General features: G+C 39.8%; 2 protein-coding genes across 20 annotated transcripts in view; one reads left to right on the top strand and one right to left on the bottom strand.

Annotated features, from left to right (window-relative positions):
- Positions 1-77,111: 77,111 nt before the first annotated feature.
- Positions 77,112-235,108, top strand: DCLK2 (doublecortin like kinase 2). Of its 10 annotated transcripts, none has more exons than XR_002221232.2 (17): positions 77,112-78,161; positions 102,918-103,252; positions 174,428-174,530; positions 179,984-180,085; positions 181,318-181,368; positions 186,623-186,717; positions 201,127-201,202; positions 202,183-202,288; positions 204,326-204,383; positions 213,347-213,466; positions 213,696-213,842; positions 219,330-219,463; positions 219,885-219,962; positions 226,751-226,847; positions 227,432-227,512; positions 228,608-231,549; positions 233,705-233,841. XR_002221232.2 is itself a non-coding variant. In XM_012783730.3 (17 exons), the coding sequence occupies exons 1-17, from the start codon at positions 77,741-77,743 to the stop codon at positions 233,930-233,932; spliced, it is 2,349 nt and encodes a 782-aa protein (XP_012639184.2). In that variant the 5' UTR covers positions 77,112-77,740; the 3' UTR covers positions 233,933-235,108. The 10 variants fall into 10 exon arrangements, 9 of the variants coding, with proteins under 9 accessions (XP_012639184.2, XP_012639187.2, XP_012639186.2 ...); XM_012783730.3 differs by having other exon boundaries at positions 228,608-228,724; positions 233,705-235,108; XM_012783731.3 differs by having other exon boundaries at positions 77,294-78,161; positions 201,130-201,202; positions 228,608-228,724; positions 233,705-235,108.
- Positions 235,109-241,816: 6,708 nt separating this feature from the next.
- LRBA (LPS responsive beige-like anchor protein) overlaps positions 241,817-288,358 on the bottom strand; it is a 635,991-nt gene continuing 589,449 nt past the window's right edge. For all 10 annotated transcript variants that reach the window (XM_076010592.1, XM_076010588.1, XM_076010587.1 and 7 more), the window contains 7 exons: positions 284,588-284,650; positions 279,105-279,260; positions 270,199-270,366; positions 255,773-255,874; positions 252,308-252,504; positions 247,497-247,648; positions 241,817-242,951 (listed from right to left, as the gene is read on the bottom strand). In XM_076010592.1, coding sequence (XP_075866707.1) covers positions 242,861-242,951; positions 247,497-247,648; positions 252,308-252,504; positions 255,773-255,874; positions 270,199-270,366; positions 279,105-279,260; positions 284,588-284,650 — 929 coding nt within the window. In that variant the 3' untranslated portion in view covers positions 241,817-242,860. The remainder of the gene's footprint in view (positions 242,952-247,496; positions 247,649-252,307; positions 252,505-255,772; positions 255,875-270,198; positions 270,367-279,104; positions 279,261-284,587; positions 284,651-288,358) is intronic.

Raw genomic sequence — 288,358 nt, 5'->3', positions numbered from 1 at the left:
GTTAGAATGGGAATCATGATATACACAGTCTGTAGACTCTGAATCAAGCCTATAGCAATCAAACTTCTCAGAATCCTCCTCCAAAACCTTTAAACAAGTATCACAAAATATTCATTCTACAACTATTTACAGAGTCCCTGCTATGCATAAAGTACCGTCTATATATATTAATGATACTCAGTAAATAATAAGATATTGGCCGGGCGTGGTGGCTCACGCCTGTAATCCTAGCACTCTGGGAGGCCGAGGCGGGCGGATTGCTCGAGGTCAGGAGTTCGAAACCAGCCTGAGCAAGAGCAAGACCCCGTCTCTACTATAAATAGAAAGAAATTAATTGGCCAACTAATATATATATATATAAAAATTAGCCGGGCATGGTGGCGCATGCCTGTAGTCCCAGCTACTCGGGAGGCTGAGGCAGGAGGATCACTTGAGCCCAGGAGATTGAGGTTGCTGTGAGCTAGGCTGACGCCACGGCACTCACTATAGCCTGGGCAACAAGCGAGACTCTGTCTCAAAAAAAAAAAAAAAAAAAAAAAAATAAGATATTAAAACGTATCTCCTACTAGGAGAGACCAATGTTAAACAAGCCATAGGCAATTATCTATTTATTGATTTATTTTTTTAACAAAACACCAGCCACAGGAGAAATCAATTACCTATTTATTTATTGACCATTGTCCTGATAATTAAAGCAGAGGCACAGGTGCTATTATGGGGTATTAAAAGAGAACCCGACACAGTTTTGGTGGCAAAGTAAGAGGTCTCTTTGAGTCTTTTCTTCCTGAAAATGCTTATTTTTCATTACTAATGTCATCCTTTCTAGACCCTATTTCTATTTCTACTCTTAAATACCACTCAATAACTAATTACACTATTAAAATTCTGTCCCATATTCCATTAGCTCATCTAACACTATGTAATTTCCCTTGGTTTTGCAATGCTAAGTTCTTGTGAGTATTCAATAGTAGTTCTCACCTGCAGCAGGACCACCCTAGTGGGCAATTTGGAAATGTGTAGAGGTGTTTTTGTGGATTTCACAATGATTTGGAGGGTGTTCCTAGCATTAATAGGTGAGGGCCAGGAATCCTAGGCATACTGCCAGGTGTGGGGCACCATCCTGCACTGGGAAAATTGACACTCTCACCCTCACACCTTTCCAAGGTCTCCCTGGTCGTTCACCTAGCAAACAGCCTGCTTATAATTATCTCGTGTTTTACATGTAAACACAAAGTCTTTTGCATGTTTTTTAGGTAAACTGAATTTTACAGAAATTCAACAATAGCGTAAACATAAGGATGAACTATACTTAATCGTATTTGAAATTTTACCGAAAATTAACCACTTTAAAAACATTCTTTCACCTGGTATTTGAGTCACTGCTATGACACACTGGTACCATTCTGCTTTTCCAGCAGACACATTTATAAAGATTCTACAGATGGGCATAAGCATCAGACCACTTCATGATGTCTTCTAGTGTAATCAAGTCAAAGCATTTACATATTGAAATATTATACATTATTACCTTATAAAAAATTTCCTTGAATTTCAGCCCTTATGTTAAAGTCAGGGAATTTTATTTTTTGAAGTTATGTGTGTGGGGAGGTTATATTATCTGTGAATTTCATTTCAGAATAGTATAGAAGAGAATACATGATTCCTATTTTTTAAAAGGGGCATTGAGGGGAATCACCGCAGCAGCACCTAATAGTTAGGATAAATATATTACCTGCATCTAGTGTTACCATAAATATAATACCTGCTCCCACCTATTATCTGTGTGACCTTGGGCATGTTCTTAAACTCTTATCGTTTTAGTGTCTTCATCTATATAATGGGATACCAATAGGACCAATCTCATGAAAATGTTAGGTAGACAGCAAGGGATTCCGGGGCTCCTAGGGACTAAAGTTGGTGCCACTGCCATTCACCCCCACAATGGGCATTCAGAGAGGCTTGTGGGATATCTGCATGAGCAGTAAGACTCAGGTCGTGCAGCTCCCAACAGTCTAATCAAAGTGGTTCCATGGTGACCTCTGAACCACAACAGAGGCCCTGATCCAGGCACTATAAAACAAGACGCAGACCATAACCAGCCCCTCTTTGCCCTTCCTTTGGCTTTCCCTTTGCTGCGACAGTGGGTCCAGTCTTCATCCATGGCTATGTATCATGCTTTGTAAACCTATGTCTTACTCTTGCTCTATAATCCTATCTTGCTCCCCCTCAATAAACTTCACTCCATACTTACCTTACTTAGATGCATCTGGTAATTCTTTGGCCATGAGCACACTAAGAGCCAACATTCCAGACTAAAACCTGACAAAAGTATTGTTGTTTCTGTGAGGATTAACTGAGATAATGCTCAAAAAATGTGCAGCACAATACCAATTTGTTAAATGTTATTTTATTATTTTTCCAGTTAAAGTGGCAATTGCTAATGGTTTAGAGATTATTTTCCTAGTTAGCTAAAGCATACTTATAGCGTCTATCTTTTCAATGTTCAATTCTCATATTATGATTGACAGTATGCATGGTATGTGTACTTTAAAAGTTTTTAATTGTTATTGTTTTAGTGTTTTATCCTTCAGGATTAAAGCCATCTGGCTTACATGCTCTGAATCCACCTATCCCCTGCTCCATCATCTTAACTTACATTTTGCTGCATCACCGTTTAATCGGGAAGAATAAGAAAATACATTCAGGGACCTAAACTGATGAATAGGAGTCGAGACCTTATATTGGATGCAGAAATATTACTGGCCCCACTTCCTATATAACCCCCAGATGACATTTATCAGAACCGGGTAGGTTATTATCCTAATAAAAATCATCTCCTAAATTAGGGTGAGAAAAAGATTAATATCCCTGAATAAAGTATCAAGCTTTTTAATGATTCTCAATAATTCATCTGTTCAACAAATATTTCATTTGGCTCTTCATTTGAACAAAGAGATGTGCTGGGAACTGGAGTGAATAATGAACTATAGAATTATAAGTGAGAATTCACTGATTCATTCTTTCAACAAATATGCATTGTCATGATGGGCTTTGGGCCAGGTGGTAGGGATACAAAGATGAGTAAGATATGATCAGTGCCTCAACAATCTAAATCCATATGCAATAAATCAGCAGAATGTGAAATGTAAACACTCTTATTTTATCTCAGGAAAAGTTAGCAAGATGGGATATAAACTAATTATTGAGTACCCACCATGACCAACAGAGTATACTATAGTATACTATGTTGTCACATATACTAACATTTATTTTCATTTAATCCTTATACTCACCCTACAAGGTATTATATTCAATTTTTTGTTGATGAGAAAATTGACTTAGAATATCTAATTTTTCCAGACTAGTAATAACAACAGCTAGCTTTTATTGACACAAGTACTATGCATTAAATTTCATGTGATTTTTATAAAAATCCTAGATCATAGGTACTGTTATTGTTCATATTCTATAATGTGGAGACAGAGGCTGAGGGCGGTTAAGTAAATGTTTTAATTTCACACAACTAGCCAACCAGTGCAGAGCCCGGCCATCTGCTCCTGGAGTTGAGACTGCCAACCACTGCATGACAGTTCTCTCTGGCCCTTGCAGATTGAGTTGAGCCAGTACGAGAACTCCAGCCTGACTTCAGACTTCGTGCCCTTCCTTCTAGACTCTGCTTCCTCTAGCTCTGGTTCATGTCTAGAGACCATGGATGAGCTGTAGATTTTTTGAACCTTTAATGAAATAAAATTGAAAAAGAATGGCATGGATAGAACAGCCTGAGGCAGACCAATACTCCTATACCCAGAAAAGTAGATAAAATACAAAACTCACATTTCTAAAAGCATTTAAGAGTTGCAGAAGTAAAGGGAATTCAAGGACTAAAATTCCAGGGAGGGGAGAGCCTCTCAGAGGTGAGCTGAGGGTCTGAGTCTCTTTTTCCAGGCTTTTACCAACTATGGATGGAACTGAAGACTGAGATGTGGGGTTTGGCTATCCTGTGGGACAGAGAAAATGGCAAGCTGTTGGAGGTTTCTCCAGGGTTGCAATGACAAAACTGGAAACTTTGAGAACCACAAAAACATAGCCAGTTTGCCATCCAAGACTTCACTAATTCTGAAGTTGCATGAGGCAAGAACTTAAAAATCTAAGTCTAAAGTCTCTGATAAGCAGAGCTGACTTTCCCAAACTTGCCAAGCTCTCAATTAAAGCCCAGAGGGCCAAGCCTTAGGAAAATGGACAGAGATAGACTGAATCTTACCAAAATGTAACCTAGCCACAACATACCTAAATGTGGAGAAGTAAAATAAATAGGATTGCCTAACAATTTTAAGCTAAGAGTTGGAGCCTATATTTGTATAAACTTAGACAGTATGAATTATCTACAAAAAATAGTATTTTTTCTCTTTGTTGAAACTAATACCTCAAGCTATAGCCTGAAAATAAAACATAAGCAATCAGAGTAAGCAAGAAACTTTCATAACAGCTGATCATATTTTATAGTATTCTTTTAAATGCCAACACTTAATACATGACAGTGCTTTCTACAGAACTAGGTATTTGCTCATTTTGAGACTCCTGGAAGTGTCATTTGTGACATCATTTAATGATTTACTGAAAATATTTATTCAGAGCATGAGTTTCTTTCATCAGTCAACACATTGGGGTCTTACTCCTTCATTTGTTCTTAGAAAATGTGTCAGTGCCTTAACAATATAATTTAAGTGAAAATTTAAATGTTGTAGCTAACAGGGACTCTTCACTGATTCTAAAGTTGTGTTGAAGTCAGGGGTGTTTCTTCCTAATTTGGAGTCAGCTGAGTTCAGACTCCAGACGCAGGGAAAATGCAGAACAGAACTATCAGTCTTCTTTGTTCAAAACAGATGACTCTGTAAGTATTTGCCTAGTTAAAAATAACAGCATTCCTTCCCCCAAGTCATCAGCTGGACAGTCTAGCCTGCTCATATTTTTTTAACCCAGTCAGGGGAAAAAGGGTCAAAAGGCTATGTACTCTGAATTAAATTTTTTTCACAATAGGTTACAATGAAAAATTTGTCGACCTTTGATATTTTTCTTTAATGATTTTCCTTACTTCTCCTTGTGGAAAATGTAACAAATTTACATTTAATTGCTACTGAACTGCATCTGTTTCACCAAATTTTTCATGTTGTTAACAGAAAAGCTAATTAGTTTCCACTAATTTGTTATTCAATTTTCTTATGAAAGTTTCTACAGATTTTGATAACAACAATCTTTCTTGAATAATTTCACCTCTTGATGGCTATCTATAATACTGTTTATCGAGTAAACAGCTGGTACTCTGTGTTGCTTCATTTACATAATTCCCATCCTAAAATGGACATATCCTTTTATTAATATTTGATTCAGATAGAAACACATTCTCTCTCACTTTTTGTTTTTACTTTCTCATGTCTACTCTTTATTCCATCTCAAGGATTTCATTTAAGAGTAAATAAATATATTTAGCATTTTAGGATAATATATGAGGGGAATATCTTAAACTCTCTACCTCCTTCCCATTAATCTGTGCTCCCCCCAACCAGCACCAAGAAAAGGGAGAAACCAAAAAAGTTATGTGAAGTTGTAAAATAAATGTCAAAGCTCTTTCTTTTAAAATTTAGGTACAATTTATTGCTATTATAAAAAAGTTACAGTGAAAAGTAGTTGATAGCATGATTTTGGCTATTAAAACATTCTAAGTATGGAGGAGATATTTATATTCTAGCTGAGAAGTTTTCAGAGACATCAAAAAGCCTGCATGTGGTGTTTTTTTAAAAAATAATTCATTAGATATTCTGATTTAATCAAATGTTAAGCTTACCCAACAGTACTTTTCAGATCTTTCTAGAAAAAAAATATATCGCATTATAATCCATAGCCTTATGGAGTTCCTATTACTTCCCATGTTAGTGGCCAGAAGCTGTGACACAAAAAGCAGCAGTGGATGATATATGACAATGTGGTTTCTGATCCCACAGATAAAGATCATATGATTGGTACTGCATGTAAATAATCGGCACTGTTGATTGTGATCTTGACAATTTTGCACAGCTTGGCTCCTGGCTACCTGAGATCATCTTTCTCCCCCGGGTGCTTCACAATAGCCACAAAGGGCAATGGAAGGCTATAAACTTGGTCAAAGACATATGGAGCCACAGGGTGCTTTGAGGGTCAGTGAAGGGCAAGTATGCTTTGTGCACCATTTGTACCCCCTCCTCTGTGATCACTGGTGGTGAACTGGGGCACACTTCCTCTAATGATTCCCCAAAGGAGGGTTTTTTCCATCAAGTTCATGCCCTTGACCTTCAGATCAGGCAATGAAATTAGAATGTTCAATAGCAACAAGGCTAGGAACATTTCTGCTGTTCTAAACTGTCATAACATAGCGTCCATTGTATGATTTCTGAGCTAATATTGCTAATATGGAATTGTTAAATTAACTTATTCACTCAATAAATTTTTAATTAGGACAGAGGTGAAATGACCCTCCAACCAAGCAAGAACAAAAGTCAGGCTTTTCAACTTTCAATAGAATATTAAGCTTGCCTGGTGCATTCTGATATCCAAACCATGTGAGTCTTCTTTCAAACAATAATGCCAGTTATTTGCACGCTAGGATTTTTGCCAGAATTTAATTTGAACAGACTGCTCCACAGATTCTGTCAAAAGACAGCAGTGAGAAGCGATATTTGAGCAAGATAGCTTATTATTCATCTCTTTAAGTATTCCGAACTGTCTTCTTTATCAAAATAGATCTCCAAAAAGCTATTTACTTGGACTTGGTAGACTTAGACCACTGAAGAACTATCTTTACTGAATTTATATTTTATTGTTATGTACTTGGCAATTATTAAAGGCCAGTTTAAGAAACACTTACCTGATAAACATTCCTGCAACATTATATCATGGAAAAAGGACTTGAAGGTATTAGATGTTAAAAGGAGTTTAGAGACCTTGATTTCAGGTTCAGTGATACCCTCATGCTAGCTGGGTGATATCTCTAAAATTCAGTGCTCTCATATAAATAAGGGAACAAAACACCTATATTTAGTACTAAGTACAGTAAATGAGACAACATTAAATGACACAAAATAGATGCTTAAGTAAGTACAGTAAATGAGACAACACTAAATGACACAAAATAGATGCTTAAGTGAGTTATATCTATTATTACATTTTGTATGAAATCTGCTGCTATTATGTTATTCACAGTCCTTCAAATAAGAAACCAACACCAAGAAAATATTTGTTCTCTTTAAAAATCATTATACTTCTTTTTAAAAGATAAAGTATCCAACTTGTGTCTTTTTAGACTTGGCTGACAGAAAGTGCATACGTAAATTTAATGCTTTAAAAATATTTATCAAGGTGTTTTCTATTGTTCCACGTGGTCTTTTTAATTTTTATTTCTTATTTAATCACCCTAACATGGCTTTGAAGGTTCAGGGGATATTCACCTAGCTTTTTGCTAGACTTTAATCAGCTCCCTTTGTCTTTCCCACAATGACTCTTCCATACCTTCATCACTGTCCCCAAGCCAACACTATGTCCCATAGCACTCTCAAAAAAAAATGATCATAAATCTGCATTAGATTCTTAGGGCTACTATAACAAGGCAGCATGAACTGGGTGACTTAAGCAACAGAAATTTATTCTTTCACAGTTCTGGGGATTAGAAGTCTGAGATCAAAGTGCCAGCAGAGCCATGCCTGGAAACTCTAGCTAGAATCCTTTCTTACCTCTTCCAAACTTCTGGTAGTGGCTGTCAATCCTTGGCATTCCCTGGCTTGCAGCTGCATCACTCCAGTCTCTGCCTATGTCATCACCTGGTATTTTCCTCTTTTTGTAAGGAGGAAATCCAATACTAGTTGTATTGGACTAGGCCCCACCTTAGCGACCTTATATCTTAACTTGGTTACATCTACAAAGACCCTATTTCCAAAAAGGTCACACTCATAGTTACTGCAGGTTTGGACTTTAACGAATCTTTTGGGGGAATACAATTCAACCCATAACAGCTTTCTACTTCTAAGAGAAAACTGATCCTAAGCATTAATTGATTCCAAATGTCTTCATAATATAGCCACAATTATCCTTTGTGACCCTAATTCTTAGGTACTTTCCTTCTAAGTCAGTTCTCTCCTCCTTTCTATGGCTGGACCTTCCACCTGACTTCTGGATTCCCCCCCCCCTCCCCCATCCCTGCTTCTCCAATTATGTCCTCTATCTCTATCTTGGAATCACACTTCTCTTCCTTTTGAATTCCTTTACCTTTCAAATATATTCGAGACTTTCCCATCTACTAAATCCTTTATTTTGAATCTATTTGCTATTTTGAATCTACATTTGCTATTACTAAGTTGTCCTCCTTCCCTTTGGGACTCAAATTTATGAAAAACTTATGGAACCAAAACTTATGGAGCTCACCATCTCTGCATTCCTTCGACGTGCTCATTCCACAAGGAATCATTGAGTAAAAAGGCACTGCCTGACCTTAGCGCTGGGGCCACAGAGGTGAGTCAGACAGACATAGCTCCTGATTTCAAGAAGAGGAAACAGATGCTAAACAATACTGTAGACCTTCACTTCTCTGCAGAGGAGCAGCTCCAGGGCTATGAGAGTGCCTGATAAGGAGACTAGACTAACTGAGAAATTGGAGATTTCCTGAAGAAGTAGCATAAACATAATATGGAAAGAATTCAGAGGAATTAACTACATGAAGAGGGAGGAGGAAAGAGATTCCAGGCTAAGGGATTCATGGGTGGGAAGACGCTGACATAGAAAGAAATGTGTTTTCAAGAAAGTGGAAGAGGGCCTTGGAAGAGGGACCGGCGTAGTGGCTCACTCCTGTAATCCCAGCACTCTGGGAGGCTGAGGCAGGCGGATCACTCAAGGTCAGGAGTTCGAGACCAGCCTGAGCAAGAGTGAGATGACCCCCCCACCCCGTCTCTACTAAAAATAGAAAGAAATTAATTGACCAACTAAAAATATATAGAAAAAATTAGCCAGGCATGGTGGCGCATGCCTGTAGTCCCAGCTACTTGGGAGGCTGAGGCAGGAGGATCACTTGAGCCCAGTTTTAGGCTGCTGTGAGCTAGGCTGATGCCACAGCACTCTAGCCCAGGCAACAGAGTGAGACTCTGTCTCAAAAAAAATAAAAAATAGGCCGGGCGTGGTGGCTCACGCCTGTAATCCTAGCACTTTGGGAGGCCGAGGCGGGCGGATTGCTCAAGGTCAGGAGTTCGAAACCAGCCTGAGTGAGACCCCGTCTCTACCAAAAATAGAAATAAATTAATTGACCAACTAAAAATATATATACAAAAAATTAGCCAGGCATGGTGGCGCATGCCTATAGTCCCAGCTACTCGGGAGGCTGAGGCAGTAGGATCGCTGAGCCCCGGAGATTGAGGTTGCTGTGAGCCAGGCTAATGCCCCGGCACTCACTCTAGCCTGGGCAACAAAGTGAGACTCTGTCTCAAAAAAAAAAAAAAAAAATTAAAAAAAATAAATAAATAAAAAATAAAAACAAAAAGAAAGTGGAAGAGGGCAGCTGTGACTTCACTGTAGAGACCCAGGGGGAAATGGTACAAAATGGCATTGGTGAGACACATATGAGGGTTTTATGGGCCATGTTGAGGATTTGTACTTTCAGGGCAATAGGAAAAGGGCTTTAAACAGGGATGTGACCTGCACATACTCCTTTTAAAAGGATTGCTCTAGCTATGGGTACAGAATAAATTGGGAGAGAACTGTTATAGGTGTCCAGCAGAGAGACTCCACAACTATATCATAGTGATGACAGTGCAAATAGAGTCCTGGGCATGTTGAACAAATACAAAGGAGATAGAATCAGTGTGACTTTGTGGTTGATTGGCTACCTGGGGTGAGGGATAAGGACATGTCCAGCCTGACCCCCAGGTTTCTGGCTTGATAAATGACAGTGTCATCCCTGAGAGAGGAAACACTGACTTGGTAGGGTGCCAGAATCAGGAAGATGATGAGTTCAAATTAGAATATGTTGACTTAGGTACTCAGGAGATCAATTGGAAATGCTAAGTAGGCAATCCTCAACGTTAGTAAAACTCCTTAATACTGCCAATGACCAGCCAATTGCTGAATGTCATAAATCCATTTCAGTATTCCACTCATTTGATCTCTGAGCTTTGACAATTTAGTCATTCCTTCCTTGAAGCAAGAGCTTTTCTTTTTCATCTTTGACTTGACCTTAAATCACTGTCCTCCTCTGGCCCTCTTGCTTCTCTGGCTTGTCTTCCTCTGCCTAACCTTAAAAGATGTGAGTTTCAAATAGTACCTTAAATAAATAAATCTCAAATCTCCAGCCCCAACAACCCTCAAGACATACAGATGAGATCCCTCTACCTAAATTTATTCCACTGTTGCTCAGATTCAATAAGCCACACCCAAATAAATGTCTACCTCACCCTCCTATCCCATCAAATCATTTCTTCTCCCAAATACCCTTCCTCATTTTATGGCATCGCAAGATGGAGGAAGAGGATGAGGAGTCATCAGGCTCTCCCTCATCACCCCAATTCAATCCATTTCTAAGTCCTTATAATTCCACCCAGGAAGCCCCTTCTCCTACCTCTCTCCACCAGATCTAGTATCTCTCACATGGACTATGGCAATCCTTGTCTAACGTAAGGGCTGGCAAACTTTGTCTGTAAAGGGCCAGATAGCGAACATTTGAGGCTTTGAGAGCTATACCCTTTCTGTGACAACTATTCGGCTCCACCTTTGTGGTCCAAAAGCAGCAATAGACAATGAGTGGGCAAGGGGTGAGGCAGTAAGGCAAGATGTGCACATTGGAGTTTGAATTCATATAATTTTTACGTCATGAAATATTTTTCTTCTTTTTTACCCCCTACTTAAAAATGTAAAAGCCAACCAAAACAGGCAGTAGGCAAGGTTTGGCCCAGAGGTTTCATGTAGCTTACTAACCCCTGGTCTAACTGCTCTCTCTCCCTCCATGTGGCAGCCAGACAGCAAATCTGAAAGTTTGTAATTCCCTTTCCTAAAAGCCTCTCACGACTCCTTTGCAAACGTACTTATTAGACTGAAGCACAAGTCTCTTCCACCAGGTGGCCCCAAACTTATTTTCTAAACTCATTTCTTATTATTCTCCCTGTACACAATGTTCCCATGCACCAGCCATGCTAAACCTCTGGCTGTTCCCTGAGCCTCTGGAGCTCTCATGCTCTATGTCTTTAGTCAGCTCCAAGCGAGTTTACATTATACTCAAGCTAATTCAGTAATTTGATCAGACTCAATTCAGGTGCTTTTTTTCTTTTCTCTTCTTTCTTTCTCCTTTTTCTTTCTTTCTTTCCATTTTTGTTTTATTGTTTGTTTACTTTATAACCTACTGCAGCCTTGAACTCTTGGGCTCAAGCAATCCTTCTGCCTCAGCCTCCCAAGTAGCTGGGGCTACAGGTGCACACCATCACACTCAACTCATTTTTTTTCATTTTTTTAGAGATGGGGGTCTCACTGTATTGCCTAGGCTGGTCTCGAATACCTGGCCTCAAGCGATCTTCCCATGTCACTGGGATTATAGGCATGAGCCAGTGTTACCAGCTCTCAGGTGTTTTTTGGTAGCTAATGATAGCCCTAGAAAACATTTAAAGCAAGTGAGAGTTATCCACTCCCCTACAATGCGACATAGCTACTTGATTATAATTTAAATCTCATACCAAATTCTTCCACTACAGACATTAATTAGCAAGCAGACATAAAACAGTGAAACAACATATCTAACCTGAGCTTAAATGAAGTTTGAGCTTTTTGTCCACAATACCTTACCAGAGGCAAATGAGAGATTTTGGTAGCAAGATTTAGCTAACCTTATACTCAGATTCTGGCAACCAAGAATCAGAGAATAAGCTGTTAGACCCAGAACTGATTGGGGATCCTATCTGGAGTTCTCTTTTTAAAAGATAGAGACCTTGCTAAATTTCTATGCCCATTCATGCAAGATAGGAGTGTCTCCAAAATATATTTGCCAATCTACATATCTTGAGCACCACTAATGTGAACAGAGAAAGCCCATTTCTAATATGCTTTATGCTAATTAATTAGCCACTAATTTCATCAATGAAAGTCCATATTACTAGAATTTATTATATATATATATAAGGATTGTAATGGTAACCAGGGATAAAAATAACTAAAGCTCTTGCTCTATACCTATAAGATATAGCCTTGTGACTAAATGGCAGCATACATGCCCCTTAGGTGTGCATAACCCAAATTAGGTCAACTGATGACCCCTAGTTTTAGCTAAGAAACATTATATTCTCTATACTCATGTGACATTTCCTCAACCTGAGATGTTCTTTTCTTTCTTCTTTGTCTAGAGAAAGCCTATTCATCTTTTAAGACACAGTTAAAAAGTTGCCTATTATTTTAAGGAATTCCCACTAACTTATAGGCATTACTTGTGATGGTATTAGTGATGATATTAGTTTCACAGATAAGGAAAATAAGGCTCAGAAAGTTTAAGTGGTTAGCCTGGCTTTGGTGACAAAGCCAGAATTCAAACCCAGGGCAGTCATATGTATCCTAGAGTAAACTTGTGGGGACATGCTGAACAAAATAAAAAGACCTGATCAGTTCAATTTAAGACCTACCTTAAGAATCTGTGCTGTCCTTTGTATGACTATTTTCTTAAGGATGATTGAACTGGGATAAAATATAATGAATTACCATCAACAAAAGTGTTAGACATACCTGGCTCAAAGCTATATAATTTTATTACATAAGTTTGAGATGATGCTAGCAGTATTTTATGTCTTTTTAATTAGGTATATACCAAAAACCCAATAAAGTCCTTCCCCTACAATAATCAAGATGCTTTGGTCTCTTACTACCTAAAATAAATGCATTGATGACTTATGTCAAGTATACTGATATATAATGGGTGCTTAATAAATACTTATTGAATAAATAAGCTACATTGGCTTACCATTCATTTCAAAATCTGACTTGATTCCAAGCTACCAGATGTAGGTTCTAGCCAATGCTCTCATGGAAACAGTTTCTTCACATATATCTTATATTGCTAAGGTAATGTGAAGATCCCCTTTTAGAATTCACTTAGTCAACAGTTATTGAACTCTCATAGACACTGAGGAACAATGTAGTTTCCCAACACAGGGCACTTTTTAGGAGCAGATAATTCATATATATGGTTGTTTAGATTCCTTAGGCTCTTCAGATACCACATCCACACCCAGTGTAAGACAAAGATGGTCTGAAAAACTAACAATCATCTATTTAGTCATCTGGACAAAGTGAGTAAGGGCAGTTGTAAAATGTCAGAATTCCCAGCCAGTCTAGCAAAGCACAATCCCCTATGGCAAAAGGGTCAGGGCATCAGCATTTAAAGTAAATCTCCCAGCTCACAAACAATCCCAAGGACATCTGGAGTCAACAAAAGACTCCAGAGCTCTTTACACAGTGGTCTAATTTAGGATGTGGGATTATCCTTATAAAAGGATCACCCTTTGGCACGTGACCAATACAAAATAAAAAGCATGAATATGGAAGTGATTGTAGAATTCTTGACCCTGCTGATAACAGCAAGGATTTCTTTGTTGACCTTATTATATGCTATGGATGACTCTGGTTTTGATTAGGAAGCAATTGAGAACTCAATGTCTCTTATATTTTGACTTAGCACTGCTCTATCTGTCGGGTGAGCAGCAGTAATAAGAAACAGGTTCAGGTTCATGCTCATCATAATGTACTAACACTGACTCAGAAACCAATAATAACTTAAGATTTTGGACAAAGCCCTTCTACTGGAAGCCCAACACCACAGTGGATCTTTGTAGAGTATATAACAAAATAACATTTTTTGAAAGGAAAGAAAAAATGTTAGAAACCAAATAATCCCCCAAACTTAGAAGTTTTTCTCTTTTTTTTTGTGAAAAGACATCATGGGTTTTACATGTTTTATCTTGAGTAGGGTGATGACCAGCATCATTTTTACAATTATCTAAAAGGCACATTTTCTTTCATCATTTTATTGAAATGAAAACTTTCTATGAGTTCACCTCCTGCTGATACTCATGTTCATATTACAAATAATATTAGATAATTATTGGAATTCTAGAAACTACAATCTGTTTTTTTAAACAAACAGAATATTCCAGATACTATGGAAATTTCTGGAATTTGACTCAAAAAGATTCTTGATGAGCAATGTGTTAGCTTCAGTTACAAAGTTGAAGGGCAACTGTTAATAAGCTATAAATGTTAAGTTTTGTAAAGGCTACCACCTCAGGGGAAAAAAAGACAGAATTTCATTGAGAGTAGCCTCTAAGTAGGAGTACTACTTAAGTGCCTTATTCAATTATAGTCTCAGCTTATATGACTTTGGTACTAACATGGTTGATACAGTACCCCCTCTGTGACTGGATCATGAAACTGGATTGAAAACATATGCCCAGGCCGGGCGCTGTGGCTCATGCCTGTAATCCTAGCTCTTGGGAGGCCGAGGCGGGCGGATTGCTCAAGGTCAGGAGTTCAAAACCAGCCTGAGCAAGAGCGAGACCCCATCTCTACTATAAATAGAAAGAAATTAATTGGCCAACTGATATATATATAAAAAAAAAATTAGCCGGGCATAGTGGCGCATGCCTGTAGTCCCAGCTACTCGGGAGGCTGAGGCAGAAGGATCACTCGAGCCCAGGAGTTTGAGGTTGCTGTGAGCTAGGCTGACGCCACGGCACTCACTCTAGCCTGGACAACAAAGTGAGACTCTGTCTCAAAAAAAAAAAAAAAAAAAAAAGAAAAAGAAAACATATGCCCATATGTTAAGGATCTTATCTGATACATGGGTACTTAACTTTTCTTTCTTTGTTTTTTTTTTTTTTTCCTTTTTGGAGACAGAGTCTCACTCTCTTGCCTAGGCTAGAGTGCCATGGCATCAGCTAGCTCACAGCAACCTCAAACTCCTGGGCTCAAGCAATCCTCCTGCCTCAGCCTCCAGAGTAGCTGGGACTACAGGCATGCACCCCACAACCGGCTAATTTTTCTATATTTACTACAGATGGGGTCTCACTCTTGCTCAGGCTGGTCTCAAACTACTGAGCTCAACTTAACTTTTCTGTTCCTCAGTTTTCTTATCTATAAAAAGATAAGACAGTAATAGCACTACAACCTAGAGCTATTGTAAGAAGTAAATTAAGTGATCCCTACAAAATGCTTGGAAGAGTTCCTGGCACGCAGTAAATGTGCCCTTTTTTGTTGTTATTATTTTTTCTGACTTTCAAGTGAAGTCCTTCTAGTTCTTGCGAGAAATTGCTTTTAAGCTTCTCATTCTTGGGAAATCTGCTGACAATTTCATGTCCTTTAAGATATTCTCAAAACTGAAATGCACAAAAAGACAATGCAGTTTTACAAAATAAAAGTGATACCCTTACCACTTTGATGATTCCATTTGTGAAATTTAAATCTTTAAAGAATGCCTGATGGTGTTATAAGAGCTATGGCTTTAATTATCTCACAAGATGATTTCTATAGTTCATTCTACGTATTTTAAGTGAAGCAGGAGTAGTAATGGATCTCATTAGCCTTGAAATTTGCAGACACAGAGTGCTAATGGCACAGTATATTTCTGGGCTTGGTTCTGTATCTGGTTTATTTCAGGAGAAAAAAAATGCAAGTTTCTAGGTTGTCAACCAGAGAAGATAAGCTGATCAATATATTTTTCACATAATATATATGAATATATTTTTCACATAAGTAATGCATATTCAATATGAAAATTTTAAAAAATATATTTTCCACATCAAAAGGAAAATAAAATTGTCTTAATTCAATAACACAGAGATGTTCCCTGTTAATATTTTGGCATACTATTTGATAATATGCTATTTTCACTTAATATATCATGAATCTTTTCTCACACAAAGTAGATGTTATAGACAAATCTTCAGGGAAAGCAATAGATGGAGAACCTGGCAAACAAACCACAGGTTGGAGTGATCCTCTCAAAGGACTAGAAGAAATGGTCAGAGGAAGGCAGAACCTTGTGCAGAATGAGCAGTGATACAGGCCAGGATTGCAAGATAGCAAAAGAATCAGACATTGAGAAACAAGACAAGGACCCAACAACTGAAAATGGAATACAAAGTAGAGACTTGGCAAATCAGAACAAAGAACAAACTCACAAACAAAAAATAATATAGTTATTAATTAGATGTGGGACTAGTGACAATATTATCCTAACGTTTGGAATAGCAGGTGCTACTGTGATGGTGACCAAGCAAGGTCAGAGAGACACATATGAGGGTGTGGAGTCACATTCCACATTTCAGTGTTGGATCAGCTTTGTGGCAGAAGCAGTCATGACAACAGCAGCAGCATCTTTTTGACCTCTAGATTAAAGTTAAAGTGATGAGAACTTAAAACCAAAAGTTCAATGGACACTCCCAACTTCTATTCTTCCAGCCTTTCTGTAGCATATGTAAAGTTATTGACTTTCTTTCTGGGAGGCTTTTGGTTTCCATTCTGACATGTAAAGAGCTTTGAAGTTGTCACTCCTATCCTCACAAGAAATAGGCAGGACAAACTTAAAATCAACAACTTTTCTTAGATCTGTCAGAGAATTGAGGCCACAGGGCAAACTGCTTCCCCTAAAATTGGAGAGACAAACAGGTGGAATCAGAAAGTCACAGTTTACCAGGAGCAGAAGCCCACAGCTGAAGCTAATGTTGATAGGAAGAGTTAAAATTCCTGGAAGCTCAGTGTAGACTATCTTGAGAGTTAAAAACTTCAAGGGTGTGTAGTCTGAGAGGGGCTTCCACACTTTTATAAGTTTTATCTCTAGGAGCCCCACAAGAGTTTCACTATGAAAATCAGAGAATCAGCCCCTTGTGCATCCTGCAGGAGGAAGGAAAAAGTAACCATTTTCAAACATGCCTATTGACTTATGATTTTTTGACTTTATGATGGTGTGAAACTGTTGCAATTTCAACACAATGTACAGTATTCAATAAATTTCACAAACTATTCAATAATTCATTATTGTGTTAGATGTTTTTGCCCAAATGGAGGCTAATGTAAGTGTTCTGAGCACCTTTAAGATAAGCTAGGCTAAGCTATGCTGTTTAGTAAGTTAAGGTGTATTAATGCTTTAATGCATTTTCAACTTAACAATATTTTCAACTTACAGTGGATTTATTGGAATGTAACCTGATCAAAAGTCAAGGAGCATCTGTATTTTACACGAGCCCAATGGAGTTTTACCAAAGTTTAACTGACCTAGGGGAAGGGAAATATCCAGCTCCAAACTCCTATACCCTTCCTGTCTTATCTAAGGCAAGGGAGAAGAAACTGAGGAGCATATGAGATAGTCACAGCCCAGGGACATAGCTCACTAAAAAGCAGGCCTAATCATAGTACTATAGAATGTTTTCCCTCCCTCTACACCTCACCAATATCATAGGGCTCCTATATGAAAACAGAGGATTGTAGCTAAAAGAACTGCAAGCCTCAGATCCTATTTAAGGAGTCTCTAGGAAAATGTAAATATAACAAAGGAAACAAAAAACCAAGAACACTAAATGAAATATTAGTCTCTAACACCTATATCCACAGCAAACAGTAAACCCAGCCTAACTGCTACACAAATTAATATAAAACTTCATACTAAAAGCTCAGTTCCTTTTACCTTATATATCCCATTTAACTTTCAAAATAAAATTACAAGACATGCTAAAAGGCAAAAATACAGTCTACAGAGACAAAACAAACATGAGAGCCAGACTCAGATGTAGTAGAGATTTTGGAATTACCAGACCAGGAATTTAAAAGAACTATGGTTAATATGCATTTATGATTAATATGCATTAAAGGCATTTAATGGAAAAAGCAAACAACATGCAAGAACAGATGGTAGAGAGATGGAAACTCTGTGAAAGATCTTAAAGGAAACACTAGAAATCAAAAACACTGTAATAGAAATTAAGAATGCCTTTGGGAAAAAATTAAAAAAAAAAAAAAAAAAGGCCGGGCGCGGTGGCTCACGCCTGTAATCCTAGCTCTTGGGAGGCCGAGGCGGGCGGATTGCTCAAGGTCAGGAGTTCAAAACCAGCCTGAGCAAGAGCGAGACCCCGTCTCTACTATAAATAGAAAGAAATTAATTGGCCAACTGATATATATATAAAAATAATTAGCCGGGCATGGTGGCGCATGCCTGTAGTCCCAGCTACTCGGGAGGCTGAGGCAGAAGGATTGCTTGAGCCCAGGAGTTTGAGGTTGCTGTGAGCTAGGCTGACGCCACGGCACTCACTCTAGCCTGGACAACAAAGTGAGACTCTGTCTCAAAAAAAAAAAAAAAAAAAAAAAAAGAATGCCTTTGATGGGCTCATTAATAGACTGGACACAACTAAGATAAAAATCAGCAAGCTTGGAAAAATATCTACAGAAACTTCTAAAACTGAATCTGAGGGAAAAGAATGAAAAAGAAAAAAAAAGGAATATCCAAGGCCTGTGGCACAATTACAAAGGTTAATGTACACATAATGGGAATGCCCGAAGGAAAACAGAGAAAGGAACAAAAGAAATATTTGAAGCAATAATGGCTGAAAGTTTTCCAAAACTAATAGACACCAGACCACAGATTCAGGAACCTCAGAAAATGTCAAGCAGGAGAAATACCCAAAAATCTACACCTAGGTATCTCATATTCAAACTGCAGAATATCACGTGTCTTCCTGCTTGAAACAACCAAATTAGTTTCTGTTTCCTGTACTGAACACCAATGTGACATTACTACTTAACTTCCTAAGTCTCAGTCTCTTATATAAAACAAGGGTAGTAATATATGATTCAGACAGATGTGAAAATTAAATTATATGCTGCATGTAAAGTGTTTAGCACATTGCCATACACACATACACACACACTCTCTTTCTCAAGCATTGCTTAATAATGGGATGTGTTCTGAGAAATGTGTCATTCAGGGATTTCATCATTGTGCAAATATCCTAGGGTGCACTTACACGAACCTAGATAGCATAGCCTACTATACACCTAGGCTATGTGGTATAGCCTATTGCTCCTAGGCTAGAAACCTGTACAGCATGTGACTGTGCTGAGTACTGTCAGCACTTAGAACACAACAGTAAGAATTTGTATATCTAAACATTAATCTAAACATAGAAAATAGACAGTAAAAGTATAGCATAAAAGATAAAAAATGATATGTCTATACAGGGCACTTACCATGAATGGAGCTTACAGGAATGGAAGTTGCTCTGAGTGAGTCAGTGAGTGTTCAGTGAATGTGAAGGCCCAGAGATTACTGCACAGTACTGCAGACTTTATAAACACTGTAAACTTAGGCTACACTAAATTAATAAAGATATTTTTCTTTCTTTAATGATAAATTCACCTTAACTTGCTGTAAATTTTTTACTTTATAAACATTAATTTCTTTAACTTTTAGACTCTTTTAGTAACACTTAATTTAAAACACAAACACATTGACAACTGTACAAAAGTATTTTTCTTTACATCTTCATTTTATAATATTTTTATCTATTTTAAAAAATTTTTTGTTGTTTTTTCTTACCTTTTAAAATTTTGTTAAAAACTAAGACAAACGCACACATTAGCCAAGGCCTGCACGGGGTCAGGATTGTCAATGTCTCTGTCTTCTATCTCCACATCTTGTCCCACTGGAAGATCTTCAGGGGCAATAACATTCATAGAGCTGTCATCTCCTATGATAACAACGTCTTCTTCTAGAATACCTCCTGAAGGACCTTCCTGAGGCTGCTTTACAGTTAACTTTTTTTGTAAGTAGAAGAGGTATACTCTTTTTTGTAAGTAGAAGGGGTATACTCTTTTTATCTAATGATAAAAAGCAAAGGATAGTAAATACATAAACCAGTAACACAGTCATTTATTATCATTATCAAATATTGCACACTGTACATAATTTAATGTGCTACACTTTTATATGACTGGCAATGCAGCAGGTTTGTTCACAAGAGCATCACCACAAATGTGAGTAACGCATTGCACTATGTTAGGATGGCTATGATGTCACTAGGCAATAGGAATTTTCCAGCTCCATTCTAATCTTATGGGACCACCATTGTATGCACAATCCATCATAGACCCAAATGTCATTATGTAGCACGTGACTGTATACATCTTTGCTCAATATGTGTTAGGTACAATCATCATTATTACAGGTGATGAGGCACCAGTCCAGGAATTCTTTCATTTTTCTGGTGGCAAATTACTAGTCTTGGTGTGAGCCAAACCTCGTGAGGTGCTACATGGCCCCACGTGTGAGGGTGAACAGGTATCAGGGCAGAAAGCCAAACAGAGCATTCTATTAACCTCCTTGTTTCTCAGGGACATGCTTTTCCAATTAACTCTCCAGGGCACTTGTTACTTTTTTGCCAACTTCCTGTACCATATGGCCCAATCCTGTATCACATGGCTTCTGTTCTTCCTAACGTGTAATGTCAAAAATTCCTTTAATTCTATTCCTAGGGCCTTTCTGAAATGATCTTTATGGTCTTGGACTTTTTACTATCTTCTAATTACAGTTTTTCAATGTTTTTTGCTATTCTTATATTTTCAACTCATAGGAGCTATACAGTTATGGTTATAATATTTTCCCACATGTATAGTGTAGTATTTAAAACAGATAATTTTGTCAATCCAAAAGACATTCTCATGCCTGTAATTAGAATATTTAGGGCGGGTATTGTACACTATTAGTGCACAGCTATACCCTAAATAATTCTTGGAGCCCCACGCGGCTCCTTTCTTCTGGAAGGGGAAATTAAAAAGGATTCCATTCTCTATTTGTGCTCGTGGAGAGCATTTAGAGGGGTTGAGAGCAACATTTCCCACATCCTTTCTTCTCTTCTCTCCAATTTTCTCATGTGCTACAGCACTTTGTAAGCTGCTCATTCACCACACCCTCCACTGAATGTCTTCCAGGCTACCAAGTTTCAGTTCTCCCTCCTTCTTTCTTCTCTCTCCTATCATAAATTTAGTATGGTGGGTGAATTAACCTCACTGTCTAAGTCCTTTCCATTTTCCTTCAGCCTAGCTTGGCACGTTCTCCACCCTTGTTCCCCGCATCCCACCCTGATTCTACATTACAAAATAGCCCAGGACCCAGTTGGAAAACAACGGAATTGTTCTTGGAACTTAAAGAAAGAACTTAAACAGGTGGAGATAAAAGAACACTCGGATATAAATAAATCTTGATCCCCTCACAGACAAGTACAGGTGTTCCCCCTGCTACTGTGGGCTGAGGAGCCTGCCCTGTCGTCTCCCACCTTTGACACTGAGAGGCCTCTGCCCTGGGTCGCTGCCAGCTTTTAGGCAGGCAAGTAGGGCTCCACAGAGGAAAGTCACCCCCACCTCCTCCAGCCCTTAAAGCCCAGGGACCATCCAGCTCTTGTTCCTCTGGGCCCTGCCCTGACACTTTCTGGAGTTAGAAAAATAAAGACACCTTCCAAACAGAAAAAATGAAGAAGTTCCAAACAGTACCACTGCAGTGTCCCTAAAAATGGAGAAACTATTTATGACCCCTTTTTGGCCCCCTGGAAATGTTATGTAATTCCCCTGGGGAAAGAAGAGGAACAGGTGGGTGTTGATGTCATTCTTCCTCCAGCTTTTCTCTCTCTCCATCTAGGGTCTGTCTCTGATGAACCAGCCATGGCCCCACTTCCCTGCAGAGACTGGGTGTCCTTTGACCTCCCGGCCTCTTCTCTTGCCTAAGGGTGTGTGTGGGAGGAGAAGGGCCAGTCCTGGGTCCTCTAGGAAAGCTTATAGTGAGGAGACTGCTCCTAATTGTGTACGTAGAATATGGGATATTTGATACCTTTAGTCCTCAGTTCTTGATCTTAATAAGAATTTGGGGACAACAGGAAAATTATACTGGAGATCTTCACACACAACCAATTATTCAAATTGGAGAACAACTAATCCAAGTGTACAATAAAAAATAAGGGCAAAATTTTCAAATTCTACCTCCCTCTCATGTCAACATTCTTTAACCCAGTGTATAATTCTAATCCAGTGTTTTTGTAACTGGACCCCTTCAGATTTTAGTACCTGGTTATGTTTAATGACTACAGAAAATGGTTGTTTACACATGCTAACCACTTGCTTCCTGACCAATGCCTTTTATTCTTACAGAAGTCACTAACTACTGATGTACTTTTTTTTTTTTGATCAGGCAGTAGGAGACAACTCCAGGGTCGCAAGAAAATTTTATGAGTTTGTTTTGCAGAAGGAATGGATGCCCCTGAAAAAGCTGTGACTAGCTGCTGACGCCCAGAAGTCTGGTTACTCAAAGCATTATCTGAGACTAAAAACAACACAGACATCCCTCTACCTTATCCCAACCCCACATACAAGCTTGATGCCACATCTCTGTGAGAAGATCTGAGAGACTTTTTCTCTTGCTTTGGCTGAATAGAATCAACATTTCTCTAGCTCCAAGCACCGGCATCAAAACATTTATCTTTAGCTGCACACTGGGTACACGAGCCTGAATTTAGGGTTCTACAACATTTTCAAAACAGGCTTGAGACCCATGAGAAGGGCATCAAAAAAAAAAATAAATAAATAAATCAAGGCCGGGCGCTGTGGCTCACGCCTGTAATCCTAGCTCTTGGGAGGCCGAGGCGGGCGGATTGCTCAAGGTCAGGAGTTCAAAACCAGCCTGAGCAAGAGCGAGACCCCGTCTCTACTATAAATAGAAATAAATTAATTGGCCAACTGATATATATATAAAAAATTAGCCGGGCATGGTGGCGCATGCCTGTAGTCCCAGCTACTCGGGAGGCTGAGGCAGAAGGATCACTCGAGCCCAGGAGTTTGAGGTTGCTGTGAGCTAGGCTGACGCCACGGCACTCACTCTAGCCTGGACAACAAAGCGAGACTCTGTCTCAAAAAAAAAAAAAAAAAAAAAAAATCAATTTAATCAATCAATCTATCAGTGGGTCCTGGCCAGCATCATTTTAAACAAGTAGAATAGAATAAATCAGCATGTTTTGTGAAATTCTGTTTTGGAAAGCCTCTGCTCTAACTGGTAGGGCAAAGAAAGAAAGTGGTAAACTGTGGCTACCTGGCAGGAAATCTGTCATATTAAGAATTACAGAGGAATTCTAAGGGGAAACGTTATGTTCTTCCTCTCACCTAAGAGTATTGGCTCCAAAGAACCACATAGAACATATGAAATACAAAGAAAGTCATGTCTTGCATTTGAAATTTTCTTGAAGATGGGATATACTATTTCTTCAAATGAATTTATATGCCAGCCAAGTTTGTAAACTTCCTGGAATTTTTATTAGAAATTTCAGCTATAACAGTTCCAAATATCTCTACTTCTACTAATAAGTACTTGCAATTCCCAACTAATTCTGTGACCTAAACTGCTCGGCTAGAGTCTGAAACAGAAAGAGGCTTATCTTTTCAAGGTTAAAAACCGTAATTATGACAGGCCATTTTGGAAATTGTTTCCATGGTGTAGGATTGTGCCCAGTTTAGCAAATATTAACACATATTGAGAGCTGTTATAAAAAATAAATAAATATTTAGTCTTTGTCCCCAGTTCCTGACACATTAGCCCCTAAAACCTTTGGAAACTCCAGAGTGATAAGTGTCTTGTATATGCTAATGAGATGAATGGTGGCTTGGGGACCCTAGATGGCTTCAAGAAAGGGGCAGGTAGCCAGAAAGACCAATGCATGATTTGAGGGTTGGAACTCCCAGCCTCACTCCCTGACTTGAGGGAGTTGGGAGGGAAAGGGTGGCTGGAAATTGACACAATCACCAATAGTGAATGATGTAAACAATCATGCCTACATAATGAAATTTTCATAAAAACCCCTAAACAATGAGATTCAGAAAGCTTCCAAGTTAAGGAACACTCCCATGTGCTGGGAGGATGAGATACCCCAACTCCATGGGGACAGAAACTCTTGTGCCTGGAAGCCTTCCAGATGTTGTCTCATGTACCTCTTCATCTGGCTGTTTATTTGTATCCTTTATAATAAACTGGTAAGAATAAGCAAAGTGTTCCCGTGACTTTTATGAGCCATTCTAGTAAATTATTGGACCTGAAAGGGTAATTGCAAGGGAACCTCAGCTTTGTAGCCACATCAGACAGAAGTGTTGGTAACCTGGGGAGAGACATTGGGCTCAATTCCCAATACAGTATGGGCAAGTGGGAATTTATAGCCAAGGAGCAGGGAAGGGGTCAGTGAATGGAAATTACTAAGAGGAAACATCAGGGGTAAGGAGATTCTGACTAAGCCTATCAGGCAGAATTCTTGCTGAAGGCAGGCCAGCATGATCAGTCATCACCTGGGGAATAGTGGAGAATGAGGAATTTTATCAGATATCAATTTTATCAGATATCAGATAGTGAGGGTGGGGATTCTGGCTAAACTGACTTAGCAGGATCCCTGCTAACACTGGGCTCTTGAGGATATGCCAGAGGACAGAGCCTAGTTGAAAAAGAGCTCAGAGGAGCCTGACTAGGTTTGGTCAAGAGGAGAATCTGTTACTTACTCAGTGCTACATTTAGAATTCTATTTAACCAAAACATGCAGAGTTTTGTACCTGGTGATATACCTGGTAAATTCAATTTTCTCACTTCAAATAACCTAAAGATGGGATTTGAGTAGGAAAACACATACACATTGGGCTATATCTAGCACTGCTTTTTTTCATAAAGTTTGGCCATTCACAGGGGCCTAGTTAGGTTATACCTTCAGAGAATCAATATGAGAGACTTAAACTGCCACCTTTTGGCTTAATGAGAAAATTAGCCTCAATGACCAAAATAAAACAAGATAAAATTCTACCATTAAATACCCCTGAATAGAGACTAAACTAAAAATGAAAAAGAAGAAAAACTTACATCCCTGCTTTACAGACAATAGGCATCAATTAAATACTTGTGAATTATATGAATTTGATTATATTTCCACTTCAGGCTGTCTGAGTTTAGTTCCAGCCTCACTGGTTACTAGTTTTATTATTCTTGGGCACTACTTTCTTAACTTCTCTAGGTCATATTTCCACATTATAAGATCTTATTGTGAAGAATAACTGTGATAACCCACATAAAGTTCTTAGCACATGCTTAACACACTTCAAGTGCTTTATTAAAGTTTTCCTTTATTAAATAATAATTATTATTAGTCCAGTTCCTGTAAGTTCTGACTAGTTAGATACTATCCACTTTCTTAAAGCAATGCAGCACGTTTTTAAAGTATGTCTATAGAGGCAAAGAATAAGCTAATCAGCTTGATTTAATCATTCCACATTTTATAAATCTCAAAAAAATCTCATTACATCTTACTAATGTATACAATTATGATTTGTCAACTAAAAATAATATTAATTTAAAATATAAAAATAAAAACCACAGAACAATTTTTTTAATATGCATGGATAGGTGAAATGGGTCTTGAATTATCTTTTTTTGTAAATATTCTTACCTGGTTTTAAATCAAGATAGCATTAACCTGATGAAATAAGCTGGGCAGATTTCATATCTCTTTCTACTTTTTTGAAGACTATATATAAGGTGCTAATCAATTGTTCCTTAAAAGTTTAATACAACTCACTTGTAAATCCACTAGGGTGACGATTTTAGGGAAGAAAGGTCTTTGACTACCATCCTACCATTTGAGTTTCTTTAAAATTTACTTTTTCTTATACCAGTTTTGGGATTTTATATGTTTCTAAGAATTTATTCATTTAATCAATAATGTGTAATTCTCTAATTTTATTAATCTAAAAATATCCATTATCTATAATTATTTTTCATTTTTCATTTTGTGTTTTGTTATTGGCAACTTCTCCCTATTTCTCTCTACCCTATTAATCTTTTCCAATAAATGTGATTTTGGCTTACAAAAAAGTAAAGTATCTCTATGGCATAGGGGAGGAAGAAATGACCTATGTTTTAAAAGTAATTTTGAATGTTGGTTTTGTCATTTCTTTTGCTCATGCCCAGTGTTTAGAATGACCTAATTTTAGAAGAAATGAACTTAACATTTATTTTCTATATTTTCTCTTTTTTTCCATTATCCACAGCTTTATAACATTTATTTTCATTACAATTAGAATGATTTGTTCTGCTCTTTCTGTAGGCAGAAATTTAAATCCAAATCAGATTCTAAAGCAGAAAATAACATTCACAAGTAAGTACTGTCATGGCTCATGCCAGGTGTTACTCTGTTAGTTTTTCGTGCATTAATTTCAGCGTTGTTATATCCTAATATTGGCTGACACCACAAAGACTCAAGAATGTCAAGACTCTTGCTGTTCACTCCTGCTCTCTCTCTCTCTCTCTCTCTCTCTCTCTCTCTCTTTGGTTCCAGGACCCGCTGCCTATTATGTCTAGGTTTATCAATTTGTCTTTCTGCATTCAGAACTTACTCTGTCTGAGACAGAAAGTGATCAGGCTGTCATTTGTTCAGTATCAGACCTTAGTTTCCTTACCTGTAAAGTGGAGATTCTAATAGTCACTTCTTAGCCCAGAGCCTCGCACATAAGAGCTTAATCATTATTATCAGCTATCATGCCTTCTGTTGTCATTCTTTATAACAAGCTCCAGGCTTATCCCTGATGTTTATGCTTTTTATCAAGACCACAATTATACCCTGACTTCTTATTTTTCCTTGTAGATCTTCCAAAATCACCCAACTGAAACTGTGTCTAGGAGCCTGTGCATACAGATTGGTCCAAATTATTCCTTAAAGGGAACTGTGTCTTCTTTTCTTTTTTGTCCACTACAAAAACTAGCAAAAATATTAGCAAAGCCTTTAAAATAATTTCCTTTTATTTAAACTTCATTAAATTTTTCAGAAGTTGCTTTTTCCTTTTTTGTTTGAATTTTTAAAAATCATGATAGAATAATATGGTTTCTCTATTGGAAATAAAAAAAGAGAATATGAAAATCAGAGTTAGCTAAAGAAGAAATGTAAAACTGTTTGGCCCTAGCTTAAGGACATTTGTAAGAGGGAAAAAACCAAAACAGAAGGGTTTTTAAGATAATGATTTCTTTTGTGCACTATAATTGTCATTTGGAAGTGATTCAGAACTGTAAAATTTGTTCTGGGAGTGTATAGCAAACAGAAATCAACAATTGATGTTTCCAAGTTTGAATAAAATAAATTTGAATCCATAATAATATTTATCCAAAATCTGTGACGTTGAGAAAATATTTGCTTTAATAATACAGCTGTTCATTTATAGTGTGTGATGGGTGACAAAACATTTTTTAAAATTCTGTGTCCTGTCAACACCACTTAGAACCACAGATCTGAGCAATAAATTTTGAGGGGAGAGCCTACTATAAAATGATCACAAACATGTGAAACTCTTATCAGAGAGTTCAGTAGAAGTGTTCAGGAGAAGCAGGAGAAGTATCACAGGAAAGTTCAGCCTTTCACGCTTCACACCACAGCTTCCTACTGGCAGGTCCTAGGCAGCTCTGCTTCTGCAGGGAAGGCTGGCAGGTCTACAAAGTCAAACAAACCAATCATTTCCTTGCCAATAGTCACTGTGAAGACACAAGGCGTCAACTTGTACCCTGGCTCAGTTATCTAATAGAACTGTGACTTTAGGCAAGGACCTTTCACATCTTCATTAATTCATTCATTTAATAAATGTTTTTGAGCACCTACAATGTGCCAGGAACTGTGTTTTGCATTGAGGGTATAATCAATGGCATATAAAAACATATATGGTCTTTGAGGCGGACACTATAGGTTGGTGAACCAATGACCGTTGTCAACCCCTTTCACGCTACTATTCCACAGACTAACATGATTTAACTTCCCTGAGTCATTTTTTCTCATCTGTAGAATGGCTGTTTGGGCTGTATTTACACTATGATCTCATCCAGCTCTGTGATGACATCTGCCTGAATTCTGGGTGTTGTACCTTGGGCAAGAACTAAGTATAACTGAGCTAGAGAGACAATATAATACATTAAAAAATGCTAAGGCCTACCAAAACCATGAGAGGAATAAGCCATTGTCTACAAAGCATGTCAGTGGGAGAACCACAAGTTGTCTAAACCCCAAAGAACTCCCCTACAAAATCTTCTTTCAATGGAGGGAGCACAGAGCCTGCGAAATCACATCATGTTCTTCCCAAGCACCAACAATTTTATACCAGTAAACCTAGGTTAAAACAAACGTCAAGGGCAGAAAGAGCTCACAAATGAGTGAGGGTGTCATTTATCCTGAGAAAGGAGGAAGGGCAGGTTCATGTAATTCACCTTGGTAATGGATTGTGCATAATACTGACAGCATGTTTGTGGTAAAGAAAATTTGCTACTGAATGTGTAGATTTTGCTCTTTGACCGTGGTGGTTTAGCATTGCTTTGGTTATTCTGTCAAATTCTCTTAGTGCTAGTTCACATCCATTTCCCTCTGGAAGAGTACTAGAACTCCTGCTGTCATGCAGGAAAGAAGACAGACTGTGAAGAGGACTTAGGGACCATGGGAACAGGTCTTAAGCAGCCAGAAAGGAAGATTCAAGCCTTCTTCTCTTGTCTTCCTTTTCTTGGCCTACACTTTGATGAATCAAGGTAGCCAATAAATGTCCTCCCAGGTAGAAAGGAATAAAGTCTTTGAAATAGGATTTGGGGAAGGGGATAATGCAGGCAGAATTAGAGGTAGGAAAAAAATGATCCAAAAGTTGACCACATTATCTGGATTCATATTGCTCTAGTTTTAGATCCCTTTTATTATTCCCTGATATGGGGTAAAATTTTGCTCAATTGTTTACCCTTATCTCAGCTGGACTACAGGTTCAGCTGAGATAAGGGTGAGATGGGAAGGCTCATGTATCAGAGTTTTACCAGAAGAAAAAAATAACTAGCGCATATATAGATAGATGATAGATAGATAGAGAGATAGATCATAAGAGATTTATTATAGGGATTTGACCATAGGTGATTGTGGGATCTTGTTAAACCATCCACTTGGAGCTGTAGGGTTTGCATCTGGTGCTGAAGCTGAAGTAAGCAGAACAGGAAGTTGGGTAGGGAAGATGGATGTGAAGTGAGAAAGAAAAAAGACAAACTGGAACCCACAGAGACTGACCAGCCTGTGTTGGTTTCTCACTGTCCCTAAGCCCTCAATGTCGATGATGTGATGTCCTCAGGAGAAGCTGATGCCTGTCCTCACATGGTTAACTGTGCACGTGGTGCAGAGTCAGAGAAACTGAAGGAGGATTAAGCGGGAACTAAAGGAGCTGTAGACTTGGCTGTGTGCCCAGCCAACAAAATGAGCCAGAAGAAAAATGATAATGTGCACAAGCAGCAAAAACACCTGGTGCCTCTGGATTGACCTTCCAGACATAAAAAGAATATGACTACTTCTCCACCTTTCAAATCCCGTGCAAGTGGTCTTTTATGGCCCCCTAACTCACAAGTATGCAAGGAAGGGACTTCTGGGAAATGCAATTCCAGCTTACTTAGGCTCACACAATACAAATCCACCACAATTCATTTTTCCCTACTTGTACCAGGTCATTAAGTGAGGGAGCAGTGCTCTAAGACCATCATGGTGGCAGCAGTAATCATTAGGTGATTCCAAGAGGACAGTACAAGAACTGAGACAGTATGGTCTAGCTGTTCCTCCCCTCCAGGAAATTCCACTTAGCATGTAAATTCATTTACTTGTAACATGGAAGAAAGCATTTCCTTACATATATGCACAACCATGGGTATTCTTCAGTATGAACTGGCAGAACCATCTCCTTAACTTTTCTTCTCCATCCCCCACCTCCCTGCTTCATTACTCAGATGGCTGCCCAAGACCGTCTTCCCAATTCACTATACCTGAAGAGTAGCTCTGACTCCACCAATCTCACATTGTACAAATTTAACATTCCTACCAATGGAGTTAAGCCACTTGCAAAAAGATTTCCAGTGCTTAATAATAAAAGATATGTTTGTAATAATAAGAATGCTAAAATTAAAAATTAAATCACTTCTGTGTCTTGTTAGGGTATAAAAAGTCTCAAATACCCCAGGCAGGGCCTCAGACAATGCTTTGCACAGAGGAGCACCAAGTATTTGCTGAACAAATGCAAAAACCAAAAACATGCTGGCCTCCTCTTCTCCCCAACCATCACGCCCTAGAGGGGAGGAAAGCGACCCTTTATACACCTTGCAGTACCTAGCAGAGTGCTGAGCACACGCAACGTCCTCTAGGAATGCTTGCTGAGTAGAAGTGAAGTTTACCTGTCCTCAACTCTTGAGGAAGAGCTGGGTGGGTGGGAGACCAAGTACCAGGAACAGAAAGACTCAAAAGCAAGGATTGGCAAACTATGGCCCACTGGCCAAATCTGGCCTCCTGCCTATTTTTATAAATAAATTTTTATTGCAACACAGCCAAAAAAAAAAAAAAAGTCTCAAACAACTATTTCTTTCACACTAACAGCAAGAATAAGCTGGATAAGCTAAAAAACAAAAGTAAAGTATTGTTTTTAGAAACTATCAAAGAGCTGAGGAATGAACACAAATGAATTAAAGAAACTTAAATGAACTAAATTCCAAAAAGGAACAACTCGTTTAAGAGAAGGAAGACCCATGAGTGTTTTTATCACTGGTGAAACAACAACAGGAGAAGTCCCACAGAAGGAGTAAACCTACCACTAACAAGGATGTGGAAAAACTAACCTAACTTTTAACAAATTTTGGATGGTTATATGTGGGCTGACATTGCAGACAAGAAGTCTGAGAAACCCGAGTTATACAGTAACTTTAAACTCACTTGCCTTGGATACAACACAGATGGCTGAGGCAGAACAAGAGAGCTGACAGAGATACTTGGGAGGTATATTGAGTATTATACAACAGAAAGGGAATAACCAATGGACATGGAAGGCAAGGTCAGAAAGCTCAGAGTGACACTGAGAGCCTTCCTTGAGTACATGGCAGTGGCCCACGAACGACAAGCAGAAGAGCTGAGTAAAATCCCCCTGCAGTACATAAAATCCCCTTGTCTGAGCACAAGCAAGCAGGTCTGCCGAAGAATAAGGGCAGAAAACAAGGTAAAAAGAGATTTCTTGAGTCATAGAAAGTCAAGAACAGGGGTACAGGATTAAGAGAACTGCTCCAAAGACTGAAAAAGCTGGTGGCTGGGCTGTATAGCAGGGAAAGATCACTAGACTTCCACTGATTCTCGTATCTCAAGCCATACCAACAAGAAAATACTGATCTTTCCCTCAAAACATTTGAAGCCAGAAGTAAATTGAATCTAATGAAAGCTACTATAAGCCTAGAAATAAATCAGATACAGATTAAGTAGACTTTCTACTCTACCCACTCCCCAAACCTAGCAGCTCAACAGGGGAAAGCCAGAAGTAAGAGTCCTTTGGAGAAAAGGACATACCCTTTGCTAGAGATAAATATTATTTACTTCTACCTTTACTATTATTTTTATACATTATGTTGGTCATAGAGGAAAAAACATACAAGCTATGTGAAGAAGCAGGAAAATCTTAAATTCAAGATAAAAAAAACAACAATAGAAGCTGACCTAGAGACATGACTTTGGAATCAGCACAAAAGACTTTAAAGCAGAATATGTTAAGAATATGTGGAAAAAGTTAAAAATATGCATGAACACATAACATTTCAGCAAAGAAGTGAAAATTACAAAATACATAGAACAAAATGGAAAGTGTAAAACTGAAAATTACAATGTCAAAAATGAAGAATTTATTCCATAGAGTTAATAGCAGACTAGACAATGCATAAAAAAGAAATATTGAAGATGAGTCAATAAGAATCATTCAAACTGAAAAAGAGAGAGAAAAAAATAATAAGCAAAAATACAGAGGATCTAAAGCCTGTATGACAATATTAAATGGTCTAACATACATGAAATTAGAATTTCAGAAGAGAAGAGAGCAAATGGAGTAGAAAAAATACTCAAAGAGAAAATGTCTGATATGTTTCCAAAGTTAATGAGAGACAACAAACCACAGATCCAAGAAGCTCAGCAAATTCTAGGAAGAATGAATACAAAGCAAAATAAAATCTAGACTCATTATAGTCAAACTGCTGAACACTGAAGATGAAGGGGGAAAATTTCATATAAGCAACCAGAAAAAAGAGATATAACACATTCAGGGGAATAATATTAAGAATGAATCTGACATCTCATCAGAAACAGCAAAGGCTAGAAGATAATAGGATAACATTTTTCAACCTAGAATTCTATACTCAATAAAAGTATTTTCCATATTAAAGACAAAGCTATTTTTGGACAGACAAAAACTGAGATAATTCATCTCCCCAGACTTGTACTATAAGAAATGCTAAAAGAAGTTCTTCGGGCTAAAAGGAAATGATGCCAGGTGAAAGCCCAGAGCTGTGGGAAGGACTAAAGAGTACTAGAAAAGGGTAAATTTGTGAGAAAACATAAACTATCATTTTGAAAGATCTTTATATAAAATGTTAAATTTCTTAAAAAGATGATTAATTGTTTAAAGCAAAAATACTAGCAATGTGTTGTGGGGCTTATGAGGAAAAAATATGACAACAAAAGCATAAAGTCTAAGAAGAGGGCAAGTGGAATTGAACTGTTATAAATTTCCTAAATGTTTAATAAAATAATGTACTATTATTTGAATGGACAGTTTGATAAGATTAGAATGCCTATTTTAATCTCTGCAAAGACATGGTTATGAGAACAGTGTAGTATAGTCACAGTACAGACAAATAGCTTAATGGAATAGAATAGTAGAGAGTACAAAAATAGACCTATATATGTATACATTCAATTAATTTTTAACCAAGGTACCTTGGCAATTCAGTAGGAAGAGGAATATCTATCTTTACAACAAATTGGAATAATCAAATGTTCATGTAGAGAAACCTGAACCTAGCCCACATACTTCATTCCATCTGAAAAAATTACTCTAAAAAGATTATAGACCTACATATGAAAATTAGAACCATAACATTTCTAGAAAAAAATAGGAAAATAATTTCCGAACCAATGTCCCTTATAAACACAGATACAAAAATCCTCAAAAAAATACTAGCAAACTGAATTCAACAACACATCAAAAGGATAATTCACCATGATCAAGGGGATTTCATCCCAGGGATGCAAGGATGGTTCAACACAAACAAATCAATAAACTTGATTCAGCACATAAACAGAAGCAAAAACAAAGACCATATGATCATCTCAATAGAGACAGAAAAAGCATTTGATAAAATCCAGCACCATTTCATGATAAAAAAAAAAACAACCCTCAACAAACTAGGCATTAAAGGAAAATAACTGAAAATTATAAATGTCACATATGACAAACCCACAGCCAACATCATATTGAATGTAGAAAAGTTGAAAGAATTTTCCTTAAGAACTGGAACATGACAAGGTTTCCCACTGTGACCCACTTCTATTCAACAGAGTATTGGAAGTCCTAGCCAGAGTAATCAGGGAAGAGAAAGAAATAAAGGGAATCTAAATCAAGAAAGAGGAGGTCAAACTATCCCTGTTCACTGACAATATGATCTTGTATCTAGAAAACTCTAAGAACTCCACAAAAAGACTCCTAGAATCATTAAATAAATTCAGTAAAATCTCAGGTTACAAAATCAGTGTACACAGCTCAGTAGCATTTCTATATACTAATAGCTGTCAAGATGAGAGTCAAATCAAGGACTTAATACCATTTACAATAGCTACAAAGAAAATAAAATATCTGGGAATATACTTAACCAAGGAGGTGAACAATCTCTACAAGGAGAACTATAAAACAATGATGACAGAAATCGCAGATGACACAAATAAATGGAAAAACAATTCTTGCTCGTGGATGGGCAGAATCAACATCATTAAAATGTCCAGATTGCCCAAAGTTATTTATTCAACATAATTCCCAGCCGGGCATGGTGACTCATGCCTGCAATCCTAGCACTCTGGGAGGCTGAGGCGGGAGGATCGCTCAAGGTCAGGAGTTCAAGACCAGCCTGAGCAAGAGCGAGACCCCATCTCTACTATAATTAGAAAGAAATTAATTGGCCAACTAATATATATAGAAAAAATTAGTCGGGCATCGTGGCACATGCCTGTAGTCCCAGCTACTAGGGAGTCTGAAGCAGGAGGATTGCTTGAGCCCAGGAGTTTGAGGTTGCTGTGAGTGAAGCTGACGCCATGGCACTTACTCTAGCCTGGGCAACAGAGTGAGACTCTGTCTCAAAAAAAAAAAAAAACAAAACATAATTCCCATCAAAATACCAATGTCTTATTTCACAGACCTAGAAAAAAATAATCCTAAGATTCCTTTGGAACCAAAAAGACCCCAAACAGCCAAAGCAATCTTAAGCAAAAGGAAAAAATCTGGAGGCATCACATTACCTGAATTCAAATTACTACAAGGCTATAGTAACCAAAACAGTACAGTATTGGTATAAAAGTAGAGACATACGCCAATAGAACAGAATAGAGAACCCAGAAATAAAATCATCTACCTACAGCTAACTGATCTTTGACAAAGCTGGCAACATATACCAGGTAAAGAAATCCCTCTTCAATAAATGGTACTGAGAAAATTGGACAGCCACATGCAGAAGAATGAAATAGGACCCCTTTCTCTCACCATACACAAAAATTAATTCAAGATGGATACAAGACTTAAATGTAAGACATGAAACAATAAAAATTCTAGAAGCAAATGTAGGAAAAACTCTTCTAGATATCATCAACCTAGGCATAGATAGAACTTATGACTAAGACCCCTCCCCAAAAAAAGTGTGCCAGACGCACTTGCTGAGTCAGAGGGGTAAAGGGGTTGTTAAGGGGGTTCTGGGTGTATGATAGGTGAAAGGAGGGGGTCACAAGGGCTGTAGGAGAAGGAGAAATGAGAGGGGAGGAGGAATAAGAGAGGAAGAAGGAGGAGGGGAGGTGTGGGCAGAAGAAAGAAGAGTCAACTCTAATTTTTTCACACATGCCATTTTTCTTCAGATTTTTCTAGTTTATAGAATCTCTTCCTTTAATTTAAAATTATTCTATTTAAGGGATGCTATAAGAGACTCAACTGCTTTTAGAAGACTTGAAATAGTAATTATAGAATAGTCTTCATTGCTTTTGGGAAGTTCAATGACATCTTTTTTCTAACAGATAAACTAGTCTAAATAGATAAGACCCTCATTGTGGCTAGCAAAGCTTTGAATCCTCCCAGGTCAGCTTTATCTAGGATCTCAAATATTTACAAGAATTTTCCTATAGTTCTTAAACATGTAAGCTGTTGGAGCCCATAATGGCAGCTGATCAGAGACTATCCCTCTAGAACTAAGCTTCTCTATAACTGCACTCACCTTATGAAGGTGTCACATCAAGCGCCCTTAGCATGAGCATCCTCACAAAACTATGGACCAGCTGAGTCCACCTGGAAACTTATGGATCAGCTGAGACTGCCTGGACTGGGAAGGCCCCTCCTAAACCTGGGATCAACAGGGAAGGTCCCTTCTTTCATCTGGATGGAGGGAACTGGGAAGACTGGGAAGCCCCCACCCTAAGTCCAGGCTGACAAAGACATTCCCTCTGGGGTTTGGATGGAGGGAACTGGCAAAGGGACTGGGAAGAAACTGGGAAGAAATGAAGGGAACCGGGAAAGGAACTGGGAAGAAATGAAGGGAAGGGGTAGAGAGAAATAAAGTCTCTGAAATCTTCATCCTAAAAGTGGAAAATCTTTGTTCTGGGGGATCTTATCCGAATTCCTCCCAGCAAGTTCAGGCAGACAACTGAGTTGTCAGTGGGCTGGTGCAGACATCAGTTGCATTGACTTTGATCATGCTGGGAGAAACCAGGGGTCTCTGTGGATGCCATCCTCATCACCAATCATTCCAACTGAAGAATGACAAGGTTCATAAATTTGGAAAGTAAAGCTTTGTTTCTCATAGGGTTGCAGCTGCAGTGGCCATTCTGACAGACTGGGAAGCAATAGCCTCACACAGAAGCCGAAAGCATGTACTTCCTCAGCATTTGAAATGAACCAAATGATGGAACAGGACATATGATGGATACACATGATTAGTAGGAACTGAGATAAGAAAGATTTCCTTAATTCAGGACTGCCCGTGAACACAAGCCACAGAAGAAGACTCTCAGCTGTAGGAAACAGCAGAGCAGCTCTGGAAGCCATGGGGAGATGAAGTGCAGAAACCAGACTTCACTTGCTGCGCAATTTCGCCTAAAGCTGCCCTACATGAAGCAGCCAGAAATAATTTCAAGACCTCGTAAGTGCTGAGTTTTCAAGGGTGGCAGATCCCTGCTGACACCCCACCTGAGGAGGTTTGATTGCTCCCCTGCATTCCAGACCAGATGTCTTTGGATGGCAATCTACTTTCTCTCACCTTGGGGTGGCCAGAGGGGAAGTGGATTAGAGGTAGGTGGGCAATAAGGTGAGGGTTTTAAAAATTATATTCCATGACTGATTTGCCTGAGATTATGTATGAGGTGTGATTATAAAGTAATGAGAACCATTTTCATGTGTGACTTGTCTTATGTTTTAATCACACCTCATATATGGAATGTGTGTCATTTTATACAATGTTTAAAAATTACCACAAGCTAGGATATTTGGCAGGAAATGTTAAAATTGTTCTTGAGTGCTCTTTTTGCAGGGTAACTATACTCTGGTTTCTCTTCAGAGCATATATGTAATCATAAGACTATAAAGAGTCTTTTCTTACAAGAATATGTAATTCTAGGCCTGTTCACCTAATAAAGGAAGAGAGGAATATTTATAAAGCTGTGGTTATCTAAACACTCCACAGGCTTTTGGCAGTTCTTATAAACTACTTGGCAATAATGATGACTTAAACTTTTGATAAATATATAATGGATATACATTTGGAATTAAGGGGAAAATTTAATAGAAATTATGAAACTGAGAATAATGAAGGATTTCTATACTGAATAATCATAATTTTTGCAAGCATTTACCATTATTATCCAAAAATCATCTAAGTGAATCTAGAGTGGGGAGTGACAGACATTAAAACATTAAGCAAAGGCTCATATAGACTTTTTAAAAAACAGTTCTTATTTCTAAAAGGATCCTTATTGCAGAGTAAACAAGAGAATAACCACATTTTAAGAACCTAAGATCTGAAGCTAAAAAATGTAAAATGCAAAAGAAATAACAAAAACAAAAACAGTCAATTATGATGTTTACAATAATTGGATTCTGTCTATGAGCACAAGAAACTAAATTTCTTGACTATCAATATTAGACCCTGAGGAACAAATATGGCCAGTCCAGCATGAAAAGTATAAATGCCAACACAGCTAGAGTTATACCCAGCAAACTACAAAAAGAGGAATTCAGAGAGCCATTTTATCTGGAGTGTATAATTTTCACAGTGACATAAATTACTTGGGGTGCTTATTAGAGGTATAAATTTCTCATTAAAGGTGGAACAAGAGTATGCATTTGCTTCTAATGCGAGTGGCCTTCTAACCATGTTTTTAAAGTAGCACATAGAAAGGAGGAATTCTTACATAATTGTGATTTATCATTACCACTTTACTACTGAATCTAAGAATGATAAAACTGAGATAAAGAAATATTCAGCAAAATTTTTATTTAGGAAATAAATCCATTTTAAAATGTTTTCTTTAGAGTTTAATTATTTGAGGGGCTCTATATCCTGTAGGGTATATAAAAAAATGCAGTGAAAACTTAATTTTCTCTAGACTATGATTAATGACTTCAAAGTCATGAAGAAATAGGAGAAATAACATAGTATAAACTTTAAGGTTAAATTTTCAAAGCTAGAGGTTATAATAAATAATCAAGATGGATAGATCAGTGTTGCCAGAGGGTGATGATCTGACATGGAAACCAGGTCGGTGGCATTCATATTTGTACTGATCTAATTTGAGTATGCAAATATAGACTCCTTGCTGAGAAGCCATTTTGCAAATTTTGCCCAGAATTGCAAATGTGAGCTCAGAATGTACTACTACTCCCACAGCCTCCAAGGGGTCCGTGGCTGAGCCAGTCCCATCTGCCAGGGGATTTTACCACTTGTGTAAAAGTAGCAGCTGCCACTTCTCTGGTTTATGTTGGTGTGAAACTCCCAAGCAAAATAAAAGATTGGCATCTGGGCTTAATCCTACTTCAATAAAAACTTTCTCATGCTATGTTTGTAATGATTCCAAGGAGGATTTTTAAAATAATTAATGAGAAAATGCATTTCTCAAAATTCCCATTTGAGTTCTTGTACATGTTTTATTACAAATACATCTGTAACAGAAACAGGATCTTATTACTAATATAAAATGGGATTGATAAATAAGGTACCATATAAACAAATATAGAAAAAAAAACTAACTTTTACTCCAATTTAATTGTGACATTTCCACATAATAGTAGCTGTGCATGCAAGCAGTTAAGATCATTGAAAATATCTTTATGAAAATGACATGAGGAAAACCGGCTTCCTTTTCAATGCCATTACTGTGGCAAAGAGAGGACCACATGTAAAAAAAAGATGCACAATTGCTATGATATAAGAATATATGGATTGAAAAGGAAGAGTAGATAGTGTTACCTGGAGTTGAGTAAAAATTCTTCCTCGAAGAGATAGGCAGAGTCTTAAAAATATAGATAGACAAGGTGGAAATGGGCATTCAATGCAAAGGGGATATCATGGTTATTTGAGGAGCTAACAGTAAGTTTGAAAGGTAACAAGATCAACATGATAAATGTCAAAATTAGCAACATAGACGGGAATGAGGGGGTGTCAGTTCCGGAGCTGGGTCTGATTGGGAATTAAATGAGAATCACTGTGGGCAAGGCTTCTGAACCAAGACTTTCTAATAGCTCTGTAGGTGATGATTATGTGTTGCCACGATTGATAACTACTGCTCTAGCGCATCCTCCTCAATTTAATATGCATATTATATATGACTAGTCAACATTTTGATGTGGGGGCTTATGTATATAATACAATAACTCAAAACGGGTTTTTTTGTTTCTGTTTTTTGGCTTTTTACATTTTTTTATTTCAGCATATTATAGGGGTACAAATGTTTAGGTTACATATATTGTCTTTGCCCCCCCTGAGTCAGAGCTTCAAGCATGTCCATCCTCCAGATGGTGAGCACCACACACATTACATGTGTATATACCCATCCTCTCCTCCCTGCTCCCATCTGCCCAACACCCGATGAATGTTATTACTATATGTGCACTGAAGTGTTGATCAGTTAATACCAATTTGCTGGTGAGTACATGTGGTGCTTGCTTTTCCATCCTTGGGATACTTCACTTAGTAGAATGGGTGCCACCTCTATCCAGGATAATACAAGAGGTGCTATATCACCATTGTTTTTTGTGGCTGAGTAGAACTCCATGGTATACATATACCACATTTTATTAATCCACTCATGTACTAATGGCCACTTGGGTTGTTTCCATATATTTGCAATTGTGGATTGTGCTGCTATAAACATTCTAGTACAGGTGCTTTTTTTATAGAATGTCTTTTGTTCTTTTGGGTAGATGCCCAGTAATGGGATTGCTGGATCAAATGGTAGTTCCACTTGTAGTTCTTTGAGGTATCTCCATATTACTCTCCACAGAGGTTGTACTAGTTTGCAGTCCCACCAGCAATGTATGAATGTTCCTAGCTCTCTGCATCCACACCAACATTTATTGTTTTGGGACTTTTTGATAAAGGCCATTCTTACTAGAGATAAGTGATACCTCATTGTGGTTTTGATTTGCACTTCCCTGATGATTAAAATGTTCAGCATTTTTTCATATATTTGTTGGCCATTCATCTATCTTCTTTTTTTTTTTTTTGAGACAGAGTCTCACTCTGTTGCCTGGGCTAGAGTCCCGTGGCATCAGCCTAGCTCACAGCAACCTCAAACTCCTGGGCTCAAGTGATCCTCCTGCCTCAACTGCCTCCTGCCCACGTAGCTGGGACTACAGGCATGTACCACCATGCCCAACTAATTTTTTCTATATATTTTTAGTTGGCTAATTAATTTCTTTCTATGTTTAGTAGAGACAGGTCTCACTCTTGCTCAAGCTGGTTTCCAACTGCTGACCTTGAGCAATCTACCTGCCTTGGCCTCCCAGAGTGCTAGGATTACAGGTGTGAGCCACCACGCTCAGTCTGTCTATCTTCTTTTGAAAAGTTTCTGTTCATGTCCTTTGCCTACTTTTTAATAGGATTGTTTGATTTTTTTCTTGCTGATTTTCCTGAGTTCTATATAGATTCTAGTTATCAGTCCTTTATTGGATGTGTAACATGTGAATATTTTCTCCCATTGTGTAGGTTGTTTGTTTGCTCTCTTGATAGTTTCCTTGGCTGTGCAGAAACTTTTTAATTTGATCAGGTTCCATTTATTTATTTTTGTTGTTGCTGTGATTGCCCTTGGGGTCTTCTTCATAAATTCTTTGCCTAGGCCAATGTCTATAAGAGTTTTTCCAACATTTTCTTCTAGAATTCTTATAGTTTTATGCCTTAGGTTTAAGTTTGTTATCCACCATGAGTTGATTTTTGTGAGAGGTAAAAGTTGCAGATACTGTTTTAGTCTTCTAGATGTGTGGCTATCCAATTTTCCCAGCACCATTTATGGAATACAGATTCTTTTCCTCAAACAACATTTCTTATTATTGTTACTACACTCAAGCAAGCTATTATTGTCATTGTAATGAGGATAGCCTGTGTAGAAGAGACATGGATGTGAGAAAAAAGAGGAACATTCAGGTAGAGGGCTACCCCAGTAGTACTGATTATAAACCTGAAGTTAGGCAGTATCACAGGGGATGAATATGGGGGAATGGGTATAAGGTAATGGTAAGGAGGCATAAGTGACAAGACTTGATCACAGATGCAAGGAGAAGGAGAAAGAGAAATCAAAGATAGCTCAGAGGTGGTTTGAATGAATCTACGGATAAACTAAGCATAAATTTTCCCACCTAAAAATATTGAGATCTTATTTATTGTGATGGTGAATTTTATGTGTCAAATTAACTGGGGTCCCAGATTAAAAATTATTTCTGGGTATGTCTGTGAGGGTATGTATTAGTCCATGTGGGCTGCTATAACAAAAATGCCATGGATTAGGTAATGTATAAACCACAGAAATTTATCTTTCACAGTTCTGAAGGTCCACGTTCAAGGTGCCAGCAGATTAGGCACCTGGTAAATTTACACTTCCTTGTAGATGGTGCCTTCTTGCTGTGTCCTCACATGATAGGAGGGAATGAGCTCTCTAGGACCTCTTTTATTAGGGCATTAATCGTTTCATGAGGGCTCTGCTCTTATGGTCTAATTACCTCCCCAAAGGCCCCATCTCTTTTTTTTTTTTTTTTTTTTGAGACAGAGTCTCGCTTTGTTGCCCAAGCTAGAGTGAGTGCCATGGCGTCAGCCTAGCTCACAGCAACCTCAAACTCCTGGGCTCCAGCGATCCTTCTGCCTCAGCCTCCCGAGTAGCTGGGACTACAGGCATGCGCCACCATGCCCAGCTAATTTTTTACATATATATATCAGTTGGCCAATTAATTTCTTTCTATTTATAGTAGAGACGGGGTCTCGCTCTTGCTCAGGCTGGTTTTGAACTCCTGACCTTGAGCAATCCGCCCGCCTCGGCCTCCCAAGAGCTAGGATTACAGGCGTGAGCCACTGCGCCCGGCGGCCCCATCTCTTAATACCATCACCTTAAGAGTTAGATTTCAACATATGAATTGAGGGGAAGAGGCAGACACAAACAGGGGGGTTCCAGATTAGATTATAATTTGAATCCATATAGTCAGTAAAAATAGATTTGCTTCCCAATATGTGTTTGTGTGTGTGTGTGGGGGGTTATCCAATTCTTTGAGGTTCTTTTTTTTTTTTTTTTTTTTTTTTTTTGAGACAGAGTCTCGCTTTGTTGCCCAGGCTAGAGTGAGTGCCGTGGCGTCAGCCTAGCTCACAGCAACCTCAATCTCCTGGGCTCGAGTGATCCTTCTGCCTCAGCCTCCCGGGTAGCTGGGACTACAGGCATGCGCCACCATGCCCGGCTAATTTTTTATATATATATCAGTTGGCCAATTAATTTCTTTCTATTTATAGTAGAGACGGGGTCTCGCTCTTGCTCAGGCCGGTTTCGAACTCCTGACCTTGAGCAATCCGCCCGCCTCGGCCTCCCAAGAGCTAGGATTACAGGCGTGAGCCACAGCGCCCGGCCTCTTTGAGGTTCTTAATACAGAAAAAGTGGAGAAAGGAGGAATTTGCCCTTTTTGCTTCCTGCCATCTGCTTGAGCTAGGACATCAATCTTCTCCTTCCTTTGGACTGGAATTTACAACACCGGCTTTCCTGGGTTTCCAGCTTACAGAGGGTAGATCGTGGGATTTCTCAGCCTCCATAATCATGTGAGCCGATTCCTCATAATAAATCTCTTCATATATATATATATACACACACACACACACACACATATATATATATCTTATTGGTTCTGTTTCTCTGAAAAACATTGACGGATACCCCATCCTATCTAAACCAGCAGAAACACCCCTTCTTCCATGTATTTCTTGCTATTCTCAATAGATAGTGATCTCTCTTTCTTCTGACTATCCAGAGAACTTTACCTGTATTTCTCTGTAGTCCTTAACATTTCTAACCATTTACTGAAATAATGCATACATGAATCTGAACAATAGGTGTTCCATTAAAATATCTTTCACATTTAAGACCTTAAAATTCTGTTCAGTAAATAAATGAAAATTCATACCTATTATATGTCCTGGAAGTTTCTACTCTGAGATACATGTTTAAAGCCAGTGTTCTTAATCTTTTTTGAAGATCTTAATCTTAATCTTTTTTTTGTCATGAGCCCTGTGGGCAATATGGTAAAACTTAAAGATCCCTTTCAGAATAATGATTTTTTTTTTTTTTTTTTGAGACAGAATCTCACTCTTTTGCCCAGGCTAGAGTGCCGTGGCATCAGCCTACCTCAGAGCAACCTCAAACTCCTGGGCTCAAACGATCCTCCTGCCTTAGCCTCCCGAGTAGCTGGGACTACAGGTATGCGCCATCATGCCTGGTTAGTTTTTTCTATATATTTTTAGTTGGCCAATTAATTTCTTTCTATTTTCAGTAGAGATGGGTTCTCACTCTTGCTCAGGCTAGTTTCGAACTCCTGACCTTGAGCGATCCTCCCACGTCGACCTCCCAGACTGTTAGGATTACAGGCCTGAGCCACCGTACCCAGCCCAGAATAATGTTTTTAAATGCATAAAATAAAATATGTGGAATTACAAGATAAATCATTTATACTGAATATAGTTATCAAAATAGCTTTGAAAAACAAATGTGTAGGTGCAGCGCGCATTGTCTGGGGGATGTACACGCTTGAAGCTCTGACTCAGGTGGGGCAAGGGCAAATACATAACCTAAACATTTGTACCCCCATAATATGCTGAAATAAAAAAAATTTTTAAATGTGTAATATAATGCTCTGTGATTTTTTATTACTGTGTTAAATAATAATATACATTTAAAATATAGACAAATTTAAAATAAATTCATTTTTTTAAACATTTATCAGTGGGGAGGATGTTATTGCTTAAATTGAATAAAATATTAAGCTGTGGAAAGGTCTTTGAAAAAGCTATAGGCATGCTATGTTGGCTAAAAACTGATTTCGATTATTTTGTTATTATTTGTTGCAGGTGTTGAAAATCTTGACTTACAAAGACAAAATTTTGCAAATGGATTAAAGCTTTCATAACTACTTTAAAAGGCAGGGACAGTTTTTGTCAAGAAACATCTGAATTCTCCATGATTTATTTAATTAAATTCCAATTTTTTGTACAGTTTTTCTACCTAAGACTAATAGGTTCCTCTTTACGAAGATCACCATCTTACTATACTTTATATCAAAAAGAAAAAGAAATGATGGTTCACGGTACAACTTTGGTGCCATTGAGATAAAATAACTTGTAAAGCTTTTTGGAATGTTTCCAGATGTTTGCAAATTTCTCCTTTAAAGAAATTGACAGAGAATTTTGTATCTCATCTTCATGGAATAAAGTATTCTGCTCCAGTGTTGACAGTTAACAAGGAAGTTCCACATTAGCAGCTTAGGCAAGAAAGTTTGTACATTTCAAAGAGAATCCATTATGGTGACATTAAGACCCATGTACTGTGTTCAAAAGGCTCTCGTTGCCTCACAGATGGCAGTTAAGAATCTTATTTAAACTATCTCATTTTACAAAATTTTAAGAAACAATAAAAATGATTCATCTCTCCCTCATGTGGATCAGCAAATAATTGTAGATAAGAAATACTGTAACGCAGCATAAATGTCTAGGACACCACTGTAAGATTACAGCACTTCATGTTTGGTGAAAGTAGAGTTGGTTGATAGCTGGCCAGAAATATTCTACAATATCTATAGTCATAAAGATTATGATTTCAAGTGATCCTTCTTATTTAGACATAATAATGAGTATGAGTGATATTTTTGCAATATCTGCACCAGCTGTAATGAACTATGAAAATATCTGTGTCATTTCTGGTAACAAAGTCACAGGCATCCTAATATTGTTGTAGTTTGTTACCTACATTCATAATTGAAGGCACTCTCTGCTCCACACTGACACCTCACCCCATTTTGAGACATCAAGAAGGAAAGCATAGGCCGGGCGCGGTGGCTTATACCTGTAATCCTAGCACTCTGGGAGGCCGAGGCAGGTGGATCATTTGAGCTCAGGAGTTCGAGACTAGCCTGAGCAAGAGTGAGACCCTGTCTCTACTAAAAATAGAGAGAAATTATCTGGACATCTAAAAATATATAGAAAAAAAAAATTAGGCCAGGCGCGGTGGCTCACGCCTATAATCCTAGCACTCTGGGAGGCCGAGGCGGGCGGATTGCTTGAGGTCAGGAGTTCGAAACCAGCCTGAGCAAGAGTGAGACCCCGTCTCTACTATAAATAGGAAGAAATTAATTGGCCAACTAATATATAGAGAAAAAATTAGCCAGGCATGGTGGCGCATGCCTGTAGTCCCAGCTACTCGGGAGGCTGAGGCAGTAGGGATTGCTTGAGCCCAGGAGACTGAGGTTGCTGTGAGCGAGGCTGACACCACGGCACTCACTCTAGCCTGGGCAACAAAACAAGACTGTGTCTCAAAATAAATAAATAAATAAATGAAAATAAATAAATAAAAATAAACTATTAAAAAAAAATTAGCTGGGCATAGTGGCACATGTCTGTAGTCCCAGCTACTTAGGAGTCTGAGGCAGGTGAATCGCTTGAGCCCAGAAGTTTGAGGTTGTTGTGAGCTAGGCTGACGCCATGGCACTCTAGCCTGGGCAACAGAATGAGACTCTGTCTCAAAAAGAAAAAAAAAATAAAAGAAGAAGGAGGAAAGCATGCTAACCATGACCCCTCTTGCCCTGGCAATATTATATACACCTCCTTCTGAATCCAAGATCTAAAGATGGTAATGGAGAGAAGTAAGAAGGCTTGAGTCCCTGGGAGAAAATATTCAGGTCCTTTAGGAATATAAACCAGGGGTATTAAGGTTAAGTAGCCCCTGTTACAAATGTTATTGGGTTATAAGAGCAGAAAGTCAAGGTTTTTCCATAGCCTAATGCTATTCTCACTATGATACAGCACACTCATCGGGTTTTCAACCAAGTCAATTATGATTTGTATTCATCATACCACAAATATAGATTCATGGCAACATATGTAGAAAACATATGTTGAAATATTGTTTCATCAATTCTTTCCCATGACCATATTCCATCCCACATTTTTTAGGCCTGAGCTATGTAACCAGAGCTGTTTCTGATTAGCAAAATTAGCTCCCCTCCCTTTTGCATTAACGTGTAACACAAAAGCCTTAACTTGAAGATAAGACTGATTGCCCTTTTTGAGTAAAGAGCTTTCAACAGAAATCATAGTTAATTGGAAAAGTTTCCCTTGAGATATAAGCCAACCAAAGGGGAAAAAAAACAGGCACTATGATGAAAAATTATTAGAAATTTAATATTATATCCAAAAAGACACCATAAATTTAATAGCAATGGTAATTATACAGTTTATATTTATCTATTATATTTTTCTGTCAAGATACTCTATAAATGTAAATAAGATTACAATTTTTTTTAAATAACTGAAGATGGAGACTTCATTCTTTCCTTGATTAATCAATTTTTTTAGCATCAACAGTTTTCTACATATCAATAATGTGCTAGACACAAAGTGTGCTAGACGTGAACAAGACAGACACAATGCCCTCCCTCATGGAGCTCACAAACTAATAAGAAATACAAAAATGTTTTAAAAGTACCCAGACTTTAATCCTCAATTCTCTGTCAGTGGAAGTCTATATAGACATAGCCAGAGTGTATAAAAAACAAACAATAGATTTTAAATTAAAAGGCTAGAGTTCTCGCCTCAATTCTACCATTATCTCCATTAACATCACACTTAGAAATGATAGGAACCAACTCATACCAGTTTAGGCAAAAAAGGTAAATTCATTAACATATATGGTAGGTGTGATATTTCTTAAGATGTAAATGTTACCAGTTTCTCTTAAAACTTTTCCTATTCCCTCTACACTGCTTTCCCAAGTTTCCAGATTTTTGTGATGGACAATGAAGGTAATGACAAGAAGGAATAAAAAAAGTGAGAACAATGAGACATAAATCCATGCATGATAGAATGTAAGAGAGAATTTTTTAATTTGTCATATGAGTGATTCCAAATAGGAATGAGGAATTAAGAATCAGATGAAAGTGGATTTTTTAAAAAGGTTCCTATGAGTTGTGAACTGATACTTAAGAAACCCAGGATAAGATTTGAATTTCTTTTAAATTACCTTTTATATGCTCTTTATGTTTCTTGCAAACATTGGATCAAGTGGGAGCCCTGCTTCCATCAGCGTTATATTCAGTAAGTTCTTTATTTACTTTCAAGCACTACATAAATCTGAATTTATTCAATAAAAATCTGAAGCATTTTCTCTATTATATCCAACTTGTGCTCCAGGCACTATCACAGATGCAAGCCCATCTCAGGGACCCAAGAGCAGAAGTCCTGAACTCAGGACTCCACAAGAGCTCTCTTCCCTTTCTGGCTTCTTTCTCTGTCTCTGCCCTACCCCCATTCCATAGCCCCTTCTTTTTTGCCTCCTTCCTTCCTTCTCTTTTGCCTCCTTCTGCTACTTGCTAATTATAATAGGAAAAAGACAAACATCCCAGATCCCTCTGAGGCAGACAGTTGGGTTTTGGCCATATTTCCAAATTCTCATGCAAGGACCCCTGATTGACCCACTTTGAGTCAGATAGTCACTCTTACTCCAATCATATATGGGAAAGGAGCTCATCCCTTTGAATCTTTCAGTCATCTAGAGCAACTAGCTGCTTTTGTTCCCTCTGTGTTTTTATTTGCCTTGCTGTAAAATGAAGATAACATTAATTAACCAGCCTTTGCATAGGATTATTGTGATTTTTTAAATGAGTAAATATAGATAAAAGTGACTTGGAAACAGTAAAATTCTCTCTAAGTACATTATTTATATTACAATACTTGAAAGCAATGTATTTGTTATTTATAATAATAAGTAATATGATGTTGACACCAACGCTGTGCCTCCTTTTGAGCAACCCTTTTGAATTACTGCCAGCGTGAGTGCTCAGGCGTTCAGGTGACTGGATCAGGACTTACAGGGTTACATTTTCTTTCACAGAACAGTGCTTGTTACTTTTTTAGGAGCCACATCTTCCTCTGAATCAATGATGAAAACTAGGGAACCTCTTTCCACAAAAACACTCATGCATTCCCACACACAACATTTTGTGTGAGATTTCAGGGGCTCCATAGACCCTGTGATGCTCCCACAGGTGACAATTAAAGAATCTCTTCTTTAGCTCAAGACAGAGAGGACTCCAAGTCGCCCAGGAACCTCCAACTCTTCTCTCCATTAAGAGAAGAAAGGGAAAAGTCATGTCCAATAGAGTTCACTGTTGCAAATGAGTAAGAGCAGAAAATCAGAGGCATTCGTAAAGAACCAAAAAAAAAAAAAGGAAAAAGAAATACATCCTCTTAGAAGGCTACAAATTTCATTTTTATTTCTCCAAAGACCATTTCCTTTTCAATTTATGAAACAGCAAGCATTTTCCCTTGTGTCATTATAGAACAGGAATTAATGTACTTCTGTCTTGTTTATTTCCTTTAGGAAAATGGTTTTTTAAAAATTCATGATGATAACACTCTCCAATATGATGATTCACTCATTATCAGCTTCTACTATAAGACAACAAAAATCTGAACATAAAGGTTATATAATGTTTTTTTTAATTTATTTTTCTATATTTTAAAAAATTTTTTATTTCTCATTTTGCTCACAGGATGGGCAGATTCCTGAATCAAGGTTATATAATATTTATAATCAGAGATAGATATGCAAAATGAGATGTCAACATGTTCCTTCAATTTGCATTTAAATATGACTACTTTTTAGTCTTTTTAGATAGTATTCTAATTAAACTATAAATCTGATTATTTATTCTATTAAATGTTTGACCCATTAATCAAGTAAATGGATAAATTTGATTGGCATAAACATGTAATCTAGAAAATTTGGGCCAAATCCACTTTTTTTTATTTTTGAGACAGAATCTCGCTTTGTTGCCCAGGCTAGAGTGAGTGCCATGGCGTCAGCCTAGCTCACAGCAACCTCAAACTGCTGGGCTCAAGCAATCCTTCTGCCTCAGCCTCCCGAGTAGCTGGGACTACAGGCATGCGCCACCATGCCCGGCTAATTTTCTCTGTATATGTTAGTTGGCCAATTAATTTCTTTCTATTTATAGTAGAGATGGGGTCTCGCTCTTGCTCAGGGTGGTTTCGAACTCCTGACCTCGAGCAATCCGCCCACCTCGGCCTCCCAGAGTGCTAGGATTATAGGCGTGAGCCACTGCGCCCGGCCCAAATCCACTTTATATAAATAGATTTTCAGCTTGAATTATGTAGAAATTGTCCACGTAATTTGAAAATTTACCAACACGGAGCTGCAAATATTTCAATAGGTAAGAACAAACTGTCTAATCATATTTGTTGTTGATCATCATATTCTATCTAATATACTAAATCATGTGGACATTTACCTAAATCATGTCGGAAGTCTAGCTAGCATCTAGTCTCCCAATATAATGTATAAATTGGGATCATAAGTAAAGTGAATTAACTTGCATGAGGCTTTGGAGTTTCTTGAGTGCCCTATGGCAGTCATTTGCTAAATTATACCTGTTTGCCCTCATTAAAATCTTAGTTATGGCTTTTACTAGCTGCACGAACTTTAGCAAGTTACTTGGCTTCTCTGGGCCTCAATTTTCTCATCTGTAGAGTGGGGATGACTTTGATGGGTCATTGTGAAGACTAGATAAGAAACTGTGTGTACCTATACAATACCAAGCACATAGTAAGTACTCAATAAGTGGTAAATTGTTGATGCTAAAAGTTTACAAAGGATAATAGATGAATTTAACTATTGTTGTCCTGTGCTGTGGACATTACCCTGTACTCGAAAGACATATATGCAAGGATATTCCAGTTTTATAAAATTTAAAAATTAATATTAAAATTTAAAAATAGGTAAGTATGATGCTGAAAAAAAAGGCATTAGAAATTTACGCTTTCCTAGCTTATTTTAGCAATAGCTTTTATGACCCAGAATCTGGTTTTACGGCCCAAATATATCTTCCTCAATTTTTTCTATATATTTTAGCAATTTATTACAGTTTCAAATACTTATCTTTTTGTACATAAGCCAAATGTACTTAAAAATCCATACTGGAATTACCACAGTATGGGCTACTTATCTATTTTTTAAATGAACACTAAAAGTTATATTTGAGGAACTAACCATAATGGATCCTTGCTGGCATTTTAAATTATTGCCATTGTCCATTTGGCAGGTTAACCTGCAGAGAGGTCTGTGTGAGGGCACTTCTCACTCTAGAAGGCTAGGCCAGACTCCCTTGCAGCTAGGGGATGAGTACATGAAGAAGATTCTGTCAATTGGATACCCCACTGCAGATTTTGAATCAGGCATTTGTGACATAAAGGAGGAGGGTGGTGCAGAATGTATCTGTCAGCAGCATGCAGCCTCCAGGGCTGGCACAGGCAGAAGAGCCATCCAGAGTTCATCTGACAACAGTTGTGTCCCTGCCAGACTGATTCTGTGGCATAATTTTGTCTGTGGTCCTATGTGCTGCCTATTGTTCCAGCCTGACTTTCCAGCCATCACAAATCCATTAGGCACTAATTGCCTTTAATCCATTTCTTTTCTGCTGAAATCAGCCAGAGTCAGTTTCTATTTCTTGCACACAAGGACCCTGACAGTTATACTAAATTTAAATTTAGAAACAAAAACTTGAATGGCATATTATAGCAGGTATGTTGAAGACCTATGGAATTTTTTCCAAAGAAAAGATCACAGTATTGAATTCCTACTCAGTGACTCATTCAACTTAAAAATAGAGTAACATATTGACCCCACGCCTCTCTCTAACCCACTGCCTATTTTTCTGCTTTGATTCTGCATTAATTCGGAATAGACGTGGTTAACATAACCGAGGGTGGGGGGAATCATGATTTTTTTTTTTGAGACAGAGTTTCACTCTGTTGCTCCACCTAGAGTGCGGTGGCGTCAGCCTAGCTCACAGCACCCTCAAACTCTTGGGCTCAAGCAATCCTCCTGCCTCTGCCTCCCCTGTAGCTGGGACTACAGACATGTGCCACTATGCCCAGCTAATTTTTTCTATATATATTTTTAATTGTCCAGCTAATTTCTTTCTATTTTTAGTAGAGACGGGATCTCACTCTTGCTCATGCTGGTCTCAAACTCCTGAGCTCAAAAGATTCTCCCACTTTGGCCTCACAGAGTGCTCAGATTACAGGCATGAGCCACCATGCCTGGCCGGAAAAATCATGATTTAAACGTGCAGGCCAGGCGTGGTGGCTCACGCCTGTAATCCTAGCACTCTGGGAGGCCGAGGCGGGCAGATCACTCGAGGTTGGGAGTTCAAAACCAACCTGAGTGAGACCCCGTCTCTACCAAAAATAGAAAGAAATTAATCGACCAACTAAAAAATATATATATACAAAAAAAAATTAGCTGGGCATGGTGGCGCATGCCTGTAGTCCCAGCTACTCGGGAGGCTGAGGCAGGAGGATTGCTTGAGCCCAGGAGTTTGAGGTTGCTGTGAGCTAGGGTGATGCCACGGCACTCACTCTAGCCTGGGCAACAAAGTGAGACTCTGTCTCAAAAATAAATAAATAAATAAAAATAAACGTGCAAGTGTTTCTTCTCTCACATTAAAGAAGTCCAAAGGTAAGCAACCCATGGAGTCATCAGAGGCCAGGCTCCTTCTGTCATTTTTTCCACCGCATTGCATTTGGATGCTGTGCTCTAAAGTTACCTCATGGCCCAGGATGGCTGCTCTTGGGGTGCCAGTCATCACATTCAATATTCCAAGCAGCAGGAAAAAGAAAGGTGAAAAGGGCAAAAATAGTGCCTCTCCCAGCCAAATCGCTTGCTTTTAAGAAGCCCACCCTTAGAAATACTATGCCAACCACCTCAGCCTTATACAGCCACAAATGAAGCTGGAAAATGAGGTCTTTATTCCAGACAGCAAAGTCTAGGTAAAACGTGAGGCTCTGCTTCTGCAGTAAAAGGGAAGATGGATGTTAGGAAGGCAACTAGTGCCTCTGCCACACCTCCACACACAGCAAAACTTGCCAAAAAAGAGAGTAGTTTATATTCATGCTCCTCACACTTGCTTCACTCAGTATTCTACCACCTCCACTCCCCTGAAACTATTCTCGTCAAAGTCACTAACTTCCAAATTGCCACAGCTAATGAAATGTTTCCATCTTCATATTTCTTGACTTCTGAAGAGAGCACGTGGCACCTTTTACCAACCTTTCCTTCCAGAAACACGTTGTCCTTTCGGCCTCCACCACCCACATCCTCCTGGTTTCCCTGCAACCCCACTGGCGATTCCTTCTCAGTCTTCTTTGCTGCTTCCTTCTCATCTGCCCTCTCCTTTGACTAAACACTCCCTCCAAGTGAATATATACAAGCCCCAGCTTTAAATGTCACCTGTATTCTAATGACTCCTAAAATTCTGTCAGCATCCCTGACCCCTCCTATAACTTCTATAGCTACGTTTATGAAGGTCTACTCAACATCTCCACTTTGCATCTCAAATGCAAGGTGTCTAAAATGACACTTTTGATTTCTACATAAAATAATAGTAATAAATAACTGCTATTCAGATTTCCCTAACTCTGTAAATGATTAACTATCCACACAGGGTTGCTCAAGCCCATATACCAGCAGTCTTGGCTCTGGTTCTCCTTTCATCCCACTCACTTGATTCACAAGTAGAGTGCTGTTAGTTCCACATCTCAAACATGTTCCATATCTGCCTACTTTTCCCCACTTCTGCTGCTGTTGCTGCTACCAGAGCGCAAAGTTCCAAACCAACATCATTTCTCACCTGGACTGCGGAACGAACCACTTACAATGGATGGAATATTTATGTTCTCCCAAAATTCTTATGTTGAAATCCTACCCCCAAGGTGAGGGAAAAATACAAATTCCCCACACTGGCTTTTAATGTTTAACAGAACTCAAGCAGGTTTCTTTTGAATTTAGAGATATAGGTCAAAACAAAAAAGCTGAAAGAAACACAAAGCACAAAAGGTATTCGTAAGTAGCTCCTTTTGCATAGATGGTCGTATGTCTTAAGAAAACTTAGAACTGTTTTAAGCTGCCTTGGTTACCTTAGTACCCTTTAGTTAATTGTAATAGTAAAGTCTCCTCCTCATGGAAAGTACTGTGCATGCTTAACCTGTACTGTATGTAAATATACAGTGATGCAGAGAGCTAGCTCTGCATCACTTGCCAGAAAGAAATGTAAGGGTCCACAAACAGGCAGGCAGGCAAATCTTACTCTCTGAAGAACTCCTGCCACTGCCCAGCACTGAGTGCCCAGAGGATTCCTATCTTGACTGGGAATGAGATCTGGGTATAAGTAACCTCTAATAAATTCATCTAACTTGCTAAGCTGGGCTGGTCTGGGTCATTTCTTTGGTCTCTCAGCACCATCTCAGTTTGGCGGGTGGTTTTCCTATACTGTCCTAGGATTTTCCTGAAACATAAGGTGATGGTATTAGTGCATTTACCCCTTCTACCATGTGAGGGCACAACAAGAAGTTGACATCTATGAATCAGGAAAAAGGCCCTCACCAGACACTAAGCCTGCTGGCACCTTGATCTTGGACTTCTCAGCCTCCAGAACTGTGAGAAATGAGTTTCTGTTGTTTATAAGCCACTTTGTCTATGGTATTTTGTTATAGCAGCCCAAAGAAACCAAGATACCACCTAACTGATTTACCTGCTTCCACACTTCCCCACCCCCCTTGTTAAAACATGAACCAGCAGAAAACCCTTCAATGGCTTCCGATATTACTGAGAAATCAAATGGCCTGTACAGCCCTTTATAATGTGGACTCTGCCTACCTCCCTCTCTTCAACTCATTCCTTCAGCTCTGGCTACATTTTAGCTCCTCTGGGCTTCTTTCTCTTCCTCCAACATATCAGGTTTGTCTTTGCTTCAGCTCCCTTGCATCCGCTGTTCTATCTGTAGCACTGTTCCCTCCAGAGCAACACCTGGTTGGCCCATTTTTGCCATTTCTTTCTGTAAGATGTCACCGCCTCAGAGAGCCTTCCCTTACCACCGCCCCACCTCATCTGACATGGTGCTCTACTCACTCTCCTTGCCCTTTTACTCTACAGGCTGTCGTCGTTGTTAATAGCCCTTGCCCTACCTGAAAGTCTTAGGTGTTTGCACGTTTGCTTGTTTACTATTTTTCTACATCTTAGAATATAAGCTCCATTACAGCATAGAGTTTATCTGTCCTATTTTCACTATATCCCCAGCTGTTTCTGGGGCAATTTTTTTTTTTTTTTTTTTGAGACAGAGTCTCACTTTGTTGCCCATGCTAGAGTGAGTGCCGTGGCGTCAGCTTAGCTCACAGCAACTTCAAATTCATGAGCTCAAGCAATCCTCCTGCCTCAACCTCCCGAGTAGCTGGGACTACAGGCATGTGCCACTATGCCCGGCTAATTTTGTCTATATATTTTTAGTTGTCCTATTAATTTATTTGTATTTTTAGTAGAGATGGGGTTTCGCTCTTGCTCAGGCTGGTTTTGAACTCCTGACCTTGAGTGATCCTCTGGTCTCGGCCTCCCAGAGTGCTAGGAGTACAGCCGTGAGCCACCACGTCTGGCTTGGGGCAAATATTTGTTAGCTGAACTCATGCATATTTTCATGAAGAATGGGGCCAGAACACTGCATAAAAGAGCAGGAGGAGTAGAAGAGAGAAATTGAAATGCAGAGTCCTCACATCCAGTCATACCAAAGTGATTTTACCCAATCCTCTCCACAGGGGTATGAGTAAAGGGGAAACCGAACCATGTCCAGTGGGACCCATAAGATAGTTATAGGCATCAGGAAAGGCTGAAAATGTAAAAATGTGCAGGTAGGTCAGAAGCCAAGCAGGTATAGAACAGGATAATGTATTTTGAAGGAAGGATTGTGGCAGGTGGTTAAAAATCAAGCCATAGAGGAGAAAGAGGCAGCAAAAAAAAATCAAGCTACCATGTATAGCCCAAGTGTACAGAAGTCCCCCATTATGTGAATTCTGGGCTCTGGGGCAGGACTGAGGCTAACATCCAATAGAAATGAGGGAGGAGTTAGAACCCACGAAGAAACAATCCAGGGAAGAGAAAACATTTGTACGTTGGGCAGATGGGACCATTTCGCCAATATATTAATTGGTCATGTGACAATGGATGTAGTGAAACTGATGCGTGATCCCTGTTGCTGTCAGTGTGTGAGAGGCCTTCTATGCCAACCCTGGCATCAACCTTACCTAGCTTGCTTGCTTCCTTCCATTTTCTCTCCTTCCTCCTTCTTTCTCTCTCTCTCTCCCTTTCCCTCTTTCTCTTGTTCTCCTTCTCCTTCTCTCTCTCTCTCCTAAAATCCATGAGTTTATTCTGATATCTCCAACACCCAGTCCAACATTGCAGGGTTCATTCTTATTTTTCCCTTTGCGTATTTACAAATCCCTTTTCTTACAAAGAAAAACTTGGCTCCCATTACCCTCAATATATTTTACTATTTGCTCATGCCTATGGAAAATTATTTTAGAATTGCAAAGCCATACCACTGAGAAAACAATCATCTATATCTTTTTAAATGAAAAAACTACAGTTCAGAATGGCTTAAATTATTTGCTTTAGAGACTTATAAACGGCAGAGCCAAGATTCTACTTCTCTTCTGACTCCTCCTTCTGTATCCGTCTCACTATTTCTGTTTTTTCAAGGTATGAAACAAAATAATGACTGTAAATATTTTATTACTTCTTATAATTAATCAATACCACACTCTGGAACAATCTCATATTGTCAGAAACCTTAGGGAATGTAGCTGTTGCCAGTTTTGACTAGACTTTTTTTGGTAAATTCTATACTTTTCAGGAGATAAGCATTAAAATACAGAAGAGATTTTAAAAATATGACTTTTGCTGCAAAACCTTTGAAAAATTAGCCAAAGAGAGTAGTAAATTAGTTCTAATTAGATAGGTTCTGATTATTGTGGGCTTGTTGTGATGCCTGTGAGCCTTTTCTTCACTCTCCACCCACTCACACTCCAGAGAAGCCAGCTAGGCAGTGAGGGTAAAAATCATCATGCTTCCCTAGATGGGGAAGGTGTTGCTTTGCTAGAGAATCATAGGGTTTAAGATTCCAAGATTTGAAATTTTGCATGAAAAATTCTAAATAATTTGAGGTTGCAATTGCACTGTGTTGACAATTTGCATACCCTAGTCATCCCTTTGTGGCTGCTAGAAGTGATATACATGAGCCCAGGTATCACTAGGCAGGTTTAGGCCTAAGAGTATAAATAGGTGAAAAATATAAGCACAGTTGATTTCTGTTAGAGCAAGATTACCTAGGTATGAAGCATTGCAATTAGAGCAAGTACAGTAATTACAGATGTATTAATAGAACATGGGTATTATACTCCTCGAAATCTATTATTGCTTGGTCTTTGAAGCAACCATTATGACACCATGATGATGAAACTGTAATTAGAAGATATGTCGTACCAACACATTTTTGCAAAACAAAGAGAAAAATTTTATCCTTCTATCTAGAGAAAAAAGTGAGAGGATTTTACCTATAATTTTAAAAAATTAAGTGTTAGGAATAGGAAAAGCAACATGTCTCACTTCATGTGCTCCTGAAGTATGGTTCTGCTGACTGTCCCTTCCTGGGACTGTCTGACACCACCAGGAAAAAGATGCAACAGGTGTGAGATAAACAATAATGAGCTGCCACATATTATTACTTCTAAAGAAAGCCATTCTCCTTGAGGCCTTATTTTTTAAAAGAATTTTTAAGTGGACTTTCAGTGAATGAAGCTTTTGTGCAAGGAACCTATAGGAAAAGTGGAATCCTCTGGTCTGCTGTGGGTGGTGGGATGTGATACAGTTGATGGAATATCATATCCAAGTTCAGTCTGCCTCCCCACCCTATCTTCCAAGGACATCAGGAAGTGGCCTGGGGCCCAGAAGCTCAGGCCTTCACTGGCTCCATCCCAGCCAGGGAAAAAGCATACATGGTGAGCTCTATCCCAGTTTTCCAGGGCATCTAAAAGATGATGGGTACTTATATCTCATCCTCTTAGCCAGGCCTGGCAGGTGTCCAGCTCTCTGAAGCTAGCCTAGCTTTTGCTGTCCTAAATTGGTTTAAAAGTAGCTCCTGTCAAAGGGTGGAAATAACCCAAGTACCCATCAACAGATGAATGGATAAATAACATGTGGCAAATACATGTGATGGAATATTATTTAGCCTTAAGAAGAACTCCTGGCCTCAAGCAATCCTCCAGCCTCAGCTCCCCAAAGTGCTAGGATTATAGGCATGCACCACAGAGCACAGCCATTTTTCTTTTATTCTTTAAAAAAATTATTCTTAAATGATGCAGTGATGATTGGGTGATCACTCGTTTCAAATATAAACTATAATATTATTGACTTTCCTATATCCCTTTTTATTAATCTTAAGGAACTTTTAGAAAACTCAGTAAGTAAAATAAATTTTTAAAAAATAGAAGGGGAGTCCACTTGCCCAAGGCCTCTTGGCAGTGGCTCCGGGTCATGGTCCTCAAATTTGACTCAAAATAAATCTCTTTAAAATTAAAAAAAATAAAAAAATAAAAAATAGAAGGAAGCTAGATTTTTATCTTTTTGTTGAACAATGAATTTCCCTTTCGAACTCTTGTGGTTGCTGTTGCTAAATGTTTCCTCCAAGGAGAAGTCTTCCTATTTTGTTTATTTTTAGAAACTGAAGCCTGCATACAGAGAAAGCTCTTGAAAACTGGAATCTTAAAAAGGGAACTCTATGCAATGCCTCTTTTTTAAGCCCAGAATAGCAGCAACTTTGAGTAGGTTGTAAAAAAATATAGCTCTGTAATGGATCAACCTCTGATCCTCTTTGCTCAGACCAATCCATTAAACAGCATTTTTCACGACTACATTTAACTCTCTTTCTCTGCAGCAAACAGATAACCAGATTCATTTATCCTTAACCCAAAGTTATCCACATGTTTTTTTTACTTCAATTGGCATCAGGATCGGCATTAAGTTATATAAATCATTATCATAGAATATTATCATTTAATAAAACCAAAAGGAATTTTAAGAATCTTATCTTTGTACCCTCTTGTTTTTAGGTGAAGAAACTGGGATATAATGAGGTTGAGTATTATTTTGTATATTCAGACTCTACTCCTTACTTTGGTGACATTCTTGCATATGTATTTGTTCATCCAGTAAATATCTAGCATGTCCGGCACACAAGGCTCTGTGAGAGATCTTGTATATAAATGTGGGAGTGTTTCCAAGCCACACACCCAAGACAGTCTACAATAAGCCCACACACAAGTCCAGCCACACAGGACTATAATCCACTTCACAAAATGACATGCATTTTCATGATTGCTCATTCCTTATTTGGGATTTCTTCCACCAGACTCAACCTCTCTACCTCTTCATGTCAAAATCCCATCCATTCTTCAAAGTCCAGCTCAATTGTTAGTTACTCAGTCAAGATTTTCTCAAACTCTGCAATCACAATTAATTACTAACTTTTCTGAATTTCCATAGGATTTCTTTCAGTTCTCTATTATAGCATGGATCAAACTGTCTTCTGGGGGGATAGATAATATGTAATCGGATATATGGTCATTTTTTCTTCTGGTTTCAGCAACATGGTAGACGAAGCAAAACACGGAAACTATAAGCCCTTAGGAACACTGTATAAAACAATAACCAAAAATAAAGTTAATTTTTGCTGATCTTTCCAGAAAGAAAGGAAGTGCTCAAGTGCCAGAAACACAGAGATGATTAAAAACCAGACTGATAAATATGAGAATTGAGGCTGCAGCAACCTTGGAAGGTAGAATGAAGCAGTGGTGTTGGTTTGGTAACAACCAGGGTATTAATGTCCACCAGAAACAGAAGTTCTCTTATATTCACCTGAGGAGGAGAGCAGGAACTGAGATGCCTGCATAAATCCAGGCTCCTCAAAAGCTTTAATCCCAGCCAGAGTACAAAAAATCTCAGCTGACAAGATTAAGAAGATGGCAATTAGCCCTGTTTCAGGAAAAATAAGTATTCTGTAAGAAATAAAAATCCCAAGCCTGTTGCCTTCATTGAGGTATTGTCTGAATTAACTCTACCTGTTCCTACAGGACACCTGTAGGAACCAGAGGTGCCTCTGGGGCCCCTAGATGATGTTATACTAAACTTCACCACTCATGCAGTTTGGGATGACCAGACAAAAATAAGCCTCATTAAAGGGAGCTCATAATAAAAATTCGCAAACAATGCATAAGAAGGAATCAGGGATATAATAAACAGAAGGTCTTCCCATCTCAAAACTTGATATATAGAAAAAATCTAAAAGACCATAATCTATGAGTTTTCAATTTTAAAAATATAAAAGGAATTGAAAAAAAAAATAAATGAAAGCCCACTATGAAGAAAGACAAAAAAAAATTAAAAACTAATTAGAACTTCTAGAAATGAATAGTCATTTAAATTTACCTCTGGATAACTGCACTAAACAGCAAACCAGACTCTGCTGGAGAAGAAATTAGAAAACTTGAAGATAGATTTGAAAAAAATATTCCTGAATGTAGGACAGAGATAAATAAATAGAACATATGAAAAGGCATAGAGAATAGATTGAAAAGTCCAATTTATACCTAATAGGAATTTCAGAAGAAGACAATAGACATAATATGGGAAATAAAATATTTGGAGAGAATAGCTGATTGGTAAAATAAACTGATAAAAGATATATTTTCCTTTTTTAATAAATAATTGGCTGCTTTGGAGGCACAAACAAATTATTCCTATTTGTATTCTTGGAGCATTGTAAGAGTTCATTAAATATTGATTTAATTAGTATAATTCAAGTATACAAGTATCAATAAATGACAAATATTAATAATAAGCAAGATGTGACAAGTGTCATTAGAGAAAAAAGTGCTCACTACTCAAGAATTTATAGTGAGAGATACTTCTAGCTTGGATTATTAGAGAATAATTCACAGAAGAGATAATAATTAATAGTTCAATTTAACAAATAGAAGTTCTGGACATCCCAAATAAACAGGATAATCTAACAAAGGCACAGAGTAGGAAAATGCAGAAGACATTTGAGGAAAAGCAAGTAGTCCATTTTGATTTACATGTATACACAAGGATTAATTGTAGAACATTAAGAAAATTAGAACCAGATTATGTAGCCCTTGAATGTCAGACCAAATATTTTTTACTATTAGATAAAGAAAAACATCTCAAGCAACTCACTGGCAGAGGTTTTTTAACAAAGGGGTGACAAGATTAGAACTGTCATTTAGGAAGATTGAGCCAACCTACAATTACATACAAGATGAACTAGAGAGGAAAGACCTAGTAGTGAGGAAAATCAATTGATTTGTGCATCACAAAGAATTCCTGATGGTGACAGAAAATGCAACTCAACCTGGCTTGAGTAAATAAGAGTTTTATTAGATTGTAATCAAAGGGTCCAGGACAGATCTAGTCAGAAATGTCTTTATCCAGTGTTGTATAATAAATAATTTGGCTGGCCTTTATCCATGGCACTTGGGATGTAACTTCTAAATCCTTGGAATTTTCTGAGTAATAAGAGTGTTTTTGTTATTTATGGTGAGCCCTGATGGTTTAAGTGGTGACTCATGTTGGGCCCCTAGATAGTTCATGCTAAGGAGATAACTCATGATGGGGGTTGGCCATGCCAGAAAGACTGTCACGTGATTAGAAGGTTGGGAATTTGAGCCATTTGCTATCAGGCTGACATCTAGGGAAGGAGTTGGGGTGAAGGTTGAATTCAATCATATGGCTAGTGATTCAATCAATCATGCTTAGATAATGAACCCGATAAAAACTCGGGACAGGCCGGGCGCTGTGGCTCACGCCTGTAATCCTAGCTCTTGGGAGGCCGAGGCGGGCGGATTGCTCAAGGTCAGGAGTTCAAAACCAGCCTGAGCAAGAGCGAGACCCCGTCTCTACTATAAAAATAGAAAGAAATTAACTGGCCAACTGATATATATATATAAAATTAGCCGGGCATGGTGGCACATGCCTGTAGTCCCAGCTACTCGGGAGGCTGAGGCAGGAGGATCGCTTGAGCCCAGGAGTTTGAGGTTGCTGTGAGCTAGGCTGACGCCACGGCACTCACTCTAGCCTGGACAACAAAGCGAGACTCTGTCTCAAAAAAAAAAACTCGGGACAATGAAGCTCAAGTGTGTATCCCTGTTAACAATATTATGTGCATATGCTACGCATCAATGTGCTGGGAGGGAGATCTATCCTGATTCCGCAGGAAGATGACATAAAAGCCAGAGACCCTCCAGACCTCTCCTATGCATCTCTTCTTTAGGCTGGTCCTCATTTTTATCCTTTTTGCTATAATAAAACTATAATCATAGGTATGCTGCTTTCCTGAGTTCTGTGGGTTGTTCTAGTAAATGATCAAACCTGAGGAGTAGTGTGAACTCCCGAATTCGTATCCAGTTGGTCAGAAGTGTGGGTGGCCCGGGAACCCCTGTGCTTGCTGCTGTTGTCTGAAGCAAAGGCAGCCTGATGGAGGCTTGTGCCCTTAACCTACCTGTAAAGTCTGGCCTAACTCTGGGATGTGGGGCGCGGTGTCAACGCCATTACAAGATGGCGCCTGTTTCCGGCTTTGCCTAGAGCAGTAAACAAGTTCAGCACACGCGCAATTGTCGGTTACCCTGTGGCGCAAGCATGCAAATGAAGGATCCTACTATGGACCAATGCTTTGGCGGCTCGACAGCTGAGCGGCCTATCCCAGCTTAGGGGTTGTGCTTCTAGGGTATATAGCAGCCTGCGCGCTGCCGGGCTGGGTCTTCCACATCATGTAAGTCTAAAGGGAACCCCATTAAAGCACTGTCAGAAGAACTCCAGTTGCCGCGTCTTCCTTGCTGGCGAGGCGGGCGCGACACTGGGAAGTTAACGTCAGAAGTCACAGCATCCAGCAATGCAACCCAAAGATGTGACCTGGCTTTGCATGCTCAAGGAGCAGCCTGGAGGTCTGGCTGGCAGCAGTGAGTGGTGGTAAGAATGATAACATGTGAGGTCTGACAGGTCGCCAGGGCCAGATGGTGGAGACAATGGTTCTCAGCTCTGACTGCATTTTATAATGGAATCACTGGGGAGTTTCTAAAAGAACCCAAAATCCAGGCCACACCTCAGGTCAATAAAACCAGAATCTATTGGAGTGGGCACAGGCATCTGTCGTTTTACCAGTTCTTCAGGTGATATAGATCATGATATAGGCACCAGTTGGCCATAGTGTGACAATATTAGATTTTGTTCTGAGTGTAAGAAGCAGTTAATGAAACATGTTAAGCAGAGGAATGATATAATCTGTCTTAAAGTTTTAAAAGATCCACTTCAGCTGCTGTGTGAAGAATACCCTAGAGTGCAGCAGGACTAGAGGCAGGAGACAGGTGAGAGATGAAGGTGGCTCGGAATAGGGCACCTTTGTAAGTAGGTACACAGAGGTCCTACTTGAGCCCAGCCCTTTGAGATTTTAGTACCCCAGCATTTTTAACGACTGAAATAATGTAAGAGTGGTCTAGGCTCCTGGTTGTTTAAACATGTTAACCAATTTCTTCCTGCCCAATACCCTTTGTTCTAATAATAATCATTAACTGCTGATATACCAGTTTTTTGTCAAGCAGTAGGAGACAACTCCCAGGTCACAAGAAAATTGTATGAGTTTGTTTTGTTGAAGAAATAAATGCCTTTGAAGAAATTAGCTGCTGATGCTCAGAAGTCTATCAGAGAGCCTAAGATCCTATCTGAGATTGAAACAATACAGACTTCGCCCTCTATCCCCTGGTGAGACAGTAAAGGGAAAGGACTTGAGACTCACTTCTAACCAAGAGATGCAGCAAGGGGCAGCATGATCAGCCTAATTAACCGTAGAAAGAGAAAAAAACAAATGCTCTCTCAGCTGCTAGAATTCAGCCCATACCCATATGAGGAGAGGGCTGACTTGTCTGTCTCTTGAGTAAGGTCTTCCAGGGCCACTGAATCAAGATGCTGACACCAGCTTATAAGGAACCTGTCTGCAAAGAAATCAGACCGGGCTGGAAGTGATGACTCACTGCTGTAATCCTAGCACTCTGGGAGGCTGAGGTGGGAGGATGACTTGAGCTCAGGAGTGAGACCAGCCTGAGCAAGAGCGAGACCCCCCCACCCCCGTCTCTATGAAAACTAGAAAAAAATTAACCGGGCGTGGTGGTGTGCACCTGTAGTCCCAGCTACCAGCTACTCAGGAGGCTGAGGCAGGAGGATTGCTTGAGCCCAGGAGTTTGAGGTTGCTGTGAGCTAGACTGATGCCACGGCACTCTAGCCTGGGTAACAGATCAAGACTCCATCTCAAAAAAAAAAAAGAAATCAGGCATATCTGGATCTAACTACCTCAAGCCAGAAAAGACCCCTGTACTGACCTTACTCTGACTTTCCCCCCATTATAATCTCATTTTAATGCTAAAAATCATGCCCAGGGGTGGAGACTTAACACGCTAATGATATATTTGATGTATGAAGAAGCATGACCACCAAGCGCACAGCCTCCAACAGAAGCCTGCCTCTACACGTGATGATTCAAGATTGACATCTACCTCTCTTTACAATTCCATAAACCTTTCCCAGCCCTTTGTTCAGAGAGCCAGTCTGGTTGTCCCCTTAACCAACTTTTTGTTCGGGCAAGAAGTCCCAGTAAAAGCTTGGTCTGTATAAATCTTTCTGGTCTCGTGCCAATTTCTATTGACTCAGGGAACAAGAACCTGAAGTCCAGTATCACTAGGATCCCCTCCCTTACCTACCACATAAAACCTCCCTACTGCACGTCTGTGACAAAACAGATCTGAGAGGCTTGTTCTTCTGTCTTCTCACTTTGGCCAAATCGAATACACCTTTCTCTCTGTCCAAGCACCCATGCCACAGTGTTTGGCTTTATCCACACTTCAGGTAAACAAGCCTGAATTTGGAAAATGGTTCTACCTGGGGTATGTTTTGAAGGGAGACAATTTGCGTATGAATTGGACGTAGCACATGAGAGAAAGAAGTCATAAACGAATACATGATTTTTTTTTCATCTAAGCAACAAGGTTTAAAAAAATCACTTTTCCAGGAGAATGTGGTCAATGGGCCGGGACTGAGTCACATGACCACCTCCAGAGCAAAGGGTGAGGTCAATCTTGCCCAAAACACACGTAGTGAGAGTGGCAGAGGACATTTCAGCAGAGTGAAAATGAAGGCGTGCTGCCAGAGGCAGAGAGGGAAAGATGCAGAGTGATCAAGAACAATAGCTCATTGGAGGTATGTCAGTGATATTCTTGAGGACACACTGGGAGTAAAACAAACTTTAAGAACAAAATTTAGCTTTTCCTCTTCCTCTTTTCAAACAATTGAGTCCTAAAGCCATTAGGTGTGGCCAAGCAGGGTAGAGAAAATAAAAGAACTTTTATCTGAGGAATGCCTTTTAAGTTATCAGGCCCAGAGAGACATTAAAATGAGACAGCACTCACAACCTACTCCTCCCTTTGAGCTATGCTTTCAACTCTTAAAACAGCTGACTACTGGCCGGGCGTGGTGGCTCACGCCTGTAATCCTAGCACTTTGGGAGGCCGAGGCGGGCGGATTGCTCAAGGTCAGGAGTTCGAAACCAGCCTGAGTGAGACCCCGTCTCTACCAAAAATAGAAATAAATTAATTGACCAACTAAAAATATATATACAAAAAATTAGCCGGGCATGGTGGTGCATGCCTGTAGTCCCAGCTACTCGGGAGGCTGAGGCAGTAGGATTGCTGAGGCCCGGAGATTGAGGTTGCTGTGAGCCAGGCTGACGCCACGGCACTCACTCTAGCCTGGGCAACAAAGTGAGACTCTGTCTCAAAAAAAAAAAAAAAAAAAAACAGCTGACTACTGCCACAAGTAGCTATACATTAACCTAATAATGCCACAAGGACACCCTATAGCTTAACAATGTCTAGCCAGTCACAAGTCAATGTTATTTATGTAAACCAGTGAGAATTCCTGACAAACAACTTTGTATCAGCCTACCTTCCATCCCCCTCTTTTTTTTTTTTTTTGCCTTTAAAAATCTGCCTGTAACACAGGCCTAAGGGAGCTCATATCCAAGGTTACTTGGATCTGGACCTTTCTGGTAGCTGTCTTCACTTTGGCTCATGTAAACTCTTTAAATTATATTTTATGCCTCAGCCTCTTCCTTTCAGGTTAGCAGTAGGCATCTACTCCGGTGGGGGCAAGAGCTAGCCATGGTGGACTAGAGTAAGGTATCAGCCTCTGAACTGGACAAGGAAGGCATTCAGGTAGGCAGGAAGCAGCAGCAGCCTGGCTCGGTATGTTGGAGTTGCCTGGGCTGAGAAGGGCAACACATAGGAGGGCTTGCCAGGGTGGGGGTCTCATGCCCAAGCAGGGTGAGCAGCAATGCATAGGAGGGCTGCCTAGTGTTGGGTAGCCAAGTCCAAGGGAAATGAGAACATCCATGCCAGGAGGTGGCCCAATGCAGGGTGATGAGTTCTGAGTGGAGTGAGGAGGACATCTCTGTGAGGGAGGGGGCTGGGTATGAAATGATGGCTTTCAAGATTGTAAAATACAATAAAATTTTAAGGCTCACCCCCTACCGGCTGACTGAATGGACCCTTTTGTGGCCAAAGGAATATCCTAAAGTTAAACTGTCGGCCAGGAGGAGGGAGGTCAGACATGCCTTATGCTCCCCCCACTTCTTGGAAACGTCCTTTGTAACCCATTAACAGGCCTAAGGGTATGCAAGACAAACCTACAGGTCCTCAATTTACATAACAAATCTACCTCCGGTGGCTTGTCTCTAGTAAACAGCTCCTTATGTTAAAACATTCCAAGCCTTTAGACAGACAAAGCTTCATGTCTTTAACCAATTACAAGCCAAAGAATCTTTAAACCCACCTGTAACCTGTAAGCTCCCCCTTCCTTCAAGATGTCCCACCTTTTGGGGCCAAACCAACGTATACCTCCCACATATTGATTTATGACTTTACCTGTAACCCCTGTCTCCCTGAAATACATGAAACCAAACTGTAACCCAGCCACATGGAGTCCACTTGTGCAAGGCCTCTTGGGAGTGGCTCCAGGTCATGGTCCTCAAATTTGGCTCAGAATAAATCTCTTTAAAATTAATTTACAGAGTTTGGCTTTTTTCTGTTGACAAGATGTATGTGTGCGTGAATACACACACAGATATTCCCTCGCTCTGTCCGCTGGGAAGCCCAGGAGCAGCTATAACCCAATAGCAATGAGTATGCCTGTTACCCAAATCTTGGCTCCTATATATCATTCTCCACTAAAAGGAGGAGAAATAATAGATTTCAGGGCTAGGGCAGAAAAAAATACAACGTGAATCCAGAACATATAACCAAATATAAGGAAGTGCTAAAAAATGACAGGAACAACAAAAAAGCCTGTAGAAATCAGCTTGAATGCACTGGCCAAATTGGGGATAATTTGAGTATTAAAATAAATAATGATAGTAATTACATAAATAGGATACTGTGAGTCCAAACTGATAAAATAAATAAATAAATTGAAAGTTTGAAGAACAAGATATTTACATAAGTTTCAAAGTGCCGTCTTAAAAAATAGGTATTAATTACAAAGGGAAAAAATAACTTTACAGTGAAGCAGTGTGGTAGGTACCACTTAAATCAAGTCATCAAAGGGAACATCAGTGATGACACAAGTTGAAATGGAGCCCCACCTGACGCGATATGATAGAAAAGCAGAGCACAGCGTCACTTCTGCGACATTCCTGCTAAAGATGTATAACTTAAATCTAAATCTGAGGACGAATCAAACCCCCAAATCGAGGGATTCTGCAAAATAACTGGCCTGTAATCTTCAAAAGTGTCAAGGTCATGAAAGGTTGGCAAAGACTGAGGAAATGTTCTAGGCTAAAGAAGACTAAAGAGACATGACAACTAAGCACAAAGGGTGGTTCTGGCCTGGATTCTTCTGCTGTAAAGGACACTGTTGGGACATGAGGCAAAATTTGAATGGGTTCTGAAGCTGGTAGTAGTTTGTCAATATTCATTTCCTGACTTTGATAGTTGTAGCATGGTGCAAGAGAATGTACTTATTTGTAGAAAATATGCAATAAATTATTTAGGGATGATGAGACATCCTGTTGTTGGCAATTTATTCTCAAATGATTCAGCAAAAAATGTTTGCGCTGAACTTGCTTCTTTTCTTTCAGTGTGAGATTGTTAAAAATATATGTATCAGCAGCAACGTTAACGGTAATTCTTTAAGCCTTTCTTCAACTTTTTTTTTTTTTGAGACAGGGTCTTGCTTTATTGCCCAGGCTAGAGTGAGTGCCATGGCATCAGCGTAGCTCACAGCAACCTCCAACTCCTGGGCTCAAGCAATCCTTCTGCCTCAGCCTCCTGAGTATCTGGGACTACAGGCATGTGCCATCATGGCTGGCTAAGTTTTTCTATATATATTAGTTGGCCAATTAATTTCTTTCTATTTATAGTAGAGACGGGGTCTTGCTCTTGCTCAGGCTGGTTTTGAACTCCTGACCTTGAGTAATCCGCCTGCCTTGGCCTCCCAGAGTGCTAGGATTACAGGCCTGAGCCACGGCGCCTGGCCCTTTCTTCAACTATTATAATAGATTTATAATTTATAATAGATTTATCTGATATGGAATGTGGATAAATTTGTTTATATATCGTCTCTGAAATCTTGACATTGAGGTGCAGACTGAAAGATCACAGTTTTTTTTTTTTTTTTTTTTGAGACAGCGTCTCACTTTGTTGCCCAGGCTAGAGCAAGTGCCGTGGCATCAGCCTAGTTCACAGCAACCTCAAACTCCTGGGCCACCATGCCCGGCTCACTTTTTCTCTATATATTAGTTGGCCAATTAATTTCTTTCTATTTATAGTAGAGACGGGGTCTTGCTCTTGATCAGGCTGGTTTTGAACTCCTGACTTCTAGCAATCCGCCCACCCAGAGTGCTAGGATTACAGGCGTGAGCCACCATGCCTGGCCGATCACAGTTTCTTATTGAAGGACTTTCAACAACTTTATTTCACCCCTAACAAACCTACATTGGGGCCGGGCATGGTGGCTCACGCCTGTAATCCTAGCACTTTGGGAGGCCGAGGCGGGCGGATTGCTCAAGGTCAGGAGTTCGAAACCAGCCTGAGCGAGACCTGTCTCTACCAAAAATAGAAATAAATTAATTGACCAACTAAAAATATATATAAAAAAAAAATTAGCCGGGCATGGTGGCGCATGCCTGTAGTCCCAGCTACTCGGGAGGCTGAGGCAGTAGGATCGCTGAGCCCCGGAGATTGAGGTTGCTGTGAGCCAGGCTGACGCCACGGCACTCACTCTAGCCTGGGCAATAAAGTGAGACTCTGTCTCAAAAAAAAAAACAAAAAAAAAAAACCTACATTGGGGCCGGTGCGGTGGCTCACGCCAACTAATATACATAGAAAAAATTAGCCGGACATGGTGGCACATGCCTGTGGTCCCAGCTACTTGGGAGGCTGAGGCAGGAGGATTGCTTGAGCCCAGGAGTTGGAAGTTGCTGTGAGCTAGGCTGATGTCACAGCACTCACTCTAGCCTGGGCAACAAAGTGAGATTCTGTCAAAAAAAAAAAAAAAAAAACCTACATTGGGGTAAAACATTTGCATTAGGGAAAGTGTTTGACTGTACCAGTAATAAAGAAAAGGAGACTGAGCCAAACAATAGGCCCAACATCAAAAGCTTAGACACTGTTTGAATTAGGATTAATTAAAATATAAAGCAGTTGTGTGTAGAGACATACCATTGCCACCATATTGCATTTCTCTGCTGGCTTTCCCTTATCATCCTAAGTTACTTGGAGAATTTCCCACAGAATTATGTGACCAAGCTGGTAAATTACATGAAATGAGGCAGGTAATTTCAGAACCAGCCCAAGAAAAACAATGGGCCTATTAATAGTGGTTTGTGATATTTCTATGCTGCTACAAGACCTATCATTTACATATTCTGGCTGTGCCAGGGCTATTAAAGGAATCTGAGAAGGCTGAAGTGATTAAGATAGTCCTTTTTAACAAGGAAGAATTTAAAGGAGAATTTTCTGTAATTACTTCAACATACCCCCTTTGCTGCATATTTGTAATTATATAAGATGGTGATATAATAACCTAAATAAAGGCGAGAACTTTAATATTCTGTGTCTAAGTGGTAAAGAAAATAGGTCACCTTGGAACAGATGTATAGCAAGTTGGCACCATGACTTTATTTGTTTTGGCAGGGATCAGGGGAAACCCTTCCTTCTTCTCTATACCTTCTGAAACTATTGCTGAGCCTAGAGGTCCAGCCCTGTGTTGGTCATCAAAGGGTGTCAGACAGTGCTGGGCACTGACACGGCAGTGGCAGCTGAGACAGAGGCCCCTGGAGGGCTGATTTGTTTTACAGAATTCTCTTCATAAGGATACTGGACTAAGCTTTTGAACCAAGACCCCAGGAGTTCATGGCCTTATCACTAGAGGGAGAAATCCTAGGGAGAAAAATATAGTAACAATCATACATAATAATTAATTATAATTAATTTTAATACTGAAAAGAGATATAACTTTATCTTGTTACCAAACTATTAAAGATGAACATATCAGTTACATTAAAATGAATACAATCAGGTAATCACATGCATGTATCTCTTTATCTGAAATGTTTAATCTCAGGTATAGTATTTGTGTCAAATCTTACATGTGAACAGTAAACCATGATTGATATTAGTTATTTCAGATAGGATGACAGGACTCCGGGATGTTCCAGTGAAAAATGTTTTTTTCTTTTTTTAACCTAAATACATAGCCAAATGAGTACAGATTTTACTAAAGGGTACTCACCAAAGTCTGAATAGTATCATAAGCCCCATAAATAAAAAAATATATATTATTTTAACATTTGGATATTTCAAATGTATGGATGGGGTATAGAACATTTGTCCTAAAATAACTGGCTAACTTGCATTATAAATCGACTGCAAATATAAAAACCATTAATTTTAAACTATAAATTCCTGAAGAGACAGACCTCTTTGTGATTAATGACTTTTGAAAGCTTGAAATGAACATTTTCTAGAGTTAGCATACCCTGGAGGCAATTTCTATCTCTGCTGTTTAATCTTTCCTTCTTATTTCCTTGTCTATAATCTGTTTCTTTAACTAGGTCATAACTATTTATTAATCATTATAAAATATTTATTATCCTTTAAGTACTCCTAACAATCATTATTTTAGTCTAGCATGTAGAATGACATGAACATACTTTGTCACATTCAGTATTCATATGAACACTGAAAGTGTTATTGAGGAGGAAATCACTAAAACCATAATGAATTTTAAAATAAATAATTTCTTTGAATTTTAAATGAAGCAAAAAGTCTAGCTTTAAGAATAAATTTTTTATTGGGTTTGGGGAATTTGATTCTACAGAAAATAATGAGAGTACTATAGTACTTTTCCATTTTTCACTTTTGATATTATTAAAATAATTGTGGAAAGTCACTGGGCTCTGCCTGGATTCCCCTATCCAGAAAGTAGATTTACTACTAGCTGCCCAGATTTTCTTCTCAGGAAGATTTAAGAGGAAAAAATTCAAATTCCTAAGAAAAAAGTTGCTATATGATTTTTATATTTTTGTGATTTTCATTTTAACAGTTGTTGTGGCTGAACTAGCCAATGACAAAATAACAACATAATTCTGAATATATGGAATTTACATGACGTGTGGGAGTCTTTGTCCTAGACACTTTGTATAAGTTAAATGTACCATAGAAAGAATCACAATTTTCTCATGGGAAAAAAGTATTTGTGTGCCATATATATTTAAAACATACATATTTCAATTTTTCTTCAATTCTCCTGATATTTCCATTAAAAAATTAAACTTAGAATTTTTGAAAGAACTAAATTTTAATTTTCTGAACCTGAAAAAGCAGTTTTAATTCTTCTCTCATATATTTGTGAAGAAGCCATTTATATATATGTAAAATGCTATAAGAATCAGGGGTGAAAAAGACACCAAAGCTCTCAGGTGAAACAACTAATGAGAAAACAATTTGAGCCTTTTTTCCAGTCTGGGTACAGATAATGGGCTAGAGATGAAGAATCTCTTTCTGAACTACACTTACCCGTTAAAGATTAACAGAAAGCAGAGGTAGGTTTAAAACAAAATTTAAAAAAAAAGATTAACTGAAAGCACTAGAATTCAATAAGATCATTAAAGATTATGGAATAAAAATCATGCTTAGTTTCAAAAATTCAAGTCTTTAGTCACCAGGTGCTTTCAATGAAAATAGTTGTTTCATCATTTTTATATCTGGGAGAAATGCTTGGCACACAGTGAACGGGAGTGAAAACATGAGACAGCAGAAAGTCTCAGCATAGCGCAGGCTAAAAGGTTCGCAGGCGTCCTTTATATAATAAGTAATGGAGTAGCTGGAAAACTGCCTTTAAAAGCAGAAGTTTCTGGTCAAAAATGAAGAAGACTAGCCAAGGCATTTCAGAAATGAAGTAGCATGAGCAAAACCAGGGAATATTCTTATGTAAAGACCCTTACCAAAATATTTAATGAAGTCTCATTTAAACAAATTATGCTAAACAAAAATTTGCATTGTATTTGTTAGTCAAGGTGGAATCAGGGCAGCTGGGGAGGTGAACAGAGGAAGGAGTTACCACTTAGTTAAAGGCAGCTCTAACTTTGTATTGCTAACCTGTGCAATCCAAAGAGAAGTGTAGAGAGCAAAGAGAACACTTTTCCTTCCTGCCTGGTTGAGTTTTTCTGCCCCAAATGGTTTTTAGAAGATCCCTCCTCTTGCACATTGCCAACAAAAATTTCACATATAGTAAATATTCCATGATTTAAAATTATTGGCAGGGCACAGTGGCTCATGCCTGTAATCCTAGCACTGTGGGAGGCTGAGATGAGAGGATCGCTTGAGGTCAGGAGTTGGAAACCAGCGTGAGCAAGAGCGAGACCCCGATTAAAAATAGAAAAAAAATAGCGGGGTGTGATGGTGTGCACCTATAGTCCCAGCTACTCAGGAGACTGAGGCAGGAGGATCTCTTAAGCCCTGGAGTTTGGAGTTGCTGTGAGCTAGGCTGACCCCACAGCAGACAGAGCAAGACTGTCTAAATAAATAAATAAAAAGAATAAAATTATTATATATCAAGAACAGAAAGGGATCAGTTCTAATCACACAAAAAAGGGAGAAGAGGCCAGGCGCAGTGGCTCAGGCCTGTAATCCTAGCACTCTGGGAGGCCAAGGCGGGCGGATAGCTTGAGGTAAGGAGTTCGAAACCAGCCTGAGCAAGAGTGAGACCCCCGTCTCTACTATAAATACAAAGAAATTAATTGGCCAACTAATATATATAGAAAAAATGAGCCGGGCATGGTGGCGTATGCCTGTAGTCCCAGATACTCGGGAGGCTGAGGCAGGAGGATTGCTTGAGCCCAGGAGTTTGAGGTTGCTGTGAGCTAGGCTGATGCCACGGCACTCACTCTAGCCTGGGCAACAAAGTGAGACTCTATCTCAAAAAAAAAAAAAAAAAAAAAAGAAAAAAGGGAGAAGGGAGAAGAGTTTTTGTATTGAAATTCTTTTTTTTTTTTTTGAGACCGACAGTGTCCCTCTGTCTCCCCAGTTAGAGTGTAAAGTGCAGTGGCCATAGCTTCAGTGCAACCTCAAACTCCTGGGCTCAAGCAATTCTCCTGCCTCAGCCTCCTGAGTAACTGGGACTATAGGTGCAGGCCACTATGCCCAGCTAATTTTTCTATTTTTTGTAGAGATGGGGTCTCTCTTTTGCTAAGGCTGATCTCTAACTCCTGGTGGATTGAAATTCTTGAATTGTCTTTGGGGAAAAAAAAAAGCCATTTTTAAAGTACTCTTCACAAAATTTTTGTTCAAACAAGTGTTAATTTAAGGGAAGTTGGGAAAGGGTATAAAGAATTCACAACCAAGGGCCAGCTAAGGTCGAGGCAACCTTCCAGATAGTTAGGAGGCATCTGTGGCCAGCTCCTCCTAATGAAGTCCCTTAGGGACCTGGAAGACAGAGTTGGTAGACCTTGCAATTACTACCAAGAATTAGATCATCTCTGGGAGGATGAATGATCAGCAATCAGATGTGTTTCTTGGTTAGAAAAAGAAGGGCATCTCAACAAAGGAAATGCCAGTTAAAATATCTTACACTGAAAATTCTGCAATTGCATGAAAGGGGGGAATCTTTTTTGGTTCTATAAATTTTCTTTTCTTCCTTTTGTCTTTTCTTTTCTTTTGTCTTTTCTCTTTTCTTTTCTTTTCTTTTCTTTTCTTTTCTTTTCTTTTCTCTTCTCTTTTCTTTTCTTTCTTTTCTTTTCTTTTCTTTTTTCTTTTCTTTGGCAGAGTCTTGCTTTGTTGCCCAGGCTAGAGTGAGTGCCGTGGCATCAGCCCAGCTCACAGCAACTTCAAACTCCTGGGCTCAAGCAATCCTGCTGCCTCAGCCTTCTGAGTAGCTGGGACTACAGACATGCACCACCATGCCCGGCCAATTTTTTCTATGTATATATTAGTTTGCCAATTAATTTCTTTCTATTTATAGTAGAGACAGGGTCTCGCTCTTGCTCAGGCTGGTTTTCAACTCTTGACCTTGAGGAATTCGCCTGCCTCTGCGTCCCAGAGTGTTAAGATTACAGGCATGAGCCACCACGCCCAGCCTGGTTCTATAAATTTTCAATCAAGAAGTTACCCAAATTAATGAATAGTTGCCTAACTAGAGCCCTCAAATTTTGTTTGCATTAGAATTGGAATGCTGAAACTAGTTTTTTTCCACCTTAATAAATCTTCAAATTTTGACCAATTGGGTTTTGATATATTTCATATTTATCAATAAATATCTTATGAAAAGTGATTGCATCTTAATTCTTATATGAGGGTCACAAATAAGATTCTTCAAACAAATGCAAAGAATAGGATCAGAAATATTCCTTTTTTAAATTTGTTTTTGGAGACAAGTTCTCTCTGTTGTCCAGGTGGTGTGAAGTGGTATCATCATTGCTCACTGCAACCTCAAACTCCTGCACTCAAGCAATTCTTCTGCCTCAGCCTCCTGAGTACTACAGGACTACAGGCATGTACCACCACACCACGCTAATTTTTCCATTTTTCATAGAAACAGGGTCTCACTATGTTAGTCTTGGCCTCAAGTGATCCTCCCTCCTTATACCTCCCAAAGTGCTAGCAGGTGTGGCTTACAGGTGTGAGCCACCATACCTGGCCTCAAAAATATTCTTTTTAACTAAGTAACAACTTTAGAAATACATTCCCTTCTTCCTCAACCTTGTTGAAAGGCAGTAACCTTTGTTTAACTTAGGGATATAATGTTAGGGAATAATGTTAAAATATAATATTATATAATTATATCTACTTCTTAAGAAGGCTCAAATCTTTTACATAGGATCTTTTTTTTTTTGAGACATAGTCTCGCTTTGTTGCCCAGGCTAGAGTAAATGCCATGGCAGCAGCCTAGCTCACAGCAACCTCAAACTCCTGGGCTCAAGCAATCCTCCTGCCTCAGCCTCCGGAGCAGCTGGGACTACAGGCACGCGCCACCATGCCCGGCTAATATTTCCTATATATATTAGTTGGCCAATTAATTTCTTTGTATTTATAGTAGAGATGGGGTCTTGCTCTTGCTCAGGGTGGTTTCGAACTCCTGACCTCGAGCAATCTGCCCACCTTGGCCTCCCAGAGTGCTAGGATTACAGGCATGAGCCACTGCGCCCGGCCTACATAGGATCTTTGAGTGAGAAAATGTATATATGCCAGTTTCCTAAATATTGAAAGATTTGAAGCCCGTGGTACTAGCCTGTAAGATGATCCCAGTGATCTCTGCCTCCTGGTAGTCACACCCTTGTGTAGTGTTTTCCCACACTGAACAGGGCTGACTTGTGTAACCTACAGGATATTGTGGGAATGACAATAAATGATTTCCAAGGGTATATCATAAATGATATTGTGGCTTCCACCTTGTTCTCTCCTGGATGCTTGCTCTGGAGGAAGTCAGCTGATAGGTCATGATTACATTCAAGCAACCTTGTGGAAAGTTGCTCATGACAAGGAATCAAGGCCTTCAAGAATGTCTATGTGAGTGAGCCATCTTGGAAGTAACCAGCCCCAGTCAAGCCTTCAGATGAATGTAATACCAGTCAATGACTTGACTGCAGTCATGTGAGGCCTTGAGGAAACCTGTTCCTAAATTCCTAATCTGCAGTTTGGGATAATTTGTTACGATAGCAATATATGACAGAATCTCCCTGCACCCTTAAGAAATACTAATAGCAATTCAAATGAACACACACATTGTAAGAAACTTATAAAGTTGACAGGCACTGGAGTTACTACTACTTAGATGGAGCCTTATCTCAAGAAATTTGCCATTTAGTCACTTGTTTCTCAAAGAGTTGTACCAAGAGCAGCATTGGCATTATCTGGGTGCTTATTATTAATAGAAATGCAGAATCTCTTAGCTGGGTGTGGTGGCACGTATCTGTAGTCCCAGCTACTCGGGAGGCTGAGGCAAGAGGATTGCTTGAGCCTAGGAGTTTGAGGTTGCAGTGAGCTGTGATAACACCACGTATTCTAGCCTGGACAATAGAGTGAGACCCTGTCTAAAAAGAAAGAAGATGCAGAATCTCATTCTCCATCCCAGACCTTGTGAAATGGAATCTGCATTTTAACAATATTCCCCCATGACATGTAAGTTTATTAAAGTTTGAAAAGAAGTACTGATCTATTTGACTCTTAATGTTACAGCCTGTGGTTGGAAATCCTGGCTGTACATTAGGAGTAGTTTTTTAGAAACACTGTTGGAGAAGCCCATCTCTAGAAATTCTAATTTAATTCGTCTGGGTTGAGGCCTTTCATGGCAGTGGATGTAGTCATAGTGCATGATTTTCCTCTGGAAAAACTACATTGAAGCCTCAGAGCAGTTCTGACTTCCCAGCGTGCCCCAATACTGGGTCTAGAAGTCAGGTATGCCGAGGTGTGTTCCCAAAACTGCCCTGGGGAAACTACTGTGTAAGGAGCAGAAAACCTCTGAGGCATTGTGTCGGGGGAAGGGAGGGCTGGACCAACTTCACAGATGCTAAAGACGGCTGCATGTGTTTCCACTTTCTTTTATTCATGCACTACCAGGACTCAGTTCATTCCAAGAAAAGCAATTATGCCTTTCTACCTTAAAGGCCAGTTTGGAATTGCTGTCCAGGACCATTCGGAGAACCAGTTGCTGAATAGTCTTAACATTTCACTTGTTGGATTAGGCCCAAACATTTCTGAACTTCATCTTTCTTGGATGACAAAATGGAAATAACTAATATTTCTCACAAGCCTTTGTAAAACATGTTGTATTGCTGACCAGACACTGCTAAATTAAGGTTTCCAGTGTGATGAGTGCTTACAAATGATAGACCGCTCACGTAAGAAGCTCAGAGTGGCAACATTAAATATCTCTTGAATGTGAGCGCGTTGGGGAGAGAGCGCACATTCCCTTTCCTGAGCTAGGGCATCCCCCCGGATGAAACAATGCCCGGCACATAGCATGCTCTCAATAAATATTTGTTGATTAAATAAATCCCTCAAAAGCCAATGATCAGAAGATCATTCATTCTGTTGAAAGTTACTCAACGTACCATCTTAGCGAATCTGCAGTGGAAACCGTGGAAGCTGTTTTCTCAAAGGCTTTTTCAATAAAGCAACAAATGTGCTTTTCAAAGATAAATTGTGTCCCCAGCCCAATGCAGTGTTTGGGATTTCTGCGCTAGTGAGGCCTCGGATCCTCCCTGGGAAGGGCGGCTAAGGGATGTGCCGCCTGCCCTTGAGTCTCCTTCCTTTGTAGTTGTTCTGGCCTGCGCGCTGGCGCGTCCCAGGCGGAGGAGCGCGCTGCGGCTGCGCCCATTAGCGCGCGGCGCCGGGAGGCGCTGTCAGCGGAGGGGCTGCCTAGGACCCAGGAGGCGCCGCTCGGCTCGCGCCGCATCGCCCCCGCGCCCAGCGCGCCGGCCCCCTCCTCCCCAGGCCCCCGCCCCCTCTCCGCGGTTTTGGCATCCCTGGGTCCCGCAAGCCCCCTCCAGCCCTGACCCCCGGCCGGGCGGCGGGGTCGGGCCTGCGCGCGGATGCCCGCGGGTGGGCTGGGCCGGCCGGCTGCGGGGGAGGCGGGCCGCCTTATTTCCCGCTAGGGCCGGGCTCTGTGGGAGGAAGCGGCCCGGCACGGCCCTCTCCGCCCGAAACGGCGCGCGCTGCCCCGCGGGCAGGGCCTGGGCGCGAGCGAGGCTGCGGCGCTGCGGCGCGGGCCGCGGGCCGGGCGCGTGGGCGGGCCGGGGCGCGACGCCCCCACGGGCCGGGCGCCTCTCCCACGCTCCCGCCCCTCCCCCTCCTCTTCCTTCCTCCCTTCCCCTCGGCGCTCCCGGGAGCGCAGCGCGGACGCGAGCCGCGCCGGGCGGCTGAGCTTTGTGTGCGCCCGCGGGCCCGGCGCAAGCCTCGGGCGGCCCAACTTTGCCTCTCCGGCGAGCTCCCGAGCGGGAGTTGTGAGGCGTGGCCGGTGGAGGAGGCGCTTGGGGGGGCGTGGGGCTCCCCGGCAGGCGGGAGGCTCGCGGCGAGCCGCGCCGGACAATGCGCTGGGCAGCTCGCCGCTGCGGCCCCTTTTAGCTGCGGGCGCGGGCGGGCCGGCGCCTCCGCGGCTCATCGGCCCCACCTGCAAGGGGAGGGCGGGATGCCAGCGCCAGGTGTCCCGGCGCTTTAAGGGCCCTCACAGTCAGACCTCCCTGCACGGGTTCTGGCATTGGCACTAGTCTGCCTGGAACGCTTTTTTTGTGGGAAGCCCTTGGAGCAGCCGCGATGGCCAGCACCAGGAGCATTGAGCTGGAGCACTTTGAGGAACGGGACAAAAGGCCGCGGCCGGGGTCGCGGAGAGGGGCACCCAGCTCCTCTGGGGGCAGCAGCAGCTCCGGCCCTAAGGGGAACGGGCTCATCCCCAGCCCGGCGCACAGCGCCCACTGCAGCTTCTACCGCACGCGGACCCTGCAGGCTCTCAGCTCGGAGAAGAAGGCCAAGAAGGCGCGCTTCTACCGGAACGGGGACCGCTACTTCAAGGGCCTGGTGTTTGCCATCTCCAGCGACCGCTTCCGGTCCTTCGATGCGCTCCTCATAGAGCTTACCCGCTCCCTGTCGGACAATGTGAACCTGCCCCAGGGCGTCCGCACCATCTATACCATCGATGGCAGCCGGAAGGTCACCAGCCTGGACGAGCTGCTGGAAGGTAGGAGGCGAGGGCAGGGCACGGCGCGGCAGGTGCGGCCGAGCGCGCCAGCAGGTGCAGTGGCCACGGGCCCGCGCGGTGGGGAGCCTGCGGGCTGCTTTCCAGGCGGCCCGGGGAATTGCATGCTTCCTTCTCTGTAGGCTCTGTGTGTGGGGCGCACGCCCACCAGTATTCTGACTTTCCTCCCCAAGAGATTTGTCTGTTAAAGGAAAAAAAGAAATCCTAATGGTCAGAGGCAAATTTTGCTGTTGGTGGCACCTCTGAAGATTGTTGAACTTATTTTTGTTGAAGTGTGAACTGTTTGAGATAATGGCTCTCCTACGAAGAGCCCTAGTTTATAACCTCGGTTCAGCCCTCTGTGTGGACCCAGGTGTAGGCACCCGTGGTCTCCCAGCGTTCTGGATCCTATAGTACCTGCTCTCAGAAGCTGTGGTTGTGAAATGCTCTTGGTTGGCTTTGCTAGTTTGGCTTGCAGCAGAAGTTATGTGAGGTGAAGAGAGGTGATCCTCGTCTGCAAGTCTCAACCTTGGCTGCATCTCGGATCACACCGGCTTCTTTTAAAAATGAATGCCTGCCCCCCCCCCCACCTGTAGATATAGTATGATGAAATTGGTTTGGGGTGTGGCTTGTGGTCTTAAAAGCTCCCCAGGTGATTCTAATATGCTTGTGTGGTTGATAATCACTGTGCTGAAGGGTTTTCTATGTTGGAAATGAGGTGAATCAAGGTCAATCTCTCTTGCCTTCTCCCCTGATGAGAGTAGTTAGAATGATAAAGGCCATTGGAATTAGCAGTTGGGGCTTTTTATAAATTAGTAATCTTGGTGTGTCAACCCTACCTTAAAGAAACTGCTTGACTGGATGTTGGGTCATCCTTGAATTCCTGCAGTATTTTCTCTTCTTTACTTTCTGGTAGAAAAAGCATTACTAGTAGTTAAGAACCTGTTCCTTTTTCTAAACAGCACCCAGAAGGATCAGGCAGAACCCAAGTGTGTGCTGACTGCGTGTTTACGTACAGTCAGCCCTCTTGCATCCTTCTTAATACAAATGGCACATTCCACGTAGTCATAGCAATATTGGCTTGGCAGGGATTGGAAACTGAACATCAAGCCAATTTTTTTTTTTCCATTTCTTAACATGCTCTTATGTTCTGAAATCATTATCTCCATTTTTACAGATGAGGAAACTTAAGCAACGTGACTTGCTTACAGTGTCTGTAGCATGTGCTAGCCACACTGAGGAGTCCTGAAAGTGCTTGAGTTTCTCTATTTAGTCATTGCCATCTGAAGTTTTCACTGCTCCGGCAAGACGGTGACCCCGCCTAGGTTAAGTTGTTTCTACGGTTTGTGTCTGTGTGTCTATGTGACTTCACACATTTTCTTGGTCAGTTGTGTGTGTTTTGCTTTTAAAGGCTTCTCAAGGAGGTGAAGATACCTGGAGAATTATAAGTAAAAAAGAAGACATGGTGTTCAAAGGGCCTTATCGCTTTTCTTGATCATGTTAAATACTTAAAAGCCACGTTTACCTAGATGTTTTCAAAACAGAGCAGCCAAGTTTTTGACTGACCCAAGGTCAGATTAGCAGCCACTGTGGAAAGATCAAGGCTATATGCTTATTGCTTAAGCACTTGTTACTCACATGCGCTTGGGATGCTGCTTCCTGGTGTGGTCTCTGAAAGGTCAACAGTGTTAATATCCTTTCCTGAAGTAATTTTAACAATGTATTTGCTACATAAAATTAATGTACTTCAAAGGTGAATATCATCATAGGAAAGGCCATTAAGATGACCATTATGTGGCCGGGCGCTGTGGCTCACGCCTGTAATCCTAGCTCTTGGGAGGCCGAGGCGGGCGGATTGCTCAAGGTCAGGAGTTCAAAACCAGCCTGAGCAAGAGCGAGACCCCGTCTCTACTATAAACAGAAAGAAATTAATTGGCCAACTGATATAGATATAAAAAAAATTAGCCGGGCATAGTGGCGCATGCCTGTAGTCCCAGCTACTCGGAAGGCTGAGACAGCAGGATTGCTTGAGCCCAGGAGTTTGAGGTTGCTGTGAGCTAGGCTGACGCCATGGCACTCACTCTAGCCTGGACAACAAAGTGAGACTCTGTCTCAAAAAAAAAAAAAAAAAAAAAAAGATGACCATTATGCACATCCATTAATGAGAACACATTATACATCGAGTCTGTTCCTGCCCAGGGGATGTATGGTCCACTGAGTCTAATTTTCTTTTTCTTTCTTTCTTTTTTTTCTTTTTTAATTGTTTTGAGACAGCCTCGTTTTGTTGCCCAGGTTAGAGTGAGTGCCATGGCGGCAGCCTGGCTCACAGCAACCTCGAACTCCGGGGCTCAAGCAATCCTACTGCCTCAGCCTCCCGAGTAGCTGGGACTACAGGCATGTGCCACCATGCCTGGCTAATTTTTTCTATATATATTAGTTGGCCAATTAGTTTCTATTTATAGTAGAGATGGGGGGGTCCTCACTCTTGCTCAGGCTGGTTTCCAACTTCTGACCTTGAGCAATCCGCCTGCCTAGGCCTCCTAGAGTGCTAGTATTATATGCATGAGCCACCGCGCCCAGCCTTAATTTTCAAACTGTAGTTTCAACTACTAATGGAGGGTTGACATATTTCCCTCAAATCATTCATTCACTGATTTTGGGTGCTTGGGGATTGGGAAAAATACTATATATAGAGTCCAAATTATACCACAATATGGTAAATAATACAGCAAATATTTATACAGAGCAAATGTTTTTCTGGCCTTGATCACTTGTTTGAAGAAGTTTTTCATATAGTAAAATGACTTCAAAAGAAGAATTTGGGCTCTTTTGTCATATGGAATTCTTTCTGGGTCTTTGTCTAACTTTTGAATTTCCCACAAAATGAATGGAATACCCTATAATAGTACATTTTTAAGAAAAGAAATAATCACCAATGCTTACTATCAATCATTCCAGAATGTAAATAGTTCCAATTTTTAGTTAAAATTGTGCTCAAATGTTTAGATTTATCATGTTGAAGAACTAACCAGCCATTTGTGAAATTATTTGCTTCAGTTAAAACAGGTATATAGTATTTATTGCCCATGTTGTCACCCAAAGGACTGCGTGTCAGAATTGACTGCTTTATTTCATTTTAGTTGATTATTTTATTTTATTTTATTTTTTTTTTTGAGACAGAGTCTCGCTTTCTTGCCTAGGCTAGAGTGAGTGCCATGGCGTCAGCCTAGCTCACAGCAACCTCAAACTCCTGGGCTCAAGCGATCCTCCTGCCTCAGCCTCCCGAGTAGCTGGGACTACAGGCACAAGCCACCATGCCCGGCTGATTTTTATATATATATATATATATATGTTAGTTGGCCAATTAATTTCTTTCTATTTTTATGGTAGAGACGGGGTCTCGCTCAGGCTGGTTTTGAACTCCTGACCTTGAGCAATCCGCCTCGGCCTCCCAGAGTGCTAGGATTACAGGCGTGAGCCACCGCGCCCGGCCATAGTTGATTATTTTAAATAAAGATTCTCCTAGGCAGTATTTTACAACTTTATGTTCAATTCTCTTTTCTGCCTCTCCCATCCCTTGAAACTTGTAGTTTAGGAGATATTGAGTTTTTTTTCTAAAATGTCTTCAATGAAGAATAGGAAGTGATGACAGCAGGGCACAAACATTCATTCCCAGCCCCAATTGGATTGAACTGAAATGACAAAAGACATTTATTTGCATGGCTTAGATTTTTTCCTTCTACCCTTGACTTTCTCTCTATAGGCACCTTTAATTTATCGCTTTACTCACCTTTGTTGGGTTAAATTCACTGAGTTGATGTTGTGCGTTCAGTTTATTTTTTAAAATAAACTGGATTTAAAAAATCCAGTTGATTTTTTTTAAAACTGAATGGGGACCTCTTGCAGGAGGACTGTGACTCATAACAATCAATACTGGGAAAATCCGGTTGAGCTGTCTGAAGCCATGAGCCTGCTGTGCTCAGAGTGTCTCTCATGGCCAACTGAGGATGTCCAGATGACTGGTGCTTACGCTGTCTTATTCAGGTCTGAGTCAGACTTCCTTGTCTTAGCTCTGTTCCATGAGTCTTCTCTCCTTCCGAGCATTCTGGCTATATTTGTAAGACTTTGATGTCCTGAAGAAATATAAGCAAGGATAGTGGAAACAATGGCTGACCAAGTCAGGATTCCTGGGTTCTGCTGACTGTGGATTTGAGAAAAATTTCACCTCTGTTCTGTGGCCTCCACGTCCTTTTCTGTAGAATGAGAAGTTGGCAGATCACCTGAGTTAGGTTCCCTCTACTCTAAAAGTATGTGGCCTTTCCCCTACTTGAGTGGTTGTTTGTGGAGTGTATACGATGGCCTGGGTTGCCTTTCCCCAGCCAGATCCTTTCTCCAGAAAATGAAGGCGGCTGCAGATGTCTCACTACCAAGCAAGGAATGTATGGTGTGTATGGCTCTGAAGTGTCAAAGAAATTAACAGCTACCTGTCTCTGCCTCTCTTATTCCAAAATAAAATGGCATTTTATGTTAATTCTGTCTTTTGCCCCTTCGTAAACACTAAGCTGATTAAATTTTTGGCGTGTGAGGGAAGTTTGATTATTTTGATAAGTGACACTTTCCTTCCTTCGTTAAGTAAACTTGAACATTGAAGAAAAACAAGATTCTAAAGAAATCAAGCTCCTGGCCAGCGCAGTGGCTCATACCTGTAATCCTAGCACTCTGAGAGGCCGAGGACGGCAGATTGCTCAAGGTCAGGAGTTCAAAACCAGCCTGAGCAAGAGTGAGACCCTGTCTCTACTATGAATAGAAAGAAATTAATTGGCCAACTAACCATACACACACACACACACACACACACACACACACACACACACACAAATAAATAAATAAATAAATAAATAAATAAATAAATAAATAAATTAGCCGGGCATGGTGGTGCATGCCTGTAGTCCCAGCTACTCAGGAGGCTGAGGCAGAAGGATTGCTTGAGCCCAGGAATTTGAGGTTGCTGTGAGCTAGGCTGATGCCACAGCCCTCTAGCCCGGGCAACAAAAGTGAGACTCTGTCTCAAAAAAAAAAAAAAAAGAAATCAAGCTCCTAAAGTTTCTGAGGTTCCCATACCAAACCTAGTTTACTGTATTTGTTTGGTTAGGTCAGTCTCTTTGAAGGTCTCAAACCAATGTACAGATACTGAGAGATGTTTTGAAGTAAAAATGAATTTCCATAAGAACCTAGATTCTACTTTTTTTTTTCTCTCCTGAAAGATTTTTTTAATAGCAATAATAGAAACTAAGCTTTTGGAACTTGTTATAGTGAGGAAGAAAGAAATTTATACCCATGAATTATAAGATATTTGCACATAGAGGTCAAAAGAAGTATATAGTAAAGGCAGTGTGATGATTGGACATGACAGTTTAATGTTGAATCTTAAATCTGCAAAGCCTTCTTTATCTGCCAGACTCCTAGATTCTTTAAGGCCCCCTTCAAATATAGGCTTTCTGTGATGTCTGTTCCTAGATCTCGGGGCAGTTGGTCTCAAACAGTTAAGTGAGGGCATATTGTGTGCTAGGCATTGTGCCACATGCTGGGGTACAGTCTCTTCTCTCAAGGAGTGCACATTCTACTGGGAGAGATAGTGGGCATGCACACACACACACACATACAGGATGGTTTCAGCTAAAGTGCTGTAAATGAGACGGTAGTGAGATGGGGCAGTTTTCCTAACTGCTACCTTCTACCACCTATGAGGAAATGGAGTCCATTCTGTTAGTGGGGCTTTTGGGAGGTGTCTTAGTCCATTTTCTGTTGCTATAACAAGATACCACAAATTGGGTAATTTATAAAAGAAAAGAAATTTATTTCTTATAGTTTTGGAGGCTGGGAAGTCCAAAAGCATGGTGCCAGCATTTGATGAGTGTCATCCCTTGCTTTAGCCATTTCCTAAAGCAAGCTCATGAGACAGAGGAAATCTGGCCCACAAAATGGCCTTAATCCACTTATGAGGGTGGTGCCCTTTGTGATCTAATCACCTCTTAACAGCCCTACTTCCTAATACTATTACAATGGCAATTACATTTCCAACTCATGGACCGATGGAGACATATTCAAACCATAGCAGGAGGTGACAAGATATGAGAGCAGAGCATTCTTGGATGGGGATTAGCGCCCTTATAAAAGAGGCCCAAGAGAGCTTGTTTGTCCCTTCTACCATGTAAGGATGCAGTGAGAAATCTGTGAACCAGGAAGTGGGCCCTCACCGCACACCAAATCTGCCAGCACCTTGATCTTTAGCTTCCAGAACTGTGCCGGGCGTGGTGGCTCACGTCTGTAATCCTTGCACTCTGGGAGGCTGAGGTGGGCAGATTGCTCAAGGTCAGGAGTTCAAAACCAGCCCGAGCAAGAGCAAGACCCCGACTCTACTATAAAAATAGAAAGAAACTAATTGGCCAACTAATTATATATATATATATATATATATATATATATATATATATACACACATACATATATATATGTGTGTATATATATATACATGTGTGTGTGTATATATATATATATATATATATATATAATTAGCCGGGCATGGTGGCGCATGTCTGTAGTCCCAGCTACTCGGGAGGCTGAGGCAGCAGGATTGCTTGAGCCCAGGAGTCTGAGGTTGCTGTGAGCTAGGCTGACGCCACCGCACTCACTCTAGCCTGGGCAACAAAGTGAGACTCTGTCTCAAAAAAAAAAAAAAAAAGGAAAAGAACTGAGAAATGCATTTGTGTTGTTTATAAGCCTCTCTGTTTCTGGTATTTTTGTTACAGTAACTCAAGTGAACCAAGACAGGCCACTTTCACCTCTAAAGTTCAGTGAACTGCTTCTGGGTGTAGGAAAGAGAAATGATGTTGGCTCTGTCTGGCTTTATGTCCCTCTTTAAAAGTTGGCCAGATATTGTGATCAGATGTAGTAACCCAGATTTAGATGGAGTTCTTGCAACATCTCAATAACATACAAGAGGGTCTTCTCCGTAGACTGTGCCATGAAAGGGAAAATTACAAACCCAGTGGGGGCTGGGACCACAGTTATCTTGTTTATCCTTTTATCCCATATAACTGATACTTCTGGCATATGATGTTTGTTGAATTAATTTTTTTTGTGCCATATGTAAAGATATTTCAATGGGTGGGAATAGGTGCATGTAGGTGTTTTTAAAAATCTTTCTTTTTTTTTGAAATAGGATCCAGCTCTTTTGCCCAGGCTAGAGTGCAACGGCATGATCATAGCTCACTGCAGCCTCAAACTCTTGGGCTGAAATGATCCTCTTGTTTTAGTCTACTGAGTAGCTGGGATTATAGGCTTGTACCACCATGCCCAACTATTTTTTCTATATTTTTGTATTGATGGGATCTTCCTATGTTGTTCAGGCTGGTCTCAAACTGCTGGCCTCAAGTGATCCTCCTCCCTTGGCCTCCCAAAGTGCTAGGATTACAGGCATGAGCCACTGAGCCCAGCCCAAAATCTTTCTTAGTTAAGACAAGTAGCTGAACAGCTGGTCAGATTTGCAGAGGTAGAATAAATTCATGTGAAAGGCAAATGTTCCTTGCCCCTTCATATTTCAGTTTTTAAGTAAGTTTTTCTTCAAGAAAAATGATTCAGTGTGTTTGCGTGTTAACAATTTATCGATTTCACTAGTGTCTGAGAATTTTCTCCTTGGACAGCTATCATGGCCAAATTCTTGTACCTTTATTTTTGTGTGTGTGTGTTTAAATCATAAAATTATTCTAAGCCACCTAATATTTTCAATGTCTGCTTTGAGTTCTCTGCCTAAGGCTTAGTTTTGTTCATCTTCAGCATTCTTATTTTAAGCATTGTTTTTAGCAATTTTTTTCACATTTAGTTTTAACACAATCTGTTAACTTTTTAATTTTATGAGTCAGAAACATTTTAAGGCTATCATTTAGATGAATACTCTTTTATTCCTTAAAATATACTATGATTCTGTCCTAATCCATGATAGGATTTGGTAGGCCATGTAGCCTAAAGCAGAACATCCATTATGTTGTGATTTGTCAGAAGCCCCTTTTGCCTTATAGACTAAAGCAGTGGTCCCCAACCTTTTTGGCACAAGGTACTGGTTTCATGGAAGATAATTTTTCCATGGATTGGGGTTGAAGGGAGTGGGGGGGAATGGTTTCAGGATGATTCAAGTGCATTATGTTTATTGTGCAGTCAAACCTCTCTGCTAATGATAATCTGCATTTGTGGCCACTGGCCAGCACTAGTATCTTTGCCTTAGCTCCACTTCAAATCATCAGGCATTAGATTCTCATAAAGAGCGTTCAACCTAGATCTCTCACGTGGGCAATTTGCAGTAGGGTTCTTGCTTCTATGAGAATCTAATGCTGCTGCTGATCTGATGGGAGGCAGAGCTCAGGCAGTGATGTGAGTGATGGGGCGCAGCTGTAAATACAGAGAAGCTTCACTCACTCACTCTCCCAACTCCTGCTGTGCAGCCCAATTCCCAGTACTGGGCTGTGGCCCTGGGGTTAGGGACTGCAGGATTAAAGGAATGGGAAAATATTGGTTTGGGGAGAGAAACTTAAGTATTTGATACTTTTGATTACACTATAACATTGACTGACATCTGAAACATAGTGACCAAAATAAATTACAATTATGACCTACTATGTTACTTTGTTTATATGTTTGTTAAACTATAATCACTTTCAACCAAAATTTATCACAATAGATGTTTTAAAATTTTTTTTATCTCTTGCTTCACTGTATATATTTCACAAACTTCAGATTACTTTAACTTTTCTTTTTTGAGACAGAGTCTTGCTTTGTTGCACAGGCTAGAGTGAGTGCTGTGGTGTCAGCCTAGCTCACAGCAACCTCAAACTCCTGGGCTCAAGCAATCCTGCTGCCTCAGCCTCCCAAGTAGCTGGGACTACAGACATGCGCCACTATGCCTGGCTATTTTTTTCTATATATATTAGTTGGCCAATTAATTTCTTTGTATTTATAGTAGAGATGGAGTCTCACTCTTGCTCAGGCTGGTTTCGAACTCCTGACCTTGAGCAATCCACCTGCCTCGGCCTCCCAGAGTGCTAGGATTACACGTGTGAGCCACCGTGCCCGGCCTACTTTAACTTTTAATAATAACAATTATTTCTCAAAGGCAGTTGATTAATGTTCTCTTCCCTAGAACCCTTGTTCATCATCTTGATCTCTTTACTGAGCAGTATTTTTGTTTCATTTGCTGAAGAATAAGAAGAAAAAAGAGGATATAGAAGCTTACTACTAGTTATGTTCATGTTCATTAAGCTGGTGTGGAAGAAAGAACTTGAGATATAGCCCACTGTATACTTTTGTTTTATTAGTTTAGTGATCAAGGCTAGTAGCTGGAAGATTCCACATAAATCTTAAATGTATTTAAATAGTGGGGTCCTAGCATGCAGTAGCTGCTTGATAAATGGTAGTGGTCCTCAGCATCTTCAAGCAAAATCTGTGTCTTATAACTTCTTCCCTCTAATTCTAGAGCTACCATTTGGAATTACATAAGGCTCATCCTACTTCTATATGACAGCTCTTTATATGTTTTGAGACAGTGGTTGTGCTTTCTTCTACTACAGGTAGAGCATCCCTAATCTGAAAGTCCAAAATCTAAAATGCTCCAAAATCCGGAACTTCTTGAATACCACAAGTGGAAAGTTCCACACTTGACCTCATGTGACAGGTCACAGTCAAAATGCAGGTCCATAATACACAGTTTAAAATTTAGCATCTTAGCCCAGGAATTCAAGGTTACAGTGAGCTATATAATTGGACCGTTGCACTCCAGCCTGGGCAACAGAGTGAGACCCTGTCTCTTAAATGAATAAATAAAAAATAATAAAACATATAATATATATGTATTCAGCATCTCCCAGGGGAAAAAGACCCTCTCAGCCCCCTTCAGCTGCGATATATGCCCTATGCAAGGATGTACACCTGCATAGTTAAATGGCATTTGTGCAGACCACACATACCAACTGAATATTTCTCACAATGCTGTCCATGGAGCCAAGATCTATGTACATTCTCACTGTATTTTTGCTAATTCTCTTCTTGGTAGTATGAAGATATTGTTGAAAATATCAAAAAGTTCTGCATGATGCCCATCAGGTAATGCGAATATTCCAAAATCTGAAATCCAAAACACTTCTGGTCCCAAGTGTTTTGGCTAAGGGATACTCAAGCTGTATTTTCCCTTCCCTTTAATACAACATCATCACTTCTTGTTTGGACAAACATCTGGTTTCTGAATTCCTCATCACTTGCACTGGATCTTTTTCCACGATTATCATTATCAGTCACTTGTTTAAAACTGGGGGCTAAATTTTCCTGTTAGACTCACAGCAAGATTAAAGGATGAAGGAGGAAGGATTAAGAGGTTAGGGGACAAAGGAGGAAGGTGTTAAAGCAAGGTCTCCAGGAGATGGGTAATCCCTGTTGAGGAAAGTTTTACCTCTGTTTAGATGATGAAGCTGTTGAAGGACAGACTGTGTATGCCAGGGGTCCTCAAACTTTTTAAACAAGGGGCCAGTTTATTGTCCCTCAGACCGTTGGAGGGCCGGACTATAGTTTAAAAAAAACTATGAACAAATTTCTATGCACACTGCACATATCTTATTTTGAAGTAAAAAAACAAATGGGAAAAAACACCTGCATGTGGCCCTTGGGCTGTAGTTCGAGGATGCCTGGTATATGCATTGTGCCTCAATTTATTGTCAGATATTATTAGGCGGTCATATTTCAATTTGAAGGTCTCTCTCTTTCTCAGTATCCTTAAGATTGTATTGTTTCTCAAAGTTTAGCAATGTCTGGACCACTTAAAAGTGAAAGAATGCAAAATTCCAATATCTGAATTGCATAAGCCCAATAATGCTTTAGTTACTTTAATTACATTGTCATTTAAGTGTCTGTAATATAAAAATAGGTGTATTTATGCATGTAGGTCTTACATAGTGGTACAACCCAAGTGAATTAACAATGTAAATACCAACAAAACTGCATAACCAGTAAAAATGTGAAGCAGTGTAAAGCTAGAAACTATTTACTCAAACTAAATTGGAGTTCCCAATGTGACCATGGTACTGAATACTGAGTTAGTTATGCTGTATTTCAGAATGCCATGTAATGAGTCTGTTTTGTACTGCTAACGAGCCTTTATTCATGCAGAGTAAAATTCTTTCCTCTGGCCTTAACTTGCTATGAACGTGTCTTTTACATTTATTACGTTCTCCTCTCTTTTTCCTCATTAACTCCCAATGAAGTTACACCAGTTAATGCCAAAAGAGTTGGGACTATGGGTTCTACATATATATATATATTTTACTTCGAAGTATTATGGGGGTACAAATGTTTTTGGTTACAAGGCTTGCTTTTGTAATGCTTGAGACAGGGTTATAAGTGTGTCTGTCACCCAGATAGTGTTCATTGTACCCAGTAGGTTGGTTTTTACCCATCCCCTCCTCTCCTTTCCCCACTGATTGATTTCCATTGAATTTGAATTATACCCCCCTCTCTGCATATGTGTGCTCATCAGTTCCAATTTAATAGTGAGTACATGTGGTGTGTGTTTTTCCATTCTTTAGATACTTCACTTAGGATATGGTCTCTGGTTCCATCCATATTTTTGCAAAAGGCATTAAGTCATTCTTCATGACTGAGTAGTATTCCACACTATATACACACATCACATTTTTATGAATCCACTCATGAATTGATGGGCATTTGGTTTGATTCTACATCTTTGCAATAGTGAATTGTGCTGCAATAAATATTTGAGTACAGGTGTTTTTGATAAAATGATTTATTTTCATTTGGGTAAATACCCAGTAGTGGGATTGCTGGATCAAATGGTAGGTCTACATTTAGTTCTCTGAGAACTGCCCATATAGTTTTCCATAGAGGTTATACTAATTTGCAGTCCCAGCAACAGTGTATAAGCATTCCTTTCTGCATCCATGTCAGCATGTATTGTTTGGACTTTTTAATAAAAACCATTCTAACAGGGTTAAGGTGATATCTCATTGTGGTTTTATTTTGGATTTCCCTGATTAGTGAACTTGAGCATTTTTTCATATGTTTATTGGCCATATGTCTATCTTCTTTTGAAAAGCTGCTTTTCATGTCTTTTGCCCGCTTTTTAATGGTACTGTTTTTTTTCTTGTTGATTTGCTTGAGTTCTTTGTAGATTTATCGATGGTACTATATTTAACTTAGAAGTGGTCGTTCAGATGCTCCAGAATAGAATGATACTAACATTTTAAGTTTTATCAAAATAAAAAATTAAAATTCCCATAGTGAACTCTTATAGATTGTAGAATATGCTTGGCTCATGTGTGAGGAGGAAAAACAGATCATGGATCTGATCCGTAGGTTCCATCCTGCCAGGAGATGAGATACAGTTTCTTTCTCAGTGGGTAGGTATAAAGCTTTTTTGCTAGCGGGTAGGATTTTTGTTTTTACTTTTAGCTAATTTCTTTGGTTTTAAGTTAAGCTCCTCCAAAATTTGAATGCTAAAAGATGGATTTGTGGACATACCTATTTCTTCATAGGTATTCAGATGTTCAGAGTAACTTTTGTACCCCTTTATTGGGGGAAAGTATCACAGTCATGTATGACCTGGTTCAGTGATTCAGTTACTTGCCTTCAGATGTGTTGAAAGAGCATGGGTCTTAGAGGTGAAAGATCTCGTTTTGTGTCCCCAGCCCTGCTCTGCAGGAAGGGCTAGCTAGTATATTCATTTTGCAAATATGTCATCAAGAGTCCAGAGACACAGTAAATGAGTACTGATACAGAGTGAGAACAGCATTCAGGCCAGAGCAGTGCATTTTTGTGTTGTTCCATTCCCATAAGTTTGAATTCTGTGCACTTTAGTCAGGAAATCTAATTAAGTTGTTTGCCACAACAGCATAATAAATCAGTTTTACTTTTCCTGACCCCATATTTTTCTTAACTGGCTGGGTGTGGGAACTCTTCCGTGATATACTTAAAATGAAGATTTGTATATTAAATTTATAATCCACCCAATATCTCACAAATGCTATACTTGATGAAGGATATTGAGCTATCTTGTAGATGTGAACATACTTGAATATATTTTCCTTGGTTGCATTCTTTTGGAAGTAATTTCTTTTCTTAGTTTTGGAAGTTTGGAAAAAATTTAGGTTCCTAAGATTTTGATAATGTTAGACCTAAAGTGTCTGCGCATGTTTTCTTTTCTTTTATCTTTCTTTTTCTACATTGCCATATTTAAGTGTATGAGGGTATCTCTGTAAGCTTGAATAGTCCTTGCACCTCAGACTTCTAAACAAGTTTTCCTTTTCATCATAAAGTTCAGTGCTTGCTTCCACTCCATAGTCTCAATGTCCAAATTTGTTTTGTTTTTATTATTTCAGCATATTATGGGGGTACAAATGTTAAGGTTATGTATATTGTCCATGCCTCCCCTCCACCCTCGGGTCAGAGCTTCAAGTGTGATCATCCCCCAAATGTTGCACATCTATCTATAACTGAATTTCTGCCACAAATGTGATAGTTTGTAGTTACAAACTAGTTAGTGGCGTTAAGCACTGTAAATTCTTTAACAGAAGTGGATGAGAGACTTTATATAATAACTGATAGAGAAGTAGGCTAAAACTGTTAAAATTTCCAACTACATAAGAAGGCATGTAGCTCTTTTTTTTGAGACACAGTCTCGCTTTGTTGCCCAGGCTAGAGTGAGTGCCATGGCGTTAGCCTCGCTCACAGCAACCGCAATCTCCTGGGCTCAAGCAATCCTACTGCCTCAGCCTCCCGAGTAGCTGGGACTACAGGCATGTGCCACCATGCCCGGCTAATTTTTTCTCTATATATTAGTTGGCCAATTAATTTCTTTCTATTTATGGTAGAGATGGGGTCTTGCTCTTGCTCAGGCTGGTTTCGAACTCCTGACCTCAAGCAGTCCGCCCGCCTCGGCCTCCCAGAGTGCTAGGACTACAGGCATGAGCCACCGTGCCTGGCTCTTTTTTGTTTTTAACAGTAATGTGTTTTGTGTGTGTGTGTGTGTGTGGGGGAGTAGGAACAATTAACGTGGGAGCTACCCTCAATTTTAAATGTATAATACAATGTCATTAACTACAGGCACAATGTTATATAGATCTTTATAACTTATCTTCATAACCGAAGCTTTGTACCCATTGAACAACAGCTCTCCGTTTCTCTTTCCCTCTTAGCCCCTGGAAACCACCATTCAGTTGTTTCTATCAGGCACACTATTTTAGATATAAGTGGAATCATGCAGCATTTGTCCTTCTGTGACTACTGTGTTTCCCTGAAAATAAGACCTACCCATAAAATAAGCCCTAGCAGGATTTCTAAGCATTTGCACAATATAAGCCCTACCCCGAAAATGAGACCTAATGATGGACGTGGCTAACGCAGCGTACCTGCACAACCCGTGCATTTCATTGTGGAGTGGTAAAGAAGACGAGCAGCCCTTCTCATCTGCCTCATCGTGACAGCTACTAACCCAGAGGTGACCGGAAAGGTGCGGGCAGCCCCACCAACAAGGTTGGCTCCCCCTGTCAGGACCTGGCCATCCTGTGTGTGTTGCAAGCTGAGGCTTTGAGGAGAAAATAACACATCCCCTGAAAATAAGCCCTAGGGTGTCTCTTGAGGAAAAATAAATATAAGACCCTGACTTATTTTTGGGGAAATACGATAGCTTTTTCTTTTAGCATGAGATCCTCCAGGTTCATCCATGTTGCATAATGTCCTCTAGATTCGTTCATGTTCTTGCATGTCACAGAACTTCCTTCATTTTTAAAGACAGAATAATATTTCATTGTATATACCACATTATCTTTATTCATCCATTGCTGGACATTTAGATGGTTTCTCTATCTTGGCTATTGTGAATAATGCTGTAATGAACAAGGGAGGGCAGATATGTCTTCAAGATTTCAAGATATTGATATCAATTCCTTTGTATATGTACCTAGAAGTAGAATTGCTAGATCATATGGTAGTTTTATGTGTAATTTGCTGAGAAACCGCTACACTGTTCTCCACAGCAGCCACACCATTTTACATTCCCACCAACAATGTACCGAGGGTTCCAATTTCTCTACATCCTTTCCAACACTACTTATTTATTTTTTTGATAATAGTCATCCTAACAGGAATGAAGTGGTATCTCATTGTGGCTTTGATTTGCATTTTTGTGATTAGTGAAGTTGAGCATCTCTTCATATACCTGTTGGCCATTTGTATATCTTCTTGGGAAAATGTCCATTCAGATTCTTTGCCCATTATTTGTTTTTTTACTGTTATATATTTTGAATTTTAGAGGATAAAAACGACACGATCTTAATAGATGCAGAATGCAGAAAAAGTGTTCGACAAAATTTAACACCTTTTTGTGACAAATAAACTAGGTATAGAAGGAATTTACCTCAAAGTAATAAAAACCATATTTTAAAAGCCAATAGGCAACATCACACTCAACAGTGAAAACCTGAAAGGTTTTCCAGGAATAAGGTGTGGATGCTCACTCTTGCCACTTCTATTCAACATGGTACTGGAAGTCCTAGCAAGAGCAATTAGGCAAGAAAAAGAAATGTCATCCAAATCAGAAAGAAAGAAGTAAAATTATCTGTTTGTATAACATGATCTTACATGTAGAAAAGCCTAAAGACTCCACAAAAAATTTGTTAGAACTAACAAACAAATTCAGTAAGACTTGTTTATTATAGGTGTACTTGTATTTATAGGATACAAAATCAACATACAAAAACCAGTTGTGCTTTTATACACTAATGAACCTTCCAAAAAGGAAATTAACAATCCCATATATAGCATTAAAAAAATAAAATATTATAGGGCATTAAATATGAAACGTTCAATTTCAAATCAAAAGTTTAGTTTATTATATCTCAAACAAGCAGCAGTACAGTTAATCAAAGTATGCACCTTAACTATCGACAGAGTTTTGCCATCTTAACGATAGCTTGTTTATGCCAGCAGCAAAGAAGCCTGGAGAGCAAGTACCGATGAAATTGCACAAGATGTTTTCCACAGCCTGTAGAGAATTGAGTGGTTTTCCTTGCAAGAAGTGGTCCAAAGCCTGGAAGAAGTGGTAGTCAGTTGGTGTGAGGTCTGGTGAATACAGTGGATGACAGAGTTTCCAAGTCCAGCCTCTGTATTTGGAGCAGCATTGTTTGTGGGGCATGTGGTTAAACATCCTCATCATTTGGTCCCATTGGTTGTAGTAGACATCCTCTGTAATCGATTGACAGGGTTTCATGAAGCTATAGTGGATAATACCAGTGCTGGACCACCAGACAGACACTATTAGCTTTTTTTTAATGAATATTCAGTTTTGGGCTGTGTTTCAGCACTTCATCTTTATTCAACCATGTGGCAAATGCTAGTGATTTTCAGAAAGAATCCATTTTCCATCACATATAACAGTACAGTGTAGAAACGGTTCGCTTTTATACCATGACAGCAAAGAAAGGCAAGCTTCAACATGATTTCGCTTCTGATGCTTATTTAATTCCTGCAGAACCCATCTATCCACCTTCTTTACCCTTCCTGTTTGTTTCAAATGGGTCCCCTATTGTTGGAATAGTAACATCAAAGCTTACTGCTAATTCACATGTAGGTTGAGATGGATTCACTTCCACTGTAGCTTTCAGCTCTTCATCATCACCTTGGTCTCGGGTCACCCACATGGCTCATTTTCAAGATTAAAATCACCAGAATGAACTTCTCAAACCACTGACATACTGTGTGTTCATTAGCCTCATCCTTTCCCAACACTTCGTTGATATTTTGAGCTTGTCTGGGCTGTGTGGGTTCCACAATGGAGCTGATATCTGAAAATAACATGAATTTTTGACTTGTCCATGGTTTCACAAAAATTGCTCTTAAAAAAAATTTTGAAAGATAATCAAAAGCCAAACTCTGCATTTGAAAGACTGAGGATGTGCATTCACAATAAAAATAAGTAGCAGAGTGAAATGTCAGAGATATCAGCCGTCAAACTTAGTACTTAAGAAAATTGAACATTTCATACTTAATAACCTACTTAGAAATAAACTTAACCAAGGAGGTAAAAGATGTACATTGAAAACTATGACATTGGCCGGGTGTGGTGGCTCACACCTGTAATCCTAGCACTCTGGGAGGCCAAGGCGGGTGGATTGCTCAAGATCAGGAGTTTGAAACCAGCCTGAGCAAGAGCGAGACCCCCGTCTCTACTATAAATAGAAACAAATTAATTAGCTAACTAAGATATATATATAGAAAAAATTAGCCGGGCATGGTGGCACATACCTGTAGTCCCAGCTACTCGGGAGGCTGAGGCAGCAGGATTGCTTGAGCCCAGGAGTTTGAGGTTGCTGAGAGCTAGGCTGCAGCCACGACACTCACTCTAGCCTGGGCAACAAAGTGAGACTCTGTCTCCAAAAAAAAAAAAAAAAAGAAAACTATGACATTGATGAAAGAAATTGAAGACACAAATGGATAGACATCCTGTGTTCATGAATTAGAAGACTTAATATTGTAAATCACTTTGGATGATATGGGAATTTTAACAAATTTAATGTAATCCCTAGTAAGATCCCAGTGGCATTTTTTTTTATAGAAATAGAAAAAAATCCGAAAATCACATGGAACTGAAATGATCCCAAATAGCCAAATCAGTCTTAAGAAAAACAAAGCTAGAGGCACGCTTTCTGATTTCAACCATATTACAAAGATACAGTAATTAAAACAGTATAAGCTGGGCAGGATGGTTCACTTCTCTAATCGTGCTTTGGGAGGCTGAAGCAGGAGGATTGCTCACTATACCCTCGAACTCCTGGGCTCAAGTGGTCCTCCTGCCTCAGCCTCCCGAGTAGCTGGGACTACAGGCATGCACCACCATGCCCGGCTAATTTTTTCTGTATCAGTTGGCCAATTAATTTCTTTCTATTTATAGTAGAGATGGGGGACTCGCTTTTGCTCAGGCTGGTTTTGAACTCTTGACCGCCAGCAATCCTCCCGCCTCGGCCTCCCAGAGTGCTAGGATTACAGGTGTGAGCCACCGAGCCTGGCCTTCAGTTGACTTTCGATGGACTAGCATGACCTAGGTGTCTCAGACCATGCACAGGGGCCTTCAGGACCCTGACCTTAACCCTCCCAGGGTCATTTTATATAAACAGCAACACTATGCACTTAGTTTTTCTAGAAACAATGCAAATCCAAATCATGAAATGTCTAAGTTTGTTTTGGAAATACACATTTTGTTACTTTGACAAACATATTTTAAATGTCTGTTGAGTACTGGATATTTTGCTAGATGAAGGAATAGTATGAAGAAGCTATAATCAGGTTTTCTTTTTTCTTTTTTGAATGAGCTTGCAGTTTAGTCAGTTGTTTGTGACCAGGGACTGTTGTCAGAGTCACTTGTGGAATTAAAAAACCTTACCAGCATGTTCAGGACCCACCCACTTTCCAGTGATTCTGTTTCAGTTGCACTAAGGTGAGGTTTGGGGATCTGTACTTTTGCAGCAAAATCACCCGACTTTTAAAGAAATTCTCCATTAAGAACCATGGAAGGGACAGATAAAGAATAAATGATTATGAGCAATTAATGTTTTGGGAGCTTAGAGTACAAAAAGAGCACTTGAGTGATATGATTTTTAAATTTTTATTTTTAATAACTAATATAGCTACAGAAAGTATATAAAACAAAGATGCACAGACCAACAAACTATTATGAAGTGAACACCTTTGTGACTACTAGCCATGTCAAGAAATACAGGCTAGTCACAGTGACTCATGCTTGTAACTTCAGTGCTTTGGGAGCCAGGGGGGTATTGCTTGAGGCCAGGATTTCAAGATCAGCCTGGGCAATGTAGACCCTGTCTTTAAAAAAAAAAAAAATTTTTTTTTTAATTAACCATGGTTGCTGGCATGTGCCTGTTGTCCTTAACTACTTGAGGGGCTGAGGCAGGAGGAACACTTGAGTCCAGGAGTTTGCACTCTAGCCTCGGCAACAGAGCAAGATCATGTCTCGGAAAGCGAAAAAACAAAAAGGAATCCTACAAGCATGTGTTCTTTTTTTTTTGCATGTGTTCTTTTGTCATTTTTTGCTCACCATTATTTATAAAATTCATCCAAGTTGTACATAGATCTCGTTTGTGCATTTTCATTTCTTTTTTTTTTTTTTTTCTTTGAGACAGAGTCTCGCTTTGTTGCCCAGGCTAGAGTGAGTGTCATGGCGTCAGCCTAGCTCACAGCAACCTCAAACTCCTGGGGTCAAGCAGTCCTCCTGCCTCAGCCTCCCGAGTAGCTGGGACTACAGGCATGCGCCACCATGCCCGGCTAATTTTTTCTTTTTTTTTTTTTTTTTTTTTTTTTTTTTTTTTTTTGAGACAGAGTCTCGCTTGTTGCCCAGGCTAGAGTGAGTGCCGTGGCATCAGCCTAGCTCACAGCAACCTCAAACTCCTGGGCTCAAGCAATCCTGCTGCCTCAGCCTCCCGAGTAGCTGGGACTACAGGCATGCGCCACCATGCCCGGCTAATTTTTATATATATGTATTAGTTGGCCAATTAATTTCTTTCTATTTATAGTAGAGACGGGGTCTCGCTCTTGCTCAGGCTGGTTTCGAACTCCTGACCTTGAGCAATCCGCCCGCCTCAGCCTCCCAAAGTGCTAGGATTACAGGCGTGAGCCACCGCGCCCGGCTTAATTTTTTCTATATATATTAGTTGGCCAATTAATTTGTTTCTATTTATAGTAGAGACGGGGTCTCGCTCTTGCTCAGGCTGGTTTTGAACTGACCTTGAGCAATCCGCCCGCCTTGGCCTCCCAGAGTGCTAGGATTACAGACGTGAGCCACAGCGCCTGGCCTCATTTTCATTTCTGTACAATGGTTTGTTATGTGACCATATGATAATCTATGTATCCATTCTCCTGTTGGACATGTGGTTTTATTCTCATCTTTGGTTATTCAGCACTCCTTCTATGAACATACATGTGTGTATATATATTAACATATATATAGTGCCTGTGTGCATGAGTTTTTCCAGCAAGTTTTCCTGGAGTGATTTCTGTCTGGGCCATGGCATGTCTGTGCTGTTAACTTAGTACTTGGTAATGCCAACCTGTTTTTCCTAAGTGACAGGACTGACTTAAGATCCTTAAAGTGTATGAACACAAGTGTTCTTCTTGTTTGCTAGGGTGCTTAATCTTGGTGGGTCAGTGAAAAAGAGGCATGGGAGGAGGAAGGTTATTTTAGACATACAAGAAGGAATGAGAATAAGTGGAAGGGGATTGCAAATGCACTGACATGACACTAATTTAGGAACCTGTGGGAAAGTGGTGGGAGATGAGGCTGGAAGTGAGATATGTGAGGAGTTTGGCTTTTATTCTAAGGGCAGTGAAGAGGCACAAGATATCAAATCTACATTTTAAAAAGCTTGCTGTGACAGCTATGTATGTGGAAGATGAGGGGGTGAAGGCCAGATACAGGGAGTTTTGAATACTCTAAATCCCTAGAGAAATGAGGGAAGGCAGAGTAGAAGGAATTGGTTTCCAGAGGTGTTTAGACCAAAATCAACAGTTTTTTGCCAATTCTGTCAAATCGGGGAAAAGTGACAGAGAAGCGGGAGTATTGGTTTTGCTTAGGTGACTGTATAGGTGATGATCTCATTCAATAAGTTGGGAATTCAGGAAGGAGGAGAGTTTGAGGTCAGGGTGGCAAAGATGGAGAGGGAAAGTAGTTTTAGACAGGTAGTGTGTGAGATATCCATAGATTATCTGGATAGACAGATAACTACCTCACACTTCTATTCATCCTCTTTCTATATAGAAAGCAAATCCCTCTTTGTAGATAGTATTCATGTGATCAGAATTTACCAGATGATTTCTCTGCAATCTCTTATGGTCAAAGAACTGGAAAGAGAGAAAGCAGGGGAGGAAGAATGAATATGTGTATTAATATGTGTATCTCACTTCCCCTCAGTCAGAGACCACCAGGAACATATATCTAGTTGAACAAGTTGGGTGTTTTACTCATTGCATTGAGGAAGTACACACACTATATATATATATATATATATATATATAGGATATATATATATATATATATATATATATAGGATACCATGAGGTGTCTTCATAAGAGGGTGTTAGAATCTATCATAGGACCTTGGGCTTTTGTTGGGTGATTTTTTTTTTTTTTTCCAGGATGATCTAAGGAAGCAGAGGCTGACTCTGTACTGGGTGGTATCAGAATGCAGGGCAATTCCATGATTGGATATCTCTAATATCTTATAGGGAGGACAGACTAGATGGAGGGAAAAGTTGTTATTGGTAAAGAAATAGCAATCATTTAGGGCAAGAGGGGGATTTGGTATCATGGGTTGCACAGTGACCTTGTTTTCATGTCACTTTATCATAACAAAGTCTGAGTGACTTTGTTGGATATAGTCTTTGAGATTGTGTCCAACAGGAGAACCAAATGGCCTGAGTACCAGGCCAGCTTGTGATAACGTTGAGGTCTAGCTGTGTAAGTCATATCAGTTCTGGATTTCAGGGACTGCTTTATTTTTCATATATTTACATATAAAAATACATACATGATACTCATATCCTAATTTAAGTCTGGTTTTCAATTGAGATCTTGTTTTGGTGAATGCAGTTTTATCATGTATTTGCAAGAGTTAAAATACATCATCATAAAAAACTTTTTTTATGAGTATATTAATACTCATTACTTCAGGATGTACTTTTTTTTTTAGCCATGTCAGTAGCATAAAATGTACTGCCATTTGGAAAACTCGTTGTATTTCTGGAGAATGAGAAAACAGAAGATTCTTGCATTGATCCAGGTGGAATGTGGGTGGTGAAGGCAGAGAGGAGAATTTTTAGAACTACTTAGAAGACAGAGTAGACAGAACTTGATGCCAGAGTGTAGTAGGTAGGGAACCCAGAGAGTGAAGGATGACACCTAGCAGGTAGTTGGAGCAGTGATGGAGAGAGGCACAGGTTGGCAGGGGAGTAACAAATCTTAAGCAGGAACCCGTACAGTAGTAAGAACCTGGGTGGGGGGAGGCTGATTGCTTCTAATCAATCTTGTAGGTGGCTAATATCTAACAGAATAAGTTATTGATTAATATCAAGAGCTGTAACTGCCTAGGGAACCAACCTCTTAAATTTTTTTTGTCAGCATATTCTCTCCTTACAGGCAAATCTATGTAAGAGATGAAATGACGATTAGAAGATTGTTTGATTTGGGTGGGGACATAACAAGGGAAGCTAGCGTGGGTAGCTTCCCTTCCAAAGGTGGCTAGCGTGGTGGCTGTGGTCATCAAAATATGTATGACATCTATACTTTAGAGACTTATCTGCCTAGTATTCAGAAACACAGGTCTGACTCCTAAGCCATGTCCTAAACCTGTGTGCTAAAACGTTGAGTGCCAAGGCTACCAAAGTGTGTTTCATACCATGTCAGCACTTAGCATGAGAGCTGGCACATACTAGGTACTCAGTGCATATTGTAAGGAGTCTAGGCTAAAAGGGCCATGGGTGCAGGGAGAGGCGTGAGGCTATGGCACTCTTTGTGTCTGCTGTGTGTGTAGAGAAGGGGGTGAGGCTCTATCTTGTAGGCATTTGCCAACCTGGTTCAAAACATTACAAATTTATTGTAGAACTGGTCTATAAGTTTATAATAGAAGTATTATGAAGGGAGGAAAGGAGAGAAGGAAAGAATTAAAATTTATCTGTAATTGCACATAAGCAAATTAATGAACTTCCTTTACCTATTTTCATCCTGACATTCTGAACTCATGTAAGGAAACAAAGTGCAGACAATTTTATTTTATTTTATTTTTTGAGACAGCGTCTCACTCTTGTTGCCCCCTCTAGAGTGCCATGGCATCAGCCTAGCTCATAGCAACTTCAAACTCCTGGGCTCAAGCGATCCTCCTGCCTCAGCCTCCTGAGTAGCTGGGACTACAGGCATGCGCCACCATGCCCAGCTAATTTTTCCTATTAGTTGGCTAATTAGTTTCTTTCTATTTATAGTAGAGACGGGATCTCATTCTTGCTCAGGCTGGTTTTGAACTCCTGACCTCGAGCAATCCTCCTGCCTTGGCCTCCCAGAGTGCTAGGATTACAGGCGTGAGCCACCATGCCCAGCCATTAAATATAATATTGATATTAATAGGTTTTCTTTAGGAATTCTCTTTCACTATTTTGGTTATTTTTACTTTAAGCATTTATAAAAGTTAAGGTTCATGTAATAATTATTATATTCAGTTATGCTGAATAATGTGAAATAATAATAGATTCTTTTTGAGATACAAGATATCTTAGAGAAAAATATTTTGAGTATAACCCTCTTATCTTGTATGTCAAAAAGTCAAGAGTAAAAGAACTGGGTGATTTGAGTTTCCTGAAAGAAAAATTACGATATCTCAACATATAAATTTGAAAACTTGGGAAATTAAAATTAGTAAACATTGAATTAATGAACCAGTTGGCAAATAATATAGCTTTTATGTTGTACTTAATACAAATTAAGCAGAAGGCTTCATGAGTAATGAACACATCATTTTAACTACTTAATATCCTCTCCTATTTAAGTAGATATGAAGAAGGTTGTCTGTTGGAACTTATTGGTTATTTTAAGCTTACATTCTTTAAGGAAAAAATGCCTCAAGTAAGGTGTTTCCCTAAATTGAGAAAAAAAATGGTTGAGATGTGTTTCTTTGGGCTGCCAAAACTCTTCTTTCATTTTTGTGGTGCTTTGTTAATTGACTAAATGATCCTGTAAGTAAGTGTAGTTTGTAGTCAGCTATGTGAAGATACATAGATTATTCTTTGATTAGGATTGAAATCTATAATTGGGAGAAAGAAAATATTTTTTTGTTTATATGAACATATTTTGTGATATAATTATTTCTACTGTTAATAGGATGGGATGATTTTTCTTTTTTCTTACTAAATCAGTTAACAGACTTTTGGAACTAGGAGGTTCTTTAGAATTCAGCTGGTTCAGCCACTTCATTTTTATTATTATTATTATTATTATTTTTTTGAGACAGAGTCTCACTTTGTTGCCAAGGCTAGAGTACCATGGTGTCAGCCTAGCTCACAGCAACCTCAAACTCCTGGGCTCAAGCATTCCTCCTGCCTCAGCCTCCTGAGTAGCTGGGACTACAGGCATGTGCCACCATGCCTGGCTAATTTTTTTTCTATATATATGTTAGTTTGCCAATTAATTTCTTTCTATTTATAGTAGAGACAGGATCTCACTCTTGCTCAGGCTGGTTTCAAACTCCTGACCTCGAGCAATCCTCCCGCCTCGGCCTCCCAGAGTGCTAGGATTACAGGCGTGAGCCACCGAGCCTGGCCAGCTACTTCACTTTAAAGCTAACGATACTGAGGACCAAAGTGTGGATAAATGAATTCTCCAAGGTGACACATTTGGTCAAAATAAAGCCCAGCTCTCACTCTGATTTCTGGGTTCGGTTCTTTTCACCCTATAACCTGTTATTTCAAAACCAATCTAGATGCTATTTGAAAGAAAGGGAGGTGGGAGAATGCCAAAGGAAAAGGGTGTTCGTCCCCTTTCAGTGAACCTGTTAAGGTCAGTTCACTGAATGGATCTCCAGCATCTGTTCTTCAGACAAGATGCTTCTGTGGTGGGGATAATCATGCTTAATAATATTAATTCTTGCTTTCTAGGTGAGAGTTACGTGTGCGCATCCAACGAACCGTATCGTAAAGTCGATTACACCAAAAATGTTAATCCGAACTGGTCCGTAAACATCAAGGGTGGGACAACCCGCGCCCTGGCTGCCGCCTCCTCTGTGAAAAGTGAAGTCAAAGAAAGTAAAGATTTCATCAAACCCAAATTAGTGACTGTGATTCGAAGTGGAGTGAAGCCTAGAAAAGCCGTGCGGATCCTCCTGAATAAAAAGACTGCTCATTCCTTTGAGCAGGTCTTAACAGATATCACCGAAGCCATTAAACTAGACTCAGGAGTAGTCAAGAGGCTCTGCACCCTGGACGGCAAGCAGGTAGGATGCTTCTGACCCTCAGCTCTTCATCTTTCTTTTAAACTCCTTGTATTATGGTGGTTACGTAATTGAACAATAGAAATTTAGTAGTCTGCTAGAAATTAATTCTAGTAGACCTACTCGAGAAGTGTGTGTGTGTGTGTGTGTGTGTGTGTGTGTGTGTGTGTTAGCCTTCATTGTGAAAAATGGTTTACATTTCTCCAAGTGTCTCAAAAGTGAGTATGGAGAAGTCCATCATACTTCTTTTGGTCCTTGGAAGGGGAAAATGTAAATTTCTGAGGGAAAAGTGTAAGTTAAGGAGGCATCCTGCATTAAGTGGGATGTTGTCTATTAAAGAATAGCTGTTGATTAATAAGGTCATGGGCTTGGGTATCACAGGAGTCAAAATTTAAAGGTCTTTAACATTTTTAGAAAAGCCTATTCTCCATAATTATATATAATATGGAAAACACGTTTCAAAAGAAAGTACTTTTACAGGAATGTTCATATAAGTTTCATGGGGAACAATGGAAATAGCATTTCTGAAAAATGAATACCAATTGCACAGGAAAATACAAGTCAGATTATGATAACAATACATTAGGAATTTAATGGACTAAAAAATTGGGCATACTGCAAGAACACATGAATAGCAGTTACGTAAATATTGAATTTTGCCACAGACTATCGTTTCTAAAAAGAAAGGTGGGTTCTGAAATATATTTCCCCCCAATTTTCATAACATTAAATAGTTTATATTTACATTGTATTAAAATTTATAGTTTCCAACATTAAATTTGTTCCTTCATTCCATTTTGTTTCTTCCCTCTAACATTGTGAAGTGTATGGCTCAGGAGTACTAAGAATGAATACTGCAAAACACGGGAGTGGTATCTTCTGGAAAAACACAATCAAAGTAGTTTTTAATGTTATATATAAGACCAGATCTAGTTAGTATTTTCTGAAATATTAACAAAATTTAAAAAATAAGTAAGACTCCATCTCTACAAAAAAAAAAAAAAAATTTAGCTGGGCTTGGTGATACGTGCCTATAGTCCCAGCTACTCAGGAGGTTGAGGCAGGAGAATTGCTTGAGCCCAGGAGTTTTTTTTTTTTTTTTTTGAGACAGAGTCTCACTTTGTTGCCTAGGCTAGAGTGAGTGCCATAGCATCAGCCTAGCTCACAGTAACCTCAAACTCCTGGGCTCAAGCAATCCTGCTGCCTCAGCCTCCCGAGTAGCTGGGACTACAGGCATGTGCCACCATGCCTGCTAATTTTTTCTTTATATATTAGTTGGCCAATTAATTTATTTCTGTTTATAGTAGAGACAGGGTCTCGCTCTTGCTCAGGTTGGTTTCGAACTCCTGACCTTGAGCCATCCGCCCGCCTCAGCCTCCCAGAGTGCTAGGATTACAGGCGTGAGCCACCGCGCCCAGCTGAGCCCAGGAGTTTGAGGTTGCAGTTTGAGCTATGATGACACCACTGCACTGTAGCCCTGGCAACAGAGTGAGACTTTGTCTCAAGGGGAAACAAAAGGAAAAAATTCTGAAGATTCCATTAGATTGTGGTGAGATTAGAATGATTTTTCCAATTAAATTAATGATTACAAGATATATAGATAGTACTTTATAGCAGCTTGCCCCTAAATAGGTTCACAGTATAAAAATAGACACTTTGTGCAATTTAGTTGATGACACAGTACAATACAAAACACCTTAAGATTCACTCTGCAAATAAGTGAAAATAGGCCCCATGAAAAGAAAAAGGAGATTCGATAAATCAAATAGCTGATTATCATGGGCACAAAGAATACGAGTATAAAGACCAATATTTAAAATACCTAACCAAAGGAAAAATGAAAATCTAAACACATCAATTTAGAAAAAAATGGGATATAAAGATTAAATGCAGGGCCGGGCTTGGTGGCTCATGCCTGTAATCCTAGCCCTCTGGGAGGCCGAGGCGGGCGGATTGCTCGAGGTCAGGAGTTCAAAACCAGCCTGAGCAAGACTAAGACCCTGTCTCTACTATAAATAGAAAGAAGCTAATTGGCCAACTAATATATATATATAGAAAAAATTAGCTGGGCATGGTGGCGCATGCCTGTATTCCCAGCTACTCGGGAGGCTGAGGCAGTAGGATTGCTTGAGTCCAGGAGTTTGAGGTTGCTGTGAGCTAGGCTGACGCCACGGCACTCAGTCTAGCCTGGGCAACAAAGTGAGACTGTCTCAAAAAAAAAAAAAAAAGGATTAAATGTAAGTGAGATTTTAAAAATTAGAACTCAAACTTGGAAATCTCCAGATGTGAATGATACTCAGGGAAAATATAAGCAACATAAAGAAGGTGAACATCTAATTGAAGTGGTAACCATTGGAATTTTAATACTTATCCAAAAAATTATCTTCAAAAGGATTCCAGGCTAGAAATGTAAAAATGTTAACTAAAGCACAAGCAACTCAAAATAGACATATTCAGGATCATACAGTGTGATGAGTAGGACTTATGACAGTAATTAAGGGATGGCTTATTATTAAGACACCTTTTTATAATTGAGATCTATATGATAATAGCATAATACATGTTTGTAACCTTGAAAAGATGTTGTCAGGCATTTGATCAAATATAAAATTCATATTCAGTTAAAGATTTAGTGATAAAAATTGAGGGTGACTTAATACACTAAAATTTTTCTATCTGAAACCAAAAGCCAATGTATTGATAAACAAATGTGAATACTAGAAGTATTTCTGTGACAGTAAGGTCCAGGATAAGCTTGCCTGATAGGTTCAGTATTCAACACTTACACATCCTTGCTGATTTTTTATTTATAGTTTAATGCAGTTTCAGTAAGAATCTAAATGAGATTTTTTTTTTAGGGAGGGGCTTATGGGGAACCTGATAAAGTGATTTTAAAAGTTAACCTGGTATAATAGGCAGGGGAATTTTACAAATAATGATTAATGGGCTCTCATGCTACGAGATATTAAATCATCATTCTCATATCACACCAAAAATAAATTCCAGGTGTTCAAAAAATATAGACGTCAAGATGAAACAAGAGTTAAAGAAAATGCGTCAATAGTAATGTCAAAATGGGAAAGGATTTTTTAATTTTTATTTTTGTTTCAAAGACCCTATTTCCAAATGGGAAAGGATTTTCTGAGCATGAAAGTGAAGAAATCAGAAAGGGAAATGTTGATTGGTTAGACAGTATAAAAATAAAAAATTTTCTGGATATCAAATGGGTATATGCCTTTATATTGAGTTGTAATTTTATATGAAAGAGACAAATACTACAATGGGTAAATAGATAAAAGTTTTAACAATTTGAAAAGGTAGAATTAGAAATAGTAAACATTAAAAAAAAATCTCACTAATAAAAATGTGAATTAAAGCAGTGAGATATTTTAATATTTAAAATTGATAAGCTTTTAAAAAATAGCCACTGTTTTTGAATATGCAATGAATTGGCATGTTCAAATGGCAATGGAAGTTTAAAATTCATAAGCTTTAGGGAAAACAGTTAATATGCATAACTATACAGATGTTCTTGCTATTTAAACTAGTAAATTAAGTTTTGGAATTTATCCTGAATAACCTGAGATGCAAATATAATTACTCTTGAGAATGTTCATTGCAACATAAAAGCAAAAGATTGGAAACAGTTTCAGATCTCTAAAGTAGAAAACAGTTAAATGATATTACCATGGAATTCATCTGTACTAGCCATTAAAAATTACATTTGGGGGAATAAAGACATGAGAAAATGTTAAATGGAAAAAGCAAGAAGCAGATTCTGTGTATTGTGTTTTCAATTCTGTGTTAAAGAAAACCAGATGAAGAATTTTTTAAAAAGTTATTCAAAAGGAAACAAGATTATATTTGCCATCAGAAATTGAATATCTGCTGTTCTGATTTTCACTACTTCTTCCCCAAGTCTGCTCAAAAGCAAAAACTTAAGCACTGAGAAAGAACAGACTGATCTCAGTCAGATTTTAGAAATTCATACACATTATGAATAATCCTTAAAATTTTGGTATGTGGCTATAAAATGTTACAAGTATCACTTTTGTCACTGTTTATGCCTTATGAACTTAAACATTATTTTCAATGTGTAAAGAGGACATTTATAAACTTTCAAATAAGATATTTCTTTGGAAAAATTACAAATTTAATTTTTGAAAGACATAACTTTGGATATTGCATTTTCAGAGTACCAGGTAGCCTTAAAAGCTATAGTTTCCTTGCTGCTGAGTTAAATGTACTATAAAATAGGTGGACTTGGTATTCTTCAAAACTTTGTTTTTGGTACATATAATTATAAAGAGAACATTATATCTTTGAAATAGAATTGCCTTATGTTTAAGATTAATGCAAACCTTTAAATGCATAGTGTTTATTTTTTTATATTAAAAAATGCTCTCTGGGTTTGCATACTCGATCTTAGCTGAAAGGCCAAGAAGTGATTGATTCTATAGGTATGTAAAACTATTCTCTGAAAATTCTCAAGGAAGGGACAGTTTTCCTTAGGTGAAGAGAAAGTAATGAGAAAGAAACTAAAATCTGTTAATGCCTTGTCCCTGCACAAAAATTTAGACTATCTGCCTTAAATTTTATGTTCTTTTTATGTTTACTTCCTACCTAGATTTGTTGTTTTCTTTTTTTTTGCTTTTTTTTTATTTCGGCATATTATGGGGGTATAGATTTTAAGGTTTCAATAAATGCCCTTTTCCCCCTCCCCCCACAAGTCTGAGTTTCCAGCATGACCATCCCTCAGATGGTGCACATGTCACTCATGTATGTATATACCCTCCCCCCTCCCCTGTTGTTTTCATTTTAAATTTATCTTCATCACAAGGATAGAAGTTAAGTAACTTTTAGGAAATATACCACAAGCAGTCACTGACCCTATCTTGACACCTATGTGAGAGTTTTAAGGGGCCTGTTTATCTTTTATGGGCTTGCAAACTTTCTTGATTGGAGAAGATGGTGTGTCATGTGCCTATAGCATTTCTGTTGCTAAAAGGGTCCCTTTAATCCTTTCTTCAGAATGGATGGTCACGTCTTCCTACTAGTATTGATTCCATTTCAAGGTCTGACTTGGTTAGTACAAGAACTCACGTATTTTAATATCTATAAAATCACATTTTTGGATTTTATCCATGTTAACTTTTAGGTTTTCTTTAGTGTAGAGCAGTGATTCTCAACCAGGGGTGGTTTTGCTCCTAGGGAACATAGGGTATTAGAGTCATTTTTTGATTGTCACAACTGAGGTTGGGGATTCTACTGGCATCTACTGGGAAGAGGCTAGGGCTGCTGCTAACCATCCCACAATGCACAGGACAACCATGACATAATTCTTTGTTGTCCAAAATGTTAAAAAATGCTGAGATTCGGAAATCCTGATGTAGCGAAAGTGAAATGATTCAGAAGGAAATGCTACTTGTTTGAATATCAACTTTGTTATTAGGCCACATGCTTTGAGAACAGATGGATGTCTTTGTAGCCTGTCCACTTGTTATCTAATTGATGCAGGTGTGTTAGAATGTCATGGTTTATGGTCTTTGTTGTCTTGGATTTCAATCTGCTTGTTTTCATTTTGTGAGGCAGGCATATGATTGGGAAGTACAGCTTCACAGGGGATTAAAGAAAGGCATCCCAAATGGTTTTTCTATGTATTTAAAGTGAAGTGTGAGGAATCATGATTTAATTTTGTGAGTTTTCAGGTACTATATTTGATACTTAAAAATGTCATTGTTACTGATTTTTTTAAAAAAATATACAACCTATGTGTTTATAGATAGGATGACCAGAAAAAATGATCTATAAAGACAAGACATGATTATTCTCCTCTTAATTTTCTTTTAACTTGCATTTAATTTGGGTTAAATGCTTCACTTAAAGGTATTTCTTTAAAAAACAAAAACCTTCTTGAACTTCTAAGTTAAAAGGATTGTGTAGGAAAACAAGGTTTGCTTTTTTAATTTTTTTAAAAAGTGACTTATAATAAACTTCAGTGGGGAGAGTTCTTTGAAAATGTCTTTATGCTGTTAAGGGACTGAAAAGTCCAAATATAGCTTTTGTCCACATGTGTAAAAAAAAAAAAAAAATTCTAGCTTTTAGCTTTCCCAGAAACAGCAGAATTTTAACATAAAAGAAACACATTTTGTGGAATTTTGGAACAAGTTGATCCTTGTCATGGGCAGAGGCAAAACAGATTCAGAAATTACTTGCAGTTGATGTTTTAGGGGTAAAACACTTCCAGACTTTCGGCTCACTGCCAACCTTAGGACGGCCCACTGCCAACCTCAGGATGCTCACGTGCAGAGGGTCCTCTTTGGGGAACATGGCAGCCCCTTGGAGTGCCTCCATCTAGTCAGCCATCTTAGAGTTTATGAAAGTTTACATGTTTTTAAAAAGTTTATTTCATGGGTACCATAACATAAATAGTATGTGTACCTTTTCTGGAATCACATTTTCTAGTGAAAGTTCATTTCTTTGTAATGGCCTCACCATACTTGATAGACAGCAATTTCTTCTCAAAAATTGCTACATAAAAATTGATAGATATTCATAAATATTTTCTACAGTTCATTTAATTTTGATATAATTTTTCCTTGAAGTAATTGAGGACAGAATTTGGTTTTAATTCTCTCATTGTTCCCAATGTTGCATTTCCTCTTGTGGATGGTGGAAATCCAGACACACCTGTGTTTTGTCCTGCTGGACACATTCACACCTCCAAAGTGTCGGTAGCCCTGATCTGCCTGAAGTAACGAAAAATGTATCCCAACTAGGATTCAGCAGACTGAGCAACTAGTAAGATTTTTCAGTGTAGCAGAAAGTGTAGAAAGGGAGAGAGAATATTTTGCTCTTTGATTCCTAATCTAAGGAGATTTACCTTGGATTTTACAAAGTGAGGGTAGGGCTTAATCTTTGTTTTTAGTAAACCCCTCTTTTCAAAGAGGGATCTGAAAAGTGGGAAGGAAGAAGGAAATATTTAGATGGCCCTGTTCTTCTTTTTTTTTAAGTGAAGTTTGTGTTTTGCCATGCTGATGTTCACTGTCAAGCAGTCTCCCTGACCCTAAACAGTATTTTCTCCCTTTTATTGGGAAGCTAGAGAAAAACACTAAAATCTCGTCAGTAGTTACTGCGGTTGCAAATTAGAAGAGATGTTTGGGAGGAACAATTTTAGCTCCAAACAAATTAAAGTGTAGGGGAGATAAAAATGACATCACTGTAAACTCTTTTGCTTCCTTAATTATTCCTTTGATATCTAAAGGGAGTAACGCACCTGGCGTAAAGATTGTGTTAAAATTAGTTTATTAAATGGAAACTTACATGCTATCAAATTTTTATAAATGTATTATTTTTTGATTATAGTAATGGTTATTGCAGTATACATTTTGTTACATATATTTTACAATGTGTAGAATAATAGCCAAGAGCTTAATTAGCTTATAGATAGCAACTAATAGTTCACTATGCCAGGCAGTATGTTAGTATTCTTTGCTGATCCTCACAACAATCTTGAGAGTTAGGTACTGCAATTCCCATTTTAGAGTGGAGAAATTGGAACAAAGAGAAATAAATCAAGTAGCTTATTTAGAATCTCACAGCAGGTGGTAGAGCTGGGATTCATCCCCAGGAAGTGTGATCTTAGACCAGGCATCCTCAAACTATGGCCCGTGGGCCACATGCCGCCAACCTGGGACATAGGACATTTATCCGGCCCGCTGGGTGTTCTTGCCTCAATTGCCTGTCCTGCTTAACAGCCGACTTATCCCGGGCACACAGTGCGCACTCTCCAACTGTCTGAGGGACAGTGAACTGGCCCCCTGTTCAAAAAATTTGAGGACCCCTGTCTTAGACCCTGCATTCTACCTGGTTGTGCAGTAAGCACCCCCCCCCCCCTTGCTCTGGGAAAGGCTTCAGTGATAATGATGAGGGTCAGGACAAATAGCAAGTTAATCAGTTGATTTAAAAAAAATTTTTTTTTTCAAAAATTCCAAAGTGTTGATTTCACCTGGTAGTTACCAGGTGGAAATCAGTGTTGTGTTGTAAAATTATACCCTGAGTAGGATCTGAAAAATTTTAAAATAGGTTAAAGGGTCATTATGTGCTAGACAAAAAGATGACTCTTAGAATTATTTTATATATTGATTTTTAAAATTAAGGAATATGACACTGTAGAAAGTTTAGAAAATATAGAAAAAATACATAATCCTTCCATTTTAACACTATATTTTAATAAAATATTCCTATACATATATTCATATACAGTATACATGTTTTTGTTTCTTTTAAAAGAGAACTACCCAAGTAAATATATTTGCACTGAAAAAATTCAAACAATTCAGAAATAGAGTGAAAGTCTCTTTTCACACCTGCCCTTCTTCCCCAGCCCCACTCTCCTCCTTCTTCTTTTTTTTTTTTTTTTGAGACAGGGTCTCGCTTTGTTGCCCAGGCTAGAGTGAGTGCCGTGGCGTCAGCCTAGCTCACAGCAACCTCAAACTCCTGGGCTCAAGCGATCCTACTGCCTCAGCCTCCCGAGTAGCTGGAACTATAGGCATGCGCCACTATGCCTGGCTAATTTTTTTTCTATATATATTGGTTGGCCAATTAATTTTTTTCTATTTATAGTAGAGATGGGGTCTCGCTCTTGCTCAGGCTGGTTTGGAACTCCTGACCTCGAGCAATCCGCCTGCTTTGGCCTCGCAGAGTGCTAGGATTACAGGTGTGAGCCACTTTGTTGCTCAGGCTAGAGTAAGTGCCCTGGCATCAGCCTAGCTCACAGCAACCTCAGTCTCCTGGGCTCAAGTGATCCTACTGCCTCAGCCTCCCGAGTAGCTGGGACTACAGGCATGTGCCACTATGCCTGGCTAATTTTTTGTATATATATTTTTAGTTGGTCAGTTAATTTCTTTATATTTTTAGTAGAGACGGAGTCTTGCTCAGGCTGGTTTTGAAATCCTGACCTCAAGCAATCCGCCCGCCTCGGCCTCCCAGAGTGCTAGGATTACAGGCGTGAGCCATCACGCCGGGCCTCTCCACTGAAGTCTTGAACCCTTCAAAAAGTCATCCATGAGGGTTGGAATCAACTTCCAAGCTCCTGCTATTGTTGCTATTTTGATCTCCTCTCATGAATCACTAATGTTCTTCATGACCTCTAGAATGGTGAATCCTTTCCAGAATCTTTTCCAGTTACTTTGCCCAGATCAGTGAAATCACTATGTATGTCAGCTATAAAATCGCTATGTATGTCAGCCTTATAAACTGTATTTCTTAGATAATAAGACTTGAAAGTCAAAATGACTCCTTGATCCTGGGCTGCAGAATGGATGTTGTGTTGGTAGGCATGAGAAGAACATGAATCTTGTATATCTTCATCAGAGCTCTTAGGTAACCAGGTGTGTTGTCAATGAGCAGTAATATTTTGAATGGAATCTTTTTTTCTGAGCACTTAGTCTCAACAGTGGGCTTAAAATATTCAGTAAACTGTGCTGTAAACAAATGTGTTGTCATCCAGGCTTTGTTATTCCATTTGTAGAGCATAGGCAGAGTAGATTTAGTTAATATTAAGGGCTTGAGGGTTTTCAGAATGGTAAGTGAGCATTGGCTTCATCTTAAAGTCACCAGCTGCATTAGCCCTAACAAGAGAGTCAGACTGTCCTTTGAGGTTTTGGAGCCCAACCTTTGTTTCTCCTTTCCAGCTATGAAAGTCCTAGATGTCATCGTCTTCCAATATAAGGTTGTTTTGTCTACATTGAAAATCTGTTTTTTGGCATAGCCACCTTCATCAGTTATCTTAGTTAGATCTTCTGGATAACTTGCTGTAGCTTCATCAGCACTTGGTGCTTCACCTTACACTTTTATGTTTTAGAGATGGCTTCTTTCCTAAACCTCATGACCCAACTCTGCTAGCTTCAAACGTTTCTTCTGCAGCTTCTTCACCTCTCCCAGCCTTTATAGAACTGAAGAGAGTTAGGGCCTTGCTCTCGATTAGGCTTTGGCTTAAGGAAGTGTTGTGGCTGGTTTGATCTTCTGTCCAGATCACTAAAACTTTCTCCCTATTAGCAATAAGGCTACTTTAGTTTCTTATCATTCATGTATTCACTGGAGTAGCACTTTTAATTTTCTTCAAGGACTTTTCCTTTGCATTCACAACTTGACTGGTGCAAGAGGCCTAACTTTGAACATATCTGAGCTTTTGACAGGCCTTGCTCAATAAATTTAGTGATTTCTAGCATTTGATTTAAAGTGAGAGACATGTGACTCTCCATTTGAACACCTAGGGGCCATTGTTGGGTTATTTTACTGGCCTAATTTCCATATTGTTGTCTCAGGGAGGTCTGAGGAGAGAGGGAGAGATCCAATGGGCAGTAGAACAGTCAGAACCCATGTATCATTTATCGTCCATATGAGCTTGCCAGCTTACATGGATGTAGTCCATGGTGCCTAAAACAATTATCGTAGTAACATCAAAGATCACTGATCACAGATCACCATAAGAAATATAAACATCATGAAAAACTTTGAAATATTATGAGAATTGCCGAAATGTAATAGACACACAAAGTGAGCATAAATTCTGTTGGACAAATGGCTCTGATGGACTTCGTTTGATGCAAGGTTGCCACAAACCTTCAACTTGTAAAGAGTGCAATATCCGTGAACCACAATATAGTGAAGTACGATAAAATGAGGTGTGCCTGCATTTGCTTTTTCAATTTTTCAGATTTAAAAATTAACCTTTTTTTTTTTTTTTAAATGAAGAGCACCAAACTTGAAACAGCAAGACTAGCCTTCATGAATATTCTCCCTGCGTATTTTTAGGACATTTAATTGTAGTGTGATGCAGCTGCCAGACTCTGAGCGTAAAGTGTTGGAAGGCTCTGTAGTCATTAGGCATTCGCCTCCACAGAAGCTTAATTCTCCAAGCCTAAGGACTGTTAGCAATAAAGCAACGCCTACCCAGAAGGAGCAGTTTGCTTTTCGTTATGCATTTCAGGCTCTTCTCAAGACTCACAAGAAGATTTTATTTAAAATTTTCTTTTTTTGTTTTGTAGTGGTTTATGGCAGGCTTCTCTAAATGCGAGCATAAAGACACTTGATTATATTTGAAAATATTGTTCTTTTAGTTTGCCCACATGCTAAGTCATTAAAATGCCGTTTTAAGTATGAGTTATGGAGGATGTTTAGGTATCTGTGTATTTGGTACATACTGAAGCTGACGTTAGTTACATGGTTGTGTTTCTGAAAGATTTATAAACACCTAATCTTTTACGCTGTATATATTTTTGTGGTGAAATCTTATGGCTGCCACACATGCCATTTTGAAATTGAAATTTAAAAGACAGTTTTTCTTTTATAAAAAAGCAGGCCAGGCTTGGTGGCTCACGCCTGTAGTCCTAGCTCTCTGGGAGGCCGAGGAGGGCAGATTGCTCAAGGTCAGGAGTTGGAAACCAGCCTGAGCAAGAGTGAGACCCCCGTCTCTACTATAAATAGAAAGAAATTAATTGGCCAACTGATATATATAGAAAAAATTAGCCGGGCATGGTGGCGCATGCCTGTAGTCCCAGCTACTTGAGAGGCTAAGGCAGAAGGATTTCTTGAGCCCAGGAGTTTGAGGTTGCTGTGAGCTAGGCTAATGGCACGGCACTCACTCTAGCCTGGGCAACAAAGTGAGACTTTGTCTCAAAAAAAAAAAAAAAAAGCAAAAATTGTGTAAATAGAAACTTGTAAAAGCCCATTTAGGTAACTTAATCCAAATGTTTACATTTTATGTGCCTCTTAATACAATAGCCTAGATTTTACATGTAGACAAAAGATGAAAGTTTAAAAATTTTCTAGAACTTAAAACTGATTTCCCCTTCCATAGCTTTCTCACCGAGGCAGTTCCCATCAACATTTTTTTTTTTTTTGAGACAGAGTCTCGCTTTGTTGCCCAGGCTAGAGTGAGTGCTATGGCATCAGCCTAGCTCACAGCAACCTCAAATCCTGGGCTCAAGCAATCCTGCTGCCTCAGCCTCCTGAGTAGCTGGGACTACAGGTATGTGCCACCATGCCTGGCTAATTTTTTCTCTCTCTCTATATATATTAGTTGGCCAATTAATTTCTTTCTATTTATAGTAGAGATGGGGTCTCGCCCTTGCTCAGGCTGATTTCGATCTCCTGACCTTGAGCAATTCGCCGCCTTGGCCTCCCAGAGTGCTAGGATTACAGGCGTGAGCCACCACGCCCGGCCTCCATTGCTCTTTATACAAGTTCCAAACCACATAGCTGGCTATAGGGCCCAGCACAAAGATTCCTAAAGTCCTGGCTTCCTAAGGGGCCACTGAAAGTTGAACAAGCAGAAATGGCAGGGAACAAAAGTATGCTTCTACAATAATTTGGTCATTTTATTAAAATTTCATGGCAGCCCATCATTATATTTAAGTCAGGAAAATGCCATAGGCATAAGTAAACGTATTTTTTAAAATACGCATTTCACTTTAATGTTGGTGTAATGAGATAGAAATAATGTGGTGTTGACTTATGTATCACAAATTGCTTGTGTGGGAGGTTTAAAAAAAAGTGGATGTTCTTTTGAAGAAAAACTGTTGTTTGTTTTTAACCTAAGTACAATGTAAACCTACTTTATGTAGCAAATCTCCTTTTGCTGTTAGCCTGATATGACCCAGGAGAACATAACAGAGAACTACATGGAGACCGGAGCAAATTTTGCAGAATAGGTGTGAGAACCCATGAGAATATCCTATAAGAAAACAGGTGAGATCTCCTCTTAGTGTTTAATTTGGGTTTCTTTTTTTTTTTTTTTTTCCCCAAGACACAGTCTCACTCTGTTGCTAAGGCTAGAGTGCCGTGGTGTCAGCCTAGCTCACAGCAACCGCAAACTCCTGGGCTCAAGCAATCCTCCTGCCTCAGCCTCCTGAGTAGCTGGGACTACAGGCATGCACCACCGTGCCTGGCTAATTTTTTCTATATATTTTTAGTTTTCCAGCTAATTTCTTTCTATTTTTTAAGTAGAGACGGGGTCTCACCCTTGCTCAGGCTAGTCTTGAACTCCCACCTTGGCCTCCCAGAGTGCTAGGATTACAGGCGTGAGCCACCACACCAGGCCTATTTGAATTTCTTATCTGAGCCTAGGACCATCCTGAGTGTTACTGGAGGGGCTATGTCCCAGACTCACTGTTTTTTGTCAAAACTTCATTAGGTAGAAATACTATAGGCGTTCTGGGGAGATGTTCCCAGATACTGGTCCCTTCCTATTGTGCCTCAGAAGGCCCCTCTGTTCTTTCTCTGGGTAACATGTGCTGCTGCTCCTGACTGTCACATCTTCGGCAGAGGTGAGCTTCCCTTTCTTGGGATTAACCCCCTTCATTGTATCAGTGTAGTGGTCCCATGGACAGAATGGACTACATAATTCGTGGGGCCCAGTGTAAAATGTAAATGTGGACTTCCTGTTCAAAAATTATTAAGAAATTCAAAACAGCAGAGCTGGGCATGGTGGTTCATGCCTGTAATCGTAGCACTCTGGGAGGGCAAGGTGGGAGAATCCCTTGAGCTTTCAGGAGTTCAAGACCAGCCTGAGCAAGAACAGGACCCCATCTCTAGGAAAAATAGAAAAATTAGCAGGGCATGGTGGCACATGACTGTAGCCCCAGCTACTTGGGAGGCTGAGGCAGGAGGATCGCCTGAGCCCAGGAGTTTGAGGTTGCTGTGAGCTAGGCTAATGCCACTGCACTCACTCTATCTGGCGTCACAAAGCAAGACTTTGTCTCCGAAAAACAAAAAAGAAATTCAAGACAGGAGCATCAGAATATTAAACCTAGCCCAAGACCCTATAAGGCTGTACGGGTTGCACACCGGAAAGCCAGCCCTGAGGGGCGGATGAGCTGTGGTGTCCCTGTGTTCTCCCAAGGTTTTCTGAGGCAGCGGAGGGCTGCCTTGCCTTCTGCCTGGGTGGACGAAGGGACACTTGTGCTGCCTTTTGCTCCCACTTCCTCCTCACACACCCCTGCCCCTTTCCCCTGTACTCAGGTGGTTTTGTTAATGGGCGCATTGTCCTCAGAGGATTGACTTCTCCCAGCATTGAAGTGCTAAATTGTATGGCACAAAATACAGGGGAAAATTCAAAATCTAGTGGGAAATGCGGACTGCGAATCAAGGTGTGTGGTGGGAGTGCACCTTGTTGTTAGAGAAGTGTAGGGTTCCTTTTAGGGAACAGTCACAAGATTAGAGAGCTTTCGTGCCAGGGATGGTATGGTATAGTTGATGCTCACCGTTCACAGTAGTTAGGTTCTGTAAAGTTGCGGCAAACACTGAATTAGCACATACTTAAAACCATTGCTCCTGGGGAAATACAGGGCTAGGTTCCTAAGAGTCTCTGGGCACAACATTTTCATCAACCCATCAACATATAACCTTGTTTTGTCTGTGTTTCTGTTTAAAGACAACTTACTTAATATATACTGGTGATTCATTAACATCGACTTTACGGCCGACAGCACTGTAACTCATGCCTGATGAACAAGGCTTCTCTAAAACATTTTCTCCGTAAGGTACACCACGGCCTTCTCTCACTGAAGAACACCAGCACTTCAGTACTATGCTTGGAAATAAAACAAATAAATCACCAACAAAAAGCACAAAAATGTGAAAAAATACAGTATTAAATAGACTGTGAAGAGGACACTTGTTTACAGTATGAGAACTGAAACAAGAAAGTAGAGTGTTACCTGTTCAGCTTCAGCTTGGATGTGTGTTGGACAACTCAAATTTTTTACCACTCTGCACATTTCTAAGAATGACCACAAAAGTGCCATAAATATTAATTTGAGGATTAAAGATAAATTTTAGCAAGTTGGTGAATTTACAAATACATAATCTATGAATAATGAGGATCAACCAAACGTACTTTGAATTTTAGCTGATATATAGTAGTGAGCAGATCTGTAATGTGAAACTATCAAAATGGCCAAAGAAGTTTACCCTTTGTTTTTTTAAAGGGATGATATACCAGGATATAATATTTGTATATGATACACCAGGAAGTACCTTTTTAAAATTTGGGAGAGCTGGTTCGAAGGATGGAAAAAGTTACTCTATGTCAACATTTCCAAATTAAACCTGAAATGCACATACTTCTCTCTCAGAATGTGAGCAAGGTGTTGTGGGTTTAATAACTGATTGTGCTAATAATAATCATTAAGTGTCAGCTAATTACAATGTGTAAAAATAAAATGTCCAACTAATAGTAGGTTACATAAGGTTCAGTTCATGAGTCATCTCGTGTAAACAGGGATTGTAATGAAGTGGAGAGATGAAAAGAGCGGAGTTCAAATAGGGAATGGGTATAAGGACTTTGCATGCTTTTAAAGGAAACTGATACAGCCCACAGTGTTGTCCACTCTCTAATTTCCCAATTAAAGGAGTTCCTTTGGAAAACAGAATTCAGTATTGTGATACAATGTTGAAATTCAGGAAATGAGAATTATGCATTTTAAAAGCATCCTTCTGAATGTCACTTTTGTTCTCTAAGTCTTCTGAAACATTCTTATAGTAGGGACTATTTTGTGAAATAAACAAATTGGATCAGGCAGTGCTTGATATATTGACAGGAAAACTGAAAACGTCTTGAAAATTTTAGTCACTCATAACAGTTTATCTCCTTTTTTGTGTGTGAAGTAAGGTTGTGTATGTCAGCGTTTGGGGGTTTAAAATTTTCTTTTTTCTTTGTCTCACTAAGTTGCTTTATATCACTTCTGAAATAATTCTAAACAGTAATGGCCTAAATGCCTAGGTGGCATCTATAATTGCTTTCTTGCAGCAAAAGTTTTAAAATATTTTTTTAAGTTTATTATTCTGCCTTATAAAAAAATCAGTCCTGTTTTCTGGTGCATGGTGCACTCTTGGACTACAGTTTTGGTTTCCAGTTGTTCTGCCTGGAAGTTCCCCCAAGTCATGTTCTCTATCCTTGCAATCTTCCATTTCACTAAGGAGGTAGGTGAGCAGCTACCTCACTCTCTTCTAGTACTTTTTTGCCTTTTATTTTTTAATTTTTTTTATTTCGGCATATTATGGGGGCTACAAATTTTAAGGTTTCAATAAATGCCCTTTCCCCCCTCTTTTTTGCCTTTTAAATGAGTACGTATTTTAAATAACCATTGGTGACTTACCTAAGCCAAATGAGAATGTTATTTGACTATGAGAAAAATCCTGATTTTGTCCATTTTATAATGAAAAGTTTGCTTAGTATGTTTTTAAATATTTATGTCTTAAATTATAGAAGATTATTTTTATGAATTTTTCTCCTTGGAGGAGTGATTAAAAAAATCAACTCTCATGTACACACACATACACATAGGTGCAGTTTCAGGTGTATTTGGTAAAAAGCATAATTCTTGGAAATTCAGAGTGCACATTAACACATTAGAAAGTTTGAAAAGTCCTGAAGTGAAGAACTGTGTTGGAACAGTTCCCAAATTATTCGCCCACAGAACCCGCTCATGCAAGAATACCCTGTTAATATCCCCTTTGACTGGTATTTCATAAAATGCCCTGTGGAGAAACCTTAAATGTTATTTACTCAGATATAATGAGTAATACTCAGATATGTTTTAGACACGGACCTAAATATAAGTCATAGAATTGGTCACTAAGACTTGTCACCATCCTCAAGAGGAGAGCAAGGAAAGATGATGAAATACAGTGTGATAGGTGTCATGAGAAAGTGTAAGTACAGGGTGCCTCTGTGAAAGAATTTAAGAGGAGCATCTAACACATGCTTGCAGGGAAAGCCCCCTGAAGGAAGCATAAGGCTTCATTCATTCATTTTGCAAATACGAGTGTCTTCTGTGAATGGAGGATGTAATTTTTCTCTCCTCTCCCCTCTCCCTTTTTTTGAGACAGTCTCACTTTGTTGCCCTGGTTAGAGTGCCATGGTATCAGCCTAGCTCACAGCAACCTCAAACTCCTGGGCTCAAGCAATCCTTCTGCCTCAGCCTCCCGAGTAGCTGGGACCACAGGCATGCGCCACCATGCCCGGCTAATTTTTCTATATATATTTTTTTCAGTTGGCCAATTAATTTGTTCCTATTTTTAGTAAAGACGGGGTCTCGCTCTTGTTCAGGTTGGTTTCCAACTCCTGACCTTGAGCAATCCGCCCACCTCGGCTTCCCAGAGTACTAGGATTATAGGCGTGAGCCACCATGCCTGGCTGAGGATATATCTTCATCAGAGCAGGTCTCTGTTCTCTCAAAGTTTAAATTCCAGTGGGGTGAGGCAGATAATAAGTCTAAATTTAGCATTTTTCATAGTGGAAAGTTCTGTGATGACAATGAGGAAATAGAATTTCTAACTACACAGCAGTTTGAAATAGCTCTGTGTAGATGGAGGAGAGCCCTAAGGAAGCAACTTTGAGGGTAAAGTGAAACCGTGAATGTAGATGGCATTGTGAATGTGCACAGCCTTGTGGGTTTTCTCCAGTTGGTTTATTGACCCAAGTAAGGTACAAAGAATGTAGAGATTTGGGTTGATCAAGAATTTTGGGTTTGCTCAGTGGTGGGCACTAAGAGGACAGTCAAGTCATGGAATTGTTACCCCTTAAGTTGTGGACTGTGGAGCTGGATAGGAAAGGAAACTAAGTCAGTCTAGAGGAATCTCGTAGAGGAAGGAAGGGATGTATAGTTAAGGTCTCAAAATTCCAGAGATCTGATGTATAGGTGAAGTAAGGCTGAGAGAGTTAGAACAGAAAGTTTGTGATCATGGGGATATTTTATTTTAAGGATCGAGAAGTCCCTCTGCATGATAAAGTCTAGGATGTGGCAGTGGGCTACAGTGGCTAAAGAATTGTGGTAGTGCTGGCCATGCTGGAGCTAAAGAGGTTGTCCTGACCATCAACATGGTCTGTTTATCACCTGTCATAATAGAAGAACCTGGGACAGAGAGGCCATGAACCAAATTCTAAGGGGAAGAGGTGGATGTTGGAACTGAAGAACACAAACTAGTGTAATTAGGTGGTGTGAGACTCAAAGGAACAGGGATTTTGTTTTTTATAAGGCTGGAGAAGTGATTGGAAAGGTCACTGTGAGCATGTAGGAAATGCTCGCTTCTCATGCTAATTCTGAGGGAATGGAAAATGGGAGAAGGCGCAGCTTCCAGGGTGCTTGGAATGTGGTTTAACATCAGTGTGGGGTCTGAAGAGGATGTGATTTTTTTTTTTTTTTCCTATGTGGTTAGTAACTGGCATATAACAAACTTTAAACTCAGTCTTCGGCTCCATGTCTAGAGCACTTCAGCTACAGAGATACAGAAGTCCAGAATAAAAAAAATCATGAAAAGGAGGGAGCCAAGATGGCAGACTAGAAGCAGTCTGCACATACCGCCATCATACAGAAGATTGAAGATGGCAGTAGATATCTGCTTTCAGATTGATCGTCTAAGAGAGAGCATTGTGAATCAAAAGAGTTGGTACTAATGTCCATTGTGTGATGTTGTGTCCATAATGGATCAAGCCTCTGGATTTGTATGCAGACAGTTTTTTTACTTTTGGCCATCTAATATTTGAAAAATTGCTGTATTCACCAAGTGATTGCTCCCAGATCTCTCTCTGTGGCCACATTTCCTTCCCCCAAGTTTCCGTATCTCTACCGTGTTCTTCTTATCCATTCCATTTGCATTGATTTTTCCAGTGGCTATAATGTTTGCTGGAAACTCGAGCCTGCACTCATCCCTAGAGACCTTTAAGAGGTCCTTGTTTCAAATACACTTTCCTTTGTGACAGCTACTGGTCCTGGAATGGTTTGCCTTAGAGGTTAAGAGTGAGGGCTTTGCAGCTAGACAGACCTGAAATTGATTCCTGGATTCACCATTTATTAATGGTGTTACCTTCCTCAAAGTACTTATTAACATTGTTCTTTTTTTCTGTTTTTAAAATGTGAATGAAGTAAGATTTATAATAAAGCACTTCCTAACACACAGTGCTTGACTGATAATTATGGTGATTTTCATTAGCATCTCCAGATGTCCTGGAAACCATCTCTGGAAAAGCACTTGGAACTGATGGTGGGGAGTTGGAAGGTGGGGAAGAGTATTTGGAACCTGTTGTCTTAAAAGGGAGTAGGCTTACTCTTGGCATTCTTCACTGTGAATTTGACATGACTTAAGCCGCAGTCTCCCATGGACTTTGAAGCTCTGCCTAAAAGTAGAATATGAGTCAAAATCTGGATCATGGATAGGCTGGCCCCTTTAGTATATTACTGTCAATGTACTAAACCAGGATTCTTTTTTTTTTTTTTTTTTTGAGACAGAGTCTCGCTTTGTTGCCTAGGCTAGAGTGCTGTGGTGTCAGCCTAGCTCACAGCAACCTCAAACTCCTGGCTCAAGCAATCCTCCTGCCTCAGCCTCCCAAGTAGCTGGGACTACAGGCATGTGCCACCATGCCCGGCTAATTTTTTTTATATATATTAGTTGGCCAATTTCTAGTAGAGACGGGGTCTCGCTCTTGCTCAGGCTGCTTTCGAACTCCTGACCTCGAGCAATCCGCCCGCCTCGGCCTCCCAGAGAGCTAGGATTACAGACGTGAGCCACCGTGCCCGGCCTAAACCAGGATTCTTAACCATGACTATAGATCAAAATCACCTGTGAAGTTTTAAAAAAATACAGGTTCATAGATCCCATTTCCCAGGAGATTCTCATTCACAGGCCTGAGGTGGGGCCTGTGAAAATAATTTAAAAATATACATAAACATGTATATGGACTGGTAGAGTTAGAAGGTAGGACTAATGATAATACTAGCTTCCCAAAATTGTCACGATCAAATAAGGTAATTTTTTAAATTGCCTAGCACATAACTACAATTCCAAAAATGTATTGATTATTTTTTGCTGCATCCTAAAACATTCCAAAACTCAGTGGTGTTCAGAAATAAGCATTTATTTCTTACCCTGTAAGTGTTGGCTGCAGCGGCTCTGGTGTTCTCAGCTGAGGTGTAAGATAGCAGGGTGTAGGATGGAATTGGCTGGGGCAGCTTAGCGGGGTCAGATTTCCTCCGCATGTCTCTCATCCTCCGTCCCCACCGGCAGGCTGGCTCCGACCTTCTCACGGTGAGGGCAGAGGCACCAGGGAGCAAGTGGAAACACACATGCCTCTTGAAGCCTAGGCCCAAAACTTGCACATTGTTACTCCTGCCTCATTCTGTTAGAGTGAGACAAACAATGAAACCCTCGTGTCAAAGGATGTTGAAATATATGCAAAGGGCATGGATACTGGGAGGGGTGGAGAACGGGGGAAAGTAAGTAGTACAGTCCATCACAATAGCTTGAAACAAAAGCTTTTACTGGTGAAAGTTAAATGACTGCCAGGGAAAGTAAATGGTGATGAAGTGCCTACTCCATATCCAGCTCAATGGTAAAATGACAAGGAAAGTTGACCAGGAGCTGCTCCAAATAAAGGTTTAGCAATATGTGTTAGTTACGCTAGTTCAGTAGGCTTGGGAAGGGGGCAAGATTTTGGAAATTTATCTCCAGTTACAAATTTTTTCTCCCCATAAGAAAATTCATGTAAGCTTTCAAATGGGCTTTGGAAAATTAAACTGTTCATAAAACGTGACCATGTGTATTTTCCACATTGCTTAAAATCCTACTTCATAACAAAATGTATTGTAAAATAAAGTTATTGAGGCCTGAGCAGTGGCTCATGCCTATAATCCTAGCATTCTGGGAGGCCAAGGCGGGCGGATTGCTCAAGGTCAGGAGTTTGAAACCAACCTGAACAAGAGCGAGACCCCATCTCTACTAAAAATAGGAACAAATGAATTGGCCAACTGAAAAAAATATATATAGAAAAATTAGCCGGGCATGGTGGCACGTGCCTGTGATCCCAGCTACTCGGGAGGCTGAGGCAGAAGGATTGCTTGAGCCCAGGAGTTTGAGGTTGCTGTAAGCTAGGCTGATACCATGGCACTCTAACCAGGGCAACAAAGTGAGACTCTGTCTCAAAAATAAATAAATAAAAAATAAAGTTATTGAACCCCAAAACCTTTTCTTATCTATAACTAGCTACCGTCTAGTTATTAGGTTTCATATCCAGGGGAACCTATATGTACCATTAGCACATTGGATTTTAAAATAGAGAAATTAGGTACTACATCTCATACTTTCATTAGGGCTATGTACATGAAATTTTTATCTCTGGTCTTCATTTATAATGTCAACTTTTCAGAGGTTAGATACCAAGATGGAATGTAATAAAGTATGTGAAAGTATTAATAGCTTCAAGGTTATAGAGTATTATCAACCAGTGATAAGTAGCAGTAGTTTTTCTAAGGACATAGAAAGTGAGCTCTTGGGCTCTGCAGCCAAATTACATGGGTGTGAGTCCTGGCTTTGTCACACTCTAGTTGTGGGATGTTGAGCCAGGGTAGTTAATCTTACTATGCTTTGGTTCCTCCATGTTCGAAATGGGAATAAGAGTCCTACCTACTATCCTTATGTGGTGGTTGTAAAGACTAAGTGAGGTGTAGCCTCTGCAAACCTCTTAGCTCGGTGCAGTGCCTGGCCCATTGTATGTGATCAGTAAAAATCATTTTTTTCCTACAATAAGTGAAATATAAGTAAAGTTGGTATTTGGCAAATGAAATGCACACTGATAGCTAAAGTAAGTCTAAGGTATGCAGTAAGTTTTGAGAGTTTAGGTATCTAAGTGGAAAGTTTGAAGAATTGTAACGGCTTTTGGATTTTTCAGGTCTCAGTTATTTAAATATGAGAATAATTTTGCCAAAAAATTAGTCAGGCATTTATTATGGACATGCCACATGTTCAGTAATATTGTACCTAGCAAAGAACTTAAGATATGGTCTCCATCTTTAAGAAGCTAGCAAGCGGTTGGGAGAAGCAAAATGATCATATCTGAAGTGACGCCAGCGCTACGTGACACAGTGCAGACAAGGTGTGTGAAAGGAGCATCCATCCAGACTGTTGGGCGGTTGCCTGTGAGATGCTGTCATTAACTTGATGGCATGAATCAGGTGACTCTGCAGTGGTTAGCCCAACATACCGTGGTCATGTGATAACTTACAGGGGGATGCAGAGTTAAATCGTGATCTTATAAAAGGCATATTTGCAGTTGAAATGAGAATCTACAGAAGGAGAAGGGGAATTTTGTAGTTAATGTTAAAGTGCTTCTGTTGGAGACTCTGAAAGGACTTCTTCTTTTCATGAGATTGCAGGGAAAAAGTCAGCACATGTTCTGGTTCTTCTTCCAGAAGCAAATGCACCCTGTATCATTAACAATGAAGTGGTTGGCTGTTGCCAAGAGAGGCAGAAACTGGCTCATTCAGGGTGCAGTGGCTCTGCAGTGCCAAAGCTAATGCCATTTTTAGCCAAGAGTATGTTCCAGTAGTCTGTTTTGCATTGCTATAAAGGAATACCTGAGGCTGGGTGATTTATAAGGAAAAGACTTTTATCTGAGTCACGGTTGTGCAGGCTGTACAGGAAGCATGGCACCAGCATCTGCTTCTGGGGAGGGCCTCAGGAAGCTTTGACTCATGACTGAAGGCGAAGGAGGAGCAGGCATGTGAGAGAAGGAGCAAGAGGGAGAGGTGGGTGTTACTATGTTTTTTTGTAGACAACCAGCTCACGTGAACCAAGGAGAGGGAGAACTCATGACTGCAGGGAGGACACCAAGCCATTCATGTTCCAAACGCCTCCAGTTCAGACCCACCTCTAACACCGGAGATCAAATTTCACCCTGAGACTTAGAGGCAGCAAATACCTAAACTATATCACCCATCTATTTGGTCATTATTATAGTCTTTGCAATCTGTCTTTTTAAATGTATAATTTCAAAGTTTATATGAAATTTTCTTTGCCTATTTTCTGTCCAAGTGACATGGTTTGTTTTTTTTGCATTTTGGCAAATGTTATAAGAAAATTATGTTTCTAAAATTTCACTGCTTAATTACAGCTTAGCTTAATACAGTCTATAAAGGTGGCTGTTGGTCTGTATTTCAATATGACATGAAAATAAAGCTTTAATGAGCCATTGTATGTGATAGAATGAAGGACTCTGGTAATTAGTCAAAGAGGGGACTGTAGAATCCAATGTTTCCCTTTGTACAAACTGTAAATATAATATATTTAAAAAAATTTGTTGGAGTAACTCAAAGTCTAAACAGAAGGATTGACTTATCTTCTCTAATTGTTATATTGTGATGACTTATTTCTTAGAATTTTGGCTTCTACTAAAGAAATTAGCTATCTTTTAATCTTGGTCTCTCCAGCTGAGTGGGTCTGAAGAGGAAATAAATATGTACTAGGCCTCATCCAGCTCCTCCTGCAAACCCATGGGTCCTGCTGCAACCCCATGGGTCTCCATGGCCCAAGAGACAATACCAGCAAAGGGTTCTACAGGGTTGCGGTCTCCAGTGGTGACACTGTGTGGCAGGCCAGGAGCACATGGTAAAGTCATTCATAAAACACACTGGGTGGGAGAAACGGACTTTTTCACAAAAGGTTTTGCAGTATCCATGAAGTATTCACTGCCCTATGATCAAGGCATATCTCATTGAAGATAAGTCAGTGTGCTAGTGAAATTTGAGAAATTTCATGTTTATTCTTCCTCTTCTTTTCCTGTTTGCTTTTCACAGGAATCTGTGAAGGTATTGCCGCTTTATTTTAATTTTAAAAAATGTGTTAAAGTTTAGTGTTATCTTTTTAGATATTAAGATGAGAAGTACTATAAAGAAGTTAAAATAATTTGAGAATAACAATGAAATGATTGGTACTAGTAAATAAAATGTGTACTGGATTATAACTGGCAATATCATATTCGTGTACTTGGTGGTTTTCAAAACTTTTGCAAAATGTATAAAGAAGTTGGATGAGAAACTTATTTGTTATTTGGAGTTTAAGTGTTTACCTACAAAACTGACTATTCAGGGGAAAGAAGGATACCACTCCATTCTAACTCATTCTCTTCCTTCAAACATGCTGATTCAGCTAATCAGCTGTTTCACGAATGGTTTTGAAACCCACCTGGAAACTGTATGTGGCTTTGGGTGTTCTTGTTTTAGGGTGACAGAAGTTGGCATGGCATTTTGTTAGCCTAAGAGTTTTCATTTCATGATGTTTTAAAATTCTTAACATTAGGCAATGTGTCAGTAAATTCTCTGAAATTGAATCTTATAAAAGTTCTAGGATGATTCATGCTATCCTTGCTTCCCCAGATCGTGAGTCATTTTCAAACTTGTATTTGAAAAGCTTTGTAATTTAAGGTGAAATATTTAGAGTTTGGCACATGGATATGTCCCTGAAAACTCAATTGGTCTCTGCCAGCAGTGAGTGTGGTGACAGGGTTAGGTTTTATTTCTCAGGTGTTCCTGTTGGTGTTTCATTTTGCACATCTAGAAAGGGGGTCAAAAGAGGGAGCACCGCAACAGAAGAATAGCACTTAAAGTTTTACTTTTCATGAGATGGGAACCATTCGAAGACACCTGGTGGATAGGACATTGTTTCTGAGCATTAGGGTCTTGTCATTTTATCAGCATCTTCGCAAGACTGCAGTTTTCTGGGAATATTCATGTCTCTCTCCTTTACAGAGTTGACCATTGAAAGTATCTAAACACCTCATGGCACAGAGGAGAATTTCTTTTTTTTTTTTTTGTTTTGTTTTGAGACAGAGTCTCGCTTTGTTGCCCAGGCTAGAGTGAGTGCCGTGGCGTCAGCCTAGCTCACAGCAACCTCAAACTCCTGGGCTCGAGCAATCCTTCTGCCTCAGCCTCCCTGGTAGCTGGGACTACAGGCATGTGCCACCATGCCCGGCTAATTTTTTATATATATATATCAGTTGGCCAATTGATTTCTTTCTATTTATAGTAGAGACGGGGTCTCGCTCTTGCTCAGGCTGGTTTTGAACTTCTGACCTTGAGCAATCCGCCCGCCTCGGCCTCCCAAGAGCTAGGATTACAGGCGTGAGCCACAGCGCCCGGCCGAGAATTTTTAAAATATTAAGGATTAGGGAGTGATACACTTCAGGTGCACATCCATTTCTTGGCAGAAAGATGTGAGGGAAAGTGTGACCCTAGAACAAATGTGAACCACTTTACAGAGGTTTGAAAGATGCCTTTGCAAGATTTTTTGTTTGTGTGCTTTGCTGACTTTGTTTTTCAAGATGAGGAGTCTTTCCTCATGAGAGTAGCATGATTCCATGCCCTGAAGTATGGTAATTGTGGTTAACCATACAGCTATAATTATAACACACTAAATTGGCCCAAACCCTAGTTTGAGGTTTAATGCTTGACATATTAAGATACTTCAGATCTCTTTCAGGAAAAATTTCTGTAACAAAAGCATACTATGTTAAATTAACTGTTTTAGCATATTTCTTTTGGACAGAGGATCAAGATGTATCTGAATATTTTTTTCTGTTAGTAATAAAAACAGTTTATGAACTTGTCATTGTGAATGAAATTTAGTGAAGTTTCCACTTAATTTTTTGCATTGACAAATATTCTTTTTTTTTTTTTTTTTTTTTTTTTTGAGACAGAGTCTCACTTTGTTGCCCAGGCTAGAGTGAGTGCCATGGCATCAGCCTAGCTCACAGCAACCTCAAACTCCTGGCTCAATCGATCCTCCTGCCTCAGCCTCCCAAGTGGCTGGGACTACAGGCATGTGCCACCATGCCCGGCTAATTTTTTCTCTGTATATTAGTTGGCCAATTAATTTCTTTCTATTTATAGTAGAGACAGGGTCTCGCTTTTGCTCAGGTTGGTTTTGAACTCCTGAGCTCAAACGATCCGCCGGCCTCGGCCTCCCACAGTGCTAGGATTACAGGCGCGAGCCGACAAATATTCTTTTATGAATCTCTCTCGTTTCTCCCTCTGACTCCCTCTTTAGATCTGCAGTCAGTTTTCAGGAGCACATCTGTCATTATCATGTATATAATTAACGGTATCTTAGATGGTGTCATCTGAATTACTGAACAGGGATAATGATTGGGTGGTTTGAGATGTCCTGATTGACCCCACAACTTCCTTCTCTGAAGGGTAATAGTACGATAATAGTTCCTAAACCGTGGCACCCCTTCAGTTGAATAGAATATGGGGTTAAAAGAAATATAGCAGCTACTTGGATGTTTTTAGTTTCTTCTGTTTGCTCTATTTATTATTTAGCATGCTAAATTTCCACAGCATTCATTTTCCTCACTTATGTTCCAGATTAGAGTCAGTTTCCTCTGGTATTTGTTGACATCAGAATTGACTGCATTTTATTTATGGGATCTGTGCTAGAGTTAACAATGAGCCAAACTCCAGAGGAAATAATATATTAAATCAAGTATTTGAGCACCCCTGGATTCAAGACTCTCTTTAACAGACACAAAAGTCCTTAAGATGTAGTTTGTACCTTTAGTGAACTTATGTTTAAATTGGCAGAATAAACAACCTCAATAAGAAAAACTAAAACCCTGATTTTTCTGTGTAAAGTTTTTCTTGAGAAAAGCCTTGGAAAGAAATGTTGCAGGCAGTGAGATGAGATGATTCAAGGAATGCCGATTCAGATTTTCACTCTCTCCTTGAGGTTGCCTTTGCTTTCCTCTGCATCACCAAGCGCCCCCCTCCCCATGGTGTATGGGAGGCAGGTAGTCAGTTTTTAAGGGAGTAAACTATGGAGATAGGCCGTATTGGGACTTTGGGCCGGTTATGTAATCTTTGAGTCTGTTTCTTTAGTTATAAAAGAGGATGATAATAGAAAGGCCCCTCCCCCAAGAGTACCTAGTGCCCTAATGGAGCAAATGTTATCTGTTATTCCTTTTTTTTTTGTTTTAAAGCCCTGGTGTTGGCAAAAATATTATTTACTTTTCACCACTTAAGACAGACTGGCATTGTAGGAAATAATCTTTTTTTAATTTTAGCATATTATGGGGGTACAAGTATTAATGTTACTTATATTGCCCATGCCCCCCTCCCCCCTCGAGTAAGAGCTTTAAGCATGTCCATCACCCAAATGTTGCACATCTTACTCGTTGTGGTTGTATACATCCCTTCCCCCTCCCCCTCCCACCCTCCCGACACCCGATAAATATTACTCCTATATGTCCATTTAGGCGTCGATCCGTTAATACCAGTTTGCTGGTGAGTACATGTGCTGCTGGTTTTTCCATTCTTGAGATACTTCACATAGTAGAATGGGTTCCAGCTTTATCCAGGAATATACAAGGTGTGCTATATCACTGTTGTTTCTTAAAGCTGAGTAGTACTCCATGGTATACATATACCACATTTTATTAATCACTCATGAATTGATGGGCACTTGGGTTGTTTCCATAGCTTTGCAGTTGTGAATTGTGCTGCTATAAACATTCAAGTGCAGGTGTCTTTTTCATAAAATGACTTTTATTCTTTTGGGTAGATGCCCATGAGTGGAATTGCTGGATCAAATGGTAGATCTACTTGTATCATTTTGAGGTATCTCCATATTGCTTTCCACAGAGGTTGAACTAGTTTGCAGTCCCACCAGCAGAGTAGGAGTGTTCCTTTAATTTTTCTAAATACTGAGGGAAGGGTTACACTAGAATAACAGCTACAGAGTACCTGCTGTGTAGCAGACACAGGTGGTTAGGTTACGTGGTTTAGTTATTTCACTTAATTCTCAGGACAGATTTAAGGAATTAGGTAGCCTTAGCCCAGTTTGATTGATAGCAAAGTATTAATAATATAACCTCTTTGAGCATCAGTCTCCCTGAGGTCACTCAACTACTATGCAGTTAGAATTGGAATGCCAACTCCTGACCTTTTTTTGACGCCAAAGCTTGTGTGTCTTCAGTACCTTGAGGAAATAGTTACGAAATGACTCAAAAAAATCAAAGTCTCAAAGCTTTCTATCAAGAGACTTTTCTATCACAAATGCAGAGAGTATCAAAGTTTCTAAAGCTTCTGATCCTGAAGAACTTGTACAACTTCACAAGCAAAATGAATTTATTCAAATAATATGTGCAGATAAAATTTTGAGCAAAACAAATTCCTACTTCCTAGCCTCCTGTTCACGTTAAATGGTGGAGGCCATCGGGTTTCCAGCCATCAGTGACATTAAGGGGGCCCTTGACTCATTCTGACATAAAACCAGTAAAATGCCTAACCCGAGAAAGTCATTTGCTAATGACAAAATTTGTGAGAGAAAAGTAGCATGTGTTTCAGAGCTTTACCACTCAAGGTTCGGTCCATGGAGCAGCATCAGCATCACTTGAAAGTTTTTAGAAATGCGAAATCTCAGGTTCAGCCTCAGCTCTCTTGAATCAGACTCTGCATACATGTTCAGAAGAGAAGAGTGTAGCAGTTGAGAACTTGTCGTTGGGGTCCAGCTGCCTGGGTTCAAGTCTCAGCTCGCCTACTTGCTTAGTTGTATGCAATTTGGTGTAACCCTAGCAAAGGGCTGTAACAAGGATCAGGTGCTATATTGTCCATGGTCAGTGTTTAGCACGGTGCCTGCCACACAGTGAACATAGGTGTTGGTTATTTACTACTAAAGAATCCTGAAGCTGGGTACGGTGGTTCACGCCTGCATTCCCAGCAACTGGAAAGGCTGAGGTGAGACGATCACTTAAGGCCAGGAGTTTGAGACCAGCTTGCGAAACATAACAAGACTCCATCTCTTAAAAAAAGAAAAAAAAAAGAAATGAAAAAAAAAATTAGTGGGATGTGATGGAATGTGCTCATAGTCCCAGCTACGTGAGAAGGCTGAGGCAGGAGGATGGCTTGAGCCCAGGAGTTCAAGGCTACAGTGAGCTATGACTGAGCCACTGCACACCAGCCTGGGCAACAGAGACCTTGTCTCTAAAGAGGGAAAGAAAAAAAAAAATCCAAGCGTTTTAAAGCTTAGAGTTAAATGGTTTTAATAGGGCATGATTTCATGTATTTGAGAAGGAAGAATGGTCATGTAGTGAAAAGAGGGTTTCAAGGTTCTTGGTTCTAGATCTGGCTGCACCACTACGTAAGGCTTAGCTACCTCGTCTGTAAAGCGGGATTATGATGTATACCATGCCTACCTGATAGTTTTCTGAAGGTCAGTTGAAACAATAAAAACGTATTGTAGGCTGGGCGCGGTGGCTCACGCCTGTAATCCTAGCTCTCTGGGAGGCCGAGGCGGGCGGATTGCTCGAGGTCAGGAGTTCGAAACCAGCCTGAGCAAGAGCGAGACCCCGTCTCTACTATAAAATAGAAAGAAATTAATTGGCCAACTAATATATATACAAAAAATTAGCCGGGCATGGTGGCTCATGCCTGTAGTCCCAGCTACTCGGGAGGCTGAGGCAGGAGGATTGCTTGAGCCAGGAGTTTGAGGTTGCTATGAGCTAGGTTGATGCCATGGCACTCACTCTAGCCTGGGCAACAAAGCGAGACTCTTTCTCAAAAAAAAAAACAAAAACAAAAAAAAAACGTATTGTACGCTGTAAGTCAGCAAGTGGGAATTGACGTGCTGACAGCCCCTTTTGTATGGGGAGCTGGAGCTTAGTTACCTTCATAAAGCTGGGTTTGTGAAAGACCAGACCAAAATTCCAGTTATTTCTGTACCATCATTAAGATAAACAAATTGGAATAAAATGGAATGAAAGCCCGAGCATAAACAATTTAATCCCTTTGTCTCATGTGCTTTGTACTTGCTGGTCCCTGACCCTGACCTGATCGTGATCGATCAGTGCCATTCCTCATAATGTAAATCGTATTCCCTTTGTTACTCAGTCCCTATTACGTACAGTTTGTGTTGTGAAAACTGGGCTGTGGAAGAAATGCCTGACTTGATAGAAAGTTGCCCTGCCCATGGAACTGACGTATGCAGGAAGTCGGCTGGAGGAAGTATGCAGGGTCAGATGTACAATCTGTTGTATACTCAGTGGCATGTCTAGTTTGGAGAGAGCATTGCCAATGCATTACCCTTCTTTTCAGCCATGATATTTTTATGTTTGGTGGAGCGTTGTATTAATAAACAGGTTAAGCGGGATACCAATTTAGGCAATATTTGTTGGTAAAGCATTGAAAAAATATTTTGTCAAGTGATGAATAGGGTAAGTGTTGAAATAAGGCTTACCCTAGAAGGTGAACTAGGATAGTACTAAAAATTTGCTCACAGTAAGAACTGCAGTAGAAAATCTCTTATTTTAACATAATTGATCTAGTGATTTATTGGTAGATCAAAAGTCTTACTGAAAGGATCATAAAAATTACATGTACTTTTTTTCAAATTAAAAAAAAAAATAGTGATGGGGATCTTGCTGTGTTGCCCAGGCTAGAGTACAGTGACTATTCACAGGTGTAGTCATAGTGCACTGCAGCCTCAGACTCCTAGGCTCAAGCAGTCATCCCTCCTCAGCCTCCCAGGTAGCTGGGACTACAGGTGTGTGCCACCACAGCCAGCTAACATGTACTTTTTATAGTAAATTTTAATTTAAAACAGTAAGTACACTTTGATTCACCAACTATTTGATATATCCAAAGCTTTTTCAGTGCAATCAGTTGAAGGAAGTTCTACCTTACCTTTCTTGTATGAACCATGTCCACAATGTAGAGTTCATCATTCCTAGTTTTACTTCTTTAAAAATAAAGGAAGATCTTAGATGCCTGTGAAATCAGAGGACAGAATCCGTTTAAATTTTTATCAGACCCTTCTGCCCCAAATTAACATGTCTTCACATTTCATTCAATAGCAATTTATTTTAGTAATTAATGGAGCTTTTCCAAATCATTCAAGTTAATTTCCAATGAATAATTTTGTTTCCATGTTCATATTTCTTCAATTTATGTAATAGTTAATTAAATTTTATAACGTTGGCAAGCACTACTGAGGTAAACAGGTTTAGGAAGAAACAGACTAGGCCTGGTGCAGTGGCTCATGCCTGTAATCCTAGCACTCTGGGAGGCCCACGCGGGCGGATTGCTCGAGGTCAGAGGTTTGAAACCAACCTAAGCAAGAGCAAGACCCCGTCTCTACTATAGATACAAAGAAATTAATTGGCCACCTAATATGTATATAGAAAAACTTAGCCAGGCATAGTGGCTCATGCTTGTAGTCCCAACTATTCGGGAGGCTGAGGCAGAAGGATTGCTTGAGCCCCAGGAGTTGGAGGTTGCTGTGAGCTAGGCTGACGCCATGGCACTCACTCTAGCCTGGGCAACAAAGCGAGACTCTGTCTCTTAAAAAAAAAAAAAAAAAAGAAAAAAAAAGAAAAGAAACAGACTGACTCTTGGTATGTATTGAACTCAGCTGGTGAAAGCCATTGTGTTTGGGTACCAGAAAGTAGTCTGTGAGTCAGTGTGTCCTTTAGCCAGAATGTTTTGCAGAGGGAATGGAGAGCATTGTGGAGAGAGAATCAGCAAGTTTTATTGTAGCATTTGTTTTGGCAACTGGGTACAAGATGCCTGGCATGAAGTGAGGTATTTTGGGTTTTGGTTTGTGATGTTTTTTTGTGTGTGATGTTTTGTGAAGACTAACTTAAGGTCGTTTGGCAAAAATGCTATTTCACAGCATAAAAGCTTCTATTCTCATGGGGCAAGAAGCAAGAACACATTCTTTGCCACTGTGAATGTCTCTGAGAGTTTTGCAATTGTGTTTAATCCCTAAAAACACTGATTCTGGACTTGAGTGGAAGAAAACCTGGCAGGTTGATTCAGAATGGAAATGAGGCAGTCCGGCAGTTTTCAAAGTCTTACTGAATTGATGTAACAATCTTTTGTAAAACCAAAAGAACCCAAATTTTAGAGCAAATAAAACTTCACATTTTAAATTTGCTCATGTTTTTAAATGAGTGTCTTTTTGCTTTTTTGTTCAAAAAACATTTTGACAGAAACCATAGTTGAAGTGTACATGAGTGTATATTAATATATAATATACTGACTTCTCAAAAATGTAGAGAGGTTGTTTTTCTCCTCCCATAGACTTCCCAGTGTTAATGGGAGGTTTAACTGAATGTATTTTAGTTATTTATTTATTTTTTGAGACAGAGTATCACTTTGTTGCCCAGGCTAGAATGAGTGCCATGGCGTCAGCCTAGCTCATAGCAACCTCAAACTCCTGGGCTCAAGTGATCCTATTGCCTCAGCCTCCTGAGTAGCTGGGACTACAGGCATACGCCACCATGCCCGGCTAATTTTTCTATATATATTAATTGGCCAATTAATTTTTCTATTTATAGTAGAGACAGGGTCTTGCTCTTGCTCAGGCTGATTTCGAACTCCTGACCTTGAGCAATCCGCCCGCGTTGGCCTCCCAGAGTGCTAGGATTACAGGTGTGAACCACTGCCCGGCCAACTGAATGTATTTTAAATAAACTTAAAAAACAAACACAAAACTGAACAATTGATACACTTTGTCATGCATATTCTTGCCATTTCAGAATGGTCAATATAATAATCTTTCACTGTGTTAATGAGGAGGACATGTGTTAATGAGGAAGATAGAAAGTGCATTGGAATTGGAGGCAGAAGCCTAAGTTTCAAAGCCTAGATTAGGTGATGTCTGGTAAGGCATTTAATCACTTTGAACCTCAGTTTCTTCTTTTGTAAAATGATGGTGATCGGCCTGTTTCATCCACAAAATGGGAATTGTAATACCTACCTCATAGGGCTGGTGTCAGGATTCAGTGAGATATAACATATTAAAAGCATTTAGCACTGTGTCAGAGTAAGAACTTGATGAATGTAGCATTTCTTGTTTTAAAAATACAGAGGTGAATGAATGCTCTATTCCATTACCCTTGAGCCTGACACTTCTATTTATGTAGGGCTTACTGCCTTTTTGCTGAGTTAATAGCACTTCTGGGCACATTGTTCAGACCTGTCTCCTCCCATCTCCTGCCTAATGCCCCCAAATAGAGTGAAATTATAGCTAAGGGACTAACAGCCCTGCATCTTGGCCTTTGTTGTCTGGTGAACTGCTGGCCATTAATGAGCTGTGAATGTCTCTCTGTGGAGCCCCTTGTGGGAACTTTCCGCAGCTGAGATGAAGGAGGGCAGAGCTGAAAAGGTTGGCCAGGCCTCTCCTCCCTTCCCTCTCTCCTGTTCCCAGCAGTGAGGCTGTGGTTGCACCGTCTTCCTGGTTACAGTAGCTGCCCCTGCCCTTCCAGGGAAGGCTCTCTGGGTGGGCAGTGCCCCGGCGCCTGCTCCCTGCTTGTCTCCAGCTCCCCTGCCGCCTCCCGGCTGTCAGGCGTCCTGGATGTTTTTTATTTTGTTTTTATTCTCTTTTTAGTATAGATGACTGAATCATGAAGAAATGTTCCCAAAGGAGCTGTTTGCTGATCTTTTTCCAACCCTTGCACATCACACCCAGCTATATAGGAAGAAGGAAAAACATTGTGTACAACATTTGTGCAACCTTCCTTTCTGGAGAGGGCAACCAACATACAGAATTTACAGAGCACAGAATGATTTGGGGGTCTTGGGGGTGGGGAGCATTCTGGTCAGCTTAGCTCGCAAAAGAGTCAAGATCTTCACGTTACGTGTTGGATGGCCATATAGAACCTTTACATGCCCTGGAAAGGAGTAAACTTGAGTGGAGATGGGCTGATTTCTCAACTGAGGCTGCTGCCTTTCCTATGCCCCTGGCATTTTTTTCTGCAGATAAGGACTCTTGAATTAATTGCTTTGGAAGTCTAGGAAAATAGTATTTTGAGTGCTTTATTTTATTCCACAAGAAGCAAGCTTGAAATGAAAATTGTGTCTCTAGATATGACCTAAAAAGCTCCAGTGAAGTTTCCAAGTAATTATTGATTAGGATTTTTTTATGTGACTCTAGATAAAATGTACAGATAATGAAATGAGGTGCTATGCATAATATTAATGTTATTGTAATACAGCTCATTCAGTTCTCATTTTATATCAATTTGAATCTCACAGAATTGTTCACTGAAGTGTGGAAAGCATTAAATATATACATTGGTTTTTATAAGAACAGAAGGAAAAAAAACAAACAGTAATAGCATCCACAAGATTTAGATACTATGAACTTTTAGGATGTCAGCCTTTGTTGTTGAATAACAAAATGGAATGAGAAAACCACATGTAATTTAAAAGCATTTGTGACATAAAATTTTTTTCTTCTATATGCAGAACAGAGAAAGTGAAAGCCCAATAACTGGTCAAAACAACGAATTCCTCATGTGCAGCCCTGAGAAAAGCTGAATGGTGATTTAGGTTTAATTTTTGGAAATGACTATAATTAAGGGTTAAGGTACAACCTTATTCTGTAAAATATGCATCATTACTGTTCAAAGAAATTTTTTTTTTTTTTTAGAAAACCTACCTCTTTTATTTAAGAAGAGAAAAAGAAAAAGACTCCCATCTTGCTGGTGTTTGAATATATAAAATAGTGCTTTAAATAGAACAGGCTTACAGAACAAATTCAAGGCCAATATTATCCATTTGTCAGTAAGAAAAGCTGAATAATGAGCTTAGTAAATGCTTTAAGATATTAAACAAAGGAATGTGCTGTGAGAACAAAGGAATGACTCACTCTGATGGAGAGAATCTTCCCTCCTCTCAAAGGCTGGGACATTTAAACGGCTCTGACAAGCAAGCATGACTTCAATTGGTGAAGGACTGAAAGAGAATTTTAGGTGGTTTAAGCAAAGGTATCAAGATGTGTGGAAGTCCGTGGAGTACTTGGCAAGCGTTGAAAAGTCCACCACTGCCGTGTATGCTCTTGTGCGTTTGAGTAGGTTTGGGGGGAAGGGGAGGCAGGAGTTGGTGACAGGGATGAATCTTGTGTGGGAGGCCAGAGGCACTGCCGAAGGCCGCCAAGAAGCCTTGAGAGTGCCTGCTTTGGCCCCATAGCCCTTGCCGCTCGATTGGAGTAATGCTTCAGACACACCAGCCTTTACACCTATTTTTTTTTTTTCAGACAGAGTCTCGCTTTGTTGCCCAGGCTAGAGTGAGTGCCGTGGCATCAGCCTAGCTCACAGCAACCTCAAACTCCTGGGCTCAAGCAATCCTTCTGCTTCAGCCTCCCGAGTAGCTGGGACTACAGGCATTGCACCACCATGCCCAGCTAATTTTTTCTATATATATTAGTTTGCCAATTAGTTTCTTTCTATTTATAGTAGAGATGGAGTCTCGCTCTTGCTCAGGCTGGTTTCAAACTCCTGACCTCGAGCAATCTGCCCACCTCGGCTTCCCAGAGTGCTAGGATTACAGGCGTGAGCCACCGCACCTGGCCTTACACCTGTTTTTGCACAGTTGTCCACTTGGCAAACTCTTACAGGTCTGCTAAGTCCATATTAGGACCCTTTCCATTAGAAAAACAGAACACCAGGCACAAACTGGTTTGAGGGAGAAATGGAGCTGCTATTGGCTTATGCTAGATGCAGCTGTGATGGAAAACCAGGGAGCTGCCTTGCTCATCGGGACTCAGTGTGTTTCCTTGTGACAGCTTGAGGGCTCTTTGTTCTAATGTAGCTTCAGGTTCCACTCATCCCTCCAGCAGGCATCTCTGAATAAACTCTGGCAACATGGCATAATTTCAGAATCAAACCGTAATTGGAAACTCGGTGCTCCTCTGGCAGTGATCAAAGGTCCTCCTGTACTGAGAGGAGAGGGGTGGTTCCCCTAGAAAAAAGTGTGTTTGTTGTGTTATCAGGAATGTGGGGCATGGACGCTGGGTGACAGACCCAACTTGTTACACAGGCCTGGTTCAAAGGGCTCCTCATCTTCGGTTTTTCAAGTAATAAGTTTGTCACTCTTTCTGTTCACTTGCCAATGGACATAGATCAAAGTATCCCTTAATTACTGTTTTGCCCCCACTAGACTATGAGCTCCTTGAAATCAAGGGTTCATTCATTCAGTTCAATAACATTAACACCCATTTTTTACTGAGAATCTTGCTATGTGTTAGGGACGCAAAGATAAACCAGTTTGGATCCTGTTCTTTTAAGGTACTTACCTGGAAGAGGGACTCTGGTCAGAAATGTGGTTTAAGTATTCCGGTTTACTAGTAGGGCTTCATATCTAGACACTTCATTTTGTAAAGAGATTTAAATTTTAGATCCAGTGAATTTTTATGTGCAATGTTGTATATTTTATTTCCTTGTTTTGATTTTTTTTTTTTTAGAAGCAAGCTTAATATAATTACCATGTGCCTTTAAACATGTAAAGGAAGCTAGGCAACTCTTTGTAGAAGGCTCCACTAGACAAGTGTGCAGAAATAGAAGTAGGGTGATGGGTTTTTGTTTTATTTTTGTCTTTGTCATGTTAGAAAACTTATTTTTGTAAGCAACACACAATGTGAATATACTTTCTCCTTTAAATAACAGTAGCTCATGAAAATGACTCAAAAGAAAATGAATTCAGAAGGTTGAACTAACCAGCATTACCAACATACAGATAAGTTACGCTGTATAATTCTCTTCTGGATCAAAACATTTATTTTTCTTCAGTATACAAGTTATGCTGTATAATTCTCTTCTGGATCAAAACATTTATTTTTCTTCAGTATACAAGCTGAAGTATATAATTAGTCCATATCAACTGTAGGGTTGGAATGTGTTTTTCAAGTGGTTCAGTCTTGATATGCAGTATAGCTCTATTTTATGAAAGGAAGAGAATGGTTGTACTGATACTGAGAAGTGAATAAACTACTTACCTGCAGCCTGTCTGAAAATGTGTTGGACAGTGACCATGGGACTCAGCTATAGGGGTGGCCCTCTGAAGGGTCAGGAGTAACGGGAGGGAGGTAGAGAGGGTGGGGGATTGGCTCCTGCCAGCAGGTGTTGAGAAAAGCTTCCAGGAATGGGGGTGGACAGGGGGCAATCTTGAGAGTTCCATAGGTATAGGTTATGGTGGGCATTGTACCTGTCACATAAGATTGGGATTGCTGAGTGTTTACCCTCAGAGCAATGGGAAGAGGGCAGGGTCAAGACTGCATAAATGGGTGGATAGAGGTGCATTCGGGAAAATAGCCCTGCGGAAGAAAGGTTAAATGTGGGAATTGAAGTCATGAATGAAATCACTTGTACAGAATGTAAAGCAGGAAGCACGAGAGGCCTGGGATGGAGCCTTGAAGAGTTCCAGCAGTGATAGCCAGTGGGGGAGGATAGGTAGAGATGGAGTGGCCTGGGTGGCTGGGGGAAACATGGGTGTGGGGAGAAGGTCTGGGGAGAGAGTCTTTCAGGAAGAAGGGGTAAGTGGACACGTCTGCCAAGTAGTTGTGAGGTGAGAGCCGTTGGATTTGGCTGAGTAGAGACCTTCTGCATAGGACGGCTGTTTAAGGCCACACTCGTGCGCCCTCAGACCAGAGGAAATAGAGAGGCAAGACAGTCTCTCAGGAATGTGGGCCCGGAACAGGAGGGCAGATGTGGAATACTACGTGGGATTTGTGGAGACTTTTTGTTTCTGAGGTGGGAAAAAACTTGAGAAATAGGTCAATGCTATTGCAGATGATCCCATAAAGAAATTAAAACTGACAAGGTCCTGAGAAGGCAGGTGGGTTTCAGAGCACACACCACAGGGAGGGATGCTCCTACTGTTGTAAAGAGAAGGAAGGTGTAAGCGATGGGTGTGTATATGGATTCTAGGGTGTGGCTGTTGTCTAGTGTGTGTATCAATCCAAACTCAAAAATTGCAATAGGCCAGGCGTGGTGGCTCACACCTGTAATCCTAGCACTCTGGGAGGCCGAGGCAGGAGGATCGCTCAAGGTCAGGAGTTCGAGACCAGCCTGAACAAGAGCGAGACCCCGTCTCTGCTATAAATAGAAAGAAATTACTTTGACAACTAAAAATATGTACAAAAAATTAGCTGGGCATGGTGGCACATGCCTGTGGTCCCAGCTACTCAGGAGGGTGAAGCAGAAGGATTGCTTGAGCCCAGGAGTTTGAGGTTGCTGTGAGCTAGGCTGACGCCACCGCACTCCAACCCCGGGCAAAAAAAAAAAAAAAAAAAAAATTGCAACAGAAGATAGATACATCTCTGCATTAGCTATTTTAGTGTTTCTCAATGTTTTTTTTTTCATTATCGCCCTTTAAGGAGAAAAATTATGTTAATTGTTTATTAATTAATTCAAAATCTCTTAATTTCACTGTAATGAGATAAGTAGTGAGGAATACAATTTTTCACATAGGGTTGAACTTCGGAAGGCCACAAATCGTTGTAACATCTAAAGTTTTTTGCCCCTTGCATTAGTTTGTGAAGGCTGCCATAAGAAAATATCACAGACTAGGTGGCTTCAACAACAGAAATTTCTCACCGTTCTGGAGGTGAGAAGTTCAAGATAAAGGTGTCATCATGTTTGGTTTCTCCTGAGAGCACTCTCACTCCTGGTTGTATCTTCACATGATTTTTTTTCCTCTCTCCATTCACACCTGCTATCTTTCTCTGTGTCCATATTTCCTCTTCTCACAAGGACATTGTTCACACTGATTAGTCCTACCCATATGACCTCATTTAACTTTAATTCCCTCTTTAAATGCTGTATCTTTAAATACAGTCATATTCTGAGGTCGTGAGGTTTAGGGCTTCAACATATGAATTTGGGAGGATACAGTTAAGTCCATAACATGTCCCAAGAACCCATTTTTGCATCCCTAAAGGGCACTCTTGCCCCTCTCAAGGGCACTGTTGTTCCTTTGAGAACACATGAGCTAATTGATAAAGATGATTCTGTGTTTTACTAACTGGATTGAGTACAGGAGTATAAAGGTAAGTTCCTTTATTCAACGCCTAATACATGTTAGGCACTGTGCCAATCTCTAGGAATATAAATAAGCATGTCTTTAAGGAACTCTCAGACACATAAACTGAAATACTGTAATAGGATAAATATACTTCTAACAGACTGAGATGTTGAATAACTATTTCTTGAATGAATAATTGAAGTGATAGGGGACTAATTCTGCTGGAAGATCAGGAAAAACTTCACAGGAAAAGTGACAACTCAAGAAGGATGAATTGGATTTTTAAATATTTGTAAAGGACACTCCAAGCAAAAGAACAGCTGAATCAAAGGCACGAGGGAGTGAAAATGCATGGTGTATTGGAAGACTCATGCACAGTATAGTATGTAGAAACCTTACGGAGTATGCTGGGAAGAAGAAATAGGCATGGAGCCAGATTCTGAAGGATGTTGAGTAAGATTTTGTTAAGGGACTTAATTTTTTTTTTTTTTTCTTTGAGCAATGAGAAATTTCACAAAGGAAGCAGGAGTGTGACATTTTTCATGAGGAGGCCATGTAAAATGTTTAGATGGTGTCCTCTGGAAGGACAGACATGCTACAGAGGGAGTGCCATTCACACCCTAGACAATGAGCTAACAGAGTCTGCAGAGGGGAACAACTCCTGCATAAACTCCACCAGCTCACCCCTCTCTGCCCATACATCCTCCAGGCATACGCTTTATGGCATGCGTACATTTGTCTGTTGCACCAGTTCACCTGCCTTCTGATGTACCTGAAGGTGACTTCTTGCCCACCTGCCACTCTTAGATGCCTAATCCCCATCTCCTGCCCAGTTTAAAACCTGACATAGTCACCTCCTCTAGTAGGTGTGGACCAAGGGACTGCACACACTTCTGGCATGTGTGCCCTGGTGTGTGGGCTGAGCAGGCTTTCATGGTGTGAAAGAATATAATAAATTAAAGTCTTCATTGCAGAAGGGGAACCCTTTCCCAGTTTGCACAAAGGTAAATTGAATGGGTAACGACAGTAGAACTGATATGATCAGAAAAGTGTTTTAGAAAAATAATCCTGGTGGCAAAATGGAATTTGGATTAAATGGGAATTGGGGCATTGGTAGGGGAGGTAGTGAAGGAGAGAGGAGCGTGCTTTCATGTTTTGTACTCTGCTAGAAAGAGCAGCAACCCCTGGAATGGGACTTAGGAATGAGAGAGGCATGTTAAACAGTGGTCCAGAGTACAAAAGATAATGAACAAGTGTGGCTTCTCTTTCCTTTTTCTTTACCCTCTGTGTTTGCAGACCCTCTTTGATGACTGTCATTGTGGGGAGTGCTGTAAGAGCAGTATTGTTCTCCCCTGATAATCATGTCTGTTACTTTGCAGCTCTTACGATTTTGTTTGCATTCTGTAATCTGGCACCATGGTGATCAGGAGGTCCTGAGGATGTCAGTGAACTTCATCTGTGTATCTTGAGGTTCTTCATGTCCCTGGGCAGCTAAAAACCCAAAACTCAGGGAGGTTAAATGACTTGTTCAAGCTTCTACAAGGGTATTGCATGGCTGAGAAAATGGCATTATTAATGAGCTAAATGATTTGCTTTGTTTCACAGAAAATTGGGATAGACTGAGAACTGGTGTGCGTTAGTATGTTCTGCTAGGATTCCAAAGTTGAGCAAGACGCTAATTGGGCATACTGTCCCATCAAACCCGCAAGTTCATTCCCATTGGACTTTTCTGATAGAAGGAAAAGGAAGGGTCCTTCTGCCTTGGATATTGAAAATACTTGTGTTATTTGGTCATAGATAGTAATAAGAGCCTTAGAAATCCTGTACTCTAGTGCCTGCCTTTTATTGTTGAGGTAATTATGCTCCAGAGAGGCTGCAGCTTAGCTGAAATGACACAGCTGCTTGGTACAGGTAGGACTCCTGACTCCAAATTTAATGTTTTTTCAATTAATATATTATCATCCCTATAACTTTAAAAAACAAGCATACAAAGACTCAGACTCTGGGGTTGATAGTTCACGCCTCTAACTCTAGCACTGGGAGGCTGAGGCAGGAGGATTGTTTGAGGCCAGGAGTTTGAGACCAACGTGAGCAACATAGCAAGAGCCCATCTCTACAAAACATTTTTAAAAATTAATTGGGAATGGTGGCACATGCCTGTAGTGTCAGCTACTTGGAGTTGGAAGGATCACTGGAGCCCAGGAGTTTGAGGCTATAGTAGGCTATAATCGTGCCACTGCACTCCAGCCTGGGTGACAGAGCAAGACCCTGCCTCGAAAAATAGGCCTGGCACTGTGGTTCATGCCTGTCATCCCTGCACTTTGGGAGGCCAAGGTGGGAGGATTCCTTGAGCCCAAAAGTTCAAGACCAGCCTGAGCATGAGTTTAGACCCTGTCTCTACAAAAAATAGAAAAATTAGCTGGGCATGGTGGCACAGGCCTGTAGTCTCAGCTACTTGGGAGGCTGAGGCAGGAGGATCGCCTGAGGCCAGGAGTTTGAGGTTGCAGCGAGCTACGATGATGCCACTGTACTCTAGCCTGGGTTACAGTACAAGACTGTCTCAAAAAAAAAAAATTAAATTAAATTAAAAAGTCATTGAGCTAGTTAAAACAATTTGCATTAAAAGGAAATAACATAAGGAGTGAAATAATTTCAGTAGAACATCTGATTACTTCTATGAAGTTTAAATTATATAGGTTGTAAACAGGGGCTATAAAATCATTCAATACAGAAAACTTAGTTTAAGGGTGAGGATGTGATGTAAATCAGCATAGAATTGCCTACATGTAAGCTATCTTTTAATTCATGAAGATCTTGTAAACCAGGAATAAATGTGCTTTCTATTTACAGTTTCAGCTAACCTCTATAAATTAGAAAAATAAATAGATACAGGTGAATCAGACACCTACAGAGGCACTTGATAGGTCTTCCCTCAAGAGTTGAATATAAGTCTGTGTTTGTGTGTTCAGAGGGTAATATATCTAGGATGTGCATTACAAAGAAACAAAATACAAATTTTGTGGTTCCCAGAGGTCTAAGACAGTTCCCACTTCTTTAGATTATATCAGATAATTTATAAGACATGAAACTGAAAAAGGACGGCCTGACACCCCATAATTCAATGCAGTAACTCTCAAAAGCTCTCTGGAATCAGTTTGGTTTTCTAAAATATTAACAGTTTGTGAGGAAAGGAAGGAAGCCAGATTGTATACATTGAAAAGTATGCACAGATGCTCCCAGAGTCCACAAAGGTGTGTTTCCATTTGTTAAGTATTTTATTACATTGGCAAATTACAAAGGGCTGGGGAAATGGGAGATAGGAGATCACAATTTGTGTAACTGTTATTTCAGAGCTGAATTGTCCGGGAACCTAAATTAAAAGAAAACAGTTAGATATGTCTGACATCTGTGTCTGACTTCTTACCTGTATGGTGGGGTCATGCTTCAAGGTTGTGGCTTCCATACCAGTAGGGGCTTTTGGTTTTGTGATTCCCAGGCTTGGTCAAGCCTCGGCAGAGTTGTGAACAATTTTGATATCTCCCATGACTTTCTTCATGTCACCACCTTCTGTTTATTGATTTTAATTTTAATGCATTAAAAGTTGGATTATTAGGGACAAAGGAGCAACTTCAGACCCTTTGTATTATACTTCTTTAAGGGTTGGGATTTAGAGCTAGCCTCAAACTATTAACTAGTATTATCTTCCATTATATATTTGTATAGCTTCTCTCATAAAATTTTAGACTCATATTATGAAAGATCAGAATGTTAATTTTAGTTAACCATGATAAACATCTAGGTATTTTAAAGTATTTCAGTGAATATAATCTCAAATCAAATGTATGGATAATTTTCTCTAATTATGTTTTCTGAGTTTTTTTCTCCCTACATCTTCCACCTTAAAGGCTTTCTTTGCTGTAGATGGTCTTTGATTCCTAGAGCATTGATTTGTTTAACCAGAAGTAGCTACAACATACAGGGCTATAACTCAGATCCAAATTTGGACAGATCTTTGCTTTTCATTCCCTTATTCTGCCTCTTGGTCCCATCATTCAGCTTAATATTTATTACAACATTAAAATTGTGTGATGGATAGTGGTACTGAGAATTGACTATGGCTGTGTGACACATCTTCCTTTCTTCCAAAATTGGCAAGATAACAATTGGTTAATCATTCTGCAGGGCAGTCACTGAATCAAATGGGCTCCTATCTTTTGAAACCAGCCATTTAAATCATCATTCAGTCTCTTTTTTATTGAATAATAGCTATATCATAGAGGAGCTCATAGCCGAGGATCAGGATCCTAGCCCACCCCACCCCCATGCAGTGTGACTTACATAACTTAATCTCTGAGCCCATTTCCTTATCTATACAATGAGGATAATTAATGGTGCCAGTTTTCAAGGTGGTTGTGTGGATTAAATAAGGTGTCATTCAGGACTCCTTCTCTTTGGCTTTAGTACATAACAAGAACTCAGTAAACATTAGTTATTATTAAGCACTTACTACATACAAGAACATTGTGTTGGCATGCCCAAGGTTAGAGAGAGAGTCACACATAATTTATTTAATTTGTATCAGATTTTTCAATTGCTAAAATGTTCTGGCTTGCATTCTTATTTGAACTTCAAAATAAGAAAATGAATGTTATTGAGACAAAGAGTCAGTAAACTTTCTATGAATCTTAGGAAGTTATTTTTTTTTTTTTTTTTTTTTGAGACAGAGTCTCGCTTTGTTGCCCAGGCTAGAGTGAGTGCCGTGGCGTCAGCCTAGCTCACAGCAACCTCAAACTCCTGGGCTCGAGCGATCCTTCTGCCTCAGCCTCCCGGGTAGCTGGGACTACAGGCATGCGCCACCATGCCCGGCTAATTTTTTTTATATATATATCAGTTGGCCAGTTAATTTCTTTCTATTTATAGTAGAGATGGGGTCTCGCTCTTGCTCAGGCTGGTTTCGAACTCCTGACCTTGAGCAATCCGCCCGCCTCGGCCTCCTAAGAGCTAGGATTACAGGCGTGAGCCACAGCGCCCGGCCTGGGAAGTTATTTTTAATTACTTTCAACTTTCCATAGTTAAGGACATTACCAACCTATTAAACCACCTTTCTAACCCTTTGCCACATCTGTTTTATTCCTGACATTTCTTTATGGTTTTTATGCCAGAAATACAAAGGTGACCTTTAGTTTTGCCTTGGAAACTACAGTATAATGTCTGTTTCTCTAAGACAGTGGATTTTAACCCTAGCTGCAAATTAGGATCACCTGGGAGAGATTTTGACCACTACTGATGAAATGCAGATGCCTGGCCCCATGCCCCAGAGAGTCTGGTTGAATGGTCTAGGGTGGGGCCTATGGCATCAGCTCTTTTGAACTATGCAGCCACGGTAAAAACCACTGATCTAAAGAACACTCTTTTTTTTTTTTTTTAACAGAGTAGGTTAGAGTGCATAAAGAACACTCTTTTTAGTGCACACACCTTCCCCAACTCCTTCAACCCACCCCCTATCCCCTGCTCCCAAATTAAAAGCCTAGAGCTCAACAGCAAACTGCAGCAATTCTAAATGCACTATAGGTTTACAGGTATTAATACTAGGTAGATGAATGAGCTAAGTGCATGATATCTGAAAATATTTGGAGAATAGGCAAAATGACAGACTAGAAGGAGCCTACACACACTGCTCTCAAGGAGAGGATCGAAGATGGCAGGTGGATGCCCACCTATGGATAAGCCTTCTTGGAAAGAACATTGTGAATCATAGAAGTGATGGGGGGGGCTTTCAGATTGAAGGAGAAGGTGATGGGGTCATCCACTCACCAAGATCGGAAGGTACCTAGGGGAGGCATCCACGCGTGGGGAGGAGAGAACCCTGGGGCTCCGTGTTCCCGTCTTCCTCTCCCTCCACTGTGGGTACTGTGGCCTGAGCTGTGAGGGGGCCCCCAACACCACTATACACCTCTGGACTGATCATGGAGCTGCTTGAAGTCTGTGTAGCAACGCTGCACCAGAGAGTGGGTGCAGCAGGGACCTGAGGGCTCCCATTCCCAGGTTGCTGCTACTAATGCCATTCTAAGCCCTGGGCTCCAGAGTGCGGGCTTGGCTTTGCTGCAGCTGCCTCTGAGTCACACTGGCTGGCTGGGGAGGGAGCAAAGAGACTGGATGCTCTCAAATGCCCTGTGATAGGGAACTGAGCACCCCTCCCCTCATGACAGATCTGAACAGATCAGGCACCACAGACATCACGTGAGAAACTCTGTGATGGCTGCCTCTGTGGGACTTGAGCAGGTGGGGGAGATATCCAGCAACCCAGTGCTCAGTCCCACAGCCTTGCCCCTGCAATCTCTAAGCTACCATATGGCACTGGGGCTCTGTGCCTGTGGTTGCTTTGCAGTTGCCTAGCACCACCTCTGAGGCTCCAGTACCATTGCCAGGTCCTCTCGCACTGCCCCCGAGGTTCAGACCTTCCACCAGGCCCATGATCCCAGCTCCTAGACTCCCCTGCTGCTGTCAGGCCCTACGGCTCTGCCCCTGAGATTGAACACTGCTGCTGGGCCCTGCAGCCCTGCCTCTGAGGCTACCCTGCCGCCATTGGACCCACTGCCCACCCCTGAGGATACAGCACCACTACCAGGAGCCGTGGCCATGCCCCTGTGGCTGCTACCAGATGCGTGGCAGGAACTGCCCCCATGGTCCAATGCTGTGCCATGGACCTGGTGGCCTCAAGTCACCATCACACCTGGACCCCCATGAAGCAAATGCCTCCAGTCCTGACACCCATGATCACTGCCTGGGAAGTCTCACCCAGCTGCTGCTATTACCATCTCATAGGGAAACCCAGGCAGAGCAACTTCTTGCAACACCAGCCTCTCTGGAGAGGGTCTTGCCTACCCCTCAACCTGAGCTTCCAACAACGGTGTGGGGAACAGCCCACCACTCCACACAAAGATGATTCAGCACAGCCTTGGACTGTGATAATCACAGGGGGAATGGAACAACACAGATCAGCTGTATTATAGGTTCTCAGTGCATTTGCTTCTCCCCTGCCAGGTCACAAAAACACCATCTAGGGAACACTCTTCCTTCTAAGATGAGTTCCCAGCAAAAAGAACAGGTGTGCTGCAGACCTATCTGCCATGGGCTGAGAGAACAGGTTTCAGATGAGAAGAAACCATCAAAAGAACTGACAACAAGCTAGTTCAACACCATCAAGGGGTCACAGTGGACCTACAGCAATGGACTCTAACCAAACGAAATTGTCAAAATGTCAGAAATGGAATTCAGAATATGGATGGCAAATAAGATGAATGGGATTGAAGAGAAATTTGAAAACCAACATAAAGAAGGCAAAAAAAAAAAATGTTTCGGGGACATCAGTGAAAAAAATGAAATTGCTAACAAGCTAGACAGCATAACAAAGGGTACAACAGAACTTAAAAAAATTAAAGGATCCTTTAGGAAATTTCAAAATACTGCAGAAAGCTTCAGTAGCACACTAAACCAAGCAGAAGAATTTTGGAGCTTGAAGATAAGGCTCTTTAGCTAACCCAGGCAGTTAAAGATTTAGAAAAAAGAATAAAGAAAAATGAACCATCAGAGGAATATGAGACTATGTGAAGCAAATCAATACACAAATTATAGGTATCCCTGAGAGAGAAGAAGGCCGAAGGTATGGAAACTTACTCCAAAGAATTATTGAGGAAAACTTCCGTGTTATTGGCATAGATTCAGATATCAAGACAGTCATTGAACACCAGGAAGATTCATAGTAAATAGGACATCACCAAGACACATAGTCATCAACTTTGCTAAGTCGAAAGGAAGCAGAAAATTCTACAACCTGCAAGGTGAAACCAACAACTAACCTACAAAGGAAAACCCATCAGGCTAACTCAGCAAAGACATTACAAGCCAGACGGGATTGGGGTCCCATTTTTAGTTGTCTTAAACAGAACAACTTCCAGCCACGAATTTTGTACCCTTCAAAACTAAGTTTCGTAAATGATGTAGAAATAAAGACTTTTCCAGACAAGCAAACACTAAGGGAATTTGTCACTGCTAGTGACAAATAGTATTTCCTGTATTGCCCTACAGGAAACAGTCAGAACTACATTATACATCGGACAACACAACAGATATGTACCAGGGTGAAAGTACCCGAAATTTAAAACTCACAGCTCTTATGAAACAATAGCACAGGAGGGAAAATAAAATAAGTTACCACTCAACATGATGAACAGAACAGTATCCCACATATCCAGTGCTAACACCGAATGTGAATGGTCTGAATACCCCACTAAAAGATAGACTGGCTGAATGGATCAAAAAGCACACTCCAAGTATTTGCTGTCTCCAAGAAACACATCTAACTCACAGAGATTCACACAGACTCAAGGTAAATGGCTGGAAAAAAAATGTTCCATGCAAATGGAAACCAAAAACGAGCAGTAGTATCTATCCACTCTTATATCAGATAAAATAGACTTTAAATCAAGAATGGTTAAAAAAAAAAAAAGACGGTCATTATATAATGGTAAAGGAAGCAATTCAATAAAAAGACATAATCCTATATGCTCCTAACACAGGAGCTTCCTGATTCATAAAGCAAATTCTACTAGATCTAAGCAAAGAAAAAGATAGTATCATAGTAATTTCTGGGGACGTCAATACCCACTGACAGTAGACAGATAATTGAAGCAGAAAATCAAAAACCCTGGACATAAATGGGACTCTATAACAAATGGAACTAGTTAACATTTATAGAACATACTGCAAAACTACTGAATATACATTCTTCACATCACGTGGGACATTTTCTAATATTGATCCTATCTTAGGCCACAAAACAAGTCTCAGCAAATGTAAAAAAATCAAAATCATACCATGTGTCTTCTCGGACCACATTGAAATAAAACTAGAAATCAATTCTAAGAAAAACAATTCTATACAAAGTCATGGAAATTAAACAACTTGCTGCTAAACAATCCTTGGGTCAATTAAGATGGAAATCGAAACAATCCCCAAACTCAACGACAAAGGGAACACAAGTTTCAAAATCTATGGGATACAAGCAGTCCTAAGGGGAACGTTTATAGTCTTAAAGGCTTATATCAAAAAGACAGAAATCACAAATGAAAAACTTACTGTCACATCTCAGGTACCTAGAAAAAGAAGAGGAAACTAAACCCAAAGCCAGCAGGAGAAAAATAATGCAATGGAAACCAAGAAAACAATACAAAGTATCAATGAAACAAAATGTTGAAATAATGTCTTTTGAAGCATCTTAGATGTAACTGGAGACGATTATCCTAAGCAAAGTATCTCAGGAGTGGAAAAACAAGCACCACATGTACTCTCTAATAATTTGGAACTAATTGATGAGTGCATGGGTGCACATGGGCACAAAGAGATACAAATGCCATTGGAATCCAAGAAGGGCAGAGGATGGGAGGGGTGATGGGTAAAAACGTACCTATTTTATTGGGTACAACACTATTCTGGTGATGGGTGCACCCTAAAAGCCCCAACTTCTGCCGTATATAAGATATCCTATAAGAAAAACATTTGTATGCCCTTAACGTTTTGAAATAATAAAAATATTTGATATCTGTATTTTATCAAGTGCAGATTAACTATAATGTCTCCTTGGGTACTGAAGATTTATTTTGAGATGCATAACATTACATAGAGAAAACAAATTCTTTGATTCTTGTTGCTCTGTAAGACTCTTAGTGTTCTTCTTTAAATATTTTTTTCATTTTCTGGCTGAGCACAGCAGCTCAAACCTGTAATCCCAGCACTTTGGGAGGTCTAGGCAGGAAGATTGCTTAAGGCCAGGGCCTTAAGCCTGGACAACATAGGGAGACTGTTTCTACAAAAAAAAAAAAAAAAAAAAAAAAAAAATAGCTGGTCATGATGACACACATCTGTAGTCTTACCTACTCAGGAGGCTAAGGCAGGAGGATCACCTGAGCCCAGGAGTTCAAACTGCAGTGAGCTGTGATTGGGCCACTGTATTCTAGCCTGGGTGACAGAGTGAGACCCAGTGTCTAAAGAGATAAGATTTTGATCACACTAAAAAACACTTGTTTTGGTTTACATGAATAATCTGATTTTGTAGCCAAGAATTGGGTTCAGCTGTTCTGAGACAAGTTCATTCATAACCTTCAGGGAAGATTCCCTGAGGGCATGAATACTCCTCATGCTTGTAATGATGGAATATACTTTCAGGAAAAGAACTTCCTTGTATAAAGAGCTTTAACTTTTAACAACTGTGGCCTGCGGTTTTATGATTAAATGAAAGTGGTCATTGAGCTGTGAGTGTTTAATTCTGTGGTTTCTTCTGATCTTTGTCTTCCTTTGAGTACACCAGCACTATTTCCGTTATATACATCTAGCAGCTGTTAGAAATACCATGCATGTTTGTTGAGAATTGGGTGGTAATTTTATATACAATAACTGCTGATTGAATTGCCCAGGTTTGAGGGTTTTTTAAATTTGTCTTCCCACATAAAGTTGGTTAGATTAGAGAATTTGCTCCAGTTGCTAAAGATTGCTTTTAAATGTGCAGTGTGTTAGCCACAGTTGTTGCCATAAGCAGCTGCATGCTGCCTATTAGCTTGAATACATGGTAAACGTTTTATGGTTAGAGTAGGGAATATGGCTTGGGGGAGAGAGCCTATTTCAAAAAGAACATGGCCTGTAAACAGAATAAATAAACAAACATAAATGTTAAACCTTAGGATGTTAGATTTATGAGTCTCCTGCTTAGAACTGATGGAAGGCTACCTTGTTACATTTACAGTACCTATATTCATTTTAATTGGCTTGCTGGATGCTGTGGTTTGTGTTCTCCAGAAGTTCATGTGTTGGAAACTTAAGCTCCAATGCAACAGTTTTGGGAAGAAGGGTCTAAAAAGAGGTAATTGGGTCATGAAGGCAGAGTTACCAGGAGAGTGGGTTGCTGAAAAGTGAGTTTGGGCCCTGGTGCCTTTCTGTCCCATGTGCTTACTTCTACCTTTCCCCCTTCCACTATGGGATGGCCCTCTGCAGATGACAATGCCAAGCTCTTGGACTTCCCAGTCTCCAGAACTATGAGAAATGAATTTCTTTTCTTTATATATTACCCAGTCTGTGCTTTTCTGTTATAGCAACACAAAGCAGACTAAGACACCAAATGTCTCAGTCTGGATTCTAATCATTGGAAAGAATTTAAATGTTAATACCAGCACAAAATTTGTTTAGAAATCCAACCAAAGTTCCACTTGTCCCTAACATTCTTTGCATGTGAAATGGAGAGCATTTCCCTGATATTTTATGTTCAAAGGGGTGAAGTTCTGGGAGTTGCCTTGTGTGATGAGTAAACATTTTCCTGTTTTCTTTGTGTGTAACAAATGAGTATCTAAGATGCAAATGTTAATGCATATTTTATCTGAGTTTGTAATTAGGGCACAGCACTCCAAGCAGTGATTAAAAGTCCTTTTTAACTCATGCAATCCTTGTGCACTGTCATGAAGAGGTGGGCTCTTGCTGGGCTGATTGCTGGTCCTTTTCTGATTAGGAGACAACCCTTAAAAAGCAACCCTTCTGACTTTTTTCAGATCTCTTTGAATGGCAGGGATTCTTGCCTCTTTTTCAAGATTCTTCCTTGACATGTGGATAAATGGTGGGCGGGACACTGCCTAATGATGACTATGATCATGTAAAATAGCCTCTGATTAAAGAGGAGCTACGTGGGCCTCCTGGGTGCATTATTCTCCTGGGAGGCTTGTTACTGGGGTGGGGTTGAGGGAATTCTCTTTCATATTCAGGAGATAAATTGTACTCATCAGAATCCCATTAGTTAGTTAAAGGCAGTTTAGAATGTGCTTTTCTGATTTCAAGGAAAAAATATGCCAAAAAATTATCTATTTCAATTGGAAGGAGGAGAGAGGAGAAAGCCTTAAGCCTTAATAGAATTTAACTTTTGAGACTAAATCTAATACTTGAGGGGGAAAGCGGGCAAGGCCATCATAACTTATGGTTCTCCGTACCCACCCCCCAACAAAAGGGAGAGGGGCTATTCTTTGGTGCAGTGCTACCATTAGATTATTTAGTCAACCAAGACAGAAACCAAGATCTATACTTCTGTATGTGTGGCCACTGTTGCCGTCCTAAAACAGTAATAGGCTTCCATTAGTACTCATTGGATAATAACTTTGCAGTGCATTGGCAATGACACTTAGTGTTTTCCTTAGTATAGTTAGTGCTCTAGAAATGGTCAGTCCACAATTCTCAGGGGTAAGTTCTGTGGAATTTAGTTTATTCTGACTATCGAGTTGATTACGAAGCTGGCTAGCTCAGTTTTCCCATGGTGATCTTGTTTTTGAAGGTCAAGTATACGATTTGATCTGGAGATGTAATGTTCAGTAGATGTTATGAGCAATCCCATACTGGGGCACACAGTAAGGACTTGTTCTTTAATGCTGCAAGGCCTGCTACCACGTTGGAAGCCTGAGCGTCTACCTCTGTAACTCACTGTGTTGGTCAGATTTCACACATGCTTTGTTCTTCACTTCTTTGCATAAGGCAAAGATTAACCCTCTTAACCCTGGACCTTCCCTCAGCCTTTCTAGCTGAAGAGAGTGGTCATCCATATCCAGGAGTGCTAACTAAGAGTGGAGAAACTTCTCATCTGACACAAGTAGGACCTTTCCTTCTGGAAAATGACCAAAACATTCCCAACTTGAAAATTAGTTTCTAAAAATCCTAGCATAAGACTGAACTGACTAATCCTGACTAATCCTGGTAGGGTTGTCAGATTTGGAAAAAAAAAAATTATATGGGACTGTTAAAAACTTCAGACAAATTAAATGTAACAGTTTATTTGAGCAAATACTAATTCGTGAATCAGGCAGCCCTCAGAACCAGAAGACATTCAGAGGGCTTCACTCCACACTGTGGGCGTGCAGCATTTATGCACAGAAAATGGAAGTGAGGTCAGAAACAGCTTGATTGGTTACAGCTGGGCATTTGCCTCATTGAACATGATCTGATCAGCTGGCTGCCTGTGATTGACTAAAATTCAGCTATTTGTTATAAAAATATTCAGTACAGCTAAGTTAAGCTTTCAGTTTACACACACAGTTAGATTGCAGTTCCTTATGTAGGGACTGCAAGTACAGAGGCAGCCTAAGGCGGCCAAATTTAGTTAAATTTAATGGGACATACTTATACTAAAAAATGATATGTTGCTTATCAGAAATTCAGATTTAACTGGTGTTCGGTATTTTATCTGCCAACCCTAGATGCAGGTGGGTTTTTGTTTGTTTGTTTTTTTAAAGAGAAAGATAAATAACCCTGCTGATACTTAGTTAGGGTGAGAGGGGAGAAAATCAGTAGAAGTGTTTCCTAAGTATGGCAGTTATGAGGAAAGATGACCTCTGTCCAGTTTATAATAAATTAAGAATTTAAAATTAAGCAGAAACAATAGGGGAAATGGGGAGAAAACATATTGACAGTAGGAGTAGCAAAGTTCATGGAAGATGAATAAGTTCCCTCTGATACTGGGAAATGAAAAATAGTGTATTACAGCTAGAAAGGTTCTTTATAGATTATTTGGTCTGATACCATCATTTGCCCTAGGAGGAAATAGGTACTGAAATATTAAGGGTCCCAGTTACCTGACCACGTTTTCATTGTCACTTAGAGGCTGAACAAAGACCAGAACCTTGGTCTCTGACCCTCCCTTTCTGAAAAGCTATACTGCAAGACTTTGACATACCATAAGTTTAGTGTCAATCCATGTAAAATCAAGTACTTTTGATAATGAAGACATCTAAAGAGAGCTTTCTTATATAAAAGTGATTACTACAGAAACTGAAGAGACAATTACCCTCCTCCCCCAAAAAAGCCTTCTCAGTTTCAGGAACTGTACTCTCTCTTGCAGTGAACAGGTTCACAGTGCTCTCAGCATTTATTATTCTTTCTTAATTTATTTGGTCTCCTATAGATAGCATTTCTATAAACTAAGGGAATTTGGATTAAATGATTTCAGTAGTAATTTCTAAGTCTATGACTCAAAAATCTGTATTGTCTGAATTTCTCTTAAGGAATTTATAGTCTTTTAGATACCCAGACATACCCACAAAAAATAGAGATTATTATAAAGTTGTTGAAAAATTAATTTTAGTTAACTAAAGTTAAACTAAAAGTCAAAATTAACTACAATTCAACATGCTTAATGCAGAAAATAAATTTTGTCAGCGATAAGGATAGGGACTGTGGTATTGACTAGTGTGAATTTTTCTGAATATGAGTAGAACTCAACCCTAAGAGGGCAGAGGAGTTTGAGGACTAGACTGTGGGTGTGGGAGAGCAGAGGCAGTAGGAAAAGCATGAACACGGTACAGAGGTAAAAATGATCATGGAAGGCCGGGCGCTGTGGCTCACGCCTGTAATCCTAGCTCTTGGGAGGCCGAGGCGGGCGGATTGCTCAAGGTCAGGAGTTCAAAACCAGCCTGAGCAAGAGCGAGACCCCGTCTCTACTATAAACAGAAAGAAATTAATTGGCCAACTGATATATATATATAAAAAATTAGCCGGGCATAGTGGCACATGCCTGTAGTCCCAGCTACTCGGGAGGCTGAGGCAGAAGGATCACTCGAGCCCAGGAGTTTGAGGTTGCTGTGAGCTAGGCTGACGCCACGCCACTCACTCTAGCCTGGACAACAAAGTGAGACTCTGTCTCAAAAAAAAAAAAAAAAAAAAAAAAAAAAAAAAGATCATGGAATGTTCCAGAAAACCAAACATTGGCTGTAGCACAAAATCTGTTCTTGGACATAGTGTCAGATAGCATTACCACCACTTCTATTGTCCCTGCCCCTAGTTTTTCCACAATTTTACTTGAACTCCTAACACTGGCTAGTCTGTTCGTTCCACCCCTTCTCAAAGGAAGCCTTTTCAGAGTCCTCTTGGCTACTCCCTCATCTGACTGGATAAAAGATAAATTGGCAAATGAGTCCATCTTATGACATGTCTGGAATGTGGCTCAGTAATGTTAAGTTACTTCCTTCTCCCAGGCATGTCTCCTATCTCCTGCATAAAGGGATTGTGAGTTTGTTCCTAGCATTGTGCCTTCTATGTGGTGAGTGTTCAGTCACATAGTCTGAGCTGTTTCTTGTTCCTTCCATATGTTTGAAGACTTGGCTTTGCTTATGAGGATAACAGGGAAAAAATGGAAACGTTCTTGTATGGAAGGTGCCTTCCTTTAGTCATCGTCTTTTTAATCTCCCGTATGCCTGCTGCAGTGTGTGGACCATACAGCAGCTCTCAGAGAACGTATGTGTGGAAAAACAGACCTGTGTGATGGGAGAAATCCACAGATCATGTGCCCTGAGCCGCCAGTTTTTTATGGGTGAACTGAGACCCAGAATGATTAATAACCTTCTCAAGGTTACTAAACACATATTAGGCCTTGGAATCCAGGTCTCCTCACTCTAGAGTGTTCTTTTTCTAGGATGCCTTGCTCTTTCTCATCTTCACCTGGGGGTACAAGGAGAATTTGCTGGATCCAAGGTGTTTAATTATCCGTCTCTCTGTGTCATTCCTCTACCCTTTCCTTGTCTTGGGAGTGAAGTATTAATAGAAGGAACACCCAGGAGTCAGGGGACTTGGCTTCTTCTTAACCCTGCACTGCATTTGTGTCTTAGAGAATTGACTTAATTTCTCTAAGCTCTGTTTCTATCTACATTTTTAAAATGGGATGGGCATGGAGTTTAGTTTAGCACTATGTAAACTCTAGGTCCCTTCTAGTTATATTCAGTAATTTAGCAATAGTTCTGAATTATATTGACTTTTTGAGGATTCAAGAATGTTTTATTCTTTTCCTTTTTCTCTCTCATAAAATATTTCTTTCCACAGCTTTTGCCAGAAGTGTTAGGTCATTAAATATGAAATGTCCAATTTTGAATCAAAAGTGTAATTTATCATATCTCAAACAGGAAGCAGTACAATTAATCAAAGTGTGTACCTAAACTATTGACGCAGTTTTGCCATCTTAAAAGTAGCTTGTTTATGCCAGCAGCAAAGAACCCCAGAGAGGAGTGGCAATGAAATGGCAAAAGGAATTTTCCACAACTTGTTGAGGATTGAATATTTTTCCTTGCAAGAAGTCATCCAAAGCCTGGAAGAAGTGGCGGTCAGTGGTGTAAGGTCTGGTGAATAATACAGTGGATGACACAGAGTTTCTAAGACCAGCTTCTGTAGTTTGAGCAACATTGTTTGTGCGACATGTGGTTGAGTGTTGTCTTGTAAGAGGATTGGCCTGTCTGTTGTGACCAATGTTGGCTGCTTAATCGAAAGCATCCTCATTATTTCATTATGGTTGCAGTAGACACCCACTGTAATTGATTGACCAGGTTTCGTGAAGCTGCAGTGGATATTGCCAGTGCTGGACCACCAAACACACACCATTAGCTGTTTTGGACTGTGTTTCGGCACTTCATCTTTATCCAACCATTGTGCCCAAATGCTTGTGATTGTCAAAAAGAATCCATTTCTTATCACGTGCCAATATGGTGTAGAAATGATTCAACTCTCTGTCGTGACAGCAAAGAAAGGCAAGCTTCGAGATGATTTCTCTGCTGACATTTAATTCATGCAGCTTCTTTACCTTGCTGATTTGTTTCAAATGGTCCAATATTGTTGGAATAGTAACATCAAACCTTACTGCTAAATCACATGTAGGTTGAGATGGATTCACTTCCACTGAAGCTTTCAGCTCATCATTATCCACCTTGGTCTCTGGTTGCCCACATGGCTCATTTTCAAAACTAGAATCGCCAGAACGGAATTTCTCAGACGATTGAGGTACTGTGTGCGTTCATTAGCCACACCCTTCCCAAACACTTCGTTGATATTTCAAGCTGTCTGCGCTGCATCGGTTCCATGATGGAATTCTTATTCGAAAATAACATGAATTTTGACCTATCCATGTTTTCACAAAAATTGCTCTAAAAAAAATTAGAAAGATAATCACAAGCCAAACCATATGTTTGAAAGACTGAGGATATACCCTCACAATAAAAATAAAATAAGAAGTGTCAAAGTGAAATGTCAGAGATATCAACTGTTAGTACTTAGGGAAATGAGACATTTCATACTTAACCTAATAGAAGCGTATAAACGTGTGTGGGAGGGGGAGGGAGGCGGATCTGGGCTACAGTGTTTAACAGGCCTGGTGCTGTCCACTGTCCTGCCCTTCACTGTCTAAGGGTAGCATAAAAGGGGGAAAAACCAACTGACTCAACAGGATGATCGCAGACTTTGGGACACCAAGAATCTTTTTGGTGTTGGATGCCCTATCTTCAGTTCCTCTTTTGCTGTGGTCCAGTCTGTGTGGTGTCTCAATGTCTATGAAGCAAACTCACACAAAGAGCAAAAAGACAGGCGTTTTCAGATGGAATTCTAGCAATGGAATAAAGGTTCCTAAGGAATTGAGGTGTTGTATGACGCCAAAGCCACGGCAGCTCCCTCTGGTGAGGGAAAGAAATGTGCCCTCTTCACCTCTTTTGAAGTGCTGAGCTGACTCAAAAGAATGTTTTTTTTTTTTCCTAGTAGGAAAAGTCTACCCTTTTGGCAGCAGAACTGAAATAGAAAAATTGAGCCTGACCTGTTTTCCTTAGCAGTGAGTGCCTGGCATTGTCCTCCCAGGCAGTATGAAAATCCTTGAACTGCAGAGCTGACAGCTGCAATCAGACACTTGCATTGAGGGAAACATCATGAATTTTAATAGGAGCACTGCTCCTGGATGAGGTTGGGAGAGGAAAGAGCGCCAAGCCAATTCAAACAAAAGGAGCAGAAGGGAGTTTATTACACGCACGGCTCATGGCGGTGATGAGAGTCATATTCAAATTATTTATCCCGCAACGATTCTGATGATTTAAGAGGGAAGGATTGCCGAACTCTGGTGGAGTGGAAAGGGTTATGAATCTTCCACGATTATTAATTTGCCTGTACCGAAGGCAGAAGAAGGTGGGTATATCAAAACATGACTTGTTAACAGTAGCAGTCCTCAAGCACTGCACTTCAGCGAACCCAGGAGATGAGCCCCGGGAATTGCAGTCGCCACTACACAGAGAAAAGTGCTTCCCTCACGGACTCACCACAGACAGGCATAGACCCAGCTTCGGGACATGCGTCCTTCCAGCCCTCTTTGTTGTGTGTGGTGTTCCCTGATCTGAGTAGTCGTGCAGCATCCTGTTTGTCCTAGGGTGGAAGTGTTGGAATCTCTCTCTTTTTTTTTTTTTTTTTTTTTTTTGAGACAGAGTCTCACCCTGTTGCCCAGGCTAGAGTGGCGTGGCATCAGCCTAGCTCACAGCAACCTCAAACTCCTGGGCTCAAGCGATCCTCCTGCCTCAGCCTCCTGAGTAGCTGGGACTACAGGCATCCACCACCATGCCTGGCTAATCTTTTCTTATATGTTTTTAGTTGGCTGATTAATTTCTATTTTTAGTAGAGACGGGGGGTGGGGGGGGTGGGGGGTGGCTCGCTTTTGCTCAGGCTGGTTTTGAACTCCTGACCTTGAGTGATCCTCCCGCCTTGGCCCCCCAGAGTGCTAGGATTACAAGCGTGAGCCACCACGCCTGGCCCGGAAGTGTTGGAATCTGTTCCCATCGTCAGACCTCTTCTGGGAAGCTGTTGCTTCTTGGTGTTAATGTGCCCAAGGTGTTCTCCTAAGCAGTGAAGAATGTAGAAAGGGTGCCTCTCTTTTTGCCGGGTGTGGTGGTGCATGCCTGCAGTCTCAGCTACTTGGGAAACCCCATGGCAAGAGGATCACTTGAGCCCAGGAGTTTGAGGTTGCAGTGAGCTATGATCATGACACTGCACCTCAGCCTGGGCAAGGAGTGAGGTCCAGTCTCTAAAAAAAAAAAAACAAAAACTAACTAAATAAATAAAAATAAAAAAGCAATGCTTCTCTTTTTTAATATCGTCTCATATTTTAAAACTGTGCCTCCCCTGCCACACACAGACTAATCATGTTTGTCAGAAGCTGGAACTGCTTTGGGGAATTAATACAACCATGAACTGCTTTATTTTCATTTGCTTATATGGCCGTGTTTCATTTCATTTCATTTTATTTTTTTTTAAATGGAGTCCCACTCTGTCACCTTGGCTACAGTGACATGGCATCAGCCTAGCTCACAGCAACCTCAAACTCCAGAGCTCAAGCTATCTTCCTGCCTCAGCCTCTCAAGTAGCCGGGACTACAGGTCCACCTGGCTAATTTTTTCTATTTTTAGTAGATAACGGGTCCTGCTCTTGCTCAGACTGGTCTCAAACTCCTGAGCTCAAGTGATCCTCACGCCTCGGCCTCCCAGAGTGCTAGGATTACAGGTCTGGACCACCAACCCCTGCCAACCATGCTTCATTTTAAAAGGGGACCTGAATGTAGTCATTTTAGAACCCTTCCCCCATTTCTGAAATAAATCATGAACTAATGTTTAAGTGAAGATATTTAAAAAGAATATACAAGCTTTGCTCATCAAGTTCCTCTGTTGGTGAGATTATCTAGCCCAGGAAGATTTCAGCCAAACAGTTATCTGTGAGAAGACTGGCCGAGTTTCCAAATACTATTCAGGAAGTACTGAAGAAAACCACCACACACTGAACAGAAGCAGCAACTGTTGTCTTCAAATTAAAGATGGATCTGATTTCTCAGTGTATGGAATGGAACGAATATTTCCATGGTGGGGAGTTGAGGCTCTTGACAGACTGAGGCAGAACACGTGAGAAATGGAGATGAGGAGCAGGGCAGTCCCCGGTCCCCTGCCAGGGTTTGTCTCCAGCCAGTGGAGGGGGTAAGGACTTTGGGGGTCATTGTCCCAGGCCTCACGTTTGTGAGGCTTTCGTATTTAGTCCTGAGAAATGATCACCTAATGAATTTATATAGTTGTAATTTATTTGTTGTAAATAATTTGTTGCACTGAATGTAGAATGTATCAGAATCACAGTAACCCATTTTGGTATTTCTTCGTGTTTTAGTAAGGCAGACGTGGTCCTGCCTCTCAACGTTGGAGAAGCCCTGTCCTCCCTCAGGTGTGCCTTGGGTTTTCCCTATTCTCTTAGCATATTCTTCCTGTCTGTGATGGAGCTCCTGACACTGAGGTCTGCACAGAGTCCCATTTATCTCTGCCCTTGCTAAAAGCTGGAGATTCTCTTTAAATTGTTTAAGTTTGAGCAAACCAGCTCTGGCAGTAGAAGATAGGCGATGACTTTATTATGGGTAAAAACATTTACTTACATTTGGGATCCTGCTAGCATCCAAGTCCTTGCTACTGGGCTGATGTGTTTCCCTGTCCCCATGTCATCCCATCTGTTTTCTGCCTAAGCCTTCTGCTTTTCCTTAGCCATTTCCATGCATATCTTAAAGAGCTGCCCCTCATGAAACTAATACGGAGCCTGGAGTCCCCCTGCCCCTGTGTGTTCATCCTCTCATTTGTTACTAAATATTCCGTGAGTGTCCACAGTGCCGAGTGCTCTGGGCACAAGAGTGAGAAAGACGGACACAGTCTCCAAGTGCTGGATGCTTTCCCATCCTCCGGGGCTGTTGCATGTGCTGACCTGCCTAAGCGTCCACCCTTGATATTCAGTCTGGCCTTACCCACCTGCCTAGGTTCCCAAGTTACTTGCCACACCACGAGAATGCAAGGGTGACTTCTGTTCACAATAATGGAGGAATAATGTACCAAAACATCTTCTTGGAGAGGCTGAGAGGCCTTTAAAGCCACGGCGAGGCAGGGTATTCTCTAAGTCATTCAGGTTCCAAGATGGATTGGAAAATATCCAAGATGTAAGTAGGCTCTTCTTTTCAGGCTGAATAACAGCCTCCTTGTTGGGAAGGGAATAATCAATCCCAGCTGGAGAAAAGAGACTACGTTCCCTTTGCTTTTCCATTCGAATCTAATCTTATGACATGAGTTTCTGACATGAGCAGCATTCTTGTTCAGACTTGTGGCCCCAGGGAGGGGATGGTTATTTAAGACAGCTGGCTCCTCAAGCAGGGCATATAGCTTGATGATAAATGCTTACAGACAACTTCCCTTACTTGCTGGTCCCAGTCCCAGTTTAATTGACACCCCTAGAGATTTGCAAAAAATAAATAGATGTTTCTCTGAAAGAATATCATGTCTCTGGATGCAAGAAAAAGATAAGAAATTCTACATGCATACAGTTCATCAGTATTTTCCCGCTAATGGAATTCTTCAGGGAGGGATTCCTTTTATGCATTCCCCGTGAAATAGAAGTTTTCTGTGCCTTTAAATCCTGTCTTGTGTTATAGTGTAGAGTAAATCTCATATGATTTTGTTTTTCTTTCCTTTGTCTTTTGAAAGAAACTATTTCTGTGAATTATTGATTTTAAACCATCTTGTGGATTTCTTTCCCAAAAGCTTAAATACAGCTCTATCATAAGTAATGTGGGGTTTTAATTACTTAAAAATTCTTTTTTTGTTTCTTCCAGAGTTAATATTCCTTTAGGTCAAGAAATCCTGTTGTTTGGAATAACAATTATGCCTAAATTTCTAGGTCTTAATGTCAAGCATTTGCTGCACATTCCTTTCTCTTAATTGGAGATGAAGTCTGTGGGCAGACAATGAATTGATTCAAACATCTTCCATCTGAGAACTTGGTCACTGGAATGGTTATAATATATACACTAAATCTAACATTCTGAGAAAACAGGAATTTGTTTGAAAGAGTTTGGAAGTATTGAGGGTAGGAAGAATTTATCTTTGCAATTTATCAAAAGTAATGTTTGTGGTAGAATGATAATCTTTTGAAAACAAAAGTTGGAGGAATGGATTAATGAGCCAAAAAAGAATTATTAAGAAAAACTAAGACTTGGTTAGATTTCAGAATCAATACTGAGTTTAAAAAACAAATTGCAATATCTTCCACTGCTCACAAAAAAAAAAAAAAAAAACAAATCGCAGGATGATATATTCAGTATGATGTAACTTGCATGAAAATTTTGAGGGGGAGGATTGGGGGCTGGCCCTTAGGAACAAAAGAGGCTTTATATTGTTTTGTTTCTGTTTATTAAAGCGACTTGAAGCAAATATAACAAGATAATATTTGTTACTTCTGGTGGCAGGGCATTATTTAATGTACTGTTTAATCCTAAATCACTTAAATATATAAAGTACCTTAAAATGAAACAAAAGATTTTTCTACTTTCAGTCTCAAGTTCTATACAAATAGGGGCAGATAACAGACATAACCTTTCTATAGATATTTGCGTTTTTAGAGTGGGTATTGATAAACCAATTAATCCAACTGATGAACTATCTTGCTTTGAATTCTCCTAAACTAAGTATTTATTCTAACAATTTATAAATCATTTGTATATATGTTAGCATAACAAGTTTTGGCTGTATTTCAGGAACAGGTGCCTTTTAAACAGGAAAATTTAATTGTGGTATTTGCCTCAGCCAATATCAATTTCACTTTTAAAATGTTGCCATAAATAATTCAAATGGGATAGCATGCTTTCCACTTTCTAATAGCCACAGGTATGTAATTTATTCAAAGGATTTCTTTGACTGTAGAAGTGAGACTTTCATCTACTAAGAAGACTGCACTGGGAAGAAATTTTCTCATTATTTTTCTTGTAGGATTTATGTTGGTTTGAAAATGAAAATTTTTCCTTATTGTGTGAAAATAGATAAAGTGAAGTCTTATGTGTTCTGCAGCATATAACTGCAGAACTTATTTTGGACTCCAATCTACTCACATGGCAAGACCACAACTTATAACTAGGAAATAAACAGGAAATTTGTCATTAGGCAGTGTGAAATTTAGGCACTAAAGTCTATTTTCTTTCCTTCTAATCAAAGCCTCTAACCTTCACCCAGTTTATTCTTATTATACACTTACGTTTTTTAATCTTGAAATGTCTCTCCCTAAACCCACGGATGTTAAGTGCAACACATGAAAAGCGGGCAGAGGGTCTGCTAAAAGGGAGGTTGGGGTTGTCTTTTGATACAAGAAGTGAAGGTTCGGAGCATGATGCCAAGGGAGAAGGAAAATAATTTTATTAAGAGGAAAGAAATATCAATAGCAGACATGACTTTTTTTTTTTTTTTAAAGTAGGAATACTTTTCCTAGAAACCTAAATAGCTTCACTGTTCGAGCATAGTAAAGCTGTTTGTGCTGATAGTGCTGAATAGTTGGTGTTTCCCAAAATAAGTGTAGAATTAACTGACCAAGTTTCCCCGTTGCATCTTCATTAATGATCTTGGTTCTACGGGTCTTAACTACCTGGATGCAGACACTCACCATATGTTAAACTGACACCAAAAGGGTGGACAAATCCGATTTTTTCTTTTTTCTTTTGAGACAGAGTCTCACTCTGTTGCCTGGGCTAGAGTGCTGTGGTGTCAGCCTGGCTCACAGCAACTTCAAACTCCTGGGCTCAGGCAATCCTTCTGCCTCAGCCTCCGGAGTAGCTGGGACTACAGGCATGCGCCACCATGCCCGGCTCATTTTTTCTAGATATATTAGTTGGCCAATTAATTTCTTTCTATTTGTAGTAGAGATGGCATCTCCCTCTTGCTCAGGCTGGTTTCGAACTCCTGACCTCAAGCAATCCGCCCGCCTCGGCCTCCCAGAGTGCTAGGATTACAGGCGTGAGCCACCGCACCCGGCCTCGGCTAATTTTTTCTATATATTTTTAGTTGGCCAAGTAATTTCTTTCTATTTTTAGTACAAATGGGGGTCTTGCTCAGGCTGGTCTTGAACTCCTGAGCTCAAACTATCCTCCTGCCTTGGCCTCCCAGAGTGCTAGGATTACAGGCATGAGCCACTGCCCCCGGCTGGACAAATCTGATTTTTATGTGCAGAGAATCAGTTCCTGAAAAATGTTGCAGGTTTCACCTTTATTTTAAAGATATAAAGGTCACAATACTTATTGACACATATTTATACTTTTAGAATTTCTCGTCTGGCAGCAAATAGGGTTCTCTTCTACAACCATATGATTATAACTTGAGTTTGTAATTTGTCTTTTTGAGTTAGCCAATTTGTTGGAAGTTATTAATTTCAGAACATATTTAGTATTCCCTAAGGTTTAGGAGTTTGGCCGGATTTTGTGCTAACCTTATAACATTACCTAGAAGTTAATCCTTTAAAATCCTAGATATAAGCTTACTAATTGCCATTTGTTTACTCAATAAAAGTAAGACAGAGAAGTGATGTCTGATTATTTGGGTTTTAGACAAATATGATGACTCCTCTGACTTACCTTGACAAGCTTTCCTATGGTTTTTTTTTTTTTTTTTTTTTAATAGATCACACTGTTAATTCTTCAGGGAGATAGTGTGTGGTCAGATATAAAGAGGAGGTTCCAAATTAGTCAGAATTCAAATCTCAGCTCCTTCCTTACTGGCTGTATGACTTGGAGCAAGTTTCTTCACCTTGTTGAGCCTCTTTATGGGTAAAATGGGACTAGTAGTGCCCAGGTCACAAGGTTGTCCTAGTGGTTAAATGAAATTCTTGTGTAAATGAGATTTATTGTGTAAAGTGTATAGTTAATATTTCATGCTTGTTCCCTTTCTCTTTCTGTTGGAAATAGAAAATTGCCACCTTTTACTTTGCTCCTCAGTTGCCTTTCCTTTAACACATATGATTTTCTTTTTTATTTATTATTTGAAGATGACTAAGTCCTCGAGCTTTTACTCAAGTTCTGGTCACATCTGCTTGAGCACCTTTGGCTCTAACTTCTTTAGAATTAGAAGAAAGCTCATGATCATTGATGTAATAGGTTCCTTCTGACAACTTCTACAGTTTTGTTCTTTAGGGGCTCAGGAAACATCCCAAAGTGAAGGCCTCATAAGCAAAGTCTCTCTCTGACCTTCTCCTGCCTTCCTGTCTCTCACCCCTCGATCTCCCTCAGACTGTCCATAGAAACTAGAATCCCTCTTCCCCAAGGTGGGTGATAGAAGCCAGAGCCCCTTTTCCACAAAGCCAACCATAAAACCTTGAAATTATTCTTTCTTCCACCTTTCTTTGTAATAGCTGGCCTTAAAGAAGCTACCTTGTTTGTTAGGTCATAAGACCCTCATGCCAGAAAGTGCCCTGCCCCATACCTGGGAGGAAGGAGTGCTGTACAGAGAGGCCAAGGAAAATCTGAACAGACAGGCCTTGCTGGGTTTCCCCACCCCAGTCTGTTGGCATTGTATCATACTCTTTTTGTCTAATTATATTTCTACAGGACTATTCTTCATCAAACCTAGGCATAAGAATGGAGTTTTCCCTGTATCTTTGGGTCTTCATTCTGAAGGCTCCCATGTCACATAAAACTATGATTAGATACATTTATGCTTTTCTCTGGTTAACCTGCCTTTGTTATAGGAGTGTCTGCCACGGCCCTTATGATGGGCAAGAATGGGATCACCTTTCTGCCCCTGCAGTTTCAAGCCCCAGAATAGGTTTTGATACTTTTTTCTATAGGAATTAAGACTAAGGGGGTGGCTCTCAGTGGGGGCAGTCAGAGGATCAGCTTAGACATTGCCTCTTTATAAGAAGAGTGATGGTTGTCTCCCCTACCGGAATGTATTTGGTAGCTTAATATGTCTGAATTTTTAAGATGTTTCCATCCTATTGATAGAAAGAGGGACTTCCTGAAACCAAATCTTGAGTCTCAGTATTCCATGATTAGTCTTGATTGGTGAATAGTCATTATTTTGAGGGGGCTGCAGTGGGAACAGGAACGTTAGGTCCAATGTTTTTTAATGGAAGCAAACTAAATGTGGGGGATTGTCTGTGGATGCCATTAGGAAGCCCTTTACTGTAAGTACTGTCATCTTTTCGCTTCAGTTCTGTTTCCATGGCAACTACATGGTCCCTGAGTGCCTGGCTGAATGGATTTACAGGAAGCTGAAAAACATTGCTATTCTAAGTAGCTTTCTTTTTGCTGTAGAAAGGGGTCCTTCTCTTTATTGTAGGCCAGCCAACAGTTGCTGGGAACAAAGCAGGCTATTTATGCTAATTGTATTCTGAGCCAAGGGTAAAGAAATGGGGACAGTCCCAGCCCCTGGTTACTGACCTATGAATTTGTTTTTCTGGTTGTTGTTCCTGACATTTTGGAAGGACCAAATGACTTACCTTTTCTTTATTTTAGGTATGATTTCCCTGCTCATTTTAAGCAGAAATTTTATTCTAGAGATAGAACTGTTAAAATAAAAAGGTGGGGGAGGGGGGTGTTCTTGTCCAAAGTAACAAGTGCAATGAAGTTAATCTGTTGATTTTATAGTTTTCAAGTATCTAGGTGGGCGGTCTACTTAAAAGAATTGTCCCCTGCTGGTGATAGAAATAAAGATAATGGTTCAGGCAGCTTTTAGGTTTATCCTTTATTATATGTTAAAATTGTCTTTTGTATATTCTTTACATCTTAAAGTTGTATTTTTATTTGTTTACATGATAGAATAATTATATATGGTAGAATATTATTTCGGGGATTCAAAATGAAATATAGTTCCCTTCTGGCATTTTATAATTTGTAACATGACCATTTCTTAGGAAATAAAAATCAAGAATATCAATGGAGTTCCATTACAAGCCTATATAACATTTTTAGTTTCAAAGATAACCATTTACTGGACTTTCTTTCTGAACTCCTTCAAATTCTTTTTAGAGGGAAGCTAGAAAAATAGTTGGGTGTTTTTTGTTTTGTTTTAAAAAAACACTCTTAGAGACGACATTTTAGCTTTCTGATAATGAAAGCATTTAATTTCAGCAGGAGGTGTGGATTTTTCTTTCTCTTCCCCCTTCTCTGTCTTACATAGAGTTAAAACTAAAGAAAATCCATTAAAAATTCCAGTGTATTTTATACTCCTGATATCCTTCATTCCATTATTTCTTTTTAAAATGTGGTCCTTGATCCTCAAGATGGACATTTCAAGGGTGCTAAGATTTTCACATTACATTGTTAAGTAGATGTCAGTTTAAACTAGTCTGTCACTGAGATCCTGTGATGTTCCTTTTGAATTTTTATCAGGTCTTGGAAAATTTGAATTTGAGGGTCTCAAGGGACCCTCACTTAATGCAACCTCAAGTCCCTAAATAGCACCAAACATCGAGTGTGACTGCACATTGCATTGTTTTGAATCTCCTGTACTAAATGTGTAGTAGATTTCACAAGTAGTTTTTTTCAAATCACCCTGAGACAATGATGTAAAAGGGATTTAATTCCTGAATCGGCTTATGTGCTGTAAGATTAGTTTTTAGGAAGTTGTTTTATGGTGTCTAGGGCCAAAATTTGAACAACCAAGTAATTTGCTGAATGTCTTCTATAAGGAGCTAGGATTTCGCTGGTCTGCTTGGAGTTTATAGGTTATCTTGGGATAGAAAAAAAAAAAACATCATAAATCTGGGAATCAGGACTACCCTCCATGATAATGGATTGATAGGAATTCATAGATTGTGAGATGGAGCCTCTAGAGAGGGCTACTTGAAAGAGGTAAAACTGAAGGCATTTCAATCATTCATTCAACAGAAATTTATATACTAGGTACTGGAATTATAGTAATGAACAAGATAATGATCCTACATATGTGGAGCTCACAATCTGGTAAATAGTCCAGACACAAAACACAAGGGTGTTACCTCACTGATAATGTCTATATTGGGCAAATTACAGAGCATTAAGGGAATGCCTGGACTTGGAGGGGCATTGAAGGTTTCTTTGAGGACATGTGAAACTAAAATTGAACAGAAAGAAATCTCAAATGGACCTTAATGATTTAGCCACAGTATTCCTTTTTTCTCTCAGAAAAATGCACTCAACTTTTTTGAAAGCAATCTCCTAAAACATAAGTAAAAGCTCTTTTTTGTTGTTGTTTTTTTTGGAGACAGAGTCTTGTTCTTTGCCCGGGCTAGAGTGCCATGGCGTCAGCCTAGCTCACAGCATCCTCAAACTCCTGGGCTCAAGCAATCTTTCTGTCTCAGCTTCCTGATTAGCTGGGACTACAGGCATACGCCACCATGCCCGGCTAATTTTTTCTATATATTTTTAGTTGTCCAATTAATTTCTTTCTATTTTTAGTAGAGATGAGTTCTCGCTCTTGCTCAGGCTGGTTTTGAACTCCTGACCTTGAGCAGTCCTCCCACCTCGGCCTCCCACAGTGCTAGGATTATAGGCATGAGCCACTTTACCCAGCCTAAAAGCTCTTCTGATAAGCTAAAGTATTTAGATTTTAGAATTTTGGAGCAGAAAGGGGTTGCTTTGGCACCAACTCCTTTATAACTCTGCAAAGGGTAAGAAACACAAGATTCTCAGAGTGCACCAATGGATCAGGAATGGACTCCTCACACAACCCCTCTTGTTCCGAAAGAAAGTTTCCACGAAGATTACATCTCTGGGTTCCCTACCTTTTTGTTTTGTTTTGTTTTGTTTTGTTTTGTTTTGTTTTTGAGGAAAGGGTTTATTATGTACCTAATACATGCCTAATATTTTTATCAGATCTCAGGGCTTTCACATATGTTTATATATCCCCTGACAGAGACCAAATAGAGAAAAGAAAAATGGCTGTGGCAAGCTATTAAGAACCAACACTGAAATTATGGCTGGCATCTGTTCACCCTGACCTAATTAATCTGTCTATTGAAGGATAGAAAAATTACTGTTTTAAGTGGCCCCCATTCATTTGGAAAACTTAGATGTGCTCCTGTAGATACATTATTTCTCACGTGGATGTTTCCCCATTAGATCCTGCTGATTGCTTTAATTTTGCACCTTAGCAGAAATAATACTTCCACTTCTTTTGTATAGCTTTCTTTTATAAGCCACATGATGTCCATTATTCCCAAAGAGCTTCTGGAAGAATTAATTCTTCCTTGCATTGAAGGAAGAATTGAGAAGCAAACAGTAAGAGGTCTTCTAAACTGATACTCTTTTTCTCATCCTTGTTAAGAATGATTTTAAGATGTTATTCATTATATCGATTTTTTTTTTTCTGAGATGGATTTAGTGACCTGGCATATACTTCAGTGTTAAACTCCAGTTTAAAAAATTAATGACAAAAGGAACAAACAGATCACCAGAGTTAAAGAACACAGAATTTGTTGTAAAACACAAAAGAAAAAATTATCTAAGGTGTTCAAACATATGAAATATTTTAAAGGTACTGAATATTTTATTTTATGGGTGCTACTTTCATCAAGTTAGTTCTTTGTGCTCCTTATTTCCATAACAGGCAAATTATTCTTTTATTAACAGCATTCACCCTTATGTGACATTTTGAACTATAATTACTAGTTTTTCTTGTCCATCTCCTCCACTAGACTGTGTGCTGCTTGTCTTTTGTTTATGCCTGGCATAGAGTAGGCACTTGATTAATGTTAGAATGAATGTGCAGTAGTAAGTTAATGTGGCTCCCATTAGTGAGAGAGAGTTATTTTAGTTTATATCAGACCCTGGGCATTTTATCAGATGTTTTACATTAAAAAGTATCAGCTGAATTTGGGCTACTAATAGGAAAAAATAAAATATATAATCTTATATACTCAAGAAACTTAAGCATGGGTAGATAATGACTGCATTGGACTAAAGAGATTTAGTGGCATATAAATATTTTAGCATAAAAATAAGATTTATATGCTTATAATTCTGTTTATCTACACTATCTAAAAATGTTGATATTTGTGCATGTAGCTTGCATGTATAGCTACGAACCAATGCTTTGCTTTGATATATTACATTTAAGTGAAATCTTTCTTACCCATTTTATGATTATTCTAGGGAGCTGTTGGTAGAATTTATTCTTTAATGTGTGTATGTAAACATATTTAAATGTATATGATGTGACTCACATTTCCATAAAGGATTTCTGAGAGCTTAATATATGTTAATTTTTTGGCTGTAATTTTCTACAGGTGAAGGCTGTCAGTGGAATGTGACAAATATGAACACAGACTTGTATTTTAAACCAACGGTGGTAAAGGAAAATAAATTCTTTCCTTCATTCTTTAGTTACACATTATCAGCACAGTGTAGGTTTTTGCTCAGTTCAAGTTTAATAGGAGGAACTAGGAAAGATAAATGGGCTGGTGCCCCACTTGTGGTAGGTACCTGGTTCACACCAGATGGCCTGCCCCACAGGCTGTTCCTACCCAGGGGAGGAAGGCTGGCCTCCTTGTCCCCTGTAGGAAAGTCCTTTTCCGTCCCATGCTATAGCTTGGCTGAATCCAAAACTGTGTTTTAAGCATGGAAAAAGTCTCAACGAGGTTTTGTCCTCATGGCTTCCCACTGCAGTCTAGCACTATGCAATCTAGTTTTTTTTTTTTTTTGTATCATCTGTGTTCATATCAGTTTTCTTCTGTTGGCTGGCCAGATGCCAACTTCTTTTTAGTTTCAGAACTGAGAATTTCTCTTGTGCAGACTGGGGGGCCTCCAGTGGGCCTGTAGTGCTGCCTGCAGGCAGGTCACAGATCCTTCCCCACGATCCCAGATTGCAATTTCACATCTTTTCTCTCTCCATCAACCTACTACACCTCCTCCCCCAACCTCACTCTCAGCTGATGACTTTGCTTCAGTTTTCTCAGTAGAGTAAGAAGCAGTCAGGTGTGTGTCCTGCCTCCTCACTTCCTTTGCTGCAGAGGGCTGACCGTGGCCCCATCTAGGTCCCTTTACCTGCACACGATCCCATCCACTCCTAACTACAAAGGGACACAGCCCTAGCAATTCTACCCTTTCTTTCTTGAGTCACAGTTTTTTTTTACCTGCCTCTTGAGTCATTTCAACAACATAGTAACTTGCTATTGTTTGTTTCATCTTAAAAAAACAAGCTCTCTGGACCACTATGCCACTTCCTCCTCCTGCCAGCTTCCTGTTACTATGCCCTCCTTCGCAGTCCAAACTCTTTGAACTTGTTGTGTGTACTCAGTGTCTCCAACTCTTCTATCCTCTGTTAAACTCACTGCCATCAGACTCTCTCCCAACCACTCCACCAAAACTCTTCTGTGGAGATCCCAATGATCTTCATGTTGTTAAACTCAGTGGTCACCTCTTAATCTTCATCTTACCTAGCCAGTAACATCGACACCCATCTGACTGCTCCCTGTCCCTGGAAACACTTTCTTGACTTGGTTTCCAGCACGCTGCAAACCACTCCCCCTCTAAGCTTGTCCACCATCTTACGCTCTTCCCTGCCGGAGTTAGTGTTAACCCTTATCCTTTCAGCGGCTCAAGCCAAAAACGCTGCACCATCATAATTTTCTCTGTTCCCTCATATCCCTGCGTCCAGCTCACTGATCCCAGCTCACTGTCTCCACTCCTGACACCTTTGTACAAGCCACCCTCATCTCTTGCCTGGAGTAGCAATAGTCTCCAAATAAACTGCTCTCTAGCCTTGCCCTTTTACAGTCTAGCCTTACTTAGCGCAGTGTGAGCCTGTTAAAGCATAAAAGTAGTGTTGTGGCAATCCTCTGCTCAAGTCATCCAGTGGTTTCCCATCTCAGAGTAAAGCCAATTTTCTTACCTATGACTGACAAGGCCCTACACGATCAGATCTGCTTCCCTTTACCTTTGTAGTCTCCTCTTCTACAGTGACTCTCCCCCCTCTCTCACTGTGTTCCAGGACTTCTAGCTTTTCCTTGTGAACATGCCAAGCCTGATCTTTCCACAGGGCTTTTGCACATTTTGGCATTGCAAAAAAGTCCATCATTTGGGTCACTTAAGTACTATGATCTGAGTTATCTACGTTATATCTAGTTCACTATCTTCTCCCTAGAACATTGTTTTCTAACTCTACATTGAGATTTATTTTTATTCCGATAAAAAGCTAAATGATGATTGGGAAGAATTAAGGAAGTACTGCTCTAGTACTAGAGCAATGTGGTTTTATTATTGGGAATGGAGTACTTTTTAAAGAAAGAAGCTATATAGCCCAAACAGGTAAAAAAAAATAGGGCCTATTTATGCCCCAAATCCTAAAAGATGGTTCTTCTTGTCACCACTGGGATAAATGGATGAATGTACTTCCTGAGATAGATCCAAATTCTTTAGGGTCTGAAGCTAACATGGTGGAATATGAAATTGAGAATATAACATTGAGACTATACATTTAGGTACAGGGCCCTGGGAGGGCCCTGAAGCTTGGTAAAGAGAAGTCATGCCCAAGGTCACAGGGCTGGGGACTGGAGTTGCTAGGAGAGGACAGAATGGAAAAGAACACTTACCTGGGAGCAGAGGCCTCCATCAACCCCATCTTTGCCACCCATCCGTTGGGAACCTGGAGAGAAAAAAATTGCTTCCCTTTGCATGTATTATACATCTCTGATTTCAGCCCTAAAACGGGAATATTGACGCCTGCCATAAACCTTTCACACTGTTGTTCTGAACTCAGGAGAAAGTGTGTAAAAGTAAAGTGCTTCGAAATGTAGTGTGATATTAAAAACAGCTTTCTATTCTACCTCTATACTGTCGTTGAAGCTTAAAAATTTATTTAATTTTGCTTTTTATTTCACTTCTAATGTTTCTAATTTATTTCTTGGATATGATTTTTTTTTTTTCCAGGTTACTTGTCTGCAAGACTTTTTTGGTGATGATGACGTTTTTATCGCATGTGGACCTGAAAAATTCCGTTATGCCCAAGATGACTTTGTCCTGGATCACAGTGGTAAGGCAGTTCATTGACCATCTTCGTAACTTTAACGTTAAAGAAAGATGGCATTGGCACTACTCTTTTTGACCTAAAGAAAAAAAAAAAACAGGATAACATGAAAGCATTTGCCTAGTTATTTAAAAAAAAAAAAATGGAAAACCCAACACCTAATTAAAGTGTTGACAACACCTAATTCACGTGTTGAAACTGCAGGGTGGGGGGTTGGTCTAGGTCAGTTTGCTTGTTGCACAAAGATTCAATTATTGAGACTAGAGTTGCCAAGGAAGAAAGGAATTTTTAATAGGACAGACATCTTGTCGAGAGAATGGGAGGGGCAGCCTCAAATCTGTTTCTCTGACTAAAGATCATGAACTTTTAAAAGAGGGGACATGAACAAGGGGCTACAGGTATTGGGGGCAGATTGTGGGCGATGGTGAATCTTGGCATCAGGAACTGTGCCCAGGGGCTTTCAAAATCTCAGCTCCTTTGTCTTGCAGAAAACCCACCTTTTCTTGGAAATAACTCAAAACATCCTGTAGTCAGTTAAGGGAGAGGATTATTAAAAATAAAATAGAGGCTGGGCGCGGTGGCTCACGCCTGTAATCCTAGCACTCTGGGAGGCCGAGGCGGGCGGATTGCTCAAGGTCAGGAGTTCAAAACCAGCCTGAGCGAGACCCCGTCTCTACCATAAAAATAGAAAGAAATTAATTGGCCAACTAATATATATATATAAAAATCAGCCGGGCATGGTGGCTTGTGCCTGTAGTCCCAGCTACTCGGGAGGCTGAGGCAGGAGGATCGCTTGAGCCCAGGAGTTTGAGGTTGCTGTGAGCTAGGCTGACGCCGCGGCACTCACTCTAGCCTAGGCAAGAAAGCGAGACTCTGTCTCAAAAAAAAAAAAAAAAAAAAAAAAATAGAGATCATTGAAATTTGTTCATGGGGCCAATTATACAAGTAGTTGTAATTTTTAGCAGTTCAGTTCCATTTCTTCTTATTGCATTCTTTTGCCTCTGAAATGTCTTGCACCCTCCTTCAGAACCACCTTAAATGCATGGATCCCGTTGAGCCTGAAACAATTAGTTGTCCATTTTTCATGAGGTGTGTGCATAAAGAAATAATTGATAAGATAATAACTAAATTGTTAATGTTAATTATCTGAAGTTTCTTTTAACCTCATTGTTTTTGTTTGCAACTTTTTAAAAATAACACGCATTGTTTATATAGTCACATACTGCATAATGACATTTTGGTCAACGACAGACTGTATATACAATGGTGGTCCCATAAAGTACCATATTTTTACCACACCTTTTCTATGTTTGCATGTGTTTAAGTACACAAATACTTACCACTGTCTTATAATTGTCTACAGTATCCAGTACGGTCACTTGCTGTACAGGCAGGCTTATAGCCTAGGAACAATACGCTGTACCATATAGCCTAGATGTGTAGTGGACTGTACCATCTAGGTTTATGTGAGTACACTCTGTCATGTTCACATAATGGTGAAATTCTCTAATGATGGCATTTCTTAGAAGATATCCTTGTCGTTAAGTGACATATGATTGCACTTAGAAAAATAAATAGTCATAGGAGGAATAAAAAAATCCTCTTTTCTTGATTTTAGATAATATATACGGTGCTCAATTATTTAGCAGTAATCTTAGTGATTTCAAATGTTATTCTGGGAGTATTGCTTTACCCTGTTGTCTTAAATTCCCTTAAACCTATTTCAGTAATAGTGATTACTTTAGCTGATCGTGAAATCAATTTCAGCTTTAAATGAGGTAAAATTATACACACATGAAACATTTCACAGAGGAGCAGGATCTTAGAAGTATAGTCTTGCTCTTTAATTTTATAGATGAGGAAAGTTGGCTTTTAAAAAGTTAGATGGATGGTAGGCCACTTGCAGTTGTAGTGGTTCTGATAGTCCAGAATTAGAGAAATATATTACCAAATAAATACAGTGATGTCAGGTTTTAGTCTGAAATGTCGGTTCTTAGTGCGCTCGTGGCCAAAGAATGACCAGACATAGTAAGGCAAGCACGAAAATGAGGTTTATGGAGGAGAGAAAGATAGGATTACAGAGAAAGATACAGGTTTATAGAGTATAACGCTTATGCCACAGATGATGAACGGACCCATTGTTACAATAAAGGGAGAGCAAAAGGAAGGGCAAAGGGATTTGGTTATGGTCTATGACTTATTTTATAGTGCCCAGATTGGGACTTCCCTTTGGCTCAGAGGTCACCATGGAACCATTTTGATTGGACAGTTGGAGTTGCATGACCTGAGTCTTAACTACGCATGGGGGTTGTTCTAGGTCAATTTCTGGACTCTGTGGTACCTGTGCTGCTTGGCCCATGAGCTAGAGAGTCCTTTGCATTCTTTTGTAGCTGGCTTACTAAGTTATGATTGGCCATTCATAGGTTATTCCCTCCTCCCCCAGGTATGGCAGTCCCTTGGGAAAGGGTTAGGATGGAGTAGGACCAAGATTGGGGGTCGGGGTCCACCCTTGTGCTCCTTCCCAGGTGGGGCAATTGCACCAAAGCACCCACTTTTGTGTCCCTAGGAGACCCAGCATCCCTTGCTATCTACCTAATACATAGGCTTTTAGAAAATTTGAGATGCTATAGTCTATGGTACCAAACTTCCTTGTGTAATTCTTTCCCGTTACATTACATCAGTTACCCATGTGTTTGGGGCTCATTTATCTACTGGTAACACCACTAGAAAGTCCTTAATTGTAAATAATGTCTTTTTGTATTATCTGTGCTAATGCTTTCTCTCATTCCTGTGGGGTTCAGGTTAAATGAAATATGCATATTATTTGTATTTTACATCTAAATTTTTAGATTTAGTTTCATAATATAACTTTGCTATCATTAGTCATTTTGGAAGTTGAGACAGTGAAACTAATTATGTTCTAGGTTGTAAAGTTAATTGGGATAATAATAATGTAGGGAAGCCAAGGGATAAGGCATATACATTTTTTGAACACATATGTATAGGGAAAATCCCAGTGATTGCCCATCCCCCAAAAGGGTGCTGAAGTTTAACCTGGCCAAACAGGTTATGGGACTGGGGAGAGAAGAGTTCTGCTGAGGGGCAATAAAGGATTGCTTGGGAGAATGAATGGATCTGGGAACAGAGTTAACTTGTAAATAGTTCTCTTTGACAGTGAAAGGGTCTGTTCAGGTGTGATTACCTTCTTGGTCTTACAGGGGAGGGAAGACAAAACAGTTGTTCTCTCGGGTGGGTCTGGATCTTAGGCAGAAAAAGGAACTTCAGGTTCTTTAAGAAAGACAGGGAGGAGGTCAGAGACATCTTGAGGCTTCTTCAGCTCCTTATGTCTAAGTGCCATCTTTTGGGTATTGTTTTCTGAGCCACAAAGACAATAATAAACCATTTGTTGAGCACTTCATCGTACTTGGTGCTTAATGTGTATGTCATACATTTACCTAAACTGGTTGGATCATTCGCAGTTTTTGGTGGTGATGATTGATGGCCTCTAGTAGTTAGAGGTTGGCGAGAGCTATTCTTCCCTTTTGATCTCTAGTCACTTAACCTTCTGCAAAGTGGAAATAATAATGGCTATTTTATAAGGTTTTGTGAGGATTATATGAATTAACATAATGTCATGCAGTTAGAAGGGTGCCTATTGCATAGTATGTGTCTACTGCTATATCGTTATTCTTGTTAATAATATTATTATGCCACCACCATTACATAGTAAAATTTTACAGTTGATAGCAAGTCTCAGACCTAATTCTGTCACAGGTACATTTATTAGGGAGGCAAAGATTTCTAAAAAATCAGTTTTTTAACAGGTATTGTGATTTATTTATCTATTTTTTTTGAGACAGAGTCTCACTTTGTTGCCCAGGCTAGAGTGAGTGCCGTGGCATCAGCCTAGCTCACAGCAACCTCAAACTCCTGGGCTCAAGCAATCCTCCTGCCTCAGCCTCCCGAGTAGCTGGGACTACAGGCATGTGCCACCATGCCTGGCTAATTTTTTTTGTGTGTGTGTATGTATGTGTATATATATATATATTTGTTTTGTTTTGTTTTTTTTTTAGTTGGTCAATTAATTTCTTTCTATTTTTAGTAGAGACGGGGTCTGGCTCAGGCTGGTTCGAACTCCAGACCTCGAGCAGTCCTCCCACCTCGGCCTCCCAGAGTGCTAGGATTACAGGCGTGAGCCACCACGCATGGCTGTATTGTGATCTTGATGAATTCAAGTCCCTCTCTGTCCTTTTAGGCTTCTGACGACATCTTGGATTAAATATCCATTCAAAATCCACAGAATTCAGCTAACCTAATCTTAAGTCATATAACAAAACCATCTATTCAAAGCTGAATGCAGGACTAGCTCCAATTCCTCAACCTAGGGGGTAGTTCTCAAGTTCTAAATTATTAGCTCTTTGTTTACCAATCCTGCTCATAACAGTGGCAGTGCCTTTAAGATGTTTCTAACTAATCCACCACACCAAGCTTTTCAACAGTGGATACTTTCTAACATCCACAATGCTAATCAAGCAGAAGTTGCTTCCTTTGTGTGAGGTTTTGATTAGGGTCTTTGACATGCTAACTAGCTGCCCCTGGTGTGTACTTTCCTGATTAGTGTACTTCACATGTCAATTTACTGCCCCTGGGGTATAGATTAAAACTAACCTACATTTTAATCTTCCTGTATAAATTGCAGCATTTTAAGAGTAAATTACAGACAATATGTTATCTAACTTAATCCTTATAACAAGCATACGAAGCAAATTTTAATCTTTCCCAATTTGATAGGGAAGAAAAACATGCTTAGAATCTAACCAAGGTACTCCGCTTAGCAAATGTCAAATCGGTGATGCATCCAAAATCTGCATGACTCCAAAACCTAAATTCTTAGTTATTCAAATTAGAAGCAATTATTTTTAGCTATAATTACTGCTGGTACTCTAAACACTGTTTTATTTGGTCATTTAGGGAAAGACCAGTGATTGTTTAAAGATAGCTTCCTCATTTTTTTTATGCTTCATACTTTGGGATGATGGAAAAATGACGGTAAGGGATTCATAAGTTAGAGTCTCATTCCCTTTCAAAATAAGATAATCAAGAAGTTGGAGAAGATAATAAGATTGTAGTCTTTGCCTATCAATGCTACTGATTAACAAAGAAAAGTTGCACGTGTATAGATTATAGATTACGGTGCATGGCGTGTGTCAAATTAAGACATTGGGATTTCTGTGTTCATTGAGAACTCCAGCTGGAACAATGAGGTGATGTCATAGGTGTGTAGCCTGAATGAAGGTAACCTCAGATGTACTTTTGGGATCCTTGCTTTGTACATTCAATTAACAATAATAGAGAAATGATCAGGTGATGGTTCTAGGCTATAAACCACAGTCACGTGTAATCTCCTTTTGGTCAGTATTAACACCAGATCTATTTAACGCACTTTTGTTCCCTTCTAGAATGCCGTGTCCTGAAGTCATCTTATTCTAGATCCTCCGCTGTTAAGTATTCCGGATCCAAAAGCCCTGGGCCCTCTCGACGCAGCAAATCACCAGCTTCAGGTAGTTAATGGAAAAGAAATAGATGGTTATAGAAGGCACAGATCATTTTCCTTCAGTTTTCTTTAATTATTATGAACTAAGTCTTTGCCAGGCTCATGTCCAGCCAGATTCTAGAATAACATATAGAAAATATGACTTTTGAAACGAAAAAGTTGTCTGTTTCCCAAAGTTATAATAATTCTTCTGAGAGACCTGTGTGTTTTTGTTGACACATTTTCTTGAGAGCAGTGTGATTATCTAGAGTCTTCCAGTATTTACATAGAAGTGTTTCACATTTTGATCACTGTATACTGCATTTTGAATTTTGTGCTATATGATTGTAGGTACTTATTTTCTTAATATTAATTCTTGTTTTAAAATACACACTCCACACAGACGTGTATTTACTTGACAAATTTCCACTGGCTTTTCCTTCATCAAGCAGCACAATAGTAGCAACAATTATTGTTGAAACGTAGTACTTAAGAGTCGGGCTTACCTGTAATTAAATTTCTTTCAGGTCTTAAGCCCATAGACTTATCATAATTTGGACTGTTTAGGCATTTTTATTTTTTATTTTTTTGAGACAGAGTCTCACTCTGTTGCCTGGGTTAGAGTGCCGTGGCGTCAGCCTAGCTCACAGTAACCTCAAACTCCTGGGCTCAAGCGATCTTCCTGCCTCAACCTCCCAAGTAGCTGGGACTACAGGCATGAGCCACCATGCCCGGCTAATTTTTTCTATATGTTTTTAGTTAGCCAGTTAATTTCTTTCTATTTTTAGTAGAAACGGGGTCTCGTGCTTGCTCCGGCTGGTTTTGAACTCCTGACCCTGAGCTATCCTCCCACCTCGGCCTCCCAGAGTGCTAGGATTATAGGTGTGAGCCACCGTGCCTGGCCAGGCATTTTTAAAAATTAAAAGCATAAATATCTCAAAATATTCTATGGGTTTGTTTTTAGTAATTAAGAATAAATTTATTAATATTTCCCATTAAAGAGAAAATTGTGAAAAACCATGATTTTGCAGGTGGGGAATCTAGAATGTATGAAAGTATTATCAATGAAAACTGTCTCGAGCATCAGCCTTTCTAAGAGAACAAGTTTTTTGGACATTCCACTTTTCACCCCTTGCCTTCCATACCTACCCACTTTCTTTAGGGCAGGTTGTTTTACCCTTCTTTTGTGTACACATTTAGACCTGCTGAATAACCACTCTCCTTACTGTCTTCTGCTTTGTATATACTGCATGTGTACAGTAAAGAGGGGTGGCCACTACTCCAGTGCCTATGCTACAGCCAAATCCCCAGGTGAGCCATGATTATTATGGCTTTGTCGCTCTGCTGGGTTTTTGTTTTTGTCTTTTGCCACATTTCTGTTTCCTTTTGCTCCATTTCCATGAATGCATCTGGCTTATTCCAGCGCACATCTGTGTAGAATGACATGCTTCACAATGCATAGGATACTTCTGCCTCTTGTATTTGTTACAGGACTGGTGATCATCAGATTGCCAAGTGCATGTCTGTTATAGTCAAAAACACAAAGTGGTTGAGGAGGCACATTGCCTCAAGGAGTCCATCTTCTAGTTAATTTTTGGAAAATCTGTCACTGAAAAAGGCTGCAGTTCTTTGGAAACACAAAAATGTCAACAGAAGGAATTGTACTTTTCTGTCCTTATCTCCCTCCCCCGACCCTGGAGCTAAGTGGGAGTATGTCGGTGAGTGGGGAGTGAGGAATCTTTAAACTCTAAGCATTCAAAGTACTTTATAATAGCATAGGCTGGAGTAGGATTAGGAGGTGTTTCTGGTACATACAAGGAGGTAGCACTGCAGTCTTTCTAGTTTGTCAAACAACTGTTTCCCCAAAGTTACAGGCTAAACATACTTCCTCTAAAAATATGACAATTGACAACATAACATGCATATTTTTAACGGTTCCCCTTATTTCAAATTTTATTATGCTCTCTGTAAAGTATCTTAAAACTGGAAAACCTAATATGAAGTTTGCATAAATGCACTGTCCATGGCTAATCGTATGGTAGATGTAGATTTTTGCCAGGTTGCCGGCTATTGTTTTTGCTGATAGCTTTACAGATGCTTATCACATCAGGGAAATGATTAACTAAAAGTGAGGAGAAATGGTTCAGGAATCAAGTATGATTAATTGAGATCCAAAGAGGAAAATTAGCATATTGAACTAAAAACATGTATTATAGCCACATTTCTTCTACAGACCAACTGTTCCATAATGCGGCCTAATAAATGTATGAATAATTCTTCTTAATGTGAATTTGGAATGCTTAGAAATTGATTAAGAAAAATCATGGCATTTCAGTATACAAAAGTTTTAACTGAATACATGTTTGTTTTGTTTTTGAGACAAGAGTCTTGCTCTGTTGCCCTGGGCTGGAGGGCTAGGGTGCAGTGGCGTCAGCCTAGCTCACAGCAACCTCAGACTCCGGGGCTCAAATGATCCTCTTGCCTCAGACTCCCAAGTAGCTGGGACTATAGACGTGTGCTACTGCGCCTGGCTAATTTTTTCTATTTTTAGTAGAGATGGGGTCTCTCTCTTGCTCAGGCTGTTCTCAAACTCCTGAGCTCAAATGATGCTCCTGCCTCGGCCTCCCAGAGTGCTAGGATTACATGCGTGAGCCACCGTGCCCGGCCCAACTGACTATATATTTGGATTTGGGTTAGTAGAGTAATGCCCCAAGTTCATTAAGGTTGTGAGATTTTAAAATCACATTTCAGAGAGCAAATGGTCGTCTTTAAGTGTGTTCTGAACTTATTGCTGTCATAGAAAACTGAAAGCCTGAGTCAACTGCTGGGACTTGAGTGTGATTCTGAAGAAAGCTATTCTATTTTTCTATATAGTGTTTTCTTTCTTCCACCAGGAAGGAGGGAGCTTTGTATTATTAAAGCTACAGTACCCAGCAACAGTATTGCTTTTACAGACTCTGCTTTAGCATGTGGAGTACCTGTTACCATTTAAAAACTCCCATGGGGACTAATGGGAATTTCAAATAGAGCTCATAACTTTGTAAACATAATGTACTTTTTCAATCTTGAGACACAGAAGTACTGCTGTGGGTGAAGTCTTCTCATTGACTATATCGTTCACCAGAACTTATCAAAATAGCTAATAGTATGTAATAAATACATAGATGTTAAGCTGGGCAACATAAATGTGTAAATGGTTGTCATAGTTTGAGTCTTAAGTTTTTGTTTTAGGTTTTTAGCTTGTGAATCTTTCATAGTCTGCCAAGATAAAAAGTACTTGGAACAAACAAACAAAAAGCCCCCAAGTTTATGTTTTCCCTTGGAGTTGAAAGGAGGGAGATAAAATCCAGGGTGTAGTGGCGGGGAAGGTGCTGGCTGCCTGTTGCACACCTGGCGTGGGGCAGCAGCCAGCAGTGGGGCAGTGGGCACCACTTGGCCCTGTCCAGTCCCCTTCAGACTCTCCAAACTGGAGAAATGTGCAAGTGAAACTAAGAGCTACTCATTAGAGAACATTTTTTAGAACCTTCCCCATGATACCCAAAACTACATGTGATTAGTGTCTCTTTAGGATGAAAGTTATTTTGGGGAAAATACAGACATGTAGTTATTGACACACGTTAAATTCCTGGCAGTGAGTTTCGTTAAGAAACTATCCTTAGGCAGGACTGTATCTTCAGGAAGACTGGTTTGCTACATAGATCACCATCTGCAGGAACTGATTTTTCTTCTTTAGTCTCTTTTTTGTCACCAATTCCAAGGGAGCCTTTGCCATGAATGCGCCATCCAGAATACCAGTGAAAGCTAACAGTACTTACTGATTAGGAACTGGTTACCTATGCAGGTTGCTGTGTGGGATGGAGGGGGAAAAAAAAGGAAATCAGTCCTAGCTCACAGCAAGCTTACTAGTTTATTGCCCATAATAATCTATATATATATTTTTAAAGAGATAGGGTCGTGATCTGTCACCCAGGCTGGAGTACAGTGATATAGTCATAGCTTACTGCAACCTTGAACATCAGGGCTCAAGCAATCCTTCTGCCTCAGCCTCTCAAGAAGCTAGGACTCCAGGCATGTGTCACTGTGACTGACTAATTTTTAAATTTTTTTTTTTTTTAGGCATAGGGTCTCGCTATGTTGTCCAGGCTAGTCTTGATCTCTTGGCCTCAAGTGATCCTCTTGCCTTGGCCTCGCAGAGTGCTGGCAGGTGTCAGCTGCCGTGCCTGGCCAGTAATCTCTGTTTTATGTGCATCTCTTTTAAAGAGACTTTTAAGAAGACTTTGTGTTTTAGAGCAGTTTTAGGTTCACAGCCAAACTGAATGGAAGATACAAATTTGCTATGTACCTCCTTTCCCTAAACATGCATAGCCTCTTCTGTCAACATACCCCATTAGAGCGATACATTTGTAACAGCTGATGAATCTACATTAACACGTCATTGTCACCCAAGGGGCATCACATTAGGGTTCTCTCTTACTGTTATACATTTGATGGGTTTGGACAAAATTGTAATGACATATATCCACCATTATAGTATCGTAAAGAGTAGTTTCACTGCCCTAAAATTCCTTTGTGCTCTACCTTTCAAAGAATTTTTTAAAAGAAATAACAATTAAAATTTCACTTAATTGAGAAATAACCAGAGCTTTTCAGTACTCTTACATGTTTTTAATTATGTGTTTTACTTATATTCTGAGTACCCACATATATTTGTTAAGAAAATCTAGATAACTGACCATTATTTTTGAATAAGTGGTTTTGAGTCCAAAACATTGAAGTTTGGCAATTTAAAAATTACTGAAAATTTCTTTATCTTCACTGAATTTTTTAAATGAACAATATAATAAACTAACATGACTTTATAAGCCCAGATATCCCCATTTAGAGATGATTCATCTGATCATTAATATTTGTTGATCCGGGATTTCTGCCTTTGCTCTAGGACAGGTGCTCACTTTTTTGAGTTACCTATTCAGGACCTTTACCTCTGCATTTGGCTTTTTATACTTATTGTCATCATTTAAAATAATAGTTCTCTGCTCCCTCACATTAAAAAAGGAAAAAGCAAAAGAACTTAACTTTTCTTTCTATAAAGATGAATGGCAGTTTCATCTACTCTGGGCAAAAGCTTTGAAGATTAATAGTATAAGAAATTACAAATACTCTTTAGAGGAGAAAAACATATACCAGTACTAGGTGTTAGCTACCAGCTTTGTGAAATCACTACAGAAATGGATGGCAGTGATACAATTAGGAGTAAGCATAGTAAGTCAGTCTAAAATGTTTGATCAGCATTCTGTTGTGGTATTGATGCGGAAAATGTCGGGTGCGGGGATGCGGCCGCTTGCCGCCACCCTGTAGCTCCGCATCTCCTCCGGTGGCCAGTTGGAGGGCATGCTGCTGGGGCCAGCCCCTGGCAGAGAGCCACTGGGACCCTGCGTGCTGGAATGCCCCCATGCCCACGTGCCATTGCCTGTTTCCGGCCACGCTGCTTGCGTGATCCTGATTGGGTGATTTTTGAATCCCACTGTTTTTGATTGGATGTTAAAGCTTGTTGTTGATTGATTGGACGCTTCTTGAGCCCTACCAAGGGTATAAAAGCAGGAGCAGAAGGGGGCGGAAGGGTCAGAACATGGGAAGATAGGAAGAGAGCTGTAACACTAGGTGTGCTGACCCTGCTGGGAAGGAATAAAGGCTGTTCTCCAAGTCTTTCGTGTGCTGCTTGGTTCTTTCCCTGGTCAAACGAATAAGAGCTGTAACAAGAGCTGCTGTAACAGTGGCTATACACATTGCCGCAACAGTATAGAATCTGCAAATTAACCTTCCCCTCTAAACAATAGTGGCCGCACTCTTTCTAGCATAAGATCTAAGTAGAGCTTTTAAGCAAAGAAGTGTGTGGAGGTTTGGAGAGGTTGCATAGAAAACTACCAAGATTTGCTAAATTACGGGGAAATTGTGCTGTGGAGACAAGAAAATGGAAGGAATTACAAATAAGTAGTCTATATAAAAAGAAGGTTGAAGAATGTCTTTTATGTCCTTCAGGCAAATAAGTAGGTATTAGAAGGAACACTACTAATAATTTTCCTTTTCCATTAAGAATATACTTAGAAAATGTATTTGGAATGTGGTATAATTGATTTAGGAGAGCCATGTGAACTTGGTTACTCAGGTTGGTATACACCACAACAGTGGATATTGGAGGTTATGAAATGGCCTTCATAGTAAACATTGCAAATATGATAGCCATTCATTTCTCTACCATTGCTGGCAGGCAAGATATATGGACAAGTTCTCGTTCACATCTCTAATTCCATAATGTCTTTTATATTTGTTTATATCACTGTTGGAAAACTGTTACCGAAAATCTGGTTTCACTATTTGTCCTTTTTTTTCTTTTTGTCTGTAATGCAATAAGGTACATTATTTTTGTTTTTTGCTGATTTGCCATCTGCTTTGAGCTTAAATGAATTGCAGCGTCATTGGAGCTATATTGTGCATGCACTAAGTGTTTTTATACAATCTGGTGGTTGTGGGTTTTAATGACCTGTCTCTCTTGTCTCATGGTCAGTTAATGGAACTCCCAGCAGCCAACTTTCCACTCCTAAATCCACGAAATCCTCCAGTTCCTCTCCAACTAGCCCAGGAAGTTTCAGAGGATTAAAGGTATGGATATAAGATATGTGGCATGTTTGTGTCGTTTTTGTTATTTTGAGTTGCATAGTTTAGCGGTTTAATTTGTTAATTAAAAACGAAAGAGTTTGAGATTTGAAGCCAGGCAAACTTGGCTTTGAATCCTGTGTCGGGTGGTAATTTTGTCCAGCTCACTGAACTCCCCTGAGCTGAAGTGTCCTTGTCTCTACAATGGGAAGACAGGATTGTGGTTATGACTGGACATAATGTGGCAAAGTATAGTAACTAGTAGTTTTCCAATTATTATCAAAATGATTTGCAATGTTAAAGCCTTGGAGAATGTAATGATTCTTTTAAAAACCTTATTTTGAATCATGTTTTTAATTTTGGTAATATAACTTTGTTAAAGTTATATTAACTTTATTAACTCTAAAATAGAGTGAAATACTAGTATAATGTTTATTCCCACAAGTGGTAAGAAGAAAAATATGTTCATTTTTGGTGAGGAACTTAGAAATAAATCTTAGGTGTTGGCTGTGATGTCCTAAAAATATAGAAAGTAACAACATGATTAGCAGTTGGTTTAATAGACATTTACCTAATAGAGGAATGATGAGCAAAACCAAATCTGCAAAATTTTGACAAATTTTATTTGAGTTAGTAGCTCCCAATAATTTATAAGAGAAAACTTGTCTGGTAATGTAGCAATAATTGGAATAATATAATTAAAGATTGAAAGTTTCCTTTGTAGAAAGAATCAGATTGTATAGTTAATGTGTTCTGAGAATACTGACGTGTACATACCGGGTTTCGATCTGGTTCCGGCTCTGGCAGTTGAACACTAGGAGTAGAACACAGGGCGGCTTGGTTCACCAGATTTCAGGTCTCCATCTGCTTCTTGCACCAGGAGTCCAGCCTGGGCTGTGGTGGAGAGCACAGAACCTGACCACCAGACCAGGGCAGGTCTGCTGTCTGTCCTTGGGTCTTGGTGTGCTCTTGTCTGAGAATGACAAGACACACCTGTAACAAAGCAAGCCAGAAGCAGAGTTTTATTGAGTAAAGGCAAGATACATTCACCACAGCCAGCCAGCAGACCCCCCGGTAGTACAGGAGGCCCCTGACTGTTAACTAAAGTTTCCATTTTGTATTGTCTGGGTTGGACCCTCCCCATCAGGTATGGCTTATTTGTCACCTTCATGGGCAGGAGTTAGTTATATAACCTGAGCCTTATTAGACATTTGGATTTCCTGTGAGCCTCTCTGAAAGTTCGCGTGGGGGTAGGGTGGCAAAACTGCAATGCAGGTTTATGCTAACGACATGATAATTGGCCTGAGGTTACTTTTGGTCATCTTCCAGACCATGCTGTGCCTGCCCTGCTTGGCTTTTTTGGAATTTCTTCTTCCAGATTCCCGTCAGCTTTTGCGGTTAGCCTGCTGAGTTGTGATTGGCAGTGCCTTCTCCTCCCTTTGTGGTGGTTATCTGAAGCAGGGCACCTGTCCCCTCTTGTACCTGGGAGAGCCAGAGGCTCTCTACCTAATACACAGTGCCATGTATATGTGTACATAAATTAACTTTAATTCCCTTAGTGTGTTTGATTGACATCAGATATATCATCATTAGGAATGCATTCCCCAAAGTTGGTTGGCTAAATGCTTCAAATATAGTCCAGTAGGTTTTCTCTACTTTAAGGATGTTGAAGAATATTTTCTGTTAGTGAACTGGTCAGTGCCCCACCACCCTTGCATGAGTGAGGAATGAGAACCTGCCAAGCCCAGCTTCTGTGTTTCCCCTGCTGGTTAGAGGGTTCCATTTTCCACCTGACTGAGGCTTGATTGTTCTGCCTTGAGAATGTTGTGTGTACCTCAGTAAACTAGCATAGTCCTTATCTAAATGCTTGAGAACAAAAAGAGAAATTCTACCCAGAGGAGGACAGATTGTTTTTGTGCCTGCTTGTGTATATACCTTCGTAGCACTTGGGTTGTAGGGAGTGTGTAGCTCTCACCTGTCTCTAATTCTGGATGCTTCGAACACTTAATCAAAGGAACCAGGCATTTTTCTGAAGTTCTAAATTGGCTTAGGACAGTTCATAATATAATTTCAATGGAATTCTTAATTGTCAATTCCAGGAAAAGTTATATAGATTAAAAGTCTCCAATAAACTAATTATTTGTAGATTTTCTTTCCAAACTTATTTTCCCTGGAATAGATTGAAAGTACATTCGATCTATTGTTATTAAGACAAGTAACCTTCAAAAGAACTAAAATAAAAACAATTCAATTCTTTTCCAATTTTGGTTTCATAGTTTGTTGAAGAAAAGCCAGGGGCTCCTGGTGCTGGTTAATTGTGAACCTAAGGCAAGTCTCACATACTTTCCAGTGAGCCCCACACAAAGGCTGTTTCTCCCCCAGGTCCCTGCCCCAGGCAGGGCTGGGATCCTTGGCCTAGGGTTGCATGAGGGTATCGGGTGAGGCACCTCAGGCCCCGCTTATTCCGGGTCTTGGTCCTCTAAGCCCAAGATTGTCTTTTTCTGTTGTTGCCAATAGGTCAATTGGTGCTGCTTATTAGCATTGAGACTCCAGCTTCAGGACTGGGCAGCTAACCGTTTCAGGGAAATACATGCCATTGTTCTGTGCACACACCTACTCCTTCACACATCCTCACGCGAAGTTGCTCTCATTTGTGGAGGGAAGTCATGGAATTTTAAAAACATGCTAATCAATTGTATTATTGCTTGAGACGTTAGGTAAAATTGCTCCTATGCTAGGTATATGGTAATTATTATAATAACTCTAGCATTTGGCACACAGTATGCACTCAAGGATTGCTTATGGATACCAAGAGAGATATGAAGACAGATCATCTGTTGATTAAGGGAAGTATTGATTACTGATCAGGATTGAAGCTGAGATTGTAAGTAAGATAAAGGGCAGAGGTCTTTCTCTGACACCCTCCCCCCTCCACTATGCCTGAGCCCTGTACGCTTTACTAATAGCTATGAGACCTCCTTTTTTTTTTATTTGTAAAATAAGGATGTTTGATTTTAAATGACCTCTAAAATGCTAGGTGTATAGTTCTTTTGCCAGAAAATTTATCAAGAAGCTTGAGAGTCTCTTTCTTTTCTTTTCACTTTAAAGCTGATACAGAATCACTGAATTTTATATTAAATATGAGTAGCTAAATGAGTCCCTGGCACACCGATTCCAGCGTTTAGGCCACAAGGGTCAAACTACTGCCTATTCTCATGGGTCATGCCCTGTGGAAATTTCATCTCATCACAGCTCCCAAAGTCTGTGGTATATATTGTCACTGGGTTAAAAACCAACCTTTTAAATAATAAAAGTTACTGTACTGTACCAAATACCCTAATTTTGATGTCATTATAAGACATCAAGTTATTTTTTTCTGTTCAGTGACATTACAAATGGAGAATTACGGATAATTACCGTGTGTTAGTGGTATGCTTTTCCCTTCCCCTTCATTTAAAATAGCTTATTAAGATCAATTAAGAGGGAATATCTGACAATGGAGGATTGTTTCTCATGGGCAGGAACTCTTTACCATTATTTATCCTAGTTAGATGCTTTCATGTCTTGGAGATAGATCATCTTTTTCCAAAGAATCAGAGAATTGACAAAAACAAGGGAACCAGCCAGGACAGCCTGTGTAGGAGTTGATACTGCTGTTTGCCAGGACACGGATTTGCGCATTGATGGTTTTTTACTGTGTGGGTTTTACTCACTGGAGAACTAAGCAGGCTTAAGTCAGAGTTAAGCAGAATTTGGTGTTCTGTCACAGTTCTTCCCCCATTTGTGCCCATTTCTGGAACTTATTTTTATATTTTGTTGGGGACATTGAAAGAACTGAAAAGGGAAATAGGGTGATATATGTGATGTTTGATCTCTGATCACAGATTAGTGGCAATTTTGTTTTATTCTTGAAAAAGAAATGAGAAATACAAAAATACCCCTCCTCTCCACAAAAAGTACTCGCAGTTTTCCTCATACCCTTGTGAGGAAGACAACTCTGCCCCCTTCATACAGTTGTAGAAGATCAAGTTCCTTGAGGGGCTGAATCAAAGCCAGTAACAGACGCAAAGCTTTCTTCAAATTGGCAATACATTTTTGCAGATAAGAGTGTGCAAAACAGGGTGGTGACCAAGTAATTAAGGTTTACTAAAAGACATTAGGGCAACTGAGAGTTAGTTATACCTCAATTATAATTTTTTGGTTTTGCCTCAGTAGCAGCAAAGAAAAAATTATTCCTAACACTTGTTAAAGATGGTAACGCAGACTTTATTCAAAGGTGGTGTGGTGGGGTGATGGCAATAGGTACAGGGACTATATAGGTATAGGGACTGCATAGGGGTCTTGGACTCAACTCCAACTCTGGCAAGGGCAAGTTGGGATTTATAACCAAGGAGTGGAGGGTAGGGGTCAGTGGATGACGATTACTAAGAGGAAACATCAATGATAAGGGGTTTCTGGCTAAATTGACTCGATGGGATTAGTGCTGAAGGCAGCCAGGTGCATCTGATATCAGGGTCAGGTACCAAGGATGGGGGAATCTTCCCTAACTTAGGATTCTTGCTCAAACGAGTCTGCAAGGACAGACAGGGAAACCCAAGTTTGGGCCTAGTCAAGCAGAGGACTCAGAAGAGCCGGACTAAGGGACAAAGAAGTGTGTTTGTCAGTAGTTACCGAAAACATAGAATGTGAAAACTGGTAGTAGTCTCAGATCTTTTAGTCTTCATTTCATAGAAGAAGAAACTGAGGTTTAGAGATGTGAAGTGACTTACTCAGGGTCTTAAGGGTTAGTTGGAGTCTGACCATTTGAGACTCTCTGTCTCTGGCCTCTGTGGTCTTACTTTGCCCCACCACTGGTGGGCCTGCTTCAAGGACTGCAGGTGCTCCAGGATGAACCTGGTGTGATTGTTACAGAAAAGTGGTGCTGTTTTAGGAAGGGTAAGTGCAGGAGGATGGTTGGCTACTGAGGTCTTGGGTTTGGATTCACACACATGCTCTGCAAAGAAAAGGATTGAGAGATTGGGAGGTCTAGCAGGGCAGGGTGGGCAAAGAGGGAGGAGAACCTGGTATGGGGCAGAGGCTGAGTGAAGAGAGGCAGAAGATAGAGAAAAAGGCCCGGTGGCAGCTCTTCCTGCAAGCCTCGGGGGAAGAACTTGCCTAATAGACATCTTATGGAAACCGTTTGACAGTGAAATAGTGTACACAGTGCCCGGCATTTATACCTAACCCTATAAAGCTTCATAAAATGACGAAGTTCACAATAGGGTAGGGTTATTGGTTTTCTTTGGAAGCCAGCAGTGGAGCTGAGTACCATCAAGATTGGCATAGGTTGGAAACGTGCTGAGGTCCAGGCCCAACAGATGCCCAGGTTACATGGCTGTGAGGAGATGATCTACGCCACACTGTGGGTACAGTGGCACAGCTGGGATTTGGAAGTAGAGCCCATGCCCATGAACACTACCACCCCCAAGGGCACAGCAGGAAAGCAAGGCCAGTCTGTTAAACAGATAACCTGAAACAACATGGTCAGGCCAAAAATGTATAAAATGACATATTAAAGGCTAAGGCCCCCCTAGGTATTAGAACTTGGTTTCACTTGTGTTTGCATTTGGGGAATCTGGCTTTCCTGAAGGGCAAGGCCACTCGTGGTGCTGCTACCTAGGGATGAGGCATTTCTGCGGGCCAGACGCGGCCACTTTCACCACGGTGGTGCCCTGGCTTGGGGTGGGGTGGGGTGGGATGGGGGGATCCCTGAGGCCTCTACAGGAAGGCCAGTTAACGCCAAGTTGTGCCGAGGACTGTGTTACACGGGCGTATAGCTCCTCAGGACTCCTGTTTGTTTTTCTTTTTTCCCTCCTCAAATTCTTAAGGTTTTCTGTGACCATTCCAATCTGCTCTAGCTAAGCCCAGGGGAACCAAGACAAGTCTTTAGTCTACTTAGGCCAGAGCATTAAGGTGGAAACGGCGCCCCCTAGTGTGCAGCCACGCAGACTGCCTCAAAGAAGAATGAGGCCCAGAGCCCACTTCATGCTCTGCAGCTGCCTCCACCTGCAAACAGACCTGGCACAGGACAGTGATTACAGTGTGTGAAGTCAGAGTGCCTGCCTGGGTTTTATCTTGGCTTGGCCAATTGCGAGCTGTGTGACCTTGAGCAGGGCGCATCACTCTTACCTGTGCAAAGGGGATTGATAGGCCGGGCGCTGTGGCTCACGCCTGTAATCCTAGCTCTTGGGAGGCCGAGGCGGGCGGATTGCTCAGGGTCAGGAGTTCAAAGCCGGCCTGAGCAGGAGCGAGACCCCGTCTCTACTATAAATAGAAAGAAATTAATTGGTCAACTGATATATATATAAAAAATTAGCTGGGCATGGTGGCGCATGCCTGTAGTCCCGGCTGCTCGGGAGGCTGAGGCAGGAGGATCGCTCGAGCCCAGGAGTTTGAGGTTGCTGTGAGCTAGGCTGACGCCACGGCACTCACTCTAGCCTGGGCAACAAAGTGAGACTCTGTCTCAAAAAAAAAAAAAGGGGATTGATAGTACCTACTGCACAGGGTGTTGAGATTAACTGATTAAATATAGAGAAAGCACTTAGAATAGCCTGTTATTCTCTTATGGTAAAACTTGGGGTTTCCAGATTCAGTTGTCACATGAAGGAAGTTTCACTTGCAAAAACTTAATATGTAGTAGTGTACAAGAAGGAAAGAGAAAGTGAGAGAAGTCAGATTCCTGATCTTATACCTCCTCTGCCTTTTCTTTTTCTTTTCTTTTTCTTCTCTCTCCTCTCTCTCCTCTCTCCTCTCTCCTCTTCTCTTTTTTTGAGACAGATTCTCACTTTGTTGCTCAGGCTGGAGTGAGTGGCGTGGCATCAGCCTAGTTCACAGCAACCTCCAACTCCTGGGCTCAAGCAATCCTCCTGCCTCAGCCTCCCAAGTAGCTGGGACTACAGGCATGCGCCACCATGCTCGGCTAATTTTTTCTATATAGTTTTAGTTGGCCGATTAATTTCTTTCCATTTATAGTAGAGACGGGGTCTTGCTCTTGCTCAGGCTGGTTTCAAACCCCTGACCTTGAGCAATCCGCCCGCCTCGGCCTTCCAAGAGTGCTAGGATTACAGGTGTGAGCCACCATGCCCGGCCCCTCTGCCTTTCTATTACTGACTTTCCCTCCCAGCTCTGTCCCTCATCTCTGCTGTCCTGCCCTGTACACTTTTCCAACCCTATTAGTCACCTATGAATGACTCTGTTAGGAGCAGGTTGTCCCAAAAACTTAGCAGCTTAAAACAATGATAGGAATTTATATTCTCACACAGTTCTTGTGGGTCAGGAATTCAGGAGCTTAACAGAGTGGTTCTGGCTCCGGATCTCTCATGAGGTTGTCGTCCAGGTGTACACCAGGGCTGCAGGCACCTGCAGACTTGACAGGGAATGGAAGAGCCACTTCCAAGGTAACTCATTTGCATCCAGCACGCCATGTAGACTGCTCCATAAGTTGGCTTGAGTCTCCTCAGAACACGGCAGCTGGTTTTCCCCAGGACTGAGTGATGAGCAAGAGAGTGCCGTACACAAGTTCCCCTTTCTGTGACCTAGCCTTGGGAGCCAAACCCCATTTCCATAATACCTGAGCAGTCACACATGTCAGCCCAGTTCAGTGTGGGAAGAGACTTCACAAGGGCATGAAAATGAGACGAGGCTCCTGGGAGCCATTTTGGAGTCTAGCAACCACACCAGCCTTCTCTCCGTTTTCATCTCTTTATCAGCCACCCCAGACTCTTGGCTGGGGCTGTCCCTCCTCCCTCATCCCGGCCTCCCAAGCTTCCCATGCATCCTCCGTTCTGAGGGCCACCAGTCTCTCCCCATCAGTTTTATTGCTTCGTTCTCCTTCCAGTCCTTTTGTTCTCCGGACCGATCACTCCCTGCTCGTCCTTTTTTCTCCTCTTCAAATCCTAGAGTCCCTACTACCACCGACATGTTTTCTTCCGTTAATCCCCGTCTTTCTGATTTTCCATTTTCTCCTTGACCTCGGCCTATGATCTTCTGTTTCCTCTGCGTCCTTCGATCTAGCTGATAACTTTCCCGGCAGGAATATTTGCTATGCTTAAATCACAGCATTTTCTTTGGGACAGATAGGCAATAAAGAGTAGTAAATGTGTCATCAGCTGCCAGATGGATGAGGAAAGCATTTCCCTGAACTTTTAATTCATCATCCATGTCCCAGTTGAAGACTTTTAAGGCAGTGGTAACTTAAGGCCTCAGAGTCACGAGCACATCTGTGGACACTGAGGGATAGAATGTCTCATGTTTTGATGCTGGGGCGTATGCCTGGAGGCTGTCTGCTGTGAGCATTCTTGTCAGTTGAAAGAAGGAAGAAAAAAGTACATTTGGAACATTATCCAACATCTTGAGATTATAAACTGTCTGATGTGCTGATATTTTATCTGATGATGTCTCCAGGGTCTGCTGGTGGTGAAAGACTTTCCAGATTTGTGAAGTGCGATGAAAGGGCCGGTAGTATCTCATCCTGATTGGCAGAGCTAAAATGTAACTCTTTGACCTCCTGAACTTGAACACTTCTTTTCAAAGCTGTGAAATGTAAATCCACGGTAGCTGCTGACCTTAGACATTTTTGCTTTTCTCTGGAGCTTTGGCTTTTCTTTTGTAATTAAAACTGCTTAATAATCTTCAATACCAAGAGACCAACCACTTTTCATTACCCCAGAAACGTTGGGTGGTGTCTCCTTCATCTTTGAACATGCTAATAATTGATTTTATTGGAGAGAAACAAAAACAAAAGGGAGGATTAAGCGGTTCGGAAGACTCCAGTGCCCTAACAAAATAAACTGTAGTCCAATACTGCATCTCAGACTCTGAGCACGGTGATTTGCACATTGCAGTTGCTGAGTAAATTTGGTGCATTTGGGGAGTAAATGGTTCATCTGGGTGGCAGCCTGTCTTTGTGGGGATGGAGGAAGGGTTTGCCAAACAAATCAGTGTATAAACAGGATCAATTTTAAGAACTTCATTTGAATATAAGCCACACATGTGTCACTCTTAAGTGGCCCTTATTCATGAAAAGTGGGTCATTAGAAATTCTTTTGGGGAATACATCAGAGGTAATTGGATGGAGTGAAGACTTAGTTTGTTGCAGTGGCCAACTGTGATAGCCTCCACGGTTGTAACTGATGAAGCAGACATCTGTCCCACACCCTGGCATCCTAAAATCAGTATAATCCCACAGTGAATGCATGCAGGCATTTTTAGCAAGTAGGCATGGTCAGACCCCCTGTCCGTTGTTCCAAATCAAATAAGCCAACAATTTGCTTGAAAGGCTCACTCGGGGAGATGTGGAGAGGTTCTGTGCTGGTCTTGGCAGGCTGTGTGTGGTCAGCTGAGGTGGTGACTGTGTTCAGAAGAACAGAAAGGCACAAGTCAGCAAATTTCACATAGCCCCTTTGATAGACTGAAAAGCTGGCTGTTCTTTTAAACTTTATTCATGTGCAGGCAATAAGTTCTGTTTATCTCTATTAATCATATTTAAGTTGAAAGTACCACTAATTTTGCAAAATGAAACCAAGTCTAAGATATGGTTACAGGTAAGAATACTTCATATGTTACCACCACAAGGTGCTGATTTATTAGATCAATTGTATTTTGTTTTGTTTTTTTGGAGACAGCGTCTGGCCATGTTGCCCAGGCGAGTCTCGAACTCTCCTGGGCTCAAGCAATCCCCTTCTCTCAGCCTCCCGAGTAGCTGGGACTACAGGTGTGAGCCTCCACTCCAGCTTCAGATTATTTTCATATCTCCTTACTCATACTGAAATATTTCAAGTTATAACAAATTCAGTATAAAAGTACTAAAACTTTCTGTTCTTAAATGCATTTCTAATTCAGCATTTGTAGTAATTTACACTGGCTTGCCTTCTAGTTAATGAAAATGTTTCTAATGTTTAAAAAAACCACAAAAGTGACAACGAAGCAAATCTATTTACAAGTACTGTTTAGAATGCTGGTTTTTAAAAAAATTTGCAGTATGCTTCAGAAGTCATCTTTTTAAAGACCAAATTTAAACTCTGTGAGGAAAAGCTGTGAATTTATCAATGTGTCTATCATGTGAATAAATTACAGGAATGTTACTATAGTTATATGTCTGAAAACATGTTCTAAATATACCACAATGTGTATTTTTATCAATGACTGTGGAACTGGGTGACATCCTTTAGTAACCCTGCAGGAATTCTCTCATAATCTTAGAGGAGAGGACACTATGAGAATAGCTGGAAAACTCCTGGGCTCTGAAGTCAAACCCAGGTTAAGATTCTGATTCCACATTTACTTGGCGATTGGGCATAATAACGTAACCTCTGTGAGCTTTAGTTTCTTCACAGGTCAATGGAGATGATATCTGATTCATTCAGTGCAAAATACTCACATCAGGACTTGGCACAAAGTAGGATCCAATGAAACCTATGGGTGTCTTTTTTCCTTTTCTTACAGAGATGGTTGCTCTTTGGCCACAGATGACTTGGTGATTGGACCAATGGATAAGTGACAAAGTGAACTTAAACAGATTCCTCCGCAGGTGTTCTCAGCCTTGATGCACATTGGCTCACCTATGAAGCTTTAAAAAATGCTAATACCTGGGCTCTACCCCTTGGGATCCTTAATTCATTTTGGGTGCAGCCTGGCAATAGAATTTTTCAAATCTTCCTAGGTGATTCTAATATGCAGGAAAGAAAACTGCTTTATAGCAACAACCATACCTAGAAGGTGATTCTGTTTTAGAGTTTGAAAGTGTAAGAATTATGCTGGAGGAAAAGTTTTCCTAAGAAAGTTCTTTTGCAGACCAAGAGTTTGCCTGCTGGCCAAATTTAGCCCATCACTTGTTTTGGGGTTTTTTTGTTTGTTCGTTTTAGAGACGGGCTCACTCTGTTGCTCAGGTTAGAGTGCAGTGGTGTCTTCATAGCTCTCTGCAACCCAAACTCCTAGGCTCAAGTCCATCACCTGTTTCTCTAAATAAAATTTTATTGGAACATGCCCATCCTTCATTTGTTTCCATATGACCTATGACTGCTTTCCTGCTGCAGCAGCAGAGTTGAACAGTTGCAACAGAGACTGGATGGCCCACAAAGCCTAGCATTACTTTCTGGACCTTCTGACCCTTGCAGTAGACCACTTGCCACTTGCATTATGATGCCATTTTCTAAAATACGTTCCAGAAAATTGACTCACTACACACAAATATCTCCTAGATTCAGTTCAAGTTCTTCTTCCTTTTTAAAAAAATTAAAATGAAATGGTGTCCAGCAATATACTCAAGTCAATAATATGCCATAACTCAGTGAATAACCATTCTTGATACTTTTGAGACTTGCCTATGTCTGAACAAGACTTCACATGTTTAGTGTAGTACTTAACATTTCTCTTTAAATTTTAAGTTTGTAGAAATTGTAATTCTTTCTTCTTATTTTTTTGTATTTTACACTTGTGTCTGACCTTTCAAGTATATAAATTGTAATAATTGCTATCAAAGAGATTTGATTATGACACTAACATAACTTCCTGGCTAAAAACACAGAAAGCTGGAGTGTCACTCACCATCAAATGTACTCTGTCAGCCATGAATGCCTTTCTTTTTTTTTTTTTTTTTTTTTTTTGAGACAGAGTCTCGCTCTGTTGCCCAGGCTGGAGTGCCATGGCGTCAGCCTGGCTCACAAGCAACCTCAAACTCCTGGGCTCAAGCAATCCTCCTGCCTGAGCCTCTCGAGTAGCTGGGACTACAGGCATCCGCCACCATGCCCGGCTAATTTTTTTTCTGTATATTTTTAGTTGGGCAATTAATTTCTTTCTATTTTTAGTAGCAATGGGGTCTCACTCTTGCTCAGGCTAGTTTCGAACTCCTGACCTTGAGCGATCCGCCCGCCTCCCACAGAGCTAGGATTACAGGCGTGAGCCACTGCGCTGGGCACATGAATGCCTTTTTAAATGATGTTAGCTTCTGAGGGCACTGTATATCTTCTACTCTGTTTTCAAATCTTTTTTAAAGAAAGTTCTTAGCAGGGAAGGATTCTCTTGCATTTCCCTTCCTTGCTTACCCATAAAAAATCGAGCTACTGGTGCCAGAAAAGTAGGTGTGTGTTGCAGCAACATCAGCTCACAGAACACTCTGAGTAATACTTTCGGGGTCTTTTCTGTTACCTTCTCTCTCAACCAATCAGGACTTCATCAGGAAATATATGTCCCCCCTCCTTTCCGCCCCCAATGTAATCCCATCTTTCTGAACCTATTGCTAATTATGGATGATATCTTGAAAGAGCCCAGATGCTGCGACCCATTATGCTTTATTGAGGAGGACCTCACTAACATCCAGCATCATGGCACTTTGCTTGGTGCTGTCTCAGCATCATAGTTGCTGATGGAAGCATGAACGCTCATTAGCATTTTAAGAGACTTTAATATAAATTGTTAGTTTGACAATAGAAACGGGGCAGGTCTGATCACAAATGCCATATTTGATCTCTCTGGTTCCAATTCAGTCCTTCAAGTAACAGTAATTCTCTCACAAGGGACAGGGAAATACAAACATTTTGCAAAGGAAACAGAATCTTGTGAAGTCACAGCTTTATCCTCTGCGTGGTAGCTGCTCTTTGTCTGCCTGTCTCCCGGGGCACTGGAACTGCGTTCCCTTGCTTTTAAACAACGGATGCTTCGCTTTTTCCAGCGATCCATCCAGAAGTTCGGTGAATACCGAGCTTTTCTTGTCCTTCAGGAAAGCCAGGCTTCCTTACTGGGAAGCCAAATGAATTTAATCAGTCGCTGGGTGATTCCAGCGTATCAGTGCAGGGTCGTGCTGTGGCAAAATGGCTCCCTCTCACGGCTCTCCCAAGTCATCCGCAGCCAGCAGCGCCTGTCCTGGACTGGAGGGTTTCCCTGAAGCCTTTCACATTTAAGTGCACCTATGACTCACTGTCAGGTTGTAAACTTCTGGGCAGTGATAACTGTGTGTCTTCATCTCTGTATCCTTTAGAACAGCACAGGTCGTTGCTGTACATGTTACTGAAGAGTGAAGAGAGAGGAAGATGGTTCGATTATGTCTCTCTGACCAGCCGCACTATAATAAATTTTTTCTCTTTTTTTTTTTCCCATTATTTTAAATTCTTTTATTTCTTTTTTTTTTTTACTTCTCTTTCATTTTTCTGAATTGTTTGGAATTCACAATAAATTTTTAAAAAACATTTCTCATGCTTTTTATTTTCATGAAAGCTTTATTTTCAAATAAAGGAACGTATTTGGGTACATAATTGGATAAGTTACTCCCGTGAACACTATAAAGTGCTTGTTTTTTTAATGTTTGAGGCTTAACACTTTTAAAAACATCCATCAATTTGAAAGTTTCGAAAAATGTTCTTGCCATTATCATTTGCCAGGAAAGCTGCATTTCCTGGTGATTTAGAAAAGCTGTTGTCTAGGGCGCTTGAGAGTAGCCTTTCACTTGGCCCAGGGCCGCTGCCGCCTCTATGCTCCGGCCCAGTTGCTGCCGCTCTCTCAGCCCCTGGAGGGGCAGCTTCCGCCCTGTTCTGTTTGCTGGTCTCTTTCCCTGCTCCTTGTCACCCTTGAGCCCAACACAAACCAGGTTTTTAATTGCTGGGCTGTATAGGGGATCAGGATAGGATGGGAGTGGGGGTTTAATAAAAATAAACTTTGGGAACGTTAACAATGGTTCACAGGAACTCCACTAATAAACATGTCAAAAAGTTACCCGGCCGTGGGAAAACATACGTGGGGTAAAAATGCCTGCGTTCCAGCCCCACCTCAGACTGATTTCCTAGAGAGTCCTTGAGTCAGACAGGGCACACCAGCTTGCAGTAAACCAAATCTCACTCAGATTAGCTCAAGACAGGGATTTGTTAGAAGTTTGCCACCTGCTTCCAAGACAGCTGAGCAAGTAGGCCTCAGGGAGGGGATGGACAAAGATGGGCCTTAAGGCCTCAGCAGGGGTTGTGGGACCTGCAGGCTGCTCAGAGTCCTGCAGCTTTGAGCGCTGGGAGGGCTGCCTTGCTCTGGGTGTGGGGTTTAGACATACAGGTGAACTGGCTGCTCTCCACTGTCATTCAGTGCATTGGCAGTCCACCTGCCAAATCACTTCATTGTTGGGACAAGTGGTGATCCACAGGGATCTCTCTGTGTATCTTTTGAGATATAACTTTCCAGAAGTGTTACATTCTTCTTATCTTTATTCTGTTAAGAATTTGGCTGATAGTGACCTTAATTTGGATTTCTTATTTCCTTGACTGAGAAGAAAGGGAATGCTTCCTCTATTCTGCGTCATTACATTTTTACATCCTATGAGCATTTTCTATTATGTAAGGGCTAGCTAGCTAAAGATTTGTGCATTTATCATGACAAATAATGGTCATTCTCCTCCTTCAGCAGATTTCTGCTCACGGCAGATCTTCTTCCAATGTGAACGGTGGACCTGAGCTGGATCGTTGCATGAGTCCTGAAGGTATTTCTCAGTCTGATCATTACTTTTGTAGATGAAATTATCTATGTGAAGTTGGTGGCCACCAAAATCCACTTGTGATAAATTACGATCTTCCAAAACAGGAATGTGGTCATATCTCCTGTGGGCCCATTTAGCCTTAGTGGGAAGTAGGGTGGGTACACTTCAAGATGTATAAAATCTCATTGTCATTAATTAGTCTATTGCAGCTTCAAATTTTAGGCTTCAGCTTTTTAATTTTTCCTTAGTAGTGATCTCACAACTCTTAAGTGTATTTCCTTTTGCCCAATTAGATAACAAAAATGTGTTTCATGTCTGCTATGTGCCGAGCAATAGGACACACAGTGAGAGTGGGCCAGTCTTAACTCTTCCTTTTCAAGAAGGTTTTGAGCCAGGAATTAATCTTAACAATACATCTTATCTAGGTAGAATTGTCTTTACTGGAAAATCTTGAGAACATTTCAAGATTAAATCTCTACCACCATCCCATTTCCCCCACCTTGTTTCTTCTTCTTCTTCTTCTTCTTCTTTTTTTTTTTTTAAAAAAAAGGGTCCTAGGTCTTGCTATGTTGCTCAGGCTGGCCTCAAACTCGTGGGCTCAAGCTCTTCCCACCTCAGCCTCCTGAGTAGCTGGGACTACAGGCATGAGCCACTTGGCTATTCCCCTTTCTTGGGCCATGGACAAAAAGTGTGGAAAAGTTTCAGTTAGATATCTTTTTTACCCAAGACTAACCACTTGTTTCAGGTGTATTTCAGAGATTCATTAGGTTTGTTGATTATAGTTTCTGATTCCAACCAACAAGGTCAAAAGGAAATTTGGTGATTCAGGTGTTCTATTCAGAAAATATGCTCAGAGATTTTTTTTTGTTTGTTTCACCCTAGATTTAAAAATAAATGCATTGCAATTTATTGTTTTATAAATACATAGGAGTGAATATAAAATGCTGATGTTTTCTTTAGAATTTGCATTTATCCTTTTGCAGGTGTGAATGGAAACAGGTGCTCTGAATCAGCTCTTCTTGAGAAGTACAAAATTGGGAAGGTCATTGGTGATGGCAATTTTGCAGTAGTCAAAGAGTGTATGGACAGGTGAGTGAATAGTGCGCGTAGTTACTTATTCACCTACATTTTTTTTGTTGGAGTTTACTCTGAATGAACAAAAGACTTGTCTGGGAAGTCTCCTCCCCCTGAAAGGGTCTACCCCTGAGGCCAACCATTGTGCATGCCCACAGCAATTTAACAAGAAAAACATGTATGTGTACATGTAGAGTATAAAACTGTTTTGTATGCATTTGGGCTGAGAGATATATCAGGTCTCAACTGTGAGCCAGAGAAGAATAGGAAAGAATGAGAGTCTTTTTAAAAGAAAATCTCCTATAACATTTACCCATGGCAGGCATTATTCTCAGTCTGTACTAATATTAAGTCATTTAATTCCCACAATAACTCTCTATCTCAGTTTAACTTAATTGATTATAGCAAGTAGTTCAGGTTATATGAGCTCTCACTATTGAAGATCAGAATCAGCCTATTTTGCCTGTTCCAAGCCTTTTGTAAACAAAGACTCAGAGTAGAGTCATGTTTATGGGCCACTATCCTACCTGTTCTAAGTGATAATTTTCATTGTTTGGGGGGAATTTTCCAGAAAGTTTTGGTAACTTACAGTTTTTCCATTTTGTTACCTTTCTAATGAGGCCTTAGTGCTTGTTATTGGTACACAAGATAACTCCCTGTTCTCTAAGCCTATTAACTTAGCTCCGGTGCACAGATTGCCACTTAAGTGACACACTAAGCATCCAAAACATGACTTCGAAAGACTTGTTAGAAATCCAACGCACAGTTTAGTTTATGTTATGGTGGGAGGAGGGGCGGTGAGAGCAATTTAAATAAAGGGTATTGTCCCAAGCTGAGCCTCATCAGCGTGTACTATGACCACCTGGCAAAACTGCTCTTAAAGAGAACTGATGTAGCCTAAGAATACTGTAGTCTTCTTTATTGAACTGTCTTCCTATACTAACAGATATTTTTGGCATGTTCAAATTATGTTAAAGGTGATTGAAAAATTAAATAATAATATCAAGATTCTATGTCCAGGTTGGTAACCGAGTGCAGTGGTGCTTACAGCTAATTTATCACAACCAGTTACAGATGCCTTTGTTCCTTTTCCATTCCCACTGCTCCACTTAACCAGCCTTTTAAAAAAAAAAATTAAAAAAAAAAAAGATTCTATGTCCAAGTAAATGATCTTTCTAGTGCTAGATAAGGGCATTTGAAAGTGCAAACAACATGGCATCGGATCATAGCTGAAGTATTGTCTGAGAAAAAAAAATGGAAGTCTGGGGACTTTTCAGTGTTGAATTAGACTTATGTAACTAATATATTAATGGGAAGATACCTTGATAATAAAATTTTCAGTAAATTTCATCCATTTTTTTCTTAATTTTATTCTGTCTCCTAAGAGAACTATTTTGAGATTTTAAGTATGGAAAAATGTTTTCTTATCTATCGCTGATACAACAGAATTTAAATACTTTAGATATCAGTTACTTAATATTATAATTATTAGTATTTATAAAAGGATATTTAACATACAGTGTGGCTTTGTTTTTTCACTTAGTTTTGATTTTTTTTTTTTTTTTTTGAGATAGAGTTGCCCAGGCTAGAGTGAGTGCCGTGGCATCAGTTTAGCTCACAGCAACCTCAAACTCCTGGGCTCACGCAATCCTGCTGCCTCAGCCTCCCGAGTAGCTGGGACTACAGGCATGCGCCACCATGCCCGGTTAATTTTTTTCTATGTATATTAGTTGGCCAATTAATTTCTTTCTATTTATAGTAGAGACGGGGTCTTGCTCTTGCTCAGGATGGTTTTGAACTCCTGACCTCCAGCAGTCCACTTGCCTCGTCCTCCCAGAGTGCTAGGATTACAGGCGTGAGCCACCGCGCCAGGCCTGTTTTGTTTTTTTTGTTGTTTTTTGAGTACCTTTCTCACTTGACTCCACTCAGCATTGTCTTTGCACAGCGGAAGAAGCCAAGTTTTTCTTCTGTGAGTCTGTGCTTAGAAGAAAAATCGGAATGATAGTACCTTTCATGTATGTTTTTAATGCTCTTCCTCGGCTTATTTCACAGGTCCACAGGAAAGGAGTTTGCCCTAAAGATTATTGACAAAGCCAAATGCTGTGGAAAGGTACAGTATACGTAACTGCTTTGTAAAAGAAATTGAAATAACTCGGTGAGATGTTTACTGTGGTGAAGGAACTTATTATTAAATGGAGACTTGAAGAGACAATCACAGCAAGAATAGGCCACCGATAATAGTGGGGAAAACAGTGCAGCCTTTTTTCCCCCAGCTATTTTTCAGAAACTTTAATCCTAAGACGGTAAATTGATTTGATTTTGGTCCTAACTAAAAAATATGTAAGTTATTTTCTCTGAGTGAGAGATGCCGGTTTCAAAACCCAGCAACACTCAAAAGTTATGTCAAGAACTGTGAGGGTGCTCAGACTTTACTGTCAAGCTAACAAGTTAGCTTTCTAGCTTCAAAGAGGCTGGCAAAGGCACAAGATTCCTGGGTCAGAGACAGAAGACTTCATGATTCATGGCATAGCAGGTAATATGAACACGAACCAACATGGCTGTGTTGGTTCCCCTTACCTCCCAAGTCCTATTAAAAGGATGCAGTGGGTCCAGTTGGATGATGTATAGACGAAGGGTTTGTGTCATAGCTGAGGAACCCCAACCTTAGGAGGAGGCTTCTGGCAAACCTGCTAAACCTTTGCCCCAGAGGAGAACATTATTTTCATTATTCTAGTCAGAGAACATATCTTCCTTTTGCCCTTATCTCTGTATTTTAAGAGTGTTTGCTGTATAGTTTGGAACAAAAGCTGGTACAAAATGAGCAGAAACACTATGACACTATGAAGAATTGTCTCCCCAATAAGAAGAACTTGTTTCTTCTGTCCCACTGCGGCTGTGAGGCTGGAAAAGATCCACTGATGAAATGCTGCTAGAGTTACTGATACTTTAACTGTATTTGAAAAGAACAAATATTCTGTAAAAGTGATGACAAAGACCTTTTTAGATTTCTTTCTGATAGTATATCAGTTACGAGAACAGGCCCTGAAACTACATTATCCAACCCTGAAGCTACTAGCCACATACTGCCACAGAACACTTAAAATGTGGCTATTCTGAACTGAAATATGCTATAAGTGTAAAATACACACCAGATTTTGAAGACTTAGTCCTAAAAAAAGAATATTTGATTATATGTTGTTTTTTTTTTAATTATTTAAAAATATTTTTCTTCTCTTTCTTTGTTTTTCTTTTTAAACTCAGGGAAGGATTTTTAAATGATTACATGTTGAAATGAAAACATTTTGGATATATTGGGTTAAGTTAAGTTATATTTTTAAAATTAATTTTGCCTGCTTTTTCCATTTTTAATGGAAAAAATGTGGATGATAGACAATCCAGAATTACATGTATGGATCACATATTTCTGTTGGATGTTACTGCTCTAGAGTCAGATTATAAAAAGTTTAATCCTGGCTCTGCCTCTTCTTGCTGTGTGACCTTGGAAAAAGTATTCAACCCCTCTGTGCCTCTGTTTTTCCTCTAAAATGTGGTTATTAATAATAACTAAGACAAAGTTATTGTTAAGATTTATTGAATTAAGGCAAGGAAAACATAGAAACATGCCAGTATATACTAAGAATTTAACATGTTAACTATTAACAATAATATGCCAGAGGAATTTAAAATTTATAATTAGCAGGATTTGATGTGATAGTAGTGATTTTATAGGTATGGAGCTCCTTAACTTGTCTTCATTGGACTTCTACAAAATTGTATATTTTTAATAGAAAACTTAAAATATTATGGTAAAATTTTAGAAAAATCTTCTTAGAACCTCAGAATGGAAAATGCGGGAGGCAAATTTGTCATTTATGTTTTTTTTATTACACTGTGATGCTTATTCAAGCAAAGGCCATTGCAAAATGCCCCCTTTTCTTTGAATAAGTAAGGTTTTCTTTTCTGTATATTTAATTTTCTTCAAATACTTTAATGTGCTTTTATTTTTCTTTTTTCAACTGTGGTAGCCATTTCACTATATATAAGTAAGTGTTGCTCTTACCTTCTAGTATTGTGTATTTAAGCAGAAAGTGTCATAATTTGGGGAGCTTGGTTGTATACATACTAAATATTTTTCAAAACAGTAAAAAAAAATTGATATGGATATTATTTACCTGATTAAAATGTAAGCAGCTGTTTCCATAGTATTAAAAAAAAAAACTTTGAATGCAAAAAAATTTAGTCTGGTACACTAAGTGCTGAGGCAAATGGATAGGTCACTTCAAACATTTGTATCTTATTTTTCTTATTATTGAATGTCATTCTATTTTTATAATCCATAATCATGTTTTTTTTCCATCCTTACACTTTGCTTATTTGAACAATTATTTTCACATTAAAATTATATAAAGCTATAATTTTAAAACTTATTATAAATAAGTTGATTTTTTTCCCATTAAATTTGATTTTTAGAAAAAAATGATATGGAGAATTTTTTTAAAAAGAAATTTAAGGAGAGTGGTACTCAGCCTCTTTTCTGGGATATTGTTGGTCACCTTTGTTGGTTTTTTTTTTTTTTTTTTTTTTTTTTGAGACAGAGTCTCAATTTGTTGCCCAGGCTAGAGTGAGTGCCGTGGTGCCAGCCTAGCTCACAGCAACCTCAATCTCCTGGGCTCAAGCGATCCTGCTGCCTCAGCCTCCCGAGTAGCTGGGACTACAGGCATGCGCCACCATGCCCAGCTGATTTTTTTGTATATATTTTTAGTGGGCAAATTAATTTCTTTCTATTTATAGTAGAGGCGGGGTCTCGCTCTTGCTCAGGCTGGTTTCGAACTCCTGAACTCCAGCAATCCGCCCGCCTCGGCCTCCCAGAGAGCTAGGACTACAGGTGTGAGCCACCGCGCCTGGCCAATTTTTCAATTTTTAAAATTTAAAATATATATATTTAAATTTTTTTTCCTTTTTTTTATTTTTTATTTTCACTTTATTTTTTTCCAACTGAGCTAACTGGCCTTTGGGTCACCTTTATTGTATACAGGAAATTAATAATACTGAAAATATGTGTCATTTGTTAAAATGTATTATTTATCCATCCTTGGATATATAGGAACTTTGCAGATTACCTTTAATGACATGCAAACTGATGTACCAGTTTTACCGATAAGGAAACAGAGACTCAAACAGCTTCCATCAAGTCACACAGAGGCAGAGCTGTGTGACTTGTAATTTTGGGCTATTTGTTTATAGTATTGGCCGGTCTACCATGATTCCTCTGTTAGTTCAGTTTATTAATTTCTTCATTGTAATAAGAACCTGGAAAAAATTCTTTACTTTCTTTCTTTCTTGACACAGTCTCAACTCTGTCACCTGGGCTAGAATGCTGTCAGCCTAGCTCACGGTGACCTCAAACTCCTGAGCTCGAGCGATCCCCCTGCCTAAGCCACCCAAGTAGCTTGGACTACAGCGCACACCACCACGCCTGGCTAATTATTTCTGTTTTCAGTAGAGATGGAGTCTCCCTCTTGCTCAGGCTGGTCTCCAACTCCTGACCTCAAGAAATCCTCCCATCTTGGCCTTCCAGAGTGCTAGGGTTACAGGCTTGTGCCACTGCGCACGGCTGAAAAATTCTTACTCTTGCCTTCTGTTGGCTCATCTGTAATGTACGTGAGCATTATTACATTAATTTATTTATTCATCTGAAATTTGGTGTGTGTATTCTATGTGCAACACACTCTGCTAGGAATAGGGTAATTTAACAAATAATACCAATTCTGCAAATAGTGTTATGGGAGTTCAGAGGAACCGTACGAGAAAGGTGTAGGTGACCAGTTAAGATGCCAGAGAGCAAGAAGTATTTGAGCTGGAACAGGAACAGAGGGTAGGATTGCAATAGGCAGCAGTGGAAGAACAGTCTACCAGGTGGCCGGAAGAGCTGAAACAAAGGCCCAGAGGACAGAAAGCGCGTTGGGTCCTTCTAAGTAGAAGATTATCGCAAGAGCTGCCTTGGGGCCTGATTTATGGAGGCTGTTAAGAAGGCTATGGTATTTGTAAGTTTAAGAATTCTTCCAGCTCTAATATTCTCTTTCATTCTAAATAAATATTTATTGAATTCCCACAGTGTGCAAAGCCCTGAGCTTTCTGTTATGGTACTTAGAAGTGGTCCCTCTTTTTCTTCCCACCTTACAGTTTTGCATTCATCATCTACATGGGCCCAGGCAGGACATAAATCCAAAAGTATACTGTATTAGTTTCCTGAGGCTGTGGGAATAAATTACCGCAAACTTGGTGGCTTAAAACAACAGAAAATTATTTTCTCACAGTTCTGGAGGCTAGAAGTCAGAAATCCATGCTTCCTCTGGGGCTTTTGGGGAGAATCGATTCTGTGCCTATAAGCAGCGTCTGGAGACTGACAGTATTCTTGGGCTGTGGCCGCATCTCTCCAGTCTCTTCCTCTGTCTCCACATCGCCCTCTCTTCTGTGTTTCTCTCTCCTCTGCTGTCTGTGAAATCTTCCTCTGCCTCTTTCTTATAAGGAACACTTGTGCTGGCATTTAACACTCCCTTCCCCACACAATCCAGGGTTATCTCTTTGCTGCAGAATCCTAATCGCCTCAGTTTAGTAAGCTGATATTTGCAAATCATAGGGATTAGGACTTGATATCTTTGGGTGGCCATTATTCAATCTACTGTACGTTTTGCGTATGGAAACGTGAACATTTTTTCTCCTACTGTACTGTCTTCAGCAGTATTCACTAAGCAACATCAGTGTCAGCTGTAAAGCCACTGTCTGGCAAGAGCATTGTACTGTGTGATCGTTCATTCACACAAGCACTTTGGTACCTACCCTGTTTCAGTAACTAACTGTGCTAGTTGCTGGAGAGTGATGTAAACAAAAACCTCGACAAGCCCTCAGTTACAGAGCATTACAGACCAGCACACGAACAATTAAAAGACAGTGGGACGGATGCATGATTGGAAGAAGCACAGGCAGTGGTGAGAGCATGTGAGAAGTGGGTACCTGACCCCCGGCATCCTTGAGTGAGCAGGGGAGGTTTCTTCGTGATCTTACTTGGTCCTGAGGAGTAAACAGGAGTTCACAAAGAAGTGGGTAAAGTAAGTTTTAGACAAAGAAAACTACCTGTGCAAAGGCCTAGAAGTCTAGGTGAGAGATTGGCAAGAGGGCTAGAGAGAAGTCAGTGGATGGATTCAGAGGCACACCGAGAAGGTAGATGGCCAGGGATTGTGGATGTATTAGAGCTGTGGTCCCTAGGCCCTGGGCCTTGGAACGGGTACTGGTCCATGGCCTGTTAGGAACCAGGCCACACAGCGGGAGGTGAGTGAAGCCTCGTGTATTTACAGCGACTCCCCATTGCTTGCATCACCACCTGAGCTGCATTTCCTGTCAGATCAGTGGTGGCATTAGATTCTGCATTGTGTTGAGTTGTGTAATTATTTCATTCTATATTACAATGTAATAATAATAATAGAATTAAAGTGCACCATAAATGTAATGTACTTGAATTATCCTGAAACCATTCCCCCCTGCCCCCCTGTCTTCCATGAAACCGATCCCTGGTGCCAGAAAGGTTGGGGACTGCTGTATTAGAGGATGAAGGAAGGGAGGGATCAGGGTAAAATTCTCATTCTGCTTTGGGGCAGCCGGGTTCCTTCAATGAGACAGAACACAGGAGGAAAGAGGACTGTTTTGTGGGGCTGGGATGGGCTGAGACAGTATGATTAGTCTAGATTGGGAGAGTTTATTCTGCTGATATCTCCCCCCAGCCCCTTCTCTCTCTTTGTACGTTAAAATCACCATGGCCAAAGATAAGGCAGTATCCTTTGCCAAGTTAGCAGTTTTCTTTGTCATTTACTCTCACACAGAACCGTGGAACGCTGCCATGAAATGATTCATATGTAAATTATTTGGAGTTAAAATCATGAATCACTTAACATAAATAATGGTAGATGATTGAATAATGTAAGTTCAAGACAAAAGTGATATTCATATTAGAAATATTCTCTTGGAAAATTTAACCTAGAGAGTATTTTTTACACATTAGAAACAAAGACTACATATGGTTGCATAAGAAATAGGAATATGACATTTTGTAAAGATTTTTATGCAACACTTTTGTTTCTGATGATTAGTTTAAAAAGCAGATTTTTCCTTCTCAGACAATTTTACAAGGATACAAAGAGGCCGAGAACAAAGGCTAACATCTCCCTCATTCCACCAGAAGCATTCACTCTGCTTAGAATACCAGCCATCGTCAAGTGTAGGGTACAGTAAGCTCAGATAATACATAATGCTGGGGAAAATGTTGCTGTGATGCTCCCTCAATGTTTGAAATGTAACACTGCCAGTGGCCCTTAGCAGAAGTTTTACGGTGTATCTCAGAAGATTTTCCATTGTGCCTTTTACTGAAGAAGATAATAACTTTTGGGAGTTGTAGTCTCCTTACGGTAGACATCTCATTTTAAGTCCAGTTTGAGAGCTTCTTGGGGTACTGATGAAGGGGTTATTTTACATACATCACTTTAAATTAGCATCACAAATGGAGCCCTAAAGAGGCAAATTTATAGACTATCTACCAACTTTGGAGAAAATGAGCAGCAAGGAGGAGAATTGAAGTGACAGATCCATTTAGCTTTAAAATAAAAAGCGTTTTACTACAATGGTGGTAACTTCTGTTGTCTTTGCTTCACGGAGGGTGAAATAAATTAATTTGCTTGCTTTTACGTGTTCCCGAAAGTATATCTAACCCTCCTTTTTAGTGTGATTAAGGACATGCTTGACACAGATGATCTGGAAGCTTTAAAACACGTGAATCAATGCTGGAGGGTTTGCCAAGTCCTTTCTTTGTCTCTGTGACCACGATGGGGTGGCTGTGCAGCTGCTTCCTTGGGGAGGGCCCAGGGTGCTCTCTGCCGCTTTGTGCTGCTGCTCTGTGACTTAGACAGATGGGCCTTGGAAACAGGTAGGAAACCCTGTGTTTGGCTCCCCAGCTGTGGTTTGTTGGGGGTCTAAAACCCACCATTATTTCAAGGAAATTTGGAAGCCTGTATTGAGTCCGAAGCCAGTCAAAGACATCCCATTCCTGTTCATCAAAAGGAGCATAGATTCTCCTTGCACAAAGCCTGGTGTGGTTCTTAACCCCCAACTCAGTGTGATACGCTTGTTGTTATCTTTTCAAAAAATTGGATATTTTCAGCTTTCTAGCTATCATCTTCATTTTGAAAAAATTCCAAAGTTGCCATTTAATGAAGTATTCTTCTTCGAAAGGTGATTATGTATAATACAAGAAATGTGGGCTTGGATGTCAGAATCGTAGGTTTATGCTCAATCTCTAAGGACTGTTCTAAGGATAAAGTGTTTAAATATCACACAAATACCTTAGCCAGCCACTGACAAATAGTGACTAGATTCCTATCACTAGTCCTATAGTGACTAGTAAATGTTGGTTCCTTTCTTTCCCCTACTTCTGGTTAGCGCAGGGGTCAAGCTTTTAAAACAGGGGCCAGTTCACTGTCCCTCAGACGGTTGGAGGGCCGTTGGAGAGTGCGGGCGCACATTCCACACATGCGCACTGTGGGCCCCGGACGTGCCCGGGAGGAGTCGGCTGCTAAGCAGGACAGGCATTGGCAGCAAAAACACCCGGAGGGGCGCATGTGGCCCCCAGGTTGTAGTTTGAGGACGCCTGGGTTAGCATTTGCACTGTCATTTGCCAACATTTATTTAGTGACTACTTGGACAAGCACAGGGCATTCACTGCTCAGCCAGCCATGTGCAGGAGCTTGCAACAGATTTTCCTTGCACCTTGCTTATTCGTTTGTTACAATTTATAACTCTGGCTATGATCAAAAACAATTTGAGGTGGCTTAGAGTAAAAAGGCATGTACACATGGATACACAAAGATAAGCAGGGAACCTTAACTATTATCCTGAACTAGGGATAAAATAAATTATTGAATTGGAACACTAAATTAAGCTCCAGGATTCATTATAGCAAAGGCAAAAAGGGCAATATGAGCAATACATACACATATACATATCTACATGGATATATGCATATAAGTGTAGTTAGATAGCAGATGACATCTTTTATAAGGTAGATTTTATTTAAAAGCTACATTTGAATACTAGAACGTGTAAGAGGACAATTAGCAAATTTTACAGCATGTCCTCTAAATTCAAGAGAATTCATTATTAAAGTTAATGAGGACCAATGAATATGGCAGTATGGCATTGTTGAGAGGGTTTTATGTCTCATTTAAAATAGAGTAGTCGTTCATGATTCAAGGGTTGATGTATTGAGATATAATTCCTTAATTCTGTAAGTAAACATTTTGCTACAGCACTGATCCCAACCGCATTACTCACTGGGAGTGATTATCAGGTGGTGGTTTCAGAGGAGAAGTGATTAGAGTTAAAATGAGAATAGTAGTCCCTATGGTACTATGTGTTTCCAGATTAAAAATACAAGATGATAAGGAAGATCCATCTAGTGAATGAATGATTTCACAATCACAGAGTAAGAAAGTTTCTTTTTCATGAATTTCTGCATGAAATTCAAGTTCATATTGGTAATGATTTAAAAACTAACAATGTTTAATGCCAGAAGTTATATGCCACATGTCTGCCAAGTTTTCTGATGTGTGCCTAGTCTTTATTTCTGAGTGTACGCTGAAATCATTAATCAAAAGTAGTTCCGGCCGAATTACAAAAGCACAGTGCTGTGTGCCCATGCTCTCATAGCATCACTGCTGCTGAAGGTGTTGGAAATATTGAAGAATTAGAAGACAATATGCCAGGGCAGCACCACTGAGCCCTTTGGGGGGCAGGGAGGATGTTTAGAAACTTTTTCTTTTTGGTAGTGACAGCAAGATGTCCACACTGACCTGTCCTGTCCCTATGGGAACCAGCTAGGCCAGGGTCTGGTTGTCTCTGTGCCGACAGAGGTGTTTCTGTTGGCATCAGATATCCACAGACTGCGTGTGTCTTGTCCTCCAGGCCAGAGGGAGAGGGCAGAGGGTTCTGTGATTTCTGATCCTCCTCTTTACGCCCTTCATTTGACAGGAGCACCTGATTGAGAATGAAGTGTCAATACTGCGCCGAGTGAAACATCCCAATATCATCATGCTGGTGGAGGAGATGGAAACAGCAACAGAGCTCTTTCTGGTGATGGAATTGGTCAAAGTAAGGATGGAGAAATCTTCTTGCTGCCTAATCCCAAGACTTACAATATTCTTGAAGAACCTAATCAGAAAAGTGTTTTGCTGCCTTGTAACTTTCATTATTTATAATCATCCATTTTAGTGACGCTTGTGTCCTTTTCTTCCTCTACTCCAGACTGATGAACCGTCTTTCCCACCTTTACAGGATTGCACGGTTGATGTTTTGATGTGTTCTTTTGTGTATCCTTTAGGGTGGAGATCTCTTTGATGCAATTACTTCTTCAACCAAGTACACTGAGAGAGACGGCAGCGCCATGGTGTACAACCTCGCCAACGCCCTCAGGTATCTCCATGGCCTCAGCATTGTGCACAGAGACATCAAGCCAGAGAATCTCTTGGTATGTCAACTCTGCTTTTTCTGTTCCAACTGCTGCCTCTCTGCTTTTAAAACGATCACAATTACATGCGAACGATGTCATTTTATAGTCTGTACCAATCCTGCAGAGACGTTAAATTGGGAAAATCAGCAAGACTCATGTCAATGACCATAAAATACTAATAGATTTCTTGAATTGATCTACATTTACTTTTTACCAGACATTAGAAGATACATTTTTATTGATTTATGTTTTGATTGATGGTACTGAAAGGGGAAGCAGTAAAATCACTTTATGGAGCAAAAATTTCTGAAGAATGAGTTGGAGGCAGAATTAGAGGCTCATAGGAGGCAGAAGTAGAACATAGGGGTTCATTTATTTGCAGGGCAGAATTTTGGAAGTAGTCCACTCATCTCAGCTTTACAGGTATTATGCTCTCCGTAAACACGGAGGACCCGGGTTCTTGTGGAGCCACCGGTCACTCTGGAGCCAGCCTGGGTCCTGCTGAGGCCAGCGAAGAAGGTGGCTGAGGCATTAGTGAACTTCCCTGGAAACCAAGGCGTGTCCATTTCCCAGCTCATGGATCCCGCTCTCACCTCTCGTTTCTTCTCTTTTCCACGCACAGTTCTTAGCATATGTAAAGTCTCCTCGGAATCTGACTCTGCTTCTTTTCTCTCATCGCGCATCAAGAGTCGATAATGTGAGAGGGATTGATGTCTCCAGTGTCATGTGTCTCAGAATGTAGCTGGGAAATCAGAAGCACGTTCCTCATCTAGCGTAACCTGCCCTAGGAGCGTTCACCTCTTCTCCAAAACCTGCGCCAACCTGCTGGTGCTACCCAAAGGGGATTAGAGGGAAGAAGATGACAAAACTGACGTCTGGATGAAGCTCGTGTGCTGTGCAGAAAGGCCATGTGGTCTGGCTTCAGAAACAACCTCAGCCGCACGTATCTAAGTAAAATACATGTTTGTCATTGAAGCTACCGTTGTTCCACGAAAATAAGACAAGGTCTTATATTTTTCTTCTAAGAAGACACCCTAGGGCTTATTTTCAGAGGATGTGTTATTTTCCCCTCAAAGCCTCAGCTTGCAGTACACACAGCATAGCCGGGACCTGACAGGGGGAGCCGACCTTGTTGGTGGGGCTGCCCGCACCTTTCGGGTCACCTCTGGGATAGTAGCTGTCACGATGGGGCAGTTGAGAAGGGCTGCTCGTCTTCCTTACCGCTCCGAGATGAAATGCATGGGTTGTGCAGATACCCTGTGTAGCCACGCCCATCACTAGGTCTTATTTTCGGGGTAGGGCTTCTATTGCACAAGTGCTTAGAAATCCTGCTAGGGCTTATTTTATGAGTAGGTCTTATTTTCAGGGAAAACATGGTAGATCAGTCGGCAATGTCTAGATTTGGTCAGCAGATGGGCATCGGCCCAGGAGGAGCAGCTACCGTTGAGGCACTAAAGTAAACACCCAGAGTGACCGTCAGCCTCCTCCTGCTCTGAGAACTGATGCGGTTTTTAAAACACCAGAGCATTCAGACATCTGATTTGCATCCCTTTCTCTGGTAGCTGTGTCGTAATTTAAAGCCCTGCCAGTGGAGATGTGTGGGTCGCCGTGTCAGGGAGCGCGGGGGTGGCCGTTAATGCTGTGAGTTACAGCCCGGTGGCGCCCTGTCAGAGGTAACTACGAGAGACCAGTGATAAATTCAGGTTTTCCAGGAGTTCTGGGGACAGGGGAGAGAAGAGGGTTGGTTTCTCATATTTGAAGTCCTTCTAAATCATTATGCTGACATTTTATTTAGAGAACGTGCAGCGTTCACTTTGTGGGATCTACATTCCTCACATTTTTTATTTTTGCATCCCGAGAGCGACTTCTGACAGAAGCATCTCTCAGCTTGTGGTGGGGCGTCTGAGCACTGCAGGGCTGGCGTCCTTGCAGCTGTGATTGTAGAAGTTCGCTCAAAATCTTCATGCCGTGCAGGCTGTCGTGAGGGTTCTGTCAGGTTCACCCAGTTATTTTTCAGACACAGAGTCTACTGCAGAATGGTGTGGTGGAACGGATAATGGTTCTGGCTCGAATCCCTGCTTGGCTACTTACCAGTAACCTCAGCTTCCTCATCTGTAAAATAAGGGTAACAGTTCTTTCCCTAGTTGCCCAGTGGAGTAACTATAGAAGTCTAGTAATACATTGTTTGGGAAGAATATTGAAATCTTTTAAGTTTTAGAGAATGTCAGTTACTGGGGAGAACTGAACTCTGCCAGAAAGCCTTTGGAGTCCCTGGAACCCTTTATTAAAATAAGTTTGTTTCTTTTTTTTTTTTTTTTTTTTTATAAAAAAACCATGCTCTTGAATTTTTTTTTTTTTTTTAAACTAAATTTGAGATATGGTCTCACTCTGTTGCCCAGGCTGGTCTTGATCTCCTGGCCTCAAGCAATCTTCCCACCCCAGCCTCCCAAAGTTCTGGGATTACAGGCACGAGCCACAGTGTCTGGCTAACGTTAGTTTCTTAAAGCAATGCTGTGTATGTCTATCTATGTATACCTATCTATCTCTATGTAATTTTTTTTCCTGCTTTGAAGAGAATCTCCAGCTAAGATTTGAAATGTATTCTTATTATCTTTTACATATTTGCTAGCATTGGGGAGAGATGAATCAGATAAAATATTATTATTTCAGGCTTGTCTGCCTTTCCTTTTTGATGTTTAGCCAAGGAGTATTACTCTCTGGTACATAATTCAGCGATTATAGACTGTTCAGTCCCTTTCTATTTATGCTTCTGCATCTGACTCTGAATTCTTTATAGGGGATGTGAAAAATGGCACTTATGGGACTTCTGAGTAACTGACAACAACCCCTACCCCTAGGCATCTCTAAATTGAGTGTTTAAAATAAACACCATTTTTCAAAAATTGTACCTAATGAGAGTATTTTTAAGTAGCAGGAACAAAACAACAATGACATTAATAAAACTTTTTTTTTACTCTCATGGTACAGACATTTAGGAAATTGTGCTTATAATATTCTTATCACTGTAATTACTTACGGAATTTCTTTCTAAAGTCTGGGTTTCAGTGAATACATCATAAATTCTAACTGTAATCATATCAGATTGTTCTCGTTAATGTTTACATTAAACATTGTGGCATGACTAAAGATCTGGATTCTGTTACTTCAGGGTAAATCATTAATAGCTTTGACTATGTTTCAGCCGAATGTGGGCTGACTCAGTTATAAATATCTGAGAGGGACTCAAAACTTTCATCATTACTCCCGTGAAACTTTAAAGTCTTAGAGATGTGTGCTGGGGATGTGCATATTACATAGGAGTGGGAGAATTTATTAAAATATAGGGTGATAAATGTTGTCATACATCACAGGTACCGTCCCGTAAAGCTGGGGATCATCGGTGTGGGGGTCCGCTGGGGTTCTTGATGGCTGTTTCAATCACTCCCCTTCATTAAGTGCTGAACTAGTAGAGGACGTTAACATGCTTATCTTGAACAAAACCAAAAACATAATTTTATAAATTTTTCTTCTCCTTTAGTTAGTAGTGGTTGAGATAAAAATCTGATTCAGTTCATAGTAAAAAAAGCAAACTAAGTACATTTAAAGTATAAAAATAGAAAATGATATTACGTGAGTATAGACTAGGTTACTGCATTCTCTGAAATTCGGTGTTTTCAAAATGGACACTCAGTAGGCAAATAGATCGTACAAGCAAGGGAAGGATTACACGATCAAATCTGAATTATGCTGTCATATATACTTGTTTGCTTTCAGAACTTTCCATTTAGAATGTTATTTTCAGGCTTTTATCCTATAAAGGAAGTTTGCCTATATATAAAATCAACTTTTCATAATTATGGAATCAGTACATGTTTACTGTAAACATTTTGAAAACTAAAAATAAAGCAATCCTTTCTTTTTTACTTTTAATAACTTTGGTACCAATAAAGTAATTCTCAATACTACCACCTAGAGATAAACTTAACATTTTGGAATATTGTATTTTATATGTAAGTGAATATTCTTAATGCCATGTAATGTAGTGAATATTCCCCATATGATTAATATTATTTGAGAAGTGTTTATTAGTGACTACATAATATTTTATTATAGGCATATGCCATAATTTATTACGTCATTGCCCTGTTGGCCATTTATGTTGCTTTTAGTTTTTTTCGTGTGTTTTTGTTTAAGAGACCATAGTCTCACTCTGTTGCCCAGGCTGGAGTGCAGTGGCATGATCATAGCTAACTGCAGCCTTGAAATTCCTGAGCTCAAGTGATCCTCCAACCTTAGCCTCCCGAGTAGCTAGGACTACAGGCAGGTGCCACCACACCCAGCAAATTTTTTTATTTTTATTTTTTGTAGAGAAGGAATCTGGTTATGCTGCCTAGGCTGGTCTTGAACTCCTGGTCTGGAGTGATGATCCTCCTGCCTCAGCCTCCCACCATACCCCTCCTGCTTCCAGTTTTTAAGAGTTATAGATAAATTCTGAGATTGCCAGCCTCCATGTATAACCTTTGGGTACATCTCTATTCCCTTAGAATAAGTTTAGAAGTAGATTTGCTGGGTCAGAGGTTATATATGATCTTAAGAAATTTTATATATGTTGCTGAAATGCTTTCTAAAAAGGTTCTTCAATTTAAGCATAAACATTTGTATCTTCATCAGAATTTTTAAACCTTTCCCAATATGATATATCTGTAATCAACCAGTCCTTCCAGGAGATGGAAGGAACATTTTTTGAGGCTTATTCTGAGCTTTGTCTCATTTTATCTTCACCCCCACTTCATGAGGAAGGTGCTGATATTATCCCACTTCTCAGATGAACAGACGTGCTCAGAGAGGTTACGTGACTTTCAGAGGTCACACAACAGGAGACGAATGAAGTTGTTGTTTGAGCACAGGCTGTCTGATCCCAAATGCCATTTTCTTTCTAACCTTCCAAGGTTTTCCACTACATAATATTTCTATTTCCCACCATTGACCATGCAGTAAACAAGGCCCCGTTCCTGCTGCTGATTTTATTTTCTCCACTAAACATGGGAGTCTCTTGGAGAACACCTAGCGCTTTGGTGGGTATTTTGGTAAACAGCATTTCCTGGGCTCTCAAGTACCTCACACAGTAAACACTAAAGGAAATAAAGGGCAGTTTTCTACCTCCACATTTACACGCCTCTCTCAAGCACATCAGGTAAACGGCCGTCTGCAGCCTATTGACTACGTGAGCACCTGTGTTCCTTATGCTCCTCGGTAAGGAACTTGCTGCAAAGGTGGAAAATGCCGTCTTCTCTGAATTCCACACAGTTGCGCAAGATCTCAGAAGAGAAGAATTGACGCTTGGAAGCAACAGAGAGAAATCATGGTGTTAGTGTCACAAGGAGAGATTCCATTTGAGTTTAATAGTAAATGTATCTGCCTCCTTTCTGCTTAATTCCAAGGGCCGTGTTGCAGTTGTTGAGGGGAAAAAACCAAGTTCTCAGTGCCGGCTGGTTTGTGTTCCAGGTGTGTGAGTATCCCGACGGAACCAAGTCTTTGAAGCTGGGAGACTTCGGGCTCGCCACCGTGGTGGAAGGCCCTTTGTACACAGTCTGTGGCACACCAACTTACGTAGCTCCAGAAATCATTGCTGAAACTGGGTAAGACTCCGGGTGGTTTGGGGCAGTACTTTAACTTTGGTGGGAAAAGGTCTGCTTTTGTCACTGCTGCTGATGGCCGGTGGCTGCCGTGAAGGTGGGCGCTGGGAGGAAGAAGACTGTCACCGGCACCGTGGCATTGGCCTCAGGAACCGCCATTTGTACTTGTCTGGCCAAGAGGCCTAGACCTGGACTTTTGTCCCCAGGCTGCTCTTGAATATAGCAGTAGTCACCAAGACTGTGGTTGGGTTGGGAAAAGAACAGATGCCATTTTCCAATGGGTAATTGAATTCCTCTACATAAAATGAACAATTTGACACCAAAAAGACCCTTTTGGTCCTAACAGAGGCAATACATCAGTGCTGTGGAAGGTTCCTGGGGATTCATATCATTTCTTCCCTTCCCACCCACTTTGTCTTCCTAGCTATGGCCTGAAGGTGGACATCTGGGCCGCTGGTGTGATCACGTACATACTTCTCTGTGGATTCCCACCATTCCGCAGGTCAGTGGCCTTCGAGTGACCATATTTGAATTGTAAATTCTCTCGTTTTGGTCCAGAAGCAGACGCTGGACTACTGGCATTCAGGACCAGAAACTGGTTGGTCAGTAAAAATGTCAGGTAGAAATTATGTAGACATACCTTTCACTTTTTATATTAATTCACAACCTATTAATGTATATTCATTTATCATACTTTTGATGTGAGGCCAGGGCCTTTGCTTTCTATATGGTCTTTTGAGTTTCTTGTGGTCATTCTTTCTTTTTTTTTTTTTTTTTTTTGTGACAGAGTCTCGCTTTGTTGCCCAGGCTAGAGTGAGTGCCGTGGCGTCAGCCTAGCTCACAGCAACCTCAAACTCCTGGGCTCAAGTGATCCTTCTGCCTCAGCCTCCCGGGTAGCTGGGACTACAGGCATGAGCCACCATGCCCGGCTAATTTTTTTTTATATATATATCAGTTGGCCAATTAATTTCTTTCTATTGATAGTAGAGACGGGGTCTCGCTCTTGCTCAGGCTGGTTTTGAACTCCTGACCTCGAGCAATCCGCCCGCCTCGGCCTCCCAAGAGCTAGGATTACAGGCGTGAGCCACAGCGCCCGGCCTCTTTCTTAAAATATACCTGTCGTGTAGTGTCTGTGATTCCAGTTTTCTCAGTCTCTTTAAATGAGAGTAGGATTTAACAATCCTCGTGAAGCAATCTGAATACTTTTATCCAGATCCTTGATAGTTATCTCACTTACTTAATTTGACGACAGCTTTTTAAACTCAGTTTTATATAATGTTTCCAAAGAATTCAACTTTGTTCTCATGGAAACAGGAGCTTTTCCTTTTTAAATGCATTTTTATCAGTTCACAATATTTATGTAAGAAGTAGAATTACAGTAAATTACATTTGCTTGGTGTAAACAGGCCTGGGAACAGACTGACTCTTGGTAACCATATACCTCACCTGGTGGTGGGAGCAGAGGTGGCCACAGACAGCAGTCAAGGTGTGTTTGCTGGGGGTGAGGACACACTTACTAACCTCTCAATCCTGGTTCGGTGTGAGCAAGGGACATGGCCACAGCTCTTCTTTTGATCATTTTCATCTCCCCCCTCTGGAGCAAATGAATGACTTTGAAGCAGAGTTCATTTAAGGACGTATGGTTTTTTTTCTTAGTTTTGTCTTCATTTTAATTCTTTCCTAAGTTCCTTTTACAGCTGTTTGTTTAGAAGCTCCTATGTGCTAGGCACTATTCTAAGTGCTGAAAAGGAAGTGGTGGACAAAATAATCCCTGTGGTTGTGATTTGTTTTAGTCTGTTCAGGCTGCTATCATGAAATACCATAAATTGTGTGGCTTGTAAACAACATAAATTCTCACAGTTCTGGAGGCTGGAAAGTCCAATATCAAGGCACTAGCAGATTTGGTGTCTGGTGAGGGCCTACCTCCTGGTTCACAGACACCCATCTCCTGCTGTGACGTCACATAGTGGAAGGGCCAGGGAGATCTCTGGGGTCTTTTATAAGGGCATGGATCCACTCGTGAGGACTCTACCCTTATGACCTAATCACATCCCAAAGGCCCCGCCTCCTAACACCATAACATTGGGGGTCAGGTTTTAACATGAATTTTTGGGAGACACAAACATTCATTTCTATGGCATAGTGTTTATAGTGTTGCATTGGGTCAATAAGTGAAAGATAGTTTATCATCTTTTCCTCCCAACAGTTTAATTTTGGAAACTTTCAAACATACAGAAAAGTTGAAAGGTTTATCTTTTTTAAATTCTGCTTTTCAATTGAGTTGAACAATTTTTTTTATTGACATTGAAGTAAGCACAAGAATGACACAGGTTATGGTATAAATAAAGACACATTGCAAGAATGTTGATCAAGAAGAATCAACTGAGCATGAAGACATGCTTGGTTTAGGGCCAAAAATCACAGAAGGTTTAGCGAAGGATGTGGCATTTGAGTGGGACCCCAGTGGAGTTTTTACAGGTAGAAAGCTCTTTCCCTCTGGCTGTCTGCATCTTGGTCTTCCGTCAGGGTCATTGCCCAGCTGGGTTACACAGACTGTGGGACTATTGCACGTATCAGTTAGCTTTTGCTGCGTAACAAACTGCCCCGAAAGCTAGGCATGTAAAATGTTTCTGTGGATCAGTTAGGTGGTTCCTGTGACCTAGGCTGGCTCAGTGAGGCCTCTGTGGTCTAGTGTGGCCTCACTTGAACATCTGGTGGTTGACTCAGTGTCGGCTGGGACAACAGGGATAACTTGGCCATGAGCCTCTTGCCACTGGGCTATCCTGGGCTTCACAGGATAGTGGATGCAAGATTCCTGAAAGCAGCCAGAGAGGGCACTTCTACTGCTCAATCTCTGCTTGCCTCATGCTTGTTGATGTCTCCTTGACCAAATCAAGTCAGGTGGCAAAGCCTAGAGTGGGTGGGGGGAGGAAATAGACTGAGTGCAGGGAGGGAGGGAAATGATCCGTGGCCATGTTTACAGTCACACTGGGCCCTGGCTGGTTTCAGTGATGACCTGTTTTTGAATCAGTCAAATGTCGAAGGGCAGTGTGTTTTGAAAGCAGGTCATCCTGGGGCCAGTTATAGCCGATTTCCCTTCCCTGGCTAACCCAAGTGGAGATCAGTTGGAAAAGGGTATCCAGACCAGCCTTAGAGGAATGTGTGCTCACAACTCCCTCTAGTGTTTCCAGTTGCCAGTACAGCCTGAGAGTTTTTTCTTTGTTTTTCACTTTTTAGCAAAAGTGAAACTCAGATTGAACAATGTATTGATCATGGATTTCTACCCAAGGGGCAGTGGCTGCCTTTGTGGGATCTAGAGATAAGTTTGGCTAATCAAATGCGGTAAAGCTACGCTCTGAAACCAGCTGTCCTCATATGTTATCTTCAGAAGCAGGTCATAGAACTCTGGGTAGCTTACTTTCAAAATTTAAGAAAATACTTTCCCTTTTTCATACCATATTGTGATCAAAGAGAATCTACAGTGTTAAACACTAGCTCAGAAGCATCTTGGTGGCATACTGTGGCATTCTGGGTAGATTTTATAACCTCCTATAAAATAAAAATGCATATAGAAATTACAGAAGTAGTATTTAAGTGATGATAAACTATTTTATACCATAATTATTTTTCTACATGAATTTATATCAAAGTCCTTCAAACAAATATTTCAAAATATTTCCTTCATTATATACAAAAGACAACTTTAACCCAAATCTTTTAAACTAAAATTGTTATTTGGAATTTATAGTTTTAGCTTCTCTGACTGTAGCATCTATCATTCTTTCTTTCAGGCTCTTCAGGTTTTTATCTTCACTTGAAATGTGTTCTCCCTGTAGTCTTCTCATTCCACATCAGACTCATCATTACTCAAAAGGAGATTTGTTTTTCAGAGGCACTCAACATTTTAGTTGTTGCCTAAGCAAATATACTCTAGATCCACTGACAAAGAGTATTTATATGTATGACCACATTAAGATTTTTTTATATTTCTAACACACACACACACACACACACTCCTACCATAAGTGAAGTGTTTGGATTTGTGAAATAGCTTACATCATTTCCAGGTTACCTTTTCTGATCTTTAATGACTTGTCATTGAAAAGAGAGAGTATGTATATGCTTTTACTATTTTTCAGATTTTTCTCTTTTCTTTAAAAAAATTTTAATTATGGGTACATAATAGTTGTATATCTTCATAGGGTACATGTGATGTTTAGATACAGACATACACTGCAGATTGATCAAATTCAGGGTGATTGGGGTATCCATCACCTCTGGCATTTATCATTTGTGTTAGGAACATCCCAATTCCATTCTTTCAGTTATTTTAAAGTGTACCCTAACTTGTTGATTATAGTTACTTTGCTGTACTATCAAATATTGTTCACTCTAACTATATTTTTTCACCCACTGAGGTATGTTTTAATGGATAATTTTTAGACTTACAGCACCTTGCTCCAAGGGCTGTATTGCTTTAGAATTTAACAGTTCCCTAAAACATCTCAAGCCAGATTGTAGAGTAAAAATGTGATACAAACATTCAATGTAGATTTAATCAGAGTAGCTTTTCTCACATGACTACCAAGAAGGATAAATTACCTCTCACTTTGTGTTCTTCTCGTGCGGGCAGCCTCACTGGGACTGTCAGAGTTCTTGCGGTTCACAGCCGCGATCCTCCAGGGTCCCCTTCTGATTGCTGAGACACCCTAGGGTTTTGTTTGTTGACTCTCAGGATGTTTTGCCAAGAACCAACTGCTGCGAAGGACTGCTGTGGACACATTTCCAGCTTTTTAGCTATTTATTAACAAAACAAAAAAGCTGTATGGATTAACAAAATATAAGCTATTTGAGATTCCAGAAAAAAATAAAGGAGAGCTGAGTGGAATAACAGGGAGGGATGACCAAAAGGAACAATTCTGGAAATAGGTCATTTTGTATATCTTCGAATATTTTGGGGGTCCTCTGGTTTTCTAAAGGTTTCTGTCAAATCTCACTGTATGTTCTCAGATGTGTTCTTCCCTCATTCTGAAGGAGCGTTGAACTTAGTTCAGTCAGCAGGAGATAATAGTGAAAAGGAAAGCATTTTGACACCTAGAAAGAAATTTGTGCCCATTCCAAGAAAATTACTTTTCAAGGGTGCAGGGGGATCTCTTGGTTATCTGGCCTGACTTTTTGCCTCTTGACCAGACTCTGGGGACCAGCAGATGTCCATTTAGCTGGGCTTGCTTAAATGTCATGGCTATTCACAAAGCTCACAGACTATTCTTTTTAATAGAACAGCAATGAGGCAGCCACATACATCATCACACAGCCCTTGAATTTGTCTCTAGACACTATCTTAAAGGACCTGTTTCTAGGGATACCACACTTACTCTTCTTCCTCTTTGAGGGGGTTGGTAGAAAAACCCTGAAGGCTGAGTGGAGAAATTCCAAGAAGTGTTGCACACTTACCAAGTAATACTCAACTTCTGCTCCTGGATTTTTTTTTTTTTTTTTTTAGTGTATTATGGGGGTACAAATGTTAAAGTTACATATATTACCCATGCCCCCTTCCCCCCTCGAGTAAGAGCTTCAAGCATGTCCATCCCCCAAACGTTGCACATCTTACTCGTTTTGGTTGTATATACCCATCCCCTCCTCCCCCCTCCCACCCTCCCGACACCTGATAAATGTTACTCCTATATGTCCACTTAGGTGTTGATCCGTTAATACCAATTTGCTGGTGAGTACATGTGGTGCTTGTTTTTCCATTCTTGAGATACTTAGTAGAATGGGTTCCAGCTTTATCCAGGAATATACAAGAGGTGCTATATCACCGTTGTTTCTTAAAGCTGAATAGTACTCCATGGTATACATACACCACATTTTATTAATCCACTCATGAATTGATGGGCACTTGGGTTGTTTCCACTGCTTCTGGATTTTGAACTTGACTCCAGTAGCCCATTAGGAGCTTTCCACAAGGGCCTCATAATGGCCTGGGAAGCTAACGACATTGTTCCTCACTCTGGCCATAGATGCGCCCGCCAGGTGAGGGGGGTCTCTGTGGCTGTGGAGGTGAAGTTGAGTAGGAGGCTGGGGACAGCTTCCCAGTGGTGTTTTCACGTTTCCGTGGCACCTTCCATCAAAGTCCAGTTGTCATTTACTCATCAGGCACCAAATGTGTGTAAGTGTCCCTCTGAGGGTGGGACAGTCAGACGCGGGCTGGGGAGGGATGCCCCCCTCTATGAGTGGCTGAGAGGGGTTCGTCTCCGCCTGTGCAGTTCCAGTTGGGCTGGGCTCCTGCTCTCAGATTGCGCTTCAGTGAAAGTCAGGTTCTCGTGATGAACTGATTACTGCACGAATGGTTTATCCAGATTCTGAACTCCTTGTGACTTTTTCATACATTGGCTGTTTCTCTATCTTTGGCTGTTTCACTGGAAAAGTAGAAAAAGGAAGGGCAAGTAGATCTGGCTCAGATTTGCTGCTTTTCCATTCTTGTTGCCATGAGAGATTAAGTGAGGGCAGATGCTGATTTTTTTTTCCCCCTGAAATAAGGATTTCCATTATTTGTGGATTCCATTTTTTTTCTTAAGGTTTTTTTAATTGCAGTAAATACACATAACATAACATTTACTTATTTATTTATTTTAGAGACAGGGTCTCACTCTGTCACCTAGGCTGGAGTACAGTGGTGTGATCATAGCTCATTTCAGCCTCAAACTCCTGTGCTGAAATGATCCTCCTGCCTCAGCCTCCCAAGTAGCTGGGACTATAGGCCTGTGCCACCAAGCTTGGCTAATTTTTAAAATTTTTTTGTAGAGATAGTATCTCACTGTGTTACCCTGGCCTGGCCTCAAGCAATCCTCCCGCCTCAGCCTCCCAAAGTACTAGGACTACAGGCATGAGCCATTGTGCCCAGCCAAAATTTATCTTTTAAAAAAATTTTTAAGTGTACTGTACAGTAGCCTAGGTTATATTCACATTGTTGTACAACCATCACCACCATCCATCTCCAGAACTTTTTCATCTTCCCAAACTGAAACTCTGTGTTCCTTAAACAAATTTCTTGAATCACCCTCTCTGTCTCCATCTTTCTGCCTGAGTCCCAGGCCTATGGAAATGTTTTTGAGTTCATTGTCTAAAAGGAAAAGTTCGCCATCAGAAATGCAATTGAGATACACAAATAAAACAGGAAACGTTCAAATCAGAGACTGGATGCCTTTCCCCATTGGTTCCCACAAGCATTTTGTTGAAAACCTGTGTGGTGACTTTGACTTTTCTTCCATTTCTTTGTCGCTGGCTTAGTGAGAACAATCTCCAGGAAGATCTCTTTGACCAGATCTTGGCCGGGAAGCTGGAGTTTCCAGCCCCCTACTGGGATAACATCACAGACTCTGCCAAGGTACCCTCTAGGCCTGTTTCTCTGGGTTGTGTTACGTTGTGGAGTCCTCGTCCACCAATGTGGTTGCAGCGGCTCTCGGGAGGGAACTCCGGGGGCTTCCCTCCCCCCTTCACGTGTGGTCTCTGAAGTTCTCAACCAAATCCTGAAAGCTGGACCGGTTGGCCCTGCCAGCCTCCCATGCTGTCTCAGCTCTCAGCACTCGTTCTTGCACTTATTCAAGAAATATGTGTTGGGCACCCCTCAGAATATGGGAACAAACCCATGAGACACACTGAATTGCCAACAGGAAAAATGCTGCAGTTTTACACTGCAGGATGAGAATAATGACCAGAACTCTCTGGAGAGAACGTCTTGGTTTCACGTGGACTCAGGAGAGACCTTCTCTTTCTCTCTCTGCTGCTCACGTAGGCAGTGCCTCGCATGGGTGCTGGGAGTGTAGGTGGTAATAGCGTTTATAAGTTCGAATGGTTGAGCAGCTGTGTTGGCTGTTTTTTTATTTTGAAGAGCTTGGTGTAAACTGAGATTTCTGTATTTATGCTGGAATTACCTCCTTTCTCCTCCTCTGTGGTCTTATTTGTTTTTAGGAATTAATCAGTCAAATGCTTCAGGTAAACGTCGAAGCTCGGTGTACCGCGGGACAGATCCTGAGTCACCCCTGGGTGTCAGTAAGTACCCACATTCCCAGGGAAAGGGCGTCCGTGTGTTCTGTGGCCAGCGGCGTGGCTGCTCCCTGCGGTTTTTGCACATGCAAAGTTCCGCGTCTCAGTTCTGTGGTGGACGAAATGCCTGTCTTTCCTGATGAGCGAGTAGCGTGAAGATGGCTCTCTGGGAGAAAGCAGTTGGCACCAGAGTCCCAGTCTTAGATCCTGCTCTGTGAGTAACCTGGGCAAGTCACTGTCACTTTCTGGGCACCAGTTTCCTTATCTGCAAAACGAAGGAGTTGGCCCTGAGGCTCTTTAAAGAGCTTTCAGCTCTCGCCTTCTGTAGTTCTGGTGTTTGAGAGTTTTGGGGTTTTGCCCTGCAGGTGAGCACGTTTCAGACTCCGATCTCTGCCATCACGGCCTAGGCTGGGCACGTGGGGAGCCGGCAGACTTCTCTCTGGGCGTGGGCAGTACCTGAGGGTGGAGGGTGAACGCGGTGCACTGAGTGGCCGCTGTGGGAGAGTCTGCACTTCCCTCTTGTCCTGGAGGGTGTGGGACAGCGGAGTTAATTCCCTTAGCCAAGGGCCTTTTTTGACCTAGGGGGGGATCCCTGTGCACCTCCACTGCCCCCCACATCCTGCCCTCTGGGTGCACCCTCTGTGCGCCCCGCCTGCTGCTCTCCTTGGTTTTGGACCAAGTGGCTGAGATGCCACATTTCTTTATGAGCAGTAAAGACTGGCAGCCAAATGAATTTTTGATTCAAATAATAAACTGTTGGTTGATTTTGATGTTTTCACGGGAGGGAACACACTAAGTTGTGTGCCTTGGCGGGAGGTCTCAGAAGCGTAAAGACTGTCCTCCTCTGAGCCGCTGGAGACCTGGGCGTCTCCTTGGCCTGCTGCAGTCCCGAGGGGTGCAGTGAATGGCGCCGGGTCCTTCTGAGGGCGCGACCTTGCTGCGTGACAGTAATTGTTTTTGAAAGATCATTGTTCCCCTAATCCTGTAGCTGAGACGGGCCCATTTGGGAAGAGGTCAGGGCGGGGGTGACTGTTAAGGGAAAGACAACTTTTAAAGGTGAGGATCAAAAATCATCGCATTTGATTCTTTTCTTTCCCGCAGGACGATGCCTCCCAGGAGAATAATATGCAAGCGGAGGTAACAGGTAAACTAAAACAGCACTTTAATAATGCGCTCCCCAAACAGAACAGCACCACCACTGGGGTCTCCGTCATCATGGTGAGTGGGACGCGTGGTTCTGCTGTGGGAGCCGCAGTGTGTGGCCCGACTGCTGAGCCGACACTGAATCCTTTCAGTTCAGTGGCCGAGAGCTGCTCTCGCATGGAAGTTGGTAGCTTCCATGTTCCTGTTTTCACGGACGGGGGGCTGGCACGTGGAGGGCGCTTGCCTGGCCTCGCGCGGGGGCCAGCAAGGCCAGTCCCGAGGCCGGGCGTCGCGCCACGCCTGGTTCAAGGCCTCCGAGGCAGCTGCTTCCACTCCCGCCTCCGCTTTCTCATCCAGAGAGAGAGTCTTGAGCCCGGGTGGGATTTTACAGTATAGGGAAATAACTCCCTGCCTACTCCAGGCTTCAAAAACAAATTATTTGAGAGATGAATTACTCTTTCCGACTTGGGAAAAGAAACAGCCAAAGTTAAACAAATTTTGTTAAAAAAAAAAAAAAGTCAGTGTTTTGTAAAAGACAGTTTGGGAGTTTTTATAAGTACAGAACAAGTAAAAAAAATTAGTTTTTTCAGTGTTGGTAAAATTTTACGAGAAGTCAGTAACAACGATGGGCATAGTTTTTCAGCCCTTTCTTTTTCTAAAATGTTTTTTTATAAAGCAGCTTATCTAAATACATAAACACAATAAACTAAAATGAAAAGTTACGTTAAGTGAAACAAAAGGAAAATGGGGCAGAAAAAAACAAAATCGAGACGGAAGTGAGGCCGGCATACCCCACCCCGCTGTCCGGGCCGGGGCACTTGCGGGCTTGGGGAGCCCGAGCATCCTCCCGCCCTCTGTCCTCCCCGCCCCACTCCCAGCGGCAGGCGTGGGGCTGCCTTCCAGAGCCACGGAGTCCACTCTCTAAGGTGTGACGGGTGCCCGAGTGCCTACTTTTTGGCCTCCCAACGCCACTGGGTTCTGACAGCTGGGGACGGGCCATCTCCACAGCCCAGGACGGGCCTGTCACCCTCTGGGAAAGGGTCTGTTTCCCGCCCAACCAGAGGAAGAACAGCTGCTTATTCTCACAGAATAAGAGTTCTCCAGAACCTTATCTAGGAAGATGCGGGGTCCAGATGGACGCGGAAGGGAGGCCACACGCCTGCACACACCACCCACACACCCCCAGCCCCGCGGATGTGAAACGCCCTGCCGTGTTTGCTGAGCGTCCTCCGCGTTCTTGGCACCTGCTGGTTTGGCTGTATTTATTTGGTGGCCGTCCCCACCCCCAGCTGCACCCCCGTCAGAAACTGTGCTCCCCCTCTCCCTCCCCAGACAAAGTCTGAGTTTGCAAACTGGCTGTTTTGACGGCCTGCAGGACTTTGGGGGTGCTCCATGCCAGAATGAGGGGAAGGCTCTTGAGTTGTGGTTTTTCCTAGCATTTTAGCAGTGTTTTGCTGAGAGCCTGCGAAGTCAGACTTGTCACAGAATTACAGCCTAAACACTTTGAAAAGAACCATCTTGATTGAGTCCCCAGCATGAGAACAGTTTTGAGTGGTTCCCTCAGGAGAGCTAGCCCTGATGGATGGGATGCGTGGTGTGCAGCCCGGCCACGCACTGTCGTGAGGCAGCTTCTGGAAACATTTAGAAAAATAAAACATAAAAAATTGATGTATTCAATGTGTAATGAAAAACCTTAAGAGAGATTTGTTGGATCCAAATGTATGAACTGTATTAATTAAGCTCATAGTCTTTTGAGAGGGAGACCCTTCACAGCCCTGTGACTGGGGCTTAGGAGAGATTTCGGTGACTTGTAAGGGAGTCATTGCCTGGGCCATCTTCCGATTCCGGGGGCTCAGATGGGAATCGGTGGCCGAAAGCCTGGGCCCAGCCTCCTTACGACTGGCTCTTGGCAGAGGTTCTAGAATGACCGGCCGTTCTACCTTATGGCCCAGCGTGAGCTCTGTTCTGGGTAAGGACACTTAGCTCCCTCAGACAGACCCACGCGGTACAGTTTACAGGCAGCATTTGGCACTTGCTGGGGAAGGAGTTCAGCAGCCGAATGCCAAACCCCTGGGCTTTAACAGGGCGTTTGTATGAATGAACAACCCTTATTTGTAATTCCAGTGGTGATCGTAAAAGTTGCCTGTTGACGTGTGTCCGGCTGTCATTTTGCGCATGTCGGCAGGGTCCCTCTAACCCCACGTTCCCTACACAACTCTGCAGGCGGTTAGCTCTGAGGACCTGCTGAATGTCACTGTCACATTCAGTTCCCAAGGGAGATATCGGCACAGCTGGGCTCTGGCGGTGCCCGTTCTCCATGGCCAAAAAGCCGCCTGTGACTTGTGGCTTGTCTCCAGAAGCGTGGCGGGGGGAGGGGCCCCCTGCTGCTCCTCACCCACCTCGGGACCCGTCCGGGCATGGTTGTGTGGGGGAAGCTTGTGGCGCTGCTGTGTTGTCATCCTCATCCTCCTCACCATTACTGTGTGTCCTTGGGAACAGTTTTAAATGTTTTTATATTAAAAATAACCTCAAAATGACTCTTCCCTGGTATTCATATGTCCTCATAACTAGAGTAGGTGGGGCCAGTATGGTTTCCTGCAGATACTGATAAGAGTGGACATAGCGTATGGATGTTTTGAGGTTGAACCGTCAACTACGGTGTCACTGACAGGTGGAACCCTCCCTGCCTGCCGTCACCACAGTGTTCTTGCACAGTGGAGGCCTGAGGCTGCAGTGACAAAATTATAGGCTAGGAATTGGCAAATAAAGGTGAAACGAAGTTGAGTTGATGCCGTTATCTGCATTTTATTTGACAGTTTGATTTGACAGTTTGAGAGACAACCTCAGAGTTTCGTTCTTTACCCAGTTGAGACAATGGGGAATCCCGCAGCAGAATCCTGGTATTGAACGTGCTGCGCTTAATCAGAGCCACTCCTAACCCGGGCTGCATGCTTGTCTCAGAGCTCTGACGCCACCCGCCAGCTCTTAGCTCCTTCCTGGCGCGGGTCTCCTGTCCCTACTGACGTCCTTTCCGCCAGCCAAGCGCGGCCCCTGGAAAACTTTCCTTTAAAACGTCTCAGCTTGCCCCGCTGCCTGCCTTCCCAGACCAGAGGCTGGCCAGGGCGCAGGAGGAGGATTCCAGTAGTTCTCCTGCTAAGAGCCGTTTTCCACTTCGGTGGGAAAAGCATCTTTTTGTGCATGACAGCATAAGACGGGTGCCTTTGGGAAGGCTTTTGCTCTCTTTCTCCTACTGTATCTCCAAAGATGAATTTTTGGTCAATTAGATAGTATACTGTCAGCCGGCCTTTGAGATAAGAGAAGATAACTTTATTGGATGAAGTTTGGGTTTCAGAGAGGCCTCGTGGTTTGGGATCACACTTCATTTTCTTTGACTGTCCTTAGCATGCTGGGTGGCTCCTTTGTCTATCCCGGTGGGCTCATGCCAGCCTCAGACACCGCAGGCAGGAGGCCACCTTGTGGCAGGAAAGGGAACAGTGACAGAGTGCCACTCGGCATCTTTCAGTGCAGGTTCTCCTGGACTGCTTGCTGCACTCGGGGACGAGGCTTCCTTTTAGGGGGAAATTGGGGAACGATCTGGGTTTCTTTCCTTAATGTAAGATAGACAAAACTGTTTCACTCATGTTGCTTCTGTTTAAAGTAAGTCTAGTTTCTGTCCCCGCTTCTCTCCTGCCTTCTCTCGCCTCTCCCGCCGCCTGCATTGCTTCTCTCTGACTAGGTCCAAGGCGACGGTATGTACTAACTGCACTGCCATGCTTCCTTCTGCCGCACACGTACGTGTTCTCCGGACGGGAAGAGGAAAGGAGAAATAACGGGGGGGGGGGGGATTGCTGTTTTCTTCTGCCCGGGAGACGTTTTGTGGTAGAAAACACCGTGCTGCCTCTGTTTCCTGTGTAGGGGGGTGGAGGTGGCCCCTGTGGGACTAGGAGCTTGGAAACCGAGCTCCTGACTGGGTTTTTCCACAGTTACCTCTTCCCCAGGTAATCAGAGTTGGCCTTGGAAATCGCTCGGTGTTCAGCTTGAGCTTGGCAGGGCCCGTGGAGAACTCCCGTTTTATAGTTGGCACCAAGTGCCCTGAGGGCTGCCACACAAGTCGCTCTGAGGAAGCCCTGTCGTTTATTCTTTCTCCAGATTCTTTTTTTTTTTTTTTTTTTGGTCAAAGTACTGAAAGAACCTATAGTACATTTTCCCCCAGGGTAGTTAGATTACAGAATGCCCCCAGACCATCCTCCCTTTTAGCTGAAGGTGCCGGAGAACTGCAGTTTCCCTCATATTTGGAAAAGCCAGGGAGATGGCAGCTCGATGGGTTTCACGGGACAGGCAAGAAATGCTCCAAGAAGGACAAAAGAGGACGCGGTTTCACTTCCCAGTCCAGGGTCAGAAAGCCAGGGTCATTTCCTCACACTTGGGTGGAGTTCTCTGCTCCCTGAGGAGTTGAGCAGATTGGAAACTTCCAGGTGTGTCAGGTCACAGACGCTTCCTTCTCGTGGAGGGAAGAGTGGCAGAGGCCGTAGGGGATCCACACGTGGGCAGTGTGGCTGCATCTTGGATTCCTGGGCCTGTTATAGATGACACAGCCACTGGGTTGTGAGGGTGTTACTTATTTATATGACATACGAGTGGCTTTTCAATCCGTAACAGAGAAGTTTCTTCAGAAAAGTGAACGTTAAGGACTGACCACCTTCGTAGGGTTTGCTGTTGTCCCAGGATTCTCTCGAGCTTCAGTCCGGGCAAGGGCAGAGCAGTCAGAGCTCGGGCGCAGCGCAGGGCTAGAGAGGACAGCTGCCACCAACTTGCATTTTTCCTGGGCTATGGGGCCCCGATCACGGCAGGAGCAGAGGCCGAGGTCAGCCTCTTCCCCGGGGCTGGGTACCCTAAACCATTGCTTTTCTTTAAGGCTTCCCTTTAGAAGCTCGATGTTATTTCTCCTCTTCTGTTTCTGAGTCCCGTGCATGCTCTTTCGTGCTCTCTGCTCGTGGTAGCTGTGACCCGAGGCTGGGCCTGGGTAACGTGTTGTCTCTACTGGTTTCTCCTCAGAACACGGCTCTAGATAAGGAGGGGCAGATTTTCTGCAGTAAGCACTGTCACGACAGCAGCAGACCTGGGACGGAGCAGATCTCTCCAGTTCCTCCCTCGGCCGAGGAGACCCCTGTGTCTGGGGTGGCAGCCCTGGCCGCTGCCCCTCCGGAATCTCCCACACCCCCCTGTCCTCCTGCTGCCACCGGCTGTGAGCGGGCAGGGACCTGGCGCCGCCACCGAGACTGAGCCTTTTGCAGACAGGCCAAGCCGCCGCCACGCCAGGGAGCCCACTCTTCCGCCGGCCTGGCCGCGCCGCCCTCGTGAAAGGGCCTTTCTCTCCTGACTGTGAGTTGTTGGCCTCCGCCACCGGCTGCCTGGGAGCAGGAGCCGGGCGTCCCGGAGCCCGGTGCCGGGAGCTTGGCCTCGTCTGGTGCTGGACTCTGCCCTCTAGTTCCTGGAGGTGTCACGGGCCGTGTCAGCTTTGCTGACAGATACTTGGAGTGACTCGTTTTAAGCCATCCCTGCTTTCGGTTCAGTGGACGTTTTACAGCTACACCAGGAGAATGTGCAACTTGTACCCAGCATCAAATGGGTTTTTATAGAAACACTTTGGATGAACCAAGATCTCTCCCTTATTTAAGTTAACAGAGAGTGCTCCTTTTTGGGTTTTTTTGGTTTTTTTTTTTTTTTTTTTTTTCAAAAGACTTAGAACTGCATTTGTCCCTTTTGTGGGAGCCCTGTGAGCGGTGATGTGACACCCTGGTCTGCTGAGGGCGGGTACAGGGACTGGCTTTCCAATAGAAGAAACGGACACTGAAGAGGACAATCTGGCTGCTGGACCCCGATTCCAGACTGCGAGACGTGCTTTTGATGCCCGTGAAGCAGCACGGCCATTGGGCTGGGGCGCTGGGCTCGCCTGAGACGACACTGGGTATTTATCTGTACACAGACTGCCGGAGAAGGTCACTTCTCCCCGGGGCATCTTGTGTTTTCCCCAGTTCTTCCCGCAGTGTGTTAGGAGATCCTGACAAAGTTGCCTTCTGGGTTTCCAGCGCGGGGCTTCTGCCTCAGCCAGCTGCGGGCGCGGCAGCAGGGACACCCCCGTGCCTCTCGCCATCTGCTTTCCATGCGGAGCAGGGGCTGCAAACCACGAGGGAGGAAACCTGCCCGAGGCACGGCCAGGACTGGGGCGGGAAGGTGCTCCCCGGACATCCTCTGTAACCTCTGGAAGGCTGCTGGCAGTTTTTCCTTTTTGTGCATCACCCTGCTCTTTTTAATGATTGTACATAATCGGTGTATTTGTTTTATGTAATGCTCATCTTCTGAACTGGTGGGCCCTTAGAGTTCCTTCCGATTGTTAGATTTTGCCTTTTACAAGTGTACCCAACCTGCAATAAACTTTTCCCCCTTGAGAAAAGGTAATCGGGGATGGGCAAAGGTTTTCTGTGTCGTCGTCTTGCAAAGGGTGTGTGTGTGATCACAGCTCGCCTCCCTGGCCCAGGTTCCGGCAGGTGCCAGCGTCTGATTTTGCAGTCTCGGGGCCACCAGGGGGAAAGAGAAGGCTTGGGAAAGAACGCACAGAGATGTGTCTTGGTTGAAGCACGTTTGATTGAGGTGCACAAACTCACTCCACAAAAGCTCAAGAGCAAATAGGGTTATTAGTGTACACCAGAAGGCTCTTAGGGAGCCAACAGCGGGCAGTTAGAAAATGGGGAGTCAGGGCGGCTGCTCCCCCGTGTCTCCCTGTCTCTGTCTCACAGTTTGTGCGGTCTCCTGTCTCTGCTTTTTTCAGTCCTAACAAGCTACAGCTTGCTTTGCGAGGCGCTCGGTTTCTGTCCCCTCGTAAGGTCCGCTTGCCTGTGGGTCGGGTTACTCTGGTACTGCCTCTGTCCCCAACTTCTCAAGGCTTTACAGCGCTAGAGCTCGAAACCATCCAGCGTGGCTCTGGATCTCCTGGTCTGGAGAGTGGAAGGAATGAAGGGACTTGATGGGCCAGGCAGTGCGGTGACGTTTGGGTTGGTGCTGAGCCCCGATCCGGTCCAGAGTCGGTCACAAGGTGCACATGGCCTTCCTGGGCCCACAGCTGTAGCAGGGACAGGCTGTGGGGGAAGGGCAGTTTCAAAAAAGCTGTGCTGTATAGTTCTAGAACATTCTGCCTGTGTCTCCTCACTGACCAGTTAATGAGCAAGCTTTTTCATAGCTTTCATTGGAAATATTTCTGTGAAGGGAAGAGCTAGTATAAAGGAAGGAGAAAAATGAGAACAGTAACGGAACAGTTGCCTCTGCTACTGATCAGAGCACGAAAGCTGACTCCGTCCCTTGAACTGTGAGGTTCAAAGACATTTGGTAAAGATGTAGTCGGTGGCCAGAATGGTGCCAGTCACCGGTGTTGGGACAAAGGAGCCACCTTCTTGTCTGGCATGTGCTGTCACTCTCTGTGAGGATGGGATGGAGATGGGAAGTAGCATGAACTAGGACAGCATGGCCTAGCTAGCCCTCCTCTTTTAATGGTTGTAATCCTAGGAAAACCTAGAGAAGTGTGTAGTGTTGGAGAAGTGAACCAAGAAGTGAAGTAACATATCCAAGGTCATAGAATTAGCAGGAGACAGGGCTACAATGCAGCTTTGGTTTTTCCCAACTCTAAAGCACAGGTTCTTTGGGGGTACCCTTTTCATCCAGGGATAAATCAAGGCCTGGAGGTGACAAATCATCTAAATAAAGGTTCTGATACCATAAGAAAATTGTTCATTGCCCCCCCCCTTTTTTTTTGTTAATGAAAGGAGAGGAGCAAAAAGGGGGTTTAATTTTTTCTTTTCTGTTTTTTGTTTCTTTGTTTGGAGACAGTCTCATTTTGTCACCCTGGGTAGAGTGCGGTGACGTCATCATAGCTCACTGCAACCTCAAACTCTTGGGCTCAGCAATCCTCCTGCCTCAGCCTCCCGAGTAGCTGGGACTATAGGTGTTGTACCACCACACTCAGCTAATTTTTCTATTTTTAGTAGAGACTCTTGCTCAGGCTGCTCTCGAACTCCTGAGTTCAGGAATCCTCCCAGATGCTAAGATTACAGGCGTGCGCCACCACACCGGGCCTGCCCATTTGTTTAGCAGACACGTTTACTAAACTCTAATTCTGTTGTCAAAATCCAAATTAAATACAGGTACGTAATTGCTGAGTTCCTCAAATCCTGCACAGAGAGAATGGCATGTGCTGCTTTATGTTAATTTCCATACTTAAAGCTGGGGATCAATGTCTAAAGAATCCGACCTTTGAATAGGGGTAGAAAATGGAAAATGGTGACCTACTGAGGTGACATGGGTGCCTGCTGGGCTTAGCAGTTGGGCCAGGAGTTCAGCTTCTCATTTTCTCTCTCTCTGCTTTCAGAAAGGTTGCTATGGCAGAAATGTGTTGAATATGTGAATTGAAGGCATTTGGCAAAACTTCTCCAGAATATCTTCGTGGATAAAATGGTGAAATGTGAATTAGGAGATAGTGAAGACAGTTCAGGACAGATTAACCATATTGAAAGAAAGAATGCTGATTGATGTTGTCTTGGAGAAAGAGCTCTAGAGCAGTTTGCTGTCCCATGGGAAAATAATACAAGCCACGTAAGTTAACATGTTCTAGTATCACAGTAACAATTTTTCTAAAGCAACAGGTGAGTTACTGTTTAGTGTATTTTATTTCACTTAATATTTTTGGATATATTTAGGTATATTATCTTGGCATGTAATCAGTACCAAAAAATCATTGAGATATTTTACATTCTTTTTTTTTGTATGAAGTCTTTGAAATCTGATGTGTATTTGCGTTTATAGCACATCTCAGTTTGGACTAGGCACACTTCAAAAAAAATCATTGAGATATTTTACATTCTTTTTTTTTGTTTGAAGTCTTTGAAATCTGATGTGTATTTGCGTTTATAGCACATCTCAGTTTGGACTAGGCACACTTCAAGTACTGAATAGCCACATGTGGCTAGTGGCTGCCATGGTGGACAGGGCATCTCTAAAGACAGTCTTTAGTCTTTGGCTACCTTCCCCTTTTTTTTTTTCATATGATGTGAATGACAATGTAGAACGAATGCTTTTATCTGTTGTTTGAAATGAAATGGACTAATTTAAAATCATGTCAGCAGGTTAGGATGCTGATCCAAACCTGTGGCGTGAAATCAGAGCATGGAGTGCCGAGATTCTGTCACCTGGCTACCCAGGGACTTGCCCTACAGCACTGCTTCATATGAATGGTCTGGGGGTGCAGAATTTCAGTGATCACCAAGTCACCAGTAGCCAAATGAGCTGTTTAAATGTTAGCATAATCTAACTGCACATGGGAAGCTTGGGCAGGTCGCACAGTATTAGCCAGATGGGTGGCTGAGCTGGGACTGGAGTTTTGTCCTGGGGGCCTTCGCATGTGGGGTGCAGAGAAAACAATGACCACCCAAGGTCAGAGTCCAGCTGGCGTGGTGAGGGGGTTTGAAGCTGTTGGCAGCAAAGTACTGGTGGGGAAAACCGTGAGGCATTAGTTGGAGAAAACAGGAAGCACATTTGCCTGATGTGTTTGTCTGTATTAAGGACTGATCTGCAGAAGGGGGTGCAGACTGACTTTAGTTGCTCTGGATGGTCAGCTCAAGGCCAGCAGGTAGGAGGCATAAAAGGCCAGATTTCAGTGCAGTGTGGGGAAATAAGATTCTAGTAACAGCAGTCCAGTAACAGAATCAGCTGCTTTCTAAAGGAACGGTCACCTAGTTCTTGGAAATGGCTGGATGCTAGACACTAACAATCACAAAAGTTTACAGCTCACAGAGTATTTCATCCAGTCTCATTTGCGCTCCCTCACATTCCTGAGGGATAGATGCAGATGGCTCTGTTTAATGAGTAAGGAAACTCAAAAGAGCCAAGAGCTTATCCAGGCTGGTTCTGCCTTCCAGGGCAGGCGCCCTGTACCCAGGCTGGCCTCTTGGTGGTCAGAGATGTGTTAGAAGGGACACATACGTCATAAGGCAGTGGTGGGGCAGAGGAGGTTTTTTTCTACCATTGACAAAGGGGTAGAAAATTGAGGAGGGCAAGTTACCAGAAGCAGGCACTTCAATGTTAAGAGTCCTGAGGCCATTTAGATCGAGGTCAGACAGCAGTTTCTCCAGAGGGAAGCTGGCCTGTGCAGCTTTGGTTAATCTAGGCAAGGCTGTTTTAAGGCCGTTGAACCCAAACACAGTTCCTTGCCAGCATTGAAGGACTGGGAGGAAGAGAAGAGTATATTTGATACAGAGATGATTGTATCTCATGATACAGAGGGGATTGTCTTCCCCTGCTATACCCCTGTCATTTGGGGCAGAGCTGGGCGCCACAGGCCTCTAGCACGGCCAGGATGGTTCCGTCACAGTGGACCAAGTGTGGTGCGCCGTGGGGCTTGGTTGGACACCTGTCAGTGCCAAGGCTGAAGGTGGGGCTGGGGATCGTCTTTCGAATGATCTGAGTCCAAAGCTGCAAAGCAGCCAGCTTCTTCCTGCCAGGCATGAGGAAATAACGGGCCTTCCCAACTCCCCCCAGATTGTGGTTTTGGCAGGGAAAAATATTCCTGAACTTGAGACACAGAAATAATTCTCTTCATGTTTCTGGCATGTGATCGCTGAGGTCTCGGAATTCACAGAAACATTTATAGTTTGTCTTCTGACCTTGCCAGAGGAGCCTGGCTGTTGCAAAGATGGTAGCCTCCCTAAGGCCAAACCACCTTGGTGTCATCAGAGAGACCAGTGTGACTGGCCTCCCTCTGAGCAGCCTGCTTTTTCTGGTTCTCAAAGCAGCCAGGGCTGGGAGTGAGGTGTCAATGTCACTAACAGTAGTATCGGGTTTTTAGATAGTCATCTTATGACTAAAGAAGACCCAAGAATTTCCTTATGGACTCAACTTTTCAAATCTATCCAAAAGAAAAATATAAAAGATACTGCACTCATTCATCTGAGAGGAAATTGAAGAGAATTTTTAAAAGGTTTTTTATCCCCTACAAGGATAATTTGTGAAACCTGCATGATTAACAGGGATTAGAGAGTTTGTACTACAAGAAAAAGGTGGTGGCTAGGCCAGTTGCTGTCCTGGTTGAAGTAAAAACCGTTTCCTTCCACTGTGGTAGGGCAGAAATAGCCAAGTGGAGGCACTGGCATATTTGCTCGTATCCATGGTTTGTGCAGATTTTGAGATTTAAGTCACGTTCTCCCTTCTCTGTTTTTGTGCTCACCCTTTGGCCTAATTTCACATGAGGCCATAGGGCTGGCTGCTGCTCTGAATCTTGCACACACCAAGCTCAGTGGTGGGTTCTTCCAGCTGTTTAAATGAAAGGTACTCCTGCTTCTTGGTCTGTTTGTATCACCAGTCTGCTGTGTTCTTCAGCAGCGATGGAAAATGGGGCAGGACTGAGACAGCAGGAAGGACCAAACCAGGTTTGGGATTTGCATGGCTAGGAGCTCTTGAAATCATATCCAGTAAAAAAGTATCAAAGATACCTAGTGGAACTCTGCACCCCATTCCCCATCTCTGTGGCTCTAAATTGTTACATGATGTTTCAGTTGAATTTTATTTGCTAAAAAGGGTACAAAGTAGGTATAGACTGGCTGCATTCAGGGATTCCCTGGCCATCTCCTATAAACTTGATTCACCTGGCCACTGCCATGTCACTGCCCCTCTCATGAGGGACAGGACGACACATGACCCTTTGGCTCAGCCCTGCTGTTAGAACTGAGTGGAAAAGGGCAACACTGGGGTGGGAAGCCACTAACCTCACGTCCTACGCACCACACAGCTGCCTGTGGTTCCTGTGCAGACCATTTGGAATCTCCCTGTTTTGTATGCTAGTTTCTTCACTAGGAAAATGACTCTTTCTCATTGAATTAATCTATAAAAACACTTATTTATGGATATTTAGTATACTTTGAGAAAAGATGCTCCTCTAAGAGTGAGTTTTCTAACAAATTTGTATCAGTGTGTTTCCGATTTTCACATTCTGTTTTCTGAGCCCTCTTTCTCCCAGAGATCTAGTGGTATTTCTTAAATAACAGCATCTTAGGGACTTGGTTATGTTTCAATAAGAGTCAGTGTCAGGAAGGAAAATCTGAATTTCTTGAGACAATGCATTTTAGATCAGACACACAGCCCATTCAGCCACGGCCACTTACTGAACATGCAGCTTCCCCTTATTTGGGTCATTCGGCTTCATCTCTAACCCACTTCTACTTTACTTTTTATTTTCCTAATTGGTTTATATTTATTTTGAGTCATTTCTGTGAAAGAGTTAAAATTGGGTAAGTGAAGGTTGAGTAGACATAAGATATTGTAAACAGATTCTATCATTAATAACCAGATGCCAACTATATTAATTTTATGAAGTATTACTTTATATTTCAGTTAATTTTCCATAGTTGTGGGTTTTAAAAATGATAAAGGCAGTGGAGTGGAGATGCTGATTTTTTCTCTTTTCTTTTTCTAGGTTCCAAAAGGAAGCTGCTTTATTAACCTTCCTTTAGATTTAAGACAGGGTAGTTGGAAGTATCATATGTGTGGCACATGACGTAATGCTAATTTTCTTCATCTATCGTTCTTCCCCTAAATTTCCAAAGTGTAATTTTCACAAGTTAATACCAGTGAGGATGGTTTTAGTTACTTTACCCAGTAACTTTTGGTATTTCTTTGATACTAAAAAAGTTCTTTCTCTCCCTCATATTTTATCATCTCTTGTTTTCTTTTTTAATGCTTTGTAAAATCATGGATCTTAGTGGAACAGTACATAAAGTCCCTTGTTTAGTCACTTGTAAGATTCACATCTAGGTCGTATGTGTAAGTCCCAATAAAATGGAGAGATACGGCCAGAGAAAGCCCATTTCCCTGTTTCAGTTAGGAGGGTCTCTCTCTTATTGGTTATTGATCAAAAACTATGACTAAATCAGAGTTTGGCATTTTCTTTGTGAATAACTGTTTCATTAATGTTTAAAATTTAGATTTATAACAATTCAAGTACTAAATGCCATTTCATTCACTTTTTTTCTGTCAAACCGAATTGTTCATTCCATTAACTGAATGTGGGGGTGAGGGAGAAAGGACAACTTAGGGAAGTTGCAAGAGAAATAAGAGCTAGAATGTCAGTTTCAACTCAAAGTTCACAACATACAAAGAATTTATTTATGCAATACAGATCTTTTCTCAAATATTTTTCACAGAATTCCACACAGCACTCTACTAGAAAAGTAGAATAATACAACACCAAAATACATTGTTTCTTAGTACAAATTGCTAATCAAAAGGAAGGTGGAGATAGTTTAATAGCAAATAGAAGGTAAAACAGGTGTTGCTTAATACAGCACCTGGTAGCCTCTGTCCTCAAACTGGAGAGGGGGTCCCCAGTGATGGCCCTGCCTCCCGGGCATAGTCACCCCTCGGGTGAACTTTGGTACTTTCATTTACTTTAAAAGAAAAACAAAGATGGCGACCCAAGAGCATTTCCATCATTTCATTCTGTTGTGCTATGAAGATGACAGATCAGGAAAAAATGGTAACTGTTTCACACTTGCTATAACTTAGACTCTTTATGTTAACCACACAGTAAAATAAAATAGCCTCCCCCAAACCGTACTTTTCTAGGTCTAAAACATGCTTGAAGAATAATATTGATAGAAATAATTCATTGAGATGTTTTAAATTACATTTACCATAATTTAAACATTACTATTTAAATCCCAGAAATTTCAGTACTGAAGAAGCACAATTGTTTGGAAAAATACAGGACCCAAATTTCTGCATAAACTTCCCCTATTCCAGTATTATAACCAATTTCCCCAATGTTAAAATCATATTTCTCAAGATTGCGGATAAATGGGAAATGTTTTTTCATAATTGGGTTTACTAGCTCCACTGTATGTTTCCATAATTGGTGAAAATAGACTTCTCATTATGACTAAAAATATAGATTTTTTTTTTAAACTACAGAACCAAGCAGCCAGTTTTCTGCTTTGCTATTATTCCCCCCCAAAAGTCAAGCAAAATCTACAAAAATAGCAATTAACTTTAAAAAATATTTTGCTGCTTTGAGCAAATTTAAGTTCCATTCAGATGTGATAGCTATTTCTAAGAGAATGATGCTCGGGTACTTCTGCTCAGCCTGGGGTCAGGGCCGATGAGCAGCTGTTGTCATCAGTAGCGGGTTTGGTACTCATGATGCCACCGGTTAAAGTTATTGTAGAACAGAACAATGCTCCCTGAAGCCATGCCAGAAATGATGCACCTGGGGGGAGCAGAGAGAGAAGAGTTTTACAAACCTGTATTTCCAGGAGATCTGTCACTAAAGGAGGAACTGCCCTCCCTAAATCCACAAGGTAAATATAGAAGATGGCAGTCAAACCTGCAATTTTAGAACTAAGGTACTTTTTGAATGACTAGACTAAAATGTATCCTGAATAAGCTCAGAGTACTGCGTCTTGACACTCCACAAGGATCCAAGCCGTAGCTTGCTTTTTCATCGAAAGGACAAGTATGTGCAGCTGGGTCACTAAAACCTGAACAGACTTGGTAATTTCTAAGGGGGCGGGGGCTGTGCTAGCAAGACTCAGGCATAGACATCAGAATCACAATCTCAACATTCATTGCTGGCGGAGGAAGCAGCACACATTCAAGTGACAGAGATGAATAAGAAGAGGAGTGTTGGCCATAATGTGAGTGGTCTCTCCTCTGTGGAGGAATATTCTATGTCCATCATGCTCTGGGTAGGGGCCTGGTCCTCGGTATCCTCTTTAATACCTCATATCAAAATTAAAGAACTAAAGTGTGTCACTACAAAAAAATCAACTAAACACAAAAGAAAGTGTTAATGAGGGACAAAACTTTAAGCAAGACAGAAAACAAATAGAATGGCAAAAGTCAGTTCCCGTATCAGTAGTAATTACTTTAAATATAAAGAGATTAAACCGCCCAGCCAAAAGTCAGAATGTTAAAAATGATCCAACTATATGCAGTCTATACAAGAGTCACTTTAGCTCTAAAGAGACAGATTGAAAATGAAAGGATGGAAAAAGATATACTCCATGTAAAAAGTAAACCAAAAGAGCTGAGGTGGCTATACTAATATATCAGACAAAATGGGCTTTAAGTCAAAAACCTGTTTCAAGGAGGATACTTATATTGATAAAAGAGTCAACTCACCAAGAAAATATAAAAATTATATGTACACTAAACATCAGACCACCAAAGATATTTGCAATAAACATTAACAGAACTGAAGGAAATAGACCTTCTATAGGCCATTCTATATAGATATAGACCATTCTATAATAACAGTTGGAGACTTCAATACCCCACTTTTAATAATGGGTAGAACAACTAGGCAGAATTTGAGGAAAACAATACTGTGAGCCAGTTGGACCTAACACATACATAGATCACCCAACAACATTAGGATAGACATTTCTCTCAAGTGCACATGGAATAATCTCCAGGATAAATCATACAAAGTATCTTTTCTGATCATCATAGAAACTAGGCATCAATATAAGAAAATTCATAAATACATGGAAATTAAAGGATCAAAAAAATCGTAAGGGAAATTATAAAATACCTTAAGACAAATGAGAACACAACATGCCAAAACCTACAGGATGCAGCAAAAGCAGTGCTAAGAGAATTATAGCTATAAACACACATATTAAAAAAGATCTCAAATCAATAACCTAACTTTACACTTTAACCCTTTGCACTTAGATGTCGAGTGTGACTCGACATGGTTAGCAAAAATTATAGAGATTAAAATTACTCTATCAATAATTTGAAATATTAAAAAATCCATAAGTTTGTATGAAAAGAAACTCCAGTTTTTTATTCTACTGCCGTGCTTCGTAAAATCTGGGGTATTTAAAAAATTAAATCCCAAGTAGAATAAAGGAATCGAGAAAAAAGCAAGCGAGTGCAAAGGGTTAAGGAACTAGAAAAAGAACAGACTAAACCCAAGGCTAGCAGGAGAAAGGAAATAATAGAGTAGCGATAGACAATACAAAAAAATCAAACCAAAGATTGCTTCTTTGAAAAGATGAAATTTTGCTACAAAATTGCAAATATTTAGCTAGACTAAGAAAAGATGACTCATTACAAAAATCAGAAATGAAAGTGGGAGCACTACTGTTGTGCAGAAATAACGATTATAAGAGAATATTAGGAACAACTGTTTACCAATAAACTGGATAACCTAAAGTGGACAGATTCTTAAGAACACACAATATACCAAAACTGAACAGAAAATCTGAATAGATTTATAACTAGTAAGACAATTGAATCAATGATCAAAAGCCTAATAAAAGTCCTGGACTATATGGCTTCACTGATGAATTCTCCCAAACATTTAAAGGATTATCACCAATCTTTCTCAAATGCTTTCAAAAATACTAAAGAGGAGGGAACACTTCCCAACTTATTCAGTGAGGCCAGCATTACTCTGACACCAAAGCCAGACAAAGACACTACAAGAAAAGAACATTACAGACTAATATCCCTTATGAATACAGATGCAAAATACTAGTAAACTGAATTCACTAGCATAATAAAAGCATTATACACCATGACTAAGTGGGATTTATTCCTGGAATGCAAGGATGATTCAACATGTAAAAATCAATGCACTATACCACATATCATCTCAATTGATGCCAAAAAGGCATTTGACAAAACTCAACATCCTTTCATTATAAAAGCACTAAATAAACTAGGAATAGAAGGAAACTACCTCAAATGATAAAGAGCATTTATGAATAATCCAGAGCTAACATTATACTTCATGATGAGAGATAAAATTTTCCCCTACGATCATGAACAAGGAAGGATGTCCAATTCTGCCATTTTTATTCAACATAGTATTGAAATTCCTAGATCTAGCCATTAGGCAAGAAAAAGAAAGGCATCTGAATTGGAAAGAATTAAAATCATCTCTGTTCACAGATGACATCTTATATGTAGGAAATCCTAAAGATTTCACAAAAAAACTGTTAAAGCTAATAAATAAATTCAGCAGGTTTGCAACTTTCATAATCTACATGTAAAAATCAGCTGCATTTTTATACACTAGTAACAATCCAGAAGGAAAATAAAACACCATTTACAATATCAAGAAGAATAAAATACTCAGGAATAAAATCAACTGAAGCAGCAGAAAGACTTGTATACTGAAAACTATAAAATGTTGCTGAAAGAAATAAATAAATGAAAACACATCACATGTTCATGGATTGGAAGATTTAACATTAAGATGTCAGTACTATCCAAAGCAATCAATGCAGTCCCTATCAAAATACCAATGTTTTTTGCAGAACTAGAAAATCCATCCTAAAATTTATATGGATTCTCCAAGGACCTCAAATAGCCAAAACAATGTTGAAAAAGAACAAAAAAGTTGGACCCTTACCATTATATACAAAAATTATCTCAAAATGGATCAAAAAACCTAAACATAAGTTGAACTATAAAGCTATATCACTGTCAGAAGAAAACATTGGGGAAAAGCTTTATGAACTTGGATTTTGCAATGATTTCTTAGATACGACACCAAAAACACTGGTAACAAAAGAAAAAATTTGATTTCATAAAAATTAAAAGTTGTTGTGCATCTAAGGACACTATAAAGAGAGTGAAAAGACAACATCACTAGTCATTAGGGAAGTGTAAATCAAAACCACAATGGGAGACTACTTCATATGCATTATGACAGCTATTACCAAAAAATCCAGAGTACAGCAAATGCTGGGGAGGATGTGAAGAAGTTGGAGCATTGCTTGTGGGAATGTAAAATGATGCAGCCACTGTGGAACCATTTGGGGGTTCCTCAAAAAGTTCAACATAGAATTACCCACATGACCCAGCAATTCCACTCTGGGTATATATTCAAAAGAATTTTAAACAGCTACTTGAACAGATGATAATGTGCATAGCAGCATTATTCACAATAGCCAAAAGGTGGAAACAACCCACATGTCCATTGAGAGATGAATGGATAAACAAAACATAGCATATAGATACAACAGAATATTGTTTAGCCTTAAAAAGGAATGTGACTCTGATGCATGCACATGGATGAACTTTTATGCTAAGTGAAATAAGCCAGGCACAAAAGGACAACTGTACGATTCCACTTAACAGGAGGTGCCTAGAAGAGGAAAATGCATACAGACAAAGTAGAAAGGAGGTGAGCTGTGGGGAGTCACTGTTTAATGGGCAGAGGTGCTGTTTGGGATGATGAAAAAGTTGTGGAAATGGATGGTGGTAACAGTTGTACAACATTGGGAATGTACTTAATGTCACTGAATTGTACAACTAAAAATGATTTAAATAGCTAATTTTATGTGTGTTATTACAATAAACCAAAATAGGAACTAAAATGAGTGACTATATGCTAAGAGGAGATAAGATGCCAGGTAAAGATTATCCTCCCAAAATTTACTATTTGGGAGGTTTTAGGAAATAAGCTACATCTTTCAGTGCAATCTCTGTGGGTAGAGACAAAGGCATTTTATGTTAAATATGTTTATATCTCTTAAGATTTTACTTACCAAAAAAGGTGCTTTAAAGAAATGTAAAAAGCTTTACAGCAATTTAATTGGAGCCTTTTCTACTTAAATCTTGTGTATTCCTTGAGAACCCAAACTTTGTCTAAGAGTCTTGGGAACCTAAGTATTCACTGGCCTTTTTGATTGCACAGGTGAGCCCACAACTCAACTCATCCATCAGCCCATTTAGAGAAATTCCCTGTATAGTGTTTCAAACTACCATTAGTAGACCACAATTCCAGTGTTACCTCTGGTCGTATGATAGGGCCATGGCCCGGATTCCAGCATCGCAGCCTGGGTAGGCAAAGAGCTGCTTGAGGTCTGATACCTGCCAGACCATGACCACGCCGTTGTCTCCTCCTGTGAGCAGGTACTGCCCGTCCCGGCTCAGCTGCATGGCCTGTGGGACACAGCAACATTTAGTAGAGATGTGGTTCTAGGGAAACTTGAGCACCCACCCTGTGTTAGAGTCATTCTTACGCTGTTCCAGCTACCGTAGTGCAAGGAGAAGAGAGACCCTGAGAAGCTCTCGGAAAATCATGAGTATTAGACGACCTGCCATTGTTCAGATATCAAATGGACAAAGTTAGGTTATGCTTGAGATTTTTTTTTGGTTTTGCTTTTTCAGTTTTGTTTTTTTTAAAGGATTAGGTGGCACTCTCCCAGTTCGAAAAATGCTGCTGGGATGGTGTGTGTTGTGGACTGGGGCCAGCACTCTTAACGAGGAGCTCCTGGCATCTCTGGTTGTCCTGTGGACATGCTAAGCCTATTTTGTGCCAAGGAGTGGCAGACAGCGCCAGCTGACCTCACATGCCCTCTGCCCCAAGGAGGTGGCCAGCAGCTTTGGCACCTTCACTGGGCTGCTGGATTTGGACCTGGGAGAGAGCCACAACTTCCATGGTGATTAAACCCCAGGACTGACGGTGCTCCAGCCTGTCATTTAGTCACCTCTAGTCTATGGCTCCCTGTCCTTTCCTGCCAGCGCTGAACAGAGATGCAGACTTGGAGTTTGCTCTTTGATCCTGTAAAATGGACATCCACAAATGAAAGCCTGTGGGCCAAATGCAGACCACAACCTGTTTTTGTATTACTTTTTTTTTTTTTTTTTTAAACAGTCTTGCTCTGTCACTAACTGGCATCATCATAGCTCACTGTAACCTAAAATTCCTGGGTTCAAGTGATCCTCCCACCTCAGCCTCTGAGAAGCTGGAACTACAGGCACGCACAACCACACCCAGCTACTTTTTCTTTTTTTGTAGAGACGGGGGTGGGGGGGGTGGTCTTGCACTTGCTCAGGCTGGTCTCGAATTCCTGACCTCAAGCAAACCTCCCACCTCAGCCTTGCAGAGTGCTAGGATTACAGGTATGAGCCACCATGCCCAGCCTGTTTTTACATTTTTTAACGGTTTAAAAAAGGGAACTTTTCATGATGTGAATATTATATAATTCCAAATATGACTGTTCATAAATAAGGTTTTATCAGAACACAGCCACACCCATTTGTTTATGACTACTTTCACAGATAGTTGCAACAGAGAATATAGAGCCCTCAAAGCCTAAAATATTTACTTTCTGTCCTTTTACAGAAAAAGTGTGCCTGCTCCTGATATAAAAGGTCTCACCCTATTACCGATTCCTCTTCTCCTGGCCTTCCCTCTAAGCCTTGTTTTCTGAACCTACTAAGATACAAATTTCCTTTCTTTAGTGGGTGGCACTGGGAGTTCTAGCAGTCACTGCAGTCGCCTATACTCTGTGTCCACCTGGACGCAATGCACATGGGAATACAGACTGTGTGCTAGCAAGCTGGAAGAAAAAAATCTAATTTCTGAAAAATATATTTACACTGTACTGTACTCAGTTTTAGCATAGTTACCCTAAGTCTTTACCCTTTGACAAATTTTTTAAAAATCATAAAGGAGTATTTCATAATCCATTGAATTCACATTCACATACATACCAACTTTTAGTAATCTCTTAAATATAGCTTATTCTCAACACAAAAATCTAAGATATAAAAACTGTGAAAGACAGTTACATATGAGAAGTATTCCCTGTCTTATTGACTAAACACATATTGATTTTTACTCATCTTGAAAAAAATCTTAATATCTTTTCCCCTCATTCACTGCACAAATGACAATCTCTAGGGGGTATCTAGGAATTGCAATGAAGACTAGGGCAAACAATTATTTGCTACACTTATAAAATACAGCTGATGAAAATCCATTAACCTTATGGTTGTGGTTCACTTGAATTTTATACTTGAGGCTTTTTACTGCATAAGCGCTATATTAAAGCATAAATTAAAACCATTAATCTTTAATTCTTTGTTCTAGTAAAGAATCTCTAATCCTACTTCCATCTGAAATGAAATTATTAATAAACCTGGACTTTAAGGGCTATCCATGCATCAGCATTCAAAACATTTAATGAACCTCCCAAAGTGAAAAAGTTATTTTGTTGGCCTCTTATGTGAGAAATCTGTCAAATTCCTCTGGCACTAAGAGTAACATTTACTGAATCTTGCACCCAAATCAGCATTCACATGGTTCTTAATTCAGTAGACCTCAGTATCAAGTTGGGTAGAGATTTTTGGAGGGCCCAGAGACGTGTTAACCTCATCCTATGAAATCCTGAGTGCACTGGACAACACTGTAGCTGTGCTAGTTTTAAGGAGATACCAGCAGGCCACAGCAGTCTGTTGGGGATGACCACATCCTAAAACACAGCCTCAGGAAAAGAAAATAAATGAGTTCCTATGGGTGAAATGGTGGTTATCCTTTGTTTGGGATAAAATAACTTCGCTGCACTATGATATGCTGTTCACCAAAATGCCACTAAATAATCTGGCATCTAAAATAAAAACAGGTGGGAAGGCTTGATTAGTGTACCACTTCCCCAAGCTGCCTGCCTGCAGGGCTCTTAGTATTTCACAGAAACTTAATTTCTGGTCTGAGCTGATGACTAATTTGTTTCCATGGTGTTCTTTCCTTATATAGACTCAGACCGCAGGATGGGACTGGGGAATTTTGCTCTGTGATGTCTCGTATTCCCCAGCCTGTGGTTTTCCTCCTCGCTTCCCAAGGTAGTTAGCTGTGAAAGTATCCGTCTCTGGAGCCGTGGGCAGGTAATGCTCATTTTAGGCCAGCTTGCTGTAATCACACAGTTGCCACTTGCAAGTTAGCATGATAAAGTGCAGGAGTGCTGGGAAAAAGGCAACGGATTGTTTAAGCCTAAAATCCAGTGGGAAATATTACAGAGGGAAAAAACGAGGCTACGGGGCAGAGAGGAGAAGCATGTGTGTGTGAACAGTCTGCAGAAAGCCTTCCTCCTGCTGCCTCAAGGAACTTCCCAGAGCCTCTGGTGCTAACTGAAATGCCACGGAAATTGTTTCAGTCAGCTAGGGATTTCAAATTATTTTACAGATTTATTAGCGTAGCTGACAATATAATCGCAACTCAAAGTGACAGATTATCAACATTATTGTTGTAAAGAAAAGAGGAAAGGAAAATCCTCTGATGTGTACTTGGTTTAAATGAAGTATTATGGGAAGGAAGGGAAAAATAAAAGCAGAATGTGTGTCTGTGTTCATGCCTTCGTGGAGGAGGCCGGCAGAACGCAATGGAGAGGCAGGAGGAAGAAGCCGTCTAGTGAATTAAGAAATGAATCCTGACATACAGAACAGCAAGGGCCCTTGATCTGATCAGTGGAACCTATATGTAGGGTTTTTGTTCCTTAATACTTCCTGACCCCAGGTATTTACTTGGGAGAAGGCAGCGATCAGGCTAGATCTGGGAAACTGGGAATTTGTGTCATTTAAGCTGCCCAGAGCTTAAATGACAGGTCAGGAATAGCAATGAGGAAAATGCTCAAAGATAGCCTAAAGCCACACTCAGAGGGCAGAGGCCCCTGTGACCCTGCTCCTGCCCCAACGTGTCCTAGATCCCCTCATTGTACACAGGTCACATGCATTCCCAGCCCCCATTCTGGAAAATGATAGGGTCACTCCGGTTTCATTTTACCTTAACCTGCACCAAGCAGTTTGCAGGTAAGAAACAAAGGAGCTTGAAAAAATAGCCTCTCAAAGAACATTCCTATTTTGCTCAACCTCTAGTACGTGTGGAGCCCTGTCCTGAAAATGAAGCAAGACCCCGAAGGTCCAGTAGCATTTCCATTTCTGGTGTGCCAAATGGGAAAAAGGTTTGCCTAATTCACATTATAATTTGAAGCCCAACCCCCTTAACATGTTTTGGTCCTGTTAAGAAGTCAAGTCTGAAATTAGATGCTACTCCTAAATAGTCATAATCCTTGTTGCTCCTATCACAAATCTATTCAATTATAAAGAGAAGCCAGTTTTAGGTATGATCTAATGTTCTAATGATAATCAGATGACAGCACTACGCAGTGAATTTTCTTAGATTTGAAACAAAACTGGGCAGTGCCATTGAAAGCCACCCAGGATGGCTTCAGAAACCCCTAAGAAACTTTTTCCGCTGAAGGTGTGTCCTCAGCTTCCATGGGTGGCCTCAAGCACAGCTCACTGGCTGAGTGATGCAGTCGGCATGGCTGGGACCTGCTGTGGTCTGAGAGGTGCATGAGCCTTGTTCTAGGTACCTAATTGTTTTCTGACAGCATGGAATGGGGGTCCTCAGCAACTCAAAAATAGGTTTCTGGGCCAGGCGCAGTGGCTCATACTTGTAATCCTAGCACCCTGGGGGGCTGAGAGGAGGATCACTTGAGGCCAGAAGTTTAAGACCAGCCTGAGCAATAGAGCAAGATCCTGTCTCTATATAAAATACAAAAAAATAGCCAGGTGTGGTGGCACACACCTGTAGTCCCAGCTATTTAGGAGGCTGAGGCAGGAGGATCACTTAGGCCCAGGAATTTTAAGTTGCAGTGAGCTACGGTGATACTGCTGTACTCTTGCCTGGGTGACAGAGTGAGACCCTGTCTTTACAAACACACACGAACAGAAAAAAACCCAGAGGTTTCTTTGGTGAACCCTTTCCCACACATGAAGGTAAAAAGTGAGAAGGCTGAAAGGTTACAGGGTACTCACTCTTATATTATCATCTGTTTCCATGGTGGCCTGGAGTTTTCCATTCACACTGAAGGTACAGAAGAGGCCGTTTTCATAGAATATGACACAATGACCCTCTCTTGAAGCCTGGATGAGTTTTGGTTTCAGGCAGTTTTCAGGACCCTCCAAGGTCCTTAACAGGTCTCCATTCATGGAATGTATGAGACATGGTCCTTCTGAGAATAGAGGAGAAACAAAATTGATTATTCAATGAAAACAGACAAATGTGATCTGAATCTTGAGCACAGGTCAAACAGGATTACAGTACCACATTATAATTGTATAATAGAAAGCCTTAAAAAAAAAACAACTATATATCCTCTTACATATAAGTTATTTTCCAAGGTCTCCTCTTCATGTTTATCAGATCTCACCTCTACTTGGGAGAGGAGAGAAGCAGAGTCATGCACATGCAAGTTCACTTTTCCTCAAGAGACAGGCAGTTTATGAAACTCATTATGCTGAGAGGCAATACAAACTGGAGGAATTCAGAAAGGAGCAGGACACATTTCAAACCCTAGAACAGCTTCAAGGAAGCTAGGATGTGAACAAACTGGGGTGCTGTCAGGCCATGTTATGACCTGCATCTCACAGGAGCCCTGAAGGGCACAGCACTGTGGGCCTGTGCGGGGAAACCGGCTGGGGCAGATTCTGAAGGCCACAGCCTTCCTCCCTCTCACAACTTTACATCGAGTACAATACCCTTGGATCCCCCCCAAATTCACACAGGGATCTTTCTGCCACTTCTTCACAACTGAGTCAGTCTACCTCCCCGCTGCTCCAGCAGCAAGCAGCAACATCCATGACCCCCATCCCACCAGGGGAACCGCTGACTAGCTTGTACACACCACAGTTGTTTTCGTTTCTATTGAATACCTTCTACATGCAAAGCAAAGAATGAAAAGTAACAAAAGTTGTTGTGTGATGGGTAAATTCCTAGAGATATCTGAGTCAGAGAAGAGGGGTAACTGGGACATAAGCACACCCTTTTGAAAATAAGGCTCTAGTTTTTCCTTGGCCATTCAGAGAGTTTTTAATGCTCTCCATACAGGCAGTCTTTGCATAGCTCCAGCATGCATGAATTTCATTTATCATTCCTAAATAACACCAGTCCCACAACAACACAGTTCCAATTTCAGTTTTCACAGTAATTGCGTAAAGCACACACACTATGGGAAGCTTTTCAGTCCACAAATCACTATGTAAATAACAGATGTGCATGATGATCAGTGACCAATCACATCATTTCTTTCAAAGTATGTCACTGAGCATATTATTTAGTTCATGCACAGACACCAAACTCTGTAGCTGTGTTGCCTCTTTGTCTCCCAGTTATAAAGTCATGTAACATTTTACAGAAATGCATAGTCAGGGTCCAGTGTGGTGGCTCACACCTATCATCCCTGCACTTTGGAAGGCTGAAGCAAGAAGACTGTTTGAGTGTAGGAGTTTGAGACCAGCCTGGGCAACATAGCAAGACCCTGTCTCTGCAAAGAAAAATTAAAAAATTAGCTGGGCATTGTGGCACATGCCTGTAGTCCCACCTACTCTGGAGGTTGAGGCAGGAGGATGGCCTGAGCCCAAGAGTTGGAGGGTATAGTGAGCTATGATCATGCCACTGACTGTGGCTGGTGACAGAGCGAGATCCTGTCTCTTAAAAAAAAATGGATAATCAAAAAAAGGTACTGGCCAAGAGATGAAACTGCAATAAAGTAATGAAAAGTAAAAAGCTAAGTGGAATTTGAATTGAGTAAGAATAGAATTATACAAGAGTGTCCGTGGGATGCTGACACTGCTAAGACACTAGACAGAAGTGAAGGGAACTTATCCACATAAATTTAGGAAAGTAGTTGTGACAAAAGTACTGATATCCCAGAAGAAGTGATACTTAGCATCACATTAGAAGAATCTCAGGGAATATTTCATGGCATTGGAAGCACTAAAGATGAAATGTTAAAAGCTGATCTAAACTTAGGAGTATGACAACTCCCCAAGACACAGAAAAGTGTATTTGGTGAGAGTAGCTAGGACCACAAGTGTGCATCACTACACCTGGTGATCCTCTGGTCTCAGCCTCCCAAAGTGCTAGAATTATAGGTGTGAGCCACCATGCTGGCCTCAGAGTTTTTAATGTTTGCCAGAAAATTTTAAAGACCATTGAACTGCCAGGTGCAGTGGCTCAGGCCTATAGTCCCAGCTACTTGGGAGGCTGAGGTGGGAGGATCACTTGAGCCCAGGAGTTAGAGGTTGCAATGAGCTATTATCGTGCCACTGTACTGGTGACACTGCCTGGGTGACAGAGCTAGAACCCATGTCTTAAAAAAAAAAAAAAAAGGCCAAATCATAAAATTTCCCATTGACTATTAAGATCACTCTGCCTGGTTTTACCTTACACCGTAACTTACACACAGTCACTCACACACAGTCCCACACTACTGTGCAGAGCATGGATGCCCTATCATAGAAGTTCATGTTATGTTTCTCATCGGAGTCACTTATAGTCTAAGAACATATGCTGGCTCAGGATGTATTAAATTATTGGGTATAAGAAGGAAAAAAAAATCTAGTAGTTATATAATTCTTACCATCATTATTACTATTTCAATGTTTTGGCCAACTAAATTTTTAAACACAATCCTTTAAATATTTAATACACCTTGTTAGCTAGACTAAGTGTTATAGTTTAGGACACAGATAAGGTGACTCAAATACTCTGTGCTTTCTCACCAGATAAGTCTAAAAGACTAGACCTCAGCTCAGGGCAGAGACAGAGAATGGACAGGCATTACTGTTATAATGAAATAAGCAATGATTTAGAAACAGCTCTGCTCCTGCTCAGATCCTTATGTTACAGGGGCTCTTGGAAGGCTCACAGTACCTTTGGCCGAAATGATGATGCGACCTGCACAAACCTCCACACAAACCAGCTTAAGTATCTTTCCACTCCATTCATTGTCAGTGCCATCTGGCCTATGCCTAGTCCTTAGACTTGGAAGTTAAAACAGACAAGGCTAGGAGTTTCCATTCATGTGTGAGATTGAACTCAGTAAGAGTTCAGAAGCATAAACAAATATATAAAGATGTTCCTTGTTCTTGCCTCATGGAAATGAGAAAATTAACAGGCTATGTTTGCAAAAACATCTCAAACTCAATTTTTAGAGTGCTGTGAAATAGAACTTTCTACAATGGTGGAAATGTCCTGTATCCATGCTGTCCAATATGGTAACCACTAGTTATATGTGAATACTGAGCACTTAAAATGTGGCTAGCACCACCAAGGAGCTTAATTTTTAATTTAATTTTAGATAATTTAAATAGTCCCATTGGCTGATGGCTACTGTACCAGACAGAAGCTTTAAAGAAAAGGTACCAAATTCATCTTTGATAATTTGTTACTTAGATACCAAGAAATGCATACATTTTATGTAGGTAGCACAGGTTTACCTTGAGAACCACTTAACACCAGGCCTAGTTCAGCACATACTGCAGCACATGTGATCTCATAGTCGTGGCCTGTCAAAATGGCCCGAGGAGTAGCAGTCTCACCTTCAGGAAAAAACAGAGAAAAGGACAAATCAATTGAAGTTTATGCAGATTACATAATCAACAACTTGTTCCTAATTCTCAACATGCCTGGATCTTTAGCTTATAATTTGGGAATTTGTCCAAAACCCTATTTTAGGACTAGATCTCTAGTATATGCTAAAGTGTTATTCTGAGGACCACGTCTCACTAAATTTCAAGTAGTCTTTATGTGATTATCAAGCAATAATGGTTGAAAACTCAGGGTTAAATATGACAAAAATCAGCATTCTAGAATGCCTCAGATACCTCCCAGGTATAAAAATAAGCCCCTTGATTAGATGATGTATGGATGGATAGATGATTATAAAAGTAGGAGCTTTGACTTAATTAACATTTCAAAGAAAGGCTCCCCCCAACACTGAAACCCATCAAAATGAAGACAGTCTGACTAGGATTCATGCTATCTCAAAGCAGCCCCTCTCCAAATATCTATTATTTTTATTAAGCTCAAGTATTTTCATGAAATATAAATCTCATGTAGTATATTTCTCTATGGTTCATTCAAAGAACAGAGGAAAAACACAAATAAGAAACACCTAAGAAAGATCAAACCCTTACATGTAATTCTGATAGTGACTGAAAATTAGGGGAAGGGAGGTAGGGAAGGTAGGGTAGAGAAGGAGTATCCAATAATGGGAGATATTTCAAATATTTTCACAAGTAGAAGGAACAAGTTATCCTGCATCTCTGTCCCAAACTAAAAAGAAAACTGTTGGCTGGCTGATAGAGAACTCACACACCATGAATAGCCCTAGCTTGATCTGTGACTTCATTCATGCCAAGCCACAAAGATAAACTGGATTCCATATTTAGCCTAAAGAATAAGACTAAACTAGTCCTCTTCTTTTATAGTGTCTAAGGCCAAAGACACAAAAAGCCTTTATAGATGACACTAGAAAACACGATTTTGTTAGTGTTCTTGATTTCTTTAATTTGGATTGCTTCTAAAGTATGGATGATAACTGATACTGTAATTTAAAAGGGGCAAATGTGCCTAGAAAGTAGGGTGCTACCACCAGCTATGGAACTCCGGAAAAGAATAACTTGTCATCGTAACCCTAGACACTTGGCTGTATTTGGAGCAGTCACCCACTGTGAGGAAAGAGGTCTGGCAAGTCAGGGAAAACCTATCAGAAACCTACTATACTTGGAAAGGCAAACGCTACTGTCAAAACACTAATCTAGCCTTGGTAGATCAATGGGTTCTCTGAAATTTCATGCAAAATGTATTATGTACATGACTGTTTTTCTGGGTGATGGGGGAAGGAAATAGGTTTTACTGAATGCCCAGAGATCCATGATCAAAAAAAGGTAAGAGGTCTGTAGTCTGAAAACAGGAGTCTAGTCTCTGGGCGTCCAGCCTCACTTTACCTGGAGCCAGCAGTTACTTCCTAGCATCACACATAATAGCTGCAGGGCACGTACTGGGTACATAATCAATAGGTGTGTTCCCACAGTGTTCTTCGTGGCTTTGGTGACTATGGGTACTCCTGAGTATTCTATCAAACTTTGCACCACACTGGCTGTGCTACCTCACACCGCACAGCCAGATGCAAGAACTGGCTACGCACTTAGCGATAAATTGAGACCCCCAGTGACATAGTAAAAGGCCAGGGAGTAAGCTGAATGAGGGGATTAGTTTCATCTGATTCCAAGTTTAAAAATTTCTTTGGGTAGGCAAATCCACTTTACTTAGAAAGTTCACTTAACATTTCCCAAACCAGAAAAAAATTTTCACAAGAGAAATTTTTTTCCCTAAAGAGTCCACAAACTTGGGGAAGTTTTAAAGGAAAGAAGCAAATAATGTAAGGCGATATAAACTACTTAACTTTCTGTTAAAGATAATCTGTACCACAAAATTTAGAAACAAATATGCTATGTTTTAAAAAGTTACCAATACTTTAACCCTAGTTTCTCCCTTTCCCAAGATGCTCTACATTCCATGAAAAAAAACCATATAATGTTATTTTTGAAATTACTTCTAATTGTATCAATTGGCAACTTTTTAACAATTAAAATCATTAAGCTCTAGAATACATTTTCAGTGTGATTATTCCTTTTGTCTTCATAAGTTACCATTTTATGGGGATGAGTTTAAACTTTAATTGTCTTGGAATTCCTCAGTGGAAATGGAAAGTTTGAAGGAAAACTGATGGCAAATGAAAGCAATATAAGTATAAGCCAAAGTAAACAAAGGACAGATGGATAATGGCAGTCCCAGAGGACAGCATCATTTAAGCGCGTCAATGGTAACTTTTTGTTTTCTAGATCTAAGATTATTTTCTCAGGAGCCTAGTATAGGAAGGGAGAAGGCTGCTGTTGATTGTAATTGTACTTCTTTCTTTAAGGGACAAGAGTTTAAATAGTGAGCATTTTCTATGACTATAAAGTTAGAGTTTAGGAAGCCCTGTGATTAACCCAGAAAGTGGGTTGAGATAGGCATTTTTTTTTTGTAAACTCTTAATAAGTATGCTTTACTTACAAAATACTAGTTTCTAATCATCCAAACTGTACTTATCATTTTTCATTACACAAATCAGAAGACACACACATATAATTTCAAAACTGAAAAGCCAGTTTTCATTGCTAGGGCCTGATCTCTAAACAAGGAACTGTTCAATGCTAGGATTCTGGCTTCAAAGTTTGGCAAAGTTTTGCTAATCCAGGAAGCAGGTTAGACAGTTCAGGAAATACAAAAAAAAAAAAAAAAAAAAGAGAGAGAGAGAGAGAGAAAAACTCAACAAATTAAAAGCATAAGGGTAGACTTACGATCATTAGGTTCTCAGGTAACTGTTTCACAAATACTGGATTTCCAGTAAAAAGACAGTGCTACTTAACTTTCCTCACCTATAGGAAATGTACATTAACAGCCTCTTTAAACCCACACACAACAATATAAGCAGAGACATCATATCATTTCCTCTCAGAAAAGCCATTTCCAGTCTTGTCTAAAGACTGAACTTTGTACTCCCTTTATTATCTGCTGTACAGATCGAGCATTCTTTACATTTTCTTCTTATCAAAAAGTATGTTCAAAGTAAATACCTCTTGGAGTTTTGTGAGTTTCAACAAACCAAGAGCTCTAAATATTAAAATTTCACTACAGCAAATATAATTGTATAATATAGGATTTAAATTAAACAGGTCCAGACTGTTTAAATTCAGTGGACATTTTGAGAACCACCTGGAATGAAATTACTGAGCCGGGAGGGGATAATCGGAGGCAGAGCAGCAGCTTTATATACACGGCTCACAGAATCTTTTTATTTCTCTGTAGTTACACTGTTATACATCATCCTGGATCATATCAGGGCTCAAGTGACAACATCCCACAGAAAAGAAAGGCAAAACTCCTCCATATCTGTGTATATTTCTGTTTGGAAAGCCTAGAAACAAAATCTCGGAACCATATAATTCATTTTCACTGCAGCACTCTTCTAAATCTGCCCCTCCCAACTACTTGTCAGCACATATATTTAATACCTAGGGGGAAACAATCAGCTCAAATAAGATGATTCAGGCCATATTTTTTTTACTTTTCAAAGACTCCAAAGCTATCAACGATCTCTCATTGAACTCTCTAAACCAAATAAAGAGCAGGAAAATAAAAAGTCTTCTGAAAAATATCGGGTTAATTCTTCTGGTAAAAATCTGCAGTAGTTAAGGGGTACAAAAAGTCTTTACCTTTGCTTTCTGAGATAGTAGGATCTACCAAAAGCTAGATCATAAAGCAGAACAGATTCCCTTAAGAACCTTTTAGTCTTACTGCTTGAAAAATTGTCATGGCTTTCAATAATGCTGAGAGAAAAATTTATCTTGCTGCTATTTTAAGGGGCTACACTTCAAACTCTTCTTAAAGAAAAATAAAAAGAGAAAGAGGACAGACTTCTAGGACTGCTTTGAAAAGCTTGAGCAATTACTTCAAAGGAAAGGGTGTCTTTGTTTGGAGAGCAGGTTTATGACTACTGATGCAAATCCTAACCAAAGGCTGAAAAGGATACTCAGTGCATCTTTATGGATGGCCTTAAAGGAAGATGAACAAGTCAAATGAGATTAAAGACAGTCCAAATCCTGCCACAAATACCAGGACACATCAGTTTTTACAGATGTGCTTTTCTCAGTATATAATACTGAATATCAGTACTAACTTACAGAGACTATTATAAACAACCCAACTTGCTTTAAAAAACAGCACAAGATCTCTATAATACCCATTTAGCATTTACATTGGACCTATGTTTTAAAACATTTGGTGAAATATTTTAATACCACTAGGCAGAATAGCAAATGTTTTTATTAAATATTAAATGTGTTCCCTTGGTGTCCTCATAACATTAAGTATATTTCTCTATCAAATGGACTCCAAACCATTTAAAATTATACCTAAAAGAGGAAACAGTAATTTCTCTAGTATCCTGCTCATAAATATTCAATGAGAAAAATAATTCATAAGGTCTATCTCCATTAAGGCAGAAGGGTTTAATAATCCAGGTAGAAGTAGTCCTGACATGTATTTCTTGTATACTTTCACTTACTTTTTTAAAAAAATGAATAAAGTTCTTGGTATTTTTGGCATTATCTCCTCAGTCTTATGAAAATTAAATCACTTTAAAACACATTATAAAGTTCTTATTAGCAGTATAAATATGTTATTAGCAGAGTGAATCCTCTTCATTCATTTACTATATTTTCAATACCACTGATTCTGAAAGGAAGTGAGGTTCAGCATTTTTCTATTCTTAGTTTTATAAAAATAAAATGATGCCTTCAAATTAATACTTAGGTCAGATGACTCCTATGAAAGAAAGTAACATATCCCATTTGTTCACTCCTTCATTCCTTCATTTACTTAATAACATTTATTGAGTATGTATTATATGCAATGAACTGTGGAAATGAGAAAAGGAATAAAATATGGCTTTTGATTTGAAAAAATGACTTGATTTTAAATGGTCATTGGATCTGGCTGTGTCAATTGTACTATAAACCTGCGTGTTATAAGTATGATTGTAAAAGTAAAAAAACCTGTACTGAAGTACAAACCACTTATTACAACTGAATTTGCATGCAAAATCAATATTTAATATTCATTGATAAAGTTCTTAAATAAAAACAACTGATATAATTTTCAACATTACTAAAATCTAGTATCTGACCTTTTGGAGAAGTAAAACAACATATGAAACCTGGCTTTATAAAAAAAATAGCTTCAATAGAAAAACCATTTTGAAGTAAAATATAAGTTTTTTAAAAAAGCTGAATACATAATGAAGTTACCAAGTATATATAGATAAAAACAACAAAAATATAAATATTATACAGTATATGCCAGTCATTTCCTAAAGATGGATATTTCTATGTTACACATGCCTTTTGTTTCATTTAATTACAGTTGATTACTATAAAACATGCATGTAAAAATTGAGTACATTCATGTGAAAATTAAATACTAAGCTTTCTCATGTGGCTTATCATAATGGTAAATCAAGAAAGGAAATGGCTTTGCTGAAGTGGAAATGAGGTTAGCTTTAAATGTTTCTTAAACCTTTTCCATTAACTTTTTAATTTTTCAATGGGCATTATACTACATTTTAATTATGCAAAGAGAAATTATTTGAACTTCTACTCATTTCATCTTCACCAAACTTCTCCCCTCCCCCATTCATCTTGGTCTTTTTGGTGGAAACAAAATGTTAATTTGATTAAACATACAGACTACAGACAGTAAGTCATTGCTGCATTTAAGGTGTGACAATCATCAGCTAGTACATTTTGGTAATATCCTCATGTAAATAATATTAGAATTATTAATGCAAGACAAGATAACAGTACAGAAAACTATAAGTTTTTCTTTTTTTTCCACATTCCTTATTAACAAGGTCAGTTTTTGGTTTATAACATTTCTCTTCCTCTCTATATAATATATATATGAAAGTTTATGACACAGAATCACCCTCTAAGACTATAGTTGAATTTTGAACTGTATGGGTCCACTTATACATGGATTTTCTTCTGCCTCTGTCACCCTGAGACAGCAGGACCAACCCCTCCTCTTCCTCCTCCTCAACCTATCCATGAAGACAATGAGGATAAAGACCTTTATGGTGATCCACTTCCACTTAATGTATAATAAATGTATTTTCTCCTACTTATACTTTTTTAAAATAACATTTTCTCTTCTCTAGATTACTTTATTGTAAGAATACAGCATATAATGCATATAAGATACAAAATATGTGTTAACTGACTTTGTTATTGGTAAGGCTTGCAATCAACAGTAGGCTATTAATAGCTAAGTTTTGGAGGAGTCAAAAGTTATACTCAGATTTTCGACTGCATGTTGTGAGGTGGCTGGCATCCCTAACTCCCATGTTGTCCAAGGGGGTCAGCTGTACTTTAGAAAATGGGTTTGCATGAGTCTTTACCTACAATTGTATACTTTAAGTATACCTCTTAGGTATATAATATTTTTTAAAGAACCATATCCTATCATGACATATACTGTTATAAGAACTCAGTAAAATAAAGTTATCTTTTTATGTTCTTTGCAAATACTAAGAGTGCTTTAGTGATAGGATTGCATCAAATTCTCTGTAGCTGATAAGCCAATTAAATTCAGTAAAAAATGTGGTGCAGTTTGGTGGTTAGGAATGTGGCCTCTGACCTAAAGTGCTTGAGTTTGAGTCTAGGCTCCAGCACTTGCTAGCTATGTAAGCTCCCTTGGGCCAGTTCCTATAGTTCTAGTAAGGATACCTAGGAACTTGAAGACCCAGGACAGTAAGTAAAGGTATACTTACTTTTCCATGCCTCATTTTTAAGACAAGGATACTAACAATAGTAGTTACCACATTAAGGCTACAATGAGGATTGAGTTAATATGTAAAGTGCTTAGGAGAGTACCTAGCATGTAGTGAGCACACATTAAGTATCATTTAGTAATAGTAGTAGTAACAGCAGTAAAATGCTGCTATTTTTCATGCTCTGTTATAAACACTTCTTTCAGTGAAAGTATATCTTAACTTATGTTGCATAAATGCCAATTAGAGATGTTCTCTCTCTGACAAGCCATGGAAATTCTAATACAACTATTAATATCTAGAAGCCTAGAGGCCAAGAGCAGGGAGTGAAGGTACATTATAATAATTATGTACTTTCCCCAAATTAAAATATCTTTACTGTCTCTAATCAGTCTAATTTGTCTCTAATCAAAATAATACATGCTCATTATAAAACTTTCAGATAATTTAGTAAATTATGAGGAAGAAAATGCAAAACTACTTCCAAATTCCATTACCTACAAATAAACATTGCTAACATTTGTCTGGCTATCATTTCATACTTTCTTCTATGCATAAATATACATAGAATATAAGTGTATACACATATAGATGTAGATATATATATGTAGTCTGGTGATCTTTTTACACTTAGCAATACAGAGAGCATATCTCTCTATGTCAATATTACAAATTTATAATACCTTTGTTAGTGGCTATACAGTACTTCATTATGTGGACAGATCATACTGTACTTAACTAATGTACTTCATTTGTCCTACTTTCTTGAGACTGCATTTGTTGATTTTCCAGAGAGGGGCTTGACTTTTGGCTCTCATTCATCTATAGCTCCTATAGCTGCGTATGGGTGTCTAGTAACATAAACATTATAAAAAATCTACTTCCAGAAAAGAATATAGATAGGTAGAAATTTTGTCGAAGTGAAATCTTGTTTGGATTTGTGGATATACAACATTAAGAATACGATTTTCATGAATATAAATTAAAATTGAAAATTATTTCTTTGTATTTAATTCTAAATACTCAAATCACCTAAAATTCTTTATAATATGTCCTTAACATTTTAAAGGTTCTTTTGGTAAAAATACATTGTTAGGCACTCTGAAAACTACAGAGGGTTTTTACATCTTTAGCTATTAAATACATCCTGACCCACTCACCCCAAGGAAATAAAGTAATCTCTCAGTTGAGGAAAGTTGTCAGCTACACGAATAAAAGCTAAAAAGCTCAATAGTCATGTAGCCTTAAGCCACAAAAAGCAGAAAGAATTCTTTAAAAAGTTTTTCCTAACTAAAAACCCTTCAAATCCAAAATCTGAAGCCTCATCAAACACATTCAGTTTCTTACTTGAATGTGAGAAAAATTACTTAAAAAAATTAGCAGGTAAATGAAATACAACGATATATTTAATTAGGTAATGATACTGTTAAAAGATCAAGAAAATGAATCTTTAAAAAGTTGTTAATAATGCTTCTAAACTTCTGCTCTGTAAAGCCATATAAATGGGTATAGCACATGAAAACTGAAGTCACTAGAAAAAATTGGGTAACTGTTGCTTTGTAAAATAGAGGCATTTAAGTATTGAATTTCATATAAAAATGGCTCTATTTTCATAAAGTCTCAGGACTATATAAAGTACAATGTGAGGTACATATGCACAAAGCTGTTATAAAATTTCTCTAATGAAATGAACTTTTGAAAGGTGGTAAAGTCAGTCTAATATGTTGTTCCAGGAAGTCTTAATTAAATGTATCCTTAGTAGTTCTACAATAATGTCATGGACACACACACATACACACACAGTTGTACAATATTTTAAAAGCAGAAGAATCCCACTTTTAGTTGATTAAAGGGAATTTGTACCTTTTTGGATTAATTCCAGCAATTTTTTTGAAATTACATTTCCCATTGAGCATAAAGTACTGGACAATTTTCTTTGGTATGGCACTATTAAAGTCAACATATGAAGATACTTGGTTTCAATACGAGGGCATAAATCACCCATTCTTCTCTTCTCATATTTATATGGCTATAGCCTATGGGCTGAATGGTATAGTCATTTTTCTCTGCAACCAAACAAGGTAAATAAATGTGATATATTGGCATATCACCCCACCACTCTGCATATGGTGCACATTAAGGTTGTATTCATTTGCCATATGAATATAATTCCTTTTTACCACATCTACTATTAGTTACAAGCAGTAAATACAGACTTGTTTTGCTGGAACTTGAGGGCCTGCATTACATCATGGATCACTAAACATCCTGGACCTTCTGGAGAATTTCATAGACATACTTTTAATGTCACCTGAACTTGAACACTGCCAACGTAACGTACTGCTTCAGAACGCTACTTGATAATCCTTCAAGGAAAAAAGAAAAATATAGGCTAGTCTTTCTGCAACAGTACATTCTAAAAGCGGGCCCAAAAGGGAAAATCTTGAAGAGATACATACAAGAACTCGTGTTCTTAACAAAGAATCAGAGCAGCAGTCATAACGCAGGTATGAAAGGGCTACTTGTTTCAAGCATCACTTTCATATTCAGAATCTAGTGAACAAAAGGAATGTAAATATAAAATATTATCCAAACAATTTTCCTCAACTGTAGCCTACTGAAGACCTGTGATAAATAAAATAAGAGTTTATCTCATGACCAACTGTGGTGTTTTTAGGCATATGTTGTGCTTACTTTTTTGTTAAACAAAATATTTATTGTGAAGCTCCAAATCCAAGTTAGGGTGGGGCAAAAGAAGGAAGAAAGTAATTTCTTTTTAAAAACGCATATGGTTCCACACAAATGTACATACCTTGACATTTGTGACCCTTAAATAATATATCACAGGCAATGAAAAACAAAGTACACCTGTCTTACCAAGTACCAATTTTCACATCTCCCAACATTAGGTCCTCAAATGCATCCAGCAGATGGTGCTCTAGGACACCTACTTACAGGGAGTAATACTGTTTGTATTTACCTATATTTTGGCCAGACAAAGAATAAGGATTTATCAGTAGCTTCAGTAAAACCTCTTAGGCTTTACAATAAAAAGGACATAATTCCTGAATATGTGCACAAAAATATACATATGCATAAGCACATGTGCACAAAGGCAACCAGTAAATAATTCACACCTGGACATATTATGCTACTACTTTTCTTACAGATTTGATGAGTAGTCTATGTGTATATCAGTAGTATTTACAGTCATGTGGCAAGATCATTCTAAATTCATTAAAAAAAAAATTTAGAATGGCTTAAAGTTAGAATTCATTTTTAATTATAGCAGGAATGTCTCATTAGGGTGATACTAGTAAAATTAACAACAGTAGGATTTACGGTAATGACTTCAGTGATTGATGAGAGTATAACAAAATGAAGTTTTAGACAGAGAAAAAGCAGGGCAACTATGGCATACAGTACTTTAAAAAACAGCTCTGTGGTCTGTTAGTGCTAGCCTTATGGTTAATAAAACCTTCTTTCTAATTAACGGTGCTGAAATATTCTTAAAGAACAGAATCTTGTTGTTATGAAAAAAACTTAAATAGTTTTTTTTTTCAGTAGACGCCATTCCCATAAAGGAGAAAGCTGACATAGATTAACATGTCTGATTGCAATGAGGAAAAAAAAAATGCCACCTTTCAATCAAATCAAAACCAGAAAGCAAGAATGGAAAACTACTTTACTAAAATACTACACACACAAATCTATGCAAACCCTCAGTCAGCAAGCATTTGCTTCTGAAGCTAATCAACTGTGTCTTTAAAAGAAAATTACTCAGATACCTAAAAATACCTAATAAGCATTTAATTTTTAAAATACAAGCTTATGATCTATTAATATAAAAATAGTGAATAAATAATAACTATATTGTATATTTTCATCTCACTTAAATAAGATCATGTCAAAGTTTAAAGTATTTGAATATCAACTGAAGGTACTAGGGAACATTTTCTCCAAAATTTGAAAATTTACAGTCTGGATAGCATTATTCTGAAGGAAAATGAGTTATCTCAGGAAAAGCACTTTGGTGGACAAGATTCAGTCCTAAAACACAAAGAGTACTAGGGCAAGCAGAGATGCTATGCTTTTATGTAGAAAAATGTCTTTCATTGAAATGTTCCTAGTTAATTCTATAAAAAACATCCACAATTAAATGGACTCCTACTTTAATTTTTCTTCTCATTGAGAAAAGTGCATTCCACAGGAGATAACTATCACAAGACAATACAGTCAAAGATGAAAAATTATCCAGCACACAGGAAAACAAGCCTTTTGCTATGTAATCTAGGCAGGTTTCATAGAACATTTTTGTCTTTTTAAAAGCCCTAAATTATACAATTTATGAGTTTTATCCAATATGAAATTAGACTGATTTTGCCAAAGCAACATATATATTAATATTGGATAACATATTTTGAAAAAAATAGTTATACAGCTATCAACTTTACATATAGTACCAATATTAGATTTGGAGAAAATGGTGTATGTAGGCTTATAATCCTAGAAAGTAAAATTACTACCTATTTTTATGATTTTTTTAAATTAAAAAAACTAAATACCTGAATGAGACCTATAAAATATAGAAAAAGCAATAGCCTGGTCTTCTTTCATTTATTTATTTTCCCTTCAAGAATGAAAAAGTCTAAAATCAAAAATTTAAAGTCGAGGCATTGTGTATATTTATAGAACCACATATTGTATGTATATAAAAGCCTGACCACTTCTTAAAGGTCATTTATATTGTGTCTAAAAGAAACAATATAGGAACAGGCATAACCCAAAACCCCTCATCTGTAAAGCTCTGACTTCAGCGGCTGCATCGTGGAACCATCAATGAATGAGCCAGAGGCTTATAAAATCCGAACCAGCTTGCATGAATATTTGAAACAGTTTACACATAGTACAAATGCCTTTGTTTTTGTTTGTCATTTTCTTTTGAGAAGATTAGACTGCTTTTTTTAATTTTTCTATTTTAATGTGTGTAAATTCTCATTGTAATAAAAGTATCTATTTGTCTTTCTCCCATATTCATCTTTCAAAGCTAAAGCAAAATTAAATTGGAACATCAGACATTATAAAAGGGCCAGAAAGGACGAGGTTCACTTTGAGAAAGGTAATTTAATTTAGTCAAGATACATTACAATTTTCTAAAATTTTTATTAGATGTGCTATTATATTATTCTTTTATTTTTTTCTTTTCATTACCAGCATTACTAGGAGTTAATCTCCACCACAGTGCAGACAATGAGAGGGTATAGATGAAGTGCTTTATGAAAAATATAACATTATAATATGTACTCTAATGCCAACAAGATGGTGTTTTTGTGGTGATTTATTTGCTCTAAGCACCCTGTGCTTCTGATAACACATTAAGTCAGTTACTGTCGTTGCTTTCATTTTACAGACAAGACAGAAAGACCACAGCAAAGCTTGGAACTTAGTTTTTTTTTTACTACAAACTCCAGGATTTAGTCAGTCCTATGTGATTCAATTTTTAAAGGACATGCATGTGAAAAACATTTCTAAAGTGAATTATAAGGTACTTAAATATATTTAAATATGTACATATATCATGATATATATCATACTTTCTTCTTTCTGAAAAAGCTGAAATTCCTAATTTTAAAATATACTTACATTTCTGAACTACAACAGCAATTACCTATGAGTATAGCTAATAAGCTTTTAGCTACTTCTCCGAATGCACATTGGTAACAACTATGTATAACAGAGAACATGATTAAGTCAAGTGAGTAAAAGACAACCTAAATACCTTGTTTTAGATTGTTTTATGTGCATGAAACATCTTACGTTATTTTAAGTCAAGAAAAAGTTCTTTCTAAATATTTTGAGATAAATAACAAAATGGTAGATTTATTATCTATGTCAAATCTAGGTTTGCCTGAGATAATTTAGTGAATCTCGGTAACTGGGTTTACAGAGACAGGAAAAAAGAAATTGAAAGTAGTCACTCATTCCAAAATGGCAAGAAAGGAAGAAGGACCAGAACATCTTGTCCATGTTGAAAAGAACACGAAGTACTTTTCAAAAAAATTATGAAAAACAAAATCCCTGAAATTTACATCTTTAAAATTTCTATTGTAATTATGTACAAAATAGAGATATTTGTATAAATATGTGAAATACCCATATCCACACTCTCCCCCCGTATATACACAGAGACTACAATTTGATTTGATCACAAAGTCTGTACCAGTCATAGGATCAAAGCATTAAGATTATTTTTCATATTCTATTCAAGTAGGGAATTCTCCTTTTTTGATTAAAATAAGAAATATATTAGAGGTTCATTGAATAAAAGTTGTGTTTACTCTCCACATCAAACAACATCTCGAATGTACATAATAGGAAGGAAAAGCTTTGTAAAATACTTTGCATATATTTCCTTTAAAATTGTACTAGCATTTGACTAAATTTTTTGAAAAAAGGGTTTGCTTTCATACAAATATTACACATTTAAGCACAGCTTTGAGAAGTCAATCTAAAATATGATGGACTTAAACATATTCAGACCATTCCACAATTTGAGGCTGAGTGACAAAAAGAAGGACCAGGATATTCAGGTAAAGTAATCAGGAGCAACGTGATCCTTCCTTAACCAAATACGTTGCAACTTGCTTTAAATTAAGAAATTGTAAATATTTAAGAGCAGTTAAAATGCTCTACCTTATGAAGTAAAAATCTAAAGCTACTCTTGCAGGAACTCTTCAGTGTTGTCATAATCATTTTAATTAAATTCTCATTTTTCAGGTGGTCCCTTTAATTGTTTTTTCCTACTTCTTAATGTGTTTTTCTAAAGCCATTTCTTTTCTGCAGCTGTGTGCGATTGGTTTTAATGGTAGCTGCTTCCTTTTTTGCCTTCTGTGAATTACAATTTTAAATGGTTACACATTTTTTGTTTTACTGCCTTCAGCATAGTTTCATAAAGATGTTTAAGGCTGTTGGTGAACATTTTCATTTCCCATCTGAAAAACCAAGAGCCAATTTGAATATTCCATATTGGCCTTTTATGACCTGTTTTATCCTTTACTATGTAAATGAAAGCATAATTTTATAAAGACTGGTTTGTTTCCATGAAATTATAATTTTTATTTTGCTCTTTAAAAATATGAATTCCATAAACAAGATAATATGTGATTGCTCTTTTATGCTATATCTTATTGTTTGGGAATAAAACACTTCTCTTTTACTTGGTGACAGCCATTTGCAATGAAGAATTAGCATTTTTGGCTCATAAGAATAACCTATAACATGAAAAATGAGATTTCATGCTTGGATTTTAATTATCAATGGTCACATGTTAATAATGGTGCCATCTAGATCTTTCTTAAATTATAACTAAGAAATTAAAAATACTTGATAATTGAGTTTCACTCTTACCATACTGAAAAGCTAACTTCACTGCAAAATGTTATTCTACAACACCTATATAAGTTTACTTAAAAAATAAATCATACTTACTGCCTGGGTTATCTCCAATCCCACTGCTTTTTCCATTCCAGTACCACAGCAAAAGGGTTGCATCACGTGACCCTGAGAGAATGTAGCAATTTCCCCCAATATATGACTCAGAACGAGCGAGGCAAGTGACGACATCCCAATGGCCAAACACCACTTGGGTCAATTTTCCTGAAATGTAAAACAATTTTCTTTAAAATTGCTATTAAAAAAATAAACTTCTAGTGAACAGATAACTTATAAGACAATGAAACCATAATAACTTAGATTCTGATAATTCAGATTTTATAATACTTTGACCTGGTCTAACCTAAATGTTTTCTTTGAATACTAACAATGACAACAACAAAAAAAATCAATTGAATGGTGATAACATTTTTGGAAGACATATGTTAAAACTATTTCAATGAAACTATTTGAGGACCATGATACTATATCATTATATTATAAATGGCTACTATAAATTACCAATGAATCATGTTTACTGATTCAAAGCAGGACCAGGAAAAACCTTTGGAACCATTTTAACACTTTCTTGAGTTACTCTACATAATTCAAAATAAAACAAAACTTAGTTTCTATAAAAGTACTCTGTAATTCAGACTTCACTAATAAAAACTTGTCTCTGGATTAGTGAAGATCTAATGTATTTCTTCTTTCTTTTTAAGTGATCTACACAAGGATGATATAAGTCACTTTGGAGAGCTCCTGATTTTTCAAATAAGGATTACGTGGAAATTTTGATGAAAGAACTGATGTATTTTGATTCCAATTTGAGCCAGGTCATTCCTTTTTTGTTTTAATTGTCTGAATGATGAAATTCCTCAGGGAGTGATGCTGAAATCAAGATTATGGCAGTTTAATAATAATGACTGGGGATAGTGGAGAGGAACTCAGTAAACTTACTTACTGGATATTAGGGCCTCAAATACAGGAAGAGTTGTTCACATAAAGGCATCAGGAAAAAAGTAAAGCCCTCACCTTTTAGAACCTTTGTTTAACCAGAGATGGTGGTTATAATTCACACAAATTTGCCTAAAGAATTAAATATCTCCTAGCACTCTGGGAGGCTGAGGAGGGCGGATTGCTCGAGGTCAGGAGTTCGAAACCAGCCTGAGCAAGAACGAGACCCCGTCTCTACTATAAATAGAAAGAAATTAATTAGCCAACTAGTAAGTATAGAAAAAATCAGCCGGGCATGGTGGTACATGCCTGTGGTCCCAGCTACTCGGGAGGCTGAGGCAGAAGGATCACTTGAGCCCAGGAGTGTGAGGTTGCTGTGAGCTAGGCTGACGCCACGGCACTCACTCTAGCCTAGGCAACAAAGTGAGACTCTGTATCAAAAAAAAAAAAAAAAAAAAGAATTAAATATCTGTGGCAGCACCTCCATTCCATCAGTATAGTTTCTAGCTAACATGTTCCTTTGAAATGTCTACATACTCTACAAACGAATGTCATAGAATTTCTACCCTTTAATATTCATCATAGCTTTTTTTTTTTTTTTAACAAATGTGCAGTGAGGCTATAAAAATATAATTCAGATGTTCAAGAAAAAACACTACTGACCTGAAAAAAATTAAAATGCCTAAAAAGTTTATATTGAACTTGGAATACATTATAAACTTTTCAAAAGATTAAGGTCTCAAGTTTTGGCATCTCAGTGTATTTAACGTTTTAAGATAATAGTAAATGTAACTAAGAAAGTATTTACATTAAATTTTTAAATTCTTGTTTCCTTAAATAATAAACCTGAGGCTTATTATAAAGGCTAGAAATTTAGAAATAAAAAATACTGGGATGGGCACAGTGGCTCACACCTGTAATCCTAGCATTCCGGGAGGCTGAGACGGATGGATTGCTTGAGGTCAGGAGTTCGAAACCAGCCTGAGCAAGAGCGAGACCCCGTCTCTACTATAAATAGAAAGAAATTAATTGGCCAACTAATATATATAGAAAAAATTAGCCGGGCATGTTGGCACATGCCTGTAGTCCCAGCTACTCGGGAGGCTGAGGCAGCAGGAGTTTGCTTTAGCCCGGGAGTTTGAGGCTGCTGTGACCTAGGCTGATGCCATGGCACTCACTCTAGCCTGGGCAACAAAGCAAGACTCTGTCTCAAAAAAAAAAAAAAAATACTGAAACATACTTTATCTACATGAGGTGGAAAGTCAAATACATGTTTTCATTCATGAGTGGCAGTCATGCACATAGCCTACTTCTAGTAAATGTAAAATCAGATTCATTTCAATCTAAAATTGCAAAATTAATAAAGTATATTTTTTTCTCTTGTGACTAAGGGGAAGCAAAGACTCAGTCAAAGCAGGTGTGTTAACTGCTAAGTGTTCAGATCATTCACTTCTGAATTTCTTCAACCTTTTAAACTGACACCAAAACATTTCAGTTAAAAAATTAGCTTATATCAATAAAGAAAATGGTAAGAAGACTTCAAGACTTTCTAGAATAAAAAATGTTGAGAAATAAATTTATGAAAAATATAATAATGTTCACTTCATTTCCAGTTTATATGAAGAACAGAGTGGGCAGGTTTAGTGGTAAAATGGGTGGAGTTAAATTACACGAAGGCCTTACATAGTTAAGACAAAAATTTGGTAGCTGAATGTACTGTTAATAATAATTAGAAAACCAAAGGTTAAATCAATGTATTTTAACTAATGAAAGAAACAATGCATCATATTGTAATTTTGATCACAGAATATTGTACAATGATTTCTGCTTTAGCCTATACCAAATGCTAAGAGCACATAAACTATAGGAGTGACTTAAATAGGTTATTTAGGGGTAGGCTTATTTAAGATTTGGAATCCAACAACTCAGTGAGCTGTAGGAGTGAGGATGAGTGAAATAACTACAACTAACCAGGTACTTGAAGTAGATGGCATAGAGGAGACCCAGGTATTTCGTGTATACCAGGAGCCTTGCAAAAAACAGCTATTCACTTCGGTAACTTAATTTCCAACTCTTGTGAGGATAAAGTGGAAAGATTTAGCTGTAAAAGTGGGATAGATTAAACACAGAGGCGACATTTTCCAAGATTCACATGTTAATTCTTCTTAGTCAAATCATTGCTTTGTTTCTCCAATGTTAGTGTGAGGAAAATGTATACTCAGTCACTGTGGTTCCTTTTTCTAGTGTTACAATTGTTGCCCTAAAACTTACTACAATTAGTTATCATTCAACAAATATTTACTTAGCACCTACTAAGTGCCAAGCATTAGGCCTTCTTACCTGTATATAGTGGTGAACTAACAGATATGTTTTTTCCTTTCACAACTTTTACTGTCTTGTGGGGCAGACAGACATTAAGCGATAAACAGAGATATATAATTATGAATAGTGATAAGTATTATAAAAGAAAAGAACAAGTGAGGATCAGTGAAAATAACAAGGTGATGTCAGGGAAGATCTAAATGTGAGAGTGACATTTAAGTAGTTACATCTAAAAGGTTTCATATATTAATACAAATTAACTTTATTCTCTACGATTTATACTTTGCACTCAACTCTGGAAAACATTATTTTTTTAAGTTTACTTTTTCCTGTTCTGGCAGCCTTCCTCAGCAATATTTGTTATTGCTATGAGGTTGAGGTTCACTCCTCCTAAATAAATCACAGCATATAAATACCTGCTGTTCTTTTTGGTAAATTATTTTCTGATAATCTCATAAGTGTTCCTCAACCTTTATTTTTTGTTTCCTTTAATACCAGTCCACCTCTCCACACACTAATATCAAATATTACCACAAGCACCAGAATATCCCTTTTTTGACAGAACAAATTTTCTAGTTAATGTTTTATTTGACAGCTGTGCTACAAATAAAAAAATTCAAGCTCAGGACTCTGCACTACTGAATCTAAAATGTGGCCTGAAAATAATTCCGACTGCCGGGAGAAGGTTTTATTGTTGCCTCTGCTGTTCTGGTTGTGCCCCGAAAACATGATTTATGTTTAAAGAATTTCCTGTTACAACCCATGTTTCTCCTCCCTCCCCCCAAATCTAATAAGTGAAGGATTTTTTTTTTTTTTTGGCTTGTGTGCTAAAATATAATTGAATTCAACACTTGTGATATCTTTGCCATTATATATTCCTGATCATACAATTTTTCCCTTTCCTGCTAAACTTAAGGGAAAATATTTAATATTTCTATTCTCATAAAAACACGAACATATATTTACCCTAACTGAAATTATTTTAAATAAAACTAGCATCAGAGTTTGTATATAAGATATTAAGAAAGATACCAGGACTATCATTTGAGTTTGTTGTTTTTTTAAGCAAGTTTTCTCGCAAGTATAAATATTTTAATTCCATAAGCTATGTCAATCCCATTGAAATGATGTTTAAAATAAAGCTACTCCTTATGCAGATGTTTAATATGCACACACAATTTTTTAAAATAGTACAATTGATTTTTGGAAACACAGGAAAGAATGGTATGTAGTTTATTAAGTGTAACGTAACATGTCAGACATACTGGGAACTTAGTGTTACAAATTACAGCATTTTTCAAATTAAGCAATGATTGGTAACACCTCTATATGACAATACGGTATAATCACAAAGAATGCTACATTTAAAGTCAGAAGAGCCAGGTCCAAGTTCTGTTCCATTAACTACATAAATGTCAATACGTTACTTTAAACCTCAGTTTTGTCCTCTGAAAAATAGGTATAAGTTTGCCTGTTTACCTCACAGGATTATAGTGAGAGCGAAACAATGTCAAATATGTGAAAGAATTTTGTAAATCCTAAAAAAACTATGTCAATATAGAAATTATTTTAATTATTAGTATTATATGAAAATGAAGTTAGCTTTACCTTACAAATATTAATATTCAAAGTCTTTAAAAAACAATATGGAATGTCAACAAATTAAATAAAACCCAAATGTCAAAACCAAAGATTGACATGATTTATGATTCTACTTATATGACATTCTGGAAAAGGCAAAACTAGAGATGAGGAATAGATCAGTGGTTGCCAGAAGGGTGAAGGTGCGTAAAAAGTTGACTTTTAGTAGGCAGCACAAAGGGAATCTGGGGCTCAGAGAACTAACTGCTCTGGACCTTGATTATGCTGGTGGTTACCTTACTCTATGCATTGTCAATACTAATACATAGAACTGTAAACCAATTTTACACAGTAAAATTCTATGTAAAATTCATTCTTACATTTAAAAAATTTTAAATAACTTTTTTATTTATTTTTAAAATTTTTTTTTACTTTTTTTGCTCTAAAATTAAGTGCTCTCTCAGGAACTTTTTTTTTTTTTTTTTTTTGAGACAGAGTCTCGCTTTGTTGCCCAGGCTAGAGTGAGTGCCATGGCGTCAGCCTAGCTCACAGCAACCTCAAACTCCTGGGCTCAAGCAATCCTTCTGCCTCAGCCTCCCGAGTAGCTGGGACTACAGGCATGCACCACCATGCCCGGCTGATTTTTTCTATATATATTAGTTGGCCAATTAATTTCTTTCTATTTATAGTAGAGATGGGGTCTCGTTCTTGCTCAGGCTGGTTTTGAACTCCTGACCTCGAGCAATCCGCCCGCCTCAGCCTCCCAGAATGCTAGGATTACAGGCGTGAGCCACCGCGCCCGGCATAAATAACTTTTTTAAATGTGTGAAAAAAACAATATGCAATTTAGAAGAATATTGAAGAAAATCTTGTAAGAAGACGCAACCAGTTTAACCTAAAACTTTATGCAAAAAGACAGCACGATTTGAGGTCAAATTATGCTAAGGTTATCATTATAACGCCAAAAAAAAAAGGCTAAAATTTCCATTATGATTAAATCAGAGAAAATTTATTATAAGAATAAATATATCTTAGGAAAACTTTTCAATTCCCATTGCATTTTTAGATAATGTTAAAGGAGTTTTAGGTTCAACAGTAATCCACCTCATACCCTTAAAACATCTAGTGAAAACCCAAATAATCGGAAAGGCTTGAATGATAATGTTCCTAGACCTACAGAATAAAGATGCAAATTATGAGAAAACTATAATCAATTTCATTAAACAAAATATAAATAGAATCATGCCTAAAAACAATTTCTAGGGTTTATTCTATGAACAGTACATATTCAACTATTTTTCCTTACTCTGCCATAGCTGTGTTACACTACTATCATAAATTCACAAACAAGTTGTATCCTTATTCAAGGACAAACTCCTTAATTGTTCAATATAGTAAGTATAGTATAAAGTATATTTATACTATATTTAGTAAGTATAAAGCAGGAACATGGACTCATACAATTTATAAAGATTATGAACAACAAGATAAAGATAATTCACTGAAAAGTATTTAATTAACTAGAAATTTCAATTAAAAAGAATTTCCCAGCCAGGCAAGGCAGTTCGTGCCTATAATTCCAACACTTTGGGAGGCTGAGGCGGGAGGACTGCTTGAGGCCAGGAGTTTGAAAGCAGCCTAAACAACACAGCAAGACCCTGTCTCTACAAAAATAAAAAAATTAGCTGAATGTGGTGGCATGTGCCTGTGTCCCCAGCCACTGGGGAAGTTGAGGTAGGAGGATCGCTTGAGCCCAGGAGTTGGAGGTTGCAGTGAGCTATCGTTATGCCATTGTACTGTAGCCTGGGCAACAGAGTGAGACCCTGTCTCAAAAAAGAAAAAAGAGAAAAAGACAAAAGAATTTCCCTTTCCACAAAATTTAATCAAGATCCATGTAAGATCTTTGCTTCAGTTGAAATATCTACTTTCATAATATATGGTCATGTGCTGCATGACAACTTTTTGGTCAGTGATGGACTGCATATACGATGGCGGTCCCATGAAATTATAACGGAGCTGAAAAATCCTATCACCTAGTGATGTCACAGATGTCATGACATGGTAGAACAATGCATTACGCACATGTTTGTGGTGATGCTGGTGTAAACAAACCTACTGCATTGCCAGTCATATAAAAGTATAGAACATACAGTTATGAACAGTACATAATACTTGATAATAAACGACCATGTTACTGGTTTTTGTACTTACTATCTATCCTATACTTTTAATCCTTACTTTAGAGTGTACCCCTTCTATCTAGAAAAAGTTTACTTTAAAACGGCTTCAGGCAGGTCCTTCAGTAAGTATTCCAGAAGGCATTTTTATCATAGGAGATGACAGCTCCATGCAAGTTATTGGCCCTCAAGGCCTTGCAGTGGGACAAGATGTGGAGGTGGAAGACAGTGATATTGATGATCCTGACCCTATGGAGGTCTAGGCTAATGTGTGTGTGTGTATCTTAATTTTTAACAAAAAAGTTTAAAAAGTAAAAAAAAAAATTAAATATACAAAAAGGCTTATAGAATAAGGATATAAAGAAAATACTTTTGTATAGCTGTACAACATGTTTGTGTTTTAAGCTGTTATTTTCAAAAGAGTAAAAAAGTTTAAAAACATTAAAGAGTTTAGAAAATAAAAAAATTATAGTAAGCTAAGGTTAATTTATTGAAGAAAAATAGGTTTGTATCCATTTACTGTAGCATATGTGTACAGTGTTTATAAAGTCTACAGTAGTATACAATAATGTCCTACACCTTCATACTCACTCATACTCACTCACTCACTCACCCAGAACAACTTCCAGTCCTAAAAGCTGTATTCATGGTAAGTGCCTTACGTATGTATACCATTTTTTTCAATCATTTGTGTGTATTTTACTGTACTTTTTCTATGTTTAGCTACATAAATACTTAACACTGTGTGATAATTGCCTATAGTATTCAATACAGTAACATGTTGTATAGGTTTGTAGCCTAGGAGCAATGGGCTATACCATAGCAGGGATCCTCAAACTACGGCCTAAGGGCCACATGCGGCCCACTGAGGACATTTATCTGGCCCACGGGGTGTTTTTGCCAACGCTGCCTGTCCTGCTTAGCAGCCAACTCGTCCCAGGCCCACAGTGCGCATGTGTGGAATGTGCGCCACACTCTCCAATGGCCCTCCAATGGTCTGAGGGACAGTGAACTGGCCTCCTGTTTAAAAAGTTTGAGGACCCCTGCTAGAGCCTAGGTGTGTAGTAGGCTGTACCATCTAGGTTTGTGTAAGTGCACTTTATGATGTTCACACATTGACAAAGTCACCTAATGACACATTTCTCAGAATGTATGCCCATTGCTAAGCAACACATGACTGTATATCAATTAGAACTAATGCATTAATATCTAATTTTAGTTATTTTAAATATTCAACTACATATTTACTATAAGTTTATTTCATTCTCTACAAGTTTCTAAAATATTTTAAGGGAAACCATTACATTTCTCAATGTTTCTCAATTTTCTATATGTAAAAATTTACAAACATTTATTAGCTCGGATTTCCTATCATAATACTGAGTTGGGCTTGGTTTGTCTCTTATGAAGATGCATGCAAATGAATCTGTAGACTTAAACTTTCAAATCTTAACAAGAGTTCCTGTCACACATAAAATCAGTAGTCAGCTACTTTTCTTCATGATGGTTCCAGTAAGATTCTATGCAAAATTGGGTAGAGGCAAGGTAACTACTGCCAAGATATATACTTAATGAGTCTCTTTAGTAAGAAAAAGAAAATCCTTTTAATAATATATAAGTGAGAAAATACACCTATTTGTATGTGCTCTTGCCACAAGATGATGCATCACTTATTCTCTAAGCATGAGCTTGGAAGACAAACCTACTACAAAAAAAAACTGTCTCTTAAAAACATACTGAAGCTAATTTAATAGTGGAATATATAGTAGATTATTACTTGAAAAGGAAAAACAATGTCTTCTTTTCCTTATTTTATAAATTTTAAAATTGTATAATTTTTGAAGGAAGAAGATGAGAAAGCATTCCAAGCTTCTCAATGCTACTTGTAGTAAACTTTAGTTCACTGATAAAGAAAATAAAAATTACCTGTGTCTGTAGAATAGACTCGGAAACTCTTATCCCAGAAGCCACAGATGAGAATATGGCGGTTGTCTGAAGTGATGACAAAGCACTGGGAATGCACTTGAATACTTTGGTCTAAAAGGTCAGTGATTTGCCTTTTGTGCATTCCTGTATTGCTGGCTGTGAAAATAGAGGGGAAAAGTACCTATTAAACACACGGGCAAGGAAATCCTATAGTTTGTCCTATTGGGAGTGAAAGAGGAGCAGAGATACATCCCAAGATAAGAATACTTGATCTTTAATTTTAAGAACAGTAATTTTTAAAAAACCAAATAGGAAAACATATCTGATTGCTGGAAGAATCTAGGCAGCTAAATTCAACATCTCAGTAAAAAATTTTGCTCAGAGGAAAGAAATAATAACATACTACAATTTAAAAATCGTATACAATTCACAGAACATGCTTTCTAGCTCTTGGGCAGGACCAAACTAGATTACAATCTCCAGATTGCATCACAGTTAGGTTTGTGTTTCTGACAATCTCATTACATCTATTGTCATGAGAATGGTTCATGTTGTGACAATCTATTACCTTTAACATTCTGTCACAAGGAAGAGATATTAGGATTTAAATGTCATATATTTGAAATATTGTAGCATCTTGTACTACTTTGGCTTTAACCGGTCTTTAATTTGACTGGATGGGAACTCCCATTCCCCCTGTTTACAGCTGCACTTGCATGTAAGAAAAGGATAGAATGACTATTTATTAAAGATTCTTGTAATTGAAAAAGTCAAAGCACAGCAGACTGCCACTTTCTTACTCCTTATTTGAGCAATAAAACAAGACAGCCTGGCAGTGTGTTTTCAAAGTGCTACAGAGCACCTGAGATGTGGTTTGTCACAAGGCAAAAGGTCAGACATAGAGCAACACCAAGCACATGGGAAGAGTAATAATCGCCTAGAAATACACTATCAAGTGTGCCATTATCAGAAAAGGAATTTTCACTGAGATGCCTTTTTCGTCATCGAGGCCAATGAAATAGAAAGCTCTGTTTCCAGTGATCTGAGGGTTTATTTTACCATCATTCTTCCAACACAAATAATGTTTCTTGTACTGATAAAGAAACTTGGTTGTACCAGATATAAAAACAAACAAAACGAAGTTCTCCATGTGATTACTAAGCTTTTTATCATGGTTTTCAATTTTTTGAGAAAAAAAATCTTATACATTTTTGATAAAAATTAAAAATAGAAAAATATCTGTATTATATTCATTATATGTAATAACTAAGTTAATGTGAGTAGCTTAATAGAAAGCTCAGAAAATAAAGCAGAAGAAAAAAGGTGTTTAAAATGCTCTCCAGTGCTGTTCTGGGAACTACCAGGGACACAGAGGACTGAAGTGGCCCCTGCCCTCGTGGGATACATAACATAGCAACTGTACATATACATGTGCAATACTGTAAAATTCTGCTGGTGTCTGTTGATACAATTTAACCATTCAAGATATTATTAGATAACTGTCGGCTTCATATGCTTTTGGAGGAATAATGGGCTAACCAGTGATAGCAGTTTTATACAGGCAGTTTTACAAGGGCAGTTTAGAAAGGGCAGAATTCTAGTTGGGAATAATTTTTTCCTCTCTACACAAAGGGAAGTTGCTGTCAGATGAGAAAAGCTTTTATGGATATCACAGTATGTCACAGAGAGACAGCATCCCAGTGCAAGGAAGCTGTGTGATAATGTATTTTTTTTTTTAATTCTAAGAAACATAGCAATTAAAAACAAGGTATGTGGTACTTTCTTCACTGGTTGCTACAGTACTTCATTCCATATGAGAACTGTAAAAATGTTTATTTTTGTCAGTTTATAAGACTTCTCCTATGATATAAACTTTCACTTTTCATTATTTGGGAGGGTGATCTCTTGAGAGGACCTCCTCAACAGATCTGGGTATGTGTATAATTTTGAATTGAGTGACCATAAAGTACCCATGGGTAAAGGCTGATGCCACCTCAGCATTCAGATGAACTATTTTCCAAGCAAATGCTTACTTGTAATTTAACATTGCTAAGTCCCCCATCTGTCTAAGGTATATTTGTTTAAATAAGCAGTCTTCAAACTGGGGCATGCTAGGGGTATTAGACTTCCCAAGAGATACACAAGTTCAGATGGTTTTAAAGGAATCAATTTCTAGTTCCTCAACTTTCATATATTCTCTTGCCTGAAACTGATTTGCCTGAGAACTGTCATGTGAGTTTTCTTTTCTTAGCTCCCCTTTCTCATCCCCTTCTTCCACAAGAAAAAATAAAGGCATATTTCCCTTCCATGCAGAATCTTACTATGGTGATTTATCTCACAGTATAAAAACTCTTGGGAGCCAAAAAAGGGATAATTCAAAATATTAATGTGATATTGAAAAGTGAATGTCTAGGTATCAAATCATTCTGCAGGTTAGGTGGTTTCTAATTCATTGTTTTCAATAAAATGGAATGAGGATCTAATCATGCTGTCAATTGGTAGATCATTAAAAATAAGTTTTAATGACAGATTGTTAAATGATAATTTAATAATATACCATAGGAATAATTCTTAATAATAGATTGTTATATGAATTTTGCCACTAACAGAAAGAGTTCAAAGGTTTGAGTGGCACTATTAAAACAAAACTCTTCTTTTCCCGTCTTTTCTTATGTGATATTCCTCAGAGCTTCTCTTTATAAAAACACACAAATATGATAGACCTATTGACAAATCCTGTCTCACTCAGCAATAAATAATGTTTATCCATGAATAGATGAGATAGTTGGGGAGAAAGCCCCATCCATTTCATTAAAGATGTATTTCCAATAAATGTTCATTTTTTAATGTTTAATAAATGTTTATTAACTTTTATAATTGTAGGTGTACATTAATATTTGTATATTGATACAAATGATAATGATCACTCAATGCAGGTTACTTTTTTTAAAAAGCTTAGCCTTATGGTCACAGGAAATTTTTAAACTTAAATTTTATACATATGTTTAATTTTCCATAAATATTTTTATTGCTGAAAGCATAATAGGGCAATCAATTTTAAAAAGTTAAGATAAAATGGGGGGGGGGAAATGGGCATTTATTGAAACCTTAAAATCTGTACCCCCATAATATGCCGAAATAAAAAAAAAAAAGTTAAGATAAAATTATGTGGGTGAAGTAGAATGAAAATATAAATTCAAGATGAAAAAGAAATAATGTGAAATTTTCAACTGTTAAGAGCTTTTTAATGTATTTTTTTAAATCAGAAAATGTTGAGTATCAATTTACTCTGATATTTAGATTCCATTGGATATATTAAAATTTTTTTACACTATGCCAGAAATTTAACCTTTGCAACTATTTACACTTGTGATAAAAACTTTCAGATGTCAACTTAAAAATGGATGAGAAGGTACATGGTTTTAAACAATGTTTTAGGGGTTAAAAGAACAGTCTGATGACCAATGATCTAGAACAGAGATGGCAAAACTATGGCCCAAAGGCCAAATCTGGACAGTGGTTGGTTTTGTATATAACGTTTTACTGGAACACAGCCATGCTTATTTGTTTGTATTTTGTCTATGGTGGCTTTGTGCTATAATGGCAGAGTTAAGTACAGGTTGAGTAGACCTTATCTGAAATGCTTGGGACCAGAAGTGTTTTGGATTTCACATTTTTTTTATATTTTGGAATAGTTGCATATATTGAGATATCTTGGGGATGGGACCCAAGTTTAAACACAAAATTAATTTATGGTTCATATGCACCTTATACACATAGTCTAATGGTAATTTTGTGTAATATTTTTAATAATTTTATGCATGAAACAAAGTTTTGGTTATGTTTTAACTGTGACCTGCCACATGAGGTCAGGTGTGGAATTTTCCACTTGTGGTGTCGTGTCAGCATTCAAAAAGTTTCAGATTTTGGATCACTTCAGATTTTCAGATTAGGGGATGCTCAAACTATAGTTGTATCTGAGATCTTATGGCCCACAAAGCTTATATTTACTATCTGGCCATTTACCGAAAAAATTTACCTGTGCTTGGTCTAAAGGGTTACAATTGTTGAATTCATTTAATTAGACTTTATACTTTAGGATATTCATTGTCAAGTTGTAAAGCAAACAGTGAGTCTATAATTCAGAAATAATGCTTTAAATGACCTAGCAAATGGGCTTTTTCCTGACTTTTAATACTACCCAAGTGAGCATTTTAAAAATATATATGGCAAATCTTATCTACTTAAAACAAAACAAGATTTAGGAACCAGAGTAGTATTTATCCTTCATGTAGATAATGTGTCTTAAATTTTTGCTTATACTTGGAGAAATGATAAATGAATTGGTTTTGAGCTTAAGGTTACTTTTGTTCATCCTGATAGTCCATTTGTGAATGGTAGGCATTTAGCTCTCTACTGAAACAATGGTTTTAAAGACAAAAAAAAGAAGGTAACTCCATAGAGGGAACATCTTGGATTTTAAAATAATAAACCTGCTCATTCATATGCTTTCTTTAAAAACTTCAGAATTCTAACAAATTTACTCATGCCAGGGAAGTTTGACAAAATTACAAGATAAATATCCATGCTGGTGGCACAGCTAGGGAATTAAGTTTTTTATCCCAAAAGGTATTGAACAGCATCTTCAAAATCAAAGCTTAACATTCTTAGTGATGCCACACTTGAAATCCCCTCACATAAAGATGAAAAATGCTAGAGATTTCAACTAACCTACTCAAAAAGCATAACAGCAATTAAATAGTCTAAGTCATCTGCTACAGATGCTCATTTCATCCCAATGGCTCTTTCTGGTCTCCTCCCTGTTTTTTTCTTCCCTGAACAAATTTAACCTCCAATGGCAATTTATTGGGCTACAGGACCCTAGGAAAATGAATACAAATATCTTAACACTACCATTGGCTGGGCAATATATTTCAACTTCGAAACTGCTCCGCAATTGCACATTAATCCCCTCAGACTGAATAGAGGGTCCAGGAGGAAAGAATTGATCTCCTTTAATGATGAAACCCTGGCACTACAGTTTTATTTTTCACAACACAGTGCTGCTAAGAACCCCACTGTTATTATGAAAATTTTCCTAGCAAAGGAGCTCCATCACATTACCAGTGCACCAATTCATCATAACGTGCCTCGCTCCTGCTCATCAACAAGTCTGAGTGATGAAAAGATCCAATATTATCCTGACAGTACTTCATGCGCATTCTCAATCACACATTATTACAGCATCCATATTAATTTTCAGTGACACTCGTCCTAGGCCTGTTCAAATTAGGCAAACCAACGAGGGGGAGTTGATGAAATACCAGCATAGCCACAGCTCATTGCATTCCAATTTGCATGCAAATGGTTTATCAGGAAAATTCCATTCCCAGCAACCAGCAAGTGAAAAACAACTGTAATCTACACTTCAGGGCCACCATACAGAGCTTAATGAATCGCAAAGAAAGAAGGAAGTGACAGACCTATGAGAGGATCGATTTCCACTGGCAGCTGGTATGGCTGGTCTTGTACAGCACCTTGATGAGCTGGAATTCACAAAAGATAAAAAAAAAAAAAAGCATTATTTTTCATATACTAAACTACATAAAAATGCATAAGTCGAACCTTATGTAAAATTGTTTCCAACCTGCAAATCTCTCATGCAGTTTTGTGAAATTTAAAGAACAAAAATCCAGGTGCTTTTATGGTTAGCTTATTAAACATTTATTTTAGATTAGTGCTGTTCTGAACATGTGCCATCAGCAGTGGCTCCAGTCCTGGGCCATAAGCTATAGCAGATGCTTGACTGGCAACCTCTGATGCTGCAACAAAACAAAATTAAGTGGTAAAGCGCACTGAAAACAAAATGTGACAACCATCTGCTGACTGTAGCAAATACTATTTTTTTTTGTTACTTCTTAAAAAGGCAGTTTTGAATGCTGCAGCACAAAGGATCCACAAAAACGTCAATTTATGATGGAGAAAGGGAAAGCTCTAAGTCAGGGAACATTTAATGTTTCATCCATCACTTAAAATCAATCAATTGAAAGTTTGAATAAAAAGAAAGCAAGCTATCCGCAGATAAATGTTTTAGTTAAATGCATTTGGCTGAAATATTTTCTTACAGATTGGATTGAGGGTTTTAAAAAAGTTTTATTAATATTTAATATTTCCATGGTTTCAATTTAAAAATACTCCGAGAAGCAAATGAGTAACAAAAATCAATCTATACTAAGAATAGTCTGTTCAATTCTCAAAATGGTTTTAAACATTCAGGCACACTTATTTTGTAATTGAAAAGAGGTTTTGCAGGCTGTTTCCCTGTGAAAGGTAGAAGGACTTTAGGTAGAGAGGAAGTATACAGAAATCAGGAGCTGCAACTGGCTTGCAAGCTTAGGCAAATCATAAACCCTAAAATGAAGGGTTTGGAATAGATGATCTTCTCAACTTCATAATTCCAATAAATTCTGGACCCTTTTCCAAACTATTTTCCCCAAATGACTCAGCCATTGGGCAGTATCTGCCTTTTATAGACTCACAAGCGTTTATATTACTGTTTGGTTGGTATCAGAGTTCTGCTTAATGCCATCAGATTTTAGGAAATCTTTCTGAATGCCTTTGAGGAACTGAAAATAAAAATGGAGTACAGCCAGGTGTGGTGGCGTGTGCCTGTAGTCCTGGCTACTCAGAAGCCTGAAGTGGGAGGACTGCTTGAGGCCAGGAGTTCAAGATCAGCCTGGGAAACATAGCAAGACCCTGTCTCTTAAAAAATAAATAAACAAATAACAAGAAGTACATTTCAATGACTTCATTAGATTATTTTAAAACTTACTATGTCACAATTTCCCCAGTTAGTCAATGTCAACTTTTTAAGGATGTTTGGAAGATGATTAATACTGATAAAATACCCAAGTACAATATTGGCACTAAAAATTATAATTGAGTATGGGTAAGAAACTAACATAACTGAAGAAAGGAAGCCACCATGACTCTCTTTTAGTTACTGAAGGTATTAGTCTTTTTGATTACTGGATCTGCTAGTAAAGAAATCCCAGGAATGATCAGGGAAAATGTACTGTAGCCTCTGGTCTACCCAACAGTGCCATTTATGTCCAGTAATACCAGTGTCAATCAGCACTAATACCTTGAGAATTTTTCTATACTTTTCTGGATCATGGAAACATTAAAACCAAACTGTCAGTGAAAGAAGTTTAGGGAGGTTTGGTCATGCCTCAAATCCCAATTCTGCCACTGACTGCCTGCATGACCTTGGACAAGTTATATAACCCCTGTGTTTTAGTTTCCTGATCTGTAAAATAGGTCAGATGAGTTAAGTGGGACCATATGAAATTGCCAATACCTCACCATTTTGACATATAAAAAAGGCAATTTCATATGGTACAACCTGATTATAGAACCTACATCTTCAGGTTGTTGAGGGTCTTAAGTTCATACACAAAAAATAATTAAAATAGTACTTAGAAATTAGAAAATGCTCTATAAACATTAGCTGCTATTATTTTATTTTCTGGAGGTTTTTCAAGGTCCTTTGAATGAGAAGGGAGGATAAGGATTATTTCTTTTTTAAATCAGGACTCAGATGCAAACTCAAAGAAATGACAGGAGGTTGTCTAATGAATGTGCTATGGAAATCACAGATCTTCAGAAAAGAAACTGAACATAAAATTAAAAGAAAAAAATTAGTGTAATATGAATTTGATATTTATTTAAGAAAAACTGTTAGGGATTTTTGATGTTTGTTTGTTTTAAATCAAGGCATACTAATAGGCAAAGATAGCACAAGATAGGATAAAAGATCAGATTTATGTAAACATACCTAAAAGGAGGCATTGATTTAACAGAATGGATGCTTAATATTCTTAGGTGTAAATGTAGCTCAAATTGGAGGTCACATTCCAGAAAGATAACTGCCTGCAGTGTATCTTAAGCTATCTTTCTTTGTATTTACTTGCTGAAGAGTTGCTGTGTCATACTGTGAAGGTAGAATGAACATAAAGGGTGGGGACAAACACCTCTAATGACACAGGCACAGACACAGTAAAGGGTCACTGAGGAGAATTCCAGGCAAAGAATCTGCAGAACTATGCAGTCCTCCAAGCTCTTATCTTACAGAAAGGAAAGCTTGGGCTGGCAATAGTTGGATGCTCGGTAAGTCATACTCCAGCAGCAGGAACCCAAAATCGCTTTATATTATTTAGAGAAAAACTGGAAATGAGGAAGAGAATACCTCACCACCAAGTACTAATGGAAGCAAACTTTTTAGCCAGGGACATGGGCTTGCTGAAAAGGGGAAAGTCACCACTGCTTTGGAGCTGCCTAAAAATTTGAATATGAGCTGGAGACCTAGCAGCCCTTTGGTTGAATGAGCTTAGCTCCTGCTGAGCTAGCTCTTTCCTAGGCTAAAGATGGGGGTGGAGAGCAGTTAGGGCATTCCAGCAGTTGAAGAGGTTTGTCTCTCTTCACATGTTCTGTCACTGTTTAAACTGAAGAATTCCTCAGGGTTGCCACATTTGGCCGTGATGCATTTGCAAAGCTCTAAGGTAACTGCATACAGAGTAGGTAAGTCCTCTAGTGTGTTTGATAGAACATACCACCAGGATGTTTTTCTTCTAAGGAAGTAGTATTTAGAGAAAACAAAAATCACATTTCTTAAATAAATTATAATATTTAGTCCCAGAATATGTCATTTGCATACACATTTACTTCTGTAACAGAAGTTCACTTAAAGAGAAAGGAATAAAAGGACATAATAATATTAAACACCTGAGTCAGTTTTTACTCTCTCCATTTTTCTGAAGTATATTCTCTAATCAAATATTGACATTTCTTTTCATTGTTTCATTTCCAATGGTCAGGAAAATGGCTATATTTAATTAGTTTTGATACCAACCACAGATTCTTTGTGATAGGTACACCTTATTTAGCTTAGTCAATGTTTGAATGTTAATTTTGTTCCATTCTAAAAGCTCTTGCATTTAAATGGCATGAGATCCCTGTTCAAGAATTTATATTTTTGTAACCATTTTAGGTAGTCTAATAAGCTTTATATATACTTTACAGATTACATGACAAGGTAACAGACTAACAAAATCTACTTTTAAAAAATTTCCTACCTAAAACAATGGCTTGGGAAAAAATGTACCTATAATTTCCAGAACTTTAAAAGATTTTTTTTCCTTATTACAAAAACAAAACAAAACAAAACAAAAAACAAAAAACAAAAAAAACACCAA

This window comes from Microcebus murinus, chromosome 15 (assembly GCF_040939455.1).
Source record: "Microcebus murinus isolate Inina chromosome 15, M.murinus_Inina_mat1.0, whole genome shotgun sequence".
NCBI classification, from domain to species: Eukaryota; Metazoa; Chordata; class Mammalia; order Primates; family Cheirogaleidae; genus Microcebus; species Microcebus murinus.
This window is presented reverse-complemented; position numbering and strand designations above follow the sequence as displayed.

Coding starts and splice junctions, on each gene's coding strand:
- DCLK2 (XM_020280166.2), top strand. CDS start 77,741: ATGGCCAGCACCAGGAGCATTGAGCTGGAGCACTTTGAGGAACGGGAC. Junction 174,531..179,983: donor CTTTGTCCTGGATCACAGTG/GTAAGGCAGTTC, acceptor GTTCCCTTCTAG/AATGCCGTGTCCTGAAGTCA. Junction 227,513..228,607: donor TGAGTCACCCCTGGGTGTCA/GTAAGTACCCAC, acceptor TCTTTCCCGCAG/GACGATGCCTCCCAGGAGAA.